At 30.7% G+C, this 264,227-nt stretch overlaps 9 protein-coding genes, 2 long non-coding RNA genes and 2 pseudogenes across 11 annotated transcripts; 5 read left to right on the forward strand and 8 right to left on the reverse strand.

Annotated features, from left to right (window-relative positions):
* Positions 1–22,714: 22,714 nt before the first annotated feature.
* Positions 22,715–132,868, reverse strand: LOC107169407 (uncharacterized). The gene is made up of 3 exons (XM_089216787.1): positions 132,266–132,868; positions 49,170–49,519; positions 22,715–27,559 (listed from the first exon to the last, which is right to left on the reverse strand). Exons 1-3 carry the CDS (start codon positions 132,293–132,295, stop codon positions 26,716–26,718), a joined length of 1,224 nt encoding a protein of 407 aa, XP_089072913.1. The 5' UTR covers positions 132,296–132,868; the 3' UTR covers positions 22,715–26,715.
* LOC107170520 (zinc finger MYM-type protein 1-like) lies at positions 51,114–54,313 on the reverse strand. The gene is made up of 2 exons (XM_089217608.1): positions 53,714–54,313; positions 51,114–53,522 (listed from the first exon to the last, which is right to left on the reverse strand). Exons 1-2 carry the CDS (start codon positions 53,856–53,858, stop codon positions 51,328–51,330), a joined length of 2,340 nt encoding a protein of 779 aa, XP_089073734.1. The 5' UTR covers positions 53,859–54,313; the 3' UTR covers positions 51,114–51,327.
* Positions 132,869–151,998: 19,130 nt separating the features above from the next.
* LOC149061381 (uncharacterized) lies at positions 151,999–153,077 on the reverse strand. The gene is made up of 3 exons (XR_016189519.1): positions 152,920–153,077; positions 152,757–152,845; positions 151,999–152,325 (listed from the first exon to the last, which is right to left on the reverse strand). It is a non-coding gene; the product is annotated as an uncharacterized LOC149061381 (long non-coding RNA).
* Positions 153,078–161,668: 8,591 nt separating this feature from the next.
* On the forward strand, positions 161,669–166,608 carry LOC149061382 (zinc finger protein 862-like). Its single transcript, XM_089214967.1, has 5 exons — positions 161,669–161,732; positions 161,827–162,889; positions 162,995–163,056; positions 163,360–163,542; positions 166,265–166,608. The coding sequence occupies exons 1-5, from the start codon at positions 161,669–161,671 to the stop codon at positions 166,606–166,608; spliced, it is 1,716 nt and encodes a 571-aa protein (XP_089071093.1).
* An 8,368-nt stretch (positions 166,609–174,976) lies between these two features.
* On the forward strand, positions 174,977–176,485 carry LOC149061383 (uncharacterized). Its single transcript, XM_089216885.1, has one exon. The coding sequence runs from the start codon at positions 174,977–174,979 to the stop codon at positions 176,483–176,485; it is 1,509 nt and encodes a 502-aa protein (XP_089073011.1).
* Positions 176,486–178,271: 1,786 nt separating this feature from the next.
* On the reverse strand, positions 178,272–180,954 carry LOC149061384 (uncharacterized; annotated as a pseudogene).
* Positions 180,955–189,509: 8,555 nt separating this feature from the next.
* Positions 189,510–190,031, reverse strand: LOC107162637 (ATP-dependent DNA helicase PIF6-like). The gene has a single exon (XM_089214968.1). It carries the CDS (start codon positions 190,029–190,031, stop codon positions 189,510–189,512), a length of 522 nt encoding a protein of 173 aa, XP_089071094.1.
* A 24,715-nt stretch (positions 190,032–214,746) lies between these two features.
* On the forward strand, positions 214,747–218,195 carry LOC149061385 (52 kDa repressor of the inhibitor of the protein kinase-like; annotated as a pseudogene).
* Positions 218,196–226,830: 8,635 nt separating this feature from the next.
* On the reverse strand, positions 226,831–227,253 carry LOC149061386 (death-associated inhibitor of apoptosis 1-like). Its single transcript, XM_089216114.1, has one exon. The coding sequence runs from the start codon at positions 227,251–227,253 to the stop codon at positions 226,831–226,833; it is 423 nt and encodes a 140-aa protein (XP_089072240.1).
* Positions 227,254–227,736: 483 nt separating this feature from the next.
* Positions 227,737–232,812, forward strand: LOC149061387 (uncharacterized). The gene is made up of 7 exons (XM_089216109.1): positions 227,737–227,983; positions 228,215–228,271; positions 228,342–230,930; positions 230,993–231,315; positions 231,377–231,509; positions 231,598–231,879; positions 231,944–232,812. The coding sequence occupies exons 1-7, from the start codon at positions 227,827–227,829 to the stop codon at positions 232,606–232,608; spliced, it is 4,206 nt and encodes a 1,401-aa protein (XP_089072235.1). The 5' UTR covers positions 227,737–227,826; the 3' UTR covers positions 232,609–232,812.
* Positions 232,813–233,110: 298 nt separating this feature from the next.
* On the reverse strand, positions 233,111–233,651 carry LOC149061388 (uncharacterized). The gene is made up of 2 exons (XR_016189444.1): positions 233,585–233,651; positions 233,111–233,485 (listed from the first exon to the last, which is right to left on the reverse strand). It is a non-coding gene; the product is annotated as an uncharacterized LOC149061388 (long non-coding RNA).
* Positions 233,652–239,595: 5,944 nt separating this feature from the next.
* LOC149061389 (uncharacterized) lies at positions 239,596–240,852 on the forward strand. The gene has a single exon (XM_089214969.1). It carries the CDS (start codon positions 239,596–239,598, stop codon positions 240,850–240,852), a length of 1,257 nt encoding a protein of 418 aa, XP_089071095.1.
* A 333-nt stretch (positions 240,853–241,185) lies between these two features.
* LOC149061390 (uncharacterized) lies at positions 241,186–242,001 on the reverse strand. Its single transcript, XM_089216112.1, has 2 exons — positions 241,450–242,001; positions 241,186–241,344 (listed from the first exon to the last, which is right to left on the reverse strand). Exons 1-2 carry the CDS (start codon positions 241,984–241,986, stop codon positions 241,297–241,299), a joined length of 585 nt encoding a protein of 194 aa, XP_089072238.1. The 5' UTR covers positions 241,987–242,001; the 3' UTR covers positions 241,186–241,296.
* Between the last annotated feature and the right edge of the window lie 22,226 nt (positions 242,002–264,227).

Below are 264,227 nucleotides of genomic sequence, written 5' to 3' on the forward strand. Positions count from 1 at the left end.
ATAATTGCCTGGGGTGGTACATATTAAAATGCTATTAAGCCTTTAACTATACAGCAAAACAAAATAGTTCGTAAATGCCTTGACAAAAACACGTTAGAAGGATCAACTAAATTAAATTATAAATGCTTGGGCGTTCTACCTATTAATTTACTTTACAAAAAATTCGCGATCATGTTTCTTATTAAAAATACTCCTATAAATGATATTGTATATTCAAAACGTAATAGAACATATGACATCTCAATTAATTCAACTAAAAAACTATTGGACAAAGATTTGTTGACTATTTAGGATCAACTTTCTTCAATGCCTTTCGCTATCATGAAAACTATAAGATCAAATCCCAAATCTAATCATAAAATAATAATCTACAATTGGCTTCTACAAGAAATATAATCTTTAGCTTTTAAGGAATGTCTAAATATTATGTATGTATAGAGTATGTTATTAATTTCATTCTTTTTGTACTTCCTCTATTATGTTAATTAAATGTCGAATGTCGATTTAATCAATTTGCTGCTGTAATTAGTAATTAATATATGTATATAATCTAAGTTGAAACATGTAACTCTCTACTACCAACCCAAGCTCTGCTTAAAGGTAGTAGATATAACAATGTTTTTTGTTTTATTTAATAAAAAAAAAAAAATTTGTAGCAGGTTCAAAATTAGTGTTCCGTTGTCATTCTGGTACAAATGCAGACTACCATACAAATTCGATCATATTTAAAGAATGTTCGTTCAAATGTTGAAACATATGGAAGAACCATCCATTATCGTTATGGGCAACGCGTCTATGATATGGAGTGGTATGCTCCACAACAACAGTAAATTACCCGAAGTCAAACAAGACCAAAGCTAATATCCAACAGTGGTTATCCGATAAAAGTATCGTTTTTTCTCCACTTGAAACTGTGAGTGAGTTACGTAAACGGGTAAAAGCTGCAACGCCCAGGGAAAAGGTATATGAACTCGATAGCATTGCATTACAAATGGGACATTCAGTTGTACGAGTGCCACCATACCACTGTCAGTATAATCCCATCGAGCTTATATGGGCTCAAATCAAAAATAAGATTGCCGTATTGAACACAACGTTTAAAATAGCCGATGTCAAAAGCTTGTCAATGAAGTCATAAACTCAGTTATGGTCAAAGTCTTTGACTCAACGATTGGAAGCGCTGTGTCAAGCACTGTGAACAATTGCAGGAATCTGATTTTATAAAAGAAGGTTTACGGGACGATATTTTAGAACCGATAATTATAACAATAAATCCCGATGAAACCCGATGAAACCAGTGACAGTGAAGACGATGACGAAGATTAACTAATTTTTTTTTATTTGTTATAACCCTTGTATTTTTTTTATAAATATTTTTCATACCTAATAAAAATGATTAAAATTAAAATTGTTATTGGATACTTATTTGTGTTTATTAATTATTTATAGTTGGTTTATTATTAATTGAGGTTGTAAATAATTATATGTATATTGATAAATAATATATTTTTTCATATAAAAATTATTACGCGCATGTTAAAATTTACGTATAATTTAAAATTTACCACGCAAATGAAAAGTTTGATCGACACTGAAATTCAAATTTTTGTCCACCGGTCGCGCTAGAATCGAATCTCTAATTTCGTGAATCGCAACTATTGTGTTCCTTGTGAAAGGATATTTTCAGAAGCTGGCCAGACTATTACTTTAAAAAGAAACCGCTTGGATACAAAAAAAAGCATCACAACTAATATTCTTGCATAATAATTTATAAGAAACTTATTTTTGTAGATGACTAAAATTGTATATAGCATTCTTTAAGTATTTTAATACTTATTAAATAATATTAATAAGTTAAAAATCTTTTCTAGGTAGAATATAAACGAAAGATAATCATAATTATTATTATGAAAGTGATAGGTACTTACAACATTTACTTGATCCGTATTTATAGTCCAGTATCCACAGTTAAATTTTTCTTTGTGTTTCAGTATTTAGTGTAGAGTACCACGGTGTGGGCTAACTATTAATTAAGTTAAATTTGCATATATATATAATATATAATAATATATAATAACAATTATAATAATAAATAATCCTTATAATTTATATATATATATAAGAACAGGCATAAGTGATAAGATACAATTTGGGTGGGCTATAATATTTTAAATTTTGTTGGGATGTAAGACTTAAGAACATTTTATTCCGAATAATATTTCTCTGGAACTATTTGGTTGGAGCTAAAATTCGAATTCATTTATTATTTATATAAACAATTTAATATTTTATTGCATTTGCATGTAATTACATAGAACAATATGATAATCGCCAGCTATTTATAACTATTAAGCATCACAAACACATATGAAACTTGATGAATCTTAATAATAATAATAAGATAGACCACATAAATTAGTTTAAATTGCATTACTTATACAGAAATATTTAAGCATAAGATTACATTTTCATTTGGTAAAATGGATTCTATAGATATTTTAAACCCAATAGGCAATTATGTAACAGTGATAAATTGACGAAACAAATTTTATCTATGAGACTATGAATCAATTATATTGTTGTACCTATATATACGAGATGTAATTTAAAATACCTCTGATTTCTTTAATTCTTTAATATTATGTATAATAATTTCATTTTGATAAACCCAAGGAATGTAGTTATATTGAAAAATTTAAATTTAAAATTTGTTTTAATTTTATTAAGATTTTACTGATTTTATAAAGCACTTGATCATTTTTTTTTTTTTATGATTGTTATAAGCCTCGGTATACCGGTATTTGTATTACAATAGATTATTATTTGACTCACACATTTATCTTTGAAGCTGTACCTATGACAACTGTTCTTGCATAAACCATACATAAAAACTTAACTAAACCCAAAACCTGTATAAAATAATAATTGTTTATAAAGTTTACGTGTTTAAACTATTTATTACAACACCATTATTCAATTGCTTATCATCAGTTGACATCTATTCTATTTATATTTTATTATATTATATTTTACAAGGCTGGGCATTAACGAGTTAAAAAGTTAAAGTTAAGTTAAAAAGTTAATTTTATCTTAACTTTTTAACTTAACTAGTTACTTTTGGATATTCATTAACTTAACTATTAACTTATTAAATTTATTTTTTAATTAACGTGAAATTAACGAGTTGATTTTCATTTTATGGAATAAGTTAAGTTAATTTTAAAAAATTTTATATTTTTCTAATCACTCTGTACTCTAAAGGAACACCCTGTATAGTGGTATACATCAGAAAATAATTTATAATAAAAGGTTTTATATTATTAAATTAATTATATCAAGTTACAATAAATATAATATAGACATAATATTGTCCCTTTATGACTATATATGGCATTATGGCTATACCTATATCATGCGGGTATATTAGTTTTATCGACGACCGAAGTCGTCATTTCGGGAAAAAATAAATCCAACAAGTCTAAAAATAAACAAAAACCAATTATCGATATTTTGATTTTGTGTGATGTACTGATGTGGGCCTGACATTTTATCAGTATTCAGTTGTGAACTTGTGGTTGTACACGAACGTCAAATAATTTTTTAGTATAAAGATTAATGCTACCTATTTAAGTTTAAATTTATAGTTTAACTATATGACTGAAATGTGTATGTTAAAATAATAAAATATTATCCAACTATTTCAACTTATTTATTATCTTTTTATTTAAATTATAATATGTTATATTTTAGTATTTTAGTAAGTATATAGCCATAATGCCATATAGGTAATACCTAGTATCTATTTAATACAATATTTAGTGATTATTTATTAAACGCAGTAATACTCTATTTCAAACACACACTCACAAATAGTATCTGTTTACAAGGCTTGATTAAATAATATTAATTCATTATTTTTAGGTATTTATTACTTGTTATATATAGGTAATTACTGTTCTTTTTTTATAAATGAAAACTTCAATGAAATACAATAATATACTGTATAAAGCATAAACATTTGTTATATAGTCATAAAAATTAGTTTTGGGTTTCAGGGTTTGTAAAAAAAGAAAGTATGTGTGTAAAAAAAAATTAACTTTTTTTTAACTTAATAAAAAGTTAAAAAAAAATGTGTATTAACTTTTAACTTAACTGAGTTAACCTATAATTAAATTAACTTTTAACTTTTAACTTTTTGTAATTGGTGCATATTAACTTAACTTAACTGAGTTAAAAAAAATCATTAACTTGCCCAGCCTTGATATTTTATATTATAAATTTTTTAATTTTTAATACTTAAACAATAAACTCATCACATTAAAAACCTCTGCTACTGAGCCCATTGAACCTTCTTTTGCTAGGTACCATAATGTTATGAGAATTTTTTTTTCAACAGACAAAGGTTGATTTCCTCCAGAGTATTTTTTAGTTAAATTACATTCTTTTAAGCAGATCTGTACAAGTTTAAAAAATGTTTGACGCATCATTCGAAAATGAGAATGGAAATCACTGTCTACATAATCTTTTATAATCGTATCTATAGGATTCTGCAACCTTATATGACCTTGACGACTCAACAACAACTTTAGTATTCTTAAATTTGTTTTTCTTTTATATATATAAATATAATATATATAAGGAATTGGAATTTATTTAGTGTAACCAATGGCTTATTTTAAGTAAGGGTAGCCTAAAAGTATTGCAAGAAAATGAGTAAGAAAAAATGTAATTTGTCAATTGTACTTATTAGTTAAACATATGTATCAATTAATTTTATTAAATTTTAAATTTTGATATAACATTAAACACAATAAAATTTAAAAATGTTATAATGTAGTAAAATGATACCTATTTATAATATATATATCATTTATAAATTATAATACATGTTTGAACGCCAACTACATAAAAATGATGATAAATCATACAATGTTCTAAGCATAGTTACACCGCTTGATGAATTTAAATTCAATTTATTATAATATATATCACATTATATCTTTTCTTGTTTTGTAAGTTGTTTGAAATATTGCAAAAAATAATATTAATATATGTAAGCAAACGGAAAGGTTAGTAAAGAAAATTAACAAACAATAGTAACAATGTTAAAAACATTTATCAATGACTAAAGGAGATTATATTTTACTCTACCCTGAATTGGTGGAATTGGTTACTAGTGTATTATGTTATTTCCATAGTAATGCTGAGGTTGAACGAATTTTTAATCAAGTGAATTTGAACAAAACTAAACAACCCAATCGTTTGGATAATGAGACCTTAAATGGAATTTTACATTCGAAACAATATATATCTTAAAATAATAAAGACTGTTATACTTATACCTATGAAATTAGTAATAAATTGTTGGACAAGCACACAAAAAATATGTATAAATAATTTGTGCTGTACCTATATATTATAAGACTTATATTATAAGTATGATTATCTTTTTAAATACTTATATATTATACTCTATATTATATTTTGTTGAACTGAGACAGTTTTACATATAATATTAATATCAAAGATGTTAGGTGTTTTGTTTAAAGTCAAGTTAAGACTGATTATGTTTTTAATACTTATTTTTTTTATTGTTTATTACTATACTATATTATATTTTGTTGAACAGTTTTAATAAAAGATTTTTAAAATGCATTTATTGTAGCAAATCAAAGTTTTTTTTTTACCAAAACCTAATTTTTTAGTTAATAATTGAATACCTAGTAGTATTAGCTACCTTGTGTAAACAAATATAATTGTCATTTAAATTTCCTCGTTGGAAAAAATTTTTTTTGAAGAATTATGGGGAATTTTTTTATGATTTTGGGAATTTTGGCGATTTTTTTTTATGATAACGTTTGGGGAATTTTCGAAACTTTTTTATGATTTTGTCGTCGTCGTGTGCCAGCCGTATACCTGTGAACTTTGTTGTCGCGAACCGGTGCGTCGTTTCCATTAACACCGCCTTTTATATTTTTCATGTTTTTCGCAACTAAGACGTCCGTGCTCACCTTTATATCGCAACCGTCGTGTTCGCGATTCTGCGTCGTTTTGACCGTTCGTGTCATCATTGAGTATAGATAGTATATATATATATATATATATATATATATACTATCTATACTCAATGGTGTCATATATGACCGTTTTGTTGTCGTCGTCCGTCCGAGCATGGTCGTGCGATCTGAGGCTCGCTCACAAACACGTGTTTGGTTTTCGTTCGCCCGTCCGTCTTACGCAGTGCGTTACTCGCCGACCACATGTACATGAAGTTGCCCCCCCCCCCCACTTTGTCCGATCGACTTCCAAATACCACCAAATAATTTCAAATTAATTGCAAATAATTGCAAATCGAGTTTCGCTAATTGAAAATCATCCAGTTTTGAGTAAACTCAAATTCAAAATCGGGGGGCCAACTTCATGTAGCCCCCCACTTTGTATGATCGACACCAAAATACTGCCAAATAATTGCAAATTAATTGTAAATAATTCCAAATCAAGTTGCCCTAATTGCAAATCGTTTTTTTATGTTTTTTACGAATTTTTCAATTTTGAGCCAGCCAGCCCCCCCACTATTTGTCCTATCGACACCAAAATACTACCAAATAATTGCAAATGATTGCAAATCGTTTATTTTTATTTTTCATCTCTCCCCATAGGTCCAATGTAACCATACAAAAGATTTTTTTTTTCATCAAATAAGTGATTTAGTTTATCTTCAAATATGAAAATGGAAGATACTTTTGTGCAATCCAATCTACTGTAGATGCAGTAAAATCTATGGTTTTATTTGTTGCCTGAAAGAGTAGCAAACATATGGATTTAGAATTTTGATATTTAATTCAGACATTATGATACAATTTATTATTTAATATATTAGGTAGGTACCTATACAAAATATGCATGTTATAATAAGTCAACAACGTTTCAAAACTCTAATTTAAAATGTATTACTTATACTATTAATATTTATTAATTGGCAAATTTTAAAATTATTAAATTTATTAATTATTTTAGATTCTTAAGAGAGCGATGAATGTGTTGATTTTAAAGTGATCTTGTTTTTAGATTCTGAGCAGAGCAATGTATTGTTTTTTTATCATATTAAGTTATAAAATGAGAAAAACAGAAAATATTTAATTAAAGAATAACATTGTTAATTATTTTGTTGTAGGTACCTATTTTAAAATTTTTATTTGAGGTACCTATTTGAAACTTTTAATGTATGTTGATGCCTATGTATATTGTATATCATATATTGTATACACACAATGAAATGCACATTTTTCGGCAAAAAATAAATTTAATACGAGTAATCCTTTTTGTAAAATTGTATCCGCCAATCAAAATCCAAGATTTAAAAAATAAAATTATACACGCGTGTAACCTCTTATATGAAAACCAAATACTAACAGCAATTACTCGTGAATGTTTACGTCGATTTAAGGCAGGTTGCACTTTACACAGTGGAGGGACTTTCGAACAATTTATTGAATAGTGTACCTTACCTATGTTTCTAATTTCTGAAAACTAAATTATAAATAAAAATGGATAGGTAGTATTGTTAAAAACAATAAAATATAAATCAAGTATTTTATTTCCTGAAAATACATGTTTAAACTATGTTATTTCATAATGTATAGTAATAACATAAGATAATAAAATAGTAAATAGTTAATTAATGTTGTTTGTGTATTAGACCAAAATACATTTTAAATGATTTTTAGTTCGAAACAGGTGATTGTTGAAACTAAAATCAATCACAATAAAAATGTATCATCTATCTCTGATCTATATATAATAAGGTTATAAATATACTACGCAGAATGTAATTTAATTTTAAATATCTAAACACAAATCTATAGTATAAGCATATCTATTCTTTTCGCTATAGTGCCTTTATATTCAAATAGCACACAATATTTTTATTTTAACCAAAATCTTATTTCACTATAAGACTATATTACAGTGCGTCAGTGCCGTATTCCTGGTAAATGCTATGGACAACGCTTAGAGCGTAATTTTTTTTTGGTGGTGGCGAATATGATATAATATCTGGGTCACTAATATTATAAAATAGTTACTAATCTAACCTAACTTTATATTTCATAATATTGTAACAAAATAAATAAATTTGTATTCAAAAAGAAACGTTTAGTAAAAAAAACCTAGTTAAGTATCGAGCCCATATTGAGTGTTTTTATCTTAATAATAATAATAACACAAAAGTCTTAAAAGTATGTTTATAAAAAGTCAGCTGTTGGTTCAGTGCTTGCAATGGCTCAGTTGTTAAATCCGGCAATGGAACATTAATATTATACAAAGAGACAAGAGTATATTCAAGAAACTCAATAATTACATAATCATATCAAATTTAAATGCGTACGTCTAACGTATTATTATTCAATGATAAAGCACTGTTGTATATTGGCATATTGCATACATATTTTTATCGAGGACATTATTGTTTTATATACAAATTGTACGCCACCTACTGTGTGTGGCGTACAGAACGTTTTTTTTTTTTTTAACATGAAAGTTCACCGCTAATAAATACGTATTTTTATTTTATTTTTTAATGTAATATAATGTTCTTCGTGATTAAGATCTAAAAATTATTTGTCATTTCACATGTGTTTCTGTACGACATGTACAATATGTACACATTATTATAATGTGTAATATCGTGTTCACCGGCCGAACTCGATGTTTTTTCATTTTCAATAGGTATTTGGACGTGTGCCACAGTCACACGTTCTAAATATTGTTTATATTACGATTGGAAATAAAATAAAAATGTATCATTGCGCGATTTGTCCCCCTGAGCGTGGCAATAAATAAAATGTTCGAAACGAGTTGCTATACGGCGGCGGCGAGATTGCGTTCAATTTGAAATATTTGCATATAATATGTTATATTGGAGTTACAGCAGGAATTTGAAAAAAAAAAATTGGAACACACTCTTTAGAATATAGAAAATAATAAGCTCGCGCGACGAAAGTGTATTATATAAAGGGCACTCTGCTGCACCAGTGTACAGTATTATAATATATAATATTATATCACTTAAACGACGTAAATCCTGCAACGACTAACGGGTTATAACTTATAAGTAGCTATGGATTGTGTATAATATGTGTTTGTGTTACATATCGGTATATCGAGGTACGCACTAGTTCACTACACACTCACACATATTATTATTATTATTAAACACGATATAGACCGAACGATACTCTATATAGAGTTTTCTCGTTCCAGTCGATGGCATTGTCACTGAGCAATATATAAGTAGATAGGTAGGTAGTCGATTGGTATACCTATACTAGGTAGGTAGTTAAATTAGGTATATGTATATACCACTACCTACCATTATACATCAGACTTATGTATATTATTATTATAGGTATACGTACTTTAATATAGTGGTGGATAATATCACGTTGAATCGAAATCTGTTCGTTTTGAGCTCGATATGACATGTACATTACATTAATAATAATTATTATTAATCATTGTAACAAGTCCATGGGCGTAATGACGAATGTATTTCTCATGAGATACGAGCACAATGATTTATCATGTTTTTCATCAATACTCGCGGTTGGGCCAAATCGTTTTTTTGTTCCCGTCGAAATATACGCACAGACCCTAAATGAACTTTTTTTTTTACTATTGGCAACGTACGTCCGCTTTGTTTCTGAACGATTTGCATCAAAAATAAATAAGGGTTTTGTAAATTATAACAATGTTAGTTTTTAGAAAATTACATTTAACGCTATATTCAGTGAGGTATTTAAGGTTTTTCCGCCTATAGGCACTTTCCAATTCGCCGCCTCCCTCCCCCTTCATCCTTCCTACAATTTAATTTCCAAATTAATTACTACATACAATAAAATTCTGTCTTTATTATAAGAAATCGAACCAGCATTGAATGCGCGTGTTTATTGTTATCTGTATGTGCTCGTATACTGTGTTGCGTATATGTGTATAATATAGTTGCAGGTACATGTAGATAGATGATTAATTTTGAGTGAACAAAAATTAGTTGAGTTTGATTTCATCAAATGAAAAATACTTTTATAATTTTGTAAAAAAAAAATCGTTGAAATTTGCCGCCCTCCAACGTTGCCGCTCTAGGCCCGGGCCTATAGGGCCTGTGTCTAAGTATAGCCTATACCTATTTCACTTTTGTGAGTTGCCGTCACCTATAAATATCTAGAGCTCTAACTGTGTGAAATTCTTATGCTTATTAAATCATTTACTTGCCAAGTAAGAAATATAAGTTAATTGAATGACTTGACAAACGAAACTTCAATGGTTTTAACGTTTTAAGTGTGTAGGTATTTAAAGTTTTTCAATTTTATGTTTACATTTCACTTATTATAGTAAATTCTTTATCACGTTATTATGTCATAAACTCATAACTTATATTACGTATTAATAAGAATAAAAAAATGTTGCTCTGCTGTAGGTACAGTAGTTTTCTAAGTGGGTTACTGTCGTGGATGATATTAAATTTGGATTTAATGATAAAATGCCATTGTATACGAAAAACGATTCTGAACGGAGAAGGTTTGTCAGTCTAGGATATTTTATAGTTTTATGCTATATTAATTATATTGTTATTATTCAAAAAAATAAAAAAATTTAGGAACTAAATAAACTATAAAATTAATTTAAAATTAATCAAATCAGATCCATTATAAACCCGACTCACTCAATCATACATAGTAGGTATACTAGTATAAGTCATTATCACAACACTAACTACTACGATTAGAAAATAAAGAATAGGTACTCTAGAAATTTTAATTACCCACGAATAATATTTTTAAATTACCATAATATAGTTAAAATTAATAAAATTGTAATTCTTAGTTATCTAATATGTAATTTCAACCAAATTCAAACTTCTAATAACTATAAAAAAAAACTATGTTTGTACAGTTTTTAGATTTTTTTGTCCCAAAATGAACTGCTTACGTGGAACCTTGTTTAAAATTTTCAATCCTTAGCTATAAACTTCTTATACATTTTTGACAACTAAGAAATTTGTAAATTTTGTCAAAATTTGAACTTTAAATTATTATAAAAAAACGTACATATTTAATTTTAATACTTTCCAACTGCTATCATATATAAGCTTATGAGGAACCTTGTATTAAATTTTCAAGATTTTTGACCCAATGAATATAATTTTATTGAAATTTATTGAATAACAAACTAAAAAAACAGAAATTTTTAAATATCAGTAGTATGTATTTGTATGTTCTGAGCACCTTTTTTACAGGGAGATTTCATTAGTTCAAGTGGGCATTTCTACATGCTCCATCGTGTAACAGAAATTCTCAAAAACCCTAATGTATGTTCTGAGCACTTTTTTTACATGTGTAAGTAATAAATTAATTGTAAATTGTTACTTTTAAAACCACTATCTATTATAATTGGATTACAAAAACATCGTAAAAATCCGTTAACAAAAGATTGCAGTATATTCGATCATTGTATAATCTAACGAACGTTGAAGTATTTCTAAATTCTATTGCATATCCGTATGATAATTTGAATTTAGATTTTTCAAAATCTAAAAAAAATTTTCATTATTTTTGTGTAACAGACGATATAGGTACACAGTTTTATAATGTGTTATACTTGTTGAGATTTTGTGTTACACAGTGAACGTGTGTAGAAATCTCTTTGTAAAAAAGGTGCTCAGAACATACATTAGGGTTTTTGAGAATTTGTGTTACACGGTAGACGTATGTAGAAATGTCTCTTTGAACTAAAGAAATCTCCCTGTAAAAAAGGTGCTCAGAACATACAAATACATACTACTAAATAAGCGTCTTAAAAACGAGTAGATACTCACAACATATATCAAATGACTGAACTGAACATACTGACTGAACACGTATATAAAATAATAAAAATTAAAAACTTCTGAATGATAGAGGTCGAACATACTCAAATATGCACACTGATTTGTTGATGCCTGCATGTTGATACATGTCCGATCCGTCACCGTTCCGTACCTAAACTTGTCTGAGCTCGGACAGAAAATCGGTCAGTGACCATTTTTTTTTTGATCGGATATAGAGGTCGGAAAGCTCGGATCGGACGTGTATGAACATAATATGCTCAAGAAAACAACAAGTTTATATTTAGTTTTAGAGACTTAGAAATAAATTTATCTCCTAATGCCTATATATGACATAAAATCATAAGTAATAAGTTTATAACCAATAAAAATTTGGGGGTACTATGCATCCCCAAATTCCCCCCCAAATTGTGCCTATGTTCTATACGTTCTGTACGTACATCGTACTTATTATTATATATACCTAATTCATAATATATATATATATATATGTGTGTATTTTTAAAGGTCTTTAATGCATAAATTCATAGATCTACGTACACATATTTGTGTAATCTTTCATAATTTATACAACGAGCGATTCTGGATGTTTATTGAATATAATATATATATAATATTGTCACTAATCACGTGAAATTGCGTTTGTCCAAATTCGACGACCGGCACATTATGATATCCAGTGAACTAGCGGCTTAGCTAAATAGGTTGAGACACATGTAGCATTCAAAAACTTGATATGTATTATTAATGTACCATATAAGTAGACGTGATGGCCTAAACGTAAGCGATGTCTGTCAAAACACACGGAAAAATAAAGCAGCGGCAACAGCGAATCGAGTAGCCCAGCAGTGTTGACCTCTATCAGATATATTATTATCCCGAGACGTGAAATAGGTACCTATAAATTATTATATAATATTGTTTATGTGACCTATATACTGCTATGTTATCAACAGTAAAATTAACACTAAACATTTCAAACGCCTCATGGGCCTTACATTTGTTTAATAGAGGACATAATAGTTTGACTTAATTTTTTTAATGTTTTTCAACAACTTGACTGATCGAGAGCGAGTAGTTTTAACAAATTATATTATGAAATTTGTTGTAAAGTCTTCAGGGTTGGACTAGCCGCGGTGGCCGCTGTAATTTTAGTTAAATAAGACCACTTAAATTTTTTTATGTTTTATTTAATACATGTATTTTCTATAATTATTATAATAAAATAAAATATATCGCACTGTAACGTGAAGTCACTGATGGTATGCAGCGACACGGAATTAGATAAGTCATAACTAGTACTTAGTAGTTTGAAGATTGAACATATTATTTAACATTGTGGTAGGCAGATTGATAAGAATAATTTTGTCATAATATATATTTATAAATAAAACAACTATGATAAATTTAAAAACAAAAGGTATTATGTACAATATGATAATCATACCAGTGTACGACGTATACCGACCGTTCGACCGTACCATTCGCGTTAATGCGGTAACAAAATTGTTTTTCTATAATAATAATAATAAACGTCTAGTTAATAACCGACGTTTCTCAGTTTTAGTCGACCTCAAGTCAATATTATTTTAATATAAATAGGGGTACCATAGGAATATCTATTATACAAGAAAAAATAATAAATAGAATAAATACATTATTTCCTTCCTTTTTTATGTACGAGGTGTGTTCAATAAATACCCAGACTAAAATTATTGTAGAAAAACATTTAATGTTACGGAAAGTTTTGGATTAATAAAATTGGCTTTTGGTGATATTGCACTAAGCGGTTGTGTAACTTTTGACTGGTTCAAACGTTTTAAAGAAGGTCGTATATCCATTGAAGATGACCATCGTCCTGGGCGTCCATCAACATCAAAAACAAATGATATAATTTCTCTAGTTCGAGACAAAATTAGATCCGACCGAAGATTAACTGTCAGAGAAGTAGCTAATGAAGTTGGCATATCAATTGGTACTTGTCATTCGATTTTATAAGATGAATTGGGTATGAAAAGAGTGTCCGCAAAATTAGTGCCAAAATTGTTAACCGAGAAGCAAATGGAACATCGCATTGAAGTGTGTTTGGATCTAAAAAATCGGGTTTCTAATGACCCAAGTTTTATCAAATCAATAATTACGGGCGATGAAACATGGGTGTATGGATATGATCCCGAAACCAAGGTCCAATCATCGCAATGGAAGACCGCAAATTCACCTCGTCCAAAAAAATGTCGTCAGGTCCGGTCAAACATCAAAGCAATGCTCATAGTTTTTTTTGATTTTTTTGGTTTAGTTCATTATGAGAGTTTGCACCTACAGGTCAGACAATAAATCAAGTGTTCTATAAACAAGTATTAGAAAGATTAAGAGACAAAGTGCGCCGTAAAAGACCAGAAGCGTGGAAATCAAAGTCGTGGTTTTTGCACCACGACAATGCACCGGCGCATTCTGCACTTTCCGTACGTGAATTTTTGACATCTAAAAATATACCAGTGGTACCTCATCCACCATATTCACCCGACTTAGCTCCCTGTGATTTTTTTTTGTTTCCGAGACTGAAAAGTACCCTCAAAGGCCACAGATTTGAAGACGTTAATGAAACTATTCATAACGCGACACAAAAGCTAAAAGCTATACCTTTAGAGGAAATTCAAAGGTGTTTCAAAAAGTGGCAAGACCGTTGGGAGCATTGTATTGATGCTAAAGGACACTATTTTGAAGGTGATACATTTAAATAATTTGTAAGTTTGAAATATAATTTTTAATAATTTTAGTCTGGGTATTTATTGAACACACCTCGTATATTTATTGTATAGTTATTAGTAAACTTATATAAATACTAGCTGATCCCCTCGCACTTCGTTGCCCATTAAAAATACCAACTCTATATGATTCAAAATGTGTGTTAAATTCATCGTTTAATAGGTACCTACCTGAATATTATAGTCATGTTCAAAGCTTCAATTGGGTGATCTAACTGATGTTGGTTCGGTAATTTTAGGTATAACTACTTTTCCACTACTACCTACAACAAGTACAACATAATCTTTGCTTGACATTTGTTGCATATTTTATCCATCCTACAAATATCAACATCGATTAGCACAGAATAGTAATTAATTTAAACAGAGTTAATTTATTTTAAAGCCGCGTTTATTTATTTATTTTTCCTAACATAAATTTCATAGATTTGAAATTTTATTTTAATTTGTACAACTTATTTATTTTATATATAACAATTATAATTGTGGGAATAAGCTAATATTATTTATGTTGTAGTATGCGAGTGTTTAGCATTATTTCTATACTTGAAATTTCAAGAGGTATTGACACTATAGGTACATTTATTTAGTATCCAACATTTATGTGTGTAATTTATTTAATTGAGCCCAAATACAAATTTAATGATTACAATTTACAAATTTAGTGGATATCAAAAAAAACTTTAAAGTTTAGCTATCGTTTTGGAAAACTATTAGGTAAAAAAAAATACGTTGAAATAAATTATTTGTTTTTTTTTTTGATTTTTTATAATCTATTAAAGTATGTAGATATTAATACCAATAGTACTTACTGTAATTATTAATTATTACAATTACATATTATATTTATTAAAAATAGTAAGATTTCCACTATATTATGTTATTCGTTAAGCTTTAATAAACTTATTTTTAACAAGTTAAGTTATTTTTTTTTCTGAAAATATTCAAATGTACCAATTGTTTATTTTTATTATGAAGATACATTTTCAGTTAATAAACATTTGATTAGGCGCCTACTTATTAAGTTTCATTGAGGCCGTTCGAAATGATTTTTCCAGGGTCGTGCTATTGAGCTAGTCTATCCCTGAAAGTAGATAACTAAAAAATGAGATACCTACATATACGTGTAAAAATTGAAACTTAATCAGCCTACGTTCAATAGGTATATATAGCAATATTGAAAGTCAAATCGTTCAAATCAAAATCAAATTTAAAAAAAAGTAACTTAAAATTCTAAGTACAAAAGATGTGTGCAATTCTATAAAAGTTTGTTTTGTATCTATGGAAGAAAATACGAACAATTTTAATTTAACAAATTGTTGTGTAGGTAATATAATAAGTCCTTTATGCAGTACAAATAACATGAATGAGACCTTAAGGTCATGCGTTCTTAATATTTCGTTTTACCTTTATCGTTATACCCGACATACCTAACCCACAACACTAAGTGCACGTATTGAATTACCCTTGCTGCAGAGTCATCAGTATAGCTGCTGCGATGGCCACAGTAGGAATATATTATAATAATAATGATCTAGACGCGAGAATTCGTTTTGGACACAGATTAATGATTATAAGCTAGTAATTATATTATTATTATTATGATATTGCTGCAGTACTTATGTATTACCAGTAATAAGGTAGGTAGGTCGTCCAATATATACTTATGTATTACATTATATTGTTAAATACTCGTCGTAACTATACAATATGTAGGCAGGTACCTACTGGTAGTTATTTATACTCGTTTACGTTAACGATTTACACCTATCATACTCGAGCTGTCGAGCCTACGCCAGTGACACAATTTCAGATTTTTCAAAAGGGAGCGAATTTCCTACCAATCATTCGAAGTTTTTTCCCGCTAATAACATTCTTCTTACTGATTTAAAGAGTACAGAACGAGATACCATTGATAAGATTAACAAATTCAACACATCAAAATTTGATCATAGAGTATGCACTTCTTTATCAATTACTGTATTGATTTCACCAACTGTTAGTTGAATTAAAAAGAAGCGTTTATTAAAATATTAAATGTATTGTTCATTTTAAAATTATTACAATATGGTCATGAAGTGTGTTCTTATTTAACAATTAAAGCATTGATTTTAATAACACTGATTGTTAAATTCGAAGATTTTTTTTGCTTTACGGCCATAATTTCTCTCCATCTCTCCATCTATCTCTATTTTATGCCGCTACTCTCCATGGTATCATTGAATTATCTAAAATACACGCGTTGTAGTTATTTCGCTGGATTAAAATAACTAAGAGAAAAATCGATTTAAGGTAAAAAATTTATAAATTTCTTTAGATGATCATATTATTTTTACAGTATTAAAATTTGTTTCAGGATAGTTTACAAGAAAGACAAAAAATTAAAATATATAAAATAGCAAATACGAGTATATTATATTAAATAATATTATACACTGTTAATTAAAGTTTAAACAAATGTTTTGTTATAATTTATAGTTTAAGAACTAAAATAAATATGTAAAACAAACCTCACAATAAAATATACCTATAATAGGTAGGTACTAATTCAAATAAGGTAGGTTCATAAAATTGAATACAGGTTAGTATATAGTAGGTTTATACTTCAATAAAACAACTTACATATTTGATATTATTTTTTTATATAGTTTATTATTAATTATAATTTTAAATGTTTAATTGATTGACGATTGTATTAAGTAATAGATTACACGAATTACGCATTTTGAAAACCAACATATATTCCGTTCTTTTCAGGATAACGTTCACGAATTTTTTTGACCACACATGATGGAATAACAACTCTATTCCCTATAGTATAAAACAAACACAATAAATAATAAAATAACTGGAAACATGGTGTAATGACAAAAATTATCGAAGAAGCTGAAAAAGAAATTTTACCACAACTATTTGTTGTACAAAGAGAATGTAATACCAACATCCCAAAAAATATTTATCCAACACTTCGCCTTCCTAATGAAGAATTAAAATCAAAGAGATATTCAAGATTTACCTAAAAATATAATCTAATTAGCTAAATTAGCTATTATTATATATTATAATAATTCAATTACGTATAATATATGTATTTTTGTTTGAATTAATATATTAATTTATTGTGAGGTTTTTTTAGATAATTATTTTAGTTCTTAAACTATAAATATTATAATAACACATTTGTTTAACAGTTAATTAAAGTTTATTATAATTATAATTATTAATTATTTTATTTTAATTTATACAGAAAATGTATAATCTTATTTAATATAATATGTTTGCTATTTTATATTTATATTTTTTTATCTTTCCTATAAACTACTCTGAAACAAATTTTAATACTGTAAAAATAATATGATCATCTAAAGAAATTAATAACATTTTTATAAATGTATTTTAGTTAGTTATACCTTAAATCAATTTTTCTCTATAGTTATTTTAATCGAGCGAAACAAATACAACGCGTGTATTTTAGATACAGCCCGGCGGACGGTGTGATATTATGACGTCACGCGTTTTACGCGACTTATAAATAAACACTGAAGCAATTGTCCGACAAAAATTTTTATACCACCAGAATTTTTCCTTTTTTTATGCACTATATTTTCACACAATAAAAAAATTAGGATTTTCTTAGTTGTATAGTCATTTAAAAAAAACTTGTATAAGCTTTTAATTATAGGTATTAGGTACTTGAACAAATAGTTAAAGAAAAAAATTTAATTTTCATATTGATTCTGGTTTGTATTTGATGTGACATGTGAATGTATGTACCTAATGGAATTTCACCTTGTATAAAGGATAAAATTTGTATTCTATCTTTAACGTTAAAAATAAAAAATGAAAAGATATGAACTAAATATATAACTTAAATATAAGATAATACACTTTAAGATTATTAATTATTCCTTGGTCCATTGGTTGGAGCTTGCTTGTTGTATTTGGCGGAAAATATTCAAGTGTAACAGATTTTAACTTTGTAGATAAAGTACGAGGATGAGCAGTACAGTTAGTTAGTTTTATTATTATTATGTTTCATTACAATTAACTATTGTGATACAGAAAAAAGTTATGTTTTAATTATTATGTTAAATGTTACTTTAAAAATAAGTTTTCCCAACATTGTGTTCCTTTTCAATCAACTAAAAATTTGATAGAGAAAAAAAGTTATGTTTTTAATTATTATATTAAAAATTATGTATAAGGTTATAGTGTTATACAATATGTGGTATAGAAGAAATTTATTTTGTTTTGTTTTTAATTATTATATTAATTTGCTCAACTACGTCTTACTTAACTTATGTTCCTTTATAATGAACAATTAATGTGTTGTTCATCTACATAATATAATAAAGTATTAAACAATCAAGTGGTCATTTTTAATGGTTTTTGAAAATGTAAAAAAATAAATCCTCATACCCCCCAATGATGCCATATGGAGTCATAGCTGGGAAAATCAGAGTTTTCAAGAAAATTTAAAAAAACATTTTTTTTCTTTTATTTAAGGTCACATAGTAATATTCAAAAAAAAATTTTTTGAAATTCAAATTATTTGAAATAGTGGGCATGAAATATTGTCTAAATAGTAGATTATAATATAATCTAATAATCTACTTAATTTAAGTATTTATCAAGATAAATATATTCTACAACAATAAGAATCACAATGGCAACGTTGCATACGAAATGGGCGCATATGGGTTATAAATCGGCAAGTAGTACCTTATCTTTCGGGCGCAAAATATCCCTTGGTGCGCAAATGTACTACTCTGGGGCGCGAATAGGCTGTAGCGCCTGTAGCCGATAAATGTGTACAAAGTGTATGGTTGACATATGAATTTACTAGCTTTGCTCTACACTGAGGTAATACCTCTTATCGTAGAGCAAGAATACTAACCTAGATGTAATTAAAAAATTGAATTGAATTTAAAATAAAGAAATAAAAATTCACAATTTGTTATGATATTTAAGGAATAGGTACAGTATAACTTATGAGTATAGTAAAATTAGTAACAATCATGATTTATAAAGTAATTAAACATTGGATATATATACATTTTAATGATTAAGCTGTTTAATAAAATAGGTTTTTAAGTATATTACTCCCCATAAATAATAAATAATTAATAGTTTTAATGTTTTAAATTATACAATACTTTTACAAATTATCATAAAACCAATTTTTAGTTTGTATTTAAAATGTAAATAATTTTAACACTTCCTCAATTCATCAGGGATGATCTCTAATGACCTTACGAAAGAGTAGGTATTTATATTTAAACGACTTTTACCTATACACTGGTGCCTACAATTTGTGTAATCGTGTAAAAGTCTTAGTCGCCGGGTAAAGACTATACTTTACTATATTACGTCCACATGGACACCATCATATGGTAACTTCAATGTGGTACCAACTCAAAAAAATGTATTTTCATATCAATGTCAATGGCAGGTATCAACACTTATATTAGTGGTGGCGAACCCACGGAACCACGTGCCAAAAGTGGCACGTTTATAAAATTTCAATGACACGCACAAAATTAAAATTGTGAAAAATAATGATATTCGTAAAATGTTGCTTCTAAAAATTTCAAAGAAACAAGCTATACCTAAACGTTTTAAAAATTATAATATTTCTATGTAAAATTGATTATGTTACTATATTTATCATGTTCTATTTAGTATTAACAATCTTCGGGCACGTGAAACATTGTCAAACTTTTGATTGCAAAAATTTGGCACTAGATCTAAAAAAGGTTTGATACCTCTGCTATACATATATCATCGTGATTATCACTAAAGTCTAAAACTATACCAGTATTTTTATAGTTTAATATTTGTGTGGGTATTCTTATGTATGTACCCCGTCTACATCCAAGTCTACTCCTCCACCAACTAATTTTTAAAATTTTTTTTCTCAGTCAAAGACACACTGCTGATTTTATGGACGAATGTATGTTCCTACACGAGAGTAGCTGGTAAAAAAAATATATACGTCAGTTCCTACACGACGGCGGTAAAAAGTAGGTACATTTGTTTACATATGTTATATGTAAGTTCCTACGCGGTAAAATCCAAGTAGGTATGCGTATGTTAGTTCCTAAACTGTGGAAAAAAGGTGTAAATATGTATATTTTTTACCGACACTTCAAAAAAAAATTCCTATAAAAATCGAAAATTTCAATGGTCTATAAATAACTCAAAAAAAGTCAACAATTTTTGAAAATTAAACTGTATACAGATATCACTAACATAAACATTTGGTGAAAATTTAAACTATTTATAGTGATTAGTTTTTGAATTACAACCATATAAAAAAATCGACTTGGTCGAAAACTGGTTTTGCGTAAAAATTCCCGTTTTTCTATCATTTTTTTTTTTGTTTTTCTCGATTTTTTTGAAAACTGTTGGAAAATTTTTACTTTTGACCTCTATAATGCACCAAGGATATTCAATTTTACATCGGAAACCACCCCCAAAGTTTGAAATTGAAGCATTATTTCAACTAGTTATGCTGTACACAGACACAAAAAAAAAAAAAAAATTGTAAAATCAATGTTGTATGTCTAACTATACTTAATGCTTCGTGAACTTCTTTTCTCGATGTCGGCAGTTTGGGAAAACAATACATCCTTGCATTATGAATATTCCTTGCTATGAGTTTTATGTCGGGTGCAATCAAATCTCCTTCATTAGCATAATTAGATACTTTTTTTCGTATTATTTTTGACGGGTTTTCAACTATAGAGTCTACAGCTTTTCTTTTGCAAGAATTATTAATTTGTTGCCGCTAAAGTGCCATCACTTGCATGACTGTGATCAAAGTATAAACTTTTGCACTACACTTATTTATAACACAACGCCACATAATTTCATTTTTTTTAGATGTATGATGTTTAAAAAATTTTAAATAATTCAAAACTTGCAGTTGTTTGCCTTTTTCACTCAACATGAACGATACATTCTCGCTAATTGCTATACTTTGTGAACGGCTATAACTTTATATAATTAGTACCTACAGACGGACACACGGATGTTTCGAATAATACTAACAAAACTTTTAAGAGAAATAACTAGATGTACATTTTACTGTGTAAAGTTATATAACTAATTTTAAGATTATCAAACCAAAATCAAGTTAATCGATAGTGAAAAATATGTAAATAATTTGTACGTCAAAAAGTATAGATAATAAGATATTTTATCTTTTCACTTACTTCCAGTCGGGAATCGGGATACTGTATTATCAGCTTGCAGCTTGTCGTATTTTCCGGTGATTTCGTATACGTATTTGAATGTAGGTATCTTATACCAGCGTATAAAGTTTCAATAACAAATCAAATTATTATTTAGGTACTTATTTATGAAAATGTGTTATGCGATTTGTATTATATTGTATAATATTCATATATACATATTTACAACTTTTTTCACGGTGTAGGAACTTATACATACGTACCTGGTTTTGACCGTGTAGGAACTTACTATTCCTCGATTTTATTACTTACATTTCATAAAATGCCCAATTTAACATTTTATTCGTAACCCATTATGTTATATTTTATTATTCGAATTCTGAGAGAGTAGGTAACCAGCTATTGCTAACTTATATAGCAGTAAACTTCAGTGTACTCTTTCAATCGTGACTCATGGACGCGTATACCTACGTCAAATGTATGCTCATTTTTATTTAGTTTTTTGTCGTGTATATTATATATTATAATTATTATTTTTTTACTCGGTCTGTGCACCTAAATTTAATTAACACGATGTTCATTTCACATAATAATAATTATACTTGACCCTAATGCGAGCATGTTGTATATAGATACAACATATGTACACGTCCAACACGAAACTATGTATTAGCTTAATGATACTTATTCGTCTGACAACACCGCAACGACCCTTATTCCGAGTATGAAATATTGCCTGGTGGGGCACGCGCCCACACATGTCATAATAATAATAATATATGCTCATCGTGACGGTTACCACTCTAGGGCGAGTGAGTTTCCACCGCGTTCACGCCGAGTATTGGATTACGTCCGTAAATGAAAAACAAATATTTTTGATAACGGTAAAAGTTTAATGTAATATAATAATAATGATAATAATAATAATAATCTTAGTATATGTAAATATTGTTACGTTTAATTAAATGACGTGAAAACAATTTTTTTTTATATATTATAATTCCGTGGCGGTGTCCGGATCCGCGACGTTGTATACTGTAAATAGGTATTATGATAATATTTTGCATAACTTTCGACATGGCTATAAATCTACAAAAGGACAAAATTCACATATATTATATTATAGTAGGCTAGTTACAATATTAATTAATATTAATGAAAATGAAATAAAAATACATACACGTGTCAACATACGTTCATTAATAATAATAACTAAAATAAAGATTTTTACAAAGGTTTAGATTTGATAACTAAATAAAAAAATAATAACATTAAAAAGAAAAATAGTTTTTTTTTGTGAGTCCTATCAGCTAAGTTAAAAAAAAACACTTATTGCTAATCACATTTTGTTAAATTTGATTTTGAATAAGATAAAACTATATATGTATAAAACAAAAATAATAATAACAAATAAAAAAAATACGTTTTGTTTAATCAGGAAGAAAACAAAATTTTGATTATTTTAATACAATATAATTATGTATACATACGCATAATCAATATATTATATTATAATTATTCTAAGAGCCGACGAAAAACAAACCAAATGCAGTTAAATATATTATGTACAATAATTAAATTAATTAGTAATTCAAGTGATATTTATTATTATTTTCGAGGCCAAGAATTTAATTATAGGGCTTATGACATGTACGAATGACGTGAAAATGCTTGTTATTTTCTATGTGCTGTGAACAATTTATTTACACGGCTGAACAATATACATCTAATAGCAGTGACGAAAGTTAGGTACTTGCGCGTCAAAGGTACAATCGAAAGACTTGACATTGAAATTGTTTAAACAATTTTTTGCTTAACAGGTGAATTATTATTTAGGTATTGTAAAACGAATTTGGACCGATTACCAACAGAATATAAGAAACACGTGTTTAAATGAAATAACTTTTTTGACATTTTGGTAACGGTTAGTTATAAAATACAAATTTCAGTAAGCTTTTACAACGCTATGGAAAGTGGAAAAGTATACGTACTTCAGTACGCGAGTACATTCACTGATACTTAGCCGACTGCGTAAACGGTAAAAACACAAAACGTCATTTCCGATAATTTTGTAAACATGCTGACACGATCATTTAAAAGTTGTGAGTTATTGTGTTGGTCATGATGTGCTTGCGTGTTAGTGTGTGGCGTGTGCAATAGGCATCACATTCAAAATATTATTAATTTACTGCGTTTGACATAGTGCGAAACATCGCCGCCCGAATACATATTATCGCACAATCTATAATATAACATAACAACTATACATTAAATGCAATATTCCTAAAACTATCGCTACGTTTATATAATACCAGGGGCGTGCTCAAAGGGAAGGGGAGTCATGGGCGCTCTCCATATCCATTAAAACTAATTTTCTAATTTCTAAACAAATTGTGAAGTATATTATATCCTTTTAAAACCTAAGACGCGACGACGCCCGCATTGTGCCGCCTCCTTATCATATTATATTATATGGTAGTAAAATATTTTATAGACCCCCCCCCCCCCCCCAATGAATATTCCCGAACACGCTTCTGCTGTATATGATAATATTATAGTGGTATATAAGTATCGTAAATAAAATATGGAGGAAGAAAAAAAATATCACCGGAGAGATCCAAAATCGTCATTGCGGGGTCTTATAATAGGGTGCACCCCGGTTAACTCTCGATTATAGTCGATGTTTCAATAGAATAGTGGATTGAGAATTCCTAGTCGACTGCAGAAAACGACGACGACGGTCGAATAAATGTCGCTAAGAGAGGAGTAATTTTTTCCGAGACACGTCGATGGTTTAGCGGTTGTTATCGTCGCCTGTGATCGTACAGAACAGTGTTGCGTTTGACGGGTTCGAAGGGAGTGTAGCTCAAGCGTGTGTTTGCTGTGTTTACGATACTTGGATAGGTTTGCGTTGCAGGTCATCGCAGACCGTTGTAGGGAATAATATTATTGTGTGTGGAAAATGGAAAAATATCTCTCCAAGCAGCGTGTATATTGTAAAATATTATAAAATATAGGTCTCGGGCAAAACAGAATAAGGTCTTTTGGAAAACAAACGAATAAACGTTTTTTAATTTTTTTGGGGAAAAAAATACCTATTATTACATCCAAATGGAAATCAATATTAAAATGTTAAATATTTATAAAATTACAACATTGTATGTGGTGTATTTTAATGTTTTTGGTCCAGATATTTATCGAAGACGCTATATCCTTGGGCCTAAGACGTGTCAGAATTCGAACTTGAGTCGGTGAGGATAAAAACCGTTGGATTATGAATACATATATATATATATGAGAACGATGGCGTGAAATTTTGATGAAAAATAATAAATCTACGTATAGGTATTAAGACGTAGACACGTGTCTGGAGACGCCGAGGGGATTAAACACGCGAGTGTGGCTAATGATAATAGCAATAAGCAACGGCGTGAAATTCGAAATGGTTTTTCAAGAACACGACAAACGGTATATAAAAACGACAGCGATTGCGCGAAATCATAACATTTATGTGGCATTCTTCCGGCGAAGAGAGATCATCTGGTGGTTTCTTTATTATTATATACAGAGTGGTTAAAGAGAGCACATTATACACCATTTGGTGACGACGGATTTAAAAAAAAAAAACTCGATTAGCGTGCGACGCCTAAACCTTGTAAAGTAGCTGAGGTTAGGCTCGTGGTTTTGGTAGAGGAACACCACGCCGTGCTAGTGCAGAAATAATAAATTTAAACGTTTTTCGAATAATCTTGTTAAATATTGTGATATATATATATTGTGTTACGAGCGATTTCCTTGTTTAAACGTAATGTTGTCGTGATAAATAGCGAGGAAAGTGATGCGACTTGCGATTAGGGTACCGGTTGGAGGGCGGAACGAGGACATCCGCCACATTAGCGTCGAACCCTAAAAAATATAAACACTGGACAAAAATAACGACGATCGGTGTACGATACGTTTTCGCGAAACAAATTAAATTCGGTGCGGAAAATAACGTGCGTGGTAGTAGATGGATTTTCCCGGAGTAGGTTTTCCACGACGAGACACCGATTGACCCGTTCACTATAATGCCAAAGACTTTGGACACGGACCCGTCCGCACCGCATGACTTTATAGACGTCGTCTCACTCGATATAGTACCTAATAATAATATACAGCCGACGACACATCACGCGCGTCCGGATCGTATTTTACATGTAATCGCGGATGCAACGTTTGAACACGTTTTACAATTATTATTATTATTATTATTTTTTTTCTATGGTATCGAGGACCGGAGAAGGAACTATGTTGCCAATACTTCTCCTCCGGCCCCTATTATTATTATTAATATAATGTTTAATATCATACACTGTTTACGAGTGGGCACCGTCGTCAGACCAGCCGGGCAATAAAATAATGATGGAAAAAGAAATGTACAAGTTCATTACAACGGTGTATAATATTATTATTATTACCACCTACGCGTAAGTAATAACACTACCTACCTACTCTATCATACCATATTGTATTATTACTACTGCTAAATAAGAATATAAAAAAAAAATTATGTATAATATATATATATTATGTAAAACATAATAATAATAATTGTTATTATTATCATCTAATACAATATAGTTACGGCTATTGTAGTGTACAAGAGTTGTGTACAGGTATAATATGTATTATGGGAACGCATTATAATTGCATGGCACACAATAACGAAGAAAATCAAAAAAAAAAAATAAGAAACAACGTGCGATATACTACACTGGTATAACGACAGTCGTGGTAAAAATAAATTGTTTTTCTGCTGTGGGTAAAATTTGCAAAAAAAAAAAAAAATCGATGGTCAGTTGTTTATTCCGATTTCATTTAGGCACGTCCCCTACTAGACGTTGTGCCGTTTCATGTGCAGCGACAGGTGGTCGGACCTGGAGAATGCGCGGTCGCACAGCCTGCACTTGAACGGCCGGTCGCCGGTGTGCTTGCGGAAGTGCCGGGTCAGCTCATCGGACCGGGCGAACTTCCAACCGCACCCGTTCCAATAGCACTGGTACGGTTTTTCACCCGTGTGCGTGCGCAGGTGCGCCTTGAGGTGCGAGCTCTTTGTGTAAGTCTTTCCGCATCCCGGGTGACCACACGAGTGGTTGGCCGACGTCTTTTTAGCGCGTTGCGGCCGCCGGTCGCCGACGCCTCCCGTCCGCCTCGACGATCGTTGGCCACCGGCGGTCGGCTTCGCCACCATTTTTACACCATCTTCAGGCGGTGACGACGGAGGCGTCATCATGGCCGCCGTGTATGCCGCGGAAACAGCGGCCGCGGTTGCTGCCGCTGGCGTCGGTTGTTTGTGTGGGTGGCCGCCGGCGAGGGCCGCAGGAGCCGCGTTGGTCGCTGACAAGAGCGTCGCCGGTGACGCCGTCGCCGTCGTTGTCGTAGAGGCCATCAACTGACGCACCAAGAACTTGGAATCCACGATGGCGTTCCCGTCGTCGCTGTCGTCCGGTGGGCTAGCCGGCGGAGATATCTGTTGCTGTTGCTGTTGCTGCTGTTGCAGTTGTTGCAGTTGCAGCTGTAATTGTTGCTGCTGTAGCTGGACGAGGTGATGGTTGTTTTGCTGCTGTTGCTGATGCTGTTGCGGGACATCCATCACTTGGCCGCTGCAGTCACCGCTGGGTCCGGGTGAGTATATGTACATCACTCCGTTATAATCGGCAGGATTGTAGTCGGTCAACCTGCGAACAACGATAACGTCACAGTATTATCGATGACGTATTATTTTTTATAACAAAACGGGCAAAGGGTCAAAACTAAAGAACGTTCTATACGATATAGTGTAATAAACAAATAAAAAGAGAATAAAGTCAAACAATATCCGTGGCGTATTTATGGTACCTAACTGATTTAAGATTTCCAAAACAAAAATGTACCTACAATTCAAAAATCCTTATTATAAGACAAATTAAATAATTTAGCTGGCGACACACAAAGCCATTACATATCAAATGATTAAGTAGATTATAGTACCTATATAGGTATATTTTCTAATCACAATTTAAAAAATAAAGTTTAAAGAGAGATTCGAACCAATATTTACGATGAACATTTTGTTTTGGAATTTTTTTTCTGCACAGATTTTATATGACTTAACGAGTAGGGTCCGTGGTTGACATTATTGCGAGCAAACACGACTGTCGAAAATATTATATTATTCAAAAAAATAATAATATAATAGACCGTACAAACGTGGAATAATAATTATGATTATAACAATATAATATAGTATCAACACATAATAATAATACATCGAGACTCAAAACGATTGTACTTGTACATCGTTTGAATAGCGAATTAGACTTATCGAAAAATGTACCTTTAAAGTTTAAGTATATACCAATAAAATCATCGAATTTTTCGATTTGCATGCAAATGGCGTACTTATTATATTGTGCTCCCTAATTATTATGACTTTACTGTTGTTGTGCGATTATTATGCACTCTTATACGGTCTCGACACGTTTCGTCGTAATATACATTTACATATCATGTACATTGTATGCAACGCCGTAGCGGTTATTATGCAAGTGCATTTATTCATTATTGCAAGCTTCATTTGCCTATATATTATAAAGTACACGATAATTATATTATTTGATATGAACTACGTACAGCTGCTGCTGCAGTTATCTAATTATTGTAATGTGGGCTGGTGACTATATATTATACGGCGTGTAGGTTTTCACTTTGTCATATTCGGCGGCGGCGCCTCTGAGCGTAATGAAATAAGATATCACACTACAAGTACCTACCATGCATGATATATTGTTAAATAAATTATAAAGGTACGCTATATGCGAATAGCGGCTTTCGTTTATCGCTCTCTATAGCGTCATAACGGTCATCGAAACCTCATTTTGTAGCCATTGTATCATATTCCACGCTGCAAACAGGAGCACGGGATCTCGAAATTACGGGAAAAACGGGCGCATATGACATACGTATGCACTTGTTTTACCATCATTGAATTTACCTGCCTACAATACATTAATTAATAAACAGTTTTGTGAAAAATACGCGTATATAAACATTGCGTTTATTTGAAACGCACAAATGTACGATTTATAGACTGTTTTTGGCCAATTATAATATCGAGAAGGATATATTGTATCTAAGAAAAAGTACACAAGGATAGATAGGCGGAAGGTCCATGGTTCAAGTTTGGTTTCAGTCCAATTGATATTTTATTTATTTTTTATACGATAAGAAAATGTTAATATCGTCAAAAATTGTATTTATATATAATGTTTGTCACGATGTACGGATATAATGATATAGATATCGAATTCCTTCATCTTTCATGTCAAGTACATGAATAATGTGTGTGTAAACAATGCTTAAATAGTTAAATCTAGACCTGCAGTATAGTAGGTGCCTAGGTATGGGTACCTAGGACGTGTGATAAAATCGCGAAAGCGATAATCAATTTTATGTATAAGATTTACATGATAAAAATTCCTAAATGCCAAATGTTGAGCGATTAAGAAAATATGACGACGAAATCAGTTGTTTGTGTCTTGCATAGATTATTTTTAAATTTAAAGCATTTTTATTAATAGTTGAAAAATTGTCCAAATGATTAGGTCATTACTCTTTTATTTATAACTTAGTTTTACGGACTTTTATAAAATGCTCTTTCTTATCCAACAGTGACCGTTGATACCACAATAACAAGCGTGACCGCGGGAACTGAACGCAATCAAATACATACAATCTTCTTACTTAACGTATTATATACAATATAATTATATAGAAACCGGTTAAACTAATATATTATTATATATTCTTAAAAAAACTGAAATCCGTCAGTGTATTTAGATCGCAAAGTGTACATAATGTTAAATAATGTAATCGAAAGCGCTTCCGCAATGACCTTAGTTTTTTCTAAAATTAAAAAAAAAGACTGTCCATACAGTTTCTGCAATTCTCGATAAGTATATTGACACTTCGTAGTGTAAAAGTAAACCAGTGAATAATTTTAAGGCATTTCAATATTTTTTCACACTATGTTACGATACCAATATATACCATATTATTATGATGATGTCATAACATGATTACACTAGAATAATATTATAGTTGATTATAATATATTGCGTTAAAATAATGCTTAATAAATTTTGTTTTTTTTTTTTTAATGCTACTCAAGCAGCAATTTATCCTCTTACATTAATATCCTGTCGTTATGTTATTTGGAAGTGACTAAAATACGATTGCCAAAAACAGGTTTACGCTCATTTAGGGCAACACGGATTTGTAATTATTTTGGTACCTATCGTACGCATGATATGTATTTTAGAACCTCGACGAAGGTTAGAACAAAATAGTAGCAAATTAATACTACTGTTGATGATGTTTTAATATAACATTTAATGACGTTCGACCAACTACCTATCTACCTCTCTTTAGACGGACACATTATAACACTATTAATTATTTCATATGAATTAATATTCGGTTAGAGTCGTTAAATTTTTATTCACATTTAAATTTAAAATAGTACCACGCGACATAATATTATATATTATATATATGAGGTTATGAAGAATGAATTTGCCGTTTTTGGTCATGTGACATCATAAATCATGTACAATATTATGAATTCATTTTTTATCGTAATAAAATAAGGATCTATACGCGCCATAGGTCGTATATAAATGATCGTAAATAATAAATACTAAGCATGAAAAATTGCTAATAGCTACATATTAAAATATACATAATTTCCAGAGTGATCCATTTAACGTAAGAAATTCATTATTTCAATTTCTTTTACATAATTTTAAGTCGTTACAAAACAAAATGTTATGGAAAAAAAAAGTTATTTTTATTATTTCTTATCGTTATCACTTTTAAGCTGTTTACTCTATTAAATTGTGACTTAGAAGTGGACCAACATTTTGCAGAGATAAGGAGTACCATTCATCTAAACTTTAGTTACCTACTTACAAATAATAAAATGCTCGTTCAAAATTCGATTTTAAACATCAAAGTACTCCAAAAAATATTGAACATAAAAAATAATTTTTTTGCGACAAAATTATGTAAGCATTATTTTCAATAAAGTTAATTATTTTTGAAATTACAAGTGTCTTACGTGAAATATATTACCCGATATATACAAAAAAAAAATGTATCGATTATAGATATTATATGAATGTATAATACTATTATTTGTATACACGTAATATACTTACGAGTTCTTATATAACCTTGATTTATAATTAAGATATTTCAATTAAAATTGAAAACTGTTTTGGTTGTTATTTTCAGTTTAAACGTTTGAAAAAAATAAAATAAAAAACAAATTTAAAAACATTTCAGATGGGTTTTGATTGAATCGGTTTATTATAACCTTCAAAGTTTAATCCACAACGAACAGCATAAATAATTCATATAGATATTAGGTATACTTAATAAAATATATTGTACTGCCATTCTGCACCCATTAATGTTCGAATGCGCATAAACATATTGTTAATATATAACTATATGTACTACACAAAAAACAACAAGACATTGTTTGAAAGTAAAAACTCGAATGTGCATTTCGTCGGTCAAACATGACAATTTTTTTTCCTCTGTTAGAAAGCGACTTTGAATTCGATTGACGAGGTTCGCACGAACCTTCAAACTCACTTATACCCACCAGACATAATATATAATATTATAATATGTATTAGGTATATTGCTCAGAGTACCTACTCTCAACTCTCAAGGGGTACACTTTAAATCTTTGACATAACTTTATAACTACAATATAGCTTTCATTTCAAAAGGTAATAACAAAAAATTAAAATTAACTTTCTAATTCAATCTTCAATCGATCGATAATTGATCGCCATTGATAGAAGATTTTAATCCATATTATATAACATTATAATAATAGTCAAATAGTAAAGACTATATTATAGTTATATAGAATAGTACAAGCGTACTTAGGTTATCTACCTATATGTTAATATTTGTAATATTTATTTTCATATTTAAAACGAAATTCAAAAATATTTATGAAAAATGTACTAGATAATTAAAAAAGGAAAAATATTGAAATTTTTTTAAATTCGAGACCATCTTCTTTATATTTGTGGTGGGGGAGATGGATGTGTTTTGTAGCGCTATATAACTGTTTCTGGAACATGCAATGATGCAAGGACCGTATATATAAACATCTGTGCCGAAATGGCAAGATATAACGATGATAGTATCAATGCACACGCGTTTCTTATTCAATTTTGTTTTTTGTCATCTCCAGCATAGGTCCGCCACCAACCGAATCAGCACTATATGTACGATTTTAATCAAACATTATTAGGTAATGATATATAATATTATTTATTATGCATTATAGGCACGAGTCGGACTCGATTAGGCGATTTGCCGAGTCATTCCAAACGCCATTAATCCGGAGTGGGCCTCGAGTTGCACAAACGTATAATAAATAATAATAGTCATAGACCATAGTATATATAGTTATGGTAACACATACCTACTCGTATCCGTCGAAATGTATATCACAGACACACGCGCAGATCTACCTGTTGGCCATTATATTATAACGTGCAGATACCCATAATAATATAATTCCTACTCGATCCAGTGATACGGTTTCAACCGGTTCGGTTGTGTGACGCAACACGACAATGATATAAGAACAGCTCAATAAAAATTTGTCCTGAAAGTGAGGACAATGTATTAATTCTGTTGCTCCTGTTGTGGTGCGGTTTAATGTGTGATCATAATAATAACGATGTTGTGTCTGCTGCTCGAAATTTGAAATAATAATTGTATATCATTATGATAAGTATACATTATACGAGTACCTATAATAGAGTCTGGTGCACCAGGCACCACTCGTAGGTAGATACAAATCGTTATTATCTCGATTTTTCTCATATGCAATATAGAACGGACAGTCAATCAGCATATCATTCCGAATCTAGGAGAAAAAAGCCCTGGAAAAAAAATTCATGAAATAAAATCCGCTGGCCGTTCCCAAAGTTTAGGCTACTTACGGAGTATTATAGTATAATAATATTATATTTCATGAAAAATAATTCATTGTGCATTAGTGAGATATTATGGTTAACTAATGGTTACTACCGGTAACAGTGCAGGTATCGGTGGGGCATTTACCAAAATGCCGGCAACGCTTTCCCACGAGTATTTAATAACCAAGCTGATGGAATATCAATTCTATATTATCTGTAGTTTATTCAAACACAAATTCGTCCGCACGGATCCAAACTGCATAAAGCAAAAGCTCTAAATTCATTCAAAATGTCCGCTTAAAATCATAAAGGTTGTGTGTAAGCGCACAGCAGGATTGTAACATACAAAATAACATTCGAAATTGTTATCGAAAGTGAATTATATTAAGGAAAAAATATTATACGATTTGCGTAATACACTTTGTCTTGCTTCGGTTGTGTACTTATAAAATACATGTATATAAATACGAGTAGGTAATTGGTAAACCTTAGTGATCGCTTAATTATTTTGTTTTATAAAATATGCAAAATGCATAAAATTGTGAGAAACAATCAGGAACAATGCAGTTGGTATATTCACCACAAACACAGATTACATTTTTAAAGGTAAACGAGAAGGAAAACATAATATGTGTAATTAGTACTGCAGTACAGTGAATTAAGTTGTATATAATAAAGTATTTAAGTGTAGTAGGTAAGTGATTTTCAACGTGCATAATATAATGTGTGGCGGTGGTGTAAAATGTAAAAGCATGAAATAATATTAAACTGGAGTATTATAAGTATTGTCGGATTGTTCCAAGGTTCAACAAAATATATGCGTATGTTGTGCACGATGCAGAGAGAACAATATGTTCCTACAATTTTAACATTCCTATAATATTGCATATTAATAGGTATGTTATACCTATATAATTTAGTATCGATGTAATTTTATTTTGTTGCAACCAAATAGCAATTATAGCTAATCGAATCTTATCTAAATATTTATTATTGTGTTCTATCGCGGTCGGTCGTTGTTTCAAACTAATGTTTGTATATGAAAAAACACCACTGATGAATCGACAATTGCAAATAAACTGATACAACAAAAAATAAATTTGAAACGAATTCGCGTCGATGCCGATGTAGGTACGTATATGTGTAAGCCGAATTTTGACAGCAATCTATACGATGATTTCTGTTTTACATTCATACATGTCTCTATCAGACTTTAAAGATTCGCCTTCGAAAATTCATTCAGAAGATTTGCATTTAAGAATTATAGTTGATTTAATTTGAAAAAAGCGGGTAAATGTGTATCATTCTGCTGTACAGTACAAATGGGTCACTACATTGAATTTTAATTCAATGATAATATGCTCTTAGGATTGTACACGAAAAACGATTCTGAGCGGATATCTACATAGACACACATATGTGTAAAATCAATACATCGCTTCATTCAGAATCAAAAAATTATTTCATATATATGTATAATGAAACGGGTAAGATATTATGAGTGACCTTGAATTTTCAATCATACTAAAAACTACAGAACATATTTTACAAAATAATACGTAGGTACCTATACTCAAATCATATCTAAAATTTATGTAGTTGTATTCAATTTTTGAGATTATCAAAGAATCACTGTAAGAAAATTATGATAATATTATAATGAAAATTGGTTCAAAATATATTCTTCGAACTTAATATCCAAAATTTTAATAAATTCATTCTATTAATGACCAGTAATTTTCCTTCTTTCTTCCTTTCTATATGCAATTATCTCTAAAAATACTCTGTTTATTAAGTCTATTACCTGCAGCTGTAATAATTCCTTAATTAATATAACGCTTTGTATGAAGATTTTCATATGAAAACAATTTTTTTTATATTTCATATTCCGTAACAAAATATTTTTTGGAGTATTTCGATATATACAATTTAAATTTCGTATGAGTATTTAATAATTTATAACTATAATTTTGTAAATAAGGGTAGAATAGCGGACCAACATTTTGAGTGAGACTAGTTTGCCATTCCATTCAGCATATCAGCAGAAATTTAAAATACTTAAACATTTATAACTTATTAAATATATTTGTTCAAAATTCAATTTTTATTCATTCAAATACCCCAAAAAATATTCTGCTTTTAACTACGAATTTAAAATGTATTAAAAAATCAAAGAACTTAAAAATGTACAACAATAAAAATATATGAACTTTTTGAAATTTTTTATTGTTTGATAAATGAACCACCAAGTAAGTAAGTATGCTGCATGGAGACCTGTGTTTCCATTATAAAACTTAGCGTTATCATTATACGGTTATGTAAAACCGGAACAATTGTGCAGGTAAAAAGCCACGTCTGAATAATATAATATACGTTTACATTAGAAACGTAATTTTTTAATATGGGTATGTATGTGACAACATTTCACAGACACGACGCGTTAAATATATAAATAATAATATATGCACACGTATTTGCATGTACTTAAGCGGCGTCTGTCGACTACAATAATAAATAATAATAAAAATAAAATCTGTTCTATAAAACTCGTCGACGTGTTGTCGTCGACCGTCGTACGACTGCAAAAGCGAAACTTCCGACTCATGCCTACGTTTTCCGCGATATCTACACAATATATTGTATTAAAGAGGGAGTATCAGGGGACTTAAAAGTGTCTATGGGAGTGGTTTTTATTACCCAGTTTACACTTAGAGGTTTGACGAATTTACAAAACAAACACAATATATTACGATGGATTTATCATCAATAAATACCTACGAATAGCAGGAAAGACAATACGAAATGGAAAAAAATTATTGTAAAGAAATTGCAATATCACAGCATTAGTTGTAGCAGGTATATAATAATTCTTAAGTACATATATATTAAATAGCACTTTGTATTGAACAATTTTTTTTTTATTCCGTCCTTGTATTTATAAAAATGTTCCCCTTTTCAGAACTTTGATGATAATTGTTCTATATGCGAGTATGATGATGCTAAGCAAACTTAATGATAATCAATGAAAACAATAATAACATTCATTTAGCGTGGACTATGTTCTTATAAAGTATAAAAACTGATAATCATCAAATTATAATTAACGTCTGTGTATTTTTCGTGATTAATAAAATAATCGACTATATCTACTTTTTTCTGGCAGGTATAAAGTAAGTACATTTAGTTAAAATCGCTTTAAAAATAAATTGTTCTGAATCAAATTAAATCGCAACAAAGAATAGCTCTTATAAAGGCCCATGGTACATGCGATACACACAACTCCACAACGACACTACAGGAATTCATCGGTACCTACCCACATAGATTAAGGAACAATTTAAAAAAAGGCGGGTAAGTCGTGGATGTCGCTCTGCTGGGGCGGTTTCATTTTCCTCCAAAAACGAGATACCATTTTCCTCCACAAAAAAAAGGGTTGTTTTCCATTTTCCTCCACATTATTTTCGACTAAATTTGTGTCTATTTTTCTCCAATATTTTAGCAAATATTTTTGTTGTAGTATTAGTGTATTGCGTTCTGTTTTATAAATATAGAGTAAAGCTAGGATCACATTTTGCGCTTATCGGTTAATGATTACACCCTGGTATCGGCTATCTAATAAAGATACGTACATACTCCATACGGGCATATATACGTATAAACTTATATATTGTTATATTGTGTATCAGTAAAGTTGTCACTGATTATTATGATTACACACATTGAGTGAGACAGACACACCGAGAATGTATACGATATACTCGCATCAATAAGACTATATTTTTAGTAGCGAGCTGTACGTCGACTAGTCACTATATATAGTTCTTTTGTTTCATATTACATTTATTTTAATTTAAAAATGTCTGAAAAAGCGACGTTTATTGAAAGTTCTCGTGGATTTTTTTTTCTATGCTATAAATAAATTATTTATATTACCTACTTTATTATTTATTGGAGGAAAACGGTATCTCGTTTTTGGAGGAAAATGGATACGGCCCTCTGCTGTACAGTAGGTTACAGGTGGGTTATTGTAATGGATGGAATTAAATTTGAATCCAATGATATTATATCATTGTATACGAAAAACGATACCGAGCGAAGACGGTTTATCTGTCTAGGATATATTATAGATTATTAAAAATTTTCAAATCTTAGATTTAAAAAGAAAAAATTTTATGGATTTCTAGTTTAAAATAATTTGCGAATTTTCGTGATTTTTACGTATTTTGTCAAAATTCAAACTTTGAATGCTTGTAAAAAAAAATTGTCCCAACATATTTCTTTTATTTTTCAACTGCTATTGTAAAAATATATTTTGAGCCTTGTATTAAATTTTCAAATAATAGATATTAAAGGAAAATATTTTATGAATTTCTAGCATACAATAATTTACGAATTTTCGTGATTTTTACATAATATGTTGTCAAAATTCAAACTTTGAATGCTTATAAAAAAAATTGTGACTATGTATTTCTTTTATTTTTCAACTGCTATTGTAAAAATATGTTAGGAGCCTTGTATTAAATTTTCAAACCTTAGAATTAAAAAGAAAAACTTTTATGAATTTCTGTCTAAGATAATTTGAACATTGCCGTAATTTTTACGTATTTTGTCAAAATTTGAACTTTAAATGCTTATAAAAAAAATTGTGCATAGGTATTTTAAATATTTTTTAACTGCTATTGTTATAATATGTTAGAAGCCTTGTATTAAATTTTCAAGCTTTTCTACCGAACACATAAGTTTTTATCGATATTTATAGAAAAAAAAACTAAAAAATTTGAAAAATTAAAATGCCAGTAAACAGCTCAAAACAAATCTAAATATTTTGAAAATTTTATCAAATATAGAAAATGCCTACATAAACATTCAGTGAAAATTTCAAGTATCTGCGGTCATTTGTTTTAGAGTTACACCAAAATAAAGAAATCGCTAAAAGTGAAAATCCAATGATGGAAAAATTTAAATTTCAAATGCTCATAAAAATTATATTTGAATTTCCGGTGGACTTTTTATTTTTGATAAAGATTGAAAAACTTTTAAGGAATCTTATATTAAATTTTCAAATCTTAGATTCAAAAAGAAAATTTTTTATGAATTTCTAGCTTAAAATATTTTGTGATTTTTACGTATTTTGTCAAAATTCAAATTTTGAATGCTTATAAAAAACAATTGTGACTATGAATTTTTTTTATTTTTCAACTGCTATTGTAACAATAGGTTAAGAGCCTTGTATTAAATTTTCAAGCTTTTCTGCCTAACAAATAAATTTTTTTCGATATTAATTTAAAAAAAACTAATAATGATCGAAAATTTCAAATGCATATGAATAGTTCAACTTTAGTCGAAAATTTTTGAAAATTGTATGGTGGATAGAATATACTTATATAAACATTCGGTGAAAATTTCATGTATCTATGGTCATTTGTTTTAAAATTACATAAAAAACCAAAATCGATTTTGTCGAAAAATGAGTGTGCGTAAAATTTCCCGTTTTTCCCTAAATTTTTAGTTTGTTTTTCTCGATTATTTAGAAAAGTATTAAGAATTTTTTTTACTTTTGACCCCCCAAAATACCAACTAGATTCACTTTCTGATCGAACGAGGTACTGAAGTCAAAAATCGAAGCACTTTTACTGCCCCAAAACGTGATGACAGACACACAAAAAAAAAACACATCATGGTAAAATCAATACATTCATCACTCCGCCCAGAATCTAAAATTCATTCGAAATTAAAAACAATAAAAGGAGCCCTTCACTCCAAAATTCAAAAAAGAACCAAAAACCATAGACTAAAGCAACGACTCTCATAAGATGTGTTGCTATCTCCAGAATCATCATCATAATCTTCATCATCGTTGTTATCATCAGAATAACTTATAATTTAAAAACATTTTGCTCTATTATGCCTACCTAATTATGTAATTCAGTGTATAATATAAATGTAAACAAAAATAATTGTAAAAACAAATATTATGTTGAAACTATTAAAATGTAATAAATGAAAAAAAACCGCAACAAAATAGCTTTTTTGTAAAATGCATTCGTTCATTTATAAAATACTTCTGTCCTGTTCATTTGTATACATTATACATGCAATCCTATATACACATTCCTTATTCAATTATTCGAATGTGGATTTTGTGTTTTTCCGCAAGAAGTAAATACCTATATATTAGTAGGTTCCTACACACATAATATGTTTAAAGTAGAAATATATTCACTCAGCTGGTATAGATATATAAATAATACATATTATGTGAGTCGTGTGAATAATACGAGTTGAATAATATTTATTTCACAACGCACGCGATTCGTAAATAATATTTTAATGATATATTATATCGTGTACGATATTCGATTTAATTAATTTTTTCCAAACACCTCTCCCTCGGCAATGGTTATCGACGTCTAATGTCAAGGTCGGAAAGAACAAAAAAAAATAAAAATAAAAATGATCTAAATCCGTATAGAACCTGTGCTACCGACAGCGGCGGCGGCGATCTATGCGGCATGATATTATAAATGTATATCATTATATTATTACAATTATTATTATTGTTAATGTTGTTACGAACTGGCGACTGAGGATAATATATTTCATTTATATGGTTTAACGCATATTATTCGCTACAATATATCAGTATATATCCTGTTGGAAAAATAAATACCTACAGGTACAACATGTACCCTGTGCTCTGTATTTACGAGCGTAAAAAAAGAATTTGAAAAAAAATCGAAAACATTAATTCTGTGGTATGATGGCAGAAGCTGATATGTCGTTTTTTGTTGATTTTTGGATTATCATGTAAATAGTTGATAAATAATGTGTTTCAAATGGTGGCAAAGTATATGTATTTTATGTGTGTAGCGCCATCTATGAGCAAAGACCAAAACTGATAAGTCATTATTTGAAAATATAGATGATGGCAAATCTTGATATGTCAAAAACAAAAACTGATAAGTCATTATTTAAAAATAAACATGATGGCAAACCTTGATATGTCTCATGACATAATAATAGTTTATGTGAGCTACACATCCCTATATCATGATATGTTTTATCTTTATATTCTTTAAGACATTATTCTTATATTTTTAAATTTGTATAGTTTGATGTTTACTACTACTACTAATATAATTATTTGTTAGCTGGTTTTAGCTGTGTTAGTTTATTCTGTGGTGTTACTTTTCTTACAATGTTTAACTCTAGATCATCTTTTTTTAAATCTTTAAAAAGTGTACAAACAAAAAAAACTAATGTAAACCCTGAAGTAAGTACAGCATAAATGAATCTATTTTAGTATTTTATAGTATAAATGAATGTTAACAGTTAACATTATTAATAATGTAATAATATTACAATATTATTGTAGAGATATTCCACTAGAAAAAAAGTAAAGCCAGTATATTATAAAAATGATCATCACAAAGTGCATGAATGGCTCAATTCCACACAAAACGAATTTCATCAGGTAAAATACAATTAATGCTGTTTTTTCATTTATTTGTAATAAGTTGTATTAACATTTTTTTTAGAATAATTCATTACTAATTAATAGTAGTTCTGATGAGGATAATGATGATGATGTTTTGGACAAAACATATAACATCAATACAGAGCTGATTTGCTCAGATTCAGAATCTGAACCTGGTACTGTTTATTTTATATAATAATATAAATAAATATTAATTATGCTGTATAAAATATTTTATTTTACCTCTAATTTTATTTAATTTTAGTATGTCATAATACAAATGAATTTGAAGTACACGATGACACAGTATCTCCTGAAGAAGTAGCCCTTTCTAATTCAGGTAAATATGATAAAATAGTATTAAAATATTTTTTCAAAAGTATATTATACTTTATAAAATATTTTTTCTTTATATTATTATAATTATTTATTTTTTACTATAAGATATTAATAACAGTCCCAAATCTGTAACTTTCAATAAAATTGATGATGACAATATTATTATAATATCTCCTGAAGATATACCAGCAGTTTTTAATTTAGGTAAATACATAATAATAAACTTTTTGAAAATAGATATTATATTAATTTGCCCAATAATATAACCCATATTATCACCTACTCTGACACATGTGAAGGACAAAACAGAAATATTAACATGGCTGCTATGTTAAATCTAGTTGCTGCAAGTTCTTCAACGTTGCAAATAATTGACCAAAAATTTTTACTGCCAGGCCACACTCACTTGGAGTGTGATGTAGATCATGCGAAAATAGAAAGAGCGAAAAAATTTTCTGACATTCCTATAATGATACCAAGAGATTGGTATCAATTTGTTAGAACAGTAAAAGGAAAGAAACCATTTAAAGTAGTTGAAATGAAACAAGAGCAGTTTTTTTCATTTTCAAATTTAGTAAGCACTTCACTGACTAAAAAAACAGTAGATACTGATGGGAATAAAGTAAATTGGTTTCATATAAGGTGGATTCGATATGAAAAAGTTTATGGTGAGTTGCAGTTTAAGTATAGCCTCGATCCAGAAGAACCATTTAGAGTGTTAGATCTTACACAACGTGGTAAAAGAGGAAGGCCAAAAAATATAACATCATTATATTCAATAGCGTTAACCAATTGTTATAAAAGTCCTTTACCTATCAACCCCCCAAAAAAAAAAGATTTGTTAAGTTTATTGCCGCTGATACATGAAGACTGCCATAGCTTCTACCAAAACTTAAAAACGTCCAAAGAAGCTGCTGAACTGCCTTCAATCAATAGTGATTTTTCATCAGATGAAGGCTAAAATTATAATAATATATTATGTACTAATTAAAACCATAAGTTGTTTTATTTTTTACTTTTATTGTATTTTATTTAAAATTTTTAACTAATTGTTATTTTGTTAAGTTTTATAAAAGGCTAATTTCATTTTTTTTATTTATTGACCAAGAGTTAAAAGATCAATTTTATGTTTTTACATTTATTTAATGAACTTTGTTGTTTTATTCTAAAATTGTTTTGAATGCTATAATGCTGTGTTTTAAAAAAAGTTACTTTTATAATTTTTATTTTGTTGATATGTTGAAAATTTAAAAAAATAAATGTTGGCAAAAAATGATATGTCTTTATTTTCTACTTAAAAACTTTTTGAAAAATAATTTATTTATTATAGTGTAATAATTTAATTCATGAAAGGTTATTGATTACAATGATACATGAATAAAGGCATTTCACATCAAATTGTATTTTTTATTCCATTCTAAACCTTTAAACTCGTTTTTCCGAAAGTTTAAAAAATGTACATATCAGCTTCTGCCGTCATACCACAGAATTGTACTCTTTTAATAATATACGGGTATTTTATTTAGCGAACAAAGAAAACAACAGTATTTCATGTAATTTAGTGAGTTTAGCGACTACGACGCAAATACCGCAGAATCGGTTAAATCATAAAAATATTAATATTTATGATATCTTCTTTAAACAACCATTTACATGCACGTTTTACATAATAATAATATATACAAAAATAATATCTAACCTAACGCTGTATACATAATATTATAATATGAGTAATACACACACCACCAACCACGCCGTCACGTTTGTTTTATTGCCAACGGCGAAATGTGATACTTTTATTCATCATTTTCGATAATTATTATCAATTTACAAATGATTAAACTTAACCTAGGTATGGTATCTATTTAAAAATGTGTTGATGTCGACTGTAACAAAATACCACACGCAAGCAGAATAAATTATTGATAAATTGTTATTAATCTATTATTATATAATCACAAAATGAACTAAGTTTGAAGACCATTTTATGTGGAAGACTATAATAATAATAATAATATATCTAGGTATACCTACCTAGGTATAATAGATTATGTGTTGGTGTATATAATACGGAAATAATATTTTTTGTTTTTGCTTCAGTTACAAATCATCGAGCGAATATTTCATTACCCATCTATCGGGTACCAATAATTACCAACTAGAAGCCACAGTACATTATTTTCCAGCAGACGCGGTTGAACGATATCATTTTATACCATTGTGTGGTCGTCAACCTATGGTACGCGTACTATACTTACCACTTAAGTGGTATACGGAAAGCTTAAGATGGTAAGTGGAGGAAACCTCGTTTTTATAAAAATAATAGTTAAGTTATGGTATAGAAATGGATTATACACATCAAATAACAATTTACTATGACTAAAATAATATAGATACAGTAAAACCTCTCTATAACGGATCATCTATTACACGAAATCCTCCGTATAACAGAAAATGTCAATACTCCAAGTGCAAATAAACTCTTAATAACGGGAAAATGTTTGGTCCCATGCGATTTCGTTACAGAGAGGTTTCACTGTAATACATTTTTTTTAGGTCAAACACAATGCCACAGTTTTTAACGTCAAATCATACATAGTCATTACTGAATTAAGACGGTCTTCTTAAACCAATGTAAGTTCATAAAGCAAAAATCTTCAATGATAAAACGCTCGACTCTTTTTAGTCACACCTGTAACGCCTAAATTTATGATAAAAACTTTAAATATTAGACTTTATTTTTAAGAAAATTTCCCGCTGATAAGAAATCGACAGCACACAGTGGAAATTATGAATAAAAAATCCAAATGATGATTGTTTCGATTTTTTAGCATACCAAAAAACGAATGAACATTATTAAAACGAACACAATAATAATGATATTTGCTCGCGTGTCGCGTGTCATCCGTTCGATAGCAAACAGTCTACACACCAACACAAAATATAAACATAATAATATTATACATACAGGTACAATCGTACATTAATTAAAATGTTATTTTAATGAGTTGTTTCCCGAAATCCGTGCTGCGGGTGTATATTGTTTTGATATAAGCGGGTGTGACGATGTTTTAAAATTATTATTATTTTTATTTTTATTCTCACCATTTTCACCACGGTGGACACCCCGTGAAAATTGATTTGAGATAATAATAAGTTTACAGTCATCGTGTATGGGGAATACAGGCGTACAGCACAAATCGCAACCAATGGTAGTGATGGTCTCTGTCCCCCCAATTTCAACATTTGAATTACCTAATTTAAAATAAGTATGACAATTATGCTATTTTAGTATAAATTTCTAATTGCGCATTTTTTTAAAAAAAGTTCTAAAGATGTCTTTTAATAAACAATCTAAAAAAAATTCAAGTTTACTATTTATTTATTCAAAATTTACACAAGTTCAATGTTATAAATAACTCTTCCAGCGCTAGTGCATAAATATCGTTTGGAAAATCCACGATTCCAGAGGTTCTTCAGACCTTAGCTTTAAAAAAAGTACGACAAAAACTATAAATTTTGATGAATTTATCGGTTTATTGAATTATAAAAGTCAAGAAAAAAATTACTTAACAGTTATTTTTATACTTTTATTATTGGATTTTTATAAACGTTATATTCTTATATTAATCTTTCTTTACACATAATTTAATGTTTGTTTTTCAGTCTAAAACGTGGTGAATAACCCAGAACCCTTCTTTTGTTCATCGTTAAATTTGTACGCTGGGGCATACGTAAGCTGCGCCCAAATGACCTTATTTTGTAAACTGCGCCCGAATTTTTATCTATGTTGAAGAGGTATAGTGTAAACTGCGCCCGACTTATTAACTTATTAAAGTTTCTATGTTTTTCTATGTACTTTTTCAAGTATATCACAGACATTTTATTTTCGTCAAGAAATACCAAAACATTATTGAATATCTACATTGCAGTAATACGATAGTAAATTGATGGTTATCACTACTTCCGGCATAGTTCTGTTAGTACCTATCGTATTCATTTTAATCAGTAAAGTCACGATGGCCGAACATAGAACAATTAAAAGAAATTCAAATAGAAATATACATTAAACTAAATAGTATAAATGAACCGTTTAAATTCCAAAACTAAAACAAAAAAAAAAAAAAACGTGAAAATTTAGACAATTTATTTTATATAAATAGTAGTCAAATTCCAATTGATGAATATGTATCCACCATATGTTATTGTTTGTAATATTTAGAATTATTTAAATTTTTAAAATTATATTTTTTTTAATTCCTAATATCTTATAACAACGTGACGTTATTTGTAATATTTGTATTTATTTTGCTTTTTAATATTATATTATATTTTTAATTATTCATATTATGTATGGCTGTAACGAATTAATTATATTACCTGTAATTTTACCGGGGCGCAGTTTACATGTCACCTTTTTACTCTTGATAAAAACTCGGGCGCAGATTCATGTGTGATTTTGTGTTTACCTGAATATTGGGCGCAGTTTACAATCGCCGGTACGCTGAGCCCTTACAATCCTAGTTGCGCCACTGATTACAATATATATGCAATAAATAATAATAATATGTATATTAAAATTTCAATCACGACGTTTTCCAAGCAAACGGCGGACCGTAATTGCGCGTTGTCGGCTTCAGAACTATGCACTCGGGGGGAGAGTCGAAATGATAAAAGAAAAAAAAATATTTCCACCGGAGGTCGTTTGTTTATATATTTATTTATTATAGGTGTATATACCTACGTATATTATTATACACATATTATACTTATACGAAAGGATACGATTTATAGCGCATACCTATATTATATATTATTACCTATATTGGTAAGCTACCGGCCGGTCGGTCGCCGACACTTGCATTTATAATAATATTATAATATGTATCTATACATGTAGACCACCACCTCCACCACATCCAACACCCGCCCGTCAACAGCTGCTGGTCTAATATATTATTCGCGGTCGAAGTGTACACATACTTTATAATAATATACCTCCACATTATAATACACTGTATACATAATATATTGTACCTAATACGCGTTATTATAAAGTACAGATCGTTGAAATTTCACTGCTGGCGCGACCCCGTACACCGCAGGATAATGTTGTGTGTATGTGTATAGTTTTTCGTATTATAATAATAATAATTATAAAATGCATGCCATTAAAACGGAATCGCGTATTATACGACCGACGATTATTATAATGACGAACGACCAACCGATCGGATCGATATTATCTCCAGCAGCAGCAGAAACCGGTAGCAGCGGTGAATTTTATCGAATAAGACCTGCAGATTTATTCATGATGTCATGTTTGCGTGTGAGTATGTGTGTGTGTGTGTAGGCACCAGATTGCAAGTAAATTGCGCTATCTCGGTGTCGAATCGTCCGATTGCGAACAACTGTACTACGGCTGCCAATAACCGTATAATATTATTATATAAATTAGACAGCTCGGCGACAGACGGATGATGCGTTTACATATTATATTACTATAGCTGTATACCTACATTTCATACACGTATTGAATTTCATTGGCGTTATTAGTCATATACCATATCTATATACATAATATATATAATATACGTGTTTTAGTTATCGCAGTGTTTGTTGTAGGTTGAACAATATTATTCACCATCTCTCGAGTCGTAAATTTTTTGTAATATCACCCGATGGTATAACGACTAGTGGATACGTAAATTCTAGGAAAAGGAAATTTAAATTTGAAAATTGTCAGGGATATTCCCAAAAATGGGATTTTATAAAAAAAATTACAATTTTTATACACAACATTTTTCAAATGTTTCACTATGTGATTTAATTATAACAAGTAAATAGGTGATAAGGTAATAAGGCGAATAAATCCGAAATATACATTGTTCCCTGCAATGTTTCATGAGGAATATTTCTCGGAGATCTCTAGGGAATTCCTGGAGTATCATTAACAACACTGTAATGAGATATGGCAGGTACAAGAAAAACCGCTTTCCACACTTAACTTACATTCAGAATAGCGCAGACATGTAAATGATCCCGATTTACGTCACTTAAGTAAATAGGTACCTATATAAAATAGAGAACGGTATATTTGGGCCAGATCAATTTGTATAAGCTTTTTACGATTCTTATCATTGTTTCAATAATTTTTATATTCTAGAAAGTTAGTGCGAAAGTTATAAAAATTGAAAAAAGTTATAGGTAATTAAAAAAGCTATCGACAAAAGCAGAAAACTTAGATTTTTTGTTAAATAGTATCTTATAAACATATGTAATCACTCGAAAATGAAACATTAATTTAATTGCACTCAGTCTAACCAGCTGATGTCATCGATCATACGTGTAAACTATTACAATTTTTATTTTAACTTTTTTAAAACATAGAACGATAATAATAATAATAATAATAATAGAATATAAGATATAATAGAAACATTTAATCGACTAAACTGAGCCTACGTATTCATGACTAAGTGCAGTTTCGTTATAATTATAGGTGCTAAATGCAGTTCGACATCATCTGTTCGAAGGCGAAGATTCCCATACGATAATTTCACTATTCCCACCCTAATGAGTCGTTTAAAAACCATGTATTTTTCCATATCACCAACTTTTTTCTTAGTAAACCTCCACTTCAATTATGAAACTAAACCCGTTTGCCGGAAAAATGAATTTGCAAATAATTTTGAAAATGTTTGAATAAATTGCATTGCACAACTGGTAAATAAACTTTAAGACTTCAGTATCGCGTTGTTATCGATTATTTGAATAGAATATTAATAAATAATAACATGAATAAATAGTAATCATCTTAATAACATCAGCACCGTCACCAGGTTCAAAGATAAAGTATTAAATTATACAATTGCAAATAATATTCCATTAGTAACCGCTCGCCCACGCAACTATATATACACATATTATTATAATAACCTCATCTTACACGCGCGTGGGACCCCGGCCATAGTCCACCGGCTGTGGCAGTTTGTTAGCGACGTCCGCCGTCACACCTTGCTCGCCCGACACGCCTCGAGAAACATATTATAGCGCTTAGAAAAAACGAGGTATCAAATACCTATTTACTATTATTTGTTATGTACAATATGTGATTGTTTTCGGATTTCCACATCGCCGCCGCCACCGTAAATCTCTTATATTCGGAGTGAACAATATTGTAATCGCACAATGGATCGTATACCTATAGTTTCCAAAATGTTGTCGATTACTACAATGTTTCATACAATCAGCATGAGAGAGATAGATAGGTTAATTCTAGCGCATTAGAAATATTATAATATCAAAATAACTAAAAATGAAATCGAACCTATATAATGGTGTACCTATCTGGATTCTAGACTAAGGTTTAAAATTTGGTTCTGTAACATTAAAAATCTAGTGTTATATTTAGGGGATTATATTACAATATCGTGTATAGCACAGTGTCACAGTTATATAGTATATCACGACGGGCCTCTTATCATCGAGTTTACTTGCGATAACCAGGTAACAGAATCAAGAAAAAAAGTTTTCAGACTGTCCCAGAAAAAAAATTTAATTTTGAAAATTCTCTGTAATATTCCCAAGACTGGGAGTTTATAAGGAAGATCATAATTTTTATGTATCATATTTTTCAAATGTTTCAGTGTCTTATTTAATTTTAACAAGTATATAATAAAAATTATACACTTAAACGTCAGTCGTCAGTGTAAAGATTAGATTCGAAATATTCCTTATTCCCTGCAGATACGATAAACAACTTAAATAGTTTTCTGTTTGAAAATGTGCATATATTATTATATTATATTGAACACATCTGATGGATAAAACAATTGTACACCGATATTACATTTAAATTAATAAATTACATTATAATATATTTAAAATAGGTAGGTAATATGCGTGCCTTGACAACCAATATAGGTATTACTATTAAGAAATAAATATATAAAATAATGGACTACCATTATTTGTGTTCGAGTTCAGTGTTCGTACTTGGTGTGCCTGTACTTCATAGGAACTTTTTCAAAGAAATATATATATATATATGCATTCCATTGAACAAAATAAAATAAATTGTCAACCATGTCGGAAAGAGTACAATATTATGTACGTCGTTAAATTTGTTAACCGAGGGGGAAGTGCATTGTGAAAGCAGTACCACACCGGCTAGTATAGTGTTATAGGCTCGATTAGAGAAACATGTTGACCAAACCTGAAAGATCTTACAATGTAACAATAAATATAATCTAGATATTATTCCTTTTTTTTCATTTTGATTTATCAACTCTGTATGTTTACAGACAGCCAGACAGCGTGACTGTTGTTTTCTTCGGACAGGGGTTTTGATAATAATAATAATAATAATAATATAATTTTAATAGGTAGTTAAGGTTTTTTCTCAAACACGTATAAATAGGTCTTGTCATAATATTGTAATTTAATAAATTATAATAGGTTATTTATTATGATAAGTACCTGCTGTAGTACGACTTGTCCGTGGCATAGCTCGTCATCATGGCGTCCGGCGGTACGGGGTCGTTGGTACCGCTGTGTTGGTCGGCCACATAGTTGATCAACATGTCCAGGTCGATGAATTCCTCGTAGGCAACAGGGTCCGGAGGTGGAGGCAGATGCTGATGGTGCTGTGCGTCGTCGAGTGGATGGTTGCTGACGTCGGTTGCCATCGGGTCGCATCGTCTGTGGCTGTCCGTTGACGGGACCAATCCGGGGACAGTGCCCGATCCGCACATGTACACAGGCGAAGCTTGTGGTCCCGTCGGGTTGCCCAGCCAGGAGATAGTATCCTGCCACACTTGCCAGTCATCCTGCGAAAAAAAAATTGAATGAAATTATGAAAATCAGTCCGCTGTGATGAGTTGTGAGATTAAACCCTTTTTATAATACTATTATGTAACATTGGTAAATTATCCAAATATCCAAATGATAAAGTAGTAATCTAGATACAAAGTGTTCGACGAATTCCATAGTTGTTGGAATCGAGTATAGAACTATTTTCATGACTTAAGTAGGCATTTCACTTATTAAATTATAATAATGAATAAATGTGTATGTAAGGATATTTCTAACTATTCTAAGATATAAAATTATTAATCATGACTTCAACTCATGTAATATATCTGATATGAGTGATTACAAACAACACCTAACATCGAACAACAAAATACCAAGTTTAAACTTTAAAGCATAATAGGCACCTAAGGAATTTTTTTATATTATAATATACATCACAATAGGTAGTTTTTTTAATGTAGCATTTTCAATCGTTATTTTTTATACTTTCAGACTTCAGTGAGCTCACTTTATATGCATCATAATTTTATTTATAAATTGGAATACTATTGTAAGTAAATCCCGAAAATAACACAACGCACGATTTGAATATATTATATATTATTATATGCGTAGGAGTACTTAAACAGCACGCATAAAGTACAATAATATAATAGATGGGGGTCTGAAATTATGTACAAACTATTATGATTTTGGCACACTCTTGGTGTGAAAGTTTGCTTTTTCTTTTGACATAATATGGTTCGGTCGTACATCTTGTTCGAATCTGTACATGATCACCTATTATAATACGTATTATATTATGTTGTGCAGTGTTCTTAACACTCGCGAATGCCGGCCCTGAATATAAATTGAACGAGTTTGAAATATTTTAAAGAAATTTCATTGTTTATTATAATAAACTCGAAACTAGTTATTACAGATATTCAATTTAATACAACTAACCCGATCCGAAATTATTAGCATAATTGGCGAACAATGTAGTAAGTAATAATTTTATACTGTAATATAGGTACGTGCTATAATTCTGTAGGTATAGGTAGGTAATTACTTATTTATTATTTAAGTTATCAAACGCACCTATCCAGGAACTTCGTGTCAATTATCAATTATCATCATACATGTTTCACTACTACAGTATAGCAGTTAAAAATATTAAATAATTAAGACACACGGTTTTACAATAAATATAAAATAAAAAAATTACTTTTTAAGTGTCAAGAAATACTTAAAATATTGCAATACAGGAATCAGGTTTGGTTTTGAAAATATATAGCTGAACGCATAAACTAATTGAGTAATTTTTTAATCAAACATCAAATTAGAATATTTTATTTTACCAACAATTTAATTAATTATTTTATTTACATTTAAGTTAATTTTTAGAATTATAATAATTAATAAATTCGAGACACGGTAGGTACTCTGCCCACAGTAAAATGTATAAATATAATCAATTTAATTTAAACGATATTATGCCTTTTAACTCTTAAAATGTATTTCTTATAATATCGTTAATTTTTGTTTTTAAGAGACATTTTTGTGACACCATTTTTAGTCATATTTCAATATTTATAATGCGTTAATGCGTATAATTAATATCAGTGGCGTAACTAGCAGCAAATTTTTGGGGTAGCGAACACTTTTATACATTTTTAACCTTTTTCCATTAGCACAAATAGGGGGCTATTTGGGCTAAAAAAAAAATTACATTATAATTTATTTATAAATTGTATTTATCATATCACATTTCAGTTTTAGTGACTAGTTTAAATAAATATTATAGGAACTCTTACAATACAAAAATTATTAAAAATAATTACTATTCTAAATCTATTTTTCGGTTTTTGTTCTTATTAAAAAGATTGATTATTTGTTCGTTGTTTACTTCTCTTTCTCTTTCGATGTATAATATAGCCATGTTAGAAAGACGTTCTTGACCGATAGTAGTTCTCAAGTAGTTTTTTAGTTTTTTTAAACAAGAAAATGACCTTTCACATGTAACGCTGCTAGTGGGAATGGTTAAAAAAATTTGTAACAATTCAACTATAATTGGGAAACCATTTTGAATATCTTTGTTTTTCAAATATAATATTCTATTTTCAATGTTATTTTCTTTGCCATAGCCTTTAAACATTTTGTTAAATATTTTTAATTCAGCAGTTAAGTCATCTTCATTTGGTCCATAGAATTTGCACACTTCTTGAATTGAAGATTGACTAGGGCTTTCATTTGTCAGTGTTTCCATCAATGAGTTTAATATGGAAAGATCATTTTCGTTGAATCTATCTTTGATTTCTTTCATGACAATATCCAAAACTGGAAAATAAATGGAGATCCGGTAATAGGACTTTTCATCATGAAACTCTGGAAAAACATGACCACCTCCAAGTTTTTTATAGGAAATCTTTCTATTACGAGGAAGTTTTGGTGGTAGAAATCCATTATTTTTTACCAAATCTTGCGAGGATTCCCAACATTTATTGAAACTTTCATCTGAACGTAAGTCTTGCAATGAGTCGTAAGTTTTGATTGACATTTCCTTAACAAGTGCATAGTTTATTGATGGTGACTGTAAATATTTAGAGAGTATGTTTGTTTGTTCAAGCACAGTTTTTAATAAAAACAAACAAAATATAAATTCAAAATGAAGTATGCAATTCAACAAATTGTTTGCTTCTGATCCATAATTCACATCATTATCAGAAATATTTTGTAGTGTTTGAACAATAACAGGCAAAGTGTTAATAACTGAATTGATTGCTTCAATGCGACAGTTCCACCTTGTATCGCTTAAAGATTTTAATTTAGTTTTTTGAGACATATTTATTGAACTTGTTGATAATATTTTTTCAAAAACACTATTTCTCTTTGATGATGCACCCATAAATGAATATAAAGTTTGTAGAGTTCCAAATGTATTTCTTACAAATGATGATTGTTTCGAAAGGTCTACAAGACATAAATTTAAAATATGTGCATAACAATGCACATAAATAGCAAATTTATTTTCCGATCGGATTCTAGCTTGGACACCTGTATATGAACCTCGCATAGATGCAGCACCATCGTAACACTGTCCTCTGATGTTTTGAATACTTAAATTATTTGTTTGTAAAAACTGTTTTATAAGATTTACTAACGTTTCACCATCAGTTTTATCGGTGCGATAAAAGCCCAAGAAAACTTCATGGGTAATAAATAGTTTTGAAACATATCGAATACATATGGCCACTTGCTCATGCTTAGCCAAGTCCTGTGTTTCATCAACCATAATACTAAAAAATTTGGAATCCTGGATATCTCTAATTATTGATTGTAAAACATCTTTCCCCATGTACTCTATAAACATATTTAAGTATGAAGGATTTACATATCTAAAACTTTTTTCTTTTTCAATAAAGTATTGTTTAATAATAGTATTATCTTTAGCTCTTAATTCCATAAGTTCCAAGAAATTACCTTTATTTAAAGAGTTATCATCTTCCCGATGACCCCTAACGGCAATACCTTGTCGACAACAGTACAATAAGCTATCTAATAGGCAATTAAAATATAATCTATTATTTTCAACTTCTATGCTATATTGTTTGTTTACTTGGACGGTCACATCACCAACAATTACAGTTGATTTCAGTCCAGCTATTTTTACTGTAGATTCTTTGTGAGGAATACTAGATTGATGTTTATTAAAACTTCTTATAGCTTTAGGCCAGTTTTTAAAGCCAACATTAACAAATGCTGGTTCAGTATGTTGACCCCTACATGCTTTGTTAGTTAGACTTGGAAACGCTCTACATGAATAACAGTAAACTGCCTGACTAGTAGGACTGTACTCTAACCATGGATATAAATCATACCAAGAGATAAGAAATGATCGGTTTTTGTTCACTTCAAACTTGATATCCTTTGGTTGAAATGGTCCTTTATTTTGTAGTACTTTTTCATAAGCTCTTTTAATGTCTGATGCTGGATCGTCTTCATGTATGACACTACATCCAGAATATGAAGCACATTCTAAAAAAAATATGTGTTGAAATTAATTATTGTTGAGAATCTAGAACATTTTATCATTTTATTCAATTAGTAAGTTAATAAAGTTAATTTAATTTTTACATTATTTTATAGTTTATATCTAATTAAAACTGCAACACAGTTTATATTTTAAAAATAACACCACACAAAAGACAATTTTTATAACTATTTACCTGGATCTGAATCTGGTAGTAGTGATGATTGCGTTAATTCCGATTTAAATCGTGTTCGTGGATTGTATGAACTACCTGTACTTTCAGTACTGTGATCCCTGTTGGCTTTTGTTTTAGAGCCAGAAAGCCATTTTAATAAGCTCATTTTGACGAAATACTAAGATTTGTCAAGTCAATAAAAATGATAAAAAGTTTTGAAGTAAAACCACAGTCCACGCTACAACAGTACTACAAATAATAATAACAAACCAAAATTCAAAATGATGAAACAATTTAAAATGTTAACAAGGATAAACCATTTTCTCGTTAGTCGTTATTGTAATGTTTTTGAATTATCATAGAATACAGATAATGAGATAACATAAAAATGTTCATGTTATCAATTGTTCTTTGCTACCAGTGCTACCACGACTGTCTGGGTTATATTTTGTAGTTATACTGTTATCACTTATCACTTATCAGTTACTCGGTGACATGAAAATTCACAACTAATTTTTTTTTTCATGATACGCTACGATCTATAATACGACGATTTTTTTTTATCAAATTATATAAATATTTTTGGGGTAGCAAAATGATACTCTTGCGACCCCATAATAATTTTGGGGGTCGCGACCGCTACCCCTCGCTACCCCATAGTTACGCCACTGATTAATATAGTTAGTGGTTTCTGCTTAATATTTCAGCAATCGGACTAAGGGTAGGGGACTTCATGTCTTGAAATACCTTACAACATATGTACCCTATGCATTATGTGCTAAACAAGATAAAATAATAGCGTTGAAAATGAATTATTCATCTTCATTAAATTATATTAAATATTTATTTTTAACTCAGTTTTTATTTTTTTACATGCCTATCGATATTATAAATATTTTATTTATTTTAAACCATATATTCTGGCAAGCGTTGATTATGCCGACGATACACACGGGAAGGAAAATGTTTTCTTTATTTCACTGTTCGAAAAAATGTAAAAGTGGACAAGAAGAAAACCGGGAACTCTCATAAGCATCACGTGCGAAAACAGTGGTGCCCGTACCAATATTTAACTATAAAACTAAAGACCTAATCTAGCCGCGGCTAAGAAGTGGCTTATTTGCTAGGTACCTAGTTGAGAACCATTGCTATCGTGTACCTATTACGTTTATTAGTCCTTATATCAGATTTATAATGATAGAATGGGTCTTACTAGCGTTTGCCCCCTCCGTTCGTATAATATATTAGCATAGGTATGGATATTTTTATATTTTTATACTTGTGTACCTACCTACCGCAAACTTGGGGTCGGTTTTGACGTCGAATTCCGCCGACAGCGAATCGAGATTTAAAAGTCGATATAGGCATACGATAAGAATCTACAGTCTATCAATCAACGACTATCGTTTTATTATTTTTTTCGGATACGATTTGCCGAGCAAGTTTGTTCGATTCGTGAAATTCACGAGGTTTGAATACACAGTAACTAATGCGTTTAAAAACGGATAAGATCAACGACGGCTGATGTTTAAAGTATTATTTTGTTATCTAACAAGGGGTTATTATGTTTGCGTTTAGATGATTGCATAATATATTATTTCGTGTACATTATACACAACTCGAATACGCCAAGCTCGTCTTACTGCCACCCATCGTGTAAAATACGTCCAAATATAATTATATATATATATATATATATATATATATATATATATATCTTTATTATTTCAGGTATAATATGATTTAAATGACCAATTAATAATACTATCCGATTCGTATAGCTGACCAACGAATTCCAGACTAACAAGTACATGAACTAACAGCAAATATTTCTCTCCGTGGCGGTACGACTGGTATACTACTTGTATTATTATAAAGTATTTAAGTTATATTACCTATATAAAGTATTAGGTTCTATATACTAAGTAAATATTTAGTTTATTTCTGCACAGTGCTGCACTAGTGCTCTAAATAAAACAAAACTAGTACCAAAACCCTTTGCCGAAAATTTTGAATTAAGTAAATTACGATGAAATTTCGAGTGAATTTTTGGTTGAAGTATTGGTATATTGAACGTTTATATACACATCTTTTAACAAATAAATAATCAATACTTATACATTTTCACTGTTAAGTAGGTACTACGTGTTTTCTTATGCTGTCAAATATTTTATCGAACCTTATACGAGCAATATCGATAGTCGTATTTGAGGAAATATAGGAAATGACACTAACAATATTTTGTTATAAACATACGAGAAAAATTCTAATTTATCATATAGAATAATAATTATAAATTGGTACGAAAATCATGTCACATTGATCAACAGACGTTATCAGATGTCCCAAAAAATTTTGAAATCAAATCGAAACTGCAGTAAATGCATGGTAATCTAATAGTAATAGTAAATCTGAACCTAAATATCCTGTACCAAAATATCGAAGATAAAATTTCAATCTTCTAATTTCTAGTAAGATTGTTTTTATCCAGGGCAAAGGGGTAGGTAAAATATATTTCGTTATTTTAATATTAATTATAGTAAAATATAATAATAATTTTAGTGAATTTCATAATAACTCTAAATAATAAATACAATTTTCTGAATATAAATTAATAATTTTCGACGTATATTATTGAAATAACCACAGGTTAAGTAATTGTTTAAAATTAGTAATTACAATCAATATATGCATCGCTTCTACATGGATCATGGATAATAACCAATAACAATAAATCAACGTAAAGTATGAAAACGTTGATAAAATTGTCTGTTTTAACAGACATATCATGTCCAGTACAGTATAAAGTTTCAAATAATAACCATGTACGCGTAACACCGCAATAACCAAAAATATATTATTCATCACTGCTCGTACATTTTAAATACTTCAAATATAACTTTATTAATTTTATTGAAGATCACACGCAACAAAATATTATTAATAATTTATAGTTAAATTATAATTATTAGCACTTGAGCAATAATTAATAAAATATTGAAAACCATAATTAATTTTAGATTAGATAAGAATTATTAATAATTTATGAAAACAGACTATTTTCTATCTGTTGGGATTTTTATCCATAGGTTATTTTCAACCTTGGTTGTATTGATTTGGATATTTAAATAAAAAATCTTTTCGTCCTTGGATATTTTTCCCCAATACCGTAATATGTAGGTATTACATTATGTACTTGGCCATGATTATTATAGGTCTCAAAAAAAAAAAAAAAAAAATGCACCTATCTTATTTCTATAGACTAAATCGTTGACTAAGCTTAGTTAATAACTACAAATAATAATCATAGAAAAAATTCATATTTATTACTCATCTCAGATGATTTTTAAAATGTTTGAATCGCATTTACAGGGTGTATATCTATAGCCATTTTAGTTATAACCGTAATCATATACGGTACTCACAACAATAAAGTGAGTACCTATAGTATTAAATAGAATATAAATATGAAATATTTATTTTAAAATATATTTATTAATTTTTATCTAATTTTTGATTTACAAATTGTATTCCTATATTTATGTATATATAAATATAAATATTTATTTATATACCATTAATAATAATTAATAACCTTTAAGGTTACAGACACACACTAGATATACATCTCTGAGTCACAACAATTATACTATAATGTGCAATGTTTTTATTGTAATTCATATAACTTATGATTAAGTACGTATAATTTCAAAGAAAAGATATCAACGCATGTTTAAAATATGTGCTCTCGATGTAGGTAAGTACCTACTGCATACTTTTTAATAAACTTTGTACTTCATAATTATGAACCGCATATTCGATATAATAATAATATAAATTTTATGAAAATTATATTCCTCATATTTTGTATATAATATTAAATCATATACTGGTGGCCTACGGATAATTTTTAACGAGCCCATTGGTTAATTTTTGACTTGGAAAAAATGTACTCGTATTTTATTATTTTACTAGCCAATTAAAAGCCATTTAAAAAAAAACCACCCATATTTTCTCCATACCAAATTAAGCATCGTGGATCTTAAAAATGTGATTAGGTATGTGAGAAAATGAATTATGCATTCTTGCGAAGCCTCAGGCGAGGCCACTTTTAAATTGGCTTCCAATTTTGGGTAAATTTGAAGTCGACCCTTGAATTGGCTATTAAAATTTTATATTTGAATTGGCTCTCGAAACTGTAAAGTATTATTATTTAACCAGGGATTCTCATATTATATTAGGCGTTTACTTTTAATATTTCAACCGAACCTAGCCTGGAAGTTTGCACTCAAATATATTCTATAAACGCTGGAATGCTGGATATACTTATACTATTATATAATATATAAATATTTATTGAATTTAGTTTATTATTTCTATTATATTATATGATCTATATATTAGCCATTAAGTGTAGATCTCAAAAAATAGTTGAAAATAATATTTTTATTAAACTTAAAAATAAAAACCAAGCACAGAGTTTATATTTTCTGTGTTTTATTTTTTAAATTATTGTTGAGCTTTTATTATTTCTCTTCTCTTATGAAATCTTTGTATTATATGCTCTAAATAATCTAAAATAGATATATAATTAAGTAAAATATATGAATGCAATATCGTTAACCATGTGTTAAAATAAAAAATCATGCTAAATTTATTTGGTTATCTCGAGAATAGCCGACTTTTGGAAATAACGTCCAACTTCAAATTATTAACAACATTTTGATAACCAATATATTTTTAAAAATAAATGTTAGGAAACCAATTTAAAGGTAATAATTGAGGTTAAAATATTGACTACCTGTATTTGGGAGCCTATTCAATAGCACCGCCAGGCGATCTGCTTGAAAAAACGCTCAAGTGTGTTCACTGCGACTTTATACGAATAGACTTGCAGCGAGTTACAAACATCTGATGATCATCAGATCGTTATTATTAAAAAATAAATAAATTTGCATATTATATTCTACTATTTAAATATGCAAATAATATTGCTATAACTAGGGGCGAACGCAGGAGGGGTTAACCTCCCCCTACCACCCAAAAAATCAGGAACAAACAATTATAATCTCTAAGCCCTTAAAAAATGAAATTGGCCCATAGTTATTCCATATTTCAGATTATAGTGAGACACCGTGTATACGCCACTGTCCTATTCGGGCCCATGCCGCGGTTTATGACTGTGCTTTGCGCAGAAAATGAAATCTACTCAGTAACTTGGTTTTTTTTTTCTGTTTATTGATGAACGATACTAAATAATAATGTACCTAGGTAATATGGTTCTGATGCCTATAAATTATTATGTTTCTAATACGCAAACGTTGTGTCGGATAAAAAGAAAGCTCACACACAGCAACTACCGTCACAATTATTGTTGTTATTATTTTTATTATTATTATTATTATTATTATGATTATCGTGATTTGTTATTGCAGTCGGTGAAAATGACAGAACGTGACATAACAACCGCGAGGCATGGCTGTCGACCCACATGGACCAGTTAGGTATGACGATCGCCTTTTCATCGATTTCGCGCATACCTGCCTTACCGAGTATCTTATTTTTATGGCTACGTACGAGTTGATTCCTGGGTACCTGTTTACCAGCACCGATACCGTTGAGTTGCTTCCAGGGTAATTAAGAGATACGTACGTACGAGTTGATTCCCGGATCATTATATATTTTTTTCAATGTTTAGTAAAATATTTAGCCTACCAGCATAACTCAAAAAACACCACGAGGAGGTTGGCTGACAAGTTTCTCAAAAGTTTTGTTTTATTTAGTTTTTCTTATTTTTAAAATCATTCAATTTTTATTTATCAATTATTTTTTGTATTAGGTATATTATATTATATTTATTATTTATTAAAACATTTTTTAGTAATTAGGTAAAAAAATACAAAAAAATTATTAATTTAGTAAAAAAAATATAAACAATTTAATAATTTGGTAAAAATGTCTATCACAATGTTTTTATAAAATGGTATCTGCAGGTATTGACATTATACAACATTAGAGAATCAACTCTTATCTACCTCTTAATGACCGGGAATCAACTAATACAGATCTCGGGAATCAACTGACCTATCGCGATTTTTATAGTTACCGCCGTGTTTTGTTGGCGCGAAACGATTCATGTAGACGCGTGTAAATCCGCTAAGTCAACCCGACCACACGCACTAACGAGTAATAACATTATTATATTATTGTTGTTATTATTATAGTGGTCGTGACAAATATCGATCTATTTTGTTGTGGGTAATTCTTGGTAATAACTATAGTTATAATCGAATAATGTCCGAGCCACGGTGACTTTATAAGACGTAATAATAATAATAATAATAATGATGATCGAGTGAGGTACCACTCCTCGCGTAAATTACATGCTTATACATATAGTACAACGAATCCGATGTTGAACGGTTAGATCTTTTAGGCTGTCGTAGAAAACCTATATGTTTAAATCGGAGAGGCTATACGATTTCGCCGCGAATTAATCCGCCGCGATATTCGTCGTCGGCCGACGATTTTTTTTAAAACCACCCAATCCATAAAACCGCAAAACCGTCTATTTCCATAACTTTTAATGTTAGTGGCTATACAGGTATTTTTATTCAACGAATTTCGCGGCGATTATTACCATATAGTACGGTATTTTAATACAATATTATTGTAGATAATATCGTAAATATCGTAAATATCATAAACATAATATATCTAAACAAATTATTTCACTGGGTACGAAAAAAGTATATACATAAAGTAAACGAAAATGACTGAAAAATGAACAGGTAGGTACCGCACGTGCTCACACGTGCAATGTGAATGTTCTTGACTTCTTGAACTAAGCCCACCAGATGGGTGTAGAATTTGTATTATAGAATTATATTAATAACTTCGGAACTGAATATTATGGTAGAAATATTTTGAAAATCGCGGCGAAAATATTGAACGAATCAGTCATGCGAATTCGCTGTGTATAGCCTCACGGAGCGATATTCGCCGCGAATATGTATAGCCCCAGCCTAAGAAATCGTGTTTACGCGCAAACAGTTTAAATCGACCTAGGATGTCTAACCAAATACACACATTTGATGCCCAATGACTAATTTACATAATTTTCTGTATATCTAAACAATTTCGATTGATTATACATTAATAAAACAATAACATCATTAGTTTTTAAGATGACAATATCATAACAAAAATTGCAGTTAAAACATTACAGTTGCAGCGTGAATTTCAATAAAACATGTTTTCGATAGTACAGAGGTACAACAAACATAATATTTGTGCATAATATATACGACGTAAAAAATAAATAATTATTATCAGTGATTTTACACCGTATATAATAATCATGTTCAATATGTCATTTCCGGTTTGTAAGCTGTGTTTGTCGCTGCATTGTTTTAAACTGATTCGAAATAATTTTAAACGATTTGAAATCACTTGAATCATTTATAGGTATACCATAAATATTTTTGAACAGGAAAAAAAAAGGTAGGTACCATAAATAGAAAAATTATAATTTTCACAAACCGATTAGGCATTGCAATGCTATTTGGAAACGTAATGTGAACGCGATATTAAACGACATCTACGAAAACAATTAAAAATGTTTAGTTGACTGTCGTCAATGTTTCAAACAAATTATGACACTACCAAAAAAGCACTGCAGGTAAGTTAAAATGAATTGATATAACTTATACCTAAGAAGAAAAAATCAAAACGGTTGTTCTGGTATGATTTTCGACGGTTACGACAGGCCCGGATTGAAGCGGTGAGCTACCGAGAACATCTCGGTGAGCCGCTCAAAAAAAAGGCCGTTTTGGGCAATTATTTTATAATAAAAAATTTAAATACATTTATTTACCTTCATACGCTACGTAAGTCAATTTGGAAATGTTCATTTGAAATGCCCGGTTGAAAAACTAAAATTCGGTGAACCGATTTACCTTATCTATCCGAGGCTGGCCACAATGATCGAAAACGATAAATACGCATTAGCAAAGTTTCATCGATGTCACGGCCATAATTATTATGTCACGTGTCTTTGCCGATGTAACCACTGCGCGCGAATATCACCGTGCAGGAATGTTTGTAGTCACGTAGGTAATATGAAAGATGTATTGGTGTGATAACGAATATTGTTGTACAGAAGTGATGGCAATTTCCCGGAAAACGATGAAATTTACTAGGTATATGGACTTGCCCATTTTTGAACGAGCCGGGTAGAAAATTGTTTTTGGAATTATCGAGAATATCGTCTTACTCGGAACAATCGACATCCTTATTGGGGTAGGCGGATAAAAAGCCCCCCAAAAAAACCCAACGGAAAAAAGAGCAGGAATATAAATATGAATGTGAACAATTATATAACGTTTTACCATTTTATCCTTATAATTTTTAATGTTTTTTACTTTTTTGAATGACAACATAGAGTTTTAATTTCATATTCCAAATAGTGCTAGTAGTCAATGAGTTATAAGTATTTAAAGTTTAGACAACCGGAATAGTGGACAAACATTTTGTTAACTAAATCTAAAGAATAACTTTAGATAAAAGAATCACCTGGTATATAGATAATATAATTATTATATAAATTGAATTAATGTTCGGTATTTATCAATTAAATTTAATATTTTAAATATTTGTATATATTAACCAGCTGAGTAATATTGACACTCCATACAGTACTCTATTACTTGGTTTTTGAGATAGTTCCTATAGTACCTACACGTCCAACTAGTACAGTTTTATCCAGTTATAAATTTGTTTTATATTTTATACTTTTGTTTTAACAAATTTTGGTTAACTATATGGAGATTATAAAATCAAAAAGATGGTGACAAATTAAGTCACATAGGTTATATTTATGTTGTAAAGTATATTGGCAAATCAAAAATAACTTGGAGGTAATCTAAGAGGTGTTCTATTAAAGTTTTTACTCAAATTACTGTAATAATAACGGTTATACGATATAATATTATTGTTGTTCGATTCTATACTTACTATTAATTTATTATTTCTTACATAGATCGTGGTTTGACCTAATTTAAATGTAATATCTTCTAATAATCGCTTTTTTAACGTTTATTTGGTTATTTTATATCGAGACAAGATTTTTATACTAACGACCAACTAGCATTTCAGACGAATGAAAGGCACATAATCATTTTAAATTGATTTTATCCCTACGGGAAATCGTAAAATAAACAATAAGCACACCATCGAAAAAAAAATGTTTCGTCTAAAACTTTCGATCCATAGAAATACGACACCAATCGTATATTTTATATTAATTAATCATTATTATATTATCGTCATATCTTGTCTCGTCTCGGACCTACCTATTATTGTTTATAACGAACGCCGCCTGTACAACTGTAACTACTATATGAGTATAAACACCAGAAATAAGAATAATATCATTGTGTCTGGACGTCTGGTAGAGCGCTAAATACCACAGACATTTTATCGAGAGACTTGCAGAAGGTCTGTCTGATGGCATTTTAATTTGTCTGCTGTGTTGTAGTAAAAAAAAAAAAACTTTGTTCGAAGAATTACAAAATGACATCAAACGAGTTTGGAACGATAACATATTTAGTGTGCCGCGGGCAATAAACGACCAACTACAACACATCAAATCGGTGTTAATTATTATAATGTAGTCCAATCGGCAATAATATAAATATCCGCATTTCATTACACGATTATCATTATTCCACACTTCGATTTTAAAAAAACAGGATAGATAATTGAAACAAAATCGAGTGCAAAGCTAATTTCTTGTAAGCTTAATTTAAGCGTTTTATGATAATTTATTGTAATATTTTTGACAATTCTGAGCGAAAAATCGAGAAGTCTTCGACAAAATCGATATTGTTATCTATTACTATACCAAAGATTTAATACTGTAATAAAAGATTTTATACAAGTTTTAATAAGAATTGTATATAAAAAAAAAGAATAGTGTGTAATTCTACAAAACTATTTTATGAGCATCTAAATTCAAATTTAATAGTGTTTTAATGAATTTCAATAAAAACATTTTTGTCAATTCATACAAACATAATTGTAAATTAATTGTAGAAATGATGTCTATAATAGATACGTGGTATGTGCTGACTATTTTGTTGAATTTCGATCGTTTTTTTTATTTTTTTGTGTGGCCTATAAAATAAAAACAAATACATATTATGTTGTGAACATTTACACTCGGATCGGGTAGTATGAATTTTTGCGGATCCTCGCGCATTTATAATGCGTTATCGGGGGTTGGTTTAGTTAAAAAACTAACTATACATCGATAGAAAACGTGATGGAATTCGTTAGGCGGCTGCAACACAAAGAATTCGCGTGCATATAATACACATAATATTATTACACCAGCTATTATAGGTACAGTCGTGGTCGTCGATATAGTAAATAATAATAATAATAATAATAATATATAACTACACCCGCGGAACACGATCTGAGCACCGACCGCCGCACGCGCCGCTCCGTTTCCGGAAGTGTGCCTACATACCTGTGCGCATAATGATATACAGCGCGTTCGTTTTGTTTTTAGCCCCGGTGTAACAGGCGATTTTTACCCCCCTGTAAATTTTACCGAGGGGGTAAAAATCGCCTGAGGTAAAAATCGCCTACCGTAACAGGCGATTTTTACCCCCCTGTAAATTTTACCGAGGGGGGTAAAAATCGCCTGAGGTAAAAATCACCTACCGTAACAGGCGATTTTTACCCCCCTGTAAATTTTACCGAGGGGGTAAAAATCGCCTGAGGTAAAAATCGCCTACCGTAACAGGCGATTTTTACCCCCCTGTAAATTTTACCGAGGGGGGTAAAAATCGCCTGAGGTAAAAATCACCTACCGTAACAGGCGATTTTTACCCACCTACAAATTTTACTGAGGAGGTAAAAATCGCCTGCGGTAAAAATCGCCTAACATAACCGGCGATTTTTACCCACCTATGAATTTTACCGTAGGAAGGTAAAAATCACCTGAGGTAGAAATCGCCTGTTATACTTAACTTAAGTTAAGTAAGTAATTTTTACACCCTAGCCACCCCTAGGGCCTAGATAGTTATAGCTCCTTTTCTTACTTGAAACAGTTACTTTATTATTTTTAAGACTTCAATTTAAGGTAACTGGTAGGTACTTATAAATCGTTTCATCAAACTTAAATTGCAATATCGAAAATATGCCATCTTAGTAGCCTTTATATAGTAAAATAGGTACCTATAAATTACATTTATATTATTTTTTTACATATGAATAATTCTTTTGAAAAATGTTTACCATACGAGTATAATCATAAAGTATTTTACCTTTATTACCTTATTAGTTATTAACAGGGTTCGGGACAAAATTTGTCCCAATAGAAAATTGGATATCCAATATCCATCATAGATTTAGTGAAACATTGTAGATTATTATACAAATGCGTTTTATAGTGCGGGAAATTCAACTGTACAATTTTACTTTGTTTATTTTTGATTTATTTGCTATATTGACGCATATTTAACTATTTTTAACAATTTATGAATACCTAATAGAATTGTTTAAAATATATTAATTAAACTGTTGAACAATTAATTCCAAAAATTTGTTTTAAGCATAGTTATACTATTTGTTAATTATCTGACGCAAAAATATTACACATTAATGTGATCTAAAAATACTCAAAAAAAGCAATTTGAATTAAACGATAAAAATAATGTAGTTATCCGAGCTGGATATAATCTTAATAGGAGAGCTTTCCTGTTTGAAAACATTAGAAAACATCGAATACTTCAATACAATCACAAAGGTAAAAATTGTATTAATAACAACAAATTTGTAGTTAATATTTACGCACATATAGTAATATTATATTATAACAAATTATGTAAAACAAGAATTTTAAAATTAAATAACTATACATAAAATTATTAATTATTGGAAAATACATCATAATAATATAATAGATATGAATTGAAAATAATAAAATAACGAATATCTCTTACATTTTTTTTAAGTTTGATTTTTAAACATCTAATTAATAAGCTTACTTTAGCATATTTGTTCACTTAATAAATTAATTACAAATTTTTTTATACAACACTTAAAACCACATCAAAGTGTACGTTACCTATATTTCTTATATATATACATCTTTCTGTATGATAAATATTTTTTTTTAAACTAAAGTTTTTGTTAAAAAGTTGCCAAGTGTTCGTTGCTGTTGTATAAACGTAAATTGATGTTTTTAATAATTGAGTTGCAGCAAAAATCTCTACATCAGTACCCCAAACACCTACGAAAATAAAATTTACATGATCCATAATGTTATATTATATATTTAAAAAATGTATATCCATAAAACATAAGTTCTCGATAATTCTGTTGTATTTTTGGTTGTATATAATACATTAGTAAAATAAATCTTACCATCATTATATATTTTATTTTTTTCTAGATAAATATCAATTTCATCCTCCTTGCCAACGTATTTATGGATATTTGTATTAGTCTTGACCACCTAGAGTAATTTAGAAACAAAATTGCTTAAAAAAATATTATTTACATAGATTTTTTCTATTAAATTTGTACATTACATACCTCAGCAATATGTTTACGTATTTCTTTATGGTTTTCCTCTGTGCCTGTTATCCAATATGATAATGCCCTGTATAAACAATTACCATCTCCTAAAATGTTTTTTGTTTCTGCGGGTTCACTTAAAAATTTTCCTCTTCCTTTGAATTTCAAGACTTCAGTTAGGTTTAATTTTAATTGTTCGCATTTTAAAATCTGCCATGGTTTTGCAATTGGATTAAAAACTCGACTTTTATTCATTCCTGAAAGGCTCACCGTGTCATTATTTAAAACCATTTGACTATTTTCTTGTTTTTCAGTATCATCTTTATCTTCATTAACTTCTGTATTCATATTTTCCTCTAATATCTGTCCTTCTAAATTATTTTTTAAATCAACTTCTTTCATATTATCAGATTCTTTAAAATGTTTTAGGTTACTAAGATGTTGTGTTTTGGCTAATGTTTTATTTTTGGATTTTAATGTAACTGTATTTCCGTTGTTAATTGACACAATTGTATAAGGTCCTTCCCATGGTACATATTTCCAACCACCCTTTCTGTCATCTCTCTTTAAATTTCTTACCAAAACTTTGTCATTTTTTTTAAATATTTGACCTGTGTTATGCCGCTTTGAATATGACAGTCGTTGACGTTTTTGGGCCTCTCCGATATTTTTATGTGCGTGATTTTCCATAACGTTCCTCATGTTTATCATTTGATTTAACGTCTTATCAAAATCGTCTTTATTGAATGGATCTTCTGTCTTACATTTATCTTCTTCTTTTCCTTTTTCAATACTATCATCTAAATCAATTGGTAGTATAGCTTCACGTTGGTATAGCATTTTAAATGGGGAATAGCCTGTTGAGGAATGCTGAGCAGTTCGGTGAGCAAATAAAACTCCTTGTAAAATAGAAGGCCATTTATTTACATTGTCTTGTAAAACTTTGAGCAAGCAATTTTTAATTGTTCGGTTTTGTCGTTCGACTAGACCATTTGCCTGTGGATGGTATGCAGATGTAACCCTTTGTTTAGTTCCTGTAAGCCGAGATAGCTCGATGTTAAGTGAATTCAAAAATTCCCGTCCTTGATCGTTGATTTGAATCCTGGGACACCCGTGTCGACAAATAACATCGTCATACAAAAATCTTGCTACCGAAACCGCAGTTTTATCATATAACGGCCTAGCTTCGGACCATTTTGAAAAATAGTCGATAGCCACTATAACATATTTATAACCGTCCACCTCAGGAAGTGTCATTAGATCGACTCCAATTTGTCGGAACACCTATAATAATATTAAATTATAAATTTATATTTCTCAATATAATTAATTTTTAAATTGTTGTTTTGGATTAATAATGTATTATTGTTATTTTTTGAAACACTATGCAATAAAAAATAGTTTTATTTTAGTGTCGAACTTATAAAAATTTCAATTTACCTATTTATTGAAAATAATATTTTCCATTTTTTAATGGATACTTAGGTATAATAATAATTAATCATTAAAATATATAAAGTTACAAGTTCAACAAATTATTTACTATAATATATTTAAAAATTATTTTTCTTCCAGACTATCATATTATTGGGTCACATAAATATTGAGTTCTCATGTGAAAACCACAGAATATAAAAACATAAAACAACCAACCAAAAATATTATTATACAATAATATAATACCTAACTATCACGGTCCGAGATTAAACATTTTTTTACATATTATTTAGTGGTGACCATATGTTTTCATTTTCCAACAAGGCTTTAAATTTCATAGTTTAAATTTTGAGTGAAATGATGAATGTATTGATTATTTTAATGATACCTATGTTTTTTTCTGTTATCATATTTTGGGGCAGTAAAATTTTTTTGATTTTCTACTTCAACATAATTTATGGTAAAAAATTAAACAAAATAATGATATTTAGGAATAGTTAAAAAAATTCCTATGAAATTTGTTTTAACAAAAAAAATTGTGTTTGTGTTTTAGTATAACTAAAAAAAAAAAAATTATATTAATAATACCCATAAATATATGACATTTTCTTCAAATATTCATATTAGCTGTTTATATCTACCATGAAATTTTCTAAATATTTTGACTCTTTTTGAGCTAGTATTGTACATAATCAAATGTTTTTATTATTTTATTTTTAATTTAATTATTATGATAAAACAAAATTCCACTTGGTTATAAAACATGAAAATTTAATACAAGGTTTCTAATTAGATTTAATTTACGTAAAAAAGTTGAACGTAAATCCATAATATTTTTTATGATCATCCGAAACTAGAATTTTAAAAATATTCGCCAAAATCGTGAAAATTTGTAATTTATTTTGAAGTTGAAAATTTATAAAATGTACAATCAATTTGTATAACCTAGGATTGAAGAATTAAAACAAGGTTTCTTATAAAAAAAAAAAATACTGCAACCAATAAATCTAAAAAAATTGTTTACACAATTTTTGTGTAAACAAAGTAAATATAATATGATCGGTGGCGGAGAAATGCATTATTGCTCTCTTGTACTCCAATGAACCTCTGCACCAATAACTACATCGAGGAATATTTTAAAAATATTATTTTGTCTACATTCAGGTCTGACAATATAACTTATAAATTTTTATATGTATCATATAATCTTAACTTGTTATCACATTACCTGTTTTGGAACTTCGATGGATTGCATTTCTGGAACAACTTTCAAAGTAGCTGGATTTACTTTCTGACAAGCAGCACATTCTTGAATGAAAGTACGAACGTCTTCTGCCATATGAAGCCAATAGAATCTAAATATTTATGTAATATAACAAAAAATTACATTAAAAATAACAGATTATGTATTAAAATATGTAGATACATACTGTATAAATATGCATTAAAACTTAACACTAACATATTTTCTTTAATATTTCGTAAAATATCAATTAAATTATGCGAAAGCAAAAATTGCTTATGTTGAGTCGTATGTAAAAATTAATTAATTTAATATTTCAATAAAATGTTAACCTTTTTTTTATCAAGCGTTGTGTTGTGTCTCGTCCTCTGTGAGATGATAATGCAGATGATTCTTCACTTTCGTTGGATCCGCAATGAATCATTTTAATTATTTTAATTTTTTCGGTATTATCGAATACAACACGTGCTTTAGTTTTCTTATAAATTAATATTCCATCTTCAATAGCATAAGGTTTGCACTGTTTCCGAAAATTTGATTTATCATTCCGTTTCTGTATGTACGGTGGATAATTATTATTTATTAAAAATTGCATCACATCTCTTAATTCGGCACGCTTATACTTTCGTTCCGTGTCAATATCATTATTCTTTGCAGCATCAATGTTATCGTCAAATTCTAATAAAAATACATTAAAATGTTATAATATACGGTATTATATAATTAAACTACTTTAAAATTTAGCAGGTCACGTGGGATAATTAATAACATCTAAAAAAAAGTAGAGTGTATATTATAAATATTTGGTAAAAATATCAGGTGTATATAACAATTAATATTTTCTGAATTAAAACAAGAAAACTAAATTTATTTTATCGAAAACCGATGTTGAATAAAACAAGGCTGGGCAAGTTAACGATTTTTTTTAACTCGTTAAGTTATTTTAAAATAATAAAGTTAAGTTAAATTAAAAGTTAATCATATTTTTTTCGTTAACTCGTTAAGTTAAAAGTTAACTTTGAAAAAAAAAGTAACTTAACTTAGTTTAAAGTTAAAATTTTCTAATTTGCAAAAATAAAAAATTGCACACATAATATTAGTTTTTCTACGCTCAAGAAAATTACTGGGGAAATTTTGTACAATGAATAATATTTGATACATAAAATTATTAACTAGCTATCAAAAAACCTACTTTTCCAAAATAAACCTCATTAATAATTTGCATTATTCTTTGCATTAAATCTTTAAACAAGACGTAAGTACTTACTTTTAATTCATCTAACCTATAGAAAACGAAAACACTCTAAATAAATAATATTTATTCCCATTTTTTTTAGTAAAATAATTTATCGATATCTTCTACTTCTACATTATTTCTATTTATAATTGCATATTTTGTATCTTTTTCCATGAATACACAATTATTATTACCTTTCTTATAATTGCAATCTTCTAAATTTCCATGTAGCACATCACTATACATATCACAATCGACAAAATCCAAAGAATTTAAATTCTCCCCTTCATTTTCATTTGTTTGTTTGATATCATCCCATGGACGAAACATCCTGCTGAATCTTTATAAAATTAAAATAGAAATTTTTTGTTTTTTCCGATTTTTTTAAAACTATCGCAAAATTTTTACTTTTGACCTCTGTAATGCACCAATGATATACACTTTACGTCTTTACATAATTTTAAAATCTCAATACATTCATCACTTCGTTTGAATCTAAAAATCAGTCTATCCGAATTTGGTATTGAAAACACCGGTTACTATTTAATCCAAATTGTATGGTTTATGCATTTACCGAAAGGGTTAAATATTTGAAATTTATTTGAAAAGTGTATTTATATATCATTAGCTCGTAAAAATATCGATTTATTCCAATATATTTCGGCCGAGAAATTCAGTGTTTCCGAAATTATTAGTGAACACTGCGGTATACTATGCCTATAGTATAATGTGTACAAGTACAATTCTATAAGCCCCAACTAATAATGCCTTTGAATTACAACGATTACTTTCCATTAAATATAATATAAATTTAACACTTATGACTTTTACATACATAATGGTAAGGATAAATATGGGCTCGGGATAATTTACGTTGCTATAATAATTCACTGAATAAGTGTATAATTTTAAAATTGTTTATTGAATACCTCATAGGTACTATATTATTTTTAAAAAAAGCCAAACTGTTGAATTGGAGGTCTTTGGATTTTTTTAACATTCAGCATATTCTATACGACTATACCTAGCAATTAAAATTTTTACGTATTAAAAAATTATTTTACTAAATAATTGATTTAAGGGTAAATAATCAAAAACTATTTTAAAATATGCAATAAAAATCAATAAATCTTAAAAATATGCATTTGTAGAAATAAATCCCAAAATATGCAAAAATATGCACAATAAAGTTTTAAACTTTAACTCCAAACACCACAACACAAATTTTTACTAGATCAGATTTATTCTTTTTACTTCCCGAACAAATATACAATTGCATAAATACCCGATCCCTGGTTATTACTTATTTTATTTAGTTATATTAAAAGTACATTAATTATAATATAATACCTAATTAAAATATTTTTATTTAGGTACTTACCCTTTACGGAGATTATAAATGAAGATTCTGATAAAAAAAAATCGATAATTTAAATATCGTACGCACAACACATATGTTTACATTAAAATATACACATTAAAAATTTGTAACACCGTGTTGAAGTCTTCAGAACGAAGGTGAATACGGGAATGAAAATAATAATCTGAAATTAGTCTAAAATGTCTTTAATGGGTCCTATATTATTATTTTTTGTCCCCTTCTTCCCTCATCTCTAAGATATCAGATATTGACATTGCATTACTTTTTTTTACCAAGAAGTTATAAGCTGTTAACTATAGTATAGTTGATATGGGTATGGGTTTAATGTTTATCAACATTTTTTGGTATGTTCTTTATGCATACTAAGCGCGTCTAACGCGTATGGCTCTACTTACTGTATAGTGTATTGTCACAAGTAACAATACATAACAATAGTCTATCTACCTGTCTAACTATTACGAACCGTTGAGTAGTATACGTATAGTAACGTTTTGGTTATCGCCAACCGCCATTATCGGTTACCTTTGACAGACGGGTCACTGTGACTCATAGAGTATTCTATGCTGTGACTGCCGTACCTTTAATATAATCCAAATTAAATTTTAACCTTATACTATTCTTTGAATTCTTTTTCGTAATTTATTTTATTGAAGTAGTATTTGTGGCGATTTTATTATTATAATACAGGCACATAGTGCATTGCATAATGTTTTTCACTTTTAACTTGGCTTTCAATGATTACATTCTTTGACAAACAAGACTATAGATTTCTGTTGCGGTTCTCCAAAGTGTCTTGGACTGTTGGATATTAGTTAAAAAGTTATCTAAAACGTTTGCATTTGTTATATATCAGCTATAATACATATGCTTTTCCGGTGTACAATTAGTACACACTAGATCAGCGGTTCCCAATCTTTTTCCCATCACGACGCATTATTATTAGTTATTATAAGTCACGGCACACTTTGGATAAATATTAGATCGTATATAATCAAGGGTTAAGTATTATCTACTTATCGAATAATAAGTTCAAATTGTCACGGCACACCTTTCAAATTTCACGACAAACTAGTGTGCCACGGCACGCCCTTTGGGAAACACTGCACTAGATATAGGTATTATGTTATGCAGTTATTACAAAAGCCAAGGGATAACCATGTTAAATTTGTAACATTAATATGAATATTTATTTATTTTTTTTTTTTTTATTATGATCAATTTTATTTTATGTTTTAACAAATTTTATCATTTTTTTATCGGTAATTACTTACCTAAGTATAATATATTATTGTAGGTACCTAGATACCCTACCTACATAAAAAATCAAATTAAAATGTAACTAAATGGTCTAAATGTAATATTATGAAAAAAAACCATAAAATATTAAGCAAAATGTTAAAATATTAAGTAAAATTGTGTTCTTAATTTTAACATTCTAAACTTCAATAATTGATGTTATAAAAAAAAATTAAGTACATGAAATATACTAAAAAAAATATTAAAAACGGATAAGTTAGTTATAAGTTATAACTTTATAACATAAGTTGGATAGCCACAATAATAAATTTAAGTAGTTCGCTAATTCGATAATTAGGTACCTACTATTATTAGTATTATTCAAGTATTTGGAACACATTAATTAATTTTTGCAGTTTTGTATAATTTCTGGTAAGTAATTCAAAAAGAAATGATCTATAAAAGTAGGTTTTTCTCATAATCTTCTTAAACGTTTAAAAATTAATCGATTAAGAAAAAAAAATTTTTCCAGTGTTTTCAAGCTTAATAAGAATAAAATCGTCAAACATAACAGGCGATTTTTACCTCCTCAGTAAAATTTTACCTCATGTGATTTTTACCTCCCTACGGTAAAATTTATAGGGGGGTAAAAATCGCCTATTACGGTAGGCGAATTTTACCTCAGGCAATTTTTACCCTCTCGGTAAAATTTATAGGGTGGGTAAAAATCGCCTGTTACGGTAGGGGAATTTTACCTCAGGTGATTTTTACCCACTAGGTAAAATTTATAGGGGGGGTAAAAATCGCCTGTTAGGGTAGGCGAATTTTACCTCAGGTGATTTTTACCCACTAGGTAAAATTTATAGGGGGGGTAAAAATCGCCTGTTAGTGTAGGCGAATTTTACCTCAGGTGATTTTTACCCACTAGGTAAAATTTATAGGGGGGTAAAAATCGCCTGTTACGGTAGGGGAATTTTACCTCAGGCGATTTTTACCCACTAGGTAAAATTTATAGGGGGGTAAAAATCGCCTGTTACGGTAGGGGAATTTTACCTCAGGCGATTTTTACCCCCCCGGTAAAATGTATAGGGGGTATAATTCGCCGGTGACACCGGTGCACATTATAATACACAAAAGTTTTTATTATTTTTACATTTTACAACCGTTTTTGTTTTCGTTCTGGGGACTCAATATTTATCGCGTTCATTATAGTTTTAGGTTCGCGATTTTTAATTTTGTGTTTTTAAACTGTTTCTGTAGGATTACGAGTTGAATATCGAACCGATAACCAACGTAGGTGCTAAATAATACGAATTTATAATGCACTAATTATTGGTGAGATTTACAAAAACATTCGTATTTTAAAATGTAAAACCCCGTGTAAAACAGAAAATAATGTTTTTTTTTTCTTTCTAAAAGCGAATAAGATAATACACTATATTACACTATATTAATACACTATATTAATAAAGGCGTGAAAAATATGGCTGAAATCATGTACATTTAAACAAAATATTTTACACTTGGGTATAAATACTCGACCTATCAAATATGTAAAGTAATGTAAGTACTAACAAATTTGATCGAACTTAATTTCTTCTGAAAAAATTATGTAGGTAATAATATGTTATCGTTATGTGTACATTATAGGCGGTTATCAACTGCTATTGTTTTTAAACAGGTATTCCGCTTAAAACACGAGCGCGAAATAAAATGAATACAGCTAAAGTTCCAAAACGGCGGTGTTTAGATAGTGATCAAATAAAATAGTTCCACGAGACGGCCGAACGAAATTTACCGGAAATCCTCATTCCTCACGGAAATTGGCGCAGACCGATTTGAAAAGACAGTCACTCCGTACACGCGCGTAATGGGTATCGATACATAATATTAATATATAGACAACCGCAGCAGAATAATATGTGCGGCACCCTCAGGTTATAAACGACGTCGGCGGCACACGGTCATTTCTACAAAGTCAATATTATATATACCTCTAATAAATTCAATATGCATGTAGTATGTATATCTGTATGGACTGTATGGAGTATATTATAGAAAAAAAAAGACTAACCGAGATTTTTCTCCTTAAGAGGAAGTCATAACTGCATACGGTTAGCTCGGTCTTACACAAACAAACAACAAGTTGAATAAATTTTATTGTTTTATATTTAATATTGGTGTAAAATATATGTACATTGACTTTTTATAAAGATTTAAAGGTATAATAATTATCCAGGGCATCTGGGAGAATTTTATTGGTATTTTAATTATGAAGCAATTATTTATGAACATTTTAAAATCGTATATTTTTTGTACCATGGAAACAACACATATATCATACGTGTGTGGGTACTTTTAAAAATAATCAATTTTACTCACTTAATTTTTTTTATATATATACGTACCTATGTATATATTAGAGTGAATTAGAATTTTTCAAATTTAAAAGTAAAAATAATTGGTAGGAAATTCGCATGTTATTTTTGGTATTTTCAGATTTTAATCTTGAAGCAAGGTATGAGAACTTTAAATTTGTACTTTTTAAGACGACTATATCATATTGCGGAGACACTATACTTGGCTTTACTAAAGCATATTATAGTTTGCCATGACCATATCAGCATTTACTTTCAGCTAATTCCAAGTTTACGTCGTTAGTAGTTATACGTCAGCTTAAATATTAGAGTGGAATATTAATGCCAAGCTTAAAGTAACAACATGAATTGTGTTCCACTGTTGACATTTTTATGATATTTTAATTTTTAAGCGAGTTATGAATCTGTGAAAATATATTGAAATACACATAATTCACATGCAAATTTAAGTGCTGTAAAAAATAAAGATATAGAACACAGATAATGTTTTTACCTTTAAGTTTAATGAAAAGTAAATTTATTCTGTAATATTTAAACTGATAATAACATTATAAAATTAAAATTGCGGGACAACAATCTTTTACCTATTATGTGTAATAAATAAGTAAATGCGGCTAGCAAAAATGTCAAGATAATTTTTGTTTTTTACAGTAGTTGGAATATTCTATATACATACACGGTTAGAAAATCTCAAAGATTGTACTGAACTTAAACTGGATTAAGTCTATAGCTTAATTACACAAATTTATAAATATTTTAAAAACATAACGGTAAAATAATTGGAGAAACACTAACATTTTCTGCTGATGTACCAGATTGTTGTGTTAAGTGTTCGTTTTTATTTCTATTAGTAACTTAAACTGATATATTATTATCATATTCTTTTTCCGCGTTTTTAAACCGCTCACAGGGAAATTCTCAAGCCATTTATGTCATACGTCATATATTTACATTATAATATATTATTTCAATTAGGTACCGTTTTACACTTTTATACCATCACATTATATACCTTCATGACATTAAGTTGATTATAAACACTATATAGTTATAATTGAACACCTACCCCACGATACATTATGTTTGCATTGTAATACTATGACGTTTCAGAAGTTCCGGTCGAATACCCATTTATTGGACTTTAAATGTTAACGACACGCCACTGATATTATTATAGGTATATATACGAACACAGAGTATCACTGGCACCGATCACTGGTGCAGAATTTGTAGGTTTAGGTATAGTGTTATATTGTTTATACCGATAAATACACGTATATTAGTTAATACATTTACGAATTTCATCATAAAAACACATAATATAATAGTGCTCAGCTGCGGCAGCGTTCGAATGGTAAATTATTGCGACGGCCACGACCCCTGAAAAGTTGACGCCGGCAGTGGTGTCAAGGGCGATCCCGGCGGTGGCATAAAACACAATAATAATAATAACGACAAACGACAAACGTGCGTTAAACCAGCGCTATATAGGTAATTATTATCGATAATTCGCGTGCTGATCTATTATATTATTCACAATAATAACATACACATTATTTACATATCATATTATTATTTACAAATATATACACAAAACACGTGCGCGCATAAACACACGTCTCGTACGTTGGGGAGTATGCTTGCACATACACGGTTGTATATACAAGGTGATTCACTAAACATTCTCACCCCTTTTTTAAATTTAACAATGCATTCGCTTAAATATACTTAAAGGCTATATTTTCAAATTCTTCAAGTTGTTTGTATCACTTATGGAGTGTCATCCTGTGGTTATATGAACTTCTGCTTTTAAATGAGAACCCACCCTTTTCACTGTAAATTATTTAACGGATAATATTTTCGAAAATGTTGATATACTCGATTCAAATTGAGACGAATCATTTCCCAGCTATTAGAAGGTTAATTCTAAGGAAAATTGTCCTGAAAAAAATTTTACAACAGTTGTAATATTGGGTCTAGCATTTTGCATTATTATCATTACTGAATTCATTTTTTCACCAACACTGACTATAATTATCCTTAGTGCACAAAGTTAAATAACTCAAAACCACTTGTTTTCACTTTGATTATGAAGAGTCAACATTTTGGAAAAATTATCTGATTAAGAAATCGTATACAAAAAAAGAGGTTCTCGTTTGAAAAATCAAAATTGCCACAGAAAACAATTTAAGCAGCATATAAGTCTCAAGAGTTAGAAAAAATCAAAATTCGAGTAAATTGATTATTCTATGATAAAATGGGGGCGAGCATACTTACAGCGAATCATACTGCGTATAGATAAATCGGTAAGGTGGATGGACACTGTACAAAATAATATAACATGGCATAGGTACAAGATATTTTATGTACCACAATATATACGTGTGTTCGGGTATTGGTTATTATTATGTTATAATAGGGTCCGTTGAAATTCCGTTTATGTTGTTGCCACCGCAACAAGGTGATCTGGTTCGCCAAATATTCCGCACGTGCAGTATACCCGCGCATATTATAATATTATAAGTATTATAGATAGGTATTTAAATCTATGTAATATTATTGTAACCGACGTTTCCTTCTATGACACACCTGCAGACCAGAAAAATCATCCACGTGTATATTATAATAGGAGGGCTGAGAGCCGTTTGAACGGATTAAATAATAAAAATAAATTGATTTCGGTCGCTCACATAAAGGTGAACCGAAAATCAGGAAAAAACATCAGATGAATATAAAAAGTTCATTATGATATGAAGACGTTAAACGTTATTTGTTCATATAATTACAGTATTGATCAAAAATATGTACATCCTAACTTTATAAACCTATTATTTTCGACAGGTACTCGTTGTGGGGAAATCTGTTCAGGATAAATTTAATTAAGTTTAGTTTTTTTGCGTGTGTATGATTATTTAGAGGTTTAAGGTGTTTATAGGTACCTAGACATATACGGTCATGTCGAAACACCAGTAAGCCAACACACAATGAAATGAATCCAAACATATTAGTTATTACGGACTCCCATGAATTACATCCGGTTTAAGATAACTTTGGGCCAGGTGCCAAACAATTTTAAGGGTCTATAACAATTATTATCAAAATACACTTTATATCTTTTCATAAACAATTTTTTTCTAGATATTATTTAAGTATAACATCTAATATCACAAAAACCATTAAATCATTAGTTGTTAAACTTTCATGTGAACTGCTCCAACGTAAAACAGTTTTTTCGTTCGAATTGGACAACTAGAATATTTTAGTTCAAACTCAGGCTATAAAAATATCCTCTGCACTTTAAACGTTTTTTCATTTTAATCCCCTATAGGCACCTTGTATGATGCCTGAATAAAATAATTGGTTAATCAAACGAACCGTAGTTTAATGTGTACATTCCTATTGACTGGTCCAGACGTGCACTTATATAGATCACTGAACGAGACTTGTACGTGTTATAAATTTATCTCTTCCTCATCTCAATAATAATACATAAATTCTGCTGGATTTCTCGTCCTACTTAGTATTTTAAAAATATTTGACGCTCAAAAGAGCTATAATACTGCGTGATTACAATTCATGATTTCGAAAGTACTGGTGCTGGGGTAACGCACCTAAGAAATATGTTTAATAATAAAATGATTTTGAACTTAAATTGCATTTTTTGGCAGAAAACAAGTAAAGGTATTTGTAAAAAAAAGCCAAAGTATATTTAAATATTTTATTTGGAATTTTTATAAATGTATTTTAAGCTACTTAGACAATATATAATAATATATCTCACTAATAATATAAAACTATATTATAGCTGTGGCCCAAAATTTGACACTCTAAAAAATACCCCAAGAAAACGACATTAAAAGTAATTAAAACATTTTTTTTTTTAAATTTTGTCACCTATAAATTATTAATATAAATTATCCATATAATAGGTATAAAATAAAATTAAACTGTACCTATCTACACCGATGAATTATTAATTAATCAGAATTATTGCTTTAGATTCTGAGAGGAGCGATGAATACAGTAATTTTAAATTATATGTGTGTATGTTTTCTTCTTTTATTTGTGAGTCAAAGTAGATTTCGAAAAAAATCAATTTTACTGCAAGTAATGTATGTAATATTGTAACTATATAAAAATAAATGTAGTTATATGAAATTTTCGCCGAATGTATATATTGGTATTTTGTATACACTACACAATTAAAAAAAAGATTTTATCTTTTTTGAGCTATTTGAGGGTATAAGAATATTTTGATTTGTATATTTTGCTTTATTTCAATTATACTGTCCATCAAAAACTTGAAAATGTAATACATGGTTCCTCGTAAATTTTTGTGAATGGAAAAAAAAAAAAAGATGAGTATAAATCTACGAAATTGTCTGTATACTGATTAAATTATTGGTCGTTAAATTTCATGATAAACTGGAGAAACTACTATAAGAAGAAGAACCAAAGTTTTTTTATATTGGTGACAAATGGATTTATGGGAAACTAGGAATCCATATAAAATATTCTTTTATTTTTGTAACAGTGGATTTTATTATAACATGATTCGTGATTACTGACACCAAAACAGATAAAAACAAATCAATGTTGTCAATCCGCATTTCATGAAAACTTTATAAAAAAACATTAACATATTTAAAATGTTACATAAAAATCAATATAACTATCTATCTATTCGTCGGTTTTTAAATTACTGGACCATCGTGTCGCTTCGAGTTCATATATATATATATATTTTGATATGAAATCTACAATCTATACCACTTGGCACAATGAGTAAATGTGAAACAGATTTTATACAAAAATTATTTTAAAAAAATACATCGTATCCTTAATAACATTTATATGTAGTGTGACTTTTTTGAGGAAAGCAGCCACCCATTAGTAACACTTTCATTTGCTATATTTAATTTTTTTATTTGTTGCATATTAAAAAATATTATTGTATACTCTCTGAACTCTGCTCTGCTGCTATCCAATACTAACTTGGATATGATTTTTGATATTGTATTCATTTATAATTTATAAGCCTTAGTAAATACTAAGCGTTAAAAGTATATTACGTAACCGAAAATTTCAAATTATTTTCTTTACCGATTTAACTCATTTTTATAGATTTTGTTTGAAATCAAAAAAACAGTTTAAAATAGTTGTAAAACAATGATAGAGAATAACGTTTTTTTTTTTTTTTTTTTAATATAATACCGGAGCGCTATCAGCTTTGAAGTCTGTAGTGTCAATTAACACCAACAGGCAACAATAATTAAACGGTTAACGAGACCAATTTATTAAAATTATTATTCGGAAATTTAAATACAGTTTGATAAACTCGTCCGTTTGTGCATACAGCAATTATTATATGCAATTTGTAATTGAAAACCTGTTTTCTCACTTTAGTTTCCACGTGAATGCGAAATACCACAATTTTGTTGTGTACCTCATCTGACTATATTTATTATTTACATTTGATTATTATCGCGTAGTCCTTGAGCGGTCGAAACAAATAATTGAATATGTAGATCAAAACCGATTCGTTTTTTCCCTCCTTATTGATAGACGTGTATTTAATAAAAAACCATAATCAAAACTTATGACATGATACGCGGTTTCGTTAAAATATTAGATACTATATTATACTCGACGTATAATAATAGACGTAAAAAAAAAAAGATATCAATCTATAACTATAACGCGGCGATTCTAGTTCCGGACCACAGCCACTCCGATTGTTGAAAATTCAACGAAGTGAAATTTATAAAATGGAAAGTAAAAATAGTAAACACATCAAACGATAAGGTATGAATAAAATATTTTTTAGCGTATACTGTCGTTAGGTTAATTTTGTCGTTAAGTTTAAAAACAAAAGTTAAAAATCTTAAATCGTTCATTTTTCAAACCAATTATTATTGCTATGCACGTATTGATTGTATCGTGGTTATTAATACCTGACTAATTTTATTTTATTTTTATTATTTACATTAGGTTTATAAATTATTATACGATAATTTAAATTATTGAATATAAATCAATTTTGTGTGCTCAAAACATATTATACTTGATACCCAACATATATAATTACACAGAAGCTTATATAAATACCCAACGAGCTAGTTGAGTCCCTGATTTCTTTGAGTAATTTATATTACTTAATAAAACTTAATGCAAATAATAATACTAAGTGGCTTAAAATCAAATTATTCGCAATTTGTTGTTCGTGAAATTAATCAGTTCTAACTGTAAGTAAAAAGCTATATTGACCTGTTTTTAATGTTATGGTAAAAATCTTTCATTCAACAATTCGTTAGTATAAACTAAATAAATAAAAACAGTGATAATGAGATTATAGGCAGAGATATTTCTGTTTCGTTAGTACCTACACTGGATTATAATTTGATATTATTCGCTATATCGTAGATTTTAAATTGGACACAAATGCAGGTGACTAATAACGTGCTATTTTGTGATTGTTTCCCACTGCAATACTTCGGAAATCCTATGGTACAGAAAGTCAGAAAAGCGTTCAAGTCTCGTGACCCGTCTGCAGATATCAACTTACGTGCACGTTTTGTTCCTGCTGCTACTGCAGCAAGGTCACTGCACGCAGGATGAGGCAATGAAAACACGTAAGTTTGTAGGTACGCGATCAGACGATGTGCACTCCTTCTGCACGATAGCGAACGCCTCAAAATGTATTTTCCTGGGCGAGGTGAAAAAGTGGAAGGATGGACGAAGACGAAAAATAACACTGCCGCTGCCGTACAGGTACCTAAAGCCTCTGTTCGTAGATCGTTTCCGGTCGTAAAATCCAATTTCGCATTGTTCACTGCGCTAACGATTAATTGAACGTGCGCAGAGGGATTCGACGTAATATCGTATCTGTCGCAAGATTGTCGTCTCAGTTTCCGTAGAACAATATATCGTAATATTTAAACGGTGACACTATTATTACAATCGTTATTATTACAAGGTATTGTATTAAATTATGCTATGTATGTGTATATATATATATGTTGTACAATGGGAGGGCCCGGCTGCAGTATATTTGTTGTCGGGTGATTTAAAAATTAAAAATGTTTGGATGGTAAATAAAAAATTTAATTTTATAACAAAACCAAAACTTGTCACGTATCTATATGATGATATGTGTATATTACTCACTTACCTACCTATAGGTACCTAATCCACATTCGTGTATGGCCGATGTACAGCGCGGGGGATAAGAATAACGGACGTCCTTTGTACCAGCAGAGCGTGAAACGAGGTTAAAAAGTTTCGTCCACGGTCGAACGATCGGCGTGCATATTATATTGAGCAATTGCACCGGAGTGGTGTTCGGAATCGTATGTGTATAATATTATAATAAAATAATATTACATGGGTGCGTCGTCCGTTTTGCCGGCACATATAATAATAATAATAATGAAAAAAAAAGTTAATTGTCGTAACGTGCCTATCATACAAGTATATATATAATATATATAGGTAAGTTTTTGTTGTTATATTTGTTAGTTGTATGTATCTGGCGGTAAATCCTAATTGGTTTTTAAATGACCATTTTGATATGGTATTGAATTCAATGTTTTCAATTCATAATATACAACGTATACTGCAGGTGAAAACTCAGTAGTTATTATTGTTTTTAATATCTTATCTCGATATCATCTTTTATAAATATTTAGGGCATTTTATTTTTAAATAAAATTGTCGTCTAATTCCAGTGATTTGAAGCTGTACGCATATTATATCACAATATAAAATTCTTTTATATTGTGATATCTACTAACTGAATAATTTTCAGGTGTGTGGAATAAACATTAGCTATAGTGGAAGAGTGGGAGTGGACCATCCAAATATTGAATTGAAATAGGAAATCGTGTTATCGTTGTTAACAAATAATAATATTGTATACGCTATACATAACTTATGTATAAATATTAAATGAAAAATGAAAAATGTTAATACGTCACATCTTGTCGAACAGGAGTTTGTGCAAATTTTTCGCACACTTTTGGTATCAATCTGTTTCATATAAGGGTTTAAAGTTTGAAATAAACGTAATTATCGTAATTTGGAATTTTTCTCTTAAATATTTTATGTTTTTAATACGAATATTATTGTACATATTGCACATACATATAATATTGCCAAAAAAAAAATTTCACTGTAGATATTTTAGACTTCGAAAGCCATATTTAGTACAACTCCCCCTTACGGGCACCTCCAAATGATGGACGTTTTTTTAGGGAAAAAACTTTCAAATTAAGACCAAAAGTTGATCTAAGAAAGGTCACAATGTTATGCAATTCCGATATGATTTTAAATTCAGATCAAAGCGATAGGTTTTTACAATGACATGTGTTGTGTAAAAATACTCTTTATAGAAGAAAAAAATGCTTTAAACTTCCGCTTATAGGATTATTTCTGATAATAAATTGGATCTATGATAGGTGCTTCGGGAGGTCAAAAGTGTTTTCCCTACTTTTATTATTAATTATAATTTTAATCTATTTTCATACACTTTATTTTAAAAAACAGAAATATTAAAATAATTTATTTTCTTAATATAATATAGGCATATTTAAAATTTACCAGTGTTTTTATTTTAAATTTATTTAATTCACAGTAAATCATTAATATCAATCAGCAATCTTACTAAAACAATGGGTATAATTTATCAGCAAACCCGAAAAATCATGGCCATGCAAGAATAAAGTCACATTTAATTAGTTACGAATTTATTACAGCGATCATAATAATAATACGCGTAATCATATGTATTGTCATCGGTTGAAGTCTATATACCTACCTATTATTCAGGAATCGAAATTTAAAACAATTATACTAGATGATAATAACAAAACCAAATTGATAGGTATGCGCACATGTCATGATAAAATAATTTACCAATACCATACCTATTATTATGATACAATAAATTATAATATTATGTACCAATATTTTTAGCTCAAGGATATATTTTTTATATCGTTATAATCTACTTCATTACAAATGATTAACATGATAAAATATATTTCAATACTTAAAAAAAAACTTGAAGCTTCGGCTGTTATGGCAATTCATTTTGCAGGGTTTAAAGTATTTTACAAAACCACTTTATTTATAAATTTATAATGTGTACCTACAGGAAAATGATTAGCATATAAACCGCGTATTGTTTATTTTTACACAGTAAATTACAGAGTAATTACTCCTAGCAAACGATAGCTTATTTGACATTAACAATTATATAATTTTTTATATTCGCGGCGGTAATCGACAAAAATCACCAGTAAGAAATTTTTATCGTATAAAATAAAATTATCCAATTACAGTAATTTTATTGCATTTTATACTTGATTTTTTTTAAATTAAAATCATACCAAATATACAAATAACTTATCAAAATAATTACTATTTCTGCGGGCGTAACGAGAGTGAGATAAGTAGTAGCACTCAATTTGCTATTGCATAAGTGATATATTTATTTTTGTCAAATTATTATAGGTATTATAAGTACACCAAAATAAAAATTAATAGAGCACATTATTTTTAGTTTCGTTATTATAAGTAACTCTTTGAGTGCTTTGAATTCAATCTTAAATCCCTACTCTAAGAATGAACTACTCCAGCATATTCAGGAGAACCTATCGATCGACGGTAGTGTATAACTATAGATGCCAAAACACGCCGAAGTACGGAAAATCTTTAAAAACATAATATATCTATACCTCCGACATGCTCTCAGCGAAGAAAACACCGAAGAAATTTAAAAAATGTTCCCACTATACATTCATTTAAACCATAAATTGTAAATACCTGTAAATACATTATTTCTGATCAGATTTGTCAACAATTGTAGGCCTCAAGATGTTGATGTCTTTATCTTAAAAAAAAATAAATATTTATTTATAATATCTATTCAAAAATCTGATGTTATCTACCATCCGTAATTGAAGGATCGTTTTAGTATGAGATTCCCAGATCACAAATTACATGTATTTATCATTATATTCATTAGGTTTGAACTTTGAAAGTAGCAGACGTCATAAAGTTGAGTTCTAAAATTAAGTCTCATAAAAATCATTTATTTTAAGTCTTTCTTTTATAAAAAGTATTTGTATTTTGTGAAAGGCACACGAAATGTTTATCTTATAAAAGTAATTTTTTGCAAAAATGTTTCTTATACCGACTAAAACGTCACAAAACAAAACGATAACATATAATAATGATGTATGAACAAGTAAGTTTAGGTTGAACAAAAACATATTAATTTAAAAATGTTCTCTTATACGTATAATACGTAATACCATATAATGTGTTATTATTATTATTATTGTTACGTTTTCATGTTTAGACATGTGATAGGTAGTCGAAACTAATGGGATTGTAATATTAATGATAACAAATAACCTACACTTACACAATTAACTTTTTGTGTGAGTCATTAAATAACAATCAAAATGTATTACCTACATGTACCAGATACCTACTCTATCAAATATTATCGAAATGGAATAAGAAAACAATAAAACATATATTATAAATATACATTATTATACTCGATATCTATTTTGTAGTTGATATGTGTAACCTTTAGTAATACCATGTAATACCATGTATTAAGAAACTATTTTCCCAACAATTGAATTTTATTTTTATGAACTTTATGACACACGATTTTCAAACTCACGACCCAGATCCTTATCATTACAGCATTGTATAAACAGAAACCAATTTCGGTCGATCCTCAAACGTATATGGAAGATTGTTTGATTAAGAAAATCCTATTTCTTATAGAGATCATCACGAATACGAGGTGATCACTGACCATAGATCCCTTGAATGAGTTCGTGAATAGATTCCATGAATCGTGTCCGAATCGTTAAGACCTTAGAGCTGCGCGTACGTCGTCTAGACACGTGGACGGCGATCGGTTACGTTTCGATCGAAAACTCTTTAGGTATACCCGTCAAAATAGTATGCAGCTATACGATTAGAGAAAAAAAATGTGTGTCGCGTCGAACAATATTATATAAAAATCTAGCGCGTTTTCTTTAGTCTGGTTCGAAGAAGTCATCGCTAATTGGCCATGCAAGAAAAAAAAACGTAAACAAAAACAACAATTCTCTTCGATTACTTTTTATATTTTTGCCCTGACGACAATATCCTGCCCACATCACACTGTCTTGTATATACGCACCGCATCCGACGATGACCTTGATACCAATATATAATATAATACACTAGACATTATCGCGAGCTTATAACCAACGGTATACATTACACGCACACGCACAGTTGCGTTTTCAAATTGAATACAAAAATATGCAATACACGGGGTTAGTAGAAGAGGTATATATATATTTTTATTATTCTTCTCCTGGATTTGTTGTTTTTTTTAATTCTTCGCTGATCCTGTTCCGCGTGCGATCGTGCGTCGGACAAAAAAAAAAATAACCACACCGATTTCGCGTGTGACCAAAAACCGAGTAAAATTACAGAGGCGAAAGAAACAAAAAACTAGTTTCATTTTACACTCAATCGTTGCAGGTATATTATCATCTAAACCTACCTACCATGCTCTGCATATAATATAGATTACGCGAAATGATAATGTTTTACAGCGCGGTTAAGCCCTTCGGCTGCCGAACGTTCCAATCGAATATAGGTACGTTATATATTTGTAAGATAAAAATATCATACCTAATATATACAATATGATTATAAGATAAGAAAATCAGTTAGCACAATATAATTATACAAGCATGATGGTATAAGAATAATAAACTTTTCCGTTCCGATTAAAGTTTGACGTCTTAGTATGCGGATTTTTTTGTCATTTCCTGATAGTATATAAAAGGAACATGCAGGCAGAGATACGTATATACCTGACAGGAAATAGATATAGGTGCCATACTCGCGAATAATAATATGATCAAAAGATGACAATAATTGTTATTCGACGATTATTGTATAATATAATAGATATATCTAATATATACTCCGATCCTGTTCATGGCCGTTGGACGTTATTTTGTTACCTATCCATACCCAAAGGGTTAATATAATACAGACAGGTCCGATATTGGTACGCTGTTTTTTTCTCCATGACATTGAGCCTTCCAAATTTGTCAACGTGTATCATGGATAAGTACGATTATTACGCTTTAAAAACATTTTTAACCATTCGCCAGTGATTCGTTGCACGTTCCCTGCCTATTAGTAATACAGAACCTATATATTATATATATTTAATAGTGGTATGATATATAGGAGGTATTTAATTATTGTCTTATAAATCGTGTTTACTTTTAAAGTAATTAAATCGAGTTTTCAAGGGGAATTAAATTGAAGCGGGTAATATACGCTCTGTGTAATATCATAAATTACAAATGTGATTACATTTTTTTTATACATTGATTTAATTTAGTATAATGGACATTATATACCTGTGGGTACCTATCTGGTATAATGTAGTTAGTGCATATAAACATTATATAATACTGCAGAAATAGTGACATTGTTAAACGAGTAATATGCGTGCACCGCAGTGCTTACGAGTTATAAATGTTACAATGATGGTCGCACAGACAGTAGAGATTCCGTCATTCAGAATGTCTGGCCCTATCGACAGGTATTGGCTGTATTATTTTATGTGACTTTGTATAGAATATTACATTGTTTTTAGCCTATTGTAACACTTGTATTCTCGGCGCAAAATTTGAATTGTCTATAACAATGGGTTCAATTTGAAACTTTTATCTAGCATTTTTATGTATATATTTCACGGACATTTATGATTTTTAGATATTTTTTACTTTTTTATCGCATTATACGATATTTCATTTTAACAAATTATGTTTGCTTAACTTTTATTTTGCGCATCATTTACGAATTAATTTATAGGCAACTACCTAAAAAATAAAGTACTTAATTTCTTTTTTTGAGGTTTTTTAAGGTGTATTAAATTCACAGTATTTTATATAGTCAAGTTTGTTGTGTTTATTTAAAATTTAACCTCATCTGTAGGTTAACTTTTATCATCGATCTCCGAAGGTATTTCCCATTACTAAAGAAAAAAATTATTTAAATACCAAGCAAATCAAGAAATGACGTTTTGAATATGGAGTCGATATAGTTTCCCGATTAATAGAAAATGTATAAAAAAAATTTAGAGTATAAATCTTGAAGCTATAAATTTTTTTTTTCGCGCACAAGTTAAGGGTTGAACTTAATCATAACAATTCATATTAATAGCGTACAAGCGAGTGAGTTACCAGTCCACCAGCCATCTTTATTTTATTTATAACTTCAGTGCCCGTACCATCACGGTCATACGAATGCATACAAATCACTGAATAAAAGTGCATAATACGAAAAACCTTCAAAATTCCATATGGGGTCGTACAGTGAGACGTAGGCACTTACGTTGTTTTTTCAATGCCGGAAGACGCGATCATATAAAAAATAAACCTAACACAAAAGTGTAAGTTTATTATATATTCGTTCCAAACCTTAGGTACTTATATAGCTATTGAAATATAAAAATAAAAATCATACTACATAATTGGTATCAGCGAAAGGATACAGTGCCAGGAGAAGCTAATATAAAAAGTTATAGCTAGTGAGCATTAATGTGTAGTCATCGTCGATTATATTATAGACTAAAATCAAACATTTTTAAACACAAATAATTAAACCGATTCGACAGCGATTCATCAGGGACGCTGTAGCTAAAATGATATATAGGCACTGCACGTGTGGACATGGCAAATATCGAGGAGGTGGAGAAAAATATGTTAAAAAATTAGAAGATTACGGTCGCGGTAATATCGTTCAACACGATTGGTATTACGGCGGCGACGAGTTCGATTATTAGAACGGGCGAATAAAAAATATATACATATAATATAATAATAACGATAAAAACCAAAACAAAGAGAGCAAAAACGACCGCTGTAAATATCGCAGTAGCCGTAACTGGTGTGTAATGTTGTTATTATTACCATTATTATAGGTCTGCCCGTCGACGGGCGATAAAAAATAATTAACTCGTGTAAGCACACGTCTGCCGCCGTGTGTGCTACCGATCGGACGAGGCATTATGAGCTGACTATAAATCAATCTTGGCAGACACCGCGGCCGGCAGCGATCGGCGTTCATTCTCGAACACAAAAATCGTTTACGAATTTCATAATTACAACGTTTTTTAACAGTTCGACTGGCAAAATATTACCGATTCGAAAACCGCTCGGGCTTTGAGGCACTCGGACCTACCTACCTACTGTTATATTGATGTGCACAAAACACGAAATCGCTAATCGATAAATAATGATAATATACAACTCCGTAAACCAGTGTATCGAAACTCATCGAGTTCTCGGTCAAACTGTAGGACGCTCTTTCAAAAAAAAAAATTCCAAAATGTGTCAAATTAATGTTGATAATTTTTTATACAGTTACCTTAACATTGTACACCAGTAAAAAATGGTATTTAAAATGTTCAATCCGTTGTTCATATTAATTATTATACAACAGTATAAAACCAAAATCATTTTTCTATGGTTAAATATCTACATATTAATAAGATTTTCGAAAATTCGATAATCTCGGATATATAGTTAAACCTTTCACTAATTATATTTACTGAACATAGAATAACTAATACTTACTTACATTTAGGTTTACATTTTTTACATTTACTTACATTTACACCTAACCTACTACGTGAAAATAGAATAGGTAGGTGATTTTAAAATTGTTCATCATAATGAATATAATTTAGCTCATTTAGTTAGTGACGCCTAGTTGTCATTCGTCAACGTATAGAGTTTAAAATGTTAAGTATGCATTGTTTTGTCTCCAACGGTTCTCCAAATTTGGTCCACAGATGACAATCCTTCATCGGGAAATTGAATGTTAAATATCAAAAGAAAGAGTTTGAAAAAAAAACTCATATACCTATACTCAAATGTTGGTACATAACTTACTCAGATGACTGTAGCAACTACACAAATGTCGCACGTCGGTATTTTCAAACTCGACCTAAAGCGATATAGTATACGGGTTATTCAAAATGATTCATCCGATTTAAAATGGCTATAAAATGGTTAATAATAAATTGTATCTTATCAAACTATATACCAATTAAAAGAGGGTATTCCTAAGTTTTATGATATCATTATTTCATTATTTTAAAATAATCGCTTACGGTGATAAGTTAGTTTCCACAAATATGTTGACCGGATAGAACAAAGCATTTTGTGTTTTGCGTTTTTCGAAGTGTGAATCGATAATAACTGCGAAACGGGATTTTCGCCGTCTTTACGGGATCGATGCACCAACTACTCAGAGCATACGTCTATAGTATAAGCAGTTTGAAGAAACAGGGTGTATGTCCGATGATAATGTGGAACGAATTAGAGAGAGTTTTGTACGCAGTGTAACAAAAGGAGCTCACATAGAACATTTATAGATACAGTTAATTAAACTAGACATATTATTCTTTTATTTAATGTATAACATATTGTTCTTAAGCTAAAAAATAAAATAATGTAAGCACTTTCAATCGGATGAATCATTTTGAATAACCTTGTGTTATTAAAATATTTGGCCGAGTACGGAATATGCAAAATACTTCCATCCCGTCAAAAGTGTCTATAATGGTCTTACTTATTTCTCGTGCAACTAATAGCAGTAAATAACGTAATATCATAACATATGCGTATTGTAAACACTCATTGGTTGTCGGGTTTAGCATATAACTTGCATAATTAATAAAAATCGATTACAATTAGAATCCTGCAAAAACTAAAAATTGTTATTAAACACACAAGTGCACGTGAGTATTATATATACGCTAGTGGTGGTGGGTCTCTCGCAAAGCTAATTGTTTACTATTTTCATAGCAGTACGCGACCGCACGAGTTAAGATAATTGCCTATCGAATGCTCCTTAGAAAAGAAGAGCTCCCAATCATCATAAGAGGACGTCAAGCAAACGACAACATTGGGAATTCGTGTTTATTCGGAGTGTGTTGTTTAGTGTTATGAAACGAATAGTTGATTCGCTTATCATAAAATTTAAAGATAAAAATTCTTGGCCATTTCGAAGGATTTTTATTGATACTTTATTTTAAAGAGAATACCTATTATAGTTGTAAAGTTGAAGCATAACGATGGTGACATCTCAGACAACAATTATAGGTAGGTATAGCGCTTGAAAGACTTTCGACTGGAATTTCCGTGCCCTGCAGGACCGCCGGTGTCGCGAGGCTTATAAAGGAGCCAAATCGCGCCAGACATCGTTCTCTTTAGATCTATTTTAACAGTGTTCAGAGATAGTTAAACCGTGCTAGAATTGATTTTATTTGCATAAAATACAGCTAAATTTATTAATCATTTATTTAAACAGTATTTATTTGAATTTTTATAATACATTTTTTTTAAACATTTAAAACGGTACCTAATCAATATAATCTGTTATAAAAAATAATTTTCATATTTTAAGTGATTAAACTACCCATCTACAACACACAAGTAAAATTGTATTTAATGCATATATTTTCTTTAAATAAACTAAATGTACCTACCTATCTACCTACACATTTTGCTAAACCATTTAAATAAAATATTAAATTAATCAATATACTCGTAATGTGCATATATTATAAAATATAGATGTATATATATTTATTTTTTTATGAGACGCTTAATGCAAAAATAGACATAATTAATAAAGAATAAGATGTTTCAGATTCTAACAATTTTAAAAGTTATTAGTTATTCAAATTTCAAATATAAATAATATGGAACAATAACCTATCCTAGATAATATTCACGCATTTGAATTTCATGATAAATCAAATTCTTTACTTATATTAAAATTTATGACACATACAGCTTCTGAGGAAGACAAAATTGTTATGATTTATCGCCAGACGTCACATGGAGACAACACTGACAGACTGTTATAATTATGTATACTTATTGCAATATTATACTAAATACAAATATAAGCAAATTTAAATATTAATATTATACAACCTCACATTATCATAAAAAAAAAGAATAAAAAATCGTAAAAATCGGACTACAAAATACAGACAATGTTCTTACCTTCAAATTTCGTGATAGGTCAATAATTCACTTTAATATTAAATCTAACAATACATAATTTGTATTGCCAGACGTATTATTATGACATTTTGGTTCATGTTATGCGTTAGTAAGACAGAGACGACACGTCATGCGGGTAGACAACGTGTTCTTAAAAAAAACGGAGTTTGAACGAACAAGACGTGTCTAACGTCTATGTCTATGGAGACATGTATAATAATATATCATCAATGGTTGCTGCCGTGCGCGCATGTCTGTCACTAGCAATATAATTTGATACGACGCCCTAAGGGAAAATCGCATACTATTATAATATTAATATTAACATTTACACATGCAATTTGTGTTCAAACGGCGATCGGAGTACGTGTCCATTTTCATACTTTTGCAGTACAATGTGTAAAACGTGTACATAATATTATATACACGAATGAGACGTTTTGAATGCGTTTATTAGTGGCCAACCAAACAAGTTTTGATTTTAACAACAATCATTTTAATATAGACGCGATTTTATTTCAAAAACGCCATCCCGTGTACGATCATTTCTATGTACTTATTTGTACCCACGAACAATACCTATCTATCCACGTCATTTCGATGCAGAGCGGATGTAGGTGCACAATGACGGATTGCTGTTTAAATACAGAATGATTCACCAAGTATGCATAACCCCCATTTTTCTTTTAATAATGAATTTATCAAAATTTGTTGATATAAATGATTGATTTTTGGAGTTTTTATAACTATATACCTACATAAGTAGGTAGTATAAAAAATAGTGTCTTGTTTTTCAAATGATGAGAACCCACTTTTTTTAGTCAATTATTTAGTGGATAATTGTTTTGAAAATGTTGATGTAACTAATTCAAAATTTGAGCGAGTAGAATTTCTCAGTTATTAAAATGTTTATACTTGCTGGGCTAATGATATTTAAAAATGATTTTACAAAAATATAAAATTGTATATTTCAGAATCCATTAGCGTGAACCTTAATACACAAAGTAAAATTATAAATCAAAAAGTACTCATTATATTTTTAATTTGGATGATACGTCAAAATGTTCAGAAAAATTATTCACTACTTAATTTACGGTGGAACAGGGGTTGGATTTGAAAAATCAAAGTTTGTATTTCTACAGGGCACTATACTACTATGTAATAAAAAAAACTATCAAGAAATTTCGAAGATATTTTACCCATTGTTTTGGTTTAAAAATTTCAAAAATCAGATTTTTAACAGCTGCATGATTGAAGAAAAAAAAGGTAAACATGCTCTGTGAAGCACCATGTATACCTAACTGAAACACACAACAGTATTTATTATTATTATTATCATCATCGTAGTTTGGTCGTACGTGATAATTATTATGTGGAGTCATACCATTAATGCTAACACCATTAAAACGACGCAATTGTCGAACACACGCGCCTATGCACATATGCGTATATAGGTGTAGATACGCGATCGTGGGAAACCGGTAGGAATAATCCGAGTAAAAAATTGTTCCTTTAGTATAAACGTCCTGACAAAGAATGTCCAAAAACGTGATATACACGGTACAATCGACTTGATTATAATAACAATATATTAAATTATTTTATTGATCTGATATTTATTGATGAAGTATTATCAGATTTCATGTGACTACTTGAGCTCTATACATATTGTGCCTATTCATGTAATTGTGATTGGTTAAATAAAAAAAAAATCAAGATAAATGCTTTGTTGGCCACAATATAAAATATTATCGAATAAATTTGTGGCAATTGGCATTGTTCGGGCAAAAATTGTAAATAATTATACAATCTGCGTATGTTTAGATTTTCTTTCGTGAGATCGAACGAGTCCTAATGTGTATTATAGACAGTATCCTATATAAGATAAAATAAATATAAATATTGGTTGAAATTTCAAATATATTCGAAATCTGATATGCGCAGAAACAAACAAAACGTTTCCCAAGATCCTTAAATATTAACTTTGTTGATGCTCATTACTAACGATTATAAAGAACAACGATCAAGATTTTCATGAATAACAATTGTAGACGTCAGAGTGATTAGTAAAATTTTGGAGTAGGCTTGGGTTCAAAACCCACAGTTTTGAAATTAGCATCCTAGCTCACGTCTTTTACCACTTGTGATTAATTAGTTTTTGTTTTATAAAAATTAATCAAAATATTATGTTAAGCATACAAGGCCATTACTAAATATGTGAATATGAAAGGGGGGGCATATAGTGGATTTATAGTTGCTCATTAATGATCACAAGACTAACTAAAAAAAAGGCAACAATTTATTTTTCTTCTGAAATCATGCCAATAGTCAGGGATCTATATAATACAATCCTACTAGCGACGAATAAAATTTGATTCTTGGAAATCTTGAATCTGTATGTGAACATTAGATACACATTCACTAAATCACTTCCGGTAAATTATGATTGAGAGAAATTATCAATACCTACGAATCGTTCGATTACTCGAATCTCTCGTTGGTGGTTTGTAAGAGCCTTTCATGTAGTACACATAAAACCATCGGATTTTCTCACTGATGTCGGTCAAAAGGAAGTATGGTCAGCGAAGGGGATGAAAGGTGTGAAAGAAAAACCAAGTGACCGCTGTCCGATGTTTATATATACACAATATAGTTTTTTTTATTTTTAAACTAGAATGTATACAATCTATAAAAAAAAAAAAATTACAATAAGCATAATGGATGTTAACTTTAAGTGCAGTGGCTTGATAAAAGAACCAACCAGCAAAGGTACTTTGATAATATAAAGTTAAATTAAATAATCAATAATGTTGGTTTATTTTTCTACTCATCTACATCTCTTATAATCTTTAAACACTCGTAAATATATTCTAGCTCATTATTTGCGCAATCTGAACATTTCTTCAACAACATAATATCATCTAACTGCTGTGTGGTCAACTCGAACTCAGTCTAGAAATTATGTCTTCGACTTACAATGACAATATTTTTGTTATTGTCTATAATCATTTTACACAAGTTTTTTTCCATTTCATAGTTTCGTCATCCGAAAAACGGTGATGGCGCTAATAATATTGCGGTAATATAAGTGCTATCGTAAGCTGCAGATAAATCTTAACTACCACGGTATATCGAAACCTAATTGGTAATAACTAATAACATTTCATAAGCAGAGATATAATTTTCCACATCCACAATTTACATATTAACATAAAAATAACTGTAGGTACGGGTCCGCACATAAAAAATAGAACATAAAATAAGTATTATTATATGTATCATGACATAGAATTATTATATGTTTTACTAACAACTATTATGAATATATTTTTAGTTCTGTCGGTACAATCAAGACATTGGTAGGGTTAATTGAGCATTTTTATATCGATATCGATATTGTTATAATATTGCATTTTTATAATCAATTTTTTTTCTCTCCTCTTGCACACATTATAATTGCTAGGTGCCACTAATTATGATTGTTAGCGGACCCCGCTTCACGTCAATATGTCTTTATGCACAATCAGTAAAAACAACTATGAAGAAATACATAACATGTATATATGTAGTACCTATACAACAAAGGGCGGTGGGTTTTAATAATAAGGAAATCCGCCCCTCTCCGCGACCTTGAGCCAGTAAAATGCGTGGTGAATGTACATTGTACGGCAAAGCGTGACAATAAAAACTCGTATGTTCTTTAAATAGATATATATTTTTTCCATCAAGTTTGACATTTAAAATATTAAAAAAATAAGCCATTATTCAACTGTGAAACGTGATTGTTGATTGCCGGCAAATATCGCGGGATTAATCGACAGATTTGAGCTCAAATCATACCACCCCGCAGTATACCACCTACCTTCGAGGTATCTACCTATAATGGAATGTTTGTGTTCCACGTGTGTCCTTTATAAATTGCTCTATAAATTACCATTATCGATGACATATATCCAATATTACACACAGAGTGTTAATTAATTTTTACCAACACACATACTTGAATATTGTTGCGTACAATTAATGCAGAACACGGAAATCGATTACTATATTTTAGGTACCTATTATAACCTCACCTATATTTAGTACGTTTTGTATGTTCTGTATAAATATATATAAAACACGAATCTTTTGAATATAATAATATAAATAGCACTGATTTATTTACATTTGTACCAGGCGTCCAGGCTACTATACTATCAAAAACAATTAATTAATTATTGAAAATAACTAAATTAAATAGAGATAATTTCACGCGTTTTAAAACATTCATATTCAGTGTTTTGAAAAATACATCAACATTTTAATAATAAAGTAATCTACCAGAGTCCTACCAACTATTACGGAGCGCACCAACTAACACTTCTTCATTTAACACCAAGGACCACGTCATCTAACTTGAAAATAAAATTATTTTATCTAAGATGTCAAATATTTTAGTATGAAGATTTACTTATTAACCTAATCTTAGTTTTTTCATTTAAAACAAATTAATTATGATTTTATAAAAATATATAAATACAAGATGTTTAATGTTTTTGACTAAAAACAAGTAAAAACATGGTTAAAATTAAATAAAGGTAAAGAACGTTTAGTTAATTTAGGTTTCATTTTTAAAAATATATCGTTTAGTTTAGATTTAGTCTTCAGTTAGCCAACTAAACTTTGACGTAAAGATTGAAAGAACGCACACTATGTAACTAGCACATTAACTGGTAGCTTAAATTAGCCAATAGTTAATTAACTACTAGTTAAAAATTGAAATTCAAAAACCGTCAAATACCATACGAATAAATAATAATCATGGAAGTATCCATACAAATTATTAAAGTGATTGATCTGTTTGCCGTGGTATTATAATATATTGTAACATATTAATGTTATTTTTAAACATAAAATAATGTACTGTAATAGCGACGCATGTTACATTATTATCATAAATTTATTTAACTATATATAATAAACTGAGTAGGTTCTTCTAACGATAAATATAAGATTTTCGCCATTATAACTAATAACTGTATCGAATTTAATAATTTATTTAACTTTCATTATTTTTTTTATTTAAAATACATATTGTGTAGGTTAATATTTGTGTAGCCTCCCACAAAAAAAATGTATCACATGTACTCTCTAGTCCCAAAGGATCACGAAAATATATTTCAGCATAACGACTTGTGATGTTCTGTGTAAGGAATAATTTAAGCCCTATACTCTGGTAACAAGAAAACATTCAGTTTGTATATACGTCAGTACAGTGGTTGACATGGAAATAAAGTAGTAGAGGTACTCTAGCTACTTTTAAAATGTAGCGTCCCTATAGGATTTTAATAAAACTTACATAAGTTACCTAATCATGGCGGTGGGGGGTTAAAAGTTCACATAACAATCCGTCCCATGCGTTCCCTTTAAAAAAGAAGTAGGGGTACGCTAGCGTATCCAAAAAATTAGTTGAGGTACTCAGTCCCCCCAAGTAAACCACTGCGTCAGTATACCTGCACTTGTTTTAAGTTTAGGTTCGCCAAGTATGAAATGTCTGTTGATTTAAGATTGTGGACCGGAAATACTTTTCTCTCAACAAGCTCGAAATAAATTGAAACGTTATAGGAAGTATAATATAGGCGCAATAGCGACGATATATAGAAGTATAACATACACCCCCCCCCCCTCACCACCCACAATAATATTTTGCTGATTGAATAATAGTTTTTAAACACTTAAAAAGGAAAGAATCATTACATTAGACGTCATTCCAATAATCGTTTACGGTATACAGATTGGAACAAGATTGTGCCGATTTGCGTTTGCAAGACGAATGTCAAACACTTATCAATCATTACTGAAGTCGACACCCATCATAATATGGTGTATATTCTGTACACCGTCAATATTATAATACACTTTTTTTTTTTTTACTACCTACCTAGGTGAAACTATACGATTCGCGTTTTAAGTACTGTTTCATACGAGCAAAGTGAAATTTTCAAGTGCAATTTTATCGCACAAGATATCGAGTAACATTGTGTCAATATAATATGAACTGTCTGTAGTTCGTATGTACAAATGTTATGTCAAAACGAAAGTCAAGCGGAGTCATATGTCACTATAAATTATCGTGCGCACGTGTGCAGTGCACTATGCACGACCGTTTTAGACGTACATGCATATATATATATATTATAAAGATTATAAAACCATTTCCCATAAATCCTCAAGGTTCTAGCTTAGCAGTGACGCGGTGTATAGGCTTACTGCAGTAAAACATTAATCTAATTCGATTATTTAAATCGTATCTAGTACAATAAGCTGATCATATAATAATATAGTTAATAAAAATCGATTACAATTATCTTTTTAATATTTATACATACCTATTTATAGCAGCTAGGTAGTAGGTACCTATATGATATATTAATAATAAATATTATGCATAACGTCTTGGTGACTTTTGATTTTGGACATTTTTCAAGTAAAAAAAATCCATCTCAGTAAATGGATTCTTCTTTCAAGACTATACATACAGCCTAACCCAACATCATTTTCGCTTATTGTAAAGTACATATTTACAGATTGTTAAGTAAATATTTTAAAATGAAAAAGACAGGTTGAAAGTTTAAATAAAACTGCAGTGATGTAGTGATACACGGATTATACGGTTAATAAAATTAATGTCAAATCGAAAAGTGGATAGGTAGTTGATGTATACTAACTACTTTATTAACTCGCATTGGTATACATATACTCGCAGTTAGGTGCATGTATTCACCATATACAGACTATCTCTTCTCAAGATAATATCAAAATCTTGAAATAAGCCGTCTAAAATATAAGTACCTACAAATGTAACTTTTGTTGACGACACGGTCTTCACTCTTTTATCACTAATCGCGGTCCAGTGGCAGGCGGGTTAGAGCGATGAGAAAAAGGACGACGATGAAGGACGCTGTATACTCGTGTCCTGATGATGGGCGAGGAGAAGGGAAGTGCCCGAAGAAGATGGATGGACATCAAGCGGTGGGAGCCAAGAAAGATGGGCTGCAAACGTCAGTCAATGCGGTAGCAACAGCCGGAGGACAAGGAGAAAGAGGACTATACAGGAGTCTGTGCTCAGGCTCACCACGTTTTATTTTTCATAACTCGTGTCCATATCTATAAAATAAGTAACCGTGTTCGACATCACGCTCAGCTCTGCTGGTATTAGATTATATAACATTGCATATATGGAAAAATAACTAAATCGTGCATAGTTCCCACGCCGGCAACAGGTGCGTTTAACATAGGTATATTACGTTATGTTAATATTATTTCGCCCGAGTGTGCGTTTTATTTTAGCGAGTGAGACATAGGTAGGCACCTACGAGGCGTAAACGGTTTCAAAAAAAAAAATAATAATAATAATAACTTTCCCAGACTCGAGTGGTGCGGGCAATGTGCGCCGACGTTGCGTTGCCGATATTATTCGTAATTAAATAATTAATGCACGTGACACCGCAGCACGGGTGGCCTGCGGCGGTTGTGCGTATTATCCAATTAGAAAACGGCGAGATCGACGGAATTGTAACGAAACCGTTGCGCAACACGAAAAAAGTTGATACATGATAATTATTATTATTATATATTATATTGTGTGTCCGCGACATACGCGTTTATTCGATGTCGTGGCGGCAGTGGTCAAGCCGATAAATTTCGTCCAAACAATCCGACGGAGACTGGTTTGATGCGGGCGGCGCGGCGTTTTGAACTGCAAACCGCATGCACCAAGGCCGCGTCTAATAGATCCTGATTCGTTTCGCTGCAGACACGTCGAGTATTTTACAACATTGTCAAGTATTGGCGAACGTTTTTCACGACATTTTTGAACAGCTTCACAAAGTGATTTCGATACTGTTTTTTTTTTTTTGAGGGGGGGGGGGTGTTGGTACCTCTTCGACGACATTGACGGAAATATAGGCACGCTCGAGATCGGATTTAGGAATAAGAGAAAAAATCCCTATTTTTCTTCTAGCACCCTCTAAACATTATATATTTTGAATTCTTTAGCTGTAATATAAATAAATATGAATGTAAATTAAAAACAAAAACAAATTAATGTATTTTAGTTTTAAAATGCGAAGAACACAACCAACAGAACATTTTTATATTAATGTACCTATTGTTAGATACTCAATCTGTCTTTTTTTTTTAAATAATATTTTAATAAATTATTATTTTATATTGTATCAGTAATACAATATATTATATACAATGAAGGTATTCACTAAACAGTACAAAAGGGATAATGGGCTTCAGGAAATTCTCATCATAGTTATCATACTGAGTATAATATTTCGCTCCAGAAATTGTGAAGGGTAAAAAATAATTGGTAATGATAAAATGTTCTTAATGTCGTTTGTTACGAACGAGTTTAAATGAGACAATTGGCCATAATGCATAAACGAGCGGTAAAACACCTATATAAAATATGTTCCGGTTTCTTAGCAGTAGGTAATACTATCACTATAAAAAGTAAAAGGTTCATTCCATGACGACTATAATAGAATAATATTTTGAAGGTGATAATATTTTACATGGATTAGATATATTATATATTATTACATACGTCTACAAGTTTTTAATAATTTAATATAATTATTATTATTTATATCTTCATATTATTATTATTATAATATCTACCCATAGTATAACTAATTTTACAACGTAATATTATACAACTTTAATCGATGTTTGGCAAAAGTGACACTGAGTGCATGACACAGTATTTTATATTCTCAACAACTCTTATTTAACTAATAAAGACAGTTGCACCGGTCCAAAAGAAGCAAAATACACGGTTGAAATACGGCAATTCTACTTATTCGACGCAACAAAAACGACCGATCGATTCGAACGATTTCAAAACAGAAATAACTTGTACTCTACCAAGAAGATATTAGGTTGTATAGTATGACATATTCTTATTATTATGGCTCGAACACGATGGTTGTTCTAACTTACGATGTTATTATTTGTATGCGAAACATAAATAATTATCGTGCACAACCTTCTATACAGAGAGTGTCGTGTGGGTACTCGTCAATAATTTGTTTTCAAATTAATATTAATAAATTGTGAAATATGGTTTTTCTTTATGCAATTTTACAATTGTCGTATCAGAAAGCTACAATTATTAAGTAATATTTCGCAAGCTAGTTTTTGGTCTGCTTAAAACCAAAAAATTCAATTTTATAGATAGATAGTCAAAATGAATTAAAATATTTAAAAGTTAATCTTCTGGTATTTTATTCAGTTCGGTTACTCAGTCTAGGTTGAGTTTAAAAATTGAGGAGAGTAAGTAAGTATACCACGTAACTTACCTACTATGAATATAAGACGACGATATACATGTGTTAAATTATAGAACAGGTCAATAATTGTTGGTTGATTATTTTTATAAAAGTGTTCATGTAATATAATTTGTGACTATCTGCAAATATTTATTGAAACGATTATTATGTAGCCATATATGAAAGGCAGGTTATTGCGTGGACAGAAATCTCGTTTAAAGAAATTTAAATTTAAGTTAGTTAGTTTTGTTCATACTCTCATAAATCACGACATCAACAATAATAATTGCAATTTTCAATCACAGCTGGAATTTAAAACCAAATATGTTGTATGCAAACGGTCTATCAAATTACAGGTAAAATATAACATGTCAATCGGTGCATACAAACCATAGGCGCAAATAAGGGGGGGGGGGGGTTAAGCCCTCTAAAGTTTTATATCCCTCTCCCCCCCCCTACAAAAAAAAAACTCATGTCATGCATAAACCGAATTATAAGTATCAATAAAGTGTCCAATATAAACCTAAGTTTCAGCCACTCCCCCCCCCCCACGACAAATCTCTCAAACACTATTTGTGCCTATGGTGCGAGTGGACGACGATACGTCCCGTATATAATAATTAGGGGTGGCCACAACGAGGCTTGTGAGCCGCATGCGGCTCTTAAATCAATTTCGTGAGGCTCTTGAACCAAACTTAGACTAAAATTAAAATCAAATAAATGTTCCTTCATTTGTTTTAAAATGAAAAATGTACCTTTATTTTATAAACATTGCTTTACAATGTGTGGCTCACCTCGAATTAACTTGATAAATTTGCGGCTCCCAAAGTTAAGGTGGCCACCCCTGTAATAATATGTCGTTTGGACTTTGCTATTCCCGAAATTAGAGATTACCGAGTGCGCGGAGGGGAGTAGAGGGGAATTCTCGATGCTGGAGATATCACGTCAGATTATTACGGGTGGGCTAAACAAACGGACCGTACCTATATATTATATAGCGGTTTGCATACACTTTATGTTTTATGTACATATAATCGAAAACTACCTACGGGTCTGATTATAGTAAATGAAGAAAAAAAAAATGACCGTAAAAATCGAGACCGAGAGCGTATAATAATAATAATAATAACATGATCTAGTTACGTGATTGTCGGTCGCGCGCGTGTGATACCGGCCCGATCTCGAGCGGACCGCTTTCTACGGAGGCGCGCGTGGACGACGTCCGGCCGCAAGACGCCATAACCTATACCTATACCTACGCGATTGTGTTACAAGTGCAGTTATTGTCATATTATTTATCTCATCGTGTAACGGCCGGTCGTCGCGTGCACCGCGTGTGCCGGAAAGTTGCGCAACGACCACCGCTAAACAGTATTTAATATAATATATACCTATCGATAATAATATAATACATAACAATTCGAGCCACATAATCGCCGACTGTGTGTACCCGACTCGAAAGTTGGGTAACCATTAACCACCAGACGTGGACGCGCGCGCGGATATAGGTCGACGCGGGTGCATGTCTGCAGGGAAATAAATGCTGTTGCAATATGCAGCTCAAGCGACGTTAACCGATAGCAATTATTAATGTCATGATCATCCGATATAATATTTTGTTCGTCGACTCAATGGACTTCATAACTTCGTCATTGTCTACATACTAATTCGGATGCCCACACACGCAACACGTGTCGTCTGCAGCGTACAAAATATAACAAATTTTCAGAACCCTGCATTTTGGAATGGTCTATGTCCGGATGTCCTACGAATATTTGAATTTTTAAACGCCTAGAAATATTGAAAAATGTGAACAAACTATCCGATGACATATGAAGAGTATTTTGAAACCCTCGGACTGGCTAACTTGCCATGGTCTCTTTGCTCAAGTCAAGACTAGATATAATAGTATTTAATTAATATATCATAATAGCTACAAGTACTGTTTATTTGCCATTATTATTTATTATGTATTTATAGGTATAATATAATATTAGTATTGTAAAAATATTATGATAAATTTATAATTCTCTTTATTGGCTATGTAGTCGAGAGTTATTATAAATATAAAAAAAAAAATTCTTATTACTCGAAATATATCACACTTTTTTAAGAAAAAAATGACTATTAACAAAATACAAATATATAATCCAATGCAAGATTGTGAATATGGTTAGTTTCAACTGCGGCGTTTGTTTTTCGTAACATTAAAAGCATACTTGTCATTAATAAGTGTAAAATTAAAAAATGTAACATCTTTCTTAAAATGAAATTATACATTTAAAAGTCTACGAGTTGGTGCACTAAATTCTTTGATTTTGAGAACAAGTCAAATTCACTCTTAATATTAAAGCTGAAAAAAAAAATTATAAACAATATATATATATCAGTAAGGGCTCACAAGTATATTAAACGTTATTTTTTTTTTTAAATTGTAGAAATGTATGATTGTTTTAAACGTAAGTAATATTTACATCTGTATGACTGTGCGTAAACATGGGTTACGCAGTTTAAATATTTGAATTCATGAACGTTATTGGTAAATCTAAATTCAAAGACGATACCTAGTAAATTTTAAGTTTTTAAAATGTACCTATGGTAACAAACTCGCCTATTAATATTATTTCAGTACACTGTTGTAGTTGATTGTCAGATCACGAAGCGTTCCGTAAGTCTTACATTTAAATCAAATGTATTTTACAGTTGTAACGATGCATACATTAAAATATTATACAGGTTGTATAACAACGTAGTAAATGTTGATGAAAACATATGTTATCCTAGGTCAGGGCACGCGTTACGTATATCATATGGTTTTGTCATATTATGGCATTAAAAATCATCATGACATTTACTTATCACCTCATAAAAAAGTCACAAAAAACCAGACCGTTCTGTCAGTCGTACCTATATGATCATACCTATAGGTAACTATTACGATGGTTCGTTCACAGGCGAGTTTACGACCACGCGCGAGCGACTCGATCCACCAGAGTCATAAAACTCATGATTGCCTGCACGGCAATATTGTAGTTTGTACATATTACCATTATTATTAAATCATATTATAGGTAGGTACATTATTCGTTTGTTTAATATTCTAATTTCGCATATTGGTACAACACCAAGAACGTGTATAGCGCGTTTTATTTTTTATATAATATATAATTGCACATTTCCTACGTCTACAGAGAATCATTTACAATATGTCTTGAACGCAATAGGCGGGTTTAATTAATATTGTAACATGCATTTATATGGTTTATAATCACACATATTTTTTCATCGTGAGCCGCGAGTGACGGGGGCCGGGGAGGTTTGAGTTCGCCACGAATTATAAAATAGGTAGACAGGTAGACACTGGCCAGGGTACGCACGCACAATCGCACACGAGCGCAGTGAAAAGTCGATTGGTATTATAACGAGTTTCAGGGCCTATATAGATACGTTCATTTCACGTATTATTACTACACAATTGAGTCCATATAACGAATGGCTGCGCTGTCGTTGACGCGTTAATTAGAGTGTTCGTACGTACAGTTATGCAATAAAAATAATTAAATAGTGGTCGTGAATGAAAAACGAGCCGCGTTTTATCTCGATGGAATTGTCCAAAATCGCCTAACCGCGCCGACCGACTTCGATTGTAAAAATGTATGTCCACTGTCAATGGGATTGTCTCGCTACCGGTTTTTACGTCTGCCGCGCGAGTCACCACCTTTTAAAAGTGCCACTCACTTCAGACGCGAGTGCCGAAAACCAGTGGTCACGTTTTAATGGTTATAAGCGGTATATCAAACCTGCTACGCGCAGTAGTGTGATACGACGTTGTCGTCGTCGGCTCATTCGGTTTTGGCCGCACCACATTAATTTCCGGCTGCTGAACGCCCCGAATTTCGTAATAATTTCAATTAATAATTATGATGAATCATTAGAGTCGAAATACGAAATTCTTTCCTCGCCACCAAAGAACCGGCACGGGCAATTTATTAATATTAAGTTCAAGCTAATGTACCTATTTAAAATTTATTTCAAATGATTTTAGAATATTTTAAAAGTAGACCTCAAAAAAATATAGGTATAAAAACGATGTGGACACTGGACACCCTGTATAACAATGACATAATATTCGACGAACGGTGCGAAAAAAAAAATACAAAAATAAACGACAAAAAACGACGGGTTCGGACAGGAAACGGCGTTCCGGTACCGTGGGCGACTATCCCCGATAATAAAAAATATATATAAAATAAAATAGTATTAATATATAATAATGTGATCGTGTACGATACCTAAAGGTAAGTACTAGAGAATTGCAGGATGGTGCGCGCCGTTTTCAGACAAACTGCATCGCGATCGGAACAATAATAATATTATTCAACGCGTATTTTACTCGGAGGTAACCACCCACAACCACAGTCGCATTAACTGTTTTACATAAAGACGGCGTATTATTATTATTATCATCATAAAGCCACTCGTCATGGCCGTGTAGGGGACCGATACAAAAATGTTAAAAAGTAAACGACGGGCGTTCAAGTGAATTTGCCGGCGCATAATCCGGCATTCCTACAACTCGACACGCGTTTAGGACACGGTCAACAGCTCCGCGTCGCACGGCATTTCGGTAATCTCACAGAATTTTCTCACAGATCGTGTACGCAAGGTGAATCTCCTCCCCCCCCCCAACCACTGCATGTACTTTAGACGTTTATTGATGTAAATTTATATCGAGTTTGAGAAAATGTATTAATTTTTTTTTTTGTTCTAACGTAATATTATGATTTAATGTGACATAATATTATTACCTCACATTAAATCATAATATTACGTTAAAACAAAAAAAAATTAATACCATTTCCCATTATTTTTTATTTATTAATATTTTTATTTTTTTTATTAAGGAAAAAGCCTCGGTAACGTGACCATTGGCTTGTTTTTACAGATACTGATAATTTAAATTAAATTGTACAAATCAATATCTTTCAAAAATAAAAATATAATATATTGGATGAATTCTTCGTTAGGGCCCTGCAGTGCGTCATGAAGGTGTTTCGGTATGTTAAATTTTTGTCTTGCCTCTTTTGTGTCTCTGAATTCGGTAATAATGCGTTTGATTGTTGTTGTAATTCCACATGTAAGGCATATTTTATTTATTTATAATATCTAAAGTATAGAATATTTTTCTGCGGAATTCGAAGCATAAAAATCAGGTAGTTTGACCATTTAAACTTTAAATTCTGCAAACATTTATAGTTGGTATTCCATTATTACATTGATAATTCGGCTTTTATACATATCGCTATAGAGAATCACAGAAAAATATTTTGATCAGAATATACTGTAAATTATTATAATAATATGTTTACATTAAGCAGTACGTAAAAAAACTTTAAAAATTATTGTTACGGAAAAAAAATCAAACAATATCTTGTATAATGATTTTAAATTACATAATAAAATAAATATTTTTAAAAACAAATTTACCATCAACAATGTTGAAATGTTAAATATTATTATGCATATTTCTCCTCTATATTCCTCAGATGGTAGGTAGTTACTCATAATAAAATTATGCAGGTAGGTGTTTTGATGTACACCGTATAATAGTATTATAATGTTGTAATATTTAAAATTTATAAGATATTTAAGCACTTGGTCTTGAACATTATCCTATTACATATACGATTCATCCAAATTTGGGTTTAGTTTTCATATCTGTTCTATACCATCTTCGCTAACCACCGCATGTATGTATACAATAAATCATAAAATATATTATTCATAAACTGTGCAGATATTTTTTTTAAATGTTGTTATTCATGTTAATCACATTGTTGGTCTTGAGTCTTGAGATACCAGACACGAGGCACCGAAATTGTATGAGACATATATTATATTCTTGGAGCACACAATCCGCGCATAATTTGACGTACTAACTAAAAGTTCTACCTACAAAAAAAAACCCATTTACCTTGTCAAGTTTCACACAATACATGGTTTTGAAAAAAAGTGTGGGAGTTTTGAGTAATACAATATACATAATAATATAATATTGTTTAACAATAATTAATACAACTTAAAGCGACAATTATTTTTATTTTAAAAGCTTATACAACACAACCATTATGGTTCTGCTGGAATTTACGATGCGTATTGTATGTAACGTGACAGCAGACAATGTCTGATCAGTCAGAACTTAATTCAGAATCGCTTGACACCGGCAATGTTTTTTTTTTCATACAATTTTAGAGTTAAGATATATTTATGAAATAATTGCTAAAACATATTAGTATAAACAAATTTAAATAATTTAAACTAAATAATTTCTAGGCGATTAAATATATTTTTTAATATGAGTATATTCTACTCATTTATTTGATAATTATATATCATGCTTTATGTTTATGTAGCAGGCCTATAGAGAAAAATAAGAACCCACTACACATAAGCTAGTGTAAGACGGATTTAAGCATTAAAATTACTTAAAACCAAACTGAATAACCGGTATTTTATTTGGTTATCTAAATATTAAACAAATACGAAAAGTCAAATCGCTATAAAGCAATAAAATATGCTTTGTGCCCGAAATCATATTTGTGTGTATTTTATTTTGCTCAATCTTTATCATAAATTCATAATATTGATTAATATTATATAAATGGCCTTCGTTTGAATACCTATTCACACTGGCATAATTTAAATAAACTACTTCGAGATTTCCATTAATTTAAAAGTAGAGATTAAAATTTTTTTCGATCAATTCGTGTTTATTTTCCCTCTGATTGAAATTATTTTAAAAATATTTATTTCCTTACATAATATGAAATACTTAATGTGTATTACATATAGGTAGCACGCGCCTTATAAACTATATTATTCTAATGTTATGGCATTATAATATAATCATAATATATCAAAATCGGTTGTAATTTGTGTGTAGCGATTTACATTGAGTAAATAATTAATACCAAATCGATCTATTTTAAGCACCATCATATCAAAATTTGTTAGCACTTATTAGTTGTTCTTACGAGAAAACGTGTTTGTCAACACATTAAGTAAATAAATATAATAATTAAAAACCAACCCAACATTAATATTCTAGTAGTTATAAATAAAATAAAAACAAGATTAATGCGTTGATAAATCGATGAATAAAAATCGAAACATCATAATTAGTATATTAAGGCGGTAGAAGTAGATTTATAATTAAGGTGTAACAAAACGAACTAAGAGGTTTTTATTATAAATTAAAAATAATAATATCGACATTTTGGAGTGAATAAAGTGCGTAAGTCATTATTTTGTTTCTTTTTACAGACATCCGCTACGATATGGCCTTGCTCTTAAATTAAGAATAAATAATGACGCGAAAATAAACGGCTTAAAGCAGCCGGTAAATGATATAATATTCGGCAGTTTATCCATTAAAGAGTTATATAATATAGATATACATATTTGAAATCTGAGAGAAATATAGAAATTAAAAAAGGGCCATACATGCAAATAAACATATCATATTCATATATAAAAATACACTTTAAAAAATTGATAAACATTAACAAAAAATTCCTCATTTGTGTAACGTAACGAATATAAACGTAAAAAAGCTCAATATAAATTATACACTTAGGTATTTGTAGATAATTAAAAAATTTATATTTAGTTTAAAATTTATCATTGACAAAGGGTGAATGCTTCAGCCCTTATATTGTAGTCTGCTTCTTATGTATCGATCTCAGTTATTTATAGGGATATAAACAGAGTACAATTATTGGGTGGGGTCGTGGGGATCTAACATTTTGAAGTTCCTATCTATGAATACAATTTCCTAATACGGTCGATGATCATATTATTACCTACAATATTACTGTTTTCAATTCATTTATCTGTATTTTTTGACAATATAACCTCCAACAAAAAACCGATTAAATTAAAATAAATTCAAACGGTCTAATGTTAACTCGGCCAGTGTTAACTACCCTTCCGTTGTGACTACGTAAAAATACGTCCAAACACTGGCCAAAGAGGCAATGTATTGTTATTATTGTACAATTATAAGTATAACGAAAAAATAAAAATAAAAATCTTTTTACAGAATGCCTGTAGAACACATATTATGAACTCAACAACCTCAATATTCCCAACACCCTAGACCCAGCACTCGTACCGAACGCAGACGCCACCAAACACGTTTTAATATTTTTAGGAAAATCTAAATTTTTTTATTTTTATTAATGACACCCTCGGAAACACGGGCTATTGGGTTTACAGTGAGAAATATACAAGGCTGGGCAAGTTAATGATTTTTTTTAACTCAGTTAAGTTAAGTTAATATGCACCAATTACAAAAAGTTAAAAGTTAAAAGTTAATTTAATTATAGGTTAACTCAGTTAAGTTAAAAGTTAATACACATTTTTTTTTAACTTTTTATTAAGTTAAAAAAAAGTTAATTTTTTTTTTTACACATACTTTCTTTTTTTACAAACCCTGAAACCCAAAACTAATTTTTATGACTATATAACAAATGTTTATGCTTTATACAGTATATTATTGTATTTCATTGAAGTTTTCATTTCTAAAAAAAGAACAGTAATTACCTATATATAACAAGTAATAAATACCTAAAAATAATGAATTAATATTATTTAATCAAGCCTTGTAAACAGATACTATTTGTGAGTGTGTGTTTGAAATAGAGTATTACTGTGTTTAATAAATAATCACTAAATATTGTATTAAATAGATACTAGGTATTACCTATATGGCTATATACTTACTAAAATACTAAAATATAACATATTATAATTTAAATAGAAAGATAATAAATAAGTTGAAATAGTTGGATAATATTTTATTATTTTAACATACACATTTCAGTCATATAGTTAAACTATAAATTTAAACTTAAATAGGTAGCATTAATCTTTATACTAAAAAATGATTTGACGTTCGTGTACAACCACAAGTTCACAACTGAATACTGATAAAATGTCAGGCCCACATCAGTACATCACACAAAATCAAAATATCGATAATTGGTTTTTGTTTATTTTTAGACTTGTTGGATTTATTTTTTCCCGAAATGACGACTTCGGTCGTCGATAACACTAATATACCCGCATGATATAGGTATAGCCATAATGCCATATATAGTCATAAAGGGACAATATTATGTCTATATTATATTTATTGTAACTTGATATAATTAATTTAATAATATAAAACCTTTTATTATAAATTATTTTCTGATGTATACCACTATACAGGGTGTTCCTTTAGAGTACAGAGTGATTAGAAAAATATAAAATTTTTTAAAATTAACTTAACTTATTCCATAAAATGAAAATCAACTCGTTAATTTCACGTTAATTAAAAAATAAATTTAATAAGTTAATAGTTAAGTTAATGAATATCCAAAAGTAACTAGTTAAGTTAAAAAGTTAAGATAAAATTAACTTTTTAACTTAACTTTAACTTTTTAACTCGTTAATGCCCAGCCTTGGAAATATATATAAAAAAGAAAAAATTACATGAATTGTATCTATATCTAAATTATACTAGATTTTGGTTAGAAGATTGGCGGCTGTGATGAATTGTATGATGTTGGTAGGTAATGGATTGAGCATGGTTGTTTAATATTTCTGAAAGTGATGATTCGGGCAGGTTGAAGCTTGTTCGGGTATTGAGATATGCTCGGCAATCGGTGAGGATGTGTTTGATGGTTACTTGAACACCGCAGGTTGTGCATATTGGAGGTTCTTCCCAGGACATTAGAAAACTGTGGGAGATTTTTGTGTGTCCTATTCTCAGTCTGGTTATAATTACTTTGAATTTTCTATGGATTTCGAAGGGAAATGACCATTAAAAAAATTTTATTCATTAGAAAAAACTGCAATTGATAAAATAACTAGTGGCCGATGCTGCCGATGTTAATGTAAGATCAATAAGAAAAAGATAAACATAAATACGCGTCCGGTAAAACAAAATTAATGTGTAATACAAAAATGTGTATGATTCAGAATTTATAATTTTTTATTTTAATAAAATATTGAAGTTATAAATTAATAAATAATATAATATGTTATTTTTATACCTTAGGTAGGTACATCTGGTTTCAAAGTTTACACGCATTTGTATTTGCCTATATATATATCGTGGTTATTGCCTTATTGGTGGTGTTTTACCAATGTGATTTCTTTTTTAATATTATAAGATACATATTTGATAAATAATAAAGCTTATCACGCGAGTAGCTTATTTAAATTGATGTTTTAATTTTAAATCAGAATATTCAACAATGTTACTATAACATAATAGTTTGGATAATTTTGTGTTCTTTACCTATTATTCTTACCAGTCTGATATTATGTATCTCCTGCATTATCCCGGCACGGATTAAAACAGCGTTTACATCGGTTTGTACAAACAGGAAATTAATGGAACGGAAAGTAAATTACTGGTCAGCGTATAAATATCACGTTGGACACCCTACGGCGTTGTTATATTCGATCGAAATTCTGGTCTGCGATCTCGTCTGATATGTTTTCGCCTCTATAATAAAACGCGTGTAGGTATAGCTGCGACGATAGACGGTTTCGAAATTGTTACGATGCGATTGTCGGCATGAAAATTTTTTTAAAAATACATCTTTATTACCGACCGATGAATATTGTTTTAATGGATTGCCATGATTATTTCGCCGGTGCATGTACATCTATGTCACGTGTTGGCTAGACGGTCACATTATCTAAACATTTACAACGACAAATACTCAAGTGCAAGATGATAGCGGGTACCGGTAAATGTTAGTACAATACGTCAATATCTACGTTCGAGACGGCCCATATCGATACCGTAGGTAACAACAAATAATCGCATACTATTTTAACTATTTATTTTTGACGATTTATTCAGCTTCAATCGGTTTGAGGTTTTAAAAACGATCAAACAACCATAGACTATGGACCACTTATCTCAAGTCCCAATGTTTACACATAATACATATATTCAAAATGGAAATTTCGTATTTCTTAAAACCAAAGCAGAACAAAAATGTAGAAAAAACTAAGTTACTACGTGTATTGCATTCAAATCACCGAGAGACCAATTTCTAATGAAAATAATAAATATGCATGTACATTATACATACCTGAGAAATGTTTTCGTATTATATAGCGTGTACTTCCAAAATCAATTAAGACTAATTCATATATGTTACATATTTTCTAATCTATAGTATTAGGAATAAGATATCATTATATTATACGTTCAGAAACTATGTATCTATTATGTTTTAATGGAAAATAGGGTAGGTAACTAAACTCATTTTTCATAAAAAAAAAAAAATATATACTTAGTTTAAATTGTGTTTTTAAATAATTAGAAGTGGTTTTGGATGCTTTTATTGACTTTCTATATAAAACAAAAGTAATAATGTATTTGCTTTTGAAGTCCATTTATTAATACTTAAAATATTAATTTAAAAAAGTCCACGGTAATTCTATACATTTGGATATAACATAATTATCTTCATATGTACTTTCAGCGAATTCAGGTTCTGTTATTTTGGATTTAATTATTCGAAGGATTAAAGGACAAATTCTGAATTAGAGTTTCAAGCTAAACCGAACCAAAAACAACTCTAAGTTTCAGCGCACAAATCGTACAGTACTATAACTAAGTAGTTTTAAATAATTTTTTTAAAAATTATTAAGGTTTTTGAAATTTTGTTCTAAGGCAATTTAGGATTCATTTTCTAATGCTTTGATTTATTTTATGCTGCCCTTGTTGATAACAAGTCTCTCTATGAACTTTTAATTATTCAAGCTACTCCCTTGGTTTAATAATTTAATTTAGAAATTTTTTTATAATGTTGGATGGAAATATTATGTTTATTGAGTAGTGAACGAATCGGTTTTTATCAAAAATATAAATTAGCATAAATTAACGTGTAGATTATATTAAGAGTGAAGTGGCGGGGCGGGGCGGATTATGCCATAAAACTATAGTGTTTTACTTCCTCTCGATCGGTATCTAAACAGTTAACGCTATAATTAATTTAAAAAATATATATATATATATTCGTTCGATTTATACCTACATACATCATCGCAGATGTATAAACATAGAAAACTGATTCAGATTATTAAATGGAAAATAGAAATGTTTAAATAATTTGTTGCGTTATGGATTTTTTAAAATCATTAATATATTATGTGGAACTCTTTATTATACGATGTGCAGGGTACCCTCCCAACAGTGATACTCAAATATTGTCTTATGTTAAAATCAAATTTCGATCAACTTTATGGCGCTTAATCTATGCCGGTTGAACAACTCGGAACACCAAGACAGTATCGTGAAAAACAAAAACACACACATACACACGTGAGAGCGCAGTCATATCGACCCACTATTCGTATATGACGGTAAAAGTAAAAGCGCAAACTTAGCTATAGTGCACACTGCAGTGTACGTATATTGTTCGACCACGGACCAGACGTTTATAATTTACATGCAAACAGAACGAAAGATATTTAGTTTAGTTCGGTAAATACATTTCCCTCTCACTTTTTATTATTATTACTACCCGCCGACGGACTCTATTGTGTACCTATATGCATAATACTGACAATAAACAGTACCGCAGTGCGTCTACGGCGGCAACTGCGGCGATCGATGCCAAACCGACAAACAGTGACGATATACGATAATATAATGATAATATGTTATTATTTTACAGTATAATATTTTAAATGATACGTATGGATCGTCTGAAATATGAAATATCGACATCATTTTTTTTCAGCCACTTTCATTTATGCGTCGAATCCGCATCAAATCGGATATCACCACGATATTGTGTGCCTACTGCAGGGTTATTCGATAACAATCATCTGCGGCTTTGCACGTCATAGTTTTCAAGATCACTTGAAATAGAGCGTACTACGTAGGAGCTAAACAAAATTAGCGACGTCAATTATAGGATGGTTATGTATATAAAAGAATTTGAGTTCCGACTAGATATATTCTTCGTGTGGCCGAGGGAAATCACATAAAATATTTTTATCTACCATTAAATGAATTTTAAATATTATTGTTTTTGTTTAATTTATCATCATAATGTATTGGTAGTAATATAGAGCCTTAATAGAAAAACTAGTTACCTATATACTTGTGTGAGTATTTGAAATCGGATGAATCATTTTGAATAACTCTAAATATTTATTCCTCATATTACTTTTTTAAGTGTCCTAATAACTACAATATAAATTCAGATTCTCGACATCTCCCAAGGTATAAGTAATTTTATGTACTATAAGTATTGCACTTTTTACCTCACCTATATTAGATAATTTTATTTATAAAGAGCTTTATATGGTTTGATGACTATGAATACAAGAGCTATAGATATACATAATATATATATATAGCTATACACGGTCAAAGAGGGTTGAGATAAATCTCATGCAAAATTCTACATCCTGAAAATATCGATTACTCATTTACGCTTCAAATGCTTACATTTAGAATTTTATATTTTAAACGATTTTAAATGTATGATTAAAGATCACTTTTGTGATATATTAATAGAACTATTGTCTATTTGATAATAAAAATAAATAAACAAAAAATAATATTAAATACATAATACTAAATTATATTAATAAAAAATCGGTTTAATCCTCGAATTATACAGAATGTTTTCATTTTTAACAAAAAATAAATTTATACATGATATTATTACAATAGTTATAACTTATTATAATGCAACAGTCCTTTAAAGTTATATTAATATTGCTAGTATGTAGGAAGATTGGCAATATAGGTAACTGTTTTCCTACATCTGTGTATGCCCGGCTGGATCATCGCCATCTATGAGGTTTCTTTACAATTATCCCTACAAATTCCTCTACACAAGCATCGTACCTATAGCCAAGGAAAACCCTGATGAATATTGCGTGACAGGCATATAGTAAAATTCCGTGTGTGTTTCGCTGAGGTTTCTTTTTCTTCGCCCTGACCGCGTTTTGCAGAGCTTATAATATTATAGGTACACAACAATGATCGTAATTATTTATGCAAACAGTCTCGGGCACGAGCATTAAATGCGTATAACAATAAAATATTGAATTGTAGAAACCTATTGCTATAAAAACACATTGCATAACGCACCGCGGCCACCTTTAACACGAGGGCCGTCTCACATGTGCATTTATTTATGCATGTAATATTTTTCACAATATTTTCGTGTACATTTAACTATTCGAAGGAATTAAGCGCGCACTATTATTGATTTTATTATTGGGAGGATGTCATACTCGCACTTACTGTCAGAAGAATCTATTTTACTCAGTTATTTTTTAATAATATATGAGGTATTTAAATTACTTTTCGTCAAATTTAAAAATAGGAAGCTCTACGTAGACTGTTTATGCATTTATGATATTAGACTTATTTTAGTAGGTTATGAACATTTTTAAATATGAAATGTGATACCTACCTTAATACCTTATACTCACCAATGAAAAATATTTTATTTTGTTTTATATCGATTAAAAGTGTGGTCAACTTGGCCATAACATTAAATTATCATTAACTAAATAATTACGGTATTAAAATAGATTGAAAGGCAAGCAAGTTAAGTAGTTATCTTGTTATCTATATCATGTATAATGGGTTATAGGTATTATTTTATTTTAATGTTGGTATTGATTTCATTGGTTTTGAAAAATCCAAGAATTAGGTGGGTATTCGTATTTTGGTATACTCATTATCCGTTGCTGGAATGCTCATTTCGGGCAATTGTAGAATAAAATTCTCATATATTGAAGTAAAATTATTGAAATATCGTAAAAAGCTAACACCCAAACACAGGCATAATGTTCTTAATCTTAATTTTTATTATATAGAAAAATTCACTTGAATATTAATGACAGTCACACAATGTTTGTCATGTTACGCGTGGGTCAAAGAGAGAAAACAAATAGAGTGCTAACATCCTTATAACAATATAATCTATTATCAATTTCAAGGCGAAATTAGATTTGGCGTTTTTCTGAAAATATATCTGCTCATTAAAACTTTAAACCTTAAATGATTATAATAAACTTTTGTTCCTAACGTATATTATAAACTATAATCATAAGCCTATATTGGTGGCCATACAAATACATTGATATCCAATCTTCATAAAAAATATAAAAGTGACCTGTAAAGAGTTACAGCCGTAAAAAATGCTTTGGTAAAAAAAATAAATAGATTGTACAATTAATTTAAATTTAGAAACTTAAAATCTAGGCGAATTGTAGTATAGATATGAATAGTAGGCCGCATGTACATATCCTAGAATCAGTACCTATATATACCTACGTCAGGGAAACTGAATCACATTATAATATTACAACTCCACACGCAGTCGGCTATCTACATTAATTATTCCACGAATTAAATAAACACTATTGCGATGGTTGTGAAAAAAAAACAATAATTTATAACACTGTATACATAATCATATGAATAATCTGTTTTCGATTGTTCGGTCGGTTTATGCAATACGTAAATAATTAGTTGGTAAGGTAAAAGGAGGTCCAACTACAGCTCGCAAAGCACGAGGTCGTGTGTATAAGAAAAAAAATTAACCAACGACTCTTTTCATTAGTTTTATGAATAACAGTTACACATTATAGAACGTGGTTAAAACAAATATTTAACATACTGAACGATAACACGGACATAGGCACCTATTGCGCATTTATTTGAACACAAATACGCTATAAAATATATCACAATCAAATGTTAACAATTAATTTTCTAATTTTGATGTTAAAAACTTTAAGCAATAGCGAGCCGACCAAACAACCGCGCTAGGCAGACAATTCCTTCTGGCCCATAAGTTTATATGTATATACCCATAAGCTTCCTCATAAGACGCGATGAAGACCCTGTCCGTTGCTTAACCTGTGCGGAAGGTCTAACCGTCAAACACAACCTCCTACACTGCACTAACCTGCCGTGTTGTATATCAGATACATGTTAGGATTAATAGGATTATTAAAAGATATTTAGATGGGATATATAAACCAATCTTTTTAAAGCTAAAGCATATTGTAGGTATACGATATTTCTAATTCATTATGATTTTTATTATAATATAGGTATTTATATTTTTGATATTTACAATTTTTACAATTTTTTAGTAAAATATTATTTAAATGGAGAAAGATACAAACAATTGTTCAACATCATATTATACGGTTTATACAATACTTGTGATTTATTCTTATTCTTATTTACTTTTTAGTTAATTTAATAACTCAATAGTTTACTTAAAATCGATTTTATTCATTTAAAACGTAGGTATTTTTGACCACGTTAGCCTGTATAAATAAGCCCAGTAAGTGACGAGTTTTTTGTAATCAAATCCTGTCCCAAAACCAAGTCCTCTGTAAAATTCATAGTTTTTATATATACACATCTATGCTTCATTTGAAACCCACCGAACATATTATGAACACTGTGGTTATGACCATTATTGATTTAACTTCAAAGTTAGTTATGTAAAAAAATATTTTTTAAGTTATTAAAAATCCAAGATCAAATTCCAAATTTGAAAATGTAGAGTTACCTAAAAGGTTTAAAATTATGACCAAAATTCATTTTATTCTAATTTAACGACTTGCATACCTTCTTTATTTAGATTTACCAAATATTTTATGTGTTGATAGTTGATACATGATATTCTGATAACAAATTTGTCAAAATGGACCATAAGATACTTTAATTGTTAATGATTGTTGATAAAACATATTTTTCAGATAAGAGCTAGCATAAAAAAAAATTTAACTCGACCCGATAAAAAATTGGAATACAGAAAGATGTATTGTTTATTGAATACAATTGTCGAGTAATTCATGTTTATAAAAATAACGCAGAATATTTATTAAAACAAATTGAGAAGTGTCTATAAGTTCTAGATGTATTAAATCGAGGTAAATAATAATGTACCAACAATGCGTGAGATCACACAATTTATATAAAAACTAGCGAGAGTCTTAGGAAAATATTCGAACTAGTTTCACTCATCTATGTGCACACGGCTTAGGTAATGTTCAGTAATATATTTTTATAATGAATGGTATAATGTGCACTTGTCGTGACCTCTGGCCCGCAGTTAATTTTGGTGGTCCCGATGGAAATGTTATTATTTTTTTCACTCACACACCCGTATTACAGGTACCAAAGCATTAAGGTGCGATATTAAATAATATTATTATAATGTTTTATTGGTTTCAATAATGGCGACGTAAATTATACGCAGCAGTGGTGTCATACTGCAGTCACATAAATATACAAACCGACATTATTATGGATATGTCTATTGTGCCGCGTCGTATTCGCTTCGGTTGGATTGAGATTAATCATTTCGACCAGATTTTGGTCGTGCATCGACGGTAATGAAACGAGTATACCTATGTCACACCTTAATACTTAACCCTAGATCGCTAACTATTCGTCGATTCGACGAACACTGATAATTTTATTGTTGCTATTTTTAGGCATTTTATCTAATATCATTAAACCCTCCTTGTATCTCTCATATATTATGTCCTATATCTATCCCGATAACGTTTAGCGATCTAGCTTGACTAGTGACTGTTCAGCCGTTGATTGTGTAAGAATTACTTCGCCGAATCGACGAATGACAAATGACAAAAACTCAATGTGCAACATGTAAAAAACATATTTGTGGAGAACATCAAATAGTAACTTGTCCAATTTGTAATGCTAAATAACCTGTGTATTACCTACTCTTATATAATTATTTTATACCTTTATAGAGTTATAATTTATGTTTAACGATTTTACATTTTAAAAATGAGGAAAAACGTTTTTTTTACTAATATTATTTACAATAAAGTTATCCAAAAGTTTAATTATTGTGTTTTTATAAATTATATTTTTGATTCATTGAAAAAAACAATTAAAAATGGTTAAATGTTCATAATATTTATAGTATTCGTCATATTGACGAATGGTTAGAAATAAAGGCAAATAAATAAGGTTAGTAATCTAGGGTTAAGTACACCAACCAATACGGTGTGGGCTGTTTAGTGTTCCATATCAATTTCAGTAACTACATATCAGTTCATTGGTAACTGGTAAGTATATCTGTTCTCGAAAACTTTTTTACGTCCATTTTGACATTTAGTCGAACTAGTTTTTTAATTATTCTAAATAACAATATTCAAAATGTTAATACTAAATTCCTAAGCAAATATATAGATACATACAAAACAAATTTCGTTATTATATCAGTTCAGTATGTAGTTAATCAGTTATCATGCTTAGGGATGAGATTAAAAATGCATGTTGTCATTTAAAACAGTAAAAAACTTGAAAATATAAATTGTTTTTCTCGTTTATTGATTGTTGGTGCTTGATTTCTATTTTTTGTTGACGCTACTTCAAATTATGAAAGATAATTAATTTCAAAAACACATAAACTTTTCAATAAAATAATTGCATAGTACATATTATAATGGAATAACAAATAATTGCCCGTAAATTAATTTTTAATTGGTTAACTATAATATAAAGACCGGAATTTTTGGAAATAATATAATCATGGTTTTTATTTACAACAATAACAATTTAAAGTATGATGGTTTAAAAAATATCATGTTAGCTAATAAATAGCAACAATATAATTGTCAAACTAACAAAGCTTTTTTTTTAATAAGACTAGGATTTTTTTCAATGTAATATAGGTTAGTCAATCTTAGTCGAGTACTAAGCCGTATAAAACGTTAACGGCTGTGAATACTTATATAGGTGGCTAGACATACATAATATGCTTATATATATATCTAATGCTGTACAATGTATAAACAGTGTAAACAGTGTGTGTAGGTATGTATTGTATTGAGCCTAATTTTTCTTTCAAGATCTGAATTGTGATGTTATAATTGGATTAATATTGTGTGAACGTTAAGTCTATGTTTGTCCTGTTGTAAAACCAATTTTAATGGATCTAAATAGGTACATCTACAGATACGATAACGCGTGCAGCGTTACGAGTTATTAAAAAAATCGTGATTTTTCGACTTGTTGGTCATAGGTTCGTTTGCAGGTCAGTCTAGAATGTCGTAATCATTGCAGGCGTATATCATTTTTCAACTTAATCGATTATGTTATATAAATTCAGCGATCTGTTGTTACCGTAACAAGACTAAAAACGCATTAAAATGCTACCAAATTCGTTCTAAATATTAGTATTTTAAACCTATAATTATATATAATCTGAAAGTTCAATGACAAAAGATAGAATAGTTGCATGATCAACAGCAGCCCCACAATAATTTTTGTAGGCTGTACGATTTTAAAAGTCCAAAGTAATGTGTGAGTATATTTATGCATGTAGCTACCTATACTTACATTATTGATTCATTTTTTTTAAACTTATCATGATATAAATAATTTAAAAACTTATAATGGACAATGACATGGGTTTAAACATTTATTATGATGACACGCTCGTTTGATCATACAATACCTATTTTTGTTGTGAATATTAAATTTTTTTGATAATAATAATAGTTAAATGTAGTGTTATATAATTGTGCCATGACGTTATTATTTTTGATATTTTGATTTATTTTAAATGGTAGTTTTGTGATAGTATAATCTCCTATATGAGACAGTTATATTTTTACCCTGCATAGATATTAAAGAATGGATAGGCCATGGCTATATTAACAATATAGCGGGAAATGTGCCGGAATGGGGAAGATATTTTGCAAAACTGATTTTATCAAAGTTTCTCTTTCTCACAGAGGGAAACTCATCATAAATTATATTGTGTAAATACCTCTTTAACCTCAAAATATTTTCATGTTCGTGCTAATATGATAATCACAAATGTATTATTATCCATTCTTTAATATCTAAGATATTACCTGGTCATTAATATATATTTTTAAATACTTCGTAGATAGTGCAGTGTGATATGGTTATAGCAAAGGTAGATCACTGAACTAAATAATAAATGGATTAAAACTACTTTTATAACAATCTTTTATTAACCAGACTACAAAAACTAGGACATTTTCACTATTTTATATAGAATAAGTCAAGTGTAGGTACCTCGTTATATTGAGTATATATAGGCCACTGTGTAATAGTGTAATGGATGTGTTACATTTTAATTCAATGAAAAATGCAAAAAATTGCATGTAAAAAATGCTTTTGAACGGAAACGGTGTGTCAACAGAAGCTATTTCTAAGGATATTTTCTAATTTATTTTGATTACTATTAGTAATTTATTTTTCTATTATAATTAAATACTACAGTATATCGTATGGTACTGTATATAATATAATATACCTCATACATTTTGAACTATTTTTTTTCAAAAACATCGCATGTACTATAATATATTATATCATAAATTAATGTCATTAACTTATAAACCACAATATCGATAAAACAATTTAAACATTTTTTTTTTTTTTTGATTGATGTAAGCGAATAACGGAAATGTCATTGAATATAATGAAATGTATTTATACCTACATTTATACTGCAGTACTATCTCTTTTTTAAGGGGGAAATATTCATCATGTCAATATTATAAATAATTCAATGTTTGACTATATATAGGTACCTTAGGTTAAAACTAAATTTTAATTCACATATTTAAAATATTAAGAATAAAGGACTTTATGATAAAAAGATTTTTGAAATTTATATGAAACGTGTATTAAGGCTTCAACAAATTTTATAACAGCGATGAATATATATATATATCAGTCTTTCTCTAAAAAAAGGATCTGGCCTGAATTATTGTATTTCTTTCAATCTTGACATTTTAAAAGTTCTATAAAATTCAGGATAATACAGTGAATAAATATCAGTGGTGCAATAATAACAGTCACTCTCGTTTTAAAATATAATATATTTTTTATATTGTTCAATGAATATTGTTTTACGCGATTCATAATTAATAATAATGTGTGATTGAAAATATCCGAAATAATTGAATGGCACAGTTTTACATTTATATCTTGCCACCAAACGCCGCCAAATGTAAATTCAAGATCACTTAATTCAATCCAATACTGACCAAATAATGATCACCAACCGAAAAATAAAATGATTACACCACCAAAATCAAAAATCGGAGCGATATTGTCGAAATATATGATTATTTTATGTCGTAGAATCTCAATAAAAATAAAATACATTATATATTGGAGCGACAAGAGAAAGCGAAACAAAAAAAAAAAATCATCCCATTTCGCCTGTATCGTTCCGCGTCCGCGAATTTGTTTCATTAGATTATATCACATTGCACCTATACCTATATTATGATATTATTATGAAAACCGAAATCGTTTAGGTTTTCGGCGTGACCGATTTCCTGGCGGCGCGGCGGTACGTGCCATTATTTCCATTGTTATGATATTACCGGTGGCCCCCTACATAACCACTCGTTCTCCAATGGTGGGCGCCCGCCGCTCCTGGAAAATGGCCGATTTCCCACGCGCCGCCATTGGTCGAACGATTTTCATTTCCGTTCCCCGCGCGCCCTCCGTCCCGTCCGTTTAACGCCGTAGTTCGTTCGTTCGGTTTTTACGTTTCACGCGTTTCGTTTCGTATTTTTTTTTTTTTTGCCCAACTTTTGGTGTTGTAGATTTTATGCGAACACGCTCGCAAACGGCACATAAAATATGATATTATATTATTTTGTTTAAGTAAACTCACCCGCTGCTCGTCTATACCTACCCTGCAGCCCACGTGCGTATACCGCGCCACGGCGACGACGCTCTGCCGCGAGTTTAACGATAATTTACCGTCGCGACGAGACACGCGAGTGAGCATTATTCATTAAACGAATAGATTTTCCTTCTACAAACATTAGTATATTATATTTTCTAGTCGTACTACACTCTGTTTTAGTTGTGTTTAGGTAGATATACCCAATATACACTATCGTGATTATACCTATTGTGCGAGTGCAAAGTACAAACTCGTATAATAAAATATCAATAATCAATATAATAGGTCTATGCATAATACTTGATATATATAATAATATTAATTACTAATAAAACCCAGCACCGAGTGTTGTGCACTAATTAAGTAATTTTTCAATACACACACATATATAGGTGTATATAATATATTGTATAAAGAAGAAATATGATTAAAATATCAACTCAAATGTTTGATGTTCGATTACATTGATTATTTATATACCTATAGCCAATTTTATCTCATATTAGGGTTAAAGTGTCATAATTATTTAAATATCATACCGGATATAATACCCACGAGTCAGATTTGTGTGGATAATATAACTACTGTAATAAAGACTAAAAGCAATTCTGCAGTATAGTTTGTTATATAGTATCGAATTTAACATTATATTATATAGGTACGTAAACCACGTTAATTTTTACGAACAAATAACACGGAAACTTTGAACGTTTAAGTTGCAATGTTTTAGTAAATTAAAAGTCGCTTATACTAAAATTTCATGATTATTGCATCTTTGATGTTAAAAATCCTGTCGAAATTAAGGGTAGATTAGAATAGTATACTAGATTTCGTTCGAATAATCTTTTGGGGAATACAATTGAGTATTATATACTGTGTTGTTAAATTTAAACTTTACAGGTTTATAATTTTCAAAACTAAATGTTTTTTGCCAGTTCACAGAACACTCATTAATATCTTACGGGTAACATATTTTTATGAATTGTATTTATAAATATACATGCATCATTTAAACTGAAGTTCGATTTAGTACATATGTTACATACAATGTTCGGAATTGTACAATTCGCAATTTGTACAGTGATTTTTATACACATCGCGAATTGTACAATGTTGCTGTATAAAGTAACTAGATTGTACAAGTTTCGCGATGTGTACAATAATCACTGTGCAAATTGCGAAATGTACCTTCATTGTTAAAATCAAAAGATTACTGCTAGTTTTAAAGTCTTAATTATCATTAACAAATAAATAGAAATACTGGATATTTTAATATAAAGTTATATAAATTACAATATAATAAGTGGTACATGTTTTAAAAGTATTTTCTTAACAAATAGGTATTACATATTAGTATATCATATACATTTTTTTTTTTAAATTAATATTATTTTCAACTTCACTCATTTTGCCCGATTGTATAATACTATAATCACAATAATATAAGTTGAAATATTGTAGCAGTTCTGATTACAATGCACTAGTCCGTATTAAAATCTGTTTAAATTATATTTCTGAGCGACTCAACGACAGTACTTATCGTGAAGTCGTTTAGATAAACTGTATCATTTTTATTGCATTATACCTTTACTTATATGTTAGATTTCACATAATGTGGGGAAAACAACTCATATGACTATAAGAGATGAAATTATACATCTTATTATAGATTCACGTATTTTATTTCATATCACAATGTGTACTGTGTACACTGTACAGTAATATGTAGTTTTATACGATTTGTAATTTTTATAATATGTTTTTAAGTGTTGTGATTTGTTCGATGATTATAGCTTACTAATACGTAAAGACTAGGTGCATCTAATTATATATGATACACTAATATGTAATATTTGTTAAGAAAATACTTTTAAAACATACCAGTTATTAATTATTATATTGTAATTTATGTTTTTAAATTTTGTGATTTGTACCAATGACAATTTAATGTTTTAGTTTTATCAAGTATTAGGTAATATATATTTTATTTATATAAATAATAATAAATTAAAAAGTACAATAAATAGCTGATATTTTGAGAATTCGTTATTTTTGTGAATACTTATCTATATTCATGTATACATATATACACCACATACATGACTATAGTATAGTAGTATGGCTTATATATGTTTATACAATGAAGTACCCCATTAGTTAATTTACATTTTAATTAATTAATTATTTTATTAAAAATTGAATTCATATAGCTGACATGTATACAGATATTTGTACATATATACGGCGTTACTTAAGTTTAAAATAAATTTTATGTTTACAGTGTAACTTAAACTTGCATATATCAATACCATTTGACAAATTAAATTAAATTTGTCTGTAGGTATAAATTGCAGCACGCTAGAATTATACTATATTTACGATACAGGATATTAAACTGCTCTCCAAAGAACAAAAAAAGATTGTAAAAATGTCATTAAATGTCATTAAATTCATTTACATTAAATATATGATCAGTACCTATATTATTAATGCAAAATAGTAATTAAATAATTTATTAAAATGCTACGTTTTGCGAATTTCTTTTACGTCGTTAAACAGAACACCTTGGGATTGTATATTATTACCTATATAGTATATATATATAAGGAAATATTCAGATATCCTATATATAGGTATAAGTATAACGATTCTAAGCATTCTATATTGAACGATAACATTACACACGTCTCTGCTAACGTATGGATACACGCTATAAGTAGATATTATGCATAGATAATGTTTTTAAATTCATTTTTATTACTCTTTTACGCTTTTATACTTAGGAAAATTGCGTCTACCTACAAACATGCATATGCGGTATAAATATTAACATAATATATTATGCAAAAGCTAGTAAAAAAAAATTACTTTAAATGTCAGTCAGTCAGTTACTTGTCCAAAATAATTTAAAAAATGTAAGTATATAACCTATACGTTTGTATTTATATTTTGATCAAATAATATGCATGGGTTAGATCACATGATACGAATTCTGGAACACTATTCCAAAAAATCGTAGATAGGTACCTACTTTAAACCCGTAAAAAAAAAATATATATAATAAAACGGCATTGTAAAACTGACGCAAATTAATGGTCTCCTAGCTCTCACAGAATAGTAATAATAATAATAAAATGAAACGCGAAAAATGACTTGTTTGGATATAAGTATACATATATTTTCAAACTTAACAAATCATGTGTATACAATATATAAATATATATCTACTACCAATATATTACATATATATATAATGCATTCTACTCTACTAACAGTATATAATATATATTATATTACATAATAAAATATCCGGTTTTGCCATATTATTGTGTCTACTGTTTTATCATAATAATAAATTTATGCTTTTAAACTGTAACATAATTAGTTTACATTCACTTTTTAAAATCAGGATTTATAGTTACCATACGCGATTATTTAATGTGTCAATTTTTATATTATGTTATATGTATATAGTTTATATGTATATCTAAAATAGATGCGTGTTATATTACTTAGAGATTTTTTTATACACTCTTTAGTAATTTATTTATGACGAAAAAACATGAATTCATGGATTTTATTTTAGATTTACTCAAATTGAATGGCCTTTATATTTTACAACAAATGAGTTAATTATGATTGAGAGTTGCCGATTTATTGTTTAAAACTGTCCGTATGCATTAATTTGGAATTTTGAGCAATAAAAAATTATACATGGGTAACAAATTCAAGATGACTTGGATGGAAGAAAAGCCCATATACTCTCGTATATCTCTGTAATAAATGTGATGAAATTTTGGAAATATAACATCATCAAGATATAGTCGAGTTCTGAAAATGTTGTAATTTATTTAAAACTCAAGTTCTAAGAATTAATTTTTTTAGACTTGTCACGTGGTATTATTAAAACAATGTTCAACTATTGTATAGTATATAATTAACTATATTTTAATCAACGTAATGCACAATTAATAATTTATAAAACATATTGTAGGAACAAATTATATTATTAAACGAAAATATAACAACTATTTATTAAAACATGGATTGAAAATAGCAGAATATAATATTTACATTAATTATTTAATTTATTGTAGTACCTATCAAAATAATTATTTCATCCTATCAGTCTATGCTTATAAGTTATATTGGGTAAGTATTATTATTATAATTAAATTAGGGTCACCGAGGATAATAATAACAATAATTAACAGATACATTTAATTGTGAGTAAAATCACAGTAAAATATTGGCCATACTTTTAGTATAATTACCACGGATTAATCATTTCACATTTCCTAAAACATTCGTAGGTAACAAGAACCGTTCTAAAATTTCACTTTCAACGTGTTGGCTGCACTAACTAATCTGATATCATCGTGTCCCGAACGTAATCTCATCGTGAGCTACCGTTGAAACTCGATAGGCAAAATCACGCAGAGTTTGCAATAAATGACATACAATATTAAAAAGCAACTCTTAATCTTCTTTGAAATGTTTCCCAAACGAACAGTACACGTGTTTATTTTACTTGTTTATGCAATTAATATACACGAAACTGACAGAACTGTATGCATTCTGAGCGTCAGCCGTCTTCAGTAAAGTATAACCTCATACAAGCACCAATTGAATATTTTTGTGCCACAATATGGCTACATCTAAACGAATAAAATTACGAATTTTGAACGTATTTTTATTGAATACCACATACGACAAGTAACATTAATGTTGATGTATATTAATGACACTTAATAAAGCGATTAAAAATTGTTGGCCAAATATCTTATTAATTTCCAACCATTCGCCTAATCACCTATACATTAAACCAAATATAATTTAGTAGGATATTATTATTTTTTATAACTTGCATACAAATTGAAATATAAAAAAAAAAACCATCGTAAAAATACAGAAAATGTTCCTAACTATATATAATAGGACAATTTTTACTCTAATACTAAGGTTAATAACACAAGGTTGGTTCTGTTGGACGTACATTTTATAATATGTAGAGAGAGAAAAGATATAGTGCACTGATATCCTGTTAAGAATAAATTATAGAATTTATTGTAATGATTAGATTGCTCACATATTAAAATAATATTTTATGTGAGGTTAAGTTTTGGTGAACTCTAATCAGAAACATTAATTATATGATTTGTGTAATTATATTTATATTATGCAGTTTTGAACTACATACATTTTTCTTAATATGAATCAGTTCTTATGCACTAACCACTGTAATAGGTAGGTAATGTTTGCATAAATAATATGTATAAATGTATAATATTAAATCATCGACAATGTGGGTGCAGAGTGGATTGATTTTCACGTATTTCACTAATTTTGTTAGACAATTTTGTTGGACAATTTTTTCTTCTTTTACCATGGTAAAAATGTAATAAAATTATGTTTTCTTTTGTTGTCTTACTTAAATCTTACAGAAAACAAAGGGCTTCATTATCGTCCTTGGTTTTCTAAAATATATAGGAATCCACTCCCTTTCAAGATTTTCCCCGAGCATGTCCTTGAATATATTATATTCAATTTATAGACCATATTCAATTGTAATACAATACATCAATAATAATTATAGTTCCGGAAGTTAAAAAAATAAAAAAATAAAAAAATATTGACAACGTAAAATATGACAAATGACACTTTTTTTATATCACTAACAGAAAAAGGCATAAAGTACTATACCTAAACTAACGAGCTATTTCTTGACGAACAACAGTTCGTAGTAGGTACTAATACACAAGAATATGCAAAGCGAATTATACGATCGGATGAAGGATCGTGAAAGACTGTACTTAAATTGCCTACACAAACGCCTCTTAAGCAGTTGTGGGACGCTGTCAAACTAGTAATAATACTGCATTTAAATAGAGTGAATATTAAATTCTAATCGATATGGGAACAGGATACTATTTAAATTTCATTGAAATTAATATTCATTAAAAATCGTAATATATGTGTATAGGAGCTATGATATAATATAAATGTAGGTTTACATACCACTAAATGGGTTTTTTTTAGTTAAATGACTAATGCATTCTGTCTTTTTGATTTATATTAAACACAGCGTGAAGTATATTAATATTTAGAGAAAATTAATAAATTGTATAAGTTTATTAAATGTAAGTACTTGTGAAGAACCATAGGCTATACTTTGCTTACGCTGCTATAATGTGGACGTACATTTTATTCCACTCAACCATTATAGCAATAAGACTTTTTCGTTGTATACAACATAAAAATGGAATATTTTAAATTAAAATATCTATTTTTTTATTAGCCATTATGAACTATATTTTATCGAAATATTCAATGGTCGTTTAAACGTCGACACAACTATAAATATTATAATTATCAAGAATAATATACAATACAGAGTATTTATAATATATAATATATAATTAATATTACACAAACAATAAAACTGTCGGTTTTTCTGTCGCGTGGTAGATATTAGGTATATTTCGAAACGATCCACGAGGAATGTATAGGTAGTACCTACACACAACATACAATATACTAATATTGTCAACAGCGGTTTTGTGCCGGAGTGTATAAATAATACACATATACGTGGCCACGTGGGAGTGTACAGTGTGTAAATTCACTATGAAAAAACCTCTATGAACGCCAGTGCGGGTAAGTTATTATCGTTTGAACAGTAACAATCGACGTCGCTTGTCTGTACACACCAGCACCTATATATATATATATATATATATAAGTGTATATGCATATAAAAGTCACGAGGGCAATTTTGATTTAGATCGAAAACGGGAGTTCGAATTTAAATTTCACAACGCCGTTTTACCGTACGACGCACGGTGAGGACATTACACAGGTACATTATAGCAGCTATAATATTATTATTATGTATTTAGACTGTAAAGTCTGGTGTGCAGTGGGTCGGCCCGGGGCGGAATCCGATCATATTCGGCGGTTTTGAATTTTAGAGAAAACGACACACGTCACTTACCTACATCCAAACACAATGTTATAATTTACGAACCGAATGTGTCGTAATGATATTGGGATAACGTTGCACGCGTACAACGGACTGGAGTACACAATCTCGCATAGAAATTTGAACGATCTATTTTCCTCGCAGGTATGAACAAATAATGTATGTAGGAATACAAGAATATACGGAGTAATCAGTTAGTATGTTATTATTTTTATCTGCTCTTAATTTGAAAACAAAAATATTAAGTGTAGGTACGACTCTATCTCTTATCTTTATTAAATAAATATGCATAGGTACACTGAGTATTATTGCAGAGCAATCTGTTTTATCGTTGCGATGGTAGCTTCTTAAGTGAAGGTACATTAAATAACGAGATGAAGTAAGCATTATACCTTATATTTTACTCTTTAATAAAAATTAGTTTACCCATATCAATAAAAATGATTGAATTTTTTATGAAAAACATACAATTATTTCTATCTGAATAATAGGTAAGGCGTTTTATTTGCATGTTCCGAGGTTGCTACTATTTTTTGATCAAATGGTTCAAATACTGTACACAGCGGTCAGTGATAGTCAAATCAATTGATAATTACACCATAATAATATAGATAAAAAGGTTAAATAAATATATCTAAAGAGTCTGCCTATTAAATACTCACGTTATTATCTAGAAAATTTTCTCAATACAATAGTAGGTATAATTCATTAATCATTGATATTTCATTCGATTTTAAAATAATAAAATCAAAAAAACATTATTAACTGTAGGTAAGTATAAAATACTTTTATCAATACTATTATACTAATATTAAAGCGAAATTAAATTCAGTTTCATATAAATATTTAATAGTTTTTTTTTTTTATTTCAAACATTATTTCATAAAAATTATAATTATTTAGAATATTAATTAATTTTTAATTCATCTTCAATAACGGGTCTGCAAGATTTAATTAATTAATCTAATGAATTCTTGAATCCTAATAACTTAAGATCTCTTAAAATATCAAATGGTATTTATATTTTTGAGCGATTCTAGTAATTCAACATTAGAACAATTATCAGTGTTATTATTAGAAAACGTTCGGAACTTGGCTCCAAATTTAACGCGACGTAATTTACCTGCAGACTGCAGTACCGATATTTTTATAGATCATAATATTACGGATACAAAAGAATCTAATAATGGAAAATATATAGCACACAAAAATAACAATATGATTCTATTTATAACATAATCGAAACAACGTTAGAATTATACGTAAATAATAATGAATCGATAATGACACTCAGTTTATATTATTTGGTAAATATTTGCAGGCAGCATATTATATTACAACTATTAGAGATTTCAAATTGTCAAATCCCAGCTAAAATGTACGTGCTGCGGGGAGACTTTAACGCTGCCCCATCATCCGCGCTAAAGACAAGTATACACATAAGGCGGGCATGCCATAGCGAAGAGTTTATTGGCGGCGGATCAAAATAAAACCTAATAAGTCTAAGTAGGTAGGTACCGATCGGAAAGCACACGACGTGACTCGTTTTGTCCCGACTAAAGGTGTATTCTTACAAAACAATGATACAAGACGTGTGTGCGGCGTGTTCCGGTCGGGTATTGGGTTAGTGGTTAGATAAAAGCCGGAGACAAAAATATAATAAATAATAATAACGATAAGTCTTGGAACGCGGCTCGACAACTAGAACAAATCGGTCGTCACCTGAATTCCGTAGACGACAGCAACTGCTGGTACCTAAATACTATACCTTAACACCACGTATCATAAAATACCATGGCTGTTGAATATTAAATATCAAGCAATATTATACGGTCAAGTATAGGCACTCACTTCTTGCAGAATTTCCAGTGCCCCGGCCATGTGGATACCGTGAACTATTTCTCCGCTCTCGTTCGCTTCACACTCTCTCAAGACATCGTACAGGTCTGGGTGTCACGACGATCGAGATGACACGGCGAAGCGAACGTTCCGAACACGTCCGCTAAGAAGAGCTCGACGGAATCGTCGCAAACACGGCGAATGAATATGGGGGGAAAAAAAACGTAAAATCAAATCGGACCACTGTACGAGAAATGTTCTCAAACAACACGGAAAAACTTTACTCGTTCAGTGCGGATAGACAGCGGTGGTGAGATAACAATGATAGCGTCTGCGGGAAATGGGCGCGTGAAAAAAAAAATTAATTATGCCGCACTATTGCTGCTAACCGACTGTAACAATAATAATGGTGTCGTTATTGAAGTCGTAAATAGTTTGATTTCATGTATTTATGCAAAATCGACGAGCCAGAATTTCGAATTAAACAAATAATATCGCGAAATTATTGTGTTGCTCGATGTATTTCACTCTCCCTCTGCCGCGGCGGTTCTATCCTGTCTGTCGGTGGTCGGCCACTATCGGCTGCAAGCACGCGCGCGGTTGACACGCCGGGCGCGATTTATCTACTACTGCGCACCGACGCGCCACCGCCGCCGCCGTGTCTGATCGTGCGCGTGCGTGCGCCGCGCGCGTTCGTTCGCTCGCGACCGCCCACCCTCGTGCCCGCGCGCGCGTGCGGCTAGGCCCGCGCACGCGCTCCGTTTACGCGGCGTTTATCATCAGCCGTCGTCGGTTTTTCGCCGCCCGTGTATATACCTGACGCGCGCCAGACCCCATCGATGGAGTTCCGTGACCGAGCCGCCCCTCTCCGCGAGTGATTTTCGAAAATGTTGTACTTGCACAACATTTATATTGATTTGATTTTCGACTAGTATAATTTTTAGTTTTTATAATAAGGAAGTACATAAAATATTATAATATGCTACCTTTTTTTTTTTATGCATTAACGCCATAAACATATCGTAGATCTGTTAATTACCTACAACGGGTAGGCATATTTGTTGCACGGTAAACAATAAAAGTTTCACATGTATGATTTGTGTAAGAAGCTGTTGATCATAGGCACACATTCAGTCTTAAACTAGGGAGTGCTAAAATGTTTTACCTTAAAGTGACCCGTGCGGGGCTTCGCCCCCCCCCCTCCCGTACGATTATATATACCAAACATATATTATTATTTTCAAATAAAATTAGAAATAATTAAATTAAAAAAATATAATATAATTAATTTTCAATAAACAATGTTTATTCTGTCTAATATATTATAACCAACACTAAATACATTCCTTTAGTATATGAAATCAATTAACAACAAATTTGTATTATTTAATATATTATTGTACATTTATAAATATAAAAACTGAAACAATTAACAAATTAGAAAGAGATTATAATAATAAGAGATTTTTTGAAAATTTGTCAATGATATTTTCATTTTTAATCCATTCGTCAGTTCTCTTTCTGTATACAAAGATGAAAGATTAGTAAATCTAGATTGCACCATAATAGTATGTAACCAATTTTTTATACGGCGCATGGAAGAAAATGATCTTTCGCATACATTGGCAAAAAAATAGGTATAGTTATTGCAACTTGGAATTTGGATTAATTTAAAAATGTTTGGATATACACTTGGATACAAGCATTCATTCAAGATCTTCTAGCAAATAAATTTTAGTCAGACAATTTTTTAATACATCATCTCTGCTTTCAAACTTTCATATGAAGTTCCTAAAACATTCTGAAAATATGCTGAAATTGAAAAAATATGCTAACAAAATCCTATTCAGTATTCTAGTAATAAATACTAAAAATATACCTGAGTTAAAACAGCCAATAACATAACATGCATTATAAACAAGTACCTAACATAATAACATCTCAAACCCAAATAACCAATACTGTATAATATATATATATATGAAGTATGTATGTCTGTGGCATAATGCATTACCAATAACAGTAACTGGTATTAACTTATTCTTATAAACGCAAATTTACACTTTAAACAATATTTTTAGCTTAAAATTAGCTGGGGGTGCTAGTTTAAGTTTTGGGGGTGCTAAGCACTCCCTGGCACCCCCGTATGTGCGCCAATGCTGTTGATTGACGTCACCTTATAGTAATATACTACCTACTCTATAGTAATTAGTAAGTACCTACAAAGAGTTTGATGTTTAAATGATTCTATTAGGAAACCGCTCAGAACTTCTCGTAATATTTTTCAGTGATCAATTTTTATCCATATCAAGAGAAAAATGAGAAATCTTAATGATAATACGTAAAGTATGAGTTATTTGTATAGCATTTTCTTTTTTCTTTACCGAATTAAAACGAAAGTTGGCTCTAAACTAAATTTTATTTATGTTATGTTATTTGTTTTAAATACATTTTTAGAGCTTCTATCTATTTTAGTGTACCAGCTATTTAGATATACCTACATCCTTATTATTGTTTATAAATTTGTAAATAATATTGATATCAAATAATATAGGTATACAGACAAAAGTCCATTATAATTCTTACAATAATTTCAAGTATACCTAAGAGGCGAAGAATAATCAAAACAATAAATTTGAAGATTTATCATGCGTGTGAAGATACAATTCAAAATAAATTTGCTTCTTATTCATTAGTTAATGTAGAACGTATTTTTTCAAAATACCTATAAATATATATATATATATATAACCTTTGTCTGATCGTTGACGACAAATTTGTTTGAAAACTTAAAAACTTTTATCGTATAATTATGCATCTCAGATGACATAGGTATGTAAATTATTTTAATATTATAGTTTTTTTTTTAATTTACAGATTAACCATTGAACGGAACAGTACAACAACAAATATTTTAAAAACCAATTTGGTCGGTTTTTTATAGCTTTATTGCTACACATTACTTTAAATGCTCTTTCCATCATTTTTTATTGCTAAAAACCCGTAATCTAATAATTATCAATCATAATATGTCTTAGAATAATTTATAAAAAAAAGTAATACCTAATAACTAAGGATAGGTATGAGGAGAACTGAAAGTTCGTAAAACTGCCTCATTATTAAATAACAATTTGTTTTAAAGGTTTTTGTTATAATTGTTGCATATATATTTTAAAAATTAACATTATGGATTATAGCATAATACCTATACCTATTTATAAGACTTATAATATTATGATTTTTTTTTAAACATTATTAATTTGTTTTTAATTTTTATAGTCATTCTGCTGTTTTTATCCATAGGGTTCTACCTATTATGTAATACAATATATTTAGACGACTACGACATTATTAAATGCTTTAAGTAGACGGTCTATTTTATTATTAGTAAAAATGTACTTTTTCAATTGAAATATCTAAATATTGCTCGTGTTGCTAAATATCTAAAACACTGTGTACCTACCCAATATTTTTAATCTATAAAAGATAATTACACAACTGCTATAATCTACAATTCTCTGTAACTATTCTTTTATAAAAAGAGAAATATTTATGAGTAATATTTGACCAACATTTACGTTGAAATTTCCACATTTCCCAATTACTTCTGAAGTTATACAAATTATATAACTTCAACAATATGGCTAAGCAGTTTATGAATATTTTTTGACTAAAGAATACTTACGAGTATTTTGCACTAACTCAATCTTTAATTTAATATGGAATTGTAGCCTGATAAGGAGCAACTAAAACCACAAGTATATTCTGATAGCACAAAACACGAATTTGAGATCATACATAAAAAAAACCTAGATTAACTCCTAATATAATGCTATATAACGAAACGTTAATTATAATTGTTAAACAACTCTATTAAAAAAAGTTTTATTTTATAATAAAAAAAATGTATTGCAACCATTTGAACATAAATATAATACTCGATCTGAGCACTTCATAATTTCAAAAGTTAAAACCACATAATTATGCAACAGTCATACAATAATTGGAATAAAATTATATATGAAGAGCGAATCTAACCTAACGGAACTACGGAACTATAGAGAGCATGCTTGATTTAAATGATTGATTAAAAAATGGTTTCTAAGTTATAAGTAACAGTCCTATCATGATCCTTAAAAATATGATCTGTCTTACTTTTCTGCCTCTTAAAACCATGTAAAATCTTTATTTGTATTAGGTATATACTTATTTTTCCATAATACTTACATACATTTATTTATTTTATCAATACTTTTAAATTTAACTTTATGTCATTGTTTTAAATTACATTGTCTAATCTAATGCCTATATACTATAATATGTTGCCCTCGTCTATCGTTAAAAGGTTTATCTTAGTAATATAGGCGAAGCAGAAAAAATACATTTAAATCTACTGTAAACTATATTTCTGCTAATAAATATTACTATTATTAATACCTACTCAAATATTTTAATTTATTAATGAATTATGTATTTTATTAATGTTATAAGTAAATACTAGTATAATTTTAATCTAGAGATTTTCACTAAATATTTTTAAATACTTTTGTGATAAGACATAACTTGTTTTAATAAATACAATTATTAAACAGTGAAAGAAATAATGCGAAATTCATACTTTTAAGATGTTTTTAAGTACGAAGTTGACAATGACAAAAAATTCAAAATATTATTTTTACATGTTCGTAATTTATTCATGTAATTAGGCTTAACCATTGAACGTGAGCATAAAATTAAACATTTTAGAACACAATTATTTTATATGCTATAATTCGATTAAAATATTATACGTAAATTACTTGTAGAAATACCATTGAGGTTATTATTACTGACTAATGTGCCAACTTGGAATGTAAATTCTATTGACTATATAGGCAATAACAATGTATAACATCTGACAATTAATGATTATTCCATAGACTAAACTACATAATGTTACAATGAATTCTTAGGTAGGCGATGTTTTTAATAAAATGGACTCGTTTATAGTTTTAGTTATAATATATAACAAATGTCTTCATTTCTTCAATATACTAGTTTATTTCAATAATACCCGCCCCTACATCATTTTTTCACGTTGAGGAATTAAAATGAGAGCATAAGGTACATTCCATAGCTTGAATTTTAGGGGGTTCAAACCCCCCTTTAAAAAGGTAGAAAATGTAAAAATGTCTAGTATATTCTAAAATTTTTTGATTTATTTTTTAAATCATTTATTTTTAACTGAATAAAATACTTAACATAATATTATATAGTAAATGTATAGTATAGTGCCTGTAGTGCATTGTGATAATTGATAATAGTATAAATAATTAAACAAAACAGAGACAAATTAATTTCAATCATTGAATGCACTTTACTGTGTGGTTACTAGGAAATTATTTTAAGATACAGTATGAAAGAAGTATGGACCTTCTACAAAGAAAATTCCTTGCTACGGTCCTGGCTTGAATATAGGTTTGGTTATGTCTTACACTGCCATTTTATTTCTTTCTTGATAACAAATTATAGGCTAGTAGGCTACGTGCCTACATGTAATGACACTATAGATACTGTATATTAAGTCATAGTATAAAATAGGTATACACAATATTTTGGTTGTCCTTTTGGACGTTAGGTTTGGAAAGTATCTCCGTTTCAAATGGAATGTAATTGTATTTATTTGTAGTCATAATTTAAAAATATAGCTAGGTACCTATTCAAAAAACAAAGTAGGTGGGCAAGTGGGTTTCGCGGCTACAATAAACGTCTTATGGGGAATTTTAATGGATATTTTAAATTAAGAAAATTTGATTTTAATGATGATCATTGTATAGGAAAAACGATTTGACAAAGACGGTCAGCCAGCCTATAACTGTAGGTACTTGATAAAATTATTGCTATCAATGAAATTTATTTTATACAAATAAAAATATATATATATATATATATATATATATAGCTATACTTATACATACATTATAGGTTCAATTAACATTTGTCGAATTCATTTAATTTGAAAATGACATTGAGTATTTTTTAATAAATGTTTCAAGTACCACAAATAATATATTTGAAGAAGAAAAAAATAATAAATTAACTCAGTGTTCATCGTTTTTATACCTAATTTCATCCAAATTTAGATTTAAAATATCTAAAAAAAAATTGTGTTTTTAATTTTTTATAATTTTTAGTTACTGCAAGTAATAACTACTATTTTATACATTTAAGTTAGACCAAGTTAGAGTTATACCAAAAAACAAAATTTTGTCATACAAATTCTCGTTTTTCCTTACTCTTTTAAAAGTTATCCAAGTAATATCATTTAGATTCACTTTACTACCAGAAAAGATACATAAGAACAAAATTGAAGCATATTTTATGCCCTAAAAAGATATGACAGACACAATGTTATGCTATTTACACCACGAGTCTAGTTATATAATAATTCTACAATTATGTCAATATTGATCTGTAAGCTAATATATTATTATTATTAATATAAAATAAATAATAATTAATAATAAAATAATAATAATAACAATAATATTATATACCTAATAATTCATTTACATTACTTTATTTTATATTTTGTATTAATAAATATTTGTCAATACACTGCTAATAGCATATAACAATAATTATTGCATAAAAATATTTTTCGAAGCAAATAATTATAGTTATTAATATAAAAAAATTGGTTTCAATAACTGATTCTTCCATACCCTCAATGTTGTCATTAGGTCCCAGCACGAAAATATTTCCATTTCGAACATTATATTCTGCTAATCATAATTAACAATTAGTAACTTTTACTGGATTAGTTTTATCAAGAATACCAAATTATTTCAATTTTTGGTCATCGTCATCGCTTGTAAATTAGAATGCCTATTCAATAACCATACGATATATGGGTAGATTAGATTGCCTATCTACCGAAAGTAAGGCGTAATTTTTATTATCGATCAAGTTTCTCTTCAAAGTTACCACAACAATCTAAAACCATTCTAGTAAATCCTTCTAGGACGTTGTTGGAATTTTCAGTACGCTATATTGAAAATTATTTGATTACAAAGTTTATTTGAAGTGCCAAATTTACAATCAGCAGACATTGTTGGACGTTGGAAAAACACTAAAAAAACTTTACGAATATTGACACAGTACCTATATTCAAAACTTCATATTAAATAAGTGTACAGAAATAAACGAACAGAAGTATAAAAAGTGTCCAACAAACTAATTCATATATCATGCTTGAAGAAAAATAATGTTAACAATTTTCCCTAATTTTTAAATCGCTATTTTCCTTTAGCACTACATTTTTTTTATTAATTTCCACATGGCATCCCTACAAAACATTTTTTATGATCGAAATATTGAGTTTTGTTGTCCAAAACATTTTGAAATAGGTCTAACAAGTATGTTCACACATCATAGATGAAGAAAAACCGATCCAAAAATTCCATTAGCACCACATTTATCATTTTACATAATATGACACGAATATAAAAAAATTTCATTTTCGTAATATTGAGTATAACCCTTAATAATTATAGCAGTGTAATTTGAAAAAAAATTAATATTTTTATCATAATTTTCTTTACATTACTCTGTAATTTTGTGACAATATTTATTAATATCACTGTTTTGTAAATAGCATGTTTTGAGGTTATCTCTTTTCGTCTCTTTACATCCATCAACTCGTGAGGACAAATCGTAATCATATTCCTAATACCCATGTATCATGTATCCTTCTATAATAGGTTACATAGTGAGGCAAACTTCCATTACCTCCCTCAAAAAATGCTTTACTGCTAACACTCTGTATCTGAAATAATATTTTTATTATGAATGAAAATGCGTTGTTTGGGTTTAATAAGTAAGTAGGTATGATCAGGCGCGGATCCAGAAAAATTTAACAGGGGGTGCTCAAAAAAAAAAAATTGTTACACCTTACTATTTATTTAAATATTATCATTTTCTATTTGATTTATTAGTGCTAACTTTTTTTTCATAATAATTGTTATCGGTGCTTTCCGCCGTCGACGCGTGCCGTTGCATACAAGTAGGTATACTTCGAAAACAATTAACAATAGTTATTATTGTCATATGTGACGGTGATAATGAAAAGCACCGATATTATTATTATTATTTTGAAAAATAACAAATGATATAATTTATAATACAAATTTATTTTGTTGGTGGCTAGATGACAGGGGGTGCTCGAGCACCCATAGCCCCCCCCTCCCCCCTGAATCCGCGCCTGGGTATGATTCGTGTTTTAAAGATTGTATTAAACGTACATTTTTTTTGCTTCATTTTCAATGCATGCATGTATATTTTTAAAAACATATTCATCGTTTTTTAGTGCATATAAATCGGTTCCCTAATAATACCTATTATTTTTTATAATAGTGTATACAGGGTGATTCTTTTATCGTTGAACAACGCTCATTATTTCAAAAAGTATTGATTTTTTTAAAAATTTTTTCACCCTTATATTTAATATTTATAACACTATCAACTTTCGATTTTCAAATGACAATCTATATTAATAATCGTATAAATTAATAAATCTATTTTTTTTCATGAATTTTCAAGTTAAAATGTTTAACTTTCGTTAATCAATTGGCGAGTATAGCTGCTCAATGTTTGGTGGTTTTTAGGTAATATATTGTCTGCAAAATATTTAGATTTAAAATCAGATTTGTTCACACTTATTAAGATGGATAATGATAATATTTTGAAAGACCAAATAGTACACAAGCAGATCAAAAAATTTATTACATTTTTAAGCCTTAATGTTTTTCTTGATAAGTACCTACTTTATTTTATAGTGTATATTCAATATTCATATATAAACCCCATATTTTTATTTTATAGCCATGATGAATATGCAATTGGTCTCCTGCATGAAGTTATTGAACAATATCAAGTTTGTACTAAATTAAATTTAGTTCCACAAACATTTTATGAAAGGTTTAATAAGAACATAAACAATGTTTATACCAATCAAGGGGATGGGGAATTCATATATAAATCAATAAAATATGAATTACAAAAACTACTCTATAAAATTTACAAAGCTACGTACAGAAATTTTAAATTCGATGAAGTGCTGTGATATTATTATCACCTGTTTGAATAAAATTATATTATTCAATAAACTGTTAACAGATATGAGTCCTCAGAAAATGTCATAATGGTCGACGTTGGGAAATATTCTGTTAAATTTTATATGGACCCTAATACCCTATCGTTTAAACTCATGAAAATTTTAATTTCATGGAGATTTTGTTAATTGGTTTGCTACTTCGAAATCAATTCTTAACTGTACAAGTGTAAATAAATTATTAATACATATAACACATATCAATACATAATATATTATTTTTTTAGACCAAACAATTATATACCAAGTTCATAACTTGTTTTATTCAATTATTTCATTTTCCGACAGTTGCTTATTCATCTAAAAATCTTTGTTTATAAATAGAATAAAATATTAGAATATTTTACATTATACCAGCCGCCGCTGATCGAGCACCGTCGCAATCCGACCGTCGTACACACAGTGCTTTTTCTTATATATTGTCCGCTACGATGACGTTTTGTTCTCTTATACATATTGTGTTCGACATCGTCGTCTACCCACCTGTCATGTTAAAGCTACAAATAAAAAAAACCAACTAAACTCATCTGAAATAAATTGTATTGTGCTTTATTTTGCTAACCTCCACACCAAAGGGTACGACCGGCCTACCGCGGACGGCTGCAAGGAACAACCACGCCGTAGCCGTACAAAGTACGAAGAAAAAGTTGCTTACTTATTGATTTATAGGCTTTAAAATATGAAATATTTATTTATTTTCAGAGGTGATTTAAATAGTTCATCTTTTATTGTAATTTCAATTTTATTTTTATCTTAAATTTTAACTATCAAAATGATCTGAATACATATTAGAATTATACAAGTAGGTAATACCTATTACTTACTATTTTATCATACTATTATAATACTATACTACAATCACATTATTATACAGCTCTTTACCCAAACTACTCTCATTGATATTACTGAAGGTTTCACATGAGCGACTATATTTATTATGGTGGATACTGGGTAGTCATTGTGAAGTAAAGAGTGTCAATATTTTTAAAGAGACACTAAATCTTAAGAAATGTATGATAATATTATTGCTATGTGTGAAATTTAGGTGAATTAAAAAACATCTTCTATAGGTACAAAATTAATATTCATAATTATTATTTATTTTTATAAGACCGTAAAAAATATATTATTACCTATATTACGAGTACCTACATTACAATATAATAAGAACCACTTTCAAATTGAATAAACTGTAATTTATAAATTACATATTTATCCAATATACAATTACATACTTTATTATGCTTATAGTTATATCAAATTCATATCCATTTATATCTTGTATAATTATTTACATTCATTTTCAGGTAGTTAATAATTCAAAATTAAAAGAGCGATAGTGGATGAATTTGTTCAGTTCCATGCAAACGACAGTATTTAAAAGATTATTATTGTGCTCATGAACCCCAAATGTATGTAATTTTTTATTTATCTTCAAATTTTAATGATGTTTAATAATTATGATTAGTAATCTCAAATTGGGAACATAAATCAATTATTTAATAAAACTAACTGATTGATAAAATTATCACATGATTTATAAAAAACCCGTTTTGAAATAAGTATTATGAGATACGAGTCCTATGTTTGAAAAGGTGTAAGAATTTTCTCCAAAAAACACTGTTTCTTTCTCACTTTTACAGTCTTAGGATTGTCCATATTAACAGGCATGGTTAAAAATGTGCTTTTTTGAATTTGAATTTTCAAAGTTGTAGGTATATAAAAATCAAGTTCGGCGGTGGCTGTCGTAACAGTAGTATGTGCATTAGCGTTGACCTGATTCTACGGCGCTTCCCACTGGCAATTTGTATCAGTTTTTTGTGATTTTCGCATCGAGAGGTACATAAGAAGTGCGCGCAGGGATCGGTGTCGATTTTGAGTTGACCCAGTAGGACCACCTGAGAGGAGCTACAGCCGTACAAAGGAGTGTAGCCACTATATACACGTCGAAAGACGAGATTCGTACGCTGCCAAGTACCACAGAGCACACTTTGTTGCAACGTCGGGAACCGTTTCAACCAGAACTACCGAAGACAACCATGAGTTTGATGTCATACCTTCCTCACCCTTCTATGTAAAACCCCATATATCTAATTTTACTGTTAACGCTTTGAGTATAAATATATGTTAAACACATTGTAAACGAATGAACCTAATATTTTTATTATGAATTTGAAAATAAAAGATTAATGAATTGAATTGTACGACCAACAATATAAATTCATTATACTATTAAGTATGTAATATATAGGTAATGTATAATCCAAGTCAAATGTTAATATTAACTTATTTATTAATATTTATTTTTATTGTGTACATTGTACAGGGTGAAAATTCATAAGAATAAGAGAAATGTCATCATTCGATTTCAAAAAACAATTAAAAGAATTTAAATAGCAAGTCCATCTTTGAATATCATTATTCAGTTTCTAATGAAATCTGGGTTTATATCCGTCTACTTTAAAAATTGTATTGTGTCACCTACTTTTCCATTGTGAGACTACAACATGATTATAAATCTAATGCATAATATATTCATCCATAAACCTATTCGGCAAGTAATTATATTATTCATTATTTATATTCCACAAAAACACCTTTTGATGAATAAATAATAAGTACAAATAGGTTTTTAAGTAAAAAATAATTTAATACTTATGGTACTATATTAGTCATGTACCATGTTAGTTGAGTGAAATAAAGTCAAAATACATAATGAATAGTAAATAATGAACACTTAACTATAAAAATATATTGATATTATATTAATAACTTATATCATACATAATATACAGATATCCGGACATCAGGTCCATATCACTAATATTGGTAATAAACTATGTCTAACTATATGTATATATAACTATATCACAGATACCTGTGAAAGAAATAATTAAAAATACCGAAATGGAAGTGACAACAGAAACTACAGAGTCAGATTGAAGAATAAGCCCAATTGATTATTCTATAATATACTATTATCAACTAAGTAAGTACTCGCTTAAAATACCTAATAGGTGAGATTTAAATATGTAAGAGTGCATTTTAAAACACTGAAATACTGAAATTGTTAGATGTAATTCTAATTCCTAACAAATAACTATATATGAATGATTCGAAGGTTTATTTGCAATAATCAAAATAATTGCATTTTTAAATATGAAATTATGGCCTTCAATTATACATTATTGTAGACAAGACTCTTTTCCTGTTACCTTTTAATTCAAATAGCATTAACTATTTTGCTGTATTAGAATCCGTTGGATATACTTCAACACACAAAACACACAAAATAAAAGTTGCTTCGATAATTATTTTTGATTTTACAGTTGGACGTGTATTAGCTGATTTTCTAAAAGATTATCCAATCCAGTAGGCAATCGACATGGAATGCTTAATGATTAAATTATAAATAAACTTACATCCGGTCCATATCCAAATATAGGTAAATTAAATTAAAGTCCTGCTAATGTCGATAAAGACCTTGTAAAATACAAATTTACGTAAATGGCCGGTAATTTACGTAAGTGACGACACATAATGGTTAATGTTGTAAACACGAGTATTATTTTACTATTTACGTCAATTCCCAACTCCTGTTAGACGTTGTTGTAAATTATACATTTATACTTTTATAACATACAGGTCACTGTTAGTTATCTACATATAACTGATGGAGTGATGGCTAAGTCAAATAATGCCGTGATTATATAACAAATTATCAAAGGAAGATAATTTATTTTATTAGATTTTTTTCCCATATCGTATTTTAGCTATTTTAGTATCGTGGTGGACATCGTATTGGTTTGCAGTGATGAGTTCAGATAGCAAAAATAACATCTAGATAAATATTAGATTACTAGCTAAATCAATATCTAGATAAATATGTATATAACATTTTTTCATCTAGATTTATATCTTACAATAGTTAATTTGTATTAATGCTTGCCATGTTATTAGATTCTTGGTTGAGTAATTGATTAAGGGTGGAAAACCAGGAAGGCTCGTTTCGTGTTAAAAATATATTACCTAATGAATAAATATACATATAAAATATTTAAATACCTATATATTATATTTAGCATACAGTAGGTACCAATTTCAACGTATAACAAAATATCAAATAACCAAAATCATGGTTAATTACAAATTATTGTAATTAACATATATATTTTCTGGTTTAAAAAACTAGTTTATATTTTGTATATTGCATTCAAACTGCAAATTAAAATATAAATACCAATAATATTTTAATTGTTAAACAAATAAATTATAATGATATGTGTGTTAATACTTGGATTGCTCCACTGAAAAGTCGTTCCACTGGAGCTGAAGACGGAATAGTTGTGTTGTATTTTAAGAACACTTGTTTAACTATGAGATAATCTTCTAAAACACTGAATTCTTTTTTGGGAGAGTTTAAGAACGTCAAAGCCTGCACACAATAAAAGATCTAGATATTTATGTAGATTTCCATAACTTAAATCTTAGATACCAATTAAATATAATATCATTTATTCATCTAGATAAGATAAAGCTACTTAATTTTCATCTAGATACAACTCAACACTGTTGATTTGACATCGCTTGATTCACAGTTCGACAGTTCGTTGAATCAAAATTTCGCTGTTCGCCATCTCAAGTTTCATTTAATTTTTAAATATTTACTTTTTATTTACGTAAAATATTAAGTATGTTTGTAGATACTGAAAATATTACAACAGTATTCCTTGCTAAAATAAATAATTATTTAATAATAACTAATATATTATATAATTAATATTTAAAAAAATATATAAATAATTATAAAGTAAAATTATGTGTATTTTCAGTCATTTACGTAATTGACCAATTGTCAATGGTTAAGGAGATGTCAGCGCAGCTATTTTCCTTCGTAGTAACATGCAGTGGCGTCAATTCAGTTTTTATTAGACTAGGGCAAACACTCACTGATTTGCCGACTCAAAATTTTTTTCACACAGATTCACATAAAATAAAATCCATAGTAAATGAGGGGGGGGGGGGGTACATTTTCAGGTATTTGAACATCATATACCAGATTTTAAAGTATTATAAATATAAACAATTTTGTGACATATTTAATAGAATGACGAATGGTACAATTATTGAGAAATGTGAAAATAAATAATAAATAGGTTATAGCATTGATTATAATAAAATAAAAATAATACTAATACATTTTTTAATAATTTATTCTATAATAAATGGTTATAGGTTAAAAATATTTACAGTCATAGCTTAATGCTCAACACTATGGTAAAATACGCCTACGTTGGCATTCTCAATATCTCAATTAATAATATAATAATAAATTTCATTAAAAAATACAAAAAAAAAATTTATTTTTAGATTCTGAACGGAGTGATGAATTTATTGATTTTACAATGATGTATGTTTTTTAGAATTTATTGAATTTACAATGATGTGTGTTTTTTTTAGATTCTGAACGAAGTGATGAATGTATTGATTTTACAATGATGTGTGTTTTTTTTTTGTGTCTGTGTACAGCATAACTAGTCGAAATAATGCTTCGATTTCAAACTTTGGGGGTGGTTTCCGATGTAAAATTGAAGATCCTTGGTGCATTATAGAGGTCAAAAGTAAACATTTTCCAACAGAATTTCAAAAAAATCGAGAAAAAAAAATGGCAGAAAAACGACCCAAATTTAATCCCATCCATTACAGTAACCTACTGTACAGCAGAGCGACATCCACGACTTACCCGCTTTTTTTTTTGTGTGTCTGTCATCACGTTTTGGGGCAGTTCTGTTATCAGTAATATTATAATTGACAAAATAATTATAAATTTATTTATTAATCAAAATAACAATATTATATGATTGAATGATTCATTACAATGGCCTTAACGAGTTAAATATAAAACTTCTTATAATTTTTAAATGTGCCGACTTAAAGTTGTTGTAAATGTTAGACTAGGGCAAATGCCCAAGTTGCCCCCCCCCCCCCCCCCCCCAAATGACGCCACTGGTAACATGCTTTCGAAAAATAGGTTTTATTCCAAAATGATTAGACTTAGCGTTACACAACCTATTATAAAAACTAAAGGTAACAACATTATAGAGGGAATGACATATCCATTTAGCTTTTTATTAGTTTTTAACGAAAATACGATAGTTTTAAGTTGTCGAAAATTGCAACTTTTTAATCATAAATACCGTTTCAGCTGTTTAATCATAAAATGGATATGTCATGCCCTAGATAATATTGTAATCTTTATTTATGAACATTTGGTGTATTTCTCTAAAATCACTCTAAACCTTTGTTTTGGCCATTTTTCGTAAACATGTTTTTTGTTATCTAATTTAATTTTTCATTCGTAATGTGCTGCTGCCACGAACAATGATTATAATCATAGTTCGTGGCTGCTGCCTACGAACAGCGGCGACGTCGACGACTATTTCTCCCAGTATTGCCACAATCAACGGATTTGGTCGCGTTGCATGCACAATGCACATGCACAGACGGGGATGGGTACAGTTCGGCCCCGTGATAAGAGTTCGGCCCAGTGATAAGGAATTTTCGATTATTCAGAGTTCGAACACTAACCTCAAAATACAAAAATTCAAATTATTACCAACCATTCGACATTGTAAACAAATCAACTACGATTTTTGAGTATTAGAATTCCTCAGCCTGGTCCCCAGCACCGGATACATTATTTATTCGTCCGTTAAAATTTCAAATAGCAAATAATCGTCTATAATAACTTTAACGGTCATTTTACGTTTGTCGCTTTTATTAGAAAGTTGGTATTTGGTTCATCTTAACGTAAGTAAGACTTATATTTTTTAATTTTTACCTTAATAATATGTTCTTAGATGAATTATTGTTTGTAATATATCTTTTTATTCTTATTGTTTATTAGATAATATTAAATATTTCTTAATAGCATGTGCACTCCTAATTAATAAGTTTTTCGACTAGGAAGTACTACATTTACGTAACTATAGACTCAAATACCACGTTTTTGTAAAACAATTTCAACATAATTATTTATTTGTATTTTGTACATTAACAGCTTAATATATATCATTATACTTATAAAGTAAATAATTTCCTTATTTTTACAATGTAAATAATATAATACTTTACATGTTACAAATAACACACTTCCAATTTCCATTAGGTGTTATTAAATTTAAAATTAACCCTCATAGCTTTTATAATTTTCATCATCTTAAAAAAACTATTATTATTAATATAATTAGCTTAGCATAAGTTTATCCAACTACATTAAACATTAAATATATTGTCATTCTATTATTTTAAATCAAAAATTATTTTTCATGCTCTGTTGCTCATTATCTTTTTACTTATATTCTTAAATATGTATTAACCAACATTATTATATATATATTAATTATTGTTGTTATTATATTGTTTAGACTTTTAATATTTTTATGAACACAGCCAATGGCTTAGAAGTGTCTAACAACTGCAATTTAATTTTGTTTATCTTATAAATTGTTAAACTATAGTTGGGAAATAAATAAATTAATATTATTATTGTTATTTTATATTGATTAATAAAGATCATGATGTATTATTTTAAAACTAACACTGATCACTTAGTTTTTCTGTTGCCACTATCTAAATTAAATACCAGTGCTTTTGGTCATCATTACTTGAACAGAATTCTGCAGATTGATTGTTACAATGTTTAAAATATTCTAATTTTCTATAATTACAGATTTGAAAATACTGAATGCTGCTTACAAAAATCTTCCAAATATATTGAAATGCAGTAAACACCATGGATCTTGTTATGATGGTCATTGGTTGATGATAGCTATTTTGATGACATCTTGAAAATTGCAATACTTAACTTAACCATAACTTTGTCTTTTTTATTAAACAGTTACACATATTTTTATGAATATTTTAATAACTATACAGTTATTCTGTTTAGGAAAATTGAATATGTCTGAAAATTGCATGGTAGTTATGGCTGGAAGAATGTGCAATGTTGTTAAGTCAAATATTTATAAAGCATATCAAATAACTTAAAACTTTTTCTTATTAATAATTCATGAATTATTAACTGTGGAAGACACTGAAAATAAGATTAACAATTAATCTCTATTTTTATTACCTAAATTATGTACCTATGTGTTTTAACTGAAATAGCTTCAGTTTATGTAAAGTGAATAATTAGTTCATAAAGAGTTCAAACAGTGAAGAAACTGAAAAATTCTCAAATATTTTTATTTCACTATCTGATGTTATAAATCGCAAATTCCGCATATATCCAGCGAGGGCATCTGAAGCAGTAATAAAGATAAGTTTGTTCAACTATATTAATAAACAATAATTTTACTTGTTGCTTCCTAACATCACATTGTTATATCTCACTATAGGTATCTTGTTAATTATGTTTTAGAGAAAACCATTTTTTGGCTCAATGATTGGGAAATCAATGTTATATGAGTTTTGTGTCGCCTATGGATTCAACAAATTATTTATTGCAAACGTGTGGTTTTTAAATATGTCAACAAAACAAGATGAACCAAAATTCTTTGGAGGTAAAATAACTTTTGAATAGTTAATATAAATTCATATTATTAATGTTTATACTTCAATTGTAGCAATCTTACGGTACACTATGCCAACCTATTGGTCCAAATGATCAACCTACATCCTTCTTGCAAGTTTACAGACTACTGCTGGTTTATTTAACAATAAAGGCGCCTAAGACGAGAAACTTCCAAATTATTAAAATATTATGTTACAATGAGGATGAAACAATGTATATTAGTACAAAACAAAAAAGCTGTTAGTTGCTGTAAACATCATCTAACTATTCAAGAACTATATTTCTGTTGAATTATTTTATTTAGTAAAACGTTAAACATTTTTTCAAAAATATAATAGTTATTAAGAGAAAAATTGTATAATTAAGAAGGTATCATACCTATTACATTGTTTTTAAAATATGATTTGGAAATTAAAAAATAATGTTATTTTTATTTATATTAAAAGTGAATGGCCATAAAAAAAACTGTGTTTTAAGTATTATATTATTTTTATTATATTAGTAGTATATTTTAAGTATTTTTAGATAACAGTATGAATGTGAATCACATACTTTTTGCTTCTGAAGGGCTTTATAACCCCTAACAATTTACAGGTGAACTGACACATAATATGGACATATGGTATGGTTTATAAATACGAATCATTAAACTTTTAAACACATCAATGAAAAGCTTACAAAACATGCTGTGGCCCATATGGATAGCTGACTAAAATAATCAATGTATTGATGAGAATTCTTGTTTCAATTTTTCAATCTTAAGATATAAAAATTAAACTATTTATATATATTTTTTACTATAATCAATTTGAACATTTTTAAGGTTTTGATAAATATTGTCATATTTGAACTTAAGATATTTATAAAAAATTATAAATAAACAACAAAAGTTTTTTTAAAATTCGTAATCTGTGTCTTGGTTCTATTTCAAAAATATTAATGAACATAACAGCTAACAGACTTAATTAATATAATCAGGCTATCTGACCTTTTTGGAAAAATGAAAAACTGATCCTAGTGTAGCATCTCTCGGAGAACAAATCGACCTCTATGCAAAATATTCGTTCGGCCAACGGTTTACCGAGAAAACCGTCATAGATAGTAAGTAGTTAGTAAAGTAAGTTATATGGAAAATTTCAATTTCGAGCTGAGTATTTTTAGTAGACTTTTGATAGATTTGAGGCCCTGCTGGCATAATGCAGCGTGGGCCATTACAAAAATTGAATGTAACAAAACAAATTAATTGGTAAAGTAATTAATGTTACTTACCAATGATATCGATTCAATAGAATTTCCTAACTTTTATCTTAATTTGGCTCTCTTGCACATCTGCAGCTGTATCAATATTTATGTCACGATTCTGTAAATGATTATGACTTATGATTTATATATTGAATGATAATATAATGAATAATTTCTATATGAAAGAATTTTGCAAATTGCATTAAATATTTCCCAAAGGTATAAAATCATTTACAAATAAATTTAAATTTCAACTAATTTTAAGCAACAATTTGATCCAGCACCATCTAGCGTAAAGCATTGTCATAAATTATAAAATTGTATGATACTATATTTCGGAACTTATTGCTAATTTTGACCTCACACATGAATTATCAAAAATATCAAAAAATAGTATTCAATGAAACTCATATTGGTAACACACATTTTATCCATAACCTAAAATATTGAAGTTATCTTTCCACACTTTAAAACAATTTAAACTTGAATATTCAAAAAAAATTATATCTGTAATGCCACTGGTGAATCCGTGTTACACAGCACTCATAATTTTGGTTATTGCTAATTTATGTATTGACAAAAGATTATAAGTGCATGTGTGCTCCTTTGTAAACCAATAACATCAAGGCACTGTTATAGAAATACACGATCATGTCATATACATTAGCATATAAACCATATATAAAACTTAAAAATTGTATTTACATGCTTAAATCTATATTATGTATTTTAGGTTTAAGGTAAATAGTTACATAAGATACACACATAAAAAATGTATAAATAATAAAATTGTGATTTTATAAATCTTTTAAAAATTATAATGATGAAATAAAAATATATATATTATTTATGGCTTATGTTTGCTATTATACACAAACAAAAAAATAAAATAAAATATACATTAAAAAATAAAAAATATAACCATATGATATAAAAAAATTATGAACTGAAGAATACATTGTTGAATAATAGAGATGGGACTTGTTTGCTTGTGTAAGTTTACAACTTAACATTTGTTAGTAAAAAGCTATTTTCAAAACAGAATAATCTCCTTATTGTCCTGGACAAATGCCTATGTCAATTATTGTATCTTGCTGACTAAAGCTGAAAAAAATAATAAAAAATAATATTAATAAAATTATTCTGAAAATTGTATCAATGTAAAATAGTTACTATAATCAATATTATTCAAATTTTATTAATGTATTATAGTGGTGTGCTTATAGAGTATACTTATACTATTTATAATTGTCTATGTGTTATAGAGAAAATTAAAATCAATAATTATATTATAAATATATAAACTATTTAATATTATGAATTATTAATTCTATCAACATTTAACATTACTATAAAATTGAACAGTCAATAATTACAAATTCTCAAGTAATCAATCCATACCCGATTGTAACTTTGTAAGATAAATAATTATCTTTTCCATATTTCTTTTAAGTTGCTTTAGATGTGAAATAAAAAATAAACTTTAAATAAATAATACACCTATTAAAGAAATTGTAACACTATACCAAACTTACATGAATTGAGTAGGTATGTAATTGTTGTAGATAACATGATATTAACTTGTTTTTTGCGATGATTTTAATTCCTTGTCTATACATTGCACCTAGAAATAATAACAATGTTATATAAAATAAAATCTACACAAAATATGATGACTAATAACTATGAACGACTTACAAAAACCACATCTAAGGAGAACTGTTTAGATTTGAAATTTGTATACTGTACACTGTAGTGAAATTATTATTCAATTAAACAAAACAAAAAGTGTAAAATACTTTAAATACTTAAAAATTAAATCAAAAATATCAAAATTGATAATAATCATTTTTTCTTTATCATGAAATTAAAAACAAAAAATAAATTAATAACCTCAAATATTGGTTAAGATTTGAAATGGTAACCTTCTAAAACTATATACAACCATGGTTATACTAATCTATAATCTATAATAATTGATAAAACAAATTTTTTTGTATTGTTTTTTGGTTTTTTTATGCTTTTTGAAAGCTATCTATTTAACTACTGGAAGATTTGTTACACTGACCACTTAAATGGAATCCTCATAAATTTCTCTACCGATAAAGTTTTGGGTTCACAATTTCTCGTTCTCTTATGTGTGATTAATCTCGTCCGCAAATGGACGACCACAATAATTCTGAATAGAAAACATAATATTTACCCTTGTTATTTTGTAATTACTATACCTATTGTTCAGCGTTAAAGGTTTTGAGACTTGTCATAAATTAAGTTATTATGTATGCATAAAAAAATAAACATATAACTGCATAAAACTATAAAATAGTCAAGTACAGAGGTTCAAATTTTAGTCACAATACCATTTGCAGCTTGCTTCTGTTAAAATACTAAGTCCTTCATCCACAGCGAACATTCTTGTTTACTTATCGTTTGAAAGTTTAAAAGTAAATCTAAGTTGTCGGATAACAAAAATCGTTTTCCTTCATTCAAAACAAATCACCTTAATTACAAATACTGTATTTTAATGTAATATAAATACACAAATAGGTAGGTAATCTAGACAATCTAGTATTTTTCGGACAGGTTTCAACTTAGGGGGACCATTGCTTCACCAAACGTTTTGGTTTAGGCTCTTCTAAGACGCATTCCCGAAGTCGAGGGTCTTTGAACACCCCCCCTAGGTGTATTTTTGAAAATGTTTAATTTTTGTACAATGTTTCTGAAACTCGGGAACTGGGTAGTTTGAAGGTCGGTGATCAAATTTGGCGTCTTGTGTCGAGACCGTAGAAGCCGTTTTTCCCTGTAATTTGGGGCTTCAAAAGTTCAAAATTTACATTTTTTTCGGTTTTTTCGGCATGGGCACTAAGATTTGGGCGCAACAAACCGTTTTTGTAATTGAATATTATAGAGGACTTTGCGCCGAATCGATGGGTACCGAGATCAACGTTATGCGACTTGTGGTTCGGGAGTTATGATTTTTTTGTATGTTTTTTGTACTTAGAAAATTACGTAGTAACGTGTTTTTTGGATTTTGAATTTTCGATCGATCACTATGAAACTCGAGATTCTGGTATTTTAGCGTACGACAATTCAAAAAGGGTCTATGGTCGAAGTACCTACGACCATTATTTCACCCGTAATCTGGGAAGCAAAAAGTTGAATAACACATAAAGTTATTTTTCGTATAACCATACGTTTCCTTATGGTATACGTCTGTTTAATGTTTTAAGTAATAATTATTTTGAACTTTTTGTTAATATGCCACTTAAACAACACGTTTTCGAAAAATCTAAATTATAAAACTTACGAAGTATTCAACGGGGATCAATTTTACCTCTTATGATTTTTGTCCTATCTATGACGGTTTTCCCGGGAAACAGTTCGTAAGCTAAATACAATAATATTTGAATTTAAAAATACATAAATTTGAATTATACAATAATTGTACAATAATTTTTAAAGTTGAAAATACATAAATTTGGGAAATGCATTGGGATATTTTGTGTTTTAATGTTGGTGCACCTGCTTTTGAGTTCGGCCCCGATTTATTCGTTTATTCCATGAAAATTATTCTGCCTGTTATCTCGGGGCCGAACTGTACTAGCCCCGCACAGACGCACAGTATATTTTTAACTAATCGACGAGACGGCGATTAACTATTTCAAAAAATAAATCAAAATTACAAGATAAGATATTATTGCAATGAATGCAATGCTTATGAAATAATTTATTATAATAATAATGTTTATGTTGTTATTATATTGATGTTCGAAATAAATAAAAATATCATCGATTACTATACGGTATAATACCATGCCCTATCCCCCTATCCTCTGTATAGTCGCTATACTCTATAATCTATACAAAGACAATAGTGAGTATCACGAACTAAGATATACAGGACTGAACACTATAGGGCGGAGGGGGTTGGTGATACGGTCAGAAAATCTTGCTCGTCGGTGCATTGGTGAATAAACCGCCATCTATTAACATCAGTAGTAACTACAAAGTTCTACATTTATTTTAAGCAAGAACTAAAATAAAATACAATTATGACATAGATATTAGAGTACATTTTACTAGTCATCTTACTACCACGAACTACGATATCTTAGTTCGTGCTTACTACATCTTAGTTAATGTATCTAAGCTTATAGTATATTATTTAGTAAAATATTTTAAAATTATAATATATTTATTTACAATGGGTCGATTATGTAGCGTTATAAATTGTTCAATTCGCAATTCCAAAGTGACAACTGAACGTGTAACATTATTTTCAGTACCAAAAGATGACTACTTAAAATCTCAGTGGATTAATGTAGTTTGTGCGGTTAACAACAGAGAAACTAATGTCAAATTTGTATGTGCCAAACATTTTAAAACTGAAGACATTAAAAGGACATATTATGGCTCTGAGGTAAACAATAATTATTCAATTTTAAATTTGATACATTTTGTCAAAATTCGATCTTTAAATGCTTATAAAAAAAATTGTGCCTATGGATTTTAAATTTTTTTCAACTGATATTGTAACAATATATCAGGAGACTTGTATTACTTTTTTACACTTTTTGGCCCCACAGATAATTATTAATTATTATTTAACACAATTACTTAATACTTATATCTAGTCTTGGCCAGAGTCTTGGTCTAGGTTCACGGCCAGAACTGAATTTTGGAGCAGTTCCTTCTATTTTTGAAACTTCACCCAGTCACACCTCAAAATTATCATCAAATGTAGCTTTGTGTAGATATCCAGAAGAAAATGTTGAAATTGTTAGTATCTGATTTTTCATTTTTGCTAAACACGTATATAGGTATCCCACATGAGCACACCTATGTTCATATAATAATTTGTGGTGTTATTAATTAAACAAATTTACTTTAGGAAATATTTGAAGATTTTGTTAAAATAGTTCCTACAATCGATTTGCCTGTTGGTTGGACATATCATTTAGAACATAATGTTGTGGCATTTTGTTTTTTAAAATCATATATGAGTGAAAATCTTTTGATGATGATTGAAAAACAAATTTTGGTTAAGATTGATTTAAGTGTAAAATATTACTTCACTAATAGAGAACTAGACCTATCACATTTCACTTTCTTAACCATTTTCCAACAAACAAATCAGACATTGAGCACTCTATATTAAAATTTAGCCAAATGTCAACATGCATTGGTGGACCATCAGTTGACAATTGTCCAGGTAACAAAACATGTACTTACCTAGGTATAAAAGTTTAAAATATTTGATTTGTATTAATTTAAACTATTATTGAATTTATTAGGAATTACAATAAAATACGCAACATTAGATCCAGACAATGTCTGGCGTAGTCTTAAATGTGAACTCCATACTGATAATATGTTTAAGCAAAGATGCAAATGGTGTGTACGGCTAATGAATATTTCAAGAGCTATGAAATCTAATATTCAATTATCGCTGAAATTAAACAGAAAAAAAAGATTAGGTTCAACATTAACACCTACAAGAACTGAGACTCTTAAACACTTATTTAAAACTAAACATAACATACAGAAATCTAATTTGAGGTAACATTATTTTTTATTATTTTGAAAATAGTAAAGTTGTGTATATACTATTTATCTTTAAACACATTCATGGAATCATGAATTATAAAAATTATTGTTTATCAGGAAAGATAGCATTATTCAAAATTTGAAATTAAAATTTAATGAACTAAAAAGTAAAATGCAATTAGTGTCAAATTCTTATGTGGATGATTTGCACAAAAATATGAATGTAAATGAATCACAGAGTGTTTTGATTAAAGAGATTATTAATTGTAGTAAAGTAAAAAATGTAAAAGGACGTCGTTATTCAGAAGATTGGTTGTTATTAAGTATGCTGCTTTATATAAGGTAAGTATAAGATAAATTTGAAATATAAATAAGTATTTAATGATTTTATTCATTAACTACTTTACTTCTTTATTTATATAGATAGGTATCTAGGTATTTCATGTTTATTTAATTAATATGTTCTATAGGTCAACATGTACTTACAAGTTTTTACTTGACCAGCAGATATTACCATTACCATGCCCAAAAACAATTAGAAGATATCTGTCTTTAGTGGGTATTCATCGACTCAGTTTCTGACGGACTTAAGTTTTATAGGGAGCATCAAAAGATAACTTGTCTTCAAGGAAGTCAAGAAACTGAGCAGTTCACCAGAAAAATAAATAGAGCATTTGATGCCTTAAACAGAAAGCATCCGGCTGAAGGGATCAGGAAAAATAGTGCTGATATTGAGGTTTGAATTAATAAATATATATATTGTATTATATATAAAGTATAACTTTAAAATATTTTTTTAGGTATTAAAAGAAACTTTGATATGGATTGATGACTGAGAACAATGTGTAATCGATGGTAAAATTACTAATGAAGAATTTTTAACCAAAACTACAGTAGAAGGTATTAGAGTTTCAATTTCTTCTACTATAGACCTAACACAATATTTGTTAAATGAATGTGAGTTTAAGTATGTTCTTAGCAACAAAATGAATCAGGATCGAATTGAAGTATGTTAACATTATTTAATATACTTGTTAACATGTTTGTGACTAAAAATAAATATTGTTTTATTGGAATAGATATTCTTTGGTATGATACGACAGGCAATCGGCCCTAATGACCATCCGTCAGCTCCTACGTTTTTGCAGGTTTATAGAATGTTATCTACCTATTCAATCCTGAAACCCCCAAAAACTGGTAATTGTAAGATTCTTCATTCAACATGCCCCAAAATAAGTATATTTGATATAAAGGATATATTTCAAAGTGAAGAAAGCGAAAGAATAATTAAAATTAAAGATTTAAAAACTAAACTAGACACTCTTGTAGAAGAAGGAAATTATGAAGCAGAAGATATATTTAGAGATCATGATTATTCATTAGTACCAGCTAAAGACTGTGTTACATACTATATATGTGGATATTTTTGTCGTGTGTTCAAAAAACGTACTGCTTGTGATACTTGTCTTTTAGCTTTTAGTGAAGGTACCTAAGAATCAAATATTTTATATTTTTTATTAATATTCAGTCTTGAATTACCTATAATAAAATTATATTTTATTATTATTATTTTATATTAAGTTTTTGTTTTAATATTATTTTGTACATTTTGTTTTATGCAACCAAGGTAATGCATCTCACGCTCAAGCAACATTAACGAACATAAAATCAAGAGGAAATTTAGTTCATTCAAACTCAACAATTTATACACTCATTTCAAATTTAGAAAAGTCATTTGAAAACCACTGTGGGAGTCCAAGTACCTTTGATGATACTGTTAATGATTTTTTGGAAAATAATAACAATCTCTACTTTCCATGTAATGAACATAAAAGTGATATTATGAGTTCTATAATTGTATATTATGTGACCATGAGAATCAGACAATATTCTTGTATGCATAATAGAGAACAGCAACATAAAAGCTCTAAAAAAAAAAGTTATCCAAATTGGTAACAAATTAATTGTAAAATAGTTATACAATAAATTAATAAAAATATAAAATAAATTTGAAAAAAATTAATAACCATTGTCAATTTAATATTTATATAATAATATTACCTACCTTCAAATTTCAATCTTCATCACAAATATATATTTTAGATATTTATAACCATGCAATATTAAATTGTACGTATGTAATGCAACAGTAGTGTGTATTAAAATTCAGATGATTTAGTAAACCGACAGAGTGCGCCACAAACACCAAGGTACACTTCAGCAAGAGTACCCGACCGTAATATCTAAAGTCGTTACCAGTCCTGTATATCTTAGTTCGTGGTGAGTATACTACGTAATCTGACAGTTATGGACATCTACGAGTTAGGACCTAGGTTATTGCTTATTGACTATTGTTATACTTCATTTATCGTGTTTACTTGTTCAACGTGGAAGTGTGAAGCTCAAAACTAAACCGTAATACGTCTATTATGGCGAATAAAAACTTACTGCAAAGCACGGTAGATTATAGAGGTATACGCACGACTATCAAAATCATGTCCCAAGAAATATGTTTTAAGAAGGTTTTCACCGCTAGATCACGTAACAGTCTTTTGGCCCTAACTAAAATGTTTATTTATATTAATATTATCCCAACAAAAACACTTCGTCAACTCCGTGTAAAAAATTGCTAAGTAAAAAAACACTAGTCATCTATAAGACTTCAGCATTATAAATATGTGATATCATAAATAAATGCTAAGTTAACTTAAATTTGAAAAAAAATAGTAATTTATAATACTTAAACATTATAAAGCTGTGATATCAAGAATAAATGCTAAGTAAATTAAATTTTAAATTAATTGATTCTATCTCAATCATTTATTTACTTGGCTAGAATTTATTTTCTTTATAAATTAATAACTAAGACTTTTTATAAAACAAATTTAGTATCATTTGTCATGGAAATTTTTTAAATAGTCCAGTTATGAATAGACATGTTTATTCGTCGAAATTTATAAATTCTTGATATCACAGCTTTATAATGTTTAAGTATTATAAATTACTAGTTTTTTTCAAATTTAAGTTAACTTAGCATTTATTTATGATATCACATATTTATAATGCTGAAGTCTTATAGATGACTAGTGTTTTTTTACTTAGCAATTTTTTACACGGAGTTGACGAAGTGTTTTTGTTGGGATATCAGTAGTTTTTTTATAACATATTTTTATGTACTGGCATGTAATATGTAATTTTTTATGTTTTTATTAATTTATTTTATTATTATGTTTGTTTATTTAATATACTCTAATTTTTTTTTAAAATCATATTCAATTTTTTTCCATTATTATAATATGTACATTTTTACCCCCTCGAGGCCATCGTTCAAAATGTATTGCAGTGTAATTACATCGTAGCCATTTATCTATTATCTTTATTAAACATTCATCCATACACATTGTATTTGTCGTTTTTTTTTCTCAATAATTTCTCCTTTTTCGTAACTTCTGTTTATATGTTTTAGAAACCATTTTAGAAATAAAGAATCACAAATTATAATATAAATAAATAATATAGTAGTATAGCTGGTAGTATGGCTTACTACAACTACAACAAATAAAATGAGATAACAAATAAAACGTAGTTTTTCTACCGGCGCGGCGGCGGCTATACGCATCTACATCGAACGTCGCCAAAAATATGAATGTCATGACAAAATAATTTTAATTAAAAATTTTTTATTTTGTCATGATGAATGTCGATAACAGAAATTACGAATACGATAAGCTGATAAGCAAAGACGCGGGCAACGGCGGGAACCGCAAGTCGCAACCGCTGCCCAGTGTACGACCGCGATGAAAATGTATACGGAATAGAGGGGGCAACACGGTCTCGTGCGCTGCTGCGTGAAACGTAATAACTAAAAACGGTCAAGCACAATATCTTTTTGCTTCAAAAATACTTGAATTTTTTGCTAATATATTCGTTATTATTCAACCAATTTTTTCGAAAATGACAAAGGTATAATCTACAAATCATGCCCGATCTATTGATACCACAAACAGACCAATCCGTTCATTCATTAGGTCTGTAGCCCTGGCTAAAGAAAACGGGCAAATTTACACACATTCAATGGGCAAACTCTGGCTCGTGTAATATACTACGGTAGTGCAGTGTTGCCAGATGGGGCGATTTTTCGCCAAAGTGGCGTTTTTGAGCATTCGTTTGGCGTACAATTATTTGATTTGGCGATTGGCTCTTTAAATGGCGATACTTCAAAAATATATGGCGAAAATTTGAGTTCTTAAAGAACTTGCAAGATTATCAAAAATAATTTTTTTTTCTTTTTTTTTTTTGGAGATAAGATATGTCTGTGATTATACCACGAACTAAGATATAGGTATATCTTAGTTCATGTCACGGACGTATGTACGTCCGTGGTTCATGTATTATAATATGGGACCGTATATTATCTACATTCTACAACCGTGGTAGAACATATGAAGAATTAAAGTTTTATCTATGTCTATTTTAAGATATAAAACCGCCAACAATGATCACAAAAATATGATTACATATTATATGATTTTCGATTCACGATAATAATATACATTAGCATATCTAATAATAATATAATAATAGTGGTAGTGGTAAATCATTATATTATACCACAATTAAAAATAGTTATTAATGTATTAACTATTATGGTAAAAACCAAATACGTCTTTTATTACTACAGAGTAAAGAATAAAGATAGTGATTTCTCTCATTCTCTGTTCTCGACGTTCTCGTCGTTCTCGATACACTCAGACACTGAGCCACGACACACCACAGTCACACACATTACTATTCACTATTTAGTGTTTACTACGTCAGTCGTCAATTAATACAAATAACACATTTAATTTTTTTTCTGTGCGATACTATTAGTTGTGTAATATAATTATCCTATTTGAAAATGGGAAAAGTAGAAAAATTGAGAAGATATCGTAAGTCATGGGAACAGGAAAGTTGGGCAAAAGGTGTGTATTATTTCATATTTGTATTATTTGTATAATATGTATTACCTAGGTATATTATACTATGTGTAATGTGTTTAATATTACTTAAAACTAGGTTGGTTAACACAAGCAGACCCTAATGCCAATACTTTAGTTGAAGCTTACTGCAAAGTATGCTGTTCATATTTAAGGGCACATTTGACAGATTTAAAAAGACATACAAAAACCAAAAGTCACTGCGAAAATATGGTCAGATTAAATCCAGCAAAGAACCAACAATCAGTGTTAAGTAATATTGTTATCATTACCAATGAACAAAAAACAATTGATTTAAAGTTAGCCGTTTATGTAGCTACTCACACATCAATAAAAAGTATTGATCATTTGTGTGAAATACTTAAAGTCATTGGAAAAGGTACTCCTCTTTGTAATTTAAAACTACATAGAACAAAATGTTCATCATTAATCAAATATGTTATTGCCCCATCTTTAATTGAAGAACTTATTCAAGATATTGGTACAAGTTATTTTTCTCTTATTGTGGATGAATCAACGGATGTTTCAGTTTTCAAATACCTATGTATATGTATCAAATATTTTAGTGTAAAAAATGAATGTATAAACTTACAGTTTTTAGGTATTGTTGAAATTGTTAGTTGCACAGCAGAATCACTTTATAATTATATTTGTAATTTCATGGATGAGATACATTTAGATATATCAAATGTAATCGGTATAGGTACTGATGGAGCCAATAATTTGTGTGGAAAATTTAATTCCCTTTTTACTCGTTTGAAACAAAAAAGTCCGAATTTACAGATAGTTAGGTGTATTTGCCATTCGTTGAATAACGCTGTTTCTAAGGCTTCTGAACAATTTCCTTGTACAATTGACTATCTTTGTAGAGAAATTTATAATTGGTTTCACATAAGTACTACAAGAAGGGATGAATATAAAAAATTATTTGAGCTTTTAAATTCTGGATCTGGTGTAAAAAAACAATTTCATCAGTTCCACCAGCTATCTGGTACACGGTGGCTTGCACGGTCTTTTGTAGTGAATACAATTCTTGAGCACTGGTTAGAACTTAAAACTCATTTTGCTTTAGTTGTTAAAAAAGAAAAATGCTACACTGCTAGAACTTTAAATGAAATGTTACAAGATAATAACAATTACATGTATTTAATAATCATCAAACCTATTTTATTACAGTTAAATTGTTTAAATTTAACATTTCAAAAAAATTTTGTAGATGTTTCAAAATCATATGATGATATTTGCAGTCTATTTATTTTCTTAGCAAAAAAAATTATGAAAAGAGATGTATTAATAGCAGGTTTTGAAAGTATGTATAATAAGATTAATGACAATTCTGCATATCTAAATACAAATAACTGTGATTTTGGTATTGGGTACAATCAAGCAAGGCTCAATATTAATTTGTCTTCAGAAAATAAAACATATGTGGAAACAAGAGCATTTAATTTTATTAAGGAGTTACTACAAGAAATAAAAAAAAGATTACCTGATAATTTAGAATTTTTCAAAAAATTAAAATTATTTTCACCTGCACAATGTTTAAATCAATTAAATACACCTTTTATTGACTTGCCTTTCATCAACATTTTTCTTAATCAATCTGATTTAGTTTTAGTGGAAACACAATGGGATAAATTGTCAACTGTTACCTGGAAAATATATCTAAATGAAAACCAGTTACAAGATAGTCACAAATTTTGGCCTAAAATATACAATTATCAAGATGCTGGTGGGAACTATGCCTTTAGAGAATTAGCAGAATTTGTTCTTAAAGTCCTTTCCTTGCCATCAAGTAATGCTGTTGTGGAAAGGGTTTTTTCAATAATGAATACTGTTAAAACTAAGGCCAGAAATAGGATAAATACTGAAATGTTAGATGCTCTATTACGAATTAAATGTACATTCATTTCTTCGAACAAATGTTGCACTACTTTTTCCCCGTCTAAGTCATTGTATGATAAATTTAAATCTGAAATTATGTACAACTGTAAACAAGATATAAATAATATAGTGAATAATGATGAATTGTTGAACGATGATAATGAAGATGACCTAATTGATATTGTTAATCAAATAAATTTAAAAGATTTCTATGAATAGGTAGTTCCTTTTTTATTACCATTTATTATATTTTGTTAATTATTTTATTTTTTTTTTTTATGTATATTTTATTCTTTATTGAAAAGTATAAAATAATATGTTATGTTTTCTTTTATATATGTATGAAAAATATAAAATATAATGTTATTTTTTCTTTGATTAAAATGTTATTCTACATTATCTTAAAATAAATTAATATCAAAATAAAGTAATTTTGCTAATCTTCAAGTTTATATATTTATGGTGCCTTCCATATTTAATAATTTAATTATATTATATTTTGTTAATTTTTTTTTTTTATGTATATTTTATTCTTTATTGGAAAGTATAAAATAATATGTTATGTTTTCTTTTATAGATGTATGAAAAATATAAAATATAATGTTATTTTTTCTTTGATTAAAATGTTATTCTACATTATCTTAAAATAAGTTAATATCAAAATAAAGTAACTTTGCTAATCTTCAAGTTTATATATTTATGGTGCCTTCCATATTTAAAATTGGTTTCAGAAATAATGTTTTAGCGTAGGTATTTTATAGTTATTTTATTTAGCTCGCACCTACCTAATTAATTAATTTTTTCAAATGTCATAAGTGGCGATATTATATTAGTTATTTTTGGCGATAGATGGCGACATTTTGTTGAAATACATTTTGGCGGTAGGTGGCGTTTTTGTAATAACAACTCGGCGATTGTCTTGTTGATAATTCTGGCAACACTGCGGTAGTGACCGCTTCGCTTTTTTTTTACTTAGCTTCGCGCCACTACCGTCGCGCTGGATAGGTAGTTACGTATTATATTTTGTCTACAATGAAATATAAATTATATTTTATATTGTAATACATTTTTCACCATAACGAAATCAAAGTATAATAATAAATTGTTTATTTATTTGAATGTTTTCAATTGTTTTTGTGTAAGATGGTTAAGTGTTTTATAGTATATTGCAAATCTGGTTATGCAACTTGCAAGGATAAGGAAAATAAACCATTAAAATATAATCATTGTATACATTTTGAAATGATAATTATTGGATACATCCAATGGTTAAATTTAAAAAAAAATGTACAGTAGTGCAAAAATGAAAAGAATTGTATGTAACTGCAAATACCTAATTATATACCTACCTACCTACCTTATTGACTAGAATATAATTAAAGGGGTACCTATGTTCAAATATTATTAAAAGAGAAGACTTCAACCTCCCCAATTCAAGCACTGGTTACATATGCTTTACACTGTAAAGTTTACAGTCTTATAATATAATTTATCATATTAGATTTCAATGTTTAAAGCTCCTACAAACAAAAACCAGATTTTGATAAATGTAAAAAAGTTATACCAAAAAGGGATATTGAACTAAGCACAAATTCATTTGTTTGTTCAAAGCACTTCAAAGAAGAAGAAATTATACGGTTTTGGAGTTCTTGAGAGGGAGACTCACAAATAAAAGCATTTAATAATAATAATAATAAATTAATAATATAATATATGTCCTTAATATTTGTTTTATTTAAAATAACAATCTGTGCAATAACTAAAAAAATCATGTTAAATTAAGTACCAATATATTTACATGAATATTATTAAATAATAAAAAATACTGTAACGAAGCTACTAGTTATAGCTATTCCAGGTAATACAATTATCCATATTATATATTTTTTCATTTATTTATTGTAAATAGGTATATCTATTATAAAATATTTTCTTTGATCACAAAGTAAAAATTTATCTTTCTAAATATATTTTTGACAGGTGCAATTAAAAAAGCCAAAATTATTGAATGGAGCAATTCCTTCAATATTTCCAGGATGCCCTATATCGTGCATACCAAAAATTATAAAAAATAGGAAAAGTCCTAAAAAAGAGATGATGTGTCCACAATCTCAAAAATTGATCTTGAAAAAAAAATAATTAGTGCTAAATCATACAATATATTATCATGTAGGTACAATAATTTATTTTTTGCTCATAACATGAAAATATATTTAGATATTATATTATGTATAATTTTACAATTTTAAATTAATTTCTTTTAAAAATTTATAATAAATCTGTTCTTATCAGCTTAACTCGAGTTTTTTGTTTTCCTAAGGCGTCGTGAGTGTAAACCCGACTCCCGAAAATTACAACCGGTTTTGCTAGAGAAGCTCCGAGACGCCTAGATCTTGTCGGTCGCCGAGGTGTAACTCGATCCTCTGTTGTGTCTTTTGTGTTTATGATTTGTTGTGAATTTTGCGTGTCGTTGCGGCCTTCTCCCATTTGGTTTAGGCACCTAGTGCTGAGCCAGCCGCCGGAAATTGAATAAATTACCCGGCGGTGAAGAGTGGAGTTAGGTCGTTAACGACAAATAGTCGGTACCTATCAAAACTGCCCGTAGCGCAATCTACGTTAAAAATACGACAAAGGTGGTGGCACACCTAAAAAGCAGAGTCCCTCGCCATTTGGTGTGGCCAAACTCTGCACGTCAAACCGTGGCGCAATCCACGGAAAACATACGGCGCAAAACTTTCATATATCACTCCGAGAGGTCACTAGGATCGGGCCACCAGTCCTGCCTCGTGCGGAAGAGTGTCCACCCTCTGGGACTCTTTCGGTCACTCCAAGCTCGGGGTTCAGTGACCCAGAAGCTCACAACCGGCTGGTGTCCGCGTCTTGGCCCAGCTGTTCATCGTGTTCGTGTTCTTTTTGTTGTGAGTTCTTCTGCCAGCTGACCACCGCCTTTTGGACCAGTCTGGCCACACAATCGTGAGTAAGACCAGAGGATCACCGTCTATTGGAGCCGCCTGGTCATCGTCGTCTCCCGGCTAGCTGTTCAGCGTCTTCGTGTTGTGAGTTCTTCGGCCAGCTGACCACCTCCTTTTGGACCAGCCTGGCCACACCAGAGGATCGTTGTCTATTGGAGCCGCCTGGTCATCATCATCTCCCGGCTGGTGTCCGCGTCTTGGCCCAGCTGTTCATCGTCTTCGTGTTCTTTTTGTTGTGAGTTCTTCTGCCAGCTGACCACCGCCTTTTGGACCAGTCTGGCCACACCATCGTGAGTAAGACCAGAGGATCACCGTCTATTGGAGCCGCCTGGTCACTGTTGTCTCCCGGCTGTTGTCCGCGCGTCTTGGCCCAGCTGTTTTCGTGTTTGCTGTGAATTCTTCGAAGTGGCCAGCTGATCGCCGTCTTTTGGAGCAGTCTGGCCAACGTCCGTGTCCTGTGAATTCTTCCGTGACCAGCTGTAAAATTATTTATTTTTTGTGCAATACAAACGAAATATCGTTGGTCACAATTTTTTTTTATAAGCATTTAAAGTTCAAATTTTTACTATAATATGTCAAAATCGCAAAAATTTGAAAGAAATTTTTAGTTAAAAATGTTATAAACCTATTATCATAGATTAAATATACTAGTACCTATATTTAATCTATGCACTACCTATGCTATTATATACTCGTATTATAATATTTAAATACATAATATGTGATATTATGCACTATTTTTTGTATAAGTGTTTGAAGTTACAAGTTACAATATTTATAAAACACTTAAAAATTACCGTGTATTAGTAAAATAAACTTATAATTACATAGTTAATTAATTAGTTAATCGGCAACTTATTGTTCTTATACATAATATATTCTTTAGAGAAGCAACTAATACGTCAATTAATGATGTAGAAAGAATAAATGCTGACTTTGTCACACCAATCCTGTAAGTAAAATTATTGAAATTGATTTATTTATTACAAATAATTTATAACAATACAAATAAATTATTTTTATTATTATATTTTTATTCCATTAATATAATATATATATATATATATATTATACCTATGTTGTTATTATTTTAGTTTTATTATGTTTAAAAAAAAAATTTTAAATCCTAATTAATTATATTATTTATTTATATTAATTATAATTTTTTTTATTATAAAATGTTTATTCATAAATGAATGGCGTTATGCAGAAAGCAACCATCCCACAATCTAATGAAAAACGAAGTTTTAGTTGAACGAGATAGAGAATTTCATTTTACGTATTCTACAAAATACAACCAAGCCAACATTGAAGTGTAGCGCTATCTATCAATGTTTCAAAAATCAACTGAATGATTATATCGATAAAAATTAATGTATAATACATCCATGACGCGTGGTTTTGTTATGGCGGTATGACTGATAATAATATGAGCACAGAACTGTGGTGACCACATTGGTGACCTCTGAATTCGATTTCAACGTCCGTATGAGTGACACTCACACGACGCCGCTCCACGAACACGTGTTCAGCGCAACGTTATTTCGTCAAATTCTTTCGCTGTTCTCGCAGTTTTCACAAAGCATGGAGCACGTTTACGACAACCTCCGAAACAAGTCGAGCGGTGTGCTCGTAGCATCCGCTCTCCAAGGCTGGCAAGGCCCTAACTCCTCGGCCTAACCACCAACAAGGGCAGAGTTTGAGCGGCTAAGCGACCGCGTGGACGTACTCTCTTCTGCTGTCGCGGCTGTGCTCGAGCAGGTCAAAGAGCTCAAGCACGAGCTTGCCCAAACGGTCCAACCCGCAACGAAGATTATCGCACATGTCGGCGATCAGCACATCGCACCACCGACCGGGCGGTGCTACTACCATCAGCGGTACGGGAGTGATACAAAGAAATGCCGCCCACCGTGCCCAACGACGACCGCACCAGTATCGCAGCCATAAGTACCTCGCGAGCAGAACACACTACCGCTGTTTTTCATCACCAAATATCTCTTTCATCCACCTTCTTTCGACCATCAAAGTGAAATAAAATTTAAATATCAAATCTCGTCTAATTACAAATATAATCAATATCAACTTTTTCCAAATCTCAACTTCTCAACTCATCAAATTCCGTCACTCATTTTAAACTAAAGTCAACAACAATCTCTCCAATTTCCAAAGCTTAACCATTCAGATTCCGACATAAAAACCTTCGGGCCAAAGCAACTACATCTCGACCCGAGTTTCAACATATTGCCTTTTGGAACGGCCAGCGTCATCTCATTGACATTCGACGTACGACCCCATCAACGATCCACGACGAACACGCGCCTCACTCAGCTGCAGGGACCACGCTGGCGCTCAGAGGAGCCTTTCGACATCGTCAACCCAATGGTTCACTCGACTACGACGCCTCACGCCTCAAAAACAGGTTAGTTTTTGCTCACTTTCCGAGGGAGAGTAATGTGGTGATACCGCGGGCTTATCACCACTCGTTCAATGCACGACGCGCGCCTTTTTATACCTTCTTTTTGTATTCGTTATTTATGTTTTTATTGTGTATTCTTATTGTGTATTATTCTGTATACGACTTCTTTGTAATTATATTTATGTTATTTTCTAAAGCGACCTCGACCCCCCTCGCGCGCCAACGACGCGAACGACGCTGTCGCTCTACCGGCCACCGTTCTCTTCGCCTACGACGCCCGAACGAGCAACGTCTCGACCGACCGAGCTTGAAACGAGCAGCTCCGGTCCGACGTCTTCGTGACCCGAACGATCCGCGCTCGTACTGATCACGAGCCTTTACACTCGCGACGTCTCGATCTCACCATTATTATATTATGCACTACGATCAATAAAACACTCGACGCAACGCGTCATTACGATATATTGGGTTTACATTTATTTACCTCGAACCTGTGTCCTCGTACGACGTCGTATCAACCCTTCCGATATATCGAGTCAGATCGACTTACGAAAAAACACGTGAATATGGGTGGGTCGAAACTGTTTGTCCGGCAACACCGCCGACAACTGACACAACCACAGACGACATGCGTCACGATACCACAGAACAATAGATATGAGATAATATCAATTCATGAGGCTTGGTCGTTTTCTGTAAAAATGATAATCATTGTTTTATGATAATAGTTATTTTTATCAATAATACATTATTATTATAAATAATTTTAATATTTTATTCTTTGTTATGACGATTTCAATTGTTATTCGTTATTTGTTATCTTAATATTTCCAAATTCTAATGCCTAACCTATGATATGGAGACAACATTACCTCTCCCTAGGTTACCTACAAACATAATCTTTTACAAGAGACAACTTTGGTTGTATAACACTGGAATTTATAGCGGAAAAGAACATCAGGGATATTGTCATGTTTGGTTGGAAGGCCAGCCAGGAAGAGGGGCACTAGAAGTAGGGTCATGTTTGATAAAACACATCAAAAATAATTTGAATCACAACATTAAAGATTTAGTTTTATGGTCTGATTCATGTGGTGGTCAGAACAGGAATATTAAAATAAAATGGTGTTATGCAGAAAGCAACCATCCCACTAATGTTTGATGTGGATATAATTGCAGTTTTAGAAAAATATCTTTTTTAAATTTGTTTACAGCTCAAATGATTTGAAACCAAAATATTTAAATAATTGGATGTATTTATTATTTTAATTACTTACCAATATATTCCTAATACAATCAATACTCATTGTTATTTCAATACTTGTGGTTGGTTGTCTTGTGATAAATGTAAAAATGTAGTATGGTTGGTTGTTTTCAATGCATGCTATAATATGTTTTTAATCTTTAATAAAATGCACTTATGTGAGTAAATGATATGTAACTAATTTTGATAGTTAACAACTTTATTCATCAAACATAATTTCTTAACCCTTAACTTGGCAAGTGTATGTTATTGGTGTGAAAATAAAATTTTTAGATTTAAGATTTTATAAAGTACAACCATTGTTAGATATTATACGCAGAAACTGTTTGAGGCAAGAACGAGGAAAACAATTCTCAGTGGACGAAATGATGATACCGTACAAAGGTAAAAAAGCTGGAAGTCGTAGACAGTACATAAAATCAAAACCTAAGAAATGGGGGTTCAAATTCTTTGTGAGATCTGGAATCAACGGTATGGTATATGGTTTTTTCCCTACAGTGGTGAAACTACATTTGATAAATTTACTTTTAGTGATTATGAGAACAAATATTTTGGACTTGGCCCAAAGGTAATACTTGCATTGGCAAACACTATACCTAATAAAAGTTTGAATGTTATATTTTTTGATAACATTTTTACTACCCCTGAGTTAATTTATCATTTAAGAAAAAACTATGGCATACCAAGTTTAGGTACTGTACAAGAGAATAGACTTCGTAATTGCCCAGTTTTAAAAGAAAAAGAACTTTAAAAAAAAGGAAGAGGTAGTTATAGTTATAAATGTGATAAAAAAAAAAAAAAATAGTAGCTGTTAAATGGCTAGTTTAAAAAAACCAGTTTGTTTAGCCAGTTCTTTTGTATCCTTACATCCCATAAATACAGTAAAAAGGTATTCAAAAGTTACAAAAAGTTATGTAGATGTACCACTACCCAAAATAGTAGAACAGTATAATACTCATATGGGTGGTGTAGACTTGGCGGACATGCTGGTGGCATTGTACAGAACAGAACTCAAGACACATAAGTGGTACATGGCAGTGTTCTCACAGTTGCTTGATATCTGTGTCAATAATGCTCAACCATAAAAATTGTTAAACCAGCTAATTAGTTTTTCCGTGTACCAAGAACATGACGTGTATAATATAAGCCGTTGCCAGTAATTCAGGAAATACAAAAACATTAATTCATAATAGTATATTTAATATTATATAAAATAAAACCATAACTTTAACACATTTTAAATATGAATGAACAATTTATTTTTAAATAAATGCATAGGAACTTCCTTTAATGTTATTATTTAATTTAATACTTAATGAGTTTCAATTGAAACAAAACAATAGATAAAAATATATACAATCATTTTGCATAGTGAAAGTTTTGGAAACAATTTCTCCCTTCTACAAAACAAAGACGGTTTTTACATTTAAGACATATGACAGAAGTTTGGCCTGATTTGCAATACCTACATCTGCCTTTGGTGGTAAATGCTGGACAATGGTCTATTTTATCTTGTATCACTTCTTGTGGAGGCCTTGGTGCAACCGGTGTTTGAACTTTTTTTACGTTTTGTTTTTCTTTTGTTATCGAAGAAGAAGGACGACCAACTCTTGGCTTATTTTTACAAGCCAATGCAATAGCAATATCTTTTTTAAATTCTTTTAACCCCATCGTGTTTTTTTTTTCACTTTTGCTATCTCTTCTATATAATAACCAGGCATTATTTACAGATAGATGTAACATCTGCGAAAATAATGCTATATACCATTGTGTGTCTTCATGTTTGTTCGGTAAAGCGCTATAAACATATCTGCAAGATCTACGCCACCCATATGGGTATTATATTCCTCAACTATTTTAGGATAAGGGACAGGCACTTTTTTTTCGGTTTTTGAATATCTTTGAATTGTTTGGACGGGTTCTTCACCTGCATAAGAGCTTGCCAAACTAACAATTTTATTGTCCAACCATTTAACAATAATTACTTTATTTTTTTTATCACACTTGCCAAAGGAGGTACCCCGTGGCATTTTACTTAACTTCTTATCGTCTATATCACATCCACGCAAATGTTGTTTTCTTAATGTTCCAAGACTAAGAATGCCATATTCATGTCTTTAATGAAGCTCCGGTGTTGTAAAAAAATTATCAAAAAAAGCCGTACTGAGTGGTTTATTAGGGATAGTTTTACATAATGCAATAACTTCTTTTGGTCCTAAACCGAAAAAACTATTTTCATAATCGGTGAACTGTACATTCTGGAATGTATTTTCGCCAGAGTATGGGAAAAAATCATACACCATTCCATCGATTCCAGCACGGACAAATAGTTTAAAGCCCCACTTCTTCGGTTTATTTTGCATATATTGCCTACGTGAACCAGCCTTCTTTCCCTTGTATGGCACCATCATTTCATCTATTGAAAATTTGTTTCCTTGAGAAATTTTCAAACAGTTAATACGAATTTTTTCAATGAATTCTCTTGCTTTAAAAAATCGATCGGTGTTGTTATCATATTCGTTATTTGTTAAGTGTAAGCATCGCAATATATGTTGATATTTTTTTATTGGCATAATATCTGCGATTGGTCCAAATCTAGTGCCTTGTGCCCAATAATCAATATATGACGGAATTTTAACTATACCCATCCATAATTTAATACTTAAAAAATTTTTCATTTCTTCGGGAGTTGTAGAAAGAGGTTTCGAAAATTTTTGGATTGAAAACAAATTAGACTGTTCAACTAACAATTTGATTACCTCATTAGAAAATATTTCGTAAAGTAATCTAAGGGCGTTAAAATAGTATCGTTAATAATATAGTTTTGTTCAACTGGAACCTCAACACCAAAATTAAATTTTTTTATTGATTTCCAAGTGAAATCTATATGTTTCAACGGCACTTTTTTTTTTTGATGGTGAACAGGAGTGATGACCGGAGTCTCAATAGCTGTTTTTTTATGAACTCGAGCTGAACACCGTGATGATGAACTTACGGGTGTTACAGATAATGATGCCTTTGGAAGAGGTGTTGCAGGACTTGGTACATGATTTGGAGATGGTAAATGAATACTTATTTCTGAAACAGCTTCATCTTTTAACATCTCAGTTTCTTCTGGTACTATCTGAGCATCAAGTTCTTCAAACACTTCTTCGTTCCAATCCTATATTATTTAATATAATAAAAATAAAAATATAATTTATTTATTTTATATAGTTAATATATAATATATATTATAATTTTGATTATATATAATTTTCTATAATATAATATATTTTTATTTATTTTATATTATTTATATAAAAAATAAATATGTATAGTAAAATACAGTAATTAAAAGAAACCTACATCATTTTCATTCTCTTCTTCAAATTCTGCTAAGAGCCTGTCAATCTCTGGTATATGTTGTTCATCTATCTCTGACTCCGAACTAGATCCACTATCTAGCGGAGGTAAGGCCAAAGCCATCATTTTTCTTGTTCTAGATAACATTTCTAAACACGAAGTATTTATACAAAGAAAAACAACATATAACTAAACATAATATTATTATTTCATTGGCCAATGTGATAAAATTAATCAATAAGGGTTAACCCTTCACTGCATGCAAGGGCACTGGTGCACTGCGTTGTTTTGATGGTTATAGTAAGCGTAATATGATTTTTATTGATAATAATTATATTGATAAATTAAATATATAATATGATAAAGCAGTTTAGAATTTAATTTCACCGCTAGAGTGTATCACGTATTCCATATACCTAAAATAAAATCCACCGAGTAACGTTATGAAATATTCGTTATCAGCCAATGTTGTAATGTGTGTTGTGACGAAAATAAAATCGATGGGAAATCTAAAAAAATATCATTGTACTTCATATCTATTATTATTTATGATTATACAAATACCAAGATAATAATTTGATATTGAATACTGTAAAATTACGTATTTTATTCTAATGCATTGGTGCACTTCCATCCAATATAGGTACCAACAGTTATTAGTGTTATTACTACTCCCGACTCCGTCGATTTTTACATTTTTATGAATGTATTTTTTCGAATTATTTATTATTTAAAAAATCAAAATGTGTGATAATTTAGTGAATAATGAATCAGAAATTCAACGAATTTTAAGTATACCTATTGAAAGCGACGATGAGTTTGCAGATATTGGTCTAAGTGATAACGAAAATTTTGAATTACCCGTAAGTTACTTATTATTATTTTTATGAGGTATTAGTATTTTAGTATATTTAGGAATTTTTATATTATAATTAGGAATTATTTGAAAATGACGACTGCATTTTAAATGAAGCTATTGGGAATCGACACCGCGCGCGATAGATTAAAAATGGCACACGGAACTGGGCATGTAGTCTGGCGGGCGCAACAAGAAGCTCTAGCGTGGCGGACCCGTGGTCGCACAAGCCACAAAGCACAATACAGAGTATTGACTGTCTCAAACCTCGACGAAAGTCGGGGTCGACGAAAGCCCACCTTGTCGTGGTGACCCCACCCGGCTGGACTTGTCCAGTCGCTAAGAGGCTTTCACACTAACCCTCATCCGGGGCAGGCCGACCCCGGACCGGACTAATCCGATGGCATGATCAGATGCAACCGACGAACCGGCCCGACGTCGGCCAGAGGGTGAGGGCCACCAGAGGCAGCCCCCCTATTAACCCAACTAACAATGAACACACCAAATATGAATAGTAGCTTTGGAGCCCTCCTACTGGGAGGGTCGGACTCCGAAGACCCCAGATCCAGCAAGCGGGAGTGGTGCACGTCCCGTTGGTCGTTATCAACGGATAGCACCCAAAATGCGCAAATGAACTCGGATCGGACATGTGGAATTTTAACAACAGACGTACTACGCTTGAGGGGTGGTGGAAACCCTAAAAATCCACTAGATACAAGTGACGATAGTAGTGGTGACATGGTTGTCGATTGGTCTCAGACACATGAGACGGGCACTAAGCGTGGCCCATCAACCTCAGTACACCCCAATCAGGCGGTCAAAAAGAAGCCGACAGCACAAGCAGACGGCAAGGACCTAATGAAGGCGGTCAATGTCCACCTCGGGTGGATTGACCACACTATTACCGTGGAAAGGGCGAAAAAGCTGACTGCGGCATCCGCCGATGGAATCGCTGAGCGAGTTACAGCTCTAAGGAACCTATACACAGAGTGCTGCCTGGAGAATAGTCGCCTCCAAGGAGTTACACAGTTTAGTACAACTGAATTGAGCGGAATATTAGACACATTCACCAAGTCTCTCGCCAAGAAGTGCGACGAGATTAGTGAGCTCAGAAGGGAAAACATGGAACTCAAAGAAAGGTTAAAGACACAAGGTATTGTGCCGGTGATCGTACCTGACGCATTGCCGAAGCAGACAACGACATCTTACGCAAGTGCAGTAAAGACAATGCCAGCCACTGCGAAAGCCAAACCGTCTGGCAGCAGTAAGCGTTCGGCGCTCGATAAATGCCGAAAGTCGAAAACGAGCACTCGTTTTATCATCGACGTCCCGAAGGATAGGACGATAGGCCAGGTGAAGGCAGACCTGTGGCAGACAGTGTCCAGCAAACTGCCTAACCCAAGGGCGAAAACGATCGTCCAGGGGCAGACACTTGTGGTCTTGCCCGATGACAAATCAACGTTCGAGGTGCTAAGCCGGATCCCGAACGTCAGGTCGGTTGGTCCACGCCTACCGAGAGTGATCATATACGACGTGAATAACGATGATTTGGAGGCTGAAATAGTTAGTTCTGTCAGGAAGCAGAACCCTGAGCTCGACTTGACTCAGGAAGACATTGAGAGCATGGTGGTCAAGCACAGACTTGGACCTAGGATCGGCGAAACTACGCATTGGGCTGTGGAGACCCCACCCAAAGTCCTGCCCAAAATTGAAAACAAAAAAGTATTTCTTGGCCTAACAAGATGTCGGGTTAAGGTACATCAAAACGTGACACAATGTTTTAAATGCCAAGGATTTGGGCACACGGCCCCGAAATGCGTGCAAGAATTGCCAATATGCAGGCACTGTGCAAAACAGCACGATAGTTGGGAGTGCATGGAAAAACAGAAGATGATCTGCACGAATTGTAAAGGCGACCATAAGGCGTCGAGCTCGGCATGCAGAGCAAAGAGCCAGGCCGTACGTAGCCTCCTTAGGCGCATGGACTTCGGAACACAATGATAGATTACATCAAAATAGCTCAGCTCAACGCCTGTAGGAGCAGGACTGCCTCCCTCCAACTAAGAGATCACTGCAGGAAGTCCAAAGTTGATATAGTGCTAATCCAAGACCCATTGGTGCAAGGTGGGCGAGTTTATGGATTTGAAGAACAGAAATGCGTACTAGGGCACGCCCAGGCTGGTGCGGCAATAGTGGTCATTGACGAAGGCCTCCGCATGTTAGAACTGTCTTGACATACAAGCCAGTATATAGCAGCAGCTAGAATATCCAAAGGGGATGATGCGGATGCGATTACTGTGGTGTCGGCATATTTTAAATACAACATGCCGACACCCAGCTTCATTGAGAAGCTAAGACACATACTAGAGCTCGAGTCAAAAACGATCATTGGGGCGGACGTCAACGGCCACTCTGGGCTATGGCATTGTCCAGACACCAACAATAGAGGACTTGATCTTTAGGTGGCAAATAAGCCGAGCTTGCTCAACACGTATGAGCGTGAGGGGATGGGCGCCTCAAACATTGACGTGGCCATGACTACACCTCAACTGGCACTGAGAGTGCAAGACTGGAATGTCCAGGATACGACCGATAGTGACCATAATACAATCATATATACAGTTTTGATGCGATGCAGAAGGAGAGTCAGCCCGAATAGGAGATTAAACGTACGAAAGGCTGACTGGGAAAAATACACCTTGAACTTATTAAGTCTTAAAATGAATATTGTAACGAAAACGATAGATGACCTTGCGGGTACTATCATAAGCACGATAACGAAGGCAGCAAAAAAGTCCATACCGTGTACATCAAGTAAAAAAGGAAGACTAGGTAAGCAACCTTGGTGGACCGATGATCTAAATAGCATGAAGAGAGTGCTAGATAGGAGACGTAAGACAGGCATGCACAGAAGTGATAAACCAGCATACAATCAGCTTAGAAATGGATATTTGGCCAAGATAAGAAAGGCAAAGATGGTGGCCTGGAAAAACTTTGCGGAGGAGATAAACGTTAAGGCATGGGGCAAGGCCTTCATCTGGGCAAAAAATGGATCTAGGTCCAAAAGAGTGCCATCTACGATGCGGGAGGAAGATGGGACAGAAACGTCAACACTCGATGAGACGGCCCAGCTGTTTCTGGGGACGTTCTTCCCGAAAGAACCGGAACCTAGGAATATAGCAAGAGAAGGCCCATTTGGCGAGTATACTACGACCATTGATAATGATAGGGTTAAGGCAGAAATTTGGCGGATGGGGCCATTTAAAGCTCCGGGAATGGATGGGATCACGGCAGCGAAGCTGAGAAAAGCCTGGCCCATTCTTGGAGATGACATCACTGACCTTTTCAGGACATGTATAGTTGAGGGAATTTTCCCGAAAGCTTGGCGAAAGGCCAGCCTGATTATTATACCCAAACCGGGCAAAAAGGATAAAGATAATCCTAAGTCCTACCGACCAGTTAGTCTACTGCCAGCGTTGGGTAAGGCGCTAGAGACGTTATTGATCCATGACCTCGAAAGTGAGATAAACCTGAACGACTTTGATCTGCAGCATGGTTTCGTATCAGGCAGATCGACGATCACGGCCATTAATAGTCTCTATAGATGGACCGAAGATAGTAAAAGCATGCATGTTTTTGGAGTCTTTCTAGACATCACCTAGGCATTCGACAACGTCAGGTGGGCGCCGGTGATGGATAGATTAGAAGAGATTGGAGCTTCACTAAGGACAATGAGCATGATAAAGAGCTCTTTATACTAAAGTACTAATAGTACTATAAGAACTATTTAATGGCATCGACTCCGATGAAAACTATGAAACTCTTGATGAGGATAATTCAAATATGTTGGAGTTGAAATTGGTGGTGGATAAGTTTGAATTGTACCGGAATTTTTTACTTCAATCATCATTGCCAACACTCTAGATCGAAAAATCAATTTTTGATCATTATTGAATAATCTTATGGTAGGCAATAATGAATCCAAAAAAGATTTGTCTTCATCTTCTTCTGAACTTTTTCTTAAAGCTTCTAAAAATTCTTCTTCGAACGCATCTGTTTTTTGCTTCTTGGGTCCAGTGTTTTTTTCCTTTTCCATGGTTCATTTGAGTTATTGTATCTCGATAATTCTTCTTCGTCATCTACGTCGTGTTGTCTTTGATTACCTTCTTCACATACATCAATATTATCATAATCATCACTATCGAGGGTTGATTCTGTTCTATATGTTACATTGAAAACAGTAAATTAGATACACATTTTATCATAGATTACATACAAGTCCGGATTAAGGGGTTAGTAAAGAGGGCACGGTCCAGGGTCCATTGATTTTGGAGCCTATATGCATCCCTAAAATATATTAATATATTGCGTCTGTTTAAAAAAAGGTTTTCAAAAAAAAAAAAAAATGTGTTGTTTTAACACAATTTTATGTGTTTTTATACAATGACATAAGAAACACCCAGTATATTTTTTGTATAGGTAGTTAACATTATACAATAATATAAAATCGTTAATACGTAATGAATAATGATTAAACAATTATTTTGAAATTTAAGTTGAAAGAGTGTATAGTGTCCTGGGGCTCAATTGATCCTTAATCCGGACTTGCTTACATAAAATAAATTGTTTGAATATTTATTTACCTATTTGGTTCTACCAAGGACTCAATAAATTGTAGTTGTTTATCGTAAACATATTCCCTTTTTTTTTTGAAGCTGATCAAGACTTTAATAGTTTTTTGTTTGCCATTGATCTAATTTTCGCATCCCTAACACTTTTCCATCTTTGTTGGACTTTATCAACTATAATATGTAAGTAAAAAAAAATATAATAATATACTATATAAATAAAATAAACAAAAATAACAACTGTTGTAATTTGAATTTTATTTTATTAAATACATTTTTGTAGGTACATATTTATATTAATACCCACAAAAAATTGGGAACTCGCTCTGCTGTATAGTAGGAGTGGATTTAATTTATTTTATATTTAAAACCGTTTAATAGTAAACTGTTATTTTACGCATAAATTTAAAAATGTTTACAATCGTAAAAATGTTTTAATTGACTTTCACTCGATTTTTGATATTATTATTTTAAGCAAAACTTGTGGACATACCTGAATTAAATTTTAAATTTAAATTTTCAAATATCATCGACATTTATAAAAAAAAACACAAAAAAATCGAATATTTGAAATACCTATAAATAGCTGACAAATCAACGGAAAATAAAAAAATAAAAAATGTATACACCTTATGACTTTATGAGAACCTTAAGATTAAATTTTTAAAACTTTTTGACTAGTCAATTTTTTTTATAGACATTTCAAAATATAATATTGAATTTATATGTGATTGAAACATATATTTTTTATTTAAGGTACTTGGTATCAGGTAATACATTTACTGATCTACAGTATTCATGTAGAATGGGAATATCTACAATTAGTGGTATCGTTGAGGATGTATGTGATCAAATTTGGAAAATGAAATCTGAATGTATACCTCTACCTACGGAAGAAAAATGGAGAGAAATTTCTTTGGACTTTGAAAAAAATACTAATTTCCCTAATTGCATCGGAGCATTAGACGGGAAACATATTCGCATTATTAAGCCTATTAAAAGCGGTTCACTTTTTTATAACTATAAACATTATTATTCTATAGTGTTGATGGCAATTTGTGATGCAAATTATTGTTTTACATTTGTCGATGTTGAGCATATGGAAAATTTAGTGATTCGTCTGTCTTCAAAAATGGAAAATTTTTTGAACAACTTTAAAATGATATATTATCCATACCTCAACCTAAACCACTACCAGGAGATAACGAAAATGGTCCTTTACCTTACGTAATTTTAGCCGACGAAGCTTTTGGAGTTTCTAAAACAATTTTAAGACCATATGCTAGAAGTAACTTAAATTATAAAAAAAAAATTTTTAATTACCGTCTATCACGGGCTAGAACGTATATTGAATCTAGTTTCGGAATTTTATCCAACAAATGGAGGATTTTTCATAGACCGATGAATACTAGCGTTGAACTTTCAATAAAAATTGTGAAAGCTTGTTGCGTACTATATAACTTTGTTCGTGTAAGAGATGGATATCAATTTGGCCATACATTGAGTATACATGGTTTTGAAACTTCGAACGATACAATAGATATACAAAACAGATCAGGCAATACAATCAGAGACATGTTTGCAAATTATTTTTTGACCGATGAGGGAATATGATGATAGGTAACTATAAAATAATACAATTTACTTTATAAATGTAGTTATAACTTACCAGCTTTTATTTTCGATTTCGGACATACTATCAATATTTTGTACAACGGCTTTTGCAATATCTTGCCAAGACGCCATCCGTATATCGCGATCTTTATAATGTTCATCACCAACATCCCATAAATTTCTCCGGGCTTCCAATTCACTAATAAGAAGTTCAGTATCGACATTCATTTTTAAACTTTTTAAGCCTTTTTAATTGTTTTCCGTCGATAAATGAACATAATAATATTTAAAAAATAATAAACGCCGCGTAAGAACGCGCGGCTGTGAACATGTCAATACTTGTCAATACATGGTCAGTCGAGCGTACGCGCGCTCGACCGACGATCCACGAGTACGGCTCGTACCGAACGCACCGACAAAAAAACGCGAGCAGATATACGCGTGGCTGTGTAACGTTCCATATGTTTAGTGTATTTTTATACGCGTCGTATAAAACGCGCGCGTTCGAGGTACGGTGTCCAAGGCGCGGCTAGTCGCAGCGGCGGCGGCTACTGCTTCGACTATACTGGGGTGATCAGCCACCGATGTCTGTCTGTTGTTCGACACCGACGACTGGCCGCTGCGGCTCATTAAAATAGTATGGTTTTAGTCCTAGTACTGTAAAGATCTATTAATTCTGTGTGATGTTTGTATTAGTATTCAATATGGTCAATACGTACATCGTTAATAACAATAACATTGTGCAGCTTTTATTGGAGGAGGAAGAAGAGGAAGACAAATAGTCTTCCTACTTTAATCCAAAAAAAAGCTGACATTTTATATCAAAGTCGTCAAAAAGAAGGTTTATTTAAAATTTTAATTGAGAGACATTTATTAAATAACGAAACAAAATTTCGTAAGTTTTTTCGGGTAAATCGTCAACAGTTTGATTATTTATTATCCTTAGTTAAGTTTGAACTAACTAAACCACCCAGTAACAGAGTGAAAAAACCGATTACAGCAACAGAATAACTATCACTGACATTGAGGTAACTATACAATAAAATGCTTCTTATAATCTTATAATAAAACTTCAGATCATAATGTATACTTTAATACAACTTTCTTAGTAATTCCACTTGTTAACATTCTCATTCTCATTTATTTTGATTTATTTTGATATCTTATATGCATGACAATTTTTTTTTTAAATAATTTTTTTTAACAGGTACATGGCTACCGATGAGTCATTTCGCTCGTTATCGTTTAGTTTTCGAATATTTCATACATATATCAGCAGAATTGTGAAGGAAACGTTACTGATTTTGAAAAAAAATTTAAAACCAATATTTTTACCAGATCCAAGAGAAGTTGACTTCAAAAAGAAAGCGAATGAATTTTGTTACAAGTGGAACTTTCCCAATTGCACTCTGGCAATTGATGGCAAGCATATTAGAGTTCGGAGTCCAGATAATTCAGGGTATTTGTTTTACAATTATAAAGATTTTTTTTCTGTCGTTTTATTGGCAATGGTCGATGCTAACTGTAAATTTGTGGTGGTGGATATAGGCTCGTATGGGAAAGAAGGGGGCAGTAGTATTTTTCTCAAATCCATTATGGGGCAGCAGATTTTAAATGGTTCATTCAATTTTCTAGAGGATTGTTCTCTTCCTGGTTCTGATATAATTGTCCCGCATATAATCGTTGGGGATGAGGCTTTTCGTTTACATACACATATAATGAAACCTTACTCCAGAAAATCAAGCAGAGACGATTCTACAAAAACTATATTCAATTATAGACTCAGTCGAGCTAGACGTGTGACCGAAAACGCGTTTGGTTTGCTAAGCCAAGTTTTTCGTGTTTTTTTATCAACCTATTAACCTCGAAACCTCGACTTGTGACGACTTGATATGGGTAGCTTGTATTTTATTTTTTATTTTTTGTATTTTACATAATATGTTAAGGGATGGTTATTTGGAAAATAACAAACGCCCATACTATGAATATGATCATGATCAAGACTTACCTTCCAACAGCATGTTACCCATACGTAGAGGAGGTGGATTTTTACAAGCAAACGGATTCGAGGTGAGAGAACGATTTAAAACATTTTTTAATAATGAAGGATCAGTATCTTGGTAGAGATAATTTATTTACATGTTATATTTACTTATAATTTTTCTTAATATACTAAACTAATATTTGTTATTAGGAAGTTCTAACTTATAATAAAATAATGTAGTAAACTGTTATCATATTATGTTCATTTAATATTATAAGAAAAAAAAAACAGATAGTGTTTTCTTAATTATTTTATTTATACAATATTATTTCTTCAATTTTTTTTTTATTATTATGAATTATGATATGAACAAAATGAAAGGAATATACTTATTAAGTAACAACGAAACAGTATTTTCATTAAAATATTATAAGTACCTATTATAAAGATAGATTTAAATTTTATAAATTTAACCTGCGTCCTGCAATCTATCCAGAATTCAATTAGAATTATTATTGTAGTATGTCGGTGAAGATGTACCTTCGAAGTCGTTTGTAGTAGACGAGAATGTCATGTGCGGTGGTGCGATGGTTTGTGAGTTGATCGATGTAGGGTATGAAATGGCAGACGATGAAGTCTGTGAACGGTCAGTCAGAGTACGAAATCAGCGATATGCAGTTTTGCGGGTTAGAAACTCCGTAGTAATGTTGTTGGTTTTGTTGAAAGTTATGACCAGGAAAAAAGCCAGGCGTGGTAATTTGAGGAGGATTAGAACATTTTTCTTGAAGTTCATTTACTAACATCAGAGTTTTAATTTTAGCTTCATTAATGCCTTTTGTTGGCAACTTTTTTACACTAAGCGCCATGCTTTTAAAAAATAAATCCGTCTCGTCTTCATTTTTGTTTGCATTTATAAGTTGTTCGTTCTGTTGTTGGATGCTGTGTATAATTATGTTTTGATCCTCAGTTTTCTTAGCCAATATCGCGGCCAGCTTATCGGTTACTATACTATACTAGCCCGACTACTCGCAAATGAGCACCCAGGTAAGTTAATATTGCCATCTTTATTTGAATCGTCAATATCAATCTCATCATCAGTATCAACACTTCCATCTTCGTTTATCGGCATATCAATGTTAGATGTAGAACTAAAAATATAAATGAAACTATTACTGTTGCATATTAAGTTGGTAAAACATATTTTTAAAAACAACTATTTACCTCCGCTCATTATCCACGGAGTTTAAAAATGATACGTGATCTGCCAAAATCCATTTTTTTGGATGATGAAGATCGTTCCTAACTTTCTTTTATTTCTATTATAAGTGTCTTTGATGTTTTTCCATCGCCTCTTGCAATCGTCGACTGAAATAAATAATTTTACTATTGTATTGTAATGATATGCTCACATATCATGATTGTAATAACGTAAAAGCCAAAAATAAATAAAAATAAATAAATATAAGTATAAAATTATAAATATAAATACAACTAAGGCTTCTCGCTCCTGCCAATAGTTATATTAAAATTATTGTAATATCAAAAGCTTAAGTTAAAGTTACATTGTATTCAAACTTCTATTTTAATTTTTTCTAACATTTCAATTAATTTTTCACGAGTTCATAAGCATCATCCACGTGTCATGCACACCAACCACCATTTACCATTATAACAACCTCTCACGAGTGCAAGTGCGACAGCCAAATCAACCACATCGGATCCTGCGAGCGACAACTGACTCTTTTAAATTTTAACGAAGGTTTATCAGTGTTGTACTTATTTCGATTCGAGTGTTAAAAATCTTTTAAACTTACTAAGTAATCTGCATAAATCAAATATAGCTGCGAATAAGATAAGGTGCATGAGCATCATAATAATAATATTATTATCTATATTAATTTTTACAGTTTATTAATAAATATTGTATTACTGCGATGTCTTTGATCATATTCTAGAATCACGACCTCGAGAGCCCTCCGACGATTAGGAGGAAGGTAATAGTGCAATTTTAATATTTATATCTGGTATTTTATTCTCCAGCTCTTACGACACAGGTCCATTAACATCAGCTCTTAATTATAATAATTTTAATATAACTATTGGTAGGAGTCTTAGTTGTATTATTTATACTTATGATTATCTTATTTTTACTTCTTTTGGCAATATTATTTATAAATATTTCTGAAAATATCTCAACATGCTTGTACACAGAAATAGAAATTTTGTAGTGTTCATGGTTTATTCATATTTCATAGTGTATTTTCCCACTATTCAGATTTCATAAATAATTGTTTGTATTATTTGAAATAGGTATCAGATTCGTAGTAACAAGAATTTATGACAAAATATGTAAAATCATATATTATTATGAATTTTATTGAAAATGATTTGACACAAAATTTATCAGTAGCCAAATTTAATTTATCAAGTCACAGCATCAATATGAATTTACTAATATATAAATATATACAAGTCCAAGTAATTACGTATATTTAATCAAGTATAAATTGTGTATAAAATTTGAACTGTTTTATATTGTAACTAATTATAGTACCTATGTATGTTTTTAATATACTAGAATATTTGAATTATACAAAAATACTTACCAGATCTTCCAACTTTTATAGAAATATTTTTCCAGATTTTATCTTTTAAAATGATGTCCTTGTGGCTTGTTTTCGATAAGTCATAAAGTGCAGGATTATTGTGAACCTCTTCGATTAAAGTCTCTTCTTGGTCAGGCAAAAATACAACTTATTTGGTAAAGTTTTGCGATTCGGCCATGGTATTTAAAATATTATTAGCATACAAATATACAATAGAAATAGCAAAAGCCGCAGGCGACTGTCGCTGTGCACTGCTTTCGATTGAGTAGAGCCGCGGGACCTGTGGCGCCGACTTTTAGATATTAGCGCGGGGGCAAACTCTTCTATTAAGTGAAAAAAAATTCTATAGTATGCTGTAGTTTGCTTACCGGGAGGAGTAATTACCAAATTGTCCCTTAACTCTATTTTAATACTCCTCTAGGGTGCTATAAATATTTATAATTTATAAATAATATTATTTGAATTGAAAATTTTTAGTTTATATACTATAATGGTAATAAAATCAGTTCCGTCTCTATATTTCGGGAAAAATTGAAATGACAGATGTATTTTTAGACAAAATATAAAACCAAATAGTAGTGAGCGTCGAGCGATCTATAGTATTTATAGATCATATTTAGGTAATATACAAATATACAATCGTCGATGTTCTAATGAATATTTTCATGTTATAATCTGGTATTTTAACCAAATAATTATTATTGTACACAACGGGGCACGGGGGCGAAATAATACTTTTGCCCCCGTTAAATCAATGTACGGGGGCGATCGCCATCTTTGCCCCCGCGGAGTCGGCGCCTATGCGCGGGAAGCAGCGGCTCTTTTCATTGTCGCAAAGCCGCAATCGCTCATTGGACACCAGTCCATAGGAATCGCGTAAAAATAGTGTAGTCGCGACAGTCGCGGCGACTAGCCGCGCCTTGGAAACCGTACCTTAATGGAGTAATGGGTATTAAAATAGGTATGTAATAAACGGTATGTAAAAATATGAAAATAGAGCGTACTATAGTCTGCGAACATAAGGGTCCTTTTCCACGAACGTTTTTAAAACGCGCGTGTAGCTAAAGCTCACGCGCGTTCGCGCGTTTTTAAATTAAACACTCGTGCGTTATCATTCCATTCGCCATTTTATATTTATTTTCTAAACGACATCATGAACTCCGAGGAAGAAGATGCCGTTGCTCTTGTTTTAATAAAAAGAAAAAGAAATAAACAAAAAAGAAAACATCGATTTTGGGTACATCCACTACTTCAACCAAGGCTTCAGACTGGTCAGTTTTATACACTATACAATGACTTGATGCAGGATGAAAACAAATATTTTAGTTATTTTCGTATGTCTCGACAATCTTTTAATGAATTATTGAATCTAATTACAAATGATATAAGTGGTGAGGATACAAATATGCGACGATGTATTCCAGCCATTGAGAGACTAGCTGTTACATTACGGTAAGTTCATACATTATATATTTTTATTTTAAATTAATAAAACAAACTTTAGTACAATTTTTTTTTATTAAATATTTTTTTAAACTTATAAACAAATTCAAATAAAAAAGATTTAATATATTTTAATATCTCAAAAACACAATTTTAAACTTATTATTATTTATATTATAAATTAATGATTATGAAAAAATATTATAAGTTATAAGAAGATGAGTAATTAATTTTTAATATAATATATAAATATATTGTTTTTATTTTTTGAGGAAAATATTTTGGAATTTATGTTTATTTGTCAATTCAAACGCAGTAAAATTATATTAAAAAATAAAAACTCATATTTAATTTATTAAAATAGATCAATCATAGAAGTTTCTGAATTTTCACTATTGTTAGATGCAGGTGAATTATAAGTATTTGTGATAGAGTTGTTGATGAATTATAATTTATAATATTATTAGTAGAGGCCGGAAAAGTTGTTGGTGTGTTATATTGACTTAAAGATAACGAGGAATGGTTTGGTTGAGTGTAAAATATGTTGCGATCAGACAAATTTTGATGTAAATAATCAGTAGAAAAGCGTTGTGGATTATAGCTAGACCTCGGGATACTTAAGTTGTTATATTTTTTTAAGAGACCTATGAATTCAGCCTTATCATCAAGCTTAAATTCTTGAGGAATATTTTTAAAAGAGCTCACTAAACTAAGTCAGTCTTTGTCTTCCGCCGTTTCCCTTTCTTCACGCATTTTACGTACTTTAATATTTTCTGAAATAACCTGTAGTAAAATGTCATCTTCATTATTTTTCTTTTTACGTTTTGGTACATTTTGGTTTTCAAGCAAGTTTTCTAGTTTTCTTATTTCTGTATTATATTATATTATTATTATTATTATATTATTATTATTATTATATTATTATTATTGTATTATATTTAATATTACTATTTTAAAATTACTTGTTCTTGTTTTTCATTTAAGTTTTGATGCTGAAGTGAATTCTCGTCAGAAAAATTATCTAATGTATTAGTTTTATTGTTTGTGACGTCCCTTAAAAAACTTAATTGGTTAAAATAAATGTATTCTTTTGTTCTTGTAGCACCAGACCCTGACTTAGTATACTTTTTAGCATTTGCGTGCCTTACAAAACAATCCCTTAAGCTTTTCCATTTACTTTGCAACTGTTTCCCTAGTAATAAAGAAATTAAGTAAAAATAAATTAATACAATAATAGCTTAAAAGTATATGTGCTGAATAAATATATTAATTTCAGATATTTATGGTTCTTCATTGACTGATTTACATATGGCATTTAGATGTGGAATAACAACATTGTCCAGATTGATTAGAAAAGTGTGTCGAGCTATTTGGAACTTAAAGGAAATATGTATGCCCTTCCAACAAAAGATCAGTGGGTGGAAATAGCACATGGGTTTGAAAAAAATGCTAATTTTCCCAATTGTATAGGTGCTATTGACGGAAAACATATTAGAATAATAAAACCTGTAGATAGCGGTTCATTATAAACATTTTTTTTCTATAAGTTTACTTGCAGTATGTGATTCAAATTATCGATTTATATTCGTTGATATTGGCGCATACGGTAAAAGTTCAGATTCGTCAGTTTTTAAAAATTCTGATTTATGGAAACGACTTGAAAATCAAACTTTGAATATTCCAGCACAAAAGTTTTTACCGGGCACAGAGACACTTAATTGCCCTCATATGATTGTTGGAGATGAAGCATTTGGGTTGTCTCGTCATGTTTTAAGACCTTATAAAGGAAAAAAATCTGACGAAGAAAAAACGTATTTTTAATTACCGACTATCTCGAGCGAGACGTTATATTGAATGTGCTTTTGGGATACTTGCAAACAAATGGAGAATTTTTCATAGACCAATTAATATAAACACGGATTTTGCCGAAGATATAATAAAAGCTTGTTGTATATTACATAATTTTGTAAGAGAACGAGACGGCTACAACTTTGAACATACCTTAACTGACGAATTAAATAGTTTACAACAGCAAGAAAATGTGCAAGGTGGCGTAGTAGCAAATACTATTCGTGATCATTTTTCTACGTATTTCGAAAGTGATATCGGAGCTGTACCATGGCAAGATTCGAAAATTTAATGAACTATATTACATATTATTATAAATTTATATTTAGTAATTATTTTTATCATGTGTATTATATATAGTAAATTTACCTATATATCTATAATATACTAGCTGACCCGGCCACGCGTTGCTGTGGCTAAAGTTTTTGTTATATTACATTATAGTAAACAATCTAAGAGGAACAATAAGAGAACATCAGTCACGGAGTCCACTATGCTTTTTCACACAGATGGTATTTGTAAAAAAATATGGTGATCTCCTTATTTGACTTTCTACTAGTATAACTCTTTAGTACAATGAAATTATTTACTAACAAAGACGAAAATGTTGATGTTGGTATACAAATTCACTGGATTGAGATTTGAAGGGGAAATACGTTGAACACAATTAATTAAAATGTTCTTACACTTGATATTAAGCAGAAATCAATAGGTACAAAATAAAAATTTACCAGATTTATTATTTCCATTTAATTTTATAACAAATATAAGTATATTACAGTATAATACAGTAAATAACATGTGACGCTTAAACTCATGAATGAGATAGGCAAGGCAGACAGTCTTAAACTTTTAAACATTAATATCTATTTTTTTGAATTATAAATACTTTCAATTTCAATTTAATTTAACACCAATCGGTGCACAATGTTTTTGGTTAACCTGTCTTTAGCTAACACAAATAGATTCGACGGTTTCCCAACACGTGAACACGCAACATATAGTTGCCCATGAGAAAAACATGGATTTTCCAAATCTAAACCACAAATGGACATTGTTTGACCTTGAGATTTATTTATAGACATGGCGAAAGCTAAACGAATTGGAAACTGTAGCCTTTTGAAGGGTATGGTAGAATCTGATGGTATCATCGGAATACGTGGCAGCAGGACCACTTTTCCTTTAAACTTCCCAGACAAAATGGTTGCTTCAAGAATGTTTCCGGTGATCTTTTTGATGACCAAACGCGTACCGTTACATAATTGAGGTGGATTCAAATAACGGAGGAGAATAATAGGGGAACCAATCTTTAATCGAAGATTATGTGATGGCATTCCAGGGATATCTAATGAATTTAAAAATTCAATCGGAAAATTTACACTTTCATTTTCATCAACAACAGTATCGATTGATTTAAAAGACATCAGATCGCCTGGTAACAACTGTTGTATCTGGAAGTTAATTTCGTCAACATCAACGTTTTTGGCTGCCAAAATCGCCTGTTGACTAAGCCATTCATGATTCAAATAATTATTCTGTCAAGGTCAGGTTACAGATAGATATTATCGCGGTCGGCCACGGAAAAACCCGAAATACACCATGCAATCATACAAATGTATTAAAAAGTTAATTAAAATATTTAATGTATTAAAAAATTTGAAATAAAAACTATCCTATCTTTTAAGTTGGACCAAATTACACGCGGTGTAAAAAATTTCATCAAAATCGGTTAAGTGGTTTAGGAGTCCATTGAGGACAAACATTGTGACACGAGATTTATATATATTAAGATATTATACTTTTTTTTGTGAGAGTGATTTCACTATTAACTTTCGATTAATTTAGTCTTATTTATTAATATAATATAATGATATATAAAAAATACAAATTAAAATTATAATCTTTTTACGATAGTGATTTACATGGTTTATTAAAACATTTGTTAGATAGGTATAATTTTAATTCATGAGACATACCTAACTGGTTATAATGGTAATTAAATTTGATTTTGAAATTGTAAGCGTCAGTTTCAAACTACATAGATAAAATTATAAAAATTATGGTATTATATAAAAAAATATGAGTAATCGGTATAGTTTATGTACAGTGTACATACCGATGTTATTTTTTTCTGCTGCTGGTTTATCGTCAAAATTATCGTAAAATATTTTACATATATTTTCCCAGGCCTTTGATTTGGCATTTCTCAAACTATATTCAGCAGTTTGAGTGTTCCATATCGCATTTTCGTTTTCAATTGCACTTATGTTCAGTATCAATACAGTACAGTATCAATACATTCGTTTCTCGAGTCCATAGTAAGTAGAAAATTAAAAAAATTATAAAACGAAAAAACGGTTTTCTATAAACAGTTTTCGTGATAAAACAATTCGCATTAATGGAAATATGACAGTCATGATTTCCTCGATCTTTTTCCATATTATACCAACCCCTGCACTTTTCAAACTTTTCGCATAAATTATAGTATAATTGGCAAACCGAGACGCGCGTTTTTCTTCCCGTGGAAACGTCCTAATCTTCTGGGATTAATTGCTATTTAACGCGCGTTTAAAGAAAAACGCGCTAAATATTAAATATACACTTATTGTTGGTATACATCCGAGCAAGATACACCCTGTATATTGACATAATATAAGAATAAATAGAATAATTGCACAACACATGTTAGATAAGAATAAACTAATACAACGAAAATAATAAATATTATCGGAAATAGCACGGCCACGTAATCGGCACCGCCTAACCACCGTCGCCGTACCGAAAAATAGCGGCAATACCGGAATATTGAAATAACAGTATTTTTAAATACCGGTAGTTCTAAACACCGATGACTCACCAGTATACCGTAAATACCGCCAGCTCTAAGGCCCGTTTCACATGGACGCGTATCGAACGCGCTCGTTTTATACGTCGCGTTCAGAATTGCGTTATTTATATTGATTATTTCACATGGACGCGTATGAAACGCGGCGCGTATCGAACGCGAGCGTGCAGGCTATTACATGCAATGACAGGTTTCACATAGGCGCGTATCATACGTGCGCTGATCAAATTTTGAAAAATGGTTTTCATATTATATTTTACAAGTTCTCAAGCAAGTGCAGTTCTTCTCTTAACAAGTTCACACACATTGAGAACTTATATATACTTCGACGTTTGATTTAAGACTATTTAATACGGTAGGGTAATTTCACCAGTGAATGAACACTTTCCCACACAGCATTCAGAACATGTACACATTCTAGTCATATGTGTTTCAAGTGTCCTTGGAAATATGTTATGAAATCATATATTTAACACGTTGTTAACGTGTGTTCTATAAAATATTGAAAATAAATGGTTTCTTCCATATTATAGAAACATGTTTCTAAGATGTTGTAGAAGATATGGTACAATTACATGTTATTAAAATATTACAACCCTTACAGACCGACAAGGCACGATCGTGAGGGTATAGTTTTTTTTTTTTTTTTTTCATTGTTATATTTATTCTACTTTGTTCAGACCGGTCTCGCACGATTGTGAAGGTTACGTTACATCGATTTAGTTTATTTTTAAAAGTAATTTGGTAAAATACAGCCATGCTCCATGTATTATTAGTTTTGGGTTTTTATCAGTTTTAGATATCCTTGGTGTTCGGGTTCTTTTCTTAGTATATATTTGCGATAGCAATGAATTTGTTGTTTTGTTTTATTTATCATATCTTTTCCCAGCCGTTTCTAACAATACCCATTGCTTAATATTTGTTTCTATTAATGTTTTTTCACGAACAATATTTAGTATCACGTTCGTGAGTGTACGGTCTATATGTGCGTACAGCGTAACATATTCAAATCCACCATGAATCCTGATGAAATTTTAGATTTATTAGAAAATTCCTATATAGAATTTGATGACGACGATGATGATGCCGATCCAACATATGTTTTACCTGGTCAACATGAAAATAATAATTTAGGCGAGGCAAGTGAATCTGAAGGGGAAGAACAACTCGAAACTACCACACAAGTAAGTGTGAATGTAAGTGTTACTAGTAGTAGTAGTTCATCGATTTCCGAAAAAGTAAAATGGCGTATACAATCATTTAAATCTAAAACATTTTCCGAAAAAGTTCCGAACACCTCACCTGTAGGCACACCTATGGAATACTTTAAAAAATATTTTCCCGAAGAATTATATGAACTAGCTGCGTCTTGCACTAATGAATATTATATGGAAAATACGGGTAAAATGTTAAAGACATCTTCTATTGAAATAAAAAAATTTTTTGGAATTCACGTAATTATTGGTTGTATTAAATTTCCTCGTCTCCGAATGTATTGGAGTGCTAAGTTTCGATATGACCCTGTTTCAGCGGTAATGTCTCGAGATCGTTTTTTTCAATTAAGAGTAAATCTACATTTTGCAAATTTCGTGAGTGATGAAATAAAAAAATAACAAATTATGGAAAGTGCAACCACTCATAGATTTTGTAAGGAACAGGTGCTTATCTATTGATCGATCATCAACTTATTATTCAATTGATGAACAAATGATACCTTTTCTTGGACGTTGTCAAATTAGACAATTTGTTAAAGGTAAACCTAGACCAGTTGGTCTCAAAAATTTTGTAATTACTACGTCTGATGGTCTAATTATTGATTTCGAGATGTATCAAGGTCTTACACTCAGAAAAAAACCTTTCTTAAAATCTAAATTTTTGTTACATTGATTTATTAATATACGAGTTTGCTTCAATTAATTATGAATTTCATTAAAACCATTAGTTTATAATCAATTACATAACAATTATTTCAAATTAATGAAAAAAAAAAAATTTGAATCAATTGAATTGCATTAAATTGATAAATAAATATTATTTAAAGTAAGTAAACAAAAGTACTTAAATTTACGATAAAATGATTGTATATGAATTTAAATTAATGCCTAACTTCGTTGATATAACGAAATATAAAATACTTTAAATTTATGAAATCATAGTTTCATTTTTATTTGTTAGTGTCATTAATAAGACGGAAATCAAAATAGATACAAATAGTTGGTTTATTTAATATTATCACAATATATACTTGAATTAAAACATCGGGAGTGTTTAATTTATAAACCAAAACTATAATTATTTCAAGTTAGATATCCTTCATAACAATGATAATGTAATAATTATAATGGAATTTATGTGCTATTAATAGTATGTGTTGTATAAACCGTCAGATAAGAACGCCTATCACAGCCCTGCACGAGTGCGACTGCGGCCAGCGGGTTTTTTTTGCTATTCCCAATCCTAATCATTTTTCTTGCGACTACGAGTTACGACATTTGACAGTGTTTTATGTCTTGTCTAGTTGTCTGTTCCTCGTTTTATAATATAATAATTTATAAAAATATTATTATATTACACCTTTATATTGACCTTTGCTCTGATCACTCATCGGTTCTCCTTACAATCGACTCTATGCCTCCAAATAAACCAAACAAACCTACACTAACCCAAGGCACTATGGACTGGATAACCTTCAGATCTTCACTTGAGAACAAAATAAACCTGAACATAAGTCTAAAATCTCCCAATGATATTGACGAAGCAGTGAACTTTCTCACAAAATCCATTCAAGAAACGGCATGGTCTTGCTCATCCCCTCCTACCTCCAAAAACACCACCAAAAACCTCCCTCTCTTTACTAGATCTTTAATAGTAGAAAAACGAAAAGCCCGAGCAACTTGGCAGAGAACAAGATACCCATCCGACAAACGTATATTCAATAATCTCACAAATAAACTCAAAAGACACCTTGCCCAAATTAGGTCTGAAAACTTCGCAAAATATCTAATATCCCTTTCCTCAAGTGACAATTCACTTTGGGAAACTACCAGGAAAATACTCCGTAGTCAACCTCCAGTTCCACCTTTAAGAAAAACAGATGGAACGTGGGCAATAAACGACACTGAAAAATCGAATATATTCCTTCACCATCTGGACTCTACATTTAAACCACACGCCGATACTCTCTCCACTAGTCAAATTCACAAAGTAAATCACTTTTTACTCTGTCCATTACCAATGGATCTACCTCCCAAACACATACGACCAAGTGAAGTAAAATATACCATAGACAAATCTGCTCGAAAAAAAACCCCAGGCTTTGACCTAATAACTGCTGAAGTAGCTTCTCAATTACCTAAAAAAGTTATACTATTATTAACTCATATATACAACTCTATGATAAGACTAACTTATTTCCCCACTTTATGGAAATTCTCGATAATAGTGATGATACCAAACCCAAATAAACCTCCTGATATCCCTAGTTCCTACAGACCTATTAGCCTACTCCCACTCTTCTCAAAAATTTTCGAAAAACTTATCCTAAAACGTATTATCCCAGTTATCGAATCAAATACTCCAAACAACCAGTTTGGCTTCCGTACCAATCACAGCACTATACATCAAGTCCACCGCTTAGTAGATAAAATTTCATTCTCTCTGGAAAAAAAACAAATATGTACTGCTGCATTTCTAGACATGGCTCAGGCCTTTGATAAAGTGTGGCACCAAGGCCTCCTTTTCAAACTGAAATCTATCTTCCCACCTTACTACTACCTATTATTCAAGTCATACCTTGAAGACAGACACTTTGCTGTGCGCTCTGGTTCAGCCTTATCTGAAATAAATCCCATCCATGCTGGAGTTCCCCAAGGTGCCGTAGCAGCCCCACTTTTATTTAATCTATACATTTCCGATCAACCCACAACTAACCATACGATCACAGGCGATTTTGCCGATGATAAAGCCATTATGGCGCTTCACTCAGAACCAGAAATAGCGTCCAACCTCGTACAAATCCACTTAAATCTACTCCAAACCTGGTATAAAGATTGGGGAATCAAGATAAACGAGTCAAAATCCACCCACTGCACTTTCACTTTAAGACCAAGGAACTGCCCTACCATAACCCTTAATGACTTACCCATCCCACCCACACAAAATGTCCGATATCTCGGCCTCCACTTGGACCGTCGACTAACCTGGGCCCATCACATCCACACCAAACGTATCGCACTGAATAACCGATCCCGTCAACTACGTTTCCTTCTAACATCTAAACACATCAATCTTAGCAACAAAGTACTTCTATACAAACTACTACTAAAACCCATATGGTCATATGGTATACAACTCTGGGGTTCGGCCAAACCATCGAATATAAAGAGAATTCAAACATTTCAATCAAAATGCCTTCGACAAATTACCAAAGCACCCTTCTATGTCTCAAATGATACACTCCATAATGACCTCTCTATTCCAACAGTACAACATGTAGCCAAAACTCTGTATAAACGATTCCATTCAAATCTCTTCAACCACCGCAATCCTCTAATCTCAAACTTATTTACTCCCAGAATCCCAGGTGACCCTGGAAGACGTTTAAAACGCAAATGGTGTCGGGATCTCCTGACTGAATAAAACCCATCCACAATCTCAAGAAGTTCCATCGCTGGATGGATTCTTCACTCAAGTCATCAGTCCCTTTTATTTTATTTTATTTTATTTTTATTCTATTTCTTATCAACACTTATACTCATTGTAAAAATATATTTACAGATTGTATAATAAAACAAAATATACTAAAAAAAAAAAAAAAAATATTACAATTAAATCGCTACCTACGACCTGTGTTATGGAAAATTTCACTAATTTATTAAATAGTTCTGATGAATTTGTATTTGATGAAAATGCGCCGACGGATTCAGAAATGAACGACTTGTTATTGAATAACGATTTAATAAATTTATTAATTCAACTAAAAGGTGATTGTTTCTATCAAGAATTTACAGGTAAGTTGAATATTTTGTATACTATTAATTTTTAGGAAAATATAGATATGTAATTTATCAGTACTTAATAACTTTTAAGATTTTGGTATGACTGTTGAGAGCCTAAAATACACGAAGAGTAAGCATTTGGATGAATTGTGTCCAAAAAATAAATACGGTCAGAGAATAATTTTTGAACAAAACTTGATTAATTGGCAAGGCCAAGTATAATATTATTGTGAGTAATTTATTTACTTAGGTAGCACTTATATAAAATATTCCAATTTTAAATTAATAATGAATTTACATACATATTATAATATAATATATATATAATATATATATATATATATATATATATATATATATATACACCACAGGAAACAAATACATCTGTATGTTGCTCATCAGATTATAGCCTTACAAGTTCTGAGGAAGATTCTGAATCATTAATTAATTCCAATAACATAAAACTCCAGGATAATGATCATGTAATATCCATTGGCCAATGGCCGTTGCCTATTTACATACCTATTTTAGTTATTTCAAAACTCATTTGATAAATATGTTTGTCTGTCTATACTTTAGTTTAATATTGAAGAAATTTTAAAAAAATCAGGAAAAGGATTGATGATTTTAGAGTACTATAGGAAGAACAAAAAGTTGTCAAGTGAATGTAGGAAAAGTATAGCAAATATTATAACTGAATATTTAATTCAGTATAAACTTCATGCTTCACCAAAATGTATTGAACATATAGCAGAAAACATTGTTAATTTTTTTAAGAGTGAAGTGAAGGTGTGAAAACTTTTTTTAATATCCAATTACCAATTAATTAATACAATTAATACTTTTTAGTACCTAGTATTTATAATCGATGATATTATATGTATCACTACATGTATTATTATTACTTTTCTGTGAGATAATGTTCAAGGAAAAATATCTATTTGTCAATGTAAAAATCAATTAATTACTTATTGTATGATTTTTTATTTAGGAAACATATTTTATTAGTATTTCAAAACATAAACCCAAAGGTATTTTATACCAAAAATACCACAATACCATCTCCAAATTACGTAAATATAATCTTTGGGATCATTCTACTGCATCATCATCTCGATTAACATTGACCCATAATGATAAAACTGCTCTATTGTCTGCACCACCAAAGGAAATTGGTAAGTACCTATATAATTTATTTGTCCAAATGTATTTAGGTTGCTATGCAAATATCTCAATACTTCCGTCTTCCAGTCTTGTATAAAATAATAAAAATAATATATTTGTGTTTCATGCAAAAATATCAATGTACATATTATAAAACTAAATACTAATTAGTATGAAATATAAATAAATTCAAACTCCCTTATAAGCATAATGCTTGTAGTAGGGATGAAAAGTTTGAGTTCATTCCCATCAATATTATTTAAACGTCTTATATATGAATAGTATACTACAATTTGTATTATTAAGTTGAACCATTTTTTTTTCAAACAGAACCAGCTTTGTTAACAATAAAAAATTGGCTGCATTTCAATGTCGAACCCTTTAATGAAGTTTCTGAAAAATGGCTAGAAACCGTAGAATATCGTAGAACATTCCTAAGTTCAACTGAAATTACTTTAACTGATATTTTAGAACAGTGGTCTTTATATAAACAGTCGTTTGGACATCAATTGGTAATACACTAATCACTAACATTAATTTAATCCTATTAATTATTTGCATAATAATTTTTTAGATTGATATTGATTTTGAATATATGTACCCTGGAAAATGTAATATTCTTTTTGATGGATGGACAGACTTTTTGGTTAAAATAGAGCCTTTAATGAAGAACAATATTAAAGATAGCTACAGCAAACAATTACTACAGTTGTTATCTGAAAATAATGTTGACTTAGGTAACTAAACATATATTTTAAAAATGTTGAAATAATTATGAATTATTGGATTAATTAATTATTAGTTAATTTATTATACCTACTTAAGTCTTAATATTATTTAAATAGTTAAATAATATGTTTCAGATTCTAAATGTTCTTATATTAGTTCTTCTAAATGCCCTTCTTGTTCCAACTTCAAAGTCTTACCAAATTGACAAGATAACAGGAAGAAGACGTCTTTCCAAAACGTCAATAGTGGATGCTCAAAAATCATTCTTGTTACATTCACACAATATCAATGACTTATATAATCAAGTTCAAAAAGAAATTGAGAACTGCTACAGTTTAAAGCAAACCTTGCAACCAATAGTTTGTATTGTAGGAACTGATTATGTAAGCATAAAAGAATTTTATGTATATTATTTTAACACTTATTACAAATTTACTAATATTGTCAAAGCCATAGATACATGTTTCAAAATTATACATGTGTTTAATTTAAAGTACCCATTGCAGTGCGAGTTAGTGTGGACATTTATTCAGAAATATATCTATAAAATTGACTTAAACTCTGATATAAAAAATGCTTCTTTAATGTCTCTAATTTCAGATATGAGAGATTAACTAAAAATTATAAATTTAAAATTTAAAGTGTATATATGTATAATAATATAATAATATAGCTACCTACCTAATAACATTAAATAAAATATGAATTATTTTTGTTTTGTTTGCCAATGTGCAGTTAGTGAATTAGAACAATTATTTGTTCACTTAAAAGCTGTACATTCACTAAAATCTAATAGTATTTATCAATGCTGTTTCCCTAATTGTAAACAACAATTTTCTGCCTTTCGATCTTTTTCAAAACATATGAAGACCGAAAGTCAAAATATTCTTCCAGTTTATTCTAAAGTATTTACAAATACAAACGATAGTGATGAAGTACATATGAATTACAATTCGTTTGACAAAATTAACGTTTCTGAATATGATAAAAATATTAATAAGCAATCTGCAGTACATTTAAATTTATTAAAAGATTCTGCGCTTAAATTCTCATTACGTTATTACAGTAAAGTTAACTTTTCTAGAAAAGAAGCTACTGAATTACAAAAAGATATAGTTAATTTCATAACTTATGTTATTTATACTGAAATTGAAAATATTAGTTTAAATAATTGCACTTTACCTAAAATAAAAGAATCACTTACAACAATTTCTGAATTTTGTAAAAACCCTTTTCAGAATATTGATACAGAGTATAAATTTTTAAAACATTTAGAAACAAATGATTTTTATGAACAACCTAAAGCAATAACCTTATACAACACTGTTGAAAATATTATTTTAAACTTTACAAATACTATTGATGCAAAAAAAATAAAAGGCGCCATACTACCATTAAAATTTCAATTCAGAAAATATTTTGAATTGCCTGGTGTATTTGATGCGTTTTTAAACAATCACAATCACATTACTACAAACTTAAGTAATTCTAATTTTATCAACTCTAATTTATGGAAACAAAAAACATTATCACATGGTAATAAACTCGTTGTACCATATTTTCTTTATTTTGATGATTTTGAGGTCAACAATGCTTTGGGTTCTCATTCCTCATCAATTTTAGGAGTATATTATTCATTTCCTACAGCCCCCCATTATTTGCGTTCAAATTTAAACAATATTTTTATTGCTGCTATTTTTAATACTAAAGATGTAAAATTTATTGGAAACGAAAGAACATTTTATCAATTAATCAAAAATATTAACGAATTGGACAATAGTGGACTAGAATTAAATATAAACGGTAAAAAAGTAAATGTATATTTTTCATTAGGTTTAATTTTGGGGGATAATTTGGGGCTCAACACCGTTTTAGGATTTTCAAGATCTTTTACTTCTAACCATTTTTGCCGATTTTGTCTCTGCAGTAAAAATGAGACTAATTTTCTTGCTAATATATTTACGTAATAAACAAAATTATGAGGAAGATGCATTAAAATATGATTCAAAACAAACAGGAATACTTGAAAATTCAATATTTAATACTGTTAATTCTTACCATGTTGTTGAGAATTATGCTGTCGATTTGATGCATGATATTTTTGAAGGCGTGGGAGTATATAATATGTGTCATATTATTTTAACTCTTTTAAAGCAGAATTATTTTGATTTATTAACTTTGAATAATCGCAAACAATCCTTCAATTATAATGAAACAGAAATTGGTAATTTGTCTCCACCATTGAAACTAATAAATTTAAAAAATTTTAATATGAAAATGTCGGCCAGAGAAATGCAATGTTTTATTCATTTTTTTCCGTTACTTGTAGGTGATTTAGTTAATCAAAATGACCCAACTTGGATATTTTTAATATGTTTTATAGAAATGATAGATCTTCTCTTATTGCCTAGTTATGATAATGAAGCTATTTTAAAACTAGAAAATGTTATTGTAAATCATAATAAAAAGTATGTAGAGCTGTTCAATGACACACTGAAACCCAAACACCATTTTTTGACTCACTACTGTACAATAATTAAAAAATCAGGACCTTTAAAATATCTTTGGACATACACTTTTGAATCTAAACATAGACAACTAAAATCTTAAACTAAAAATATTAGTTCAAGATTAAATGTTCTACTATCTCTTGCTACAAAATTTTCCATTCAATTTTCTGAATTAATGTGTAATTTTGATATTAATTTTTATAATTCATATACTCCAATTAGTGAAGGAACTAAAGCTAATACATGTACATATTTTGATATATTTAGTAAGTTGTACTTAGGTGATACAGTTTTACTGGGTAACTCATTATGCTTTGATAAAATTTCATATTGTAAATACTGTGTATAAAATTAATTTTATATTAACCAATTATGATTCAAGTGATGAATTGATTGTTTATATATTACGTAAAATTGTATGTTTAAATAAAAACACAGTATATTTCTTTTGTCACAAAATGAATGTTATCGGTTATGAAAATCATTTAGCAAGCTATAAAATAAGTAAAACTATGAGTGATGATTATGTTTTCAAGCCAATAAATTATTTTAATGACACCCCTATTCATTTGTATGAAACTCCTATGTTCCCTAATGAGTTTATAATAAGATTAAAACAAAAAAGATAACATTGGATTTTAATTATTAAAATTGTAATTACTAATTTGTAAGTAGGTATATTAAAATGTGTATTATTCTTTTCGTCTAAAATATGTTGTATTTATTGTATTTATAATTTTACACTTTTATAATACTATATTCAATAAACATTGTCTGAACTAAATGTTCTTTTGATTGTAATTTATTATTTTAAATGCTTGTAAATATTGATATGACTGTTTTGATAATAGATATATACTTAGTTTTTTTTCTGTAATAATTATGTGTGTATAGATTTTTTATTTAAATTTAATTTTTCCTCTCCATTATTTTATTGTTACCTGTTGTATATAATTTAATAATTTCTTAAAATAATTCAATTTTGGCAATGAAAACAAAGAAAATAATTCCATTAAAATGATGCTAGTCGATCATTGTATTGAGTTTACTTTATAGGCTTCATTTTATTATTAATCATATGACACCGTTAATTTTAAGAAAAATATTGCTTTAAAATGATACTGTGTATCATAGTATTAACTATATTGGTTAATTATTTTTAAGAGTAAATACATGTTTATACCATATAATTAAGACTAAAATATTATTAAGTTGAAGATGAATATAATAGATTACAGTACTTGTATGTCTTAATTTTAAGGGAGCTATATCATTGTATCAAAATAAAACTGTTTAAAAATTATGATAAACCTCATATAATTAATGTGTAGTCGATTTCATTAATTTAAAAGATTCTATATTCATAAATTAATGAGTAAATTTCATAGGCTCCAAGTCATACCCATTTTCCATTAAATTCATAGTCGTTTTTCATTAATATTAAAACATTTTTTTCTGGGTGTACCACGCCTTTTCCAGATAAAACTTTAGGACTTGGACCTGCCGTAATTTTACGTCTTATTAATACAATACCAGAAGGTTCATCTGTATTTTTCGATCGTTATTTTACGACTATTCTATTGATGCAGAAATTAGTACAGCTAAAAATTCATGGAACTGGTACCTTACAACTTAATCGTTTACAAAAATTTCAATTTAAACCAGATACTAAAATGAAGAGAGGGGATTTTGAAGAAGTTGTATCTGATGATAAAAATATTTGTCTATTGAAATGGAAAGATAACAAATCAGTAGTTACGACATCGACTTGTTATGAAGGTTTACCAACATCATCAGTATCCAGATGGGATAAAAAACAAAACAAATATATTGACGTACAAATTCCAAATATGATATCAAAATATAATGAAAAAATGGGTGGCGTTGATCATTTTGATCAAATGATGGAATACTATAGAACTTGGTTAAAAACAAAAAAATGGCCACTTAAAGTTATACTACACTTACTTGACCTAACAGTAACAAACAGTTGGTTTGAATATTTACAAGATTGTAAAATTAATAAAGTACCGAAGAAAAAAATTAAAGATTTGCTCCAGTTTAGAATGGAAATTGGCGAAAGCTTAACTACGGCGACACCACCACCACCTACATACCAAATCAGCGAAGAGGATGAAGAACCACCGAAAAAAAAAAATTCACACGCGTCTATACCAGGAGATGATGTGAGACTGGATGGATACCATCATTGGCCGAGAGTGATGGACCTCAAAGCACCTCTGAGTTGTAGACACAAAGGTTGTGAAAGTAGGTCCAAAGTCATATGTATGAAATGTAAAACTTATTTGTGTATGTCAAAAGGAAAAACTTTTTTTGAAGACTTTCATAAGTTTGAATAAATATTACCTATTTTTTAAATTTATAAACTAAAATAATTATAAGTACTTACCTACTAATGTTATAAAGTTATGTATTAATTACAATTTATTATGTTTGAAATAAAATAAAGTTTTTTTTACGTATTATGCATTGAATGCCAGATTGCCTATATATATTTTTCTAGTTGTGAAGACCGTACCCTCACGATCGTGAAGGGGTAGTTTTGACCTCCCCTGAGGTGATTTTTTTTAAAAATATTTTTTAGGTAATATCTAGGGCATGTCTAAAAGTGTTATACAAGTCAATTGAAAAAACAATTAAAAAAAAGTTTTCGGTCTGTAATTTTGAAAAAAAAAACAGTTTTTTGAATATTTATTGAATCTCGAGCACTCGAAATATCGTATGGCTCTATATTATATATAATAATTTTAATATAAATGGCATACGCTAGATACGCACTTATATATATATATAATAATAATAATAATACGGAACAAATTATTTAAAAAAATATTCACGTCAACCGTCGACAACGAAGAACGAAAAGAGAGAATGAGAGAATAGATGTGCGAGTGAAAAGAACGGGAAGCGTTGTGATTGATCGTCATGGAAGAAACGCGGAGTACAGGCAGCGCCCCAAGTGGGATTTGTCGGCGATCTTAGCGTTTTATTATTTAAGAAGATGGTCCATTAAATATTATAAAAAAATGGTTTCTCCCATATTGTAGGAACATGTTTCTAAGATGTTGTGGGAGATATGGTACGATCACATGTTACTAAAATATTTTAAACATATGGTCCGTTAAATATTGAAAATAAATGGTTTCTAGCGGGGTAACAAATAAGAATATGGTTATAATTATAATTATCGGTTACAATTTTTTTGATTATGGTACCTAATGATAACTACAATAGTGTGCGACGCGCGTCAAATGCCGACATTCGACTACAATTGTTATTCGTTATATTGGCTTTGACGCTTTGTGTCCTTGTTAAAGTGTTAACATTTTCGCAATAAACCACGTTTTTTTAGAAGCCTATGAATTTTTACAATAAACCACGTTTTTTTGGAAACTTATGAAAAGTGAAAACACTGAAAACTGTACTACAATAATCGGTAAGTTTCTTAAAATTAAAATATCGTAGTGTAAGTTTACTCATTTTGTAGACTGTAATCTTGTGTACGTACTATTTTAATTTTATCATTAATGTGGGGTGACAATCCAAAACGTATTATTTCCAAAATTAGGTCCATCATACAACGTGAATCGTGATTACCAATCTTCCTACAAAATCAAACATGTTTGAAATTAATTAATCAATCTTTACTGGTTCATATAAATACATAGGATGATTGACGATGTAGCGTGTTTAATTATAATAGGACCTATAAATCTACCTACTTATGCATAAACAATTTCTAAACATTTGATGAACCAGTAGTTTACCTACCCTTATAAAATATAATTTAGTGGCTAATAATTTATTATATGTTAAATTATATATTTTGTAACTTGCCTTTATACGTTTGTACTGTATTATATGATATTGTACTGCAAATCTATGGTTGTTTAGTCTTATAATGTCCTATTACAGCACAGGATATATACCTACTACATATTTATAACTATATATAGTATGCATATCAAATATCAATAACCTAAATGTAATATGTATTTAAAACAGATTTACCTAGGTAGGTATAGGCATAAAATAATAATTGATTAGGTAATACTGGATTTCAGTATTATGATTAACTTTGTAAAATTTTCTCAATAATATATTAATTACCTAAATAATAATAGTAATAATAAGTAATAATAGTACCTAATAATAATAATAGCAATTATTACCTACCCATTGATAATATTTTAAAAATGATTTGGATATATTAGGTGTAGACATATTATTATCATCACTATTTCAATTATTTGGACATGTATTACTGAATAATGAATAAGGTACCATAAAAGTTTACTTTAATTTAAACTTGTTTAATTTTTATATTGTTATTATAATTTCTTCATAGTTACAAATTTTAAATGTCAATAATTTTCCAGATTTATTTAAAACATGATTAAGAGCTATAGGTCTAAAAGGAGAAAGATTCAGGAAGAGATAGAATTGATGGATATTGGAATGGTTGGTTTAACATCAAAAAATACTGATGATCATGGGCGCCGACTATTGGGGTGCTGCGGTGCTCGAACACCCCATGAAATAAATAAAATATATAAATATTTAATACGCTAATATTATACATTTATAATACATGTAGAAATCATAATTTTCAAATAATATATGTTCCGGGTTTTTTTGTTATTTTGGTCGTGCCACCGACGACGACTGAGACGATAACGATATTATATTTAGTTAATACCTACCTACTCGGTAGAGCACTAAAGTGTTGACCGTAGTAATTAGTCTGCATTTAGTCACCAATTATAGGAAGTTATAATCAATAAATCTGAAGAACTAGGCTTAGGTGAAGTCAAGCTATCTAAACAAAGAAAAACTCCAAAACGTTTGATCGAAGGGGGGCAGGAACATTACTTTATGTCAGCTAAAGAGCACTATAAAGCACTATTTTTTAAATGTGTTGATACCACGAAATCTGCTCTGCATAACAGGTTTCAAAGCAACGTACTTGAACATCTTGCCACAGTAGAAAACTTTATAGTAGATCCTCAAAAAATAAACACATCTATTATAATTGAATACTATGGCTCTGATTTTGATGGGACAAAATTAGAATTGCATCGCAATATTATGTTAGATGTCGCTAATATCGGTACAACAGAAATTGAGTGAATATCTAATATTGTAATTCAAATGCTCATAAAAATTTAATTTGACATTCTGGTAGAAATTTGTTTTTTAAAAAAAATTAGACAAACTCATGAAGAATCTTGTATAGAATTTTCAAACCTTAGATTTAAAAAGAAAATTTTTTATGATTTTCTAACTCAAAATAAATTGTAAATTTTCGTGATTTTTATGTATTTTGTCAAAATTCGAACTTTCAATGCTTATTAAAAAAAATTGAGAGTATGTATTTTTAATATTTTTTAACTAATATTGCGAAAATATATTAGAATAGGGTGACCATAAAATTACGGGACACTTTAGTTACTTAACTAAAAAAAAAAATAAATTCTAATTTTTCTAAATATATTAATATAAAAAAAAAAACAAATTAAATGAATGCTGTATTATAGTTTTTAAATACAAATAAAATATTGATAAGTATAATATGTACACAAAAGTCCAAAAAAAAATTATTTTGATGATGATGGCACGTAAATTTCTTCTTTTGATGTTTTTATATACATTTGTGTTGAACCGATTTCATCAAGTAACCTAGTTTCTTTTAATAAAATATTATAAAACTCATAACAAGATAAGTTTTTAAAGTGTGTTTTTACAATTATAATTGATTTGATAGTTTCAACCAAAAATCGATTTTTTTCATCTGTCCACAACACATTAATGGTTGAAAAAATCCGTTCTACTGCAGCATTTGTACCAGGAATTGCCAAAGAATATTCTACAATTTTTGATATGTTAGTTGTATCAATGTTATGAGCTTTAGTGTATTAAAATAATTCACACCACTTAACTTCTACTTTAGCGGAATTTTTTGCCATTCATGAATTCGTGATTTAAAAATTTGTTCTACATGACTGAATTCATCAAATAAATTATCTTTATCTAATTTTATGTTAGAATTATTTCGGTTGTTTTCCATAAGAAATTTAATACATATTTGAACATTTTCCCAAGTAGGACAGTTTATTAGTTGGACCCAACGAAATATTTTCAACTGGTCAAAGTGGTAACCCCATTTTTCTACGTAAGATAAAAAAGTATTATAAAATAGAACGGTACTTTTTTTGAATGAGTTTTCATAATACATATTATTGTTTTTTAAATCATTTAAAAGCGATAAAATATTTGTTGTAAGGAAGTTTAGATTTTTTCTATTTTTTATTTTTATAACTAAAATTTCTAATTCCTCTGCAACTTCACAGGCTGATATTTTATTTCCTTCTATTTTAGTTACAGTATCACAGACAACCTTTAATTGGCTTTGCAAAAAATGAAACCACACTATAGACATAGGATCATTAAAAAATGATTTTAATATTGTAGGACACTTTTCCTGTTTCTCGAAGTATGATTTTAAGCCCAGGTAAATATCAACAATTCTTGTTATTGCAGGTAATAAGGATAACCAACGAGTTTTTACACTTCCAAGAATATTTTTATATTCAACATTTGCATATTCACAAAACTCTTTAAAATGTTCAACTCGAACTGTATAGATATGAAAAAATTGAAAAATTTTGTTAACTTTGATTTCTACATCAATAGGTAACCTGGTAACACATCAGCAATTGATTGCATAGAGTTGTGAAAAATATGAGCAGCGCAACCTACTCCAAAAATATTCGTTTTTAAATTGTTATTTAAAATTGAAAAAACATTATTTTATCCTTTTCTTAAAACACCTCCAAAGTTAGTATTGCAATTATCTCCAGATAATGAATTTTATTGGATTTCTTTGGAACTACATATTTGTCGATAAGCCCAGACGTTTAATTATTTATCAATATTTTATTTTTAAACATGTTTCTGGTTTAGAATTGAGCAAAGAATATAGTAGATACCATGGTAATCGTGTATTTATATTCTATTATAAATAATCACGAATATGTTTAACCCACACGTATGTGTACGTTGATTTTATAGTATTTATTTTAGTTCGTTCACAACGCTGATCGTGTGTAGTACTGTACGTATTTCTGTTATAGTATTTTTTCGTGTATTAGTAACATTTTTATTTTAAATTTTTAACGTTTATTTTATTATTAATTATGAGACCTAAAACTATAACTGAGGGTGATATTTATTTGTGTTTAACTACAAAGAACACTTGTTTTTAAGATTTTCACGTATAAAAAAATACTATATTATTTACTGTAATTTTTTTTTTTGTATTCATGTTATTTTTAAAGTTTGATAAAAAAGTGTATTAAAAAGTTCAATATTTTCTTTTATTAAAATTGTTATTTGTTGATGTGTTACATAAAAAATGGATTTATTATTATTATTTTTATTATACTAATACAGTACGTACCTACACAAATGTGTGGGTTGTTTTTTAGCCAAACCGATGATCATTTTTTTTAAAAATATTTTTCCTATGCATTTCAATACCTAATGAGTCTATTTTGAAACATACAGACAATTTGAAGAAAAAAAATAGTTCAGGATTTAAAGAGGGTAAAATTTTACGTACACAAAAGTGTAGATTAGTTGACAATGGATATAAAATTGAAATAATATTCAGTATGTAGTAACATAATTATTCACATACACAAAAATGTAGGTCAGTGCTGAAAGGGAAAGTCCTTTGTGGTGTTTGAGGATGATATTGACCCTATTTTTTTTATTTTTTTTATGAAAATCAGTGATATTCAGGACTTTTTTTGGGGGAAAGGGTGGTTGTTTAGTTAAGTTACAAAAAAAAATCCTTAATACACATTTAATATTTGGTTGCAAATGTTTTAAATTCTGAATGTGTCTATTAGGCTATAGATAATATGGTTGCGGAACGGCCTATACTACACAACGCAATAAGCCGAGCCGGAATCTTATTGAAAAGTCACGTGACTAAAATGACGAGCCTGTCACGCAATCTACGGCATTTGATAGAACCACGGCTATAGATATTATCTATAGCCGTGGATAGAACTAATCTTAGATCATTTACTAGTATATGATCTAAGGAACTAATTGTACAACGGCTATTTATAGTATATTATCATTAAATTAGTGTTCTATGATATTATGCAGATTTGCGGACTATAAACCTTTTAAAAATATATCATTATGGCTAATTGTTGAGTGAAATATCCACACGAAGCTTCAAAAACAACTTTCGTGGTTCCTAAAAATATTGAAGCCAAGCAATTGAATAAAACAAAAAAACAATTATCAAAATTGGTTACTTCTTAAATCTAAATTTCAAATTAATATAATATAATATTTAAGTATACCTACCTACTTTAGTTAGTAAACCGTTAATAATTAATTAATAAATAAAAGTACTGGAACAAGAACTATAAACCTGAATATTTATTTATTGCATACCTACCTATTTATAATATTTTTACAGAATTTATAGATGACCATTAATATTATTGTATTACTATATTATTTTACTTCTGTATAATAAATTGAAGAACAAGATTTATGATAGAAATACAGAAACAAAATATTAGAATAATTATATTTTATTAATGAAGTCATACAATTTATCACCTAGAGAGCGCTGTGTGCTGGTGTAAAAGCCAATACACGTTTTGAGCTTCACATTTTCATGGTTCGTTCCGCAATCATATTATCTATAGCCGTGGGTTAAACCGTTACTTTTACAATACGATTGGTGACACAGTGGAATGAATGGAAAAGCTAGCAGATCGTGGTGCTAGGACGTGATTACATATAATTTATTATCATTGACTGATTAATAAATTATTTGTTTTTGTTGTTAACAACAATTCTATGTTATTTTTTGAATTATTTAATATTTATACATTTTTTGAATTTTAATGTCTGTTAGTAAAAATAATATAACAGACGATGAAGATTTTATAGAACTGGCATTACTTCTAGCTTTTCCTAGAAAGAGCTTTCTCTTGTTTCTTGAGCGGCCCAACCATTTTACGAAGTGGAGAGATGAAAAGTTTTTTAATCGTTTTCGCCTTTCCAAAAATACTGTTTACTTCATACTTGATCACATTAAAGAACGTATAACATCACCAACAAATAGGTAAAGTATCGTTTATAGTTTTATAATATTTGTATAGAAATACAACTAGTATACTTTACATTGTACAGTGGTGTACAGTGTACATGTATTTTTATTTGTTGATTATAACATAGAACTGGTATGGAGGATATAATTAAATGTTATTACTTGTTACAGAAACAATGCTGTAACCCCCGAACAGAAACTTCCGATTCCATTACGTTACTATGCTACAGGATCGTTAAGGTAAAGTAATCTTCATTTGATCCAAAGGTGTCTGGGCTCTACTAAAGCATTGTTCTAAAATTAAAATATAAAGCAGCATGTTCTGAAATGTATCATGTACATTGTAGGATACCAATTTAAGTTTATAAAGTATATTATTTACCATTATTATCATCATATTTTGAGTATTGACGTCCAAGTCTTTTCGCCTAATATTTCAAAAACTAAATTTTCGCTATCATTATATTAAACTTTATTGTAGGGCCCACCTCCAGTACCTCTGATTCCTGACCTTTCATCTCCAATTTTCTTTTACAATTTTTTTTTTTTAAATTCAAATATTTATTTTTCAGGACTGTTGCAGTTCGGAATACTTTTCCTTCAAGATTTTTATTGTATTCATTTTCAACAGTAGCCCACGTGCCCCTTTTTTTTCCATTAAAATAACAAAACCAAGAAATATTATAGTATTATATATTATAATAAATAATAATTTGTTGTTAGGTACCTGTTTTGAATACTGTCGGCCGTTTTACATTCTAAAATATGTTTGTACTTTTGTACAAGATTCAACAACGCATCTTCCTCTTGTTTGGTAAAGTTAGGCGTACGTTTACTCTCCACAGAAGTTTCCATAATTTACAACTGACGTGAAAAACAAAGGCACAAAACTGTTGCAGTCTTCAATGTTTAAAGTCATAAAATGCAAATTGGCAATTTCAATTTTCAAATGAACAGTAATCATAGTATATCAAAAATGATGTGGTTTATCATTATGACAAAGTTCATTATCAACATTAATGAACAACCAATTAAATCACAGATCGATCTCTGAACCAATTTTAAACCACCGAAATCTGTGGTTCAGTCATCAGTGGTTTAAACCATTGATAATCGATTGTATAATACGGTCTTTTTCATTTGACCCAGGTTTAAACTCCGATAACTTGGTTCATCAACTGATCCTAGTTTAAATTATCGGTGGTTTTACAATCTCAGATTTGTGTCGGTTCAGTTGAACTACGGTTGAACTGTGGTTAATAGATAATCTTGCTCGTAAATATAAGATAATCTGTGATAAGAAATTGGTTCGCGCCGTTCGGCGTTCGTTTCACTTTTCAATATTGTGTAACAATTTGTATTCTTAAATCTTAAGTCCTAAATTATTAATTAGTATCATTAACTATGTCTTATTACGAAGATGACGATGATAATTTGTCAGATGATGAATATTTCATGGAGTTTGCGGTAATCGTAGCTTTTCCTCGAAAAAAAAAGACGTTTCTTGAGCGGCTCAATCATTTCACCAAGTGGAGAGATGAACAATTTTTTAATCGTTTTCGACTTTCCAAATCTAGTGTTTATTTCATTCTGAATCAAATTAAAGAACGGATATCATCACCAACAAATAGGTATAGTATATAATCACTATAATATCAGTTTTAATGTAACATTGAATTGACTTATGATCAAATTTAAATGTAAGATCATCATTTGTGTTTCTACTACACTACTAGTAAAATACTGGTAAAAAAGGGCACGGGATGCTAAATAATTTTAAGGGCGAATTAAAAACATATAGGTTATTTATAAAATATTTTCTTTTGTTTTAATAAAATATTGAAAATATATTAAAAACGTAAATAGGAACTTAACAAATTACTACAAATATTCAAATACAATTGTAAAATATTAGATTACAATGTTCGACAGTTGTATGGTAAAAATAAATAAAAATAAATTGATAGTCTGTTATTAAACATTCAAGTATTATATTTGATTACCTTAAAAATACCATAACTTTGATTTTAGCCATTGTGTGATGTATGAAGGTAGTAGATATATGACTAAACAAAAATACAAATATATAGGTACCAGCTATCTAAGAGCAGTACTCACATTACTCTCAGTAATACATTTGTATGCTCACTCTCACTTCCAGTACAATAACTATAATATTAATTCAATTCGTTTCTATGACTTTTTTAATATAACGATTTGTAGATTATGTATTATTCGGGACGTTTTTTACTATTTTACTAATTATTACATTAATTTCGTTATGCTATGATTGCTATTGGTCGTTGAACAATGTTTCAGTTGATCTTGAAAGAAATTTTGTTCTAGCATGTTGGACGTAGCAAAATAATATTGTTTAATTCTGTAATTACAGAGATAAATTATTTTAGCCACGTTCTTATTTTGGTACATAATTAAGCAGTAGCAGTTAAAATAAAACTATTTTTGTGGGTCTAGAGGGGCAGTTTCTCCCCAGAAATCGAGAGGAAAAACTTATCAATTTAGATGGGTCAGAAAATCGTGATAAATTTTTGCCACCCACAATATTATGGCCAAGTGCCGCTTATGAAGAATGTGGTGATAATAATTTAATTAAGTAAATTTATTATATATAAAAAAACGGCTGAAACTGATTAACTTATTTCCTTACTAGTTACCTAGGTACTTGAAATGTATTCTTTATGGTTGTTATAGTTATTTTATAAATTATAGATCTACTACAATTTTATCAGAGAACTGTAATAGGTAGGAATTCGTCTTAAAAATTCACATTCATTTTAGATGGAGTGATTAAGGCACATTTATACTTGTACGGGCCGGGAACGACACAATAATAGGCCGTGACGCCCGGTCACCAAATACTTCGCGCGGCGCACTCACACACCGACCGACCGTGTGTATGTGTGTATATTGTGTGTAGCAACTCAAAGGAAGTGGACGGGGTCGCCGAGCAAGACCAGAGAGTGCTAGTGTGTGGTGGGTGTGTAGGTGTGTATATTTGTGGTGTGTATACTTAAAATAAAAATAAAAGGTAACATGGTTTTTGGTAACTAAGTTGCTGTAATATACAAATAATTCAAATAATAACACAATATAATATAAAAATCACAGCAACCTTCTAATGATAGGTATACAAAATATAATACTAATAAATCAAAGCCCTTATGGCTGACTAGTAAAAATACAATAATTTGGCCCTTCTGGCCTAAACAGGTAAAATATATATATATATAAATAGGGTGCTGCTATACGAGCCCCTATAACCAATAGGTATGAAAAATTATATATAATCGGCCGCTATGGCTCAACAAGCAGTGATACTATATGGCCCTTTTGGCCCAACAATTTAATAATAATGTAATAGTATGTAAAAAATAATCAATAAATAGCAATAATAGTAAAAACTCACAATTTGGTGGAGCGCAGTCTGGCCAGCTGGTCCTAGCTATACAAGAAAAAATCACACACACACAACAGGAACTAGGAACAGTTAAAAATAAATATAATAAAAATAAGTGGCGATTAGCGCCTTATACAATATTATAATATAATCTTGCGCCCGCACAAAATATAATATAAACCGGCGATTTGCACCGAACAATATAATAAAAGCTATTGCTATTCGCGCCGACAAAACAATATGATACGAGTAGGTATTATAATATAACAATATTATTATAATATACGTGGCGATTCGCGCGCACAATATTAATATATTTTTTTTGACGACGATTAGCGTACGTAATAAAATAATACAGGATCTTCCTCGTAGGCACTACGGAACGGACTGATTGACTGGGCGGCCGTGTTAAGTAATGATAATCGCGCAGCCGGTGCGGTGGCGGCGATTATCTACATATTATATAATACAATTCACAATCACATAATTAATACAAAAATAACAAAGATTATATGACTGTTTGTGTGTGTGTGTGTGTCGGTCGGCGGCGAGATATTCATGTACGCTTTACATAGGTACCAAATTATATTATATCTTGGCGTCGACAATACTGATAGGGGAAAATATATTTTAGGGCAAGGGATGCTGTAGCATGCCAACACCCCAGCCAGTCCGCGCCTGTACTACACTAACTACACTATTGTTCCTACATCGCCTGTAAGAATCAGCCTTTATAATCGAACTTGTTTTTGTTACCTTGTGAACTTAACACTATATTTAGGATACAAAAACACCAACTAATACATAAACTGACCATCTCTTTTTCTGAAAATCAAGGCGTGTTCTATCCAGGGGCGTATACAAGGGGGGGAGGCTATATGGGCGATCGCCCCCCGTGGGCATTGTTGAATGTGTTTCATGTATAGGTGCTTACATATTTTATTATAATATTATATTACAAAAATTAAAAATACAGTGCATATTTTTTTTTTCATATTTTTTTTTTTTTTGGAAATGGATAATAGTTATCAAAAACCTGTTATCAATTAATAAAACATCTATAACCAATTATGGCTGTAGATAAGACTGATAAGAGTCAAAAGATTAGAGATATATTGGCTGTAATCACAGATATATACAATAATTATTATTGTTGTTGTATCTGTGGCAGTGTGGAGCTATTATAATAAATTGTGATCGTCTACAACTTACAAGATTATGTTATTTTTTTTTTTTTAATACTATAATCAAATTTATTTTAGTTCACGTACGACAGACGACAGTACCACACTGTAGCAGGTTAGTTTATTACTATGGATTCTATGAAGCGGAAACAGCCTTCTCTCTTAAATTATTTTCCAAACAAAAAAATATCGTCAACAGAGGTAAGTGATTCAAATGAGCCAGTAAATGTTTCCCAAACAGCAATACCACGAGCAAACAAAATCAACAAAATAATATAACATCAGATTTAGTTTTCGATAATGATATTGGTAATTTTATTGGTAAAAAACTTGACGACCACACAAAATGTAGACTGTTGGAAAACCCTTAGAAACCACTGAAAAACTTTGAGTATCCATTCTCCATTCACAAAAAAAAAAAAGGAAAAGAGGAAAAACGTTTTTTTAAGAAATAATCATTTTGACCAATATCCGTGGCTAATATATTCTGTATCAAAATCTGGCTGTTTCTGCAAATATTGTACACTTTTTTTAACTCACAATAAAGGCGGAAAACAAAATACTGAAGAATTGAAAAAACTTGTAACATTACCACTCAGTCAATATTCAAAATTACTTGGTAAGGATGGATATTTAGAAAAACATAATCAAAATCATTACCATCAGGATACAATTTTAAAATCAAGTGACTTTTTAAAATCTTACAACTCACCTAATAAGCAGGTTAATAATATTCTAAACAGTGAACGTTTAAGACAAGTTCAAGAAAACAGAAACCGGTTAAAACCTATAATAGAAACTATAATTTTTTTGGGACGCCAAAATATACCTTTCAGAGGGCACCGTGACTCAGGACAAATAATATTTCATGATAATGAAGACTCTAAAAATTTAACTGATCCAACTTATTCTATTGTGAAGAATGAAGGTAATTTTCGCGAACTTTTGAAATACCGTGTTATGTCTGGTGATACAAAATTGAAAAATGACTTGCTTAATTTTAATTCAAAAGCTAGTTATATTTCTCCAATCATCCAAGAAGATCTGATTAAATGTTGTAAGGAAGAAATACTGTCGTTTATATTAGATGAAGTAAATACAAATCAATTTTACAGTATTATCTTTGATGAAACAACCGATGTGTCTCATATATCACAAATGAGTTTAACTTTAAGGTACATTGATAAGAAAAATAACATTTATGAACGTTTCGTTGGTTTTATCAATTGCCATGATACATTTAATAAAAACCAGACTGCTATTCCAAATAATGATTTGTCAGATACATTGATTGATGACCATTTATCTAAAGAACCGAAGCTAACAGGTGAATACATTATTTATTTAATTGTATTATTTTAATTAAAAATCTAATTTACCTTGATTTTTTCAAAAAATGTACTTGGAAATATAGTAGTATCAGAGTTAAAAGAAATGTCACTTAACCTTAAAAACTATATAGGAATTGGCACGGATGGTTGTTCTGTAATGACATCAGCGTTAAGAGGAGCTGTGCAAGAAGTCCAGAAAAGCTGTCCAAATGCTATATACAGCCCTTGCACTAATCATGCTCTAAACTTATCAATTTCTAAATCTTCGAAAGTCCAAATCGTTAGAAATACTATGGGAATTCTCCAAGAAACCATTTCATTTTTTCATTTATCTTCCAAAAGGAATTTCATCTTGAAAAATAACCTTAAAAGTACCAAAAGTTCATTAACAAGTTAACAAGATTAACAAGGCATCATTAACCAGTTTGTGTGTTACACGTTGGGTAGAACGTCACACTAGTATAATCGACTTTGAAACCAACATGTCAGAAATTATAGAAAGTCTAACACATATATCTCAATGGACAGATCAAGTATCATCATCTAAAGCTAACTCATTACTCCTGAGTTTGTGCAATTGTGAATTTATTATAACATTGTATATATTATCAAATATCCTCAGTATTACACTACCAGCCAGTAATATGTTACAAGGAGTTAATTTAGATGTAAGTGCTGCTTACAGCTGTATTACCAGTATAGTACAAAATTTAGAAGATAAAAGATTAAATGCTGAAGAATATTTTAGTGAAATATTTCTTGAAGCTAAACCTAAAATGATTGACTTAAACATTGAAGTCAAGTTACCAAGATAAACAAAAATTCAAAATAAAAGGGCCAATACTCCTGCAAATACACCAAAGGAATATTACCGGAGAGTTGTGTGCATTTCCCTAATTGACAATATTTTAGAAGACTTGAGATCAAGATTCCTAAATAAAAAAACAACAGCTATTTTTCAGTTGATTGAATTTATTCCAGCTAACATAATCAACAAGTCTTCACTAATTGTCAAAAAAATGATTGATACAGTAATTGAACATTTTATATTTTTGGATATAAACATTAACATTTTAAAAGGAGAAGTTGATTTATGGAAATCAAATTGGATTTCCAGGAAAAATAAAGGTAAATACTAATTTATTAAATACAGATTAGCATATTGATTGGTAAAAATCACATATTTTTCATTTAAAATTATTTTAAGGTCTTAAAATACCAGAAGATTGTAATGAATTTTTATATATACTGAGAATTCAGTTTTTTATTCATTAGCAAAATAATTTTATTGATTTATAATAACATACATAGATTAAATAGTTACACATTGAGGTAAGTATACAATACATAGATCATGATAATATTATACAAAACAGTTATACAGGATTATTATTTAGCGAGTTTATATAATGTTAAGATATCGGCTTTGATATTAATTATACTCACAAACATGTAGAGATATAAATTTTTAATTACTTACAATTATTCGGGATATAATGTTAAATACGTTCAGGTGACGTTAACAGACGTAATCACGAGTGTAAAATGAGACGAATTCGCGTAATATTTTACGTAAACACGAAAAGGTATAGGTATATATATATTACGGTGGCGATATTATATAGTATCATATTACGGGTGATACCGCAGCGGCAAAAAACACGTATATATAGTTATATTGCAACAGACATGATAACGGCGGCGATTACGGCGCGGATAATAATAACGGCGCGGCGGAAAACACACTCTGGCACGTGGCTAGTCGGCCGACTGCTTCTAGCCGTCCAATAGCCGTCGGTTAAGAGGCCGATTGGAGACCGAGAGCTGCAGTAGCCAGGTACTAGACACGGTCAGAGCGTGTCGGGAAGGTGTCTTTTCCAGCGTATCGGTCGCTCCTATATAAGTAGCCGGGTATCCCGGGGGCATGTAGAAATACACGGTTACAATATATCTCTATACGGGTTTCGCACTCTCTCTCGATCCGCGCGCTCTATTGGCATTTATGTTATGTTATTTTTGTGATCGATATTATATTATTGCTGTATTATTCCGTTAGGCGTCGCGTCGTCAGTATATTCGTTACAAGATGTATTAGAATCTATTGATGAATGTCATCCAGTCATGTTTCCTACAATTAGACAGGTTTTAGTAGTATTAGCAACATTACCAGTAAGTATCGCATCAGCAGAACGCAGCTTCTCTACTTTAAGGAGGTATGCATGTATATTTTGCTTTTCTTTAAGTTAGAAGAAAATAATTTTGGTAAAAAGCAGGGCTTAGAACTTATGTGGTTTAAAATATACTAAATATGCATGCATTTATGCACTCTAAAGAGCACAAAATATATACATATAGTATGAGCAAAATCAGTTTAGATTTTTTTACTACTAGTTATTATTTATGACATAACTTAACTATAGTTAAAAATGCTATCATATTTATTTAATTTCCGCTATTTAGTATTACTTTACTTAGATAGTCTGATTTAGACATTTAATTGATTTATTTATTTAATTCTGTGATTATTTTTATAAATTTGTCCTCCTTTTTTGCTTTGAAACTGTCATCCAAAAATTCTAAATGACTATTCCATGGCCATTTATGATACTTTTTAGCTTGTCCTGTTTCTCCTTGTACGCATTTCTTGTATCTCAAATAAGAATCTCTTAAATTCTTCCATTTATTTTTTGCGGAGTCGACTATAAAATAAATAAGGTTCTACATAAATTAAGATTAATATAAATAATAACATTATAATAGTCGAACAATATTCCGTAAATATGTTTTAGAAACATTTGAAGGTTTAAATGTTTACCATTATAAATCACTAGCGCAGAGGACTTGTAGCTCTAAAATGTCACAAAATATGCATTTAAATATACAAAATATCCATTAAAAATATGCACTTGAATATAAAAAATATGCATTTTAAAGTGAATATTTTTGAATAAAATATAAGAATTTTTCTGTTGGTATTCAATATTTTGATGAATAAATTTAATTTTCAACTTTATTTAACTACTTAAAATTAATTATTTGAATAATTAATTTTTTGAGTTGAAAAATATTATCTTATCTGTCTATAAATAAAATTAATTACCCGATAAATTGCGGCATCTGATCGGAAATATCGTCGATAATATCAACGTTATTTTGGTTATGTGAATAAATAAATAAAAACATCGACGAAAAAATATTGGTAAAATCGTTAAACTATAAATTATTTAAAATATGCATCTAAAAGTATAAAATGGAAGAAATTTGCCATAAAAACGCAAAAATGCAAAAAAAATAAGTGCACATACTTTCTTACTTGCTCGATAAGCATTTCAGTTTCTTCAGCCATAATATAACAACTTAAAATAACAGAATGTAACAACAGATCGACAGCTGCCCGCGCGGAATTTTGTAATTTTGTACAGCGGTATCGCCTGTCGTCGCGATCTGAATTGTCCCGCCGCGATAGACCGCCTCCTGTGTGACGGGGATAATGTGATATTACGTAATACAACTTTACCGTCTTACCGCCGCGGGAAATTATCGCTGACCGCCGCGACAGACCGCGTTCTGTGTGCCCGAGCCTTTATTTACGTCCAAATTGAACATCGCACACAATGAGCTCGCGCGCCGATTTCCTTTGAGCATGACCAAGATACCGACAGTCAGTGGCCCGTGCTCAGCATGGATCACGATCACATTTGCGCGGTTTGAATTTGCTCACTTTACCGTCCACATACAAATTCATCGTAAACAATTTAATGTGAGCATATATGCTCACTATGAACAAATACTATAGATAAGAATACGTGACAGTCAGTGTTATAATACTTGCGACATATCCCCCCAAAATCGTGGTGGTTGCCTATATGAAAACTCCTTGGGCGTAGTCAACCTATGATAAAGAAAAACTGTTATATTTTAATTTTTAGTCTGATGGTACCAACCATGAACATATAATACAAATTAATATTTAATATTATCTGTTGTAGTATTTCTACTGGAAACTTAATGTTGAAGAAAAATTATTAGGTAATTATAAAAAAAAAAAATATAATAAACATAATAAGTTTGCTATAAATTAATAATAGTTTTTTAACTTAAAAGGAAAATTATATAAATAGAAATATTATTATTTACATATGTACTATTTTTTTTTATTTTTTGTTTTTAACATCTTTGTAATAATTATTTTCTTTTTTAATGAAAGAGTTAATAGTGACATTTAAAATTTTATCGACTAACAAATATTGACATTCTAAACATATGTCCAGTGTCTTAAACAAAAATTTATTTATTAAATTGATCATTCTCAATTTTATATTTACCCTACTACTTGAAATTAATTTGTAAATATTATTGTTAAAAAGGCAGATAACTTTTTGGACATAAACTAGTGTTGGTTGAAGTGGATACAACAATTTAGCACCTTCATACTGTTTCATTGAAATATGAATATATGCTCTGGAATATATCACTTCTGGTTCTTTGGTTGCAAGCTTTTGAAGACATTCATTGTGATTCAATTTTGAAACACTCCACCCAGCAACATATGCTACAGCATTTTCTTCGTGGATATTTTGTGTGATGAATGTTTTGTTCATATCACTAAGAATATCATCGTCTTCAGGGTTCCATTTTGGAGAAATTTTCAAGTGTTGTAACTTAAGGTGAAGTTTTGGTTTATGTTTAAGTAATTCATCACATTTAGTTAAAAACGTATTGCTATCTATTTCACAGTTTGCTTCTTTTGATGGATCTAATAACTGATTTGCCATACAAATGCGTACTGCTGAGAAGAATTTTGTAGAGTCAGGAGTTGTATTATTTCCTCCCTTAGCTCGAACTACTGAAAACTAACTTTCAATACAATCTTGGGTTAAATTGCGACTAAGAAGAAACTCAAAATCAAAATTCAATTTCAAATCTTCAAATAAATATCTCAAACATGATATGTTTGCAATCCAACCTGTGATACATGGTGGTTGCTTACCCGTTCTATTTTGTACATGTATTTTTGTCAATACTTCGCAAGCTTCATTCAAAAGTTGCCAATGACTAGAGTTTTCAGTTAATGGTTTTCTGTATATCTTTGATTCTTTGAAAGAAATAGAGTTAAATGTATCAAATAAGTTATCCATAAGTTGAATAAAGTTTGCAGTATTAATGGCTTTAGAAGGTAGCATATTATGGGCAATTAATGTCATCATCCCTGAACTAACTGAGTGACTTAAAATTTGAGAGGCCAGACATACTCGCATGGGTGAAAATGGTGGCAATTGTATATGGATATCCTTAATTTTAGGAGCAAGTCTTGGAGATTTGTTTTTGTCTAAATTGTAAAATTGTACAATATCATCCCAGGAGTAACACTTGTTTTCATAAATCAAATTATATTTTTTTTAATTGTTTCGAACTGATTTTAGTAGGTGTGGTGTGTCATACATAAAATAAATTTTATCTTCATTATGAGTTATAAAAGGAAATTCGCTTGTCACATTCAAGATTTTACGAAGTTGTTGATTATTAGTACCTTGATCACAAACCACAATTTTAGGAATCAATCCAATGGATTTTAGTTTAAATATAGCATTCATTAGCACTGATTTTAGTTGCATTCCTGAAGTAGCTCCACATGAAAAGTAATATCCAATGACTTGCTTCCAAGAAGATTTAATGCCTTTTATCATAAATACTAGTGCTTGATTACATTTTTTAGTCATTTTTAAATCAATTTCTGGACCATAGTCTTCAAACCCATATAGTGTGTCGTTCTGTGAGTTGTATGACACTAATTGTTTTAACGACATTTCATCAAAAACAATTGAGATGACTTTTTCGGATTTTGGCTGAGACTCAAATTTCTTTTCTAATATTTGTAGAATATTGTTGTTAATACCACAAGAAACATCTAACATCTGCAACCATCTTCTCAAACTTCTAACTGAAGGTAAACATAAATATTTGCTCATGAAATTGTAGGCTTTTGGTGAATTATAATATAAGGCCAAAGCAAAACATTTTTCATTATCTTTATATCGTCATCCTAGTTTTTTAAATCTATTTAATCTTATTTGTATTTTAAATAAAATATTATTCTGGATAGAAGAATATGCGAGTTCGTAACTTCTCAGTTTTTTCAATTTATCTTTGTGTAATATTCTGGAAGTAGATAAGTTTTTACTCTAATTCAAGATTAGGAACAGTCCCATTTTTTTTTTCAATTGTATTTAAGTACATATTGTTTAAAAGAAAGAACTTGCTTAGATTGGTTCTTAACTCTATAGTATATAAATTGTACTTAGGAAAATAAAAATATATAGAATGTGTATAAATTATGTTTGGAAATATATCATTAAATACATTGAATTTAATATCAATTGTTTATTTTATATAATTTTGAATACTTAAATATTTTGCTTGGTTTTAAGAACACTAAATATAAGGTTATTGTGGTTTGAATTTTAAATTTAAATGTACCTAGGTACATCTAAATATAAAATATTATTTATAAAATGATGGGTTATGTATATATTTCTATATTAGTTATAGTGTTGTAATTATGTGAAAATATAAAAAAGAAATGTACCTACAAAACATGTAATAACAAGCAATATGTTAGTATTTAAAATACTTAACCATGGAGACATATATTTTGTATAATATGCTATAATGCTATATTTTTTAAATATTATATATAAATAACTACTTTACCTCTTAGTATCTGTCCAAATAATATAGTCTTCTCTTTTAAAGTGTTCTGAGCAAATTCTATAATTTTTTTGGATTTTTTGTAATCCAAATGTATGGAACCCATTAATTACAGTTTGGTTCTTACATCGATTAATCCATAATTTACAGCTATATAGTCAACATTTTTAAAAATACATGTTTAAATAAATTTAGGGGATCTAGTTTTGTTCAACTTTGAACTTAAAATGTCTACAAAATAAAACTGTGCTTAAATATTTTTCAGATTTTTTGGTTTAAGGTATGAATTATTGATTTCATATTTAATACCATCTATTATAGTTACCCACTTTTAACCTTCTGTACAATAGAATAACATCCACATACCCTCTTTTTTAAATATTATATTTTAACACTTCTATCTTAGAAATAGGTAGAATTGATTTGTAAATTTTTTTTTACTACAATACTTACAATTTTTCATTTGCTGGAAATTTATGGAACGTTAATTCGGGATTTTTTTTACTGCTTTTATTGCAGTTCCAGTATGAACAAGTTACGTGAGAAGGCATATTATATAAGGAAATACACAAATAAACATAAAGTCATGAAATATAATTGTATAAAGAACAAGAAGCATATATTTGGCATTTAAACAAATCATTGTTATCATTGTTCAAAAATATCTTATATTATAAAAACATAATACAGACACATAAATATAGTATTTATTAATAACTTTAACAACTTCGGTATTGGTCGATAATCTATTTTTAGTTTTTATACATGTTTAAATCATAAAAAAAAATTAGGTACCAACTTAATGTCTTTTCTCTATGGTCTATACTCTATAGTATTTGATTCAACGCCGTAAAATGTTTTAGATAGGCAACCTATACGTTTTTTGGGGGGACAAAATGTGTCGCGATTTCTTATCGAGCTGTCCCGTATTCTTATCTATAGTATTTGCTATGAATACGCTCAGGTGTGGACGCGCCTTAATAAGTCTTATTTCTTGGTTATTTTCCATTTTATTTAACTCTTTCATGCACAGGTTTTTGTATGTTTTTCAGATCTTAGTTGCACGTGTATTTAATTTTTTTTTTTTTAAATTTTTTTTTTTTATATATATGTTTAAAAATATGTTTAAAACAATTATCAAAAAAAAAAAAAAATTTAGTTATGAAACTCAGGAGTTACAATATGTGGGATTACGTATATCCCACCGTACATACTGAGCTCTTATTTACTCACACACTGTGCCTGTTCGTATAATGAATTTAAGGATTCGATCATTTTTTTTCTTTGTCTACATTGAATCATTGGTCTATACATTCCTACTATTAACTATGATAAAATCAAATAATATAGAATACGGGTTTATACACATTGATTGAACACCTTACCTAGTAAAATAAATTAAAAATAATAAATAAAAAAAAAAAATTATTATTACTCTTTTATATATATTTGAATAAAAAAAATCAAATCCTTTCATATTATACATAAATATATAACTAAATCATATTAAAATTAAAAAAAATATGTATCAATACATTAAAACTTATTTCAAATCATAGTTCCAAGACTTTTTATCAGATTTATCGTAAATAATAATAAATTAAAATTGTATTTCGCGGCGTCGAAACGTGTAGTGTGTACTGACGCGACTAACACTTATTGCACGGTGGGACGCTAATGGACGCTCATTATTGCACAAATATTGGGCCATATATTTAGAATAGCTAATCAAAACCAATATTAAATTAAACCATATTATATTTAGAACTAAATGAAAAAAAAATCATACAAATCGGTCGATTCGATAAGGAGAAAATTAAACATTAAGTTTTAAAAATAAATTTATAAATATAATAATTTGATAAAATTAATTAACTGATATTTAATAATCGTAGACTTCTAGAAATGTACACGAATGAGCCATATATAATGGAAAACATATTAAATATCTTAAATAAAACCAACAAACTACTAAAAATAGAAAAAATAAATATTTTATAGGTGGTATACTATTTGTCCCACCGTGCCGGAAAGGTTATTTTTTTGGTGGGACTGTGTATATCCCACCGTGCCGGAAAGAGTTAAGTGAAATATTAATTTTATAACTTAATATTTAACGTAAAATATTTGGCACAACGCACAACACGGAAAATCACGTAATGAGTAATACGGAAGTATATATTTTGATTATTCGTTATTGTATATAAAATTCGTTATCGTTGTATATGTGGTGATACCGCGGTCTTATCACCACTTGCTCACCTAACCCTTTTATATGTTCTTTTTGTATTCGTTATTTATTCTTTTATATTGTATTCTTATTGGGTATTATTATGTATACGACTTGTTTGTAAATATATTTATGTTCCTTTCCAAAGTGACCTCGAGCCCCCTCGAGCGCCAACAACGCGAACGACGCTGTCGTCCGACCGGCCATCGCTCTCTTCACTCACGACAACCGCAGGGAGTATCTCCTCGACCGACCGAGCTCGCAACGAACAGCTCTCGTCCCGGGTCTATCACCATGATTAACCCGAATGATCACGCGCGTATTGAACGCGAGTAGTATGAAATGGCCGGTTCTGGGTCCCCCCCACTTCACCCCCCCGCCCGCCCGACCATCACTGAGCGCTAGCTCTTCCACCCTCCCCCCGCCTATGCTGCGCTAGTCTGCGCTACCCCCTCCACCCACCCCCCACCTATGCTGCGCTAGCCTGCGCTAGTCTGCGCTACAACTTGCGCTAGCACCTCCACCCACCCCCCCGCCTGTACCGCCCCGCCTACGTCATAGACGTCTGGCCACCGGACAACCCCCTCCCCCACACCTACCGCTGGACCACCTACGTCATAGACGTCTGGCCACCGGGCTACCCCCTCCCCCACACCTACCGACTGTACCACCTACGTCATAGACGACTGGCCACCGAGCCACCCCCTCCCCCACCTCCAGCCTGCGTCGCCCACGTCATAGACACCGGACACCGCGCTACCCCCTCCCCCACCTCCTGCCTGTACTGCCCACGTCACGGACGCCTGGACACCGGCCCACGCCATCCCCCACACCTCCCGCCCGCACCGCGTGGCCCGGCGGCCCGCGATACCGCGGGCCCGCACCGTGCCGACCCCCGCTTCACCCGCACCCGAGCCTCGACGCCGCCGTGACATTTCACCACCGCCGGTGGCGCCATCTATCCGCCGATTCTGTAACGCGGTTTTTCGTCTAATATCGTGAGATATCTTAAAATTACCGTGCTTAAATGCCGCGCCATCCCCCACACCTCCCGCCCGCACCGCGCGGCCCGGCGGCCCGCGATACCGCGAGCCCGCACCGTGCCGACCCCCGCTTCACCCGCACCCGAGCCTCGACGCCGCCGTGACATTTCACCACCGCCGGTGGCGCTATCTATCCGCCGATTCTGTAACGCGGTTTTTCGACGCATACATACACAAAAACATATACATATATTCATTAAAACACATACTAACGCAAAAAGCTATACATACATGTGTGAAAACATATACATTATGTATATAATGTACCAAAACATATACACACATAGTCAAAAACCTATACATACATGTGTAAAAACATATACATTATGTACATAATGTGTGAAAACATATACATATATAGTCAAAAACCTATACATTCATGTGTAAAAACATATACATTATGTATATAAGGTGCGTAAACATATACATACATAGTCAAAAACCTATACATACATGTGTAAAACATATACATTATGTACATAATGTGTGAAAACATATACATATATAGTCAAAAACCTATACATTCATGTGTAAAAACATATACATTATGTATATAAGGTGCGTAAACATATACATACATAGTCAAAAACCTATACATCCACAGTCAAAAAATATACATTACGTACATAATGTACAAAAACATATACATACATAGTCAAAAACCTATACATACACGTGTAAAAACATATACATTATGTACATAATGTGCGTAAACATATACATACATAGTCAAAAACCTATACATACATGTGTAAAAACATATACATATATAGTTAGCGGGATGTCAAGTCAGATATTAACGCGATTAAATTATTAAACATAGTTTTATTCAATGAAAATGTATATACAGATATTATACAGATATATACAGTGTAATAATGAACATTTATTTAGCTGCATGTTAGCCGACGACGTCATACGATTCCGATTTACATATACGGTCTTGACTATTATCATAACGATTGTCACGATTGATATTGTTAAATTCATTTTTAACGTTTTCGATAAATTGTGCGCCTTTATGTAACAGTACAAATACGCATTCGGGATTATGCACGGCGTGTTGCTGCCACACTTCGTCATTTTCCTCCCATTTTCCCAACAATAAGCCGCAGTAATGACATTGTACCAAGTCGCCGGTACCGGTATAAGTGAATCCGCATTCGGCCAGCGAATATTTATCTTGACGCGACCGCGTTGGATGCGAACCGAATGTTTTCAGTCTCGATAAAAACGTTGTATACTCGGGATACTCGGGATTCGAGTTCTCGCGCACCAAACGCACTAGTGATCGGCAATCGGCCGAACGTTTTAATAAATTCATTTTAATACTTTGTAGGAAAATAATAAACCGCTGATAATTCGTTTTAGCTGTCTGATCACGTATAAGACACTTGCGGGCGGTGTAACGGTCTCACAGTAACTGCAGACGACGACTGTATACTATACGGTATTCGTTCGCGCGTGAAATAATAGTCGCAAAAGTAATATAAAATATTTGAAAAGTAAATACAACGGTGAGTAGTTATTCCCCAGTTGGCCCAGTTATCAGATACCCTGCCGCCGTGCCGCCGCGCCGTTGTTGTTGACCGCGCAAATGCGCGGTATGATACCGCCGCCACTAACACTGCTAACACATGTTGCACGATGCGCATATTTCGTGTGTAAATTATATATACATATATATATATATATACCATATAATATACCCCGATGCTGAGCGCTGGTTAATCTTAGCGGGCGATTTGTTCTTAAATCGAGATGACAGCGGCTCCGTTCAGATCTCAGATCAGACGGCCTACAGAGTTTAAACACGTTTCACGTCCTTGCTTATATTCGTCTCCGCGTCTACATTTTATAATTATTTTAAAACGTTGTTTGTATTACATTCTCGAAAATGTTTAACTGTGCGATATGTGATAAAGTTTACGTTCATAAGCGCGATCTGAACAGGCACGCTAAAACCCACGATGGATCGACGAATTCGTGCGGGATATGTCTCAAGACGTTCACCCAGCGGAACAATCTCAGTATTCACGTGCAAAACCGCCATAGTAAGTACATTGATTATTACGACGTTGAGCCGAAAAAACTTCATTGTTATTCATATAGTTGGGCGAACTAACATTGTTGAATTATTACCATATCTTGAATATGTATTATTGATTTTTAAACCAGTTTTTTGTATAACGAAAAATTAGAATTCTACACATAATATGACGTTTTTTCGGATCAACAACGTTTTGCTTAACTCGGGATTAATAATTAAATTATTTTTAAAATAGTGATAGCTAAAAACACTCCCGAATTCCACAACGCTGTACGAGTAGGTGGTGCAATGGGTAAATAATTTTTTTATCTTATTAATAATAATAATAACGGCACTATCTTAATATTAATAATATATGTTAGGTCGCACATCGGTCATAAACTGGGCACCCCCCGCTACTACCCCGCACGCTCAACCAGATGTCCCGACTCCGGCGGTCATCTCGGCTCGGCACACGGACACACCTACCCCTCCTCAGGCCTCATCATCCACCCGCATACCGGACATCTCTACCGAACCCCCCGCACAGGCTATCGCTACCCGACCCGATGCAAGATCTCCCGTTACCGCCTCGCATGCAAGACCGGACTCGCCACTGTCGATCGAAGAAGGCCTGCCTTACACCGAAAATACTAGGAAAAATATTAAACGCAAAAAGGTGCGCATGCACAAGGTCAATACGCCTGGCTTTATGGAGATCGAGTCTTCGCTTAATCGCGTGGTAGTGTGGTATTTTAGGAAGAATGTAAATAACGTAGCTAACTATCGCGCTTTCCTCAACTCGATAGAGTCGGAATTAATCGGTAAATTACGCGAATGCGTGCGTATTCATCCGATAAAATATAATATTAAATTAGAGGCTACCTACATCGTGCCCAACGTGGACAATACCGCACAGAATCGAGCGTTTAAGACGTCGGCGAAGGAATTATTTGCACACAGCAATATCGAGAGTTCGGTCGATCGAAATTTTACGAGGCTCCTGGCCGAAGAGGACGCATACCAGGGGAAAGGTAGCGGGTTCGCCTTGTCGCACATCGACGGATTGCTCTTGGGTGTGTACGAGTACACGCCTATGGGGGGATCGTCGTACATACCATTACCGGAAAGCATACTTAGTCGGAAAGCCGTCGTTAATCCTAAGAATGTCGACCAACAATGCTTTAAATGGGCGATTTTGGCGAAACACGTAGCACAAGATAACCGCACGCGAGTAGGAGCGAATTATTCGAGCGAAGAGCACCGCTATGACTTTTCCACAATATCAGTCCCCACCCCCGTGTCAGAAATAAAATTATTTGAGCGAGCTAATCCCGGTACGTCAGTAAATGTATATGGCGTAATGAATTGCAAAAAAAATAAAAATAAAAAATCTTCGACCCAGTCGGTCGCGTATCCTCTGCGGGTGACCGATAACGAGCTGGCGAATCATTTCGACTTGCTGTTGATTACCGGGAAGAATGTTAAAAATCATTACGCCTACATTTCAAATTTTTCGCGGTTAGCCAGCCCTCAAAAAAACAATCGTGAGCATCATTTATTTGTATGCAAAAAATGTTTCACCAGCTTCGACGATCGTCCTTTAAAATATAAATTACATGGCGAGAGAGCTTTGTCAAAACATCGTTTAATATGCGGAGCACACAAACCGGTATTGCCTTTAATGCCCAAAGAGGGGGATACGCTCGAGTTCAAGTCGTGGTGTAAAACGGAACGTCTACCGTTCGTAGTGTACGCCGACTTCGAAGCCCTACTCCTGAAAACGTCTCAGCGACAAGGTGCTAATACAACGGCGATGCACACGCACCATCCTATGAGCTACGGGTACTTAGTAGTCGCAGCGGAAGGAGTGCCAATAGAGTTGTTTGAGCAGTTCGGAATTCCTAGGACTCCCGTCGTTTTTCGCGGTTCGGTGACCGAAGATGATGTGGCCGACCGATTTGTCCAGTCCGTCGTTGACGTGGCCGAGAGAATAAACGATTTGTATAAGACTATCAACGTGCCGATCATCATGAATACCGAGGATTGTCGTCTACACGCGGCCAAGAAGTTGTGCGACTTGTGCGTGGAAATTTTCACCGAACAAAATTGTAAAACTGCGCATCACGACCACTTATCGGGTCTTTTTTTGAAAACATTGTGTAACGCGTGTAATCTTAAATTGAAAACACCGAAATTTGTTCCGTGCTTTTTACACAATCTTTCGAATTATGATTCACATTTTATCGTCTCACATTTGGCTTATAATAATAGAGCGATTTCGGTGATAGCTAATAGTGAAGAAAAGTTCATATCGTTCTCAAAATACATAAATAATACGTTTTCCGTAAGATTTATCGATACTTGTCGATTCATGACTTCGAGTTTAGCACACCTAGCCCAGAACCTAACGACCGCAAACTATGACAAGTTTCGTGAAGTTGCAAAAGTTTTCACCCCGGCGGAGATGACGTTGACCACACGGAAAGGAGTGTTCCCGTACGAATATGTCGATTCGTGGGACAAATTGGACGAGACGGCCCTACCGCCAAAGTTCGACTTCTATAGCGCGTTGACTGAGGCTCACGTCAGTGACGAGGATTATGAACACGCTACTCGGGTGTGGGATCATTTCGACTGCAGGACCCTCGGCGATTACAGTGACCTATACCTGAGAATCGATGTTCTGATCAGCGCTGATGTGTTTGAGAATTTCCGCGAGCTCTGCATGACGACGTTTCACCTGGATCCGGCACAATATTACACCTCTCCCGGGTTTAGCTTTGACTGCATGTTAAAGTTCACTTCGGTGAAACTTGAACTTTTAAATGACTTTGAGAAAGTTTTGTTTCTTGAGAGCGGAATGCGTGGCGGCTTGGTCCAGGCGAGTAAACGCTATGCCAAAGCTAACAATTTCAAGACGCCCGGATACCGAAACGATGAACCCGACACTTGGCTCGTATACCTGGATGGTGATTATATATATATATTCGATATATTGTATGAATATTAATTGTTGTTTTTATGTATATAGCTAATAATTTATATGGTCTCGCAATGGGAAAATACATGCCGATTAGCGATTTCGCATGGTACCCAGGGAATCCGGAAGTCGCGCTGGCTCAGCTGGAGTGGATGGGCGAGACGGACGATTTTGGCAGAATCTACGAAGTAGACATCTCGTATCCACAACACCTGCACGATGCCCACAACGATATGCCGTTCTTACCCCACGCCAGCATACCACACGGATCAACCGTTCGAAAGTTGATGGTGACATTTCAGCGAAAAGAACGCTACGTCGTTCATTATATGAATTTAAAACAGGCCATGGCCCATGGCGTAGTAGTCGAAAAGGTTATTATTATTATAGCTATTATTATTATTATTATTATTTAAACTTAACCATGCATTTCAGGTACACCGAGTGTTGGAATTCCGACAATCTCCGTGGTTAGCTCCGTACATCGCGCTCAACACTGAGATGAGGAAACGTGCAACCAATAAGTTTGAAGAACAATTCTTCAAAGATTTAAACAACTCCGTGTTTGGTACGTTAGATTATTTTCACTTCAACTTAAAACTTTCACTTCAACTTTAAACTTTAAGCATAATATCATTTTATTCCTGTATATCCAGGAAAAACGATGGAAAACATGAGACGTCGTGTAAAGCTTGATCTTGTAACGCGACCTGACAGACTACGAAAGCTCATCAACCGCCCGACGTTTAAACATTGTACAATTTATAACGACAATTTCGCCGCGGTCACTCTAGATAGCAAAGTAATCGATTTCTGTAAGCCCATTTTCATCGGGTTTACAGTACTCGAACTTAGCAAAGTTCTGATGTACAATTTTCATTATGACGTGATGAAACGATACTACGGTGAAAATATAAAATTGTTATATACCGACACAGGTGCGCATTGTATACTTAACACTTTAAATAAAAAAATATATTATAATAATAATTATTATTATAGATTCGCTTTTCTACCAAGTATCGACTAAAGATTTTTACGACGACTTGATTAACAATCCAAACCTCATGCTGCGCACGGACACGTCTAATTTGCCGACCGATCACAAGGGTTACGCGGGCTCGCGGAAAAGGATTCCGGGATTATTCAAGGACGAGGCCGCAGGCAGAACTATCTACGAATTCGTAGCGCTGCGCGCAAAGTCATATGCCTACGACGTGGAACGCGAAGTCACCATTCGTGCGAAAGGCGTTATGAGACACGTGATCAGAAATCACCTCACGCTAGTCGATCATAAGCGCTGTTTATTCGCCGATGTGGACGACGACATAGAATCCGATGAACGAGACGACGAGTTTGACGTGAGCATGGGGAAAATGATTGCGACCGACTGCGCGAGGTTGGCCGTTGCGCGGATACATCAAAACGCCTCAACGACCGCGACTGCGCATTCCCCAACACCATCACCCGTACATCCGTCGCACGCTTATAGTTATATGTCTTTTACGCCGTATAGAGAAAATGTCTCTATACGATCGTTTAAGCATGAAATTCGAACTATTAAAACTATGAAACTGGTATTGAACAGATCGGACGATAAACGCCATATTCTAGCCGATAGAATAAATACACTCGCGCACGGACACTATCGCGTAAATAATTATTGAATTTGTCCTATTAATTATTATTATTATTATTATTATTGTATAGCTGTTAATATAATATAATACCATTTTAAAATTATCATAATTATTTTTATTATTATTATTTTGGTACTACGCGTTGTAAGAAGCACTTAGCCTTATCACGAGGCGTGTATTCCTGTGTATTACTCGGTATTATTATTATTATTTTTTTTTTTTAAATACCTATTAAAACCAATTTTTTCGTAGAATACCAATTATAATGATTATAACACCTAAAAAAATATATATTATTTAATACTACTTATAATTTATATTTATATACAATCGCATATCACATAAATATGATTCACCTCATTAAATGCGTATAATATGTATTATATATATATATTTAATTTAAAACCTCTTATTTCGACGAAACTATTTATATTATAAAACTTGTTAAATATATATAATATATCATTAGTTTGTATCGATTAAAAACTTATTAACACTATAGGATCGGAATAAAATATAAATAAGAACGTATATGTAAATTTTTTTATTTAAAATTATATTAATAAAAACATTTTATGCAGAAGCTCCATAGTCAATTTCACTCAAAATCTATAATGAAACTCCTGTTGTGTAAACCTTTAAATATCAGGGATACAGCTGGGATGTCTCCTGTGTTATATTTTTCGATGTTTTCAACCGAGACGGTAACTGTCTTTGGCAAGAAGACGTTTATCGTCCCCCCGCTCGCCCCGTCAAACAGTACACACGCCACAGTCCTGCCGAATTTCGTCTCGACCGTCTTCATTGATCGCACAGGGTATGCATCATCCTTCCGCAATTCGCCGACGGAGAGATTCACGTTATTCACCTGGCTTTTTAGAGCGCTTAAGAATGCCATAATAAACTGGGAACAGAAAAAATAAATGTTAGATAAAAAATAAATTGTTTAAGCGCAAGCGCAACGTGAGGATAGATATATTTAATAAAAATTAAATTAACTCACTTTATTTTTAAATAACCGTCAATTTACAGACGAAGCGTTGATGATGATGACGGACGATGTGATATGTCGCTGGTGGTGGCGGTGGTGGTGGCGGTGACGGTGGGCGTACGACGGGTATATGAATTCGGGGCTAGATAAAAACAAAAATATTTTTTATTAATATCAAATAAAAATTTAGTGTGGCAAGATCGCATATAAATATTAAATAAATAAAATAAACTCACTTTAATATAATATAATATATATATTATATAGTAGATCCCTGCAGAGATGGTTTGATAGGACTGTATGTTGGCGGTGACGATGAATTCGGGTGAGAACAAATTTAGATCTACAATTATAAAATAACATCTATTAATTTCGTACATAAAAGTTCTACATTCAGAATTGAAAGATTCTTTAAAATCTAAAAACGCTATAGTCGTGTAATACGAGTGCATATATAATAATGATTATTAAATAAATAAAAAAAACTCACTTTATAAGTTTAGCGATGTGTCAAGATTTCAATGTTCGAATGTCGGTAGAGATGAACTTGGGTGGACTGCTTCGGATAGGAGAGAAAATACGACTGATTTAATATTCACTGGCCAACGGTCAGGCGTCTAAAATTATTATCAACAGACGCCCCCACCATAATCTATCAGCGTGTACAATATCGTGCGGGTACAGGGATTGATAAGCGCATATACGTGCATTACAGTCGATAAGGGTCGTTCGCTTAGCGGATCCTGCGCGTCGTATAGCTAGCGGAATGCCTGGTCCGAACCACATGTGACTGCAGTCGGGTTGACCATTACAACCAGATGATGATACTTCACACCCTCCGACTATAAGGTCATCCAGATGCGGCTAACGAATACGATTATTTGTGTGAAAAACTCGATATTCGTAGACATTATATTATGTATATGTATCTACTTGGAGACTATATAGTATATACAGAAACGAAATTATATTATTCTACAAATTATTTTTAAAATTCGTTTTATGGAATGCGAGGTCATTTGTGTGACGTCGACCAACCATCAACCCCAGATGTGGAGTGTATATACATGTTATACACACACACACACAGATATATGCGTAATAAAACTCTTTACACGATTATATAATATAATATACATTTATTTCATAAATATTATATATACAGAAATTAAATAATATAACACATTATTTTTACATATTATTTTTAAACCATTTAAGCAATGCGAAAACTCGATTATATGTACATTGTGCACTATCTAAATTCATATGGTAAAGACAGCACGGCTGTATATTTTTGCACAGCCCCGCGTGTAGCTGGTCGAGTCGCGGGCAGTCCAAATCCGCGCCCATCTCGACGATTTCGACATTGGGAATGAAGTCTTGAATGATCTGTCGCTTTTCTTCGCCTTTCACGTAAATGCATTCGAAATGTAACGATTTTAAAATCTTTTCTACTTCAGAATACTCCACGTCCCCGCAATCCAAAGACAGTCGATGGTAGTTGCGAAATAACCCTGTGAAACCCGGTGAAAACACCCTTGTACACGCTGATGCGTACTTTGTCTCCGGCGCTAAATTTTATTTTACCGGTTTTTTCTACAGCGTATTTTAGTTCAACACGTGTCGGGTCGGCGTCAGCCTGCACCGGCGTCATACCGATAGTCCTATGCGTAGAATTATTATAGTCATCGATTAACGAGGGTAGAATCGTGATCCAGTCGCGTGAACCCCTGCTAGTGAATTCTTTAAACATCCGCTGTTTTAGCGTGCGATTAAATCTTTCCACGATAGACGCCTTGACCGCGCTAAACGTGCTATACATTTTAATATTGTGTTTTTTCACTAACGCTTCGAAATGTTTATTATAGAATTCACGTCCCTGATCGACGTGTAATAGGTTAGGACTATTCTGTGCAAAAATTTTACTTGCAGCTGCAGCGACTTCTACGCCTTTTTTCGACTTGAGTGGCAGGGCCCACGAGTATTTAGTGAAACAATCGATAATACAGAGTATATATTTATACGATCTGTTCACGCCGGAATATTGTTGCATGTCAACGAGGTCCGCTTGAAATAAATCGTTTTTTCCGTAAACAATGACGCGGCGTCGAGGGTACCTCCTTCTGGCCGCCGCGTGAAGTTCGCTGGCTATCGCGCGCTTAGACATTTGGTATTTTTTTCAATATTTTAGCTTCGACCAATTCCTCGCAAATCGCTATTATCTCGTTACGAACGCCCGTATTGCCCGCCGCGAGTGACGAATACAATAAACGCAATCTGTCGACCAACTCGTTAGGATCGTTCCAATAAGTGATATTGTGTTTTTGTAATCGCATGCTAATACCCGCGCCAGTTCTGATATTACTTTTTCTAGAAAACAATTTTGAAATTATTCCAGATTTCTGTCCTTTAGATTTGCGAATACGTTCGCCGTTCGACGTCCTGTGCACCGACGTCTGAATTAAGATCGATTTATATGTATTTAAATCTGTTTGTGTGTATTTTGTCGGCTCTGGGGATTTTAGAAATAATAAATCGATAAGTCCCGTCGTTACCGGATATGTACGCGTATCGCCTTCAATGTGTATTACATTGTCGATAAATTGTAATTCTTTATCGCCCAATCTGAATACACCGCTAGATAATTTTACGGGCCCGTATATTTTGTCCAACACCGGTTTAGTCCAAGGTCCGAAACGTGCGTTCAAATCGTTATACGTTGTAGGCGGTGACTGGAGCGGTGCAGGGAAACGATCCACAAAAGAATCCGAATCTGGCGTCAATAGCGATGGCGTCGGTGAGGGCGTTACCACCGGAAACGGCTTCTTCTTGATATTCGACCTTATTTCGCTAAGAGGTTCGATAATCGAGCTAAATGTGTTATTTATTAATGCCTCCGTTTCAAACCGCCCCGTTTTTAACGCGTTATATTTTTGTTTTATATTCGCCCTCGCTTGAATTATATCAGTCAAAATAGCAGGCGTTGATACTGTCGTCGAGTTGTTCACCTTATCCATGATCCCGAGTTAATGTAGTAAATTTCGGCGTAGCGCCTTATTATATAACTACGTATGTATCAAACCCGTGTCTATATCGCCCGTTATCACGTTCGTTTTCACTACTGATAACGACGAATTCAAATCTACCTCCACGCCAGCACGTCATGCAAAAATCTTTAAACTCCGAGTATTTGATATCGCCCGAACAGTGTTCGTCGTAAACGTGACGTAAATTCATCTCGTCCTGTTTGAACAGCACTATGAAATTAGCGTTGTCACGTATCAGCTGCTTCGGTACGCGCGAGTAAGACTGAGCTAAATAACACACGTCTACCAGGTTGTGTCTAGATCTCGCAAAGTACGATCGGATGATACCGTGATTTTCCGTTATGACATCGTCGAACAGAAAAACCGAGTTAGGTAGAGCTTTTTCAGGCTGGATCACCGTTTCGTTATCGCTGAATTTAAATAGTTTAACGCCCGGAACGCCGCTCAAAATCTTATCGAGCAATACATATTTAGCTTGATCCAGCGTTTTAGAATAAATATATACGTTTTCAAATTTAATTCCGTTCGCGTGTACTAACAAAGTGAAAATAAGGTTCGTTTTCCCGCTACCCGACGGGCCGACGATCAGCGCTCTCACCGCGTTGGGGAATAGGGGCCCATGGCGAAGCGGGCGCGTTGTATCGCATGACGATAGTGAATCGATATTGTCGTCTTTGAGCTTCATTTCTTGGTTGAGAAATCTCATTGTATAAATACGCGTGACGTTCGAGCAGCGTGCTCATATAATGTTACCGCGTTCGAAGGTCAAGACCAATAGTGGTACAGGTCTGCTGAACACCGTAATAAATAGTCTACCGATTGAATTACATTTGCCCGGTTATCAGTACTGCGGGCCGGGAACTAATTTAAAAAAAAGACTCGCTCTCGGGCAGCCAGGAATAAACGGCTTGGATTCGGCGTGTAGGGAGCACGATATAGCCTACGATAAAAGTGATTCTTTATCCGACCGCGGTGTGGCCGACAGTATATTGGAAAAACGTGCTTGGAGCAGAGTGGGGGCGAAAGACGCCGATTATAAAGAAAAAGCCGCAGCGTGGCTCGTGACTACGGGTATGAAGGCGAAACGCAAGATCGGCGCCGGATGCGGATTTTCCAATATTGTCGGTGTGTGTAAAAAAGCGTTGAAAAAATCGCTGAAATCGTGTCCCAGAACATCGAACATGAGTAGTTTAATTAAATCGACTGTTCGCGTCGCGCGCAAACACGTGAAGGCGACGGCGGGCGGGCGTTCGAAAAATAATAAACTGCCTCGCATCATCAGAGTTCCTAAGACGGGTGGCTCTCTAACATTAATACCTATATTGGCGGGGCTTTCCGCGCTCGGCACGCTGGCCGGCGGAGTAGCTAATATCGTGAGAACGATACGCGGTATTAGATCGAACAACGGGTCGCAAGTACATTTGGGCAAAGGCATGTATCTGAGTCCGTATAAAAACGGCGGCTCGTATACTATCGTGCGGAAATCGCGCACCACTGTTGGCGGAGGGTCTGCTGCTGCAAAGAGGAAAAAAATGACGGTGAAAAAGAAAAAATCTACTGCGAATAAAAAAAATAATAAAAAATCTAGAAAAATTAAACCCGTTAAAAAATCGTCTAGAACAAAAAACTAACTCTACCCAATCGCGCCCTTTACGATTTCGAAATAATCAAATACGCCAAACTCGCGAAAATACTTCATTTCAGAGGCGTATATTGTATAGACAGGTTGCCCGCCGCACCCAGACGCGAAGAAGCTGCGGTCGTTAATTTAGACTTGGAAAAAAATAGGGGCACGCATTGGGTGTGTTATAAAAAAATTGGAAAATCGGTTCTGTATTACGATAGCTACGGAAACCTCCGCCCGCCATTAGAGTTGGAAAAATATTTTAAAGGTTGCGACATCGAATATAATTACGAACGTCATCAAACATACGATACTTTTAACTGCGGTCATTTATGTTTGAAGTTTTTAACCTCGAAACAACGATAATAATAATATTGATATTAAATCAATACTATAATAATATATATTTATATATCGTCGACTATACGACGCGGCAACATGTCGTCACAAACATTTTCGTTGAGCGGGGCCAGTTCTGAATTGGAATGTCATTTTTTTCCGCCCATCGAAGTGGGTAATAAATCGGAAATCGGACTTTTGAGTATGCAAACATATAATTCCATACCCAATGTACAGACCGGTTGTGATAATCTGCATATTATTCACGGCGGACAGGAGGAGCCCGTTAGGATTAAAATACCGACCGGTTGTTATGAAATAATTGCTTTGGAAACTAAAATGCGTGAACTTTTGAAGAACGTCGGCGTACGTTTTTTTAGTTTATCAACCGATAACAGTACGTTGAAATGCACAGTGCATTGTAGTAGCGAAATCGACTTAAACGTCGAGGATAGCATCGCTCCGTTATTGGGCTTCGATAAGCGAACTTTAGCGCGCGATCGCAGACACGAATCCGATCGTGTAGTGAAAATTATGAATGTAAACACGATAAAAGTCGAATGTAACCTAGCGTTAGGTTCATTCGACAACGGTCGACAATCGCACACCATACACGAATTTTATCCAGTCGTCCCACCGGGTTATAAAATAGTCGAAATACCTAAGTATTGCGTGCTGTATAAACTGAAAACAAATACGATTGATTACGTGCGAGTATCGTTGACCGATCAAAACGGTAAAGCGATCGATTTTCGCGGTGAGACTGTGAACGTAAGGCTCCTTATAAAAAATGGGTTTGAAGTTCAACGCGGATAAATACGCGATCGATAATGCCGACGACCGCATTAAAGCTATAGCGGTCGTCAGACGCACACCACTGCAGTACACGGGCGTCGTTCACAGAAAAGTTAATAATATTAAAAATAAAAAATTGTCATCGGCTAATCGCAAATTCTTACGCATAATCGGCGCTAAGTAATTAATATATATTTTATATTATACGCGCATGCACTATGGACAAATCCTTCTTGGACGTGGGCGGAGCGTATGTTAACGAATCTCCTATTCGCGAAATGTTTTTACATTCTTTTTTACCATTTTCCTCGTCCGCACTAAACAATGGCGATGAAATCCGCATATCTATTCAGAATCGAGATGCGCACACGTTTCCGAGCGATAGTTTTATCTACATCGAGGGTAAAATAACGAAGCCCGATGAACTAAAGGCCGAGGTAACTATGGCACATAATGGATTGACGAATTTGTTTAACGAGATGAAATACGAAATAAATTCCACCGAAGTGCAGCGTGTCAAGAAGCCGGGCATAACTAGTGCCATGAAAGGTTATTGCTCGTATTCGCCTGCCGACGCGAATATAATGCAAAACGCTGCTTGGGATATCACTGGAAGAAATGCTAATTTCGTCAAAGACAACACGTTCAGTGGCTGTATACCGTTGAAGCACGTTTTCGGTTTTTGCGAGGACTACAAGCGGATACTGGTGAATTGCAGTCAACAGCTCATACTGAATAGATCGATGTCGGATTTGAGTTCGCTACATTTCACTAGCGTGCCGGGCGGAGACTTGGCAACCGAGTCGGTCCAGGTTTTGGTGAAAAAAGTCAAAGTTCAACTTACTCGAGTGCTGTGGAAAGTGCCGGTTGTCAAAGTCGACGATCGAGAGAGATTGAAGCTGATGAAAATCATCGATAGCAAAAAAATGATAAACTGTGCTTTTAGAAATTGGGAGCTTTGCGAGTATCCGAATTTGCCGCAAACTAACAGGCACTCTTGGATGGTTAAAACGTGTTCGCAAGTGGAAAAACCTAGGTGTTTAATAATCGCTTTTCTAACGAATACGCCCGGAAGCGTATCGGACGGTTATAGCGGCGATTACGACGCGTGTTCGCTGACAAACGTTAAAGCGTATATTAATTCGGTCGAATATCCGTACGAGGATTTCAACGAAAGTTTCGACAAAAACCTGTTTACGATGTTCTATCAAAATTATGCCGATTTCCAAAAACATTATTACGAGCAGTTTACGGCTCAACCGTGCCTGACGAGAGAAAAATATAAGGAGTTGGGTCCGTTTATCTGTATAGACTGTTCGCGGCAGACGGACGACGCGAAGATTTCCAACGTGGACCTCAGAGTGGAAATAGAAGCGGCGAATAATTTCCCCGCCAACACGGACGCCTACTGCCTGGTTATCCACGATCGCGTGATCCAATACAACCCGTTTACCGGCGAAGTTAGAAAAATATAATATAGCATATAATATTTACTTTTTTTAAAATACTTTTTACAGTATAACTATGTTCACTTAGATTACCGTAGGATGTATTTATATATTATGTAAAAATAATACATGGCTAGACTAGATAATTATATGTATGTTTTTGTAATAAATGAAATAATAATAAATATAACGTCTTTTTTTCTGAAATATAATGTAATAAATATTATATTTGACAATATATGTACAAATCGTATTTTACAATATATGTATGTGTGGAGGAGAAAAGCATCTCGCAGACAGATGGTACATATTATATATATATATATTATATATTATAACACACCGTTATTAGACATATTATGATATTATTATACATGTGTTTCATCTTAATATATAATTATCCTCGGTCGACGGCGGCGGTGGCCAGTGGTCGGAATGTCGAGGTCAAGTAAGACGTTACCGGGAATAGTCTCAATATGTGAACATGGCGGGCCCTTCGTTCTCGTGGAATCCTAAAAGCTGTGGAAAAAAATATCAAATTATATTATAAGATATAATATTCTCTACGATATCCTAGGGATATTATAATACGAAATAATATTATATTTTAATAGTAATAATCACCTCTTCAATGTCGTTGACAGCACCACCACCACCACCAGCACCGTCATTACTCGGACCGTTATCTACGCCGTTATTTTGAATATTGCACGCCCAACACATGGCCAACTGTTTGTTCGCGTACAATTTGATCTGGTTTATGAAACTGTTCTCGCTGTTCGGAAATATATTCATCACATGGAGGTCGTGGTGAATATTCTCGGTCGCTGTGGAAATTTCTTCTACGGTCGACGATTTGTCGACATAAATATTAGTACTCAAATACGTGGCCAGCTGATCGATTTGCACCATAACAGCACATCGTTCGACGTTGGATTTTCGCGAGATCGATTCGCCGATGGCCCATTGCATGTCGTGAATTCTTAATAGGTCGCGCCCGCTAAGCATCACGCGACATCCCTGCTGTAGGTGCGATTCGACGACGAGCATGCTTTCACCGCGATAAGTACTCCGGGACAGCGTGTTATACTCGTCTTTGAGGAAAAGTCTCTCTCGGCTCATGACCGACGTGTCGGATATATTCGACAGTATGTACGGCATGAGCGCGAAAATTCGTTTTAAGAAAACACTCGTTATACATACATGACGCGACGGCGTTATAATCTGTACGCACACGTTGAAAACGTCCGAGGCGTCGAGTCCGACGTTGATGGATTTTTCGGCCAGCAAAGTCTATGACGAAGTTTGTGCAGTCGATCAAATCGTTAGGCGCCCGCATAGTCGTCGAACGTTGTATATTTTTGCCCTTGCGCTCACCGCGAGCCTCCGAGATGGTTGTTTGAATTTTTCCCTTCATTTTTTCACCGTCAGAATTAAATGCACTAGTTACACGTTAGACGGTTGCAGTGTTACTGCTTCGCGATAATTAATTAACTCAGCGGGTACGTAATACGCTCGATCGACCATTTAAACGTTATCTATTCGCGGTGTATAGCAAGAGTCATAGTTTTAGCACTAAAATACCGCGATAACCCGTGATACAAGACGAAAAATCGCGTTACAGAATCGGCGGATAGATGGCGCCACCGGCGGTGGTGAAATGTCACGGCGGCGTCGAGGCTCGGGTGCGGGTGAAGCGGGGGTCGGCACGGTGCGGGCCCGCGGTATCGCGGGCCGCCGGGCCACGCGGTGCGGGCGGGAGGTGTGGGGGATGGCGTGGGCCGGTGTCCAGGCGTCCGTGACGTGGGCAGTACAGGCAGGAGGTGGGGGAGGGGGTAGCGCGGTGTCCGGTGTCTATGACGTGGGCGACGCAGGCTGGAGGTGGGGGAGGGGGTGGCTCGGTGGCCAGTCGTCTATGACGTAGGTGGTACAGTCGGTAGGTGTGGGGGAGGGGGTAGCCCGGTGGCCAGACGTCTATGACGTAGGTGGTCCAGCGGTAGGTGTGGGGGAGGGGGTTGTCCGGTGGCCAGACGTCTATGACGTAGGCGGGGCGGTACAGGCGGGGGGGTGGGTGGAGGTGCTAGCGCAAGTTGTAGCGCAGACTAGCGCAGCATAGGTGGGGGGTGGGTGGAGGGGGTAGCGCAGACTAGCGCAGACTAGCGCAGCATAGGCGGGGGGAGGGTGGAAGAGCTAGCGCTCAGTGATGGTCGGGCGGGCGGGGGGGTGAAGCGGGGGGGACCCAGAACCGGCCATTTCATACTACTAACGCGAACTATTACACTCGCGCCGTTTCGATCCCGTCTTATATTGTATCATGAACGACGATCAATAAATCGCTCCACGCAACGCGTCATTACAATAAACTTTTTCTTTATTTATTTACCCCGAACCTGTGTCCTCATGCGACGCCAGTCTAACCTTTTGATTTATGGAGTCGGATCGACTTACAAACATACGAAAGTATGGGGAACGTAGTGGTCGTCGTATCTGTTTCCCGACAGTGCCGATGACAACCGACACGACCACATACGTCACATCCCCCCCATATATATATATATATATATATAGATGAGGTATCATAACTATCATAAGTATCTGATTGAGATGGCGAATGTTATATAGACAGTGTGTGAGCAGTGCTAATAGACATATATATTTAAATAGGCCGATTTTTATATGGCAAAGTTTGGCAAAATTTGGCAACGTTGCGCGGAAAAATAAAAACTGAGCGTTCTCAATCGTAATAGTCAAAAGGATCTAAAAAGGTATCGCCAATAATGACCGTTCTCAATCGTATTCCTGCCATATCGTCATCTCCCTAATCAAAGAAAAATCACACCCGAAAATAAGGCTACTGTATTGGAGTTGATGGACCTTAAGGCAAATAAAAAAACGATACAACATAAAATAATGAATGAAAGTGGGAAAAATGTTACTTCGAAAGGAAAGACTTATATCAAATATTCATACTACAAGGCAGTAAAAAAAAAATTATAATTTAATTTAGTGGTTTTCTTCAGAATTTAATATTTTTATAACTATTTTATTTTTTGAAAGAAAAAATTATTCAAATAACAATTTAGAAGAGGTTATGAATAAATTAAAGACTAAATTTAATTGTATTGTTGAAATATCAACAGATGATGCAAATAACCTAAATGTTATTTTTATACAGGACAGCTTTGAGACTGAATCGTTTGAAGCATTTCCAGAAAAATATTTTAATATTTTATTGCAATTCAAAATTTTAAAACACTACAAAATTATATAATAATTAATTATTAATTAATTTCCCAATGTTTCTAAAGGTAGTTGTTGCAGATGCTACATACAAGTTGCTCGATTAAAGACTGCCAGTGTATGTATTAATGACGGAGGAAGGAAACGGACAGAGCGAAATAGTAGCAATTGGCTTATTAGTAAATGAGGAAGAAGTTACCATGCGCTGGTTTTTTGAAACTTTTTTTTTAAAAAAAACCCAATTTCGGCTAAAACACCATATTCAAATTTCTCAAACTCCTGAATTACATAATTATTACGATTTGTTAACACCTTATGCATACAGTTGTGTGGTGAGGGGGTTTTCCAAGGGCCGCGGCCCCTATTGGTTATTAGGTGGGTGGGTGGGTAGGTACCACGGATAATATACTAAACGGTCGAAGCCAAGCGCTATTAGCCAATCAAAAACAATTACTGATTATGACGTCATAGTAGACCAGTGGTCGGGAACCTGCGGCTCCGGAGCCACATGTGGCTCTTTAATTAGCAACCTGCGGCTCTTTGGATAATTATCAATATATCGATATCCGTAAAATATAAATTATATTATGTTTGTATAAACAATAATAATAATAATAATAATTTAAATATAAATAATAATGAATTAATGAAATAAAGTTTTCAATATTTTCTAAATTTATGACGTATTATTATGTTTTTATTGCCTACTAAAAAAAGGTTGTTCAACCCTGCAGTGTGGCTCCTGGATATCATAGTTTTGTATTTTTTTGAAAAAATGGCTCTTTCCTACGAAAAGGTTCCCGACCCCTGTACTTGACCCATCATTCCCGCGATGTACTCTATGATATACAAAATATATTACAATATTACAAATAACAATATAAACACATTAATTATCGAAATTATTCTCAATATTAATTGATATTTAAATTTTAAACACATATTAATATATATTATATTATATTGATCACCATCTACTAGAAAAAATTAAATATTTGAATCTATTTATTAAAAGGTCTTATAATTAAATGTGTATTTATTGAATCATAATTTAAGATGCTCAGTTCCAATGTAATTTAATCCACAAAAATACAGTTGACAGAAATAATGATCCTATTCTGTAGAATCAAACAAATTTTTTTTTTTAACTAATTGAAGGTAATATTCTATAAAACGCATTGAACTCTGTGTTTCAATATTTTAATCTTAATTTTTATATGTCTTCAAAATTAATAAAATTTTTAGCTTTTTTTAAAAATTATATTAAACAATATACCTACTTAATGTAACTAATTGGTTTGATAATAGTTCTGAAAAAAATAACACTTTGATTATACTAAGTTTATGCTTAGAAGGAAAAACATTGTATGTATACCTATGTCCGTACAAAATATTTATTAGGTCAAATCATAAAATGTAAATAAATAATCAAAAAAATTATGAATAATAATATTATAAAATAATAATACAATGTTGTTAAAACGGAGAGAACCATGCGAGTTCAGCGTATTCTTGAAAATACAATTAAAGATAAAACCGTGGCCGTACGATCCCTATTGATAAAGTTCAATTACAAACAAACTATGTGTTATGTTTATTTAAAGATTTGTCTTTAATGCATTTTCGCCGATGTATCCATTCACCAATATGCCCATTCACCAATATACACTTTCGCCGAAATTACTTTAATAAAGGTTGATTTATAGTTAAAAAGTTACTTCCACTTGTAGCCGGTGCTTGTATTTGTACGTGTTTTCCGTCTATTGAACACACGCAATGTGGAAAGTTCCATTGCTTTTCATATTCGTCAGCAATTTTTAACCAATTTTCTTCTGTAGCAGGCATGTAAAATTAAATTAAATAATTGAAAAATTGTACTTATATATTTTTTAAATTTGTGTGGAACCGTGTATACAATTTTCAAGTATTTCGACACGGCAAAAATGTTTTATCAACACTTTAAAAAAAAATATCCTAAAAATAATCAAATACCTATAAGCAAAATATTTTGAAAATTAAAATATGTAAAGAAAATACTAATTTATGAATTTTTAAACAGTTCAAGTTTCTACGACTAGTAGTTTCTTAGTAATAAAAATGTAAATTAATATTTTAAAGTTAAACGCTTATAAAAAAAAATTGTTTTACGATTTTTAATTTTAATTTTTTAGTTGCGTTAAGTTAACTTATGATAAACTTTGTATTATAAATTGTCTTAAATTAGCAAAAAAAAATTCAAAATATATTGAAATGTTTCAGTGTATTTTGTCAAAAACTGATTTTGCGTAAACATTCCCGTTTTACAAATACGTAATTTAGGGTTAGTACTTTTTTTTAACTACTGGGAATTTTTACTTTTCGTCGATCACCACAATTTCCTCCAGAAATATGGAATTTATATCAAAGGGTGTTAACAAACCAAAACCGCACAAATAATCACACTGAAGCTGCTAATAGGCGTTTAAATATTCAAATGGGGGTTACTAATCCAACAATATGGTCATTTATAAATTGCCTTAAAAAAATCCAAACAGGAAGAGACGTTTTTTATGAACAATTAGTTACTGGTGGAAGTCCACCAAAAAAAAAATAAAAAATACATTGATAATGATAAAAGAATTTTAAAATTAGTGTCTAATTATGATAAAAATAGAATTTTATTATTTTTAAGAGGCATTGCAAACAATTTTTCATTAGGGTAACTATTTTTAATGTAATAATTTTTTAATTAACTATTTAAATTTTACTATATATTTATATTTTGACTATATTACCTTGTAATAATGTTTTAAAATTATTTTTACTATATATTTATATTTATACTTTGACTATATCTTGTAATAATTTTTTAAAACTATTAATTTTTACTATATATTTATATTTATACTTTGACTATATCTTGTAATAATTTTTTAAAACTATTAATTTTTACTATATATTTATATTTATATTTTAACTATATTATCTTATAATAATGTTTTAAGTACAATTTTATAATTAACTACCTATTCACTATGTTTTAATTTTTTACTATATATTTATATTTTTACTTAATCTTGTAATAATTTTTTAGGTACAATTTTGATACAATTTTGATACAAATTCTATGAGGTTAGTTAGCGCCAAAATGGATAGCGCCAAAACGGCATTGCCCAAACGGCGGTGCCAAAACGTCCGTGTCCGAGGAAAACGACAGTCGTATATTTATAAAACCATTTAAAAACAAATCATTATTTTGTTTTGTTAAACGTCTCGACGATTTTCTTATAAACTAAAGGTACGGCCGCACTGGACGCGATTTGCGATGCGAGCGATTATGCGAGCGATATTGTCCAGCGATTTTTACAATTTTGGTGGGGCCAGTTCCGCGTTTTTATTGTTTTGTGGTGAATAGTTTTAGTTGCCAATATGACTTCGTTCAATTCAAACCGCTTGCGTAAAATACTTTTATCTGAAAGTTCTGCTTCAATAGAAGCAAAAGTTGAAATGTTTAAAGAACGTTTATGGGTACACGAGTTAAATAAAAATAGAGAAACGGAAGGTGAATATCATACTCTTTTTTCTAAACTAAAAAAACACCCTGACAAGTTTTTTGAGTATTGCCGTATGGATGAAGAAACTTTCAACTTAGTACTTGATGCTATGAAAGATACCATACAGAAATCGGAAACAAATTTCCGAAAGCCTATTTCACCAGAAGAGAGGCTTTTAGTTACTCTGAGGTAAGTAAATATTAAAATAATACCTACATTTTTTTCACCAATAATTTTAATAAATTAAAAAAAGTCTCAAAACATGTTCAAAACCAACTTGGTAATATTTTAAAACAATAGTTAAATTAAAATTAAATGTAGGCTACTTGCCATTAAAAAATGTTAATACTTAAAAAATTATAAAATAATTAAATTATGATAGTAGATCACAAAATATGTAATAACAATATAATAAAGCTTATATAATATGAAATTCTTAATACTTAGTAAGAAATAAAAACAAAATTAATTAACTTAAATAAAATTGACTTCAACTAGTTATAATCATATAAAATTTAATATTCTGCGTAGCGACTTGCTATATAAAAAAAAATTATTTTAAATAATCAAATTTAAAAAACAATGTTTACAAAGAATTAGTTACGTAAGTTTTTGTTCCCTCATTATTTATATGCCATTGAGCACTATGTGGGCTATAGCTGCTGACCACTGTTGTTTGACTTGTGGTTGGTGTTGACTGTAATAAATTTAAAGTTTCTTGAAGTAAAATCTCTTGAAATTTAATTTTTGTTCTCATTTTCTGTGTTTGTGATAATTTTTTTAGGTCAGGCAATAAACTTTTTAAAAATAACAAATCCTCATCTTCTTTTTCCTCATTTTCTAAAAGTTTAATTTTTTTAGCTTCCATATTTAATAATTCCCGTCTAAAATTATTTGCTGCAGTCTGCCTATGCATTACATCGTAGTTCCTTTTTTTAAAACCACTTGCAGGTAAGTCCTGCAAGGAGTCTGTATTATCAGCTAGATCACCATTATCAATATTTGAATTATCTTGATTAAAACAATCACTATCCTGATCCTGACAGACATATGAGTTCGATGAATTTGACTCGATGTCTGCTTCTTCTGAACAGTTCAAATTTGATTTAATGTTTGTGAAACGAGTTCTAGTTTGCATTGTATTTCTTAAATAAGACAAACATTTAAATAGCGGCCACGAAGAATTGCCAACATCCTCAGCTCCAGCTCCGGATTTTCCAAATGGGTGTTTCCTTAATTCTGCGCGATAGTAATCTCTCATGTTTTTCCACTTTGCTTTCAGTGTTTCCGCTAGAAATATTTATTTAGTTTTCAAAATTAACTAACATATATTTACATATAACCTGATTTAGGATTTAAATTTTCAATCCTTAGCTATAAAAGTTGAACATTTTATACATTTTCAACTACAAAATAATTATTAAATTTTAAATTTAATTTCCAACCTTAAATGCTTATAAAAAAAAAATTGTGCCAATGTGTTTTTAATATTTTTAAACTGCTATTGTAACAGTATATCAGGAGCCTTGTATTAAATTTTCACGCATTTTTACGCAACAAATAAAATTTTACTGTCAATTATAGAAAAAAAAAACAGAAAAAAAAAGGAATTATGTATAGAAAATGCTTATATAAACATTCAGTAAAAATTTCATGTAACTACTGAAATTTGTTAGAGTTACGCCAAAAACCAAAATCGATTTAGCTTAAAAATTCTCGTTTTTCTTTTGTTTTTTACGGCGCTTTTGAAAACTACTGGGAAATTTTGCCCCTCAAAGTACCAACTAGATTCCTTTCAGAAAAGATACTGTTAAAGAAAATCTAAACATTTTACTGTCCCAAAAAGTGATGAAAGACACAAAAAAAAATTTTAAAATTAAAAATTAAGAAAATAAACACAATAAAATAAGTTCAAGTTCAAAATTAATAAACCTTTAATTGTATGTTTTAGATTTTTGGCTACTGGTTGTAGTTTTAGAAGCTTAGCTTTCACTTTTAGAATGGGAAAAACTACTATTTCGAACATTGTAGTAGAGACATGTAGTGCTATTTGGGATAAATTATTACCTACTTATTTACCGGAACCTACAGTTGATATGTGGAAATCAAATTCCAAAGATTTTTATACAAATTGGAATTTTCCGAATTGTCTTGGAAGCATCGATGGAAAACATATAAGGATTAATCAGCCACAAAATACGGGTTCAATGTACTACAATTACAAGCATTTTTTTTCCATACATCTACTTGCTGTTTCTGATGCAAATTACAAATTTGTGATGGTTGACATTGGTGCGTATGGCAGAGAAAGCGACGGCGGAGTTTTAAAAAATTCAGAATTTTTCAAAAAACTTCAAAATAAAGAATTAAATATTCCTGATAATGCAGAACTTCCAAATACCAACATTAAAGTACCATACGCATTTATAGGCGATGAAGCATTTCCTTTATTAGTTAATATATTACGACCATATCCCGGAAAACAACTCATTAATAATAATAAAAAAAAAGTATTTAATTACAGGCTTTCTCGGGCAAGGCGAACAGTTGAAAATACTTTTGGTATTCTATCCTCAAAATGGAGAATATTAAATAAAGCCATCGAAACTAATATTGAAAATGCTATTATAATTACAAAAGCCGTATGCATATTGCACAATGTAGTATTGACGCATAATAAGCAACCAATACAAAATATTCAACATTTTTTGGACGAAAAAATTGCTAATATCTCTGCAGACGGCAGAAGAAATAACAGATTTAGTACTGATGCCAGAGACACTAGAGAAATATTCGCTGACTATTTTATTAGTGAATATGGTTCAGTTCCTTGGCAAATGGACTATATTTAATTTTAGGTAGATAATGTAACTTTGATAATATTATTTTTAAAATATTTATTTGAATTTGTCTCAGATACCTACCAATTTTTTAGTTTAGTTATAAAATGTTTAATATTAGATACCTAGTAATTCATATTTATATTTATTTATATTTGGGCAGTATTTTTACTTTATTTCGTTATTAAGCTTATTTACTTATACTGAAATAGACTACAACTAGTTGTTCGCCAGTTTTAAAATCCAATCAAATTGTATTAGGTAATATTTTAAAACCAAAAATAAACAGGAATAATCATTATTTTCAATTAAACGCTAGGTCTGGGTTATTTATAAATGATGTACCTTTACTTTACAATATTAAATTATTGATCATATTATTATTTAATTATTTATTCTTTATAAGTTTAACGTATGTATCTACTTTTAGTTTATACTTAAATTTAAATACCTAAATAAAGCTATATTCCAATATAGATACCTAAATATGTAATATATTATAATAAAGTGTAGGTACTTGGATAATTTATAATTTATATTTTTTATTTGAATAATATATAATTATTGTACTTACCGTCTATAATCATTTCTTTGCTTAAATCAGACCAACACTGTTGAATAATTGTCCTATTTTTATGTCCAGCATGACGAGGGTTCCAAATAGGTTCTTTTAAAAAAACGGCTGCATACTACTTGCGTCCCCGAAAAAGGTAAATTTTACAGGTAGTAAATTCAACAGGTAACTTGCGTCCCATTTTGTGGACGCAACTCAACCATATTATTCTTCTTACCTGCCATTAAAGTCATTACTTAGTTGCGTCCATAAATATTATGCGATAACGCCGATTAAGCGTTACAATAATATGTGTAAATAATATGTGTAAATTGTCCATGAAATGTCTACGACGAACAGTAAAATATTATCAGCATTTTCCCACTAATACAAATGTTAATATCATTACAGCGGGTTAGTGTAATAAAATTGATTACTAGGAGATGTCTGATTGTCACCATTTGATAGGTATATCTTATATCATTATGATTGATCAAAATAACATAAAGTATTTTGCACGGTGCTGTACATTTCTCAGTACAAGTTCACTCGTCCAGTCGTCCCGTTATACAGTGCTTGTGGTTAAAATGGAAAAAATGTTTAGTTCCAAATTGTGCGCGAAAAAAGAACTGTTCATAATTAATGGCTATAAGTTCAGTTACCATAAAATGCTTGAAAATGAAGTACAACGGTGGAAGTGCACAAATAAAAATTGCAAAAGTTTTTATTAGATCGATGCTCTAGAAAATATGATATGTGAACCAACGTCACATAATCACGATTCAAATGAACTTGCACACCTTAAACGACAACAATTAAGCAACGGACTTAAACGAAAAGCTATTACAGACATATCAATGAAACCATCCAAACTTATTTGTACTGAGCTGAGTGGCGGATGCATTACTTCTACTGCGTCAGATATTAACCTAGTACGTAAAAATATGTACAATGCTCGGAGAACTATTTTGCCAAAATTACCAACAAATTCTGAAGAGGTACACAACATGTTACAACAAAACCAAATATTTACAGCTGAAAATGAAACTTTTGTTATGGTAAACGATAAGCAAACAAATATTATATTATTTTCATGTGAAAAAAATTTAAGATTTCTAAGTAACCTTAAAACAATATATATCGACGGGACTTTTCAATATTGCCCAAAATATTTTCTACAAATGTTCACAATACATGGTCTGATGAATGATTATTATATTCCACTGGCATTTTTTTTACTACCTAACAAAGAAAATAAAACATACGAAAGAGCTTTTACGTATTTGAATGAATCGTGTTCAAAGTATAATGTTACCTTTGCTCCTGATACCGTGTTTGTTGATTTTGAAATTGCAATTCATAAAGCTGTGTGTACAGTTTGGACAGAAGCGGAAATAAAAGGTTGTCGTTTCCACTTGGGACAATCGTAGTATGTATTAATTAACATTCATAAAAATATAATAAATATTTATATGATTAACGGTTCACAAATGAATTTTGTAGGTGGCGAAAAATACAAAATCTTGGATTGGCAAATGAATATAAAAATAAAACAGAAATAGGTTTATTTCTTAGACTTTGTTTTGGACTGCCATTTTTACCTCCAGAAATGTTAAGTGACGTATTTGCCTATGAAATCATTCCAATCATTCCGGTAGAATGTTTAGATTTTACTGATTACATATTAGAAAATTATATATCTGAAAATGCTCAATTTCATCCAAGTATATGGGCACAATGTTCATCTAGTGTACAACGAACAACGAACGCATGTGAGGCATTTCATTCCAAATTTAATTCATCCTTTTACTCAAGCCATCCAAATATTTATCAATTTATCGATGTTTTAAAATCATTTCAAATTAATACTTATGTGTTAATGAATAGCATAAATACACCTAAAAAAGAATATAGAAAAAAAAAAACCAAAAAATTGACTACTTAAACAAAGAAATAAAAAAATTCAGAGAAAAAACCAATTCTGCTTTTATATATTTAAAAAACGTTTCACTCAAATTTCAACCAACCTTGTTTTAATTCAGTAATTAATAATTTATGTCTTTTTATGTTGTAGTTAAAAATGCATATATTTAATTTGATTATAGCTTTAATAAATTGACAATTGACGATTTTATAATAAAATATTTTTTTAAATAGGTATGCATAATTCTTTTAACTTGTATTTTCATAATCTATTAATAGTTTGTATAATTTTATTTTTTTAAATATGATGTGATAATGTAATGAATATAATCAAATGCATATAATTAATAAACATTTTTTTAACCATGCATAATGACCTATTACTCATAAGCAATTAATCTACTCATTAGTTTGTAATAGGCTATGGACGCATCTAGGCTGTCTAAAAAGGTATACCGGGACGCAAATAGGCTATGACCCTTTTTGAACCTTTTTTTGGGGGACGCAACTTACCTAGTGTTAATTATTTCGGACGCAAGTAGTATGCACCGAAAAAAACTGCTGCAGCTAGTTTTTCTGGATCAACCGACATGGTGTCTAGTGGGCTTTTCAAAAGCGATTAATCGCAAGAAAACAAACTATTTTGATTTATTTGCGTTAAAAGCCGTGGCGTAGCGTGTGCATATGCTGTGTATGCACAGCATACACTTCCCAAATTGAAATAATAATTTTTTTTTGTATTAATAATGTAATATTTTTATAAAAACATGTTAGATTGTATTAATTTAATATTTTATAATATTATAATATTTTGTATATTTTCTTCTAAGTACATTAGGATTGATTAATCCGCAACACTACGGCCGCGTCGCGCTATTGTCCGTCATATTTATATCTAATGGCTAATACCTATCATGTAACATGTTCATTATGTACGCAGTATGCACGTTGGCGATTGCATACTAGTACAGACATTTAGCGACAGCTATTTATATTTCTTATCGATAATATTAATAACAAAACATAGAATGCTCGCGGCCGTGTTTACGTCACTCGTGTATGCTGGATCAGTATTGCATACGCTATTGCATAGAGCCGTCTATCGTATATTTTGCCGGCTATAATGTTATATTAAAAAATTATTATTTAAAGTTGTAAAGTGCGTATAATTAATTTATATTATAAGTGTGACATATCGTTTTTAAATTAAAACTATTTAAACTAGTTTCGAGTTATATTTTAAGACTACGTTAGTTATATTTTAAGGCTACGCCCCCCCACGATTTTATTAACTTACAACTTCAACGCATACACTAAGCTGAAACGCACGCTACGCCACTGGTTAAAAGCGATTTATCGTAAAACGCAAAACGCAAAACGCTCCCAGTGGACCCATATCATATTTATTCTATAGTTTTAATAAAATCGTAAAATCGCAAAACGCAAAATCGCAAATCGCGTTCAGTGCGGCCGTACCTTAATACAATATCTGAAAACAGTTCATTTTTGTACTTTATTTAAGATACTAGCTGCCATCGGAAACTCGCTGTCCTGAAACTCGGGGGTCCGTGAGACTCGCTGTCAGTGGTTGTTGTTGGCTGGAAACGATAATGTCGTAGTTTATTTTTTAACAAAAAAAATGAATTGTTGGTTGAAAAACAAAAATTGTCTATGTGATAAGGAGTTTTGATAAGACTCGGTGTTGGTGATCACGTTCCGAAGGCGGGAAGTTTGAATTTCGAGTTTGAGTGTCTAGATTTCTCACATTGCCCACGGAAGTCGGCAATTGAATAATACGGCCTCACGTCACATGTCCGGTACTTTTTCGTATGTTAAAAAAAAAGTAATTTTGAAGTGTCTAGCAAGTCAGTCAACACAGATGAACATCGATTAATTTTCAAGTAAGCCACTCAAGTTGGACAATGTGCTACATCAATTCAAGTATGGTATGGCTAAGTGTTGGTGATCCCGTTTCGAAGGCGGGAAGTTTGAATTTCGAGTTTGAGTGTCTGGATATGTCACATTGCCCACGGAAGTCGGCAATTGAATAATACGGTTCCACGTCTCACGTCCGGTGTTTTTTCGTATGTTAAAAAAAAAGTAATATTTTAAAATTCATTTTGAAGTGTCTAGCAAGTCAGTCAACACAGATGAACATCGATTAATTTTCAAGTAAGCTACTCCAGTTGGACAATGTGCTACATCAATTCTAGTATGCAGACACGACGATAAGTGGAATTAATATTTAGGGAATACTGAATACGTATTTTAGTATAAGGTGGATTTCATAGACATTCAAAAATCATGTTATGCGTGTAGTCGTGTAGATAGTAAAGTTTTATGGTATAATGTTAAGTTATATAAAGAATGATATTTGATCGAACGGTGTTTAATGTTTTTCTATACATAAATATATTGTTATCCAAGGCGCGTTTTACGACACGGTCTCTGTCTATCTCCCGTATCCACTATTGATCTCTGTCATACGCACCTTTCGTTTAATCGCGCAGTTATCGATACGTCCGTTATCTTATGTAACCAATTTAGAAGAGTGATGGAAAATACTTTTTTGGCAACAGGCTATGTGATCGGGAGACGGTAAGACTAATTTCATTTAACAATCTAGCGGTAAGTAGACCTTTGTTGATATTAAATATTTGTTTAAGGTACTTTTATATATATTAGATTTGTCTCACGTGTTTTTAAATTTATTTTCTTTTTTAAATACTTTAAAATAGTTTTAATATTTAATATGATATTATATCCCAGAAAATATTCGATCACCATTTAGTAGAATATCGTAAAGTTGAAAGGCCTTTTTCGGCACATGTGCGTTTGAATCAATGTGAATTTTTGTAGGTATTCCTTTAAGTTAATTCAAACACGTAACACTTCTGTAAAGTAATGTATGAGAAAATCTTTTTTTTTTTTTTTTAGTCATTGCACTATGCACTGTGCAGTGGTCATTGCAGGCCACGTGTTCAGTTTTATGTTTTTTATTTATAATAATTTATATTGATTTATAATTTCATAAAATTTGGAAAAGTTAAAATTCTTTGTGGTCGAAGAACTTTCTGATATCCTGTATTAATATTATTATTTTAAAATTTTATAGAATATATTATTATATAAAGGTTTAATGTGAATGACACACTTTTAAATTTCGTACTGCACGCTGAATTTTTCGTACTACACACAATTTTAGGGACTGTGATACCTACAATAATTTAAAAAACACGATTCATTAAGAATTTACAAAAACAAAACAACCCGGAACACGTGTTTTTTTGTGATTGTAACCACATATATAGAGTATTAGCGATTTCAATAACAATTTACATTTCTGCAGAAATAATTCTACATACCAGTGCATGTTACGTAAAGGGATACCGTTCTACACGTAGCAAAAGGATTTCTGCTTTACGATAATTTACGAAGATGATTTAAAATTTTGATTTCGATTATCGCACGAACATTTTAACTTTTCCAAATTTTATGAAATTATAAATCAATATAAATTATTATAAATAAAAAACATAAAACTGAACACGTGGCCTGCAATGACCACTGCACAGTGCATAGTGCAATGACTAAAAAAAAAAAAAAAGATTTTCTCATACATTACTTTACAGAAGTGTTACGTGTTTGAGTTAACTTAAAGGAATACCTACAAAAATTCACATTGATTCAAACGCACATGTGCCGACCGAAAAAGGCCTTTCAACTTTACGATATTCTACTAAATGGTTATCGAATATTTTCTAGGATATAATATCATATTAAAAAAAATTCTATTTCACAAATTTGTTTAAAGAAACTTTAAATTTGTTAAATAGAAATTCTACTTTATTTAAATAAAATTATTTATTGTAAATACATATTAATATTAATTGATAGGTTGATAGGTACTATGTATAATTTAAATTTGACTGATTTGGTATTGTGTATTGTGTAGTACGAAAATTTGGATATTTTAGGGGACTGGAAGGTAACCAAAATCAATAATTAAAAACCACTCTGTATAGTCAAAAAGTTAGGTTTATACCGTTAAAACTGTTGTTCACTGTAATTTTACTTTAAATTTAATAAAAAAAAAAAAAAAAAAAAAAAAACGATTCTTATGGGCCATAAAATTGTGGCTCTTGGGTTAGAATTTTATAGTAACATCGCTGCGCTGACAGCCTCTTAACTCGAAACACGTAACGTACTAACGTGTATCTATACGCAGAATAGTTTCTATGGAAAAATAATTTTTTTTGTGGAAGTCACCGCATATGTAATGTGTGTAGTTTGTCGTTGTAACAGGCCACGTGTTCAGTTTATTTTTCGTTAATTCATAATGATGTGTAATTTTATAAAAATTTTGTAGATCTGTAGATGAAAACGTTTCTGTGATAACCAGAGTCAGTGTGTAGTAAGCGATTTGTTGAAATGCTGTATAGGTTCTTAAATGTTGTAATACAATCCTACACGTCACAGAAGTAGAATAATTAACTGCGAAAATTATTCATTAAAGTTTTTTTTTCTGTTTTAGAATGAAAGTTGTGAATAATTTTAAATTTTTTGGGAAGGGTGTACAGGTGTACAATGCACCTGTATACCCTTCAAACCCAGTTCACCGCCAGCAGTGTGGAAAAAAAAAAAACCTCAGTAAGTAGACTCGTACCAAATACAAATTTCGATCAAGTATGCTATTAATGAAATTGTACATTGTTTATTTGTGTTTCAGGATGTTTCAGGTGTAAGAGGAGGGGGCACATAGTGCGGGATTGTTTTGGTGAGTATGTGTGATAAATTTACCACGACCTGCAGTTGTATTTAATATTAATCATTTTTACAGCACCACCGACTCCTCGACGGCAGTCTGTGCCGCCCCCTCCCGCACCACCATCAACACCACCGCCGCAGCCACCAACAGAACCGCCATCTGTCACTGAAGATCCCGCGGTGTCTTCAGTGACAAATGGAATAGCGGCGGTGGTGGTGAAGGGTGATGTAAGTATCTAATACTAATTTTAAATAGTTGCTGACGAAAATGCTAATTCAATACATTTTATAAATTTCAGAGCATGGAAACATCCAGTAAGTTTTCAGTTGAACAATATTAGTTAAATACAATGATTTGTAATATTAAATGAATTTTATTTGTTTTCAGCTCAACAATAAATTTTTTTTTGAAATTATTTGGTTTTTTGTTGTTGTTTTTGTTAGTTTTTACTCTTTGTGAACAGATATATATCCATAAGATAATATCTATAATGTGTGGTGTGTATCAAACGTTTGTTCTTAAAAAGTTATGAAGTCACTCAACAGTTGAAAAATGAAGGGTAGAAAACTGTATGTTCACTCTCTTTTTCATTAGGAAAAAAGGTTGTGTACACAGGTGGAAACTTAAAACTATTATAATTAAAGGTTACAAATCATGGCATAGGGTATCATCATTGCATTAAAACAAATATAATCCGATTAATATAATTATTACGTATCTTAGTGTCTTAGTGATCTAATGTAAATAAAGCAACAGGTAATTAGTTTGTACTGGCGGTAGTAGGTAATTCATGAAATTTTTTCATATTAAATTGTATTATAAAGTTATTCATTAAAAAATAATGTCGAGTTTATGTTATATGCATGTAACAATAACACAAACAACATATTAAGTTTGTGGTATATTATATGATATGTAGAAAGTTATGAATACAGTTTAAGTCAAATAATATGTTAAATATTAAATAGTGAGTTATTCATAGCCGTAAATGTTTATTATGTAATTTAGTAACTATTTAATTACCACAAATGAATAAAAACTACATTGCCTATAAGAAATGATATTTAATAATGCATCTGTAGCAGTACATACTCACTTTTATAACACCGTCAATGAACTAAATTATTAACATTACCACCAAAATATTCTTTTCATGGTATAACCGAGTAGTTATTTAATCAATTTAAACATAAAAACCCTAAAGAGATTACATAATATACACCGATACTACCGTTGTCGATTAACCGTAGTGTACCTACAGTACATTACGTTGTTGTACAATTTGTGTGCTCGATTAAATAATTAACCACCGTCGTAGACTACTCATTACACCTATCTCACCTATCGACAGCAATTAATATTAAACACCTTATCCGTAGCATCAAATGATTACGTTCTTTGAGCCGTCGACGAACAAAAGTGTAAATAATCCCACAAACAATAATACATATTATTATATCACATGTAGTCGCACCTTTTATGTGCTGTGTTAAATATTTGGCTACCAACCGAGTAGCCGTTTTTGTAATTTATAAAAAGTAGGAACACTCAAACACCGTCGACATGAGCTTAAAATAAGGATTTCGAACAGACAAAAGACAGAATTAAACGTATTTAAAACAATATTTATTGAATCAAACAAAAACAGTAAAATATTTATTATTATCAGTACAATAGGTACATCAAACGCGATTTCGAAGCGTACGGACCGAATCGGTGCGAGAACCGCACGTCTACGGGTTCGAAAATAAGTATACTACGCGAAAAAAGAGCAGTCGGCGGTCTTAAAGACGAAAAAAAAAACGATAAAAACGAAAGTCGGCCGCGTTTTCGAGTGAAAACCTATTTTAAAAGAAACGCACTTAAATTAAACGTAAAAAAAGGCAACGGAAAAGGGCGTAAAAGCAGAAAAATCGAGTAAAAAGTCGAAAAAATAAGCGTAAAACGTTTCGAAAAATCTAAAACACGATATCTATAACTGATGAGTATACGATAACTGAAAAATCGTGATAGCTCGGCCGCCGCCGCGAGGAAGTAACGCGATTGGCCGGTCTTAGGAAACCCATGGAAGAAAAACGTAATTCTTCCATGGGTTGCTTAGAGCGATAAATATAGGGATTCACGTTTTATTATATAAGATTTAGGTACTTTCGTCAACAATATATTTACGAAATCGTTAATAGTCAGCGCTGTTGCGTTAGTTGGAATGTACACATATATTTATGGAAGCGATCGAACAGAAAAAGAAGAGAAGATTTAAAGGTATGCAAATTATAATTATGTCAGATATATTCAAATATAATATTTATAAGTACTGTGATAATGCAATAATTATTATAATTTACAGGTGGCGAGAAAAGAAAGAGGCAAGTTATTGAATTTATCCGCTGGCACAAAATGTCCTATTTTAGATATTATGGAATATTATGGCGCGATGAACCCTGTGAACGATGTGTGAACATTCAATGTAAAATATAATATATTCGAAATAAATTGTGATTAATTAATAATATTAGGTACTTAATATTATTGCACTTATATAGTTACATTGTTGATATTAAAAAAAAAATTTGTTGACAATGCTTCTTCGGTTAGGTTAGGTCGAGTTACGATTTTACGAAAACAAATTTATATTAATTATAGGAAGTTCTATTGGATATTTAGAACACTATTCTTGATCTGCATTTATTAATTAACCATGATCATGATTTTATAATATTATTAAATATTAATAATTCGTAGTGTAACTGTGTAATATATTAAAATAATAGTACCTATAATAATTATAATTAGTATAACCATCTCATTTTAAGCCTACAGTACTAAGTAGTACTAGCTATATTAGCTAATAGTACTTCCTCGTTAACACGAACACGACGGGACCACAAAATAACCTGTTCGTGTTAAAAAAATTTTTGTAAACCGATAGGTTTAACACGAATTTGTTCGTGTTATCAGAGAAGGTTAAATCTAATACGTATTATTTTATACTCAAATAAATTTTTTTTATTTATTTAATCTTCAAAATATAAATGTACATTACATTGGTACATACATACTACATATAAACAAATAATATTTTTAATTAATTAATTACAGAGCTACATTAAATAAATAAAGAAAAATTGTTATTACATTTTTTTCAAAAATATACACAGTACCTAGGAATAATATAAGATATCGATACAATTGTGTTATAAAGATTTAATGACGAACGACTATACGAGTAATAAATTGAAAATAGATACACATTATGTACCTACCTACATATTGGCATTTTTCTGTTCGTGTTAATCAACAAAACGACAATATGCTACCTAAAATTTGTTTGAGTTTCGTGTTGGGCGCCCGGGAATTGGGCCACTAAAATGTTATATTTATTACAGGTAGGCCCGGTAATTGGGCCACTAAAATTTTAAATTTATAATAGGAAGACCCGGTGATTGTGCCACTATTACATTTTAAATTGTAATAAAATAATATTTGGTGGTGGAGTGGCCGAGCGGACTAAGGCGTCTGTTGCCATGCACGCAGTCGCCGGTTCGAACTTCGGTCACGGGCGACATCGCTCTTTGGGCATTTCGCGGTGTCTGGAGAGAGAGGCCGCCGCCCCCCAACCGGGCATGGCAGAAACCTACGGGTGCCCAAATTCTGCCAAAAATACCCACGTGCTTAAAACCTACAGTACCTTCCCCTACAGTTCCCCAGGCTAATGACCTCGTTGTCGAAGCCTTAACCCTAATAAAAAAAAAAAAAAAATAATAATAATAATATTTAAGAGGATGTCAGCGCACTATTTTTCTATCTCTGATCCACGCACAACATAGACAAAACACATTTGCGCAGAATCATTTTTTCTATGAATTTTCAACATTATTTTGTTTATAAGTCAAATAACAATGAAATATAAAATCGATGTAAAAAATCCCTCAAAAATATTATTATCAATCTTTTTTGTAATGAGTGATTTTACTCTACGATTACTTAAAAATATAGAAAAACTGATTCTGCGTAAATGCGTTTTGTGTTTAGTGTATGTAACGCGTGGGCCAGAGAGCCTTTGTATTATATTTTTATATACCTATTAAAAAATATTTTTTTCATATTATTTATTTTTTGACAAACTTTATGGTCCTTATATTATATTTGTAAAATGAGTATTGGCATTCTTTATAAAAATTATTTCATATTTGACTAATTTTATGGACCTTGTTGTATATTAAATTAGTTAATCTGTATGGAAGTATTTAAAAAAAATATTAATTATTTGACGAAAAATATTTTTATATGTTAAAACAATAATAATTAGTTAATAAACATTATATATTCGTATTAATATAGCGTGCTATACTTTTATGGCCCAATCTCCGGGTACATTTTACAAATATAGATTTAATTTGTGGCCCAACCTCCGGTTAGTAAAATGAAAACAAATATTTTATACGAAACAGGTAGTTAAAATGTGGCCCAATTCCCGGGCGCCCTTCGTGTTAACCGAAATAATTCGTATACACCTAGGAAATAAAAAAAAACCCTATCTTATAGTATAGAGCCTTTCTCGGGACCAAAAAACCGGTTCGCGTTATCCAATAGTTTGTGTTAACCGAGTTCGTGTTAACGAGGGAGTACAACTGACGTAGATGTTTATAATAAAGTATTGGAAATAAAAATATTTATAAAATATGAAAAAAAACCTAAAAACAAATTTTTATTGTGGGGGCCCCAAAGTTTCACATTGCTAACTTACCCGCTAGTTGCGCCACTCATGGATACACTCACTGTACATGGTATTGAAAATAAAAACATGGAAATCGTGTCTTAATACCTACTTAAGTACTTTAATTATAGGTTATAACTGTATGAAAATTGATTAAACCTTTCAGGGTGTATTTGAGAATTGGTTTAGAATTATGAAATATAATATGTATAAGTACATCGTCCTTAATTGGATTATGCCATCAATGTTCTGATTTTTGATCTACAAACAAAAGTTAGAACCGAATACGATATTCGTTTATACTCATTATTAGTCGTTATATTACATATAACAAGAATACAATATTTTCAACAGATGGAGCTATTTTAATTGTTGCTTAAGGTTTTTTTTATAAATGTATCTATAAATACTATTCGGCCTAATTAAAAATAATAATTATTATTAAAAATAGTTTCATTTAAATTAAAATGTCTTAAAAAATGTACCAAACAACATAAAAACGTTAGACATTTATTTTATCATAGGCATTATGAATGACTATTTTATTAATACTTCAAATGTCTAGTGGAATAATGATGCTTAATAAGGTTGAACATCTAGCATATAATTTGTCCACAGATGACCTCATCTATTTTAAAGTAGGTGAGTTATCTGAAAATGATATTGCATATTGATAATTTGAGCAATTTTTGAATATGGCCGTAATATTGTTATGGCCCCATAAATTAGTTATTCAATAGTTCTATATGACACTTTTCTCCATAGATAATAGAAGAATGGATAGGACATGCCTATACTCACTCCACGGCGTGCCGCGGTCTTTTTTGAGGAAGAGAGAGCTACAAGAGAGACAGACGATAATGTGCCTTTTTCAAGGTTATGTTACAAAAATGTTTATTATCGTATATAATAGAAATATTATCTATGGATAAGAGACACCTGCTTATCACTCGATTATATTATTAATGTAAATTTAATTATTTTAATTTTTAAACTTATATTTTTTTATAATTATATAATATTTATTTTATAATGTACCAAATGTTGAACGCTGAATGCTGATTGCTGAATGACTACGATCTACATAATAAATAAACAGATTATAGTGATGACAGATAATGAATCTTTGTATCAATAGCACCTTATAACCTTAAATAATGTTTTAATTAATTCCCAACTGATAAGGGTTATATGACCTATCCATTCTTTTATTATCTATGCTTTTCTCAGTCTCGTAGATTGATTAGACTGTATGATATTTTTTTGTCCATGATAAAGATTCTCAACTTTTCTTTATTCTCTGAGAGAAATAACTGATATCACCACGGTCTTACGCTAACCACCGCTAACTAGATAACCCAAAAACTTTACTACTACAAACCGTGGTTATTACTTCTTTTTCTATGGTGCCATACTGCCATGGTGGTTATGCCTTATGCGCCATGCGATTTTATTGTTAGAATATAAACATTGTTTCCGTTTTTTCACACTCATAAGATTATAACCTTGTTTGATGATCTGATGATAATCAATTACCTAAGTATTTAATTTATTTTTAGGTTGTGTTGAATGAAACACGACGTGGTGAACTTACTGGTGAATGACACTGATGCCGCGTTCAGCGCTTAATAATATAATAATAATAAGTGGTGCCTTCACGACTGTGAGGTAGGCAACATAATATGGCGCACTACCTCAGCGCATTCAAATAAAATAACACTAAATAACATAATAATAATAATGGGTGGTAACAATTGGTTTATTGAAAACAAAATAATATAATATCAATGAAATAACAATGGTAACTAATATAACATACCTAAGACCC

The sequence above is a fragment of the Diuraphis noxia genome, unplaced genomic scaffold (assembly GCF_037042655.1).
Source record: "Diuraphis noxia isolate RWA-SAM2 unplaced genomic scaffold, SU_Dnox_SAM2 contig0001, whole genome shotgun sequence".
Taxonomy (NCBI): Eukaryota; Metazoa; Arthropoda; class Insecta; order Hemiptera; family Aphididae; genus Diuraphis; species Diuraphis noxia.

Coding starts and splice junctions, on each gene's coding strand:
- LOC107169407 (XM_089216787.1), bottom strand. CDS start 132,295: ATGGCCGGGGCACTGGAAATTCTGCAAGAA. Junction 49,520..132,265: donor CACTGGAAATTCTGCAAGAA/GTGAGTGCCTAT, acceptor TTTTTTTCGCAG/GATGACTGGCAAGTGTGGCA. Junction 27,560..49,169: donor GACAAGTCGTACTACAGCAG/GTACTTATCATA, acceptor CGTTGTTCGCAG/GTTGACCGACTACAATCCTG.
- LOC149061382 (XM_089214967.1), top strand. CDS start 161,669: ATGGGAAAAGTAGAAAAATTGAGAAGATATCGTAAGTCATGGGAACAG. Junction 161,733..161,826: donor ACAGGAAAGTTGGGCAAAAG/GTGTGTATTATT, acceptor ACTTAAAACTAG/GTTGGTTAACACAAGCAGAC. Junction 163,057..163,359: donor ATTAATAGCAGGTTTTGAAA/GTATGTATAATA, acceptor AATCTGATTTAG/TTTTAGTGGAAACACAATGG.
- LOC149061387 (XM_089216109.1), top strand. CDS start 227,827: ATGTTTAACTGTGCGATATGTGATAAAGTTTACGTTCATAAGCGCGAT. Junction 228,272..228,341: donor ACGAGTAGGTGGTGCAATGG/GTAAATAATTTT, acceptor AATATATGTTAG/GTCGCACATCGGTCATAAAC. Junction 231,880..231,943: donor ATTGTTATATACCGACACAG/GTGCGCATTGTA, acceptor TTATTATTATAG/ATTCGCTTTTCTACCAAGTA.
- LOC149061390 (XM_089216112.1), bottom strand. CDS start 241,986: ATGCCGTACATACTGTCGAATATATCCGACACGTCGGTCATGAGCCGA. Junction 241,345..241,449: donor CTGTCAACGACATTGAAGAG/GTGATTATTACT, acceptor TTTTTTCCACAG/CTTTTAGGATTCCACGAGAA.
- LOC107162637 (XM_089214968.1), bottom strand. CDS start 190,031: ATGTCTTTTAAATCAATCGATACTGTTGTTGATGAAAATGAAAGTGTA.
- LOC149061386 (XM_089216114.1), bottom strand. CDS start 227,253: ATGAATTTATTAAAACGTTCGGCCGATTGCCGATCACTAGTGCGTTTG.
- LOC107170520 (XM_089217608.1), bottom strand. CDS start 53,858: ATGAGCTTATTAAAATGGCTTTCTGGCTCTAAAACAAAAGCCAACAGG. Junction 53,523..53,713: donor ACTACCAGATTCAGATCCAG/GTAAATAGTTAT, acceptor TATTTTTTTTAG/AATGTGCTTCATATTCTGGA.
- LOC149061389 (XM_089214969.1), top strand. CDS start 239,596: ATGGACAAATCCTTCTTGGACGTGGGCGGAGCGTATGTTAACGAATCT.
- LOC149061383 (XM_089216885.1), top strand. CDS start 174,977: ATGAACACACCAAATATGAATAGTAGCTTTGGAGCCCTCCTACTGGGA.